We start from the raw sequence: 256085 nt of genomic DNA, 5'->3' as shown, positions 1-256085 counted from the left end.
ACACAGTGGACAGATCGGTGGTGGTGCGGGGTGTCAGACCATCCTGGATGTGATTCTGATGACCGATCCTGAAGATAGACTATTACTAAGTCCTGGAAAACCTCTGTAAACATTTTTTTTTATTCAAACAATTCCTTTATAACCTATTTGTATTAAAAATTCTGCTGCCTTCATGATAAATCCATTGACCTCTACTTGCCATGGCCACATGGAAAAAAGACAGTCATGACTCCGTTCATAAACAAATCCCATCCCACCCCTATGCATCATAATGTGGCTGGAGCTAGTGCCAGGGGCGGACTGGAAACTTGGAAACTTAGAGGGAAAAAACTAAAAGGATGGACCCATTTTGTGGGCAGACAAAAATGGACAAAAGATAGGGCAACACAAGTAGAAGGGGCCAACACAAGTACATGGGGCAAACACAAGTAGACTGGGGGTCATCAGTACCATAGTGAAGCACAAAATACTGCCCCAGTCACACATACTACCTCCCAGAAGCTGCCCTTCTGTGGTGGCCAGCACCATCTGCCATGTTCTGTCCTCCTCCTCCTCCAGTTGTCTATAATTAAGATATGGAGCAGGGGGCTTAGGAGGTGAGATACAATTCACAGCACTAAGCCAGCCCTACCTTCAGCATGTTGCCTGGTCTTTCAGAGCTACCAAACCTACCTATTGCATCGAGTGACGTTTCCTCTGATGTAGACACTCTCTTTCCTAACTTTCTCCATTGGGCCAGACCATTGTGACATCTTCTTTCAGCCACGTCTTGTCTCTGCAGAGTTTGCCACTCAAACATCTTGCTTACAGTAGTAATAATACCCTCCTATAGTATCCCCAGTAGTAATAATGCCTCATTACAGTGGCGCCAATAGTAATTGTGCACCCAGTATAAAAACTGCCCCATAATGCCCCCTATAGTGCCCCTAGTAATGACCTCTATACAGTGCCTTAAAAAATGTATTCATACCCCTTGAACTTTTCAATTTTTTTCATGTTACACCCACAAACTTAAATGTATTTTATTGGTATTTTATGGGATAGACCAACAACCAAAGTGGCAAGTATAATGTGTATTCAGCCCCCTGTACTCTGATACCCGTAAATAAAAGCCTTCAGAAGTCACTTAATAAAAAAAATAGAGTTCACCTGTGTGTAATTTATTCTCAGTATAACTACAGCTGTTCTGTGAAGGCCTCAGAGATGTGTTAGAGAAAATTAGTTATGAAAGCAGCATCATGAAAAACAAATAACACACCAGACAGGTCAGGGATAAAGTTCTGGAGAAGTGTAAGTGTTATAAAAAAATATCCCAAGCTCTGAACATCTCACGGAGAATTGTTTAATCCATCATCTGAAAATGGAAAGAGTATGGCACACCTGCAAACCTAAAGAAGCAGACAAGAGGCCCATAGTCACTGAAGGAGATGCAGAGGTCCATAGTTCAGATGGGAGAATCTGTCCACAGGAGAACTATTAGTCTTTTACACCACAAACCTGGCCTTATGGAAGAGTGGCAAGAAGAAAGCCAACACTGCACCATCCCCACCATGGAACATGGTGGTGGCAGCATTATGCTGTGGGACTGCTTTTCTTCAGCAGGGACAAGGAAGATGTTCAGACAGGATAGGAGGATGGCTGAAGCTAAAAACAGGGCCATCGTGCAGTCTTTTGCAGCCATCCTGTAGAGGCTGCAAAAGACTTGAGTATGGAGTGGAGGTTAACCTTCCAGCAAGACAATGACCCTAAACATACAGCCAGAGCTACAAAAGAATGGTTTAGATTAAAGCATATTCATGTGTTAGAATGGCCCAATCATAGTCCAGACCTAAATCTCATTTAGAATTTGTGGCAAGACTTGAAAATTGCTGTTCACGGACGTTCTCCATCCAATCTGACTGAGCTTGAGCTATTTTGTGTAGAAGAATGGGCAAAAATTACTGCCTCTAGATGTGCAAAGCTGAGACATACACCAAAAGACTTGCATCTGTTATTGCAGCAAAAGGTAGTCCTACATAGTACTGATTGAGGGGGCTGAATACAAATGCAGATTTTTATTTATTAATATTTTTCACTTCCCATATACTTGTGTTGGTCTATCACATAAAATCCCAATAAAATACATTTAAGTTTGTGGGTGTAACTTGAGAAAATGTGGAGAAGTTCAAGGGTATGAATACTTTTTCAAGGCACTGTACTGCTTCTGAGGATTTTTTTTTCCATGCAGCCATCTGTGGTGCAGGCCAAAGGTCTCTATTCCAGTCTGTGCCTGCATCCCTGTGCCAATTGTACATTACCTCATAGAGTGGCCTGTGGTTCCCCTATCCCACTGCAGTATTCAATTACACTGCCTGGCCAAAAAAAAGGTGCCCCCCTCCCATTTAAATAAGCAAATAGGTAAGAGTCTCCTAGTTGGTCAGGTCTATGGTTCGGCAACGTTATGTGCCCAAAGAATGAAGTCAGCTGACTACCTGAATATACTGAATAACTAGGTTATTCCATCAATTGATTTTTTCTTCCATGGAAATGCCAGGATTCTTTGTGCACAAACTGCGAAAGAGTGGTTCAGGAAAAAAAAGAGACATTATTTTCACACATGGATTGGCCACCACAGAGTCCAGATGGAAACCCCATTGAGAATCTTTGGGATGTGCTGGTGAAGACTTGGAGCAGTGGTCTAAATCTCCTATTACAAGATCTTGGGGAAAAATTAATGCAACGCTGGACAGAAATAAACGTTGTGACATTGCAGAAGATTGTGGAAAAGATGCCACAGCGAATGCGCGCCATAATCAAAGCTAAAGGCGGTCCAACAAAATATTATGTGACTTTTTTTTGCCAGGCAGTGTATATCACTGTCGTGGTAATGACGATACAGTTGAGTTCAAGAGAAGGACCTGCGGCCACCAGCTTGGTACATAAGTGCCTGATGCTCCCATACTTAATTGAGACCATCAGATTATAATGTACCTGGCCAGCAGCTGTGTGGTGTGCTGGGGTGGAACACTGGGCATCAGCCCACCGGCAAATTTCCCTGTAGAGTCTAGGGCCAGTCTGCCCTCTGCTGTAAATATACAGAGTCAGACCTACAGAATGAAACAGTCAGATGACAAGGCCACATGGCGCTGCACTCTGTTCAGTGTACAGGCCAAACCATGGCTGCATTGTTTGCATACAGCTGGATTAGTAACATAGTTTATAAGGCCGAAAAAAGACATTTGTCCATCCAGTTCGGCCTGTTATCCTGCAAGTTGATCAGGAAGAAGGCAAAAAAAAACTGTGAGGTAGAAGCCAATTTTCCCCACTTAAGGGGAAAAAAATCCCTTCCCACCTCCAATCAGAATTACTCTCTGGATCAACGACCCCTCTCTAGTAACTATAGCCTGTAATATTATTACACTCTTGAAATACATCCAGGCCCCTCTTGAACTCTTTTAGTGAACTCACCATCACCACCTCCTCAGGCAGAGAGTTCCATAGTCTCACTACTCTTACCATAAAGAGTCCTCTTCTATGTTTGTGTACAAACCTTCTTTCCTCCAGATGCAGAGGATGTCCCCTCGTCACAGTCCTGGGGATAAGTAGATGATGGGAGAGATCTCTGTACTGACCCATGATATATTTATACATAGTTATTAGCTCTCCCCTCAGTCGTCTTTTTTCTAAAGTGAATAAACCTAATTTTGATCATCTTTCAGAGTACTGTAGCTGCTCCATTCCAGTTATTACTTTAGTTGCCCTCCTCTGAACCCTCTCCGGCTCTGCTGTCTGCCTTGTTTACAGGAGCCCAGAACTGTACACAGTACTCCATGTGTGGTCTGACTAGTGATTTGTAAAGTGGCAGGACTATGTTCTCATCACGGGCATCTATGCCCCTTTAGATGCAACCCATTATCTTACTGGCCTTGGCAGCAGCTGTCTGACACTGGTTTCTACAGCTTAGTTTGCTGCTCACTAAAATTCCTAGGTCCTCTTCCATGTCAGTGTTAGGCTACATGCACACGACCGTGTGCCCTCCGTGGCAGTATTGCAGCCCGCATACAGCGTGTCCGCAATACACGGGCACCGGTCGTGTGCATTCCACATCACAGATCGCGGACCCGTTTAATTGAATAGGTCCGCAATCGCGGAAATGCGGAATGGAGACACAGATCGGAACCCCACGGAAGAACTACGGAGTAGTAACTCCACTAGTGACAGTGACCCAATCTGAGTGTGTACCATTAATAACCACCCTCTGTTTTCTATCACTGAGCCAGTTACTTACCCACATACAGACATTTTCCCCCAGTCCAAGCATTCTCATGTTATATACTAACCTTTTATGCGGTACAGTGTCAAATGCTTTGGAGAAGTCCAGATATACGACATCTATTGATTCACCGCTCTCAAGTCTAGAACTTACCTCCTCATAGAAACTGATTAAATTAGTTTGACATGACCAATCCTTCATGAAGCCATGCTGATATGGCGTTATTTGCTTATTTTCATTGAGGTACTCCAAGATAGCATCTCTTAGAAAACCTTCTAACAGTTTACACACACCAGATGTTAAACTTAGTTCTATAGTTTCCGGGCTCTGTTTTTGGACCCTTTTTGAATATTGGCACCACATTTGCTATGCGCCAATCTTGTGGAACACTCCCTGTATGTATGGGGTCCTTAAATTTCAGAATAAAGGTTTGGCTATGACATTACTTAATTCTCTTAGCATATGGGGGTGTATGCCATCTGGTCCTGGCGATTTGTCTATTTTAATCTTTTTAAGTCGCTGTTGTACTTCTTCCTGGGTCAGACAGGACACTTTTAATGGGGAATTAACTTTTACATTCTGCATTTCATCTGACAGTTTATTTTCAAAGGGCCAACACCTTTAGATTCATACTTTTTACCATTTATGTAATTGAAGAACATTTTAGGGTTAGTTTTGCTCTCTATGGCAATAATCTCTTGTTCTCTAGTTTGGCTGCTTTCATTTGTTTTTTTACATATTCTTTATTTAAAGATATAGGCAGCAGAATGTATAATACTAATAAATTAGGATTCTAGTTATTTGTTAAAACATGGACACTTAAAGCAAATACTAAAACATTATTAATCCTGGACAAAGCCTTTAGGTTGAAATTGATGGCATGGTTGGTAAGTTGTGGTTGGTAGTATCTTGCTGGGGTTGGACTTACCTGCTCCCTGCTGCTCTGATCAAGCTCAGTAGCTCTCAGGCTGTCCTCAAAGCACTTCTGATCCCCGCCTGTCAACTTCTTCACAGATGGGGTCGCATGCACTGCTGCAGTCAAGGATTGGGTGAGCCTTGCCACGTGCTGCTTGTTGACCTTTCACTGCTGAGGCCAGTCATTAGCCATGGTGGCGCACATGACCCCATCCATTAAGAAGTTTACAGGTGGGAACAGGAAGTGTAGAGAGCCCGGGAGCCAGAAAGTAGGAACAGAGCAGTGGTAGCAGGCAAGTACAGTTTTTTTTCACAGGTACTACTGTACCTGTAAAAATTTAAAACCCTGGACAACCCAACTCCTTTAAGAGCAGAGGCATCAAAACCAAGCTCAGTGCCTCATTTTTTAAGAGATAATTTTGGTGCCTTTACTGCGAAAATCATATGGGCTACTTTCACACTCGCGTTTTGTGTGGATCCGTCATGGACAGATCCGTTCAGATAATACAACCATCTGCATCCGTTCAAATCTGTTTGTATTATCTTTAACATAGCTAAGACGGATCCGTCTTGAACACCATTGAAAATCAATGGAGGACGGATCAGTTTTCTATTGTGCCAGATTCTGTCAGTGAAAACAGATCCGTTTCCATTGACTTACATTGTGTGCCAGGACGGATCAGTTTGGCTCAGTTTCCTCAGACGGACACCAAAACACTGCAAGCAGAATGGAGACTGAACTAATGCAAACTGATGAATTCTGAGCGGATCATTTTCCATTCAGAATGCATTAGAATGCAAAACAATCCGTTTAGGAACGCTTGTGAGAGCCCTGAACGGATCTCACAAACAGAAAGCCAAAACGCAAGTGTGAAAGTAGACATAGCAATTTCTGTGATGGACAAGCACATCTGGTGTTTGCATTCTGTCAGTTACATTGAAGGAAATTGATTTGCTGACATTTATTAAGATTTCACGGGTATAATTGTCTGATTAAAATGTACGGCTTGAGACATATTGCACTTGCTGTGAATACTATGAAGGAAGATAAAGAATGCATCCTATGGTATGAAAAGGTCTGCAGGGAATGCTGCATTTCCCTATGTTAGCAGGCCTGCAGTAACCTTGAAGTCTCAAGCCCTGTATGGAAAGTAGATGTAGCGTCCTGAAGAAAAGAGTACCTCTGCACAGCGCTGAACCACTAATGGTAGGGGAATAGTGATCCTCAAGTCTCGTAATGGACCATAATATTCTCAAAAGTCCTAGAAAGGTACCTCCATTTGTAGTAAAATTTTGGTGAGGAATTGTTCTAAAAGCCACCTCTAGTCACTGAGTGGATTATACTTTGAGTAGGACTTAGACTTTCGACAATCAAAATAGCGCAGCATGCAATAGTATTCCTGCCATCCAAACAGCGAAGAACTTGATGGACCCATACAGGCCCCTACTAAGCATCATTGGGATCTGCTAATAATGGGACCTATTACTTAAATTGTAGCCTTAGTAGGAATTTTGTAGGAGTTTGTGTGTAAACATAGCCTTGGTAGGATACAGTTTGTGGATTCCAGTTGAATGTATGAATAGTGTGGTAATGGCGCATGTCAATGTGTTTCATGCACTTTTCATGCATTTGTGGTCTAATAGGCAGTAGAACATTCACTGTAAAATGAGGTATACCAGCAACGTTATCTTTACTTCTACAAGCAGAACCTGCAGCTTCTAGAGGTCATATCTACTCCAGGAAAAATATACTTATGTGTATAGAATAGAATAAATGAGCAGATATTACACACCTTTGGTCAGTCACCTGGGAAGAAGTTTTGGATGCTATTGGAATTAAACATTTTCAACCCCTGGTGACTAGTGCATTTTTATTACATAAACTTTGAGGTTTTAGTCTGTCTGGATTTGGGGATGAGTGAAAACCTCTGTGTATATATCTGGCTCAGAAAACCACCTTTTGAGCCAATGAACCCCATTTCATTCACAATTTGAGTATCTTTACAATACCAGTCTGTGCTGTACTACTGTATACAAAGGGCAGGGCAATGGACCAGGATAGGGAGAATATTCATCACTGACTGGACTCATAAAATGTAATAGTTGATACGGTTGACTAGATGCCATTCAGGAAGAGTCTTGTCCATAATTACCCTATGCACACCTGAAAACTCAAAGACTGTAATAACAACTGGCTGCCACATATACTGAAAAGATCAACTCGTTCTGCCACATGTGGAAGGGTTTATAGTACCGCACCCACCAAATATCCATACACTTACTAAAGAGGGGTAGTATAAAATAATAAAATGTAAGTTTTAATCAAAATTAAAGTTAATATATACAAACCGGATTCCCAAAAAGTTGGGACACTATACAAATCGTGAATAAAAACTGAATGCAATGATGTGGAGATGGCAAATGTCAATATTTTATTTGTAATAGAAAGTAGATGACAGATCAAACGTTTAATCCGAGTAAATGTATCATTTTAAAGGAAAAATACGTTGATTCAAAATTTCACAGTGTCAACAAATCCCCAAAAAGTTGGGACAAGTAGCAATAAGAGGCTGGAAAAAGTAAATTTGAGCATAACGAAGAGCTGGAAGACCAATTAACACTAATTAGGTCAATTGACAACATGATTGGGTATAAAAAGAGCTTCTCAGAGTGGCAGTGTCTCTCAGAAGCCAAGATGGGTAGAGGATCACCAATTCCCACAATGTTGCGCAGAAAGATAGTGGAGCAATATCAGAAAGGTGTTACCCAGCGAAAAAATTGCAAAGACTTTGCATCTATCATCATCAACTGTGCATAACATCATCTGAAGATTCAGAGAATCTGGAACAATCTCTGTGTAAGGGTCAAGGCCGTAAAACCATACTGGGTGCCTGTGATCTCTGGGCCCTTAAACGACACTGCACCACAAACAGGAATGCTACTGTAAAGGAAATCACAGAATGGGCTCAGGAATACTTCCAGAAACCATTGTCAGTGAACACAACCCACCGTGCCATCCGCCGTTGCCAGCTGAAACTCTACAGTACAAAGAAGAAGCCATTTCTAAGCAAGATCCATTTCTAAGCCAGGGATCATTTAAAATGGAGTGTGGCAAAATGGAAGACTGTTCTGTGGTCAGACGAGTCACGATTCGAAGTTCTTTTTGGAAATCTGGGACGCTATGTCATCCGGACCAAAGAGGACAAGGACAACCCAGGTTGTTATCAACGCTCAGTTCAGAAGCCTGCATCTCTGATGGTATGGGGTTGCATGAGTGCGTGTGGCATGGGCAGCTTGCATGTCTGGAAAGGCACCATCAATGCAGACAAATATATTCAGGTTCTAGAACAACATATGCTCCCATCCAGACGTCATCTCTTTCAGGGAAGACCCTGCATTTTTCAACAAGATAATGCCAGACCACATTCTGCATCAATCACAACATCATGGCTGCGTAGGAGAAGGATCCGGGTACTGAAATGGCCAGTCTGCAGTCCAGATCTTTCACCTATAGAGAACATTTGGCACATCATAAAGAGGAAGGTGCAACAAAGAAGGCCCAAGACGATTGAACAGTTAGAGGCCTGTATTAGACAAGAATGGGAGAGCATTCCTATTTCTAAACCTGAGAAACTGGTCTCCTCGGTCCCCAGACGTCTGTTGAGTGTTATAAGAAGAAGGGGAGATGCCACACAGTGGTGAAAATGGCCTTGTCCCAACTTTTTGGGGGATTTGTTGACACCATGAAATTCTGATTCAACATATTTTTCCCTTAAAATTATACATTTTCTCAGTTTAAACTTTTGTTCCGTGATTTATGTTCTATTCTGAATAAAATATTAGAAGTTGGCACCTCCACATCATTGCATTCAGTATTTATTCACGATTTGTATAGTGTCCAAACTTTTTTGAAATCCGGTTTGTACAGTGAGTATACAAAACAGTGTGCACTCCAAACAAATCGTGCTACAAATAAAAAAACATGTATGTTAATGCGTAAAGCATATCATCAAGATGAGGAAAGAGATATGTTTTTCTTCATCTTGATTATATGCTTTATGTTTTACGATGTGTGGTTTTGTATTTGTGGCATGATTTGATTACTATACTGTAGCTACGCAACTATATAATGTACCTATAATACAGTAATCTCGAACCTGTGGCACCCCAAGGGGGACTACAACTCCCATCATGCCCTGGCAATCATAGGTTGTCAGAGCATGGTTGGAATAGTAGCTTCTGAACAGCTGGAGTGCTGCAGGTTGAAGACTACTGCTATAATACAATACACATCGGCTCCTTGGTAGTGTATTGGTACTCCACTACTACAAAAGGGATCAGTAAATACAGGCATGGCTCCATTTATACAAGCGATTCAAATCAAATTACACTTTGAGTATGTTCACATGTGATGTATACACCGCGGTTTTTCCACTGTGGGACTGCAAATGGAAAATCTTCTGTTTTACAGCAACGTAGAGAAGATTTAATAAACTCACACACACTGTGAAAAAAATCCTTAGTCCTGCTTCTTTCAGTATAGGAGTCCTTCATCATCTGCCGCCATCAGTGTTACAAGAAAATGTGTCTGTAAAAGTTTGACTTCATAAGTTACATAACTTTATACCAAAAGACAGTCAGTAATATGGTGTGTTGTGTCAACTGTTCAAGCAAAGGTCATCATGTACGTAACTTAAAGTGTCCATAAAATGCTATTCATGCCAAAGAATGAACTATAACAGCATATCCCTCACTGACATACTGAACGATTCTTATCCCACAATATGCATTCACAGTAACTACTAATCGCCTAGCTCTTATAGATAGCACTAGCGATCGCTGTGATCTATGACTGCTTATGCCTTTACCTTCCATTAATAACTGTTTCGTCATATGTGTGAGGATATTTTCACAGTGGAATAAACACATTTGAAAAATAAATTCTTCAGCTCTCCATTTATTTCATGAACGCGAGTCTCCTATTCTCTTTACAGTGGAGGACACTCTTATATTGGCAATTATTGCAGAGAAAATAAAAGCTCTGCTTTGGTCAAAACATGAAAAATTCAGAAGTGACTTCAGGAAAGAGACAGGTCTTCAATACGACACAAACTGTTCCACAGATTCTACACAACTCACAGGTGGCAATGGTGGCTCTCCTTCAGATACATTTACCAGTTACATGGGCATATTCTTAACATGCTTGGCACATCACTTCCATAGGCCTGCACTGTCACTTAGCCTTGGCCCTCACATGCAACTTGTACTTCTGCTGCAGGAAAGTTCCTACCTCCACTCGCTTCTCAGACGTCTTAAAAATGAATTTCTCTACTTACATGCAATATGGCATTCCTTAGGCTTATGAGTTTTCACACTCTACTGAGCCCAATCTACCACGTCTCTTCTGAATAATCATGGCCCCCAGGACCATACCTACCCACTGGCATAAACCTGTTCAACAAAGACATTGACAGTCATGTGACACACAAAATTAATAACTTAATTAAGCTTGCCTTATGAATCAAACATGTGATGGAAAAGCATGATAGATACAGTTAAAACATGGCAGCAATTTACATCTGAACTTAGTCCATGGTGATAGTTAAACAAGTAACAACACTCTTGCATATGTACAGACGGCCCCGGGGTGACTCCATCACCTGTCGACTCTAACTGTTGCCATTCTTGTCTTCTATCAACACCACCATCTGTATACAGTCTAAAGTCTGTTTATCCACCATGTCAACTTTATGTCCCTATGGACTCAAGACAGACTAAGGGATTCCATGTTGTTTCTTATAGGGGAACTTTGACCATAGTGCAGTGACCCCAGAAGTTGACTGGCCATATATATGGTCATGAAACGAGTGATCCACACAGTTCCTACATCACATCTTAGCACCTGTTGGTCCTGCATTAGGATCACATGTGCTAGCTCTGGTCTTAATGCAGATAGTCAGGTTTGTGGGTCAAACTGATGTGGCCCTCCTGCGATGCTCCACTAGAACAGTAAGGTCAAGAATAGCTCAGCAGGAGGTGGCAAACAAGGTCCATACTGTGCTCCCGGTGCCAGGTTCCTCTGTGTCTTCCCAGGATTCAATGTCTTCCTGGACTTTTGGCCACTCATCATATCTGCCTTCAGTTGTGGCCCACCACTTCCTGGGTCCTTGACATCATTCACTTAGCTGCAGGTTGTGTAGGCCTGTACTTCCAGTTAGCTATAAATCACACACACGGCTTGTTCTGCTGTTACAGAAAAGTTCCGACCTCCATCTGCTTCTCTGTCTATCCACAAGGAGACCATGATACCACCAGCAGCCATGATCACATGGGAAGCGCACTCTTCACTACCCCATGGTCTCTGTTCCCCTGCGGTGTTTCATTGTTGCATAACCTGACCTAATGCAGGGGCACTCATTAGTGCAGATACATGCAGGGCAGCCCTTTGTAAAGACTAATGGGGTCATTTTTTAAGACCAGCGTTTTAGATGCTGGTCTCAATACCCCTTGCAGTAGCGGTGGATGTGCCGAAGTTATGTAGAGGTGCCGTGCTTCCTTGCTGGCGTAGATTTAGCTAGTTTTCTATGCCTAAAACAGGCGTACAAATTGATAAATAAGAAAGGCCTGGCAGCCTGCCTCCTTCCCTACCCAAATCACTCCCCCTTTTGTAGACCTGGTGTGAGCGGGGAAAAGTCGCAGATTCGTCTGCAAATCCCCTTTGCGACCAAATCTGTGACAGATACATGCCAAAAATTGCTGTATATCTGATAATAAATGACACTCTAAATGCTTCATCCAGATGAGCAATGTGGCATCTTTACACCTATGTATTCACACAATCTACTGGGCCCAATCCACCAAGTCTCTCCCAACCTACAGTCCCTCTAGGAATATTGTGGATGTCAGAACATTCCCTGTACAGTACTGTAAAATACATCAAAACAACATTATATGAATAAAGGGCCATGATGGCTTAATTTGCTTTAGGCTACTTTCACACCTGCGTTAGGTGCGGATCCATCTGGTATCTGCACAGACGGATCCGCACCTATAATGCAAACCATTGTATCTGTTCAAAACGGATCCGTTTGCATTATGAAGAACAAAGTCAAAAGTCGATGGGGGACGGATCCGTTTTCAGTTGCACCATATTGTGTCAGTGAAAACGGATCCGCTCCCATTGACTTACATTGTAAGTCAGGACGGATCCGTTTGGCATTCTGGTGTCCGCATCCAGAGCGGAATGGAGGCGGAACGGAGCCAAACTGATGGATTCTGAACGGATCCTTATCTATTCAGAATGCATTGGAGCTGAACTGATCTGTTTTGAACGGTTCGTGAGATTCCTGGAATGGATCTCACAAACGAAATTCAAAACGCCAGTGTGAAAGTAGCCTTACTCGAAAGAGTGTTCCCATGATTAACCATGATGTAACATGCTTGTTATGATGCCTCCTGATGATCTTTTGACATCTCAGAACATCCACCTAATGTGTCATGTTTCAGTGGTCACACGTACTCAGTAGCTCAGTCCCACCATCCAGATCCTTTTGGAGACAGGCTGCAAGTGATTCCTGCTATTGTCCGCGCCTGTCAATAACTATCGAGCATTTTCTTCTGACCCATAATGACATAATACGTGAATGTGTTGAAAAGGAAATTAAAAGAATACGAGGGGGCGCCTTAATAAGTACGTAAAAGAAGTATCTAGACAAAATAACAACATATTTACAGAAATACACCCATGCAAGTCTGTAACCACATATACAATCACAAAGGAGGAATGGAAAAGGACCAAAAGGAGGTGAAAAATAGGAAACTATAAGGCCTCTTTCACACGGGCGTCAGTTTTTTGGCCCGGATAAGAGCCGGGTGCGTTGCGGGAAAATGCGCGATTTTTCCGCGCGAGTGCAAAACATTGTCATGCGTTGCACTCGTGTGAGAAAAATCGCGCATGTTTGGTACCCAAACCCGAACTTCTTCACAGAAGTTCGGGCTTGGGATTGATGTTCTGAAGATTGTATTATTTTCCCTTATAACATGGTTATAAGGGAAAATAATAGCATTCTGAATACAGAATGCATAGTAAAACAGCGCTAGAGGGGTTAAAAAAATAAAATAAAAATTTAACTCACCTTAGTCCACTTGATCGCGAAGCCCGGCATCTCCTTGTGTCTCCTCTGCTGAACAGGACCTGGGGTGACCTGGGGTGAGCTGCTGCATTAAATACCGGTTAAGGACCTTTGATGACGTCACTCCGGTCATCACATGGTCTTTTACCATGGTGAAAGATCATGTGACGTACCATGTGATGACCGGAGTGACGTCATCAAAGGTCCTTAACCGGTATTTAATGCAGCAGCTCATCCCAGGTCCTGTTCAGCGCAGAGGAGACACAAGGAGATGCCGGCTTCGCGATCAAATGGACTAAGGCGAGTCAAATTTTATTTTTATTTTTTTAACCCCTCTAGCGCTGTTTTACTATGCATTCTGTATTCAGAATGCTATTATTTTCCCTTATAACCATGTTATAAGGGAAAATAATAATGATCGGGTCTCCATTCCGATCGTCTCCTAGCAACCGTGCATGCAAATCGCACCGCATCCGTACTTGCTTGCGGATGCTATGCGATTTTCACGCTTCACATTCACTTCTATGGGGCCTGCGTCAAGTGAAAATCGGACAATATAGAGCATGCTGCGATTTTCACTCAACGCACAAGTGATGCGCGAAAATCACCGCTCATGTGCACAGCCCCATAGAAATGAATGGGTCAGGATTCGATTCAGTGCGGGTGCAATACGTTCACCGCACACATCGCACCTGCACGGAAAACTCGCCCGTGTGAAAGGGGCCTAAAGACCCCAGTCGCAGTATGTCATCCTTTCTGTATAAGATTCCATCTAATTTTCCTAACACACATTATGACTTTCGTTTCCATCTGATGCCACCGTCTGCCATAACATATTTCGTCCATTACACTGTGCCCTGCACTGACAGGGACCTCTCTGGCATCTGGAATTACAGTGGCATCATCGAGTTGTAATGACATCACTGATCCTACAATATATGGGTCATTGCAGTGAATACTGATTGTCATGCATAGGCCATGAATGCAAAGACCACAAAAAAAACACTGAGGACTTTTGCCAAGGAAACATGAGGCCGATAAAACAGAAAAGGAAAAAAGCCTCTTTAGATCAGGGCAACTTAAATTTACCTAGCTATGGCCATATGACGCACTTTCTGTAGCTCTGACTCCTATGGAACAATATGGCACCATTTCTAAGAAGTCAGAGTTTGGGGTTGACTTCATCTGATTGACCATTTAGTGGGATTTATGACCCCAATGACAGAGAACAAGGGAATAAAACCAAACAGAATGCCATAAAACATTGTGTAGAGATGTAATTTCAGCTCAGTTTAGTAGCTTTGCAGGCTCTGTTATACAGGTTAAAGACTGAAGTGAAGAAATATACTAGAATTACGGTTAGCGGGTTCCATCACAGACACACAAAGAAAATATTGTAATAAAAGTTCTTTTGATTTATGCCTATAACTGGAAGAACCAAATCAAATTATGGTAAGCTATTCCTACAGCTAAGTAGGTGAAATATGGGTGTAATTAGTAAACCCCACAATGCACAGCTCAGAACTTCCGCCTTGGATCAGCCCTGTGCCCTCAACTTGTTCAGCATTCAAGGGGCAAAGTGAAGGGATTTCTAGGACTAGAGGAGGGAGCAATTACAGGAGCACTGACATTTTAGTGCGAGACATGAAAAGCATACGGCCAGAGACCACATGAAAGACAAATGGCAAAAATGCAAACTGCTAATTAGTGGAAAATGCCAAATTCGTTAGTACGCTGCTCAAGGGATGGGCACAGAAGCTGTAAAGTTACAAGCGGGGGGGGGGGGGGGGGGGGGGGGGGGGGGAGTAACTCTTTCAGTGCTAGCAGTAAGGGAATCATCATCATCAATAGGATCCTATCAGTGAATGACTCACTGCTGATAAAGGATTATTTTATAGTGAAATATTAGGAATAAATTTTTTCTGTTATCAAGTTAACGTTCCATCCTGTAAATTGCAGAATTGTAACAGAGGGAGAAATAGCAGGTTATATAAAGAACATTGCTGAGATTTACAGAGTTCATTAAAAGGACACATTGGGGAAGATTTATCATGCCTGGTGCTTTCTGCGCTGGTCTTGATCTCCCCCGCACTGCCAGAGGATGCACCTAATTTATGAAGGGGAGCAGGCACATTAATCGTATCCTCCAGCAGTCTGTGCACCTAAACAGAAAGCTACAACAGCTCAGAGCTGCCGTACATTTCTGGCTTCATTGGCCCCAGAAAACTGGTGTAAATGAAGATACCCTGTTCCAAATTATTATTTAAGTGTCACAAAGATTAAATATTTTGTTTTTCAGTTTAACTCCTGGATGACATTGTGTCTCACGGCTCTTTTGATCACTGAAAACGATCTCGGACACCTGAGATAATTAGATTAGCAGGTGAGCCCAATTTAAGGAAAAACTACTAAAAGAGGGTGTTCCACATTATTAAGCAGAGCATCATTTTCAAGCAATATGGGGAAGAAAAAGGATCTCCCTGCTGCCGAAAAGAGTGAGAGTACTTTCACACTTGGAGGATTCCGGCAGGCAGTTCCATCCGGCAATCCGGACGCAAACTGATGCATTTGTGAGACGGATCCGGTATTTATCTTTTTTCTCCTTTTTAAAGGATCCGTTTTGCCGGAACACTTGGGGCATTAATGCATTTCAATGGAAATTAAAGTCAGATCCGGCATGTGTTCAGATTTTTGGCTGGAGAGAAAACTGCAGCATGCTGCGGTATTTTCTCCAGCCAAAAAACTTAAGAGGGACTGAACTGATGCATACTGAACAGAATGCTCTCCATTCAGAATGCATTAGGATAAAACGGATCAGTTTTTTCCCGGTATTGAGCCCCTGTGACGGAACTCAATACCGGAAAACAAAAACGTTAGTGTGAAAGTACCCTGAAATAGTTCAATGCCTTGAACGAGGTATGACAACATTAGATATTTCACGAAAACTTAAAGGGGTTCTGCAGTTTGTTTTAACTGATGATCTATCCTCTGGATAGATCATCAGCATCTGACCGGCAGCTAGGCTCTGTTTACATGAATGGAGCTTAGCCCCGCCCAGGCTAGTTGATACTAGTCGTGACGTCACTGGGCCAGCGGTAAACAGTGAGAAGGCCGCGGCACTGCTGAAACAGCTAACACCCGGGACCCTCGCCAATCAGATGCTGATGATCTATCCAGATGACAGATCATCAGTTAAAACAAACTGTAGAACCCCTTTAAGCATGATCATCGCACTATTAAGAGATTTGTGGCTGATTCAGAGCACAGACAGGTTCATGCAGATAAAGGCACATTAAGGAAGATTTCTGCCAGATCCATGCATCGGATCAAGAGATCAGCTGCTAAAATACCATTAAATAGCAGCAAACAGATATTTGAAGCTGCTGGTGCCTCTGGAGTCCCACGGACATCAAGGTGTAGAGTCCTCCAGAGTCTTGCAATTGTGCATAAACCTTCTATTCGGCCACCACTAACCAATGCTCACAAGCAGAAACGGCTGCATTGGGCAGAAAAATACACGAAGACTAATTTTCAAACAGTCCCTGGATAGTCCAGATGGATGGAGTAGTGGATGGTTGGTGAATGGCCACCCTGTTCCAACAGGTTGCGACATCAGCAAGGCGGTGGTGGAGTCATGTTTTGGGCCGGAATCATGGGAAGAGAGCTGGTCGGGCCCTTTAGGGTCCCCGAAGGTGTAAAGATAACCTCTGCAAAGTATGTGGAGTATCTGACTGACAACTTTCTTCCCTGGTACAGAAGGAAGAACTATGCTTTCCGTAATAAAATCATCTTCATGCATGACAATGCACCATCTTATGCAGCAACGAATACCTCTGCATCAATGGCTGCTATGGGGATAAAAGGAAAGAAAGTCATGGTGTGGCCTCCATCCTCCCCTGACCTCAGTCCTATTGAGAACCTTTGGAGCATCCTCAAGCAAAAGATCTATGAAGGTGGGAGGCAGTTACATCCAAACAGCAGCTCTGGGAGTCTATTCTGACATCTTGCAAACAAATTCAAGCAGAAACTGTCCATAAACTCACAAGTTCAATGGATGCAAGACTTGGGAAGCTGCTATCAAATAAGGGGTCCTATGTTTAAATGTAACGTGACCTGCTAAAATGTTTAAAAAGTTAAAATGTTGTTGAAAAAAGTTTGATTGAAATAGCTTTTGATTTCAGTAAATATGCTGCAAACACAGCAAATTACAATTTTCAGTTCTTTACAATCTATAAAGTGTTTTGAAACTTACTGTGCGTAATAATTTGGAACAGTGCATTGTAAGTTTTGTATGTTTAAAGGGAGTCTGTCACCACATTTCAGCATATTAGACCGATCAAATAGGGTTATATGATCCACCCAGAACTTAAAAGCTTCCACAGCCGCAGTGGAAAAGGACAGGGGAGGGGAGTAAACGGGCGGGCAGAGGCGCACGGAGGGCGGGGTTATGAGCCATTGAGGAGGTGCTGCCTGGGGCTCCGAGGATTGAGAGACCGCCCTAGGCACTTGAGAGGGCTCATAACATAATCTTATAAGTTCATTTTCGGCAAAAAGAAAAGTCAGTTTTCTACAACAAAGGTACCGTTTTAAGTTCTGGGTGGATCATATAACCCTATTTGATCGGTCTAATATGCTGAAATGTGGTGACAGACTCCCTTTAAAAAAATACTGTTATTATCATTAGGAGGCTTGTTCAATAACATTAAACTCAGCTGTTGGCTACGCCTCTTTCCAGCCTTTGTCATGCCCCCTTTTGGAAAAGAGGCGAGGGTGGTTGAAAAAGAGGTACTTGCGACTTTTTTTTTTTTCTTTTTAAGTTGCATTTAAAAAGTTACAAACACACAGCTTGTGGCACTGGCAGATGATAAATCTCCCCCATTTTGATGGGTCAAGTGTTACTAGTATTTTAGCTGTGCAGAACATCACTGGGTCTAGCATTCTTATTCCTAATATTAATATAATAATTAATTTAAGAAAGAAATATTGAGGAGATTTCTCATCTCCCTTGTGCCTGAAAAGTGGCGTTAAAAAGTCGAAAACTTTATGAAGAGGCGTGTGCCTTGTCATAATAGGCACATCCTCTGGCGGTGCAGAAGATATCCAGACCGGGGCAGAAAACACAAATTTTGATAAATTTCCCCCTTAGTGTCCATGTCTGCAGATTTTACACAACACACAACAGATTCCACCGTGTCAATATTCATTCCAAAAAAATTAAACCAGTCACTGCCGGCCTGCGCACTTGCTTTGCCTATTATGGGCAGAGGCACTGATCTTAACAGTGCACATGCGCAGGCCTGGCAGTGACTGGTGCTCATGAGAAACTCCAAGCCAGAGGAGGAGGATGAAGTAGGAGGGGAGGGCAGGCCAGAGGACTGCAAGGGGAGCGGTTATCTAGGTACATAGCTGAGCGGCCTGGGCACTTGCAACAGCTAATTTGCATACGTTTATAAAGTACTTTTTTTTATAAGGTACTATTTTAATAGAAGGGGGGGTTGGGTGGCCCAAAGATCTATAACGCGATCTCAGTAGGTGACAGACTCCCTTTAAAGGGGTATTCCAGTTGTAAAAAGTTATCCCTCCTCCACAGGATAAGTGTCACAGATGATGTTGCAGAAAGCTGGAACTTATAAAACATCCGACTGGCTTGATCCCAAACTAAGGAGCATATGGGTGAGCCCTATAAAACCCCTAGAGCTCTCCCTGACTGCTATGCCCATGCAAGGGTCTCTATGGTAGATGATTGCATGCCCACGTACCTAATACTGTGTGATACCTGAAAACCCTATAATAGTGAGGGGACACGACCACCGGCTCCCTGCACTTAAAACGGACGGAGTCAGGGTCACCTAGAATCAAGCCGGCAAGGAAACACAAATAAAGGACAAAGACTTATCTGAGGAAACAGCAGCAGCAGCCTCCAGCAGTGAACACCTCTTCCAGGAAGTAGTATAAACCGCAAAGTGAGGCAGTATGGGAGGGAATATAAAGGGAGGCAATTAGTCTAAATAGGTGACACCTGGGAAAAGGAAAGGAGATGACAAGGTGAAACCAAAACAAAGAACGTCATGCAAGCGGTAGAGAAGAACGTCTGCCAGTCCTTCTCACAGAACTGGCGGTGACAATAAGTAATAATTAGTGTTGAGCGAATCAAAGTTAATGAAGTGGAATTCGATCCGAATTTCAAGAAAAATTTGATTCGCCACGATTAATTTCTTGGTGCTTTGTGGTATTAAATACATTTTTCCTGAAATGGTAAAAAAAATACTCGCCTCATCCATTTGATCGCAGAGAGGCAGTCGCGGCCATCTTAATTGAAGAAAACATGCCAATGCTTGCTTGTGTGTGACATCACCACATCATCATGCTGGGCGGGTGATGACATCACCACACCCACCCAGCGTGATGATGCGCACGAGAATAGGGACGTTTTCTTAAATCAAGATGAGTATAGATTTTTTTGTTTTAACCCCTGACTAACCCCTGATAGGCTGAATGTGAATCTCAGATGCTGTGATCAGCATTGAACACGGCATCTGAGAGGTTAAATGACGGGAGTCGCTCTACCCAGTCATAGCGCCCACTTCATACAATGGGATGTGATTCGTTATTAAGTAATTCATAACGAATCAAATTTCTTTGTGAAGTTCAGCAAAGGAGCTGAATTGAATTATTGAAAACTTCACTCACCACTAGTAATAACCATTAGAATGGAGGGGGTCCTACCGTTGAGACCCCACTAATCATGAGAATGGAGACCCCGTACCTCTTGGAGCTACCCAAAATTAAAGGAGCGGATGGTTGGGCATGCGTATTGCAGCTCCATTCATCTCTATAGGAGTTCTGGAAATAGGTGAGCGCTGTACTCAGCTGTCTCCAGAACTCCCATAGAGATGAATGGAGCAGCTGTGCACATGTCCAACCTGCCCTTCCTCATGACATGCATTAATCTCAAATTTATGTTTATCTTCATTGAGGTATAAGCCCACTCACTACATCAAGGTGACCTCCCACAAGTGGGTCCTTACTCTTTGATGCAGCTCTACATGGTTAACACAGCACCTGCAGGGGGCGAAACTCAGCTAAGGCTACTTTCACACTAGCGTTCAGGGCTCCGCTTGCGAGTTCCGTTTGAAGGCTCTCACAAGCGGCCCTGAACGCATCCGTACTGCCCTAATGCATTCTGAGTGGATGTGGATCCGCTCAGAATGCATCAGTCTGGCACCGTTTGTCCTCCGCTCCTCTCAGCAGGCGGACACCCGAACGCTGCTTGCAGCGTTCGGGTGTCCGCCTGGCCGTGCGGAGGCAAACGGATCCGTATAGACTTACAATGTAAGTCAATGGGGACGGATCAATTTGAAGTTGACACAATATGGCTCAATTTCAAAGGGATCCGTCCCCCATTGACTTTCAATGTAAAGTCTGGATGGATCCGTCTGAGCAACTTTCACACTTTCTGAACGGATCCCTTCGTCTGCATTATAGGAGCGGATCCGTCTGTGCAGACACCAGACGGATCCGCTCTGAACGCAAGTGTGAAAGTAGCCTAAGCCCCCACGGCATTGGGCTACACCACCCCACAAGCGGAACAGCATCTTAACAAGAGCCACTATGCAGCATTTGTTTTCTACAGATTGGTATACTTTTTCTAATTGTTATGTCTGACCATGGGGTGAACTGCCTGGTACTCGTCAACTGTCCTGAATGTTTTCCACTTTTCCATAATGGACATCAAATTGTTTGGAAATGGCCTTATAACTCTCCACAGATTGATGGGTAGCAACAATAGCTTCTCTAAGATCATTGCTGATCTATTTCCTCCTTGACACTGTGTTATCACACACCTTAATGAACCAGCAAACTGCCCAAACGTCTGCTTTAATAGAGGTGTAGGTGTAGGGCCCTATTTCTAGTTCCCCCTTGCAGGTAACCAGGTGACAGCAGGGGTGAAGGGGGTTCTGCCAAAGGCCAGAACAGGCTGCAACAGTGTTGCTTACTGCTTAGTTCAAAGCCAGTCTGGACTCTGCTGCCTGATTCTGCACTGCAACACTAAGTATTAAAGGTTTTCTCCAGGAATTTAGAAAATAAAAATACTTAAATATTATTTATTTTAAATATATTCACAAATACTTTTCATTAGTTTTAATGGCTCATTTTGTTTAGGGAGCAATCATTAGCAGAAACAAAATGGCCGCCGTCATATTAGTACACACAAAACCTGTCCTAATCACACAGCAGAAGTTACTTCAGAACATTGAGATAGTTGAGGCTGAGACAGCTCTTTTCTACTTGTCAGGAATTATGATCAGATGATAAGAACGTTCGGTGAAACTCTGTAGGAATTGAGTTCATGAGGAGACATGAAGTAGAGAAAGGACAGACTATAGCTCAGTGTTCTGAAGTAACTTGTCCTGCTGAGTGATTAGGACAGGTTTTGTGTGCACTAATAGGACGGCGGCCATTTTATTTCCCCTGATGATTGCTGCCTAGAAAAAATTAGCCATTATAACTAATGAAAGGTTTTGGGAATATATTTATAGTAAAGTAATATTTAAGTATTTTTATTTTCTCAATTCCCGGAGAACCCCTTTAAGATGATTGGTGGAGCAGCAGGGTGCAGAAACTGCTGAACCACCAATCAGCTCACAATCAAGTGACAGACAGCAGTGCCGGCCCGCCAAGGAGAACTGTAGCCGCTGTGTCTGTGTGACTTGCCCACCTTTAAGTGCCACTGCTGACCTCCTGCTCTTGGATATAGAACTTAAAGGGTTTCTACCACTTGCTTTGCACCCATTTCGTTTTCAGACACTAGCGATCCGCTAGTGTCTGATGTACAATACAAGCTAAGTATTATCTTATTCTGTTCGGCCGTTTTGTTTAAAAAAGCACTTTTATATTTATGCAAATGAGCCTCTAGGTGCTATGTGGGTGTCTTTTCAGCACCTAGAGGCTCCGTCTACCTTCATAAACTGCCGCCCAGCTCGTTGCTCCAGCACGCCCATCTCCTAGTGAATTCGATCCTCCCCCTGCTTCTGGCGTCTGAAATCTCGCGCCTGCGCCGTCCGTCTCTGCATTCGGCGGCATTCGGTGCAGGCGCAATGGAAATGTCTGAGCAGGGAGCGGTCAGACATTTCCACTGCGCCTGCGCCGAATGCCGCGACGGACGGCGCAGGCGCGAGATTTCAGAGCTGGGCGGCAGTTTATGAAGGTAGACGGAGCCTCTAGGTGCTGAAAAGACACCCACATAGCACCTAGAGGCTCATTTGCATAGATATAAAAGTGCTTTTTTAAACAAAACGGCCGAACAGAATAAGATAATACTTAGCTTGTATTGTACATCAGACACTAGCGGATCGCTAGTGTCTGAAAACGAAATGGGTGCAAAGCAAGTGGTAGAAACCCTTTAAATGATGCCAGCAAGTGTCCAAGTGAGTCCCTTAGCTGCTGTATCTAAGCCTATCCTGTGTGATACTGTCTTATGAGCTGCTGTATCTAAGCCTATCCTGTGTGATACTATATAATGAGCTGCTGTATTATATCACACAGTATACTCTTTTATAAGGAATACATTTCAAAATGTATTTAGAAGTGACCTTCCCATAGCATACCTGGGGGATGCCTACCAGTGGCTCTTTGGGAGCTTGGCCCATCTTTCTGGCAGAAGTGGTCAGCAGTCGTCAATGAGTTATCTTGTTAGCCACTTCTTTATCTCTGTTGGTACAAATCCACATTAGAAGTTGTTCACATTACTTTCAGCCAGAAAAGAGCAATGCTGGGTTGTACAGGTGGGGAATGACATTTTTCATCTCTCTCTATTATCTGTTAGAGGGATTTAGATGTTACTTTTATAACAACTTCTTGCCATTTTTGGTGAATGCGACTGCCTTGCTAGCAATGTTAAAGGGAACCTGTCACCGGGATTTTGTGTATAGAGCTGAGGACATGGGCTGCAAGATGGCCGCTAGCACATCTGCAATACCCAGTGTGCTTTTATTGTGTAAAAAAAATCGGAATTTGATACATATGCAAATTAACCTGAGATGAGTCCTGTATGTGAGATGAGTCAGGGACAGGACTCATCTCAGGTTAATTTGCATATGTATCAAATCGTTTATTTTTTACACAATAAAAAAGCACACAGAGCTATGGGGACTGGGTATTGTGGATATACCCAAAATCCAGGTGACAGGTTCTCTTTAAGGGTTGTGGGGATGTGCTCGTGGTAGGCTACGGTAGCGGCGGCAGTATTGAGGCAATCATAGACAGTCTTTGTGATACACTGTGACTTTATTCACACCAACGGCATAACAGGCAATGTGCAGACCACACAGGTGCATATCCACATAGTGCATAGAACAAAAGTCCTTCCACAGAAAATAAACAGCAGGTTTGAGTCACCTTGTTTTGGACAGACCACAGCAGTTCTGCAGACTTCTAGGCTATCTGCCTTTGTCTCCCTCAGGCCAGAGCCCCTTCGGCTCGTAGCACCACAGGTCCCAGGGCTATCCTTCAATGTGTGCTGCGCCCAGACTCTCCTTCACCAGCACTCACTCTGTCTGTGTAAATCTCCAGCACAGCAAGACACACCCCACCCCCATCATCAGCAGGCTGGGTTCTTTAAAGGCCCAGCTCCACCAAAAACCTGGGCTGGCCGTGGGGAACAGTAAGAACCGGCCCGGACACGCTGCGCCAGCAGCATTCGCCGCTGTAACCGCAATGATCCGGTTCTTACTCCACCGAGGCCAGGACCTCTGGTGGCACGTATCGTCCGTCCATTATTATTCCGGGGACTCTCCTACAGGGTGTATTCTGACTTTTATGTGGGCAATATTATAAAGACACTGTCATAGTTAGTTGAGAAGAGTATCCTCAGAACAGCATGGGAGATGGGTGATCCAAGTATCAAGTCAAGTTTGCATTGTGGAACAAGTCTCACTCACATTTCAAAATGACATATTTGGCGATAATTTTGCATTTTATGTACGTTTTATCACCATGATTATCTAGTAATGGCTCCACCAACCTGAATTCTCCTCTCGGGTGTAGATACCAAAAGATCTGCCTTCTGTAATAAAAAGGATCCTGAGCTAACTGTACTGCTGTAAGTGGCCTGACGAGCTTATACATTCAGAATGTTTTCATGGAGTATGCCATAAATATGTATCTGGACTGGACTTCACTTGGATAACAAGATGGATACTGTGACAGACTGTACCCTCACTGGGGCTGCCAGCCTCCTTCCTACGGACCCAGAACTATAGAGATCCCCCCTCAGTCTCTTGGGGTTATAAGGAACTTTTAACCCTGATTTATGTGTGGAGTATTATAGGCCATACTATGTTTTATTAGTTTGGTAGAGGAATCTACCGACCACCGACCCCCCCATTATTAAAAAAAAAGGGAAAAGTGTGTAGCTTCTACCTGTGAGTGATTACGTTATCCCATTGTGTTGATTAATTGTATCACAGGTGGGTGTTTTCTGCCTGTGAGTGATTACGTTATCCCATTGTGTTGATTAATTGCATCACAGGTGGGTTTTTTTCTACCTGTAACTGTATGTGATTGGTTTATGTAAGAAACTGTCTCAGTCTTCCACAAGGTCCCCCATTGGGAGTGTCCCTTGCTGGAAGACCTGCATAAAAGGCTGACATGTTGCCCCATTAAAGGGTCCTGTTCTACCCTTCATGAAGTCTGGGCTCATGTTTGGGGGATTGGAGAACTACACTCGGGATTGCTTTGATCATTATTCTCTCTAGAGTATAATCCCTAGCTCTTGTAAGAGCTGTTCCTGTTCCTACATCGCTCTATGAAGGAAGAGAGGTGCACCCACTGGAACCTGGAAGCCTTGATGTAGGTCCAGGGTGGGTAGAAGACGTCGAGATCCCAACCAAGCTATAGCGGTTCGTGGGGTTGGCAGTGCTTACGGTGTCGAGCGGAGTGCTGGGAGCCCTTGGGAAGCACTAGGAGCATCCGTGAAAGGAGGTACCCAGTCGGTGTGCTAGGAGATCCGTTACAGTGGTGGCAGCAGTGGTATGGCGTCCTAGTGTGAGAAGCAGCTCGGAGACACCGTTTGTGGATTTACAAAATTCAGGGCAATGCTTGTCCCCGTACAGCGCCCCTGGCTACAGAGGCATGGAATCATCTAGTTCTTTGACAGCATTTCATGATGAAGAGGAGGATCACCCAGATTACAGGGATGCAGTCCGGAAAGGCGTATGGCACGAGGCCCTGGAGGACGTGCAGCATCGTCTCCCCAGTGAGGAGCAGAAGTTGCAAATGCAATTGGAGCTTGCGAATGCCTCTACTGGGAGAGCATCCCCTGAAGGGGTTTGTGTTGAGGCGCAAGACCTTGGTATGGCAGGAGACCTGGCTGGATAACGCATACCAGGCACTATGGGAGGACCCACAGTCAGCAGGTGGAGATGGGACCAAGGTCTCTCTACCGGCCCTGCAGAGATGCTGGGCAGCCGGCCCAGATCCCCGGCGGCAGTGTGTTATAAAGGTAAAAGAGACAACCAGTCTCTCTCCCCAGTGGCATGCCATTTCACAGAGAGAGGATACTGTCGGTCCCTCATCTCAGCAGCAAGCATCACTGGGAGTGGAGATGGTCGCTATCCATACCTAGCAGCGTTCCAGGCAGAGGAGACAATCGGTCGATCTCCCCAGCGGCAGAGGGCGTTTCAGGGAGAAGAGGTAGCCGACCTCTCTCCCCAGCAGCAGTGTGGTTACCCAGGAGATGATATGGGTGGCAGCACTCTCCTGCAGCAGAGTCAAGCGGACCAGTTGGAAGAGGTACTGGATTCATCTCGTCTGACTAACACAGGTCCAGAGCAGTTGGGGGTCTGGTACCTGGTTAGTCTACTGTTGGGAGGGGAGAAATGTGACAGACTGAACCGTCACTGGGGCTGTCGGAGAGGCCTCTTTCCTACGGACTATGGACCTAGAACTACAGAGATATCCCCCTCAGTCTCTTGGGGTTACAGGGAACTATTAACCCTGATTAATGTGTGGCGTATTATAGGCCATGTTATGTTTTATTAGTTTGGTAGAGGAATCTACCGACCACCGACCCCCCGGCTCATTATTTTACAAAGGGAAAAGTGTGTAGCTTCTGCCTGTGAGTGATTACGTTATCTCATTGTGTTGGTTAATTGAATCACAGGTGGGTGTTTTCTGCCTGTGAGTGATTACGTTATCCCATTGTGTTGACTAATTGTATCACATGTGTGTTTTCTACCTGTAACTCTATGTGATTGGTTTATGTAAGAAACTGTCTCAGTCTTCCACAAGGTCCCCCATGGGAGTGTCCCTTGCTGGAAGATCTGCATAAAAAGCTGACATGTTGCTCCATTAAAGGGTCTTGTTCTACCCTTCATGAAGTCTGGGCTCATGTTTGGGGGATTGAAGAACTACACTCTGGGGATTGCTTTGATCATTATTCTCTCCCGAGTATAATCCCTAGCTCTTGTAAGAGCTGTTCCTGTATCGCTCTCTAAACGAAGAGAGGTCCACCCACTGGAACCTTGAAGCATTGTCATAGGTCCAGGGTGGGTAGAAGACATCGACATCCCAACCAAGCTACTGCGGTTCATGGGGTCAGCAGTGCTTACGGTGTCGAGCGGAGTGCTTGGAGCCCTCAGGAAGCACTAGGAGCATCCATCAACAGAGGTACCCAGTCGAGCTGCTAGGAGATCCGTTACAGATACGTCTTCTGGTTTTCATAAGTAATGGATGCTGTACTTCACTTTTAATCCTTCCTCCAATGTGAGGGCCTGCCATGAATTGCAGAGCAGTGTATCTGAGGCCTCTATGAGCATATACACAGTGAACTATTTGTTGTGTACTTTGGACTAGCCTCTGGGATTTGAATGTCTTGCAATATTTTTCCCTCCTGTGACTGACGTTAAATCGCCACCAGATCTTCCCGAGTACAACAAGGCTTTCTATAGAACTGACTTTACAACTCCCGGCGAGGCTTCATTTCATATTTGCTAAGACCTGCCACATCAAATTAGCCTCCCTTTCCCTTCATGCCAGTAAATAATCCTGCCTGGTTAATGCCTCGTCATTACTGTGATTAAGAAGACACTGCAATCACAGCCACATCTGCTGCGCCATTTATGACCATAGGATCACGGCTGCTTAATACACATAAATACTTTTACACCTCTTAAAGCATAACATCATATTTCTCTATCAGTCATGAATACCTGCATTTAGTGACTTCATTAATAACTTCATATTTCACAGGAAGTATACAAACATTTCATATTTTTATGACTTATGGATAACTTGATCCTGAGAGAAAACAGGAAGTGGCGTTTCTAACGTTTGTCACCTAGGCTTGGAAAATGAAATCATAGCTTAATGAGCTCAGGATTGAGGTCTACAGGCAGCGGACAGAAACCCTGATTATCCAAGGAAACACGTGAAATGTGAAAAGAAATTAGGGGGGGATTAAGAGGCAGCTTTTGCCAAGTGGAAAGATGAAAATATATTGCGACATAATATTTGGCTAGTTCTTTCCACAACAAGTCCTCTTAGAATCGATTGTACACAGCATATAAGAGTAGAGATCATATGGATTTGGGCAGCATTGTGGGAGAACTACGGTTCTCATTACCACTGAAAAAAATGGGCGGTATGTGAATAATAGATTTGGGGAAATAAAATTCTTGCAGCGGCCAATAAACAGGCTACAAACTGCCATAAACAGCAGCTTGTCCTCTGCTGAACGACTTGCTGAGTTATGACAGACGTTTTAAAGGGGTTGTGCAGGTGTTTTATTATTTTATTTTTTATCCCCCTTTGAGCCCTTTCAAAATAATTTTCTTAACTGGACATCTTTAAAGGAGTTGTGCAAGATTGGAGGGGGGAATTTGTAAATCTCGCTACTTGGCTACCCCTGTAAAGGGAAGATTACTTACTTGCTTCCCAGCATTGGCTCCCCTGCTCCTTCTCCACCCCGCCTGGCCACATTAGAGACCGGATCATCATGCATCATGTGACCATTTGTCATGACATAAGGGGAGCCAGACACCACTGCAGCCAGTGGTTGGCTGCGGTATAAAACCAGATGATTACAACGAGGAAGCCAGCGAAGCATCGCAGGCCAGGAGGAAAAGGAGAAGGGAGCCAGCGCTAGGAAGCAGGTAAGTAATCTTCCCTTTACAGGTGGTGAGATTTGCAAAAAACCTCACCCACGCCATTTTTGCACAACCCCTTTAAGCTTTATACACATAAGATCACCACACCCCTTTAAGGTCTGAAAGCCTCACAAAGGAGGAGCCAATGAACCAGCCATATATAATCACTTATAAGACAGGCATACCAAATACAGAGTCAGTACCCGATGTAGAGAGGAAGGATTAGATTTTATTTAAATAACACAGTGTGGGCACATAGAGGGTTTACAGTATTATTTCGCAGTTACAGTGCAGTTCCTATACACATTAACACTCCTGGTTATGTGCAGTTAAAGTGACATTTTTCATAGATACAGTTTTTACTATGTCCCTTTTCCTCCTAGGAGAGAGCATATACAATATGACATTAATACGGTTAAGTAGTTGTGTATCCCATTACTTACGTTAGAACTAGGTTGTCTTACAAATGTCCTCGAAACCCCTAATTGCTTCTCTCAAGCTACAATTCTTTTCCAGTCTTGCCCAAAAGCCTTTTTAGCTCAATGACCTTTAAAGAACGTGTGATAATACATTGGCATCAAGTCCCTCATTTCACTTCCTTCAGTACATCAGTAATTGTGGTAAAATACAAAAATAAAACAATGCTGCCGCATTTTATGGCATCTTCATAATCCTGAGATAACCAGCAGCCGGGGTGACACACCGACCCACTGACGGCTTTTACGTCTTACATTTGTGTTTGAAGCTCAATGTAAGAGCTAAATTTGGTCATTCCATACCCAGAGGAAGAGTGGTGCATTAAGCCATTAGTGGACAAAATGGATCGTTTATATATTTTATATATGTTTTTGTGAGATATTTAGGTGATCAGATAAAAACTGATTAGAAGAAGAAGATACCAACTTAGCATTTTCTCTCCAGTTGTACAAATTCCTTTTCGAGTTCAATCTAATGGCATTATTTCATCTAAAGGGATCCACCAAATATTTTATTAAAAGAATAAGGTTTCATACTTACACAAAAATATTGCGTGATTTTTTGCTAATGCAAATATAGTTGCTCTTGCATAATTTATTTAAATAAATTATATTTAGTGTGAATGTCATAGTTATTATAGGCCAATGGGACCTTTTTCAACACAATTTGCATTTGTCATTTGTGTTAAGACCAGGGATGTAGCTTTTGTGTCGCACCAAACGTGACCGATTTATTAACATTTCCAAAGACATTTCTGTGAACATCACCAAGTGCAACCAGATAGCTCCATGAAGTCCTTGGAAAGTAGATAGATTCTATACTGTGGCAGCAGAGGTACCTCCAAGCTTATGTAGTAGGGTACCCCACCACTTGCAGTTAATATCAGGAATGTACTATTGATGGTATAAGGTGCCACTGTTTAAAGAGAAGCCTTCATTCTAAAAAAAAGAAAATCTAAATCCTTTGAAATATGTTATTAAGTAGTTTGGTTACAAAATCAGTCTCTAGTGGGTTGCAGGATGCATCCTCAATGACTGTCCATTACCAAGCAAAATGGCTGCCTTCAGTGTGTACGACAGAGCAGATATTATCACTTATAACTGTGGAAATGCTACTTATGTCATCATTATTTGCAAAAAAATCACAAGACGTGCGTTGGGTGACAGTATATATACCTTATATTACTGCCCCCTTTACATATGTTATTATTTTACTAGAATAAGTAATACTTCTCACTTGGTTTTAAGCTACTACTACCCCCATTTTAATGCATTATTGCTTGTAGTTATTCTGGACTAGATCCTTTCTCAATACCTTTTCCTCAAATACTGTATATTGCTCTTTTCAATACATCTGTATGCAACAAATAGAGTTAATGGCAGATGCATGTATTTTCATAGGCACTTTGGGGCATACATTTGACGCAATTTTTCATATTGCCCCACTAACCATAACTTGAAGGCGTGAATTTAAACCTACAGTCCTGTAATTTTTATACTGATAACTTCTTGCACATCGTTTCATGAATTCTAGTATTTTACATTTCAATTTAAGCAATTGTATATGGGGCTTACTATCCTTTTGACGTGTATAAAGAAATGAAGACTTCTACTTTTGTCATTTATTGGCTTTCAAAGATGACTTATGTATATAAAAATTACTTTGTAGGTTGTGAACACAGTGAATAAGAAAGGCGGTGGAACGCAGAGGAAGAGACTGTTCCTATAGGTCATTACAGTGCTACATTTGTGTGCAGGAACATCAATAACAGTGTGTACCGTCTACCTCCCATACATGACATACACTATAAAACAGATGGCCCACCCCACAGATTATAAGAAGTAATCTGTTACAATTACACCAAGTGTCTATACCAGTCTGGTGCCCGCAAAAATAATAAATCACGGTATAACTCTTAAGGTTCAATGAACCAACAATATATATATTTAAAACAATGGCGGTCCAGTTCACATAAATAGTGCTGCAGGAATTTTTTTTTTTTATTTAGCATTTTATTTAGTGACAAATAGCTGTGGGGCCCGCAGCACTATTTATGTGGACTAGACCTCCATTGTTTTATTTAATATTCTTTCATTTATACTAGTTTACCCAATTCCTTTGGAATAAATACCACCATTATTAAAAATCTATATTTTATAATATATATATATTGTTTACCAGTTTATTGAGCCTTGAGAGTCATACCTTAATTTTTTCTTTTAGATAATGTCTGACATATTGTTCTCCTAAGGGTAGGGCCACATGGGATGACATTGATGCATCTATGATGGGGGTGAAAACCATATAGTAGTTGCGGCAGCTTGCGGCAATTTGATTGTTGAGTGGCAGAAAACTCTGCCAGCTCTTCCTGTGGTACCTTTTTTGCAGAACCCAATGGTGTTCTCAAAGGTGGCCCGGTCTCACAGAAACATGGATTTGCAGGAGTCCTTGCTAGTAGTTTTTATCCATACTATAAAACGCTCGCTGTGAATATAAATGTTATTCTCTGTTTAAAAAAAAGAAATGTCATTTACTATGCTCCTTTTCTATAAAAAAAAAAAGTCAAATGTCATGAATTCAAGTTAAATAAAAAAAAAAACACAAAAAGCCTATATTAAAATGTCAAATACATTGTCTGCCTAGTCTGTATTATTTCCAGTAGGATTTTCCGGCCAGCTCTCAGATATCATGACATATTTCACAGTGCAATGGCATTGCAAGGGTAACAAAATACAGGCTACAAATAACTATATATATAAGTTGTTCTTTAAAACAATTTACATCTTCCTAATAAAATATATTCAAGATAACACTAAAAATGAGGAGATTCCATATCAGTTATTGCCCAGAGGAGGTTACGCGGAGCCTAGCACTGTAATAACATGATGTTTGAACTGGTACATGTGGGGTTTAGGATCCCTTTGTCATGGATCCCCTCATTTTTATTATACCAGTTAAGGGGTCTGAACATATCAGCTACAAGGTAAAACAGTAATCCATCCCCAATCTAGCAAACAATCTAGTATTAGGATGCTTTCACATGCAGCAGATTTTGTTGCAGCAATTTCTGCAACTGGAAATCGTCTCCATTCATTTGAATGGGCATGTTTTGGAGGAAAGCACAGGGATATCTGCAAACCCCATTCAGGCAAATAGAACTGATTTAAAATTGCAGAAAATTTGTGCAACAAAATCTGCTGCTTCTGAAAGCCCTCTTAGGCTGGTTTCACACGAGCGAGTTCAATGCGTTGAACTTGCAGCGTGTGTCTGCGAAAGCTCCCGTCCTGTCCTCCCAACACTGACAGGGTCAGATAGCATTACATTGATTTATGATGCTATGTAACCCTTACAGTTCTGGAATGTATTGTATAACACTGACATAGTGGTGGTCAATACATTGTAACAAGTGTTACCTGGCATCATAAATCAATATAATGCTATGTGATCCTATCAGTGCTACATAGCTCAGGACGGGAGCTCTTGCAGACACGCTGCAAGTTCAACGCATTAAACTTGTTTGTGTGAGAGCAGCCTTATAGTCCAATTTTCAGTCCAGCACTGCTAATTCAGTGGAGTTCTCAGGAAATACTGGTGGTCCATTGTCTAATATAATCCAATGTAATCAAATCAATCGAATTGAAAAAATATCACAAAATATGATACTATATACTTTTCCTAATCAGTTATAGCTATTAATTCTTATGCTGTCCTTCCATGATCTTCATTATACTGCACTTTAGTATGACAAGCAACTGTTCTAGATTATAGGAGGTCAGAAGAAAATATTTTCACTGTATCGGAGAGATTTTATGCTGCATTAGCAATATATAAGTGGAAGTTCTCGCACTTGATCACTATACAGGCTGCACAACCCTCAGTCCTTCAGAGGTGAGGGATTCCAGAAGTCTGAGTGCAGCTCTGGATGAGAATGGACTATGATAGACACTACAACTCGAGGAATATCAGTACAAAATAAGTAATGCTTAGTTACTTCACATCTTATGTTGATATATGAAACCAATACTTCATTAGTTATAAGAAAAATAAAAAAAATTTAAATTACATTTTCTGTTTTAAAGTGAATTTCCACTTTTCAGAAACTTAAACGAGTTAACTGGCCAGATATTATTATTTTTTTACTTTTTTTTGTCAAAATATTTGTATTATATATATATATATATATATATATATATATATATAACAAAACAAAAGAAGTGATACTCCCCTCACCGTTTTGATGCCTCTTGGTGCAGTTGCAGGGGTGGGGAGCCAGAGGCACATCAAAGCTGCATGCTGTCTTCATTCTCCATTAGTCCTCTTCTCAAGTGATGTCTAGAGGGCCCGTGGAGAGTGGACAGCGAATATTTTAGCTATCATGTTGGGGGGCCCCAGTCCAGAGTGCGCACTGGGGTCAATAGGAATCTATTTACGCCACTGGGCAGTGAATCTGTGAGTATTACTTTTATTATGCCATTCTAACAACCTTTTATTTTACCTGCAGAGCAAACCCTTTAATGAGGTAATGCTCTACAACAGTGATATGGTGCCCAGGGCTCCTGAGCAGTCACACAGTGGGTATGAAGAGGGAGGTAATCGAAAAGCTATCATTTTCTGTCTCCGTTCCTGACATAAGCAATTTTGACCTGGGGAAAGAATTATGGCCAGATGTATGTAAAATACTAAAATGCTGAAGTCGTGGGGGACATTTGTAGAGGTCCTCATCATTATGAAATGAAGCAATACATACAGTACAAAGGCACTGTAAACACAAAGCAAATTCATCATGGAACTTGAAAGCTGCTGGATTATCAGATATTATAGGATAATGAAACTCTGCTACTGCTTTTAATTAGAGAGTCTTGAACTGGCGATAACTGCTGAGTCCGTGTATTAATCCATATTAGATTAAATCTATGGGGGAGATTTATAATTTCTCTTGCACCTTGAATGGTCGCATCTATCCTTTTTACACCACTCTCGACACTCTCCATAAAGGGGATGTGACAAGGACGGGATGAGGGCGTGTCAAGCAGCTCCAGCAAATTTCTATTAATTTACAACAGTTTTCTGTCGCAAATGAGGCCAGAAATCTGTGGCAACCGTCAGCTGTCGTAGATTTCCGTTTAGGAGCAAATGTCTGATTTATGACGAGACGCGTGCCTTGTCATAAACTAGGCGCATCCTCTGGCGGTGCAGGCAATGCTGTATCAAGACAGGAGTCTATAAATCTCCCCCTATGTGCTGAAAAACCACTGTCAGATTATCAGACCTTCTAGTTTATTAGATGGCAGACTAAAGGAATTTCACAGGAAGGAATTTATAATTGGCAAAACATAGTGTATAAAGTAGGGATTTTTTTTTGCAATATTTGATACAACCCCGTTCAGTGATGTGATAAGGGTACGTTCATATTAAAGACTTTAACGACGAGAGCTTCTGCTGCGGTTTTGCATGTTAAGTGCTGCAACACGACTTACTGCTTTAGCCGGGTTTAATGGGACTAATCTGCAAACGGACAACGGTCGCAGATTCCTGTGGTGTCAGTGGATCTCAGGGCACAGTTCTGTGGACAAAATCCACAGTGTAAAAGTGGTCAGCTATGCGTGGTACCAGACTGCCAGACAATGAACTATTGCATATTGGCAGCACATCAGATACCCGCCGTCAATGCGGTCTGCTTCCAACAGCCTAGCATCGGCACTGCTGGCAACATCCAGTCATGCATACAGGCACCATAAAGGTTGGGTAAAATGATATGCTTCAGATGATCCGACTCTAGGCACCATGTATCATTACCCATCACCCCCTCCTCCTGCACTGGGGAGAGCAGGATGATTAATAAGGCCATGTAGCAAAGAAGAGAACTACAAGAAGAAAAATGAGTAAAAAAGACATAAAAGCTGCTCTAACACATCTACAGTATGGAGCAGCCTCATCACCAGATTACTTAATGCACTATTGAAATAGCTGGAGTAAAACTTATTCCACGCCAGAGGACTCAGGAAATGCGGGGTGCCCCATGTGAATCTGGAATTTAAAAGGGAAGTCGTCACCACGAAATGCAGAGCAGTATGCTATAGAGCAGAAAATAATAGTAAAACTTGTGTTTCATACATTTACATCTCTCTCTTTCTGAGCTCAGTTGTACACCGGGGTCATCTTATCAGTAACTGATGGCATTCCCTGCTGTGTATGCAGAGATAGCGGTTGGTGGTTAGTCGCTCATTGTTGTGCATGGGGGTTGGTCTATCTGGGACATTGATGGCTCATCACTAGGAAATGCCATTAATGTCAGATTGGTGCGGGTCCCACCTCTGGGACCTGCTCCTATCTCCAGAACGGGGCCCCCAAAGTCAAAATGCATAGACACCATCCATTCACAGCTACGGGAATTCCAAAAATATCATAGTGCCGCCTGGCTATTTCTGGCGGCCCCAAAGCAGTAAATGGAGATGCTCTCTCCATTCACCACTATAGGACTTCTAAAAAGAGTGATGAATGGAGAGCCTGTCGCATAAGTGTGGTGTGCTCTGCTTTATTTCGGGGGCTCCATTCTGGAGACAGGAGCAGATCCTAGAGGTGGGACTCACACTTATCTGACATTAATGGCATATCCTAGTGATGTACTATCAATGTCCCAGATTGGTCAACACCTTTAAGTTCAGAAACAGCAGAAGTTTAAATGTGTAAATCACACGTTTTGCAGAATCTTTTCCCCATGAACCATATATCACTGTGCTCAGCTCCTCCTGCTCTAACATGCTGGCTGCAGATTGCACTGCATTTCATCGGGACAGGTTTGCTTTAAACATGACATTTTCTTCTGCACTGCAAAATAAAATAACAGCAAATAAAAAACTGAAAGTACCTTTAAATTGCCTTACCACAATATATTATTATTATCTGCAAATATTCTTGGCCTTGTAGAGGTGTTTTTTCACAATCAATCTTTATGGCACAATATTCAATCATAAGAGTCCCATTTGTGGGGAGCCAGGAATTCATTGTGAATGTACCGCTCTGTGTCTCCACAGTAATTATAGAGGTGGCTTTAGTGTGCAAGAGATCTTATAGGTTTATCAACCTCCCACAGATATTACTCTTACAACATGACTGAAGGGAAGCCTCTTTACAGTGTTAAAACAACCCCCTTTAACAGTAGGTGGGACGTATTTTGTAACAGTGCACGCCAATGCTCTGCAGGCATGATATCGTCTGTAATAATTCTATGTACCAGGAGCATCCATACCAAAGCGCATAGCCTCTGAAAGATAATGTACCTAAAACCGAGATGAAAATAGTAAAAAACAAAACAAAAAAAAACACTAACAAGTTTGTGAGTTTCTGCTTTGTGACAGAAATTACAATAGATTCATCCTGATGGATTGAAATGATGCATCTAGGACACTTTGTGACACAGTAGCTATAAAAGGGACACTTCCAATTCTACACTTCCATGGCACCTTTAGGGACACTTCCAATTCTCCCCAGCTTTTGGAATGTCTATGGCTGGAGCTGGAAGCAAGCAAACTCACAAACGGGATATATGTTCAAGAGGACTATTTGGACTTTGATCACCGTTTGACTCAATCTCCTCTTTTTCCCATGGCACCTGGGTACTGCATCTCTTCTGTAGAAGCTCAGTAGAGGATATCCCGATACCGTATACTGCTCCCTCCTCTGGTCTGCAGAAAAGAGAGGTGGGTCGTCCAGCTGTTCCAGGTGCTGCGGCCTCACTGAGAACAACTGTGGGAAATTCGGACCTGCGTCTGTCAAAGTCTTTGGAAGATGACTCCCCTCTGCTTTGCTGGTGGGCTGTAGTAGAGATATGAGTTCTGTAGAGGACACTGTCTTCATGGCCGACTTTCCAGTTCTGTCCGGGATCCAAGCATAGTGACGTCAGGTTGTTCTCACTGGGAGTATTTGCTTTATTCTGGAGACAAAAAGTCAATGTTATTAGCATCTTAATATCAGCAATTCCCTAATATATTTCACTTCTTGCCTGGGGTGCTTGTTTGGGTAATAGGTGCAGGCGCGGCAGGGACATCAAATTCTCTGCAGCTATTCTCCATTGTGCTTCTGATACTGGAGAGAGGGGCTAATGATCATCAAAAAACGTCCTCTGCAGCCCTCATTCACAGCATACAGGTATTAGAAATTGTGGCAGTGCACTGCTAAAAGCAACAGGTAGGGGGGATTTGTTCCCCTTACACCTGCAATCCTGTACTGCTTGAATCCCTCCTACTTTTGGATTGGGGTAAGGCAAAGGTTCACCAAAGTAATGGGCACTGTTGATGTCTATAGGTTCCAATGACACACAGCAGGCAGTACTAAAACTGGCAAATCAAGGGGAGGTGTCCTTTCTGCTGCAGCCCTCTCCTTGTAAGTGTCACAGTTTCTAATAGAAGATTCGGCTGGTGGCAGTTAAAGGATGGAACTGAGCATGTGCTTCCACCTCAACAATTTTACTGAGGTGGACAGAGAAATTAAGAAAGGAAGAAACAACAGGTGGAGCTATACAGATATTGAATAATGCAAGGCTATACTAAAAGTTTTAATACATGCAAATTCAAAAATTATGATCCAGATGCTGGTATGTAGATTATTTTTTGTGGGACAACCCCTTTTAAGCAGTGGAGCCTGCTGTCTGATGGTGAAAGATTATGCTTTCTGCTCCACTGACTGCTACGCAGGGGTTAACTATCGCGGTCACAGAGGGTGCAATCGCGACCGGGCCCGGCGAATGGGCCCACTGCGCTCCCATGTAATTGGAGCGCTCTGACGGGGCCCGGCATGAAGTACAGTGACAATGCCGGGCCTCGTCAGAGCGCTCTTCAAACATGTAGATTATGCGCACAGACAAGACGGGGCGCAGAGGCAAGTGTGTGTGTTCTTCTCACTGCCGGGCTGTCGTCTCCAGCGCGAAGCAGGGAACTCTCTCCGCTCCCGGCTTCACTTTTCTTCTGAGCTCCGGCGCTCCCCCTGCAGGCCGCACATTGCGCTGCTGGCTGTGGGAGGAGTGCTGAAAGCCCGGGAATCGGCCTCCAGCACAGCCAGCAGCTCAATGTGAGTGTGGGAGCAGGTCATCAGGGAAGACGGTAAGTATCTGGTTTTTTTCCCTCATAACGCTGCAGAATGGAGGCAAAACCATAACTACTTTGAGGGGGCACCTAATCTGCCATAACTACTGTAAGGGGGCACATATGTGGGCATAACTACTGTGTGGGGGCACATATCTTAGCATAACTACTATGAGGGGGCACGTAATCTGGCATAACCACTGTGAGGGGGAACATATCTGGCCATAACCACTGTGAGAGGGCACATATCTGGCATAACTACTGTGAGGGGGCACGTAATCTGGCATAACTACAGTGAGGGGGCACGTAATCTGGCATAACTACAGTGAGGGGGCACATATCTGTCATGACTACTGTGAGGGGGCACATATCTGTCATGACTACTGTGAGGGGGCACATATCTGTCATGACTACTGTGAGGGGGCACATAACCACTGTGAGAGGGCCACATATCTGGCCATAACCACTGTGGGAGGGGCACATATCTGGGCATAACTACTGTGAGGGGGGGGGGACATATCTTGTATAACTACCGTGAGGGGACACATATCTGGGCATAACTACAGTGATAGGGCACAAAAGTGGGCATAACTACTGTGACAGGAACAAAGGTGGGCATAACTGCTGTGAGGGGCCACAAGGAGGACATAACTATTGTGAAGGGGCCACAAGGTGGGCTTCATTACTGTGAGGGGCCACAATGTGGGCAAAAGTACTGTGTGGTAGCACTTAGGGCAAATGTCCTAGATTACCCTGCTATACATTGGCATGGATCAGTCTTACAGGCCAGCACAGCGCCCCATGCTGGTGATTTCACAAGGGCAGCCACCATCCCTTTATTTATGTGATTATTATTATTTGTTTTTACTGACCACAGGGACCTTGTTCTGGATCCAGTGGACATCACCCTGGATGAGGTAGGACCAGATTTTATTAGGACTGGGTGAGTGTAGCCATGCATTGGGCTTAGGGCTCTTTAACACGAGCGGATCCTGAGCGGGTAATCCGCTGCGTGAAAGAGTGCCAAGCCCCGCTCCGGACATCAGAAACACGGAGCATTAACATGATTAAGAATGCTTATATCAAGGGGAGAAAAACAGAACTGGATCGCACATCCACTATGCTATGCTTAGATCTAATTAAACTCACCTCCCCTTGATATATGCATGTTGAATCTTTCTTCTTTATTACTGGTATCAGCACCATTCGGCACAGGTGGTTTTAATTTTGCAGAAGTCTGCATATAACTGGTAATTGACCTGCAGTTCCTGATAGCAATAGACATGTTGTGTTAGACAACTGTTCACATGGTGCAGTACCGCGTGGTGGCCTTTGTTTTTGTGGTCGCTGTGCTGGTGGGACCCAGTGCCATGGGTGACACTGTCAGACAGCAGGGCTGCTGTTTGACTCCTGGGTCCTGACGCCCACTAGGGCAGTGCCGCTTTGTCACTGCATTGTGCTGCGCCTTTTTGTCAGAGTAGGTGCCACTCAAAGAGGCGACCTTGGCGTGGTGAGCGGGCTTATGCCTTTTGATCAAAATGTACACTAATGCCTCTTGTACAGCATGAAATATGGGGGGCTGTACACTGTAATATTGTGCTGAGAAGCGAGTTTTAATTAGATCTAAGCATAGCATTGTGGATGTGCGATCCAGTTCTGTTTTTCTCCCCTTGATACATGAGTGATAATGCTCTTTGCCTCTCTGTGATCTTTTTACTACAAAATCACAGTGACAACTTTATCTCACTGTGATTTTGTAGTAAAAATATCACAGAGAGGCACGGAGCATTATCAATCATGTTCGTGTGAAGGAGCCTTTAGTGTAAAGAACATTTGCCGCCTCATTGTAAAAATAGGGGGGATGGGGCCCGATCCAAAGTTTGCACTGGGGCCCATAACACTCTGCCACTGCTGCTATGGATGATGAGAATATGTCCTGGGCAGCTCATTCAGCTGAGGAACATGAATACTATGCTTGTGCACTCTTGTTATCATATTTGAGTTCTCATTATGAATTCTTATTGAGCATCCATACATCTTTACCCTATGAAAACCAATTGGTGGCACAGAATGCCTTCTGAATTCCCTACCGTCGATGGCTCTGTAGTTTATTTTTGGTCAATGTTGTCATCCTTGGAGGGAATCTATATTAATTGTATTAATTAAAAGCTATAGTCTATGCAAACTCACGCAAATTGAAGCTTCACTGCTTTCAAAGTGTGTGTACAGTGTGCCTTCAGAGCAGTGCTCATGTGGTTACCTGATCTGGAGGAGTGGCGAGCCCAGAGGAACAGGCTGCAAAGTGAGCACATACCTGTGGTGGAAACCTCTGGAGAGGTTATACAGGTGGTCTCAAACTAGACTGAAGGGGATTGCAGGGCTTCTTAGCCTAAACAAAATACTCCTCTGCCCACAGGAAGACACTCTCCATATAGGAGGAAAACGTGTTACCCAATTCCAAATATATTGGTAGAATTGCCTAATACACATTGATACATGAATGCAATCAACATTTAAAGATGCCTACATTTAAAGGGCATTTGTACCTATGACACTGGCTGACCTGTTACATGAGCACTTGGCAGCTGAAGAAATCTGTGTTGGTCCCATGTTCATATGTGCCGGCATTGCTGAGAAAAATTAAGTTTTACTATATGCAAATTAGCTTCTAGGAGCAATGGGGGCAGTGCCATTAACTATACTATTGTCTGTATGTATAATGGTGTGCAGCCATTTTCTTTGTATAATCATGTTTGCTTCATGGATATGCATCTGTGATTTCTAAAGGTTCTAGTCTAAATTCTCTTGTAGTATATATTGAGGGTAGCGCCTCTTTTAGACTGAACACTCCCATCTACCTGGGACTTCTGAGCAGAGTACGTAAGTAGCTGGTTCCTACACTGCCCTGAATATTGTAGGCTTAGGTAAGTCCAAGAAGAGGCGGTATACTAGTGTTAGGGACCCATCTGCGGAAGCCACCTTGATGCCTGGTAGATGGGCCCGACACACGTTTGATCAAATATGTGCGCTAAGAGATTCCATTTACTCATTTATAGTAGGTATTGTACCACTTATTTAGAATGACCCCCATTTCTTAGCGCTATTGTTTGTATGTATAATAGTATGCAGCCATTTTCTTTTGAAATTACATGTAGAGGCTCAGCTCTCTCTGCAACTGCTGTGCCCTCTGTACTTTGATAGGACCAGATGTGATGCCATTTTCACTGCCTGGCCCTGTCAATCAAAGTACAGAGGGCATGGAAGCTGCAGAGAAAGCTGAGTCTCTGGGGGTAATGATAACGCCCCATGGCTCCTAGAGGCTTATTTGCATATATTAAAACATAATTTTTCTCCACAATTTGGGCACATATGAACATGGGACCAACACAGATGCCTTCAGCTGCCAAGCAACAGGTCAGCCAGTGTCATAGGTACAAATCTGCTGACAGATGCCCTTTAAATGTAGACCTCTTGAAGAGATCTATTAGCAGTCAGCTAACAGAATCCTGGCATGGACAGGTCCAGTTATCTGCCTCTGCAGCCCCTGTGATGCAGACATGTGTGCGGAGCATTAGGACGAGAACCCTGTCGGCCAGCTGTTGTCCTCCAATCAGCAGTGCCGTTTGTTCTGGAGTCACTGACAGCAGAGCTTTCCTCCTCGGGTGCTGCCCACATGTTCATATCACAAGCATTGTGGTTCAGGGCGTCGATACCGTCCACATTGAACAGATGATCTGCATATTACTATACCAGAACGTAGATGAGATTTAGATGAAATTCATCTTCCTCAGAATGCCGATGTATGCTGTGACCGTGCAGTGCACGGGGTGAGGCAAATCCGCAGATTAGGTTTAATGGCACAAACATTAACTTGTCAATGAGGTCAACAGCCAGCGACATCTCCAGAAGAAAAATGGGTGACGACATTGATATACTGAAGACATGCACAGCATGCTGGGAACAGGGAGCCATGGGAATGGACATCTACAGGTGCCTACCTTTGGTATAGATTTTTTCTTTCACACTCATTGATTCCGATTTGTTTTCCTGATATCAAGTTCAACAAATTGAATGCAGGAAGAAAAAAGTCAATGCAAAAAGGACAGTCAGAAAGAACAGAAACCGTTCTACACATGCTGAACTATACAAAGGTATGTGCAAACTAGCCACCAAGAGAACAGGCTGCACACACACATCTGATCAGTTTCTGGACATGGCAAGGTATCCTTAGGCCAGTTTCACACGAGCATATTCAGTCTGGGAAACACGCTGTGTGTAGGAGCAGTATTTCCCGGACTGAACACATCATAATGATCTCACTGCAGGACTATTAGACTTTAGTTACGGCATTATGTGACTACAGTTTAGTATGCCCGTGATGAGATAGGAACTCACAGCATCATAAATAATTATGTGTGAAACTGGCCTTAAAGAGGTTATCCAGCTTAGTAAACATCTATGGCTTATCCTCAGGATAGGCTATTAGTTTTAAACTGGTGTGGGTCCGACAGATATTTGAAAGGGTTGCGGTATTCATGCAAATGCTGCATTCTCTAACCCTGTCTCATTCACTTGTGCCGTGAGTAGGAACCAGCCTGCTACCTGATGTAAAGAATGAAGACACTGAAGAGTTTACATGTGGGCTGCGGTCCCTCAAAACAGCTGATCGGCAGGGATGGCAGATCTAAGAATGATGGACACCCCTTTAGGCATAAAAGCAGTTGCTTTTCTAAACTTACCTACATGTCTACCTTTAGATATTGGATTATATGTTAGTTTCATTTTTCAGTGCTGGCTGTTTTTTTTATAGAAATGACACAAGGTAAAGCAATGACCAGTGACTCCAGCTTAGCTTCATTGTCTAATAGAAGTGTACGGTAGTCTGAAGTCCACCTTCTGTCTTATCAGAGCAATGACCAGTGACTCCAGCTTAGCTTCATTGTCTAATAGAAGTGTACGGTAGTCTGAAGTCCACCTTCTGTCTTATCAGAGCAATGAACAGTGACTCCAGCTTAGCTTCATTGTCTAATAGAAGTGTACGGTAGTCTGAAGTCCATCTTCTGTCTTATCAGAGCAATGAACAGTGACTCCAGCTTAGCTTCATTGTCTAATAGAAGTGTAAGGTAGTCTGAAGTCCACCTTCTGTCTTATCAGAGCAATGACCAGTGACTCCAGCTTAGCTTCATTGTCTAATAGAAGTGTAAGGTAGTTTCAAGTCCACCGTCCCGCTCTGTTTTTTCCCTGTGCTTTCCACTACAGCTCTACTGGGTTTCAGGACATGTCTACCACAAACTCACAAGAAAGCACGTGTAGAGTTTATGTCTATGACAGCAAAGACAGGGACAAAAAGATTATCCAGTAACTGTCACACATATACCAAGGAAAAGGAGCCTTGGCAAGGGCTGCCTGGAAATCTTCTTTAAGGCAGAATAACATTTCTTATGCAGATTTTGGTCAAACCAAGTATAGGTAAATGACGAGATAATTTGTGTTAAAATGCCAAATCTCCAAATTAAATCAGAAAACAGATCAAAACATAAAGAACATTAAATGAAGGGCAGAGAAATACTTAAAAATTAGAAACATACCGTAACCTTATAGTCCAGATCTTCTACAGAACGAAAGAAGTCCAGACTCTTAGCAGCTGTGAGGCGGCCTCCACCAGGATCAGAACTGTGGGTGCTCAGTGAGTCTAAGATCTCTCCAAGAAGATCCATCTCTCCTCCTGGGCGGGAGGACAGACTCACGTCATCGTTGGAAGCGTCACTGTCATACAGATATGCAGATGCCTCTTCACTGTCCTCTGAAGACAACCTGGGCAGAAGAGATGGAGGCATGGACTGTGTGTTATGTGATGCAAATGGTACACACAGCAGGTAACTGGCTGGAATCAATTTACAGCAAGGAAGGTGGAAATGCAGTATTCACTGAATGCAGTATTTCACTTAATGCGATAATAGCACCAAATGAATAAGTGTAAAACACGCATGAAGCTTTGGGATGTCTATGAGAACACCTTACAATGAGCTAGGCTCTACATACAGAAAATTCTAATAGTCTTCTGGTGGCCCGAATTATCAGTGATTCAAAGCCCCACGCATGGCGCAGTGAAATGAATCTTAAACAGACCCATGCCAGGTAGTCCAGCATTTAATCTCGTCGGTGGTGAGCCAGTTGCATCTCTGTTCTGACATGCCAATGCTAGACTAATCGGTAAATTCTTCTTTGAGGATTCTGGATTTACGGGGCTGTCTCATTTTAACGGTTCCTTTCCATAGGCTTTATTATAGCTTAAAAGGGATGATATAATTTGACAATGTTTGAAGTTGTACAGAATAACATAATCTGAATGCTAAATTATAATTTGTTTGAATAAATTATGGTTATCATCAGAGAGCAACACCCATGGCAAAATCTATGCAAATGGAATGATGCTTTCATTGATTCATTCTATGTACTCTCCCTATAGCTTTATTTCCATGACCTTATTATACAGTGTTACTCACTTGCTGGCACTGTCACCAGTGTCAGAATCCTCCAGCCCAGAGTTATGGTTCGCTGTGCTCAGAAGTTGTCGGTTTTTTCTTGACTGGAGGAAAAGGGAAAGAGAATTGCTTAAAAATTTCACTTGCCACAAAGGACTACTATGCAGTGGCGGAAACTTATTTTATAGGACTGAAATCACACCTAATGAAGATGGCTCGAGAAGAGTAATGTACAAGAAAAATTTAAAATCTCATGTCTTATATCTGTTGACCACAAGAGGGCAGTAAAGCATCTACATTTGAAAATACCAGCTATGGTTTTCTGTGCTCTCCACTTTGGCCATGGCTCACAAGCTGCACCTCCAACATGGCGTGATTGTAATACGCTATTGCATTCTCTAAATCCAGAATTAACACCTATCCCTCTACCATGTTCAGTCTTCCTTTCACTCCGCTTACAAATGACACCCTTTGTCTGGCGGGGGAGGAGACTGAGATTGGCGTATCCCCTGATGATTAAGGCTAAACACAATGGAGGCATGGGACTACCAGACCTATAGCGATATTATATAGCCTTCTTATGGGACAAGACCAAACATTGGGCAGAGGAAAAAAGGCAAAAGATATGGCCTGGTCTTGAGGCAAAGTTGACAGGGGTGACTAGCCTAACTAGCCATATTCAGTTATGCTCTAAAACGGTCCATTCGCCAGTAATAACATCGTTGATTGCATGGAGGACTGGGTGCTCCATTGTTAAGAGTACAGCACCTAGAATTAAAGGATAACTGTCATATTTTCTTTATTTGCTAGTTTATTATAGCTAGGCATGTATACCTGAGCCAGTCTGTCAATGATTGCCAAAAGATCTGTAATTACCTTATAATAAGAGCTTTCATTAATGTCCCCTGTCCCTTTCCACTGCTCCCTTAAAGGGAACCTGTCACCGGGATTTTGGGTATAGAGCTGAGGACATGGGTTGCTAGATCGCCGCTAGCACATCCACAATATCCAGTCCCCATAGCTCTCTGTGCTTTTATTTTATAAAAAAACGATTTGATACATATGCAAATTAACATTAAAGAGTCATATCTTACTTGTGTGACCAGAGAAGAGTCATATTTTCAAGCTCTGACTCATCTCAGGTTAATTTGCATATGTATCAAATCGTTTTTTATACACAATAAAAGCACACAGAGCTATGGGGACTGGGTATTGCGGATGTGCTAGCGGCTATCTAGCAACCTATGTCCTCAGCTCTATACCCAAAATCCTGGTGACAAGTTCCCTTTAAAAGACAGTTGCTATGGCTCATCTTTCTCCGGCTAGGAAGTCAGAGGGGCGGTCCTTCACACTGCACTAGAGGCGTGTCTCTCAGTAATCCAATCTGATTGGCTGGCAGGGAGCTGCTGGCTACAGCAAGTTCGTATTTGACCTGAGGGAATGCAGTTTTGGCCTCAGATAACTGGCAGAGGAGCCATCTTGAAAAGATACTCAATGTAGGATTCAAAACAGCCGTAACTAAGGGGAAAACTCAAGGAAAACAGTGGTAAGTGAAGAAACTAAAGATTGCTTTATGCATAATGCTGCTGCAACAGTAACATGTGCTAAAATAGTTTTTTTATTTAAATGAAAATATGACAGTTATACTTTAAAATCCGAATACGGTTGGAAGCCTTAAGGGCATATATGCCAGATCTCACTATTGACCGATGGGCAGACAGTCAAATAGTATTTTTATCAGATGTTTACAAAAACGAGAAGTTGATGTTATTCCATGAAATTCAGGAAACATTTCAGTTGCCTGGTACTGAGCAGCACACATTTAATAGAATAGCATCATTCCTTACCTCTAGAATGCCACCAACATTTGATACCCCTACCATCATGAATGATCTATTGAATACTAGAGGTGGCACGAGAAGGAAGGGTGTTAAACAACTTTATTCTTCTCTGACACATAACAGTGTTTTCCACAAAAACTCTGCAATGTTAGCATGGGAACAAGACTTCTCTATAAAGCTGTCAGAGGCAGCTTGGCGCCAAGCTATTCTCTGGGCACACTCATCTACGAAGTGCGCTACACATTGGGAACAATATGACAAACTGCCATTACGTTGGTATTACACTCCGGAGCGTTTAGCACGTATATATATGCCAACGTTTCGCACAAATGTTGGAGACATTGTAGTCAAAGTGGCTCTTTGCTCCACATATTCTGAGATTGCCCAAAACTCAAACCCTTTTGGCAGTCAATCACCAAGCTTCTCCAACAAATGAACCCTTTGCTAGTTCAGCTACCTCCAGAAACAGCCCTCATGTTAATTAATATTGAATCCTTTCCACGCCAGGTCAGAACTATCATGTGTCATTTATTACATTCTTCAAAATTCGCTATTGCTAGACATTGGAAATCCCTTTCAATACCCTCCATAGCGGAGGTACAATCTATTGTATACAATAGCTACATACGGTATGTGAAAGGGTTCTAGCTTGCCAAAGAGGGTCCCTCAATACTTTCCGTTCTAAGTGGTCACAATGGATAAGGTTACACCCAGACCTTCAAGAACCTTGATCCACTTAACATATTTCTATTTATATGTCCTATACCCGGGCGTAGGTATTATAGCTTAGATACACAGCATAACTAGGTCAGCATTGGTTATTTGGATAACACCATTTCTATGTTTCTTTAAACTTATGGGTATAATCTGGGAAACTTGTCTCTCCTATGTTCATGTTCACACCTTTGTTCGAGTTCATATCTGCTTTAATGGGTTCTTACCTTTTATACAGGTGCATATGTACAAAGACTATGATTCTTGATGATAGCATAACAATATAATTGCCAAAACTGCTTTATTAAACAATAATCTCTATGAGTAGAATGTATTGTACTATGATTTCTATCAAAAATTGTACAACCCTGTTCATATCTGTATTGATGTTTATATCAAAACCCAATAAAATCATTTAAAATAAATCCAGGATTAACTGTATAAGCGCAGCGGTAACATCCACAAAACCACTCATTAAGAGCAGCATATTTCACCTTAATCATGGTGGCTGGATTAAAAACCATGTCGCATTAGGGATTTATAAATCATTCGCAGAAAAGATTATAAGTATATTGTCATTACTTAACCCATTCAGACACTCAAATATTCTTCTATCAGATTTCCAGAAGTCAATACGACAGTACACAGCAGTGTACACGGCGCAGCAGACGCAGAGGAGAGCATAGTTTAATTACGTTTAGGAAACAATTTGATTTTACTTTGTGTCCAGGCCGTTTGCTGGCAATGTCAGTGCAATGTGGCACCGAGGGGGTTACTTTCCATAATGCATGTTCCCCTGTGGCTGTTGCAGAGCAACGGAATTGATACGAGTTTTTTCAGATCTAATTGGGGATTTTTTTTTTTGCAGAATGTTGACATTTTCACCACCGCTGCCAGGCTAACGAGGAAGTCACCATTGCTAATTAGGGAAGCACAGAGGAGAGGAGACTAGATTATGGGGAATAGTGTCAGTATGACAGAAAACAACTTCAAACCAGCGCTGTACGGTTTTGGTGGGAATGGCCATTTTGCAAGAGATGGGATTCTGATTGCTGGCGCTCCACCTTCACTGCTATCTAAGGCTTAATGAACGTCTAGTCTATCATTCTGTGGCTCCAGTGAAGCACATGTCCGGCAATGGCATAAATACAAGGGAATCCTAACATCTGTTCTTGATCAAAGCAAGCTAGGCTGACCACTAAACGAATCCCAATTAAAACATTTTGCCATTTTTGAAACCACTACATACGATCAGGTCTCAGGAAAGATACATCTCTTCTACCTGTCCCTAAAGACATTCTACAGGTAGGCTACATGGAAGCCGTCAATATGTGATTGATCTGACTACCCTACACAGATTCTGGAGGTGCTAGATTACTAAAATCTGTCAGCAAAAATTGACCAGGCATTCACTAAATTATCGGTGTGTCTATGGCTGACAACCTGAATGTCCATTTTTTAACATTATGGGGGGGATTTATTAAGACTGGTGTTTCATATGCCAATCTTAGGCTACTTTCACATTAGCGTTAATATTTTCTGGTATTGAGTTCCGTCATAGGGTCTCAATACTGGAAAAAAAAAACGTTTCCGTTTTGTCCCCATTTATTGTCAATGGGGACAAAAGGTAACTGAACAGAACAGAATGCATTCTGTTCTCATACCGGAGAGCAAACCGCAGCAAGTTTGCTTTCCGTCCTGGGATGCAGAGCAAGATGGATCCGTCATGACCGACAATGCAAGTCAATGGTTTTCTCTGACACAATAGAAACGGATCTGTCCCCCATTGACTTTCAATGGAGTTCATGACGGATCCGTATTGGCAATGTTAAAGATAATACAACCGGATCCGTTCATAACAGATGCAGATGGTTGTATTATCAGTAACAGACGCGTTTTTGCTGAACCCTGCCGGATCTAGCAAAAAAAAGCTAGTGTGAAAGTAGCCTTAGTCTGAAGCGTGCTGGAGTAATAATTTTTAAACAATTTGTCTATGTGCCAGTTTCTGCCATAAATTATATAAAGCAGGCTGTGAGGCCAACCCCTTCCCCTAAGCCACGCACAGTTTTTGAAAAGTGGCAGTAAAAATGTAAAAAAGCCACAAATTTTGGGTTCATTATTCTTTCACCATTCATTTAAAGGGAGTCTGTCACCTCCATATGGCCATATACAGTGCTTACATGGCTCTGTAGCACACCTATACAGGATTGTAACGGTACCTTTGTTCTTTTCTTTAGACTTGCACCAGCAGGAAAATTAAAGTTTAATTCATATGCAAATGAGCACTCGCAAGTGCCCAGGGGCGGCGTTCAGTGTGTAGGAGCCCAGGCTGCTCTGCCTTCTTTTCTCTTTACTCCTCCCCAGCCTCTTCCTTTGCCCGCCCTCCAAGTCCGGACCTATCGATGAGGCAAGAGACTTGGAGGGCGGGCAAAGGCAGAGGCTGGGGAGGAGTAAAGTGAAAAGAAGGCAGAGCAGCCTGGGCACCTACACACTGAACGCCGCCCCTGGGCACTTGCGAGTGCTCATTTGCATATGAATTAAACTTTCATTTTCCTGCTGGTGCAAGTCTAAAGAAAAGAACAAAGGTACCGTTACAATCCTGTATAGGTGTGCTACAGAGCCATGTAAGCACTGTAACTGGTCATATGGAGGTGACAGACTCCCTTTAATCATATATCTTCATAGGGGTGAGAGCTCTGTTTTTATGATACACAGCTCCAAATCTCCTCTATAGCTAATTGGCTCTCTGTAGAAAAAAAAAGCAGAATTAGTGGCCTTCCTACCCAGTGACTGTCTACATGACTACTACACCACTCTCCTCACCTGTGACAGTTTCCGCTTCTCGGAGTTTGGTCGTTTTGTGTTGTTTAAAGGAAAAGTATTGGAGTTCATGGACTCCAAACCATCCACAGAATTCTCCTCCTCAATTTCCTGTAACAGAGCCACCAAACATGCATGGGACATGCAAAACACATGCAGTTAGTAACAGGCAACATACAGAATATCTTCACGCTATACTTAACAAGACCATTTATTAAAATGAAAGCTGAGAAAATTGGATACTGGACATAAGAACTAATCAGGTTCCAACTTTAATTTGTGTAGTGCAGGCTGGAAGTTAAAAGCTGCTCTCTGATTGGTTGTGAGAATAGTTTTTATAGATATTTTACATTGTGTTCTCTCTCTACATATACATTATATACGGTGCCCATCGGGGATGTCTGTAGATCACATCCCACAGATATGGACTGGCAACAAACTAATGTCAATCAGTCCTCAGCTGAGAAAGGACCCAAGGGGGGAATTTATCACGAGGAGAATATTTGAAGTCAGTTTTGCTGGAGTCTGTGTTGGAATACTTTGTGCCACATTTATCAAATGTCGCAGGTTGTTTGATAAATTTGGCTTGTCCTTTAATCCAACACTTCTGCCTAGAGAAGCTCCTCCAGTTTTCTACTCCACTTTTAAACCCATATTACAAAACTGGAGTGAGTGGTGTAAAGTTGCAAAAAGTCACATTTCCCTCTTCGTTATTGAAACAACATGTATATCGAACATAGTCTTTCGTGCTTCCATATGCCAATGTGCAAAGGCAATCTCCTATATTAAGTTAGAATGTCTCAAATTCATAAATTCTTTGCGCTTTTTTGTGGCTTGGATGAAACACTATGATTTTCATGCATTTTTTATAAGCCTTTTTTTGTTTGTTTTTTCAGGCGTTTGTCCTTGTCCTATAGTGAAGCCTATGGGATAACTCAGGAAATAATATACCGAGAGAGCATGCTACATTTCTTTTTAAAGCCATGGACTAAAAATTTTTTTAAAGAAATCACCCACCAACAGTCCACTATTCAATTTTAGCAAACATCTGGCCACAGTGTTTTTGCAAAAAAGAAAAGAGCTTTTCAAAATACACAAGTAATTTAGAAAGTACAAAGTAATAGTCATTTAGTTTTAGTTGTTATAAAAGAACAAAAAAAAAAAAAATGATGGCATCTATGAGGTCACACAAATTCAAGGACTTTCTGTAGGTAGTAATACTGAGGAATTTACTAATATCCAGCAGGGTTATACCCTGCCAACGGGCCGGACATTCTTTACCACAGGTTGGATATGCTCTGGGAGGGCGGCATTATGAGTTCATTAACAGGGTCTGAACTGCAGTGAGCATCTGTCTAGCTCCCTGACCTCCAGAGTAAAACCTATTACTGAATCTCTTGTGTAAAATGTTTCAATAATGGAGAAGGCTAACATGGGGAATTTGAAAGAGTGTTTTACATGAAAGCTATAAAATTCAAGTAATATGATAAATTGGGACATAAATGCAGAATACAATATCCTGAAGAATATTTTACTACTGGGTTACCATTACCAAATAGAAAAAAGAAGAATGTGACACTAATAAGTATCCTGAGAACAGATATTCTGGGGGTGAGTACGGGATCAGTAATAACAATGACAGTACCTTATATTTTAGCTTGCTCTTCACTTCCTTGATGCCTTGTTTGGCCTGCAATGAAATTAATTAACAGTTTACGCCAGGACTCCTTTAACAGCAAGTTTAGTTTCCTTTTGATAAATATATTACATGATATATTATAAAAAAAGGTGCATATCCCTTCATTTGGCAACAGTCTATACCTAACAACTATTTATGGCAGAATGGTCACTTTTTTAGTATACTTACATACATATACGCATTCTTCATAGCTGGGCTAGCTTTAATCACTGCTGTATTAATTAGTGCACCACCTTTCTGTAAGTAAGAGCAAGCATAATTTAGATCATGTAGGCCTGGCTTCTAGATACACATTAGAAAATGTAAAAAAATGAAATCTACACATGGCTCGGGAAGTAAACATTAATATGTGGCTAACTGTAACTTAAAGTGAATGTCCACTCAAATGTTATTATGTTTTTCTAATCTGAGTGGGTTTAAAATGTCTTAAAAGGATCCTGCCAACAGTTTGCACTAGGCTGGTTTACAGCATACAAACATACCTCTGTTGTGCTTACTTAAAGGGGTTTTCTGACATTTAAATATTGATGTATCAGTATCTGATCGGTGGGGTCTGACACCTGATCAGCTGTTCGAGAAGGCACCATCCCTACTGTAAGTGCCACGGCCTTCTCTCTGCTTTTCCTAGGTCAGTAACGTCACGTTCATGTGGCCTAGATGCAGCTCAGCACCATTCAAGTGAATGGGGCTGAGCTGCGATACCAAGTACAGCCACTTTATTATGTGTGGCGCTTTGCTTGCTGAGCTGTGAGAAGGTCCTCCTGTGAGGTCAACTGCCTTTTCAAAATAGGTGATCGGCAGGGGTCCCGGGTGGCAAAGCCCCAATTATCAGATACTGATGACCTATCCAGAGGATAGGTCATCAGTATGAAAATAGTAGAAAACCCTTTTAAACTTAAAGGATAAATGTCATTTTTTTTTTATTTGCTAGTTTATTAGAGCTAGGCATGTATACCTGAGCCAGTCTGTGAATGATTGTCAAAAGATCTGTAATTACCTTCTAATAACAGCTTTCATTAGTGTCCCCTTCCACTGCTCCCTTAACCACCTCCCGTCCGCTCATAGACTAAAAACATCCGGGAGGTGGTTCTATATTTCTGAATGGATGTTCCTGAACGTCCATTCAGAAACTGCAGCTGCACGCTAATCGTGCAGCTGCAGATCGGGTTGCCGGCTGTCAGTGACAGCAGGGCAACCCTTAGAGAAGGCAGGGAGAGTGCCCAGGTGTCCCTGCCTTCTAGATCGCTGCATTCGCTATGCGCTTCCTGTTCTGGCCCGGCAGTCATGTGATCACCGGGCGCCGGGAGAGTGCAGGAGCTGTGAGGTTTTTAACAGACCTTGAGGCAAAAAAAGTGAAGTTAAATGTCCCCCAGAGGTCTTGTATGACCTTATGGGGGACGAAAAGTGTCAAATAAAAAATACAAAATTAAAGTGTTAAAAAAAAAGAATAAAAAAAAAAAGGTTTCACATGTAAAAAGAAATAATAATCCCGAAGTAAAGAATAATCATATATTTTTTTTAAATAGAAAAAATAAAATAAAATAGACATATTTGGTATTGCCATGTCCGTGACAGTCGGCTCTATAAATATATCACATGATCGACCCAGTCCGATAAACACCATAAAAAAAATAAATGTGTAAAAAAAAAAGCAATTTTTGTCACTTTACATGACAAAAAGTGCAACACCAAGTGATCAAAAAGGCGTATGTCCCACAAAATGGTAATAATAAAATAGTCACCTCATTCCGCAAAAAATTTGCCCCTACATAAGAAAAATCGCTCTAACAATAAAAAAAATATAGCTCTCAGAACATGGACACATTAAAATATAATTTTTTTGTTTGAAAAATGCTATTATTGTGTAAAACTTAACATAGTAACATAGTACATAAGGCCAAAAAAAGACATTTGTCCATCCAGTTCGGCCTGTCATCCTGCAAGTTGATCCAGAGGAAGGCAAAAAAAACCTGTGAGGTAGAAGCCAATTTTCCTCACTTTAGGGGAGTAAAAATTCCTTCCCGACTCCAATCAGGCAAACTTAAATAAGAAAAAGTATACATATTAGGTATCGCCACGTCCATAACGATCTGCTCTATAAAAATGTCACTTGACCGAACCCCTCAGGTGAACGCTGTAAAAATAAATAAATAAATGAATAAAAACTGTGCTAAAACAACCAATTTTTGGGTCACCTTGCCCCATAAAGTGTTATAATGAATGATCAAAAAATCATATGTACCCAAAAATAGTACCAATAAAATTGGCACCTTATCCCCTAGTTTCCAAAATGGCGTCACTTGGAAGTTTCTACTGTAAGGGTGCATCAGGGGGCTTCAAATGGGACATGGCATCTAAAAACCATGTGGTGCTCCTTTTCTTCTGCGCCCTGCCGTGTGCCCATACAGCAGTTTATGACCACATGTAGGGTGTTTCTGTAAACTGCAGAATCTGGGTAATAAATATTGAGTTTTATTTGGCTGTTAACCATCGATGTGTTAAATAAAAAATTGGCTCAAAATTGAAAATCTGCCAAAAAAGTGAAATTTAAAAATCGGTTTTAAGTAACTTGAGGGAAGTAGTTTCTACAATGGGGTCATCTATGGGGGGTTTCCACTATGTAGGCCCCACAAAGTAACTTCAGACCTGAATTGGTCCTTAAAAAGTGGGTTTGGGAAACGGTCTTAAAAATTTTAAGAATTGCTTCTAAACTTCTAAGCCTTCTAATGTCCTAAAAAAATACAATGACATTTCCAAAATGATGCCAACATAAAGTAGACATATGGGGAATGTTAAGTAATAAATATTTTATGAGGTATCACTTTCCGTTTTAAAAGTAGAGAAATAGAAATTTTGAAAATTGCTAATTTTTCAAAATTTTTGGTAAATTTGGGATTTTTTCATAAATAAAGGTGAAATATATTGACTCAAATTTATGAATAGCATGAAGTACAATGTGTCACGAGAAAACAATCTCTGAATGGCGTGGATAAGTTAAAGCGTTCCAAAGTTATTACCACATAAAGTGTGATATGTCAGATTTGCAAAATTAGACCTGGTCAGGAAGGGGGCAGATGACCCAGATGTGAAGTGGTTAATAGACAGTTGCTATGACTTGTCTGTCTCTGGCTAAGAAGACAGGAAGATGGAGGGCCGTTCCTCAACACTGCATGCCTGCATTAGGCTTCAGAGTGAGGAGGCGTGTCTCTCAGTAATCCAATCTGATTGACTGGCAGGGAGCTTCAGGCTACAGTAAGTGCGTATGTGAAGTGAGGGAAAGCAGTTTTGGCCTCAGAGAACTGGTAGAGGAGCCATCTTGAGAAGGTACTCATATTGTAAATGAAACAGCCATAAATAAGGGGAAAACTCAAGGAAAACATTGGTATGTGAAGAAACTAAAGATTGCTTTATGCATAATTCTGCTGCAGCACTAACATATGCTAAAACTGATTTTTTTTATGAAAACATGACAGTTACCCTTTAACAGTAGTAGTCTGAATATGAACTTTTATTCTGCTAGTGCCCAGGAGATGGTGTTTGACTGTGAAGTGCTCTCTACATTGAGCAACTTCACAGACCCTTTTCTCAGGGGACAGCTGTAGTGGTCGTCTGGATGGATTCTACATTTGTCACTCAGGGCGGGGGGACGGGGGGGACGGGGGGGACAGACTGTATCAGCAGCTCAATGCAGAAAGCACTTCAAAGTGAACCTTCACCTCCAGTGAAGTTGCCAAACCAGTGACTGGCGAAACAAAACTTCACATTCGCCCTACTCCTGATGGTAAAAAGGTATGTTTATACTTCTCTCCCCAGCCCCTACCTATGTAAAAATTGCTGATAGACTCCCTATAACATAATTTTATAGCAGTTAAGGCTTTGCTTCTCTCATGCTTTTTGGACCTAAGATGGCATGGTGTTACAAGACGGACATTCATATTAAGATAGGATACCACTATGGAGGTATCCTCTTTAAGTATGGCTTACAACTACATACAGTGGATATAAAAAGTCTACACACCCCTGTTAAAATGCCAGGTTTCTGTGATGTAAAAAAAATGAGACAAAGATAAATCATTTCAGAACGTTTTCCACCTAATAACATGACCTATATACTGTACAACTCAATTGAAAAACAAACTGAAATATTTTAAGTATTTTAAGTAAAAATCAAATAATATGGTTGCATAAGTGTGCACACCCTTAAACTAATACTTTGTTGAAGCACCTTTTGATTTTATTACAGCACTCAGTCTTTTTGGGTATGAGTCTATCAGCATGGCACATTTTGACTTGGCAAGATTTGCCCACTCTTCTTTGCAAAAACACTCAAACTCTGTCAGATTGTGAGGGCATCTCCTGTGCACAGCCCTCTTCAAATCACCCGCCAAACATATCTTTTGGAATTATGGCCAAAAATCAGACCATAACACCTTTTCCTACATGCTTTTGAGAGCCTTCAGATGTGTTTTTGCAAAATGTAGCCTGGCTTGGATGTTTTTCTTCGTAAGAAAAGGCTTTTGGCTTGCCACTCTACCCCATAGCCCAGACATATGAAGAATCCGGGAGATTGTTGTCACATGTACCACACAGCCAGTACTTGCTAGATATTCATGCAGCTCCTTTAATGTTGCTGTAGGCCTCTTGGTAGCCTCCTAGACCAGTTTTCTTCTCTTCTTTTCATCAATTTTGGAAGAACATCCAGTATTTGGTAATGTCACTGTTGTGCCATATTTTCTCCACTTGATGATGACTGTCTTCACTGTGTTCCATGGTATATCTAATGCCTTGGAAATTCTTTTGTACCCTTCTCCTGACTGATACCTTTTAACAATAAGATCCCTCTGATGTTTTGGAAGCTCTCTGTGGACCATGGCTTTTGCTGTGGGATGCGACTAAGAAACTTTCAGGAAAGACCAACTAGAGCAGCTGAACTTTATTTGGGGTTAATCAGAGGCACTTTAAATGATGGCAGGTGTATGCTGACTCCTATTTAGCATGATTTTGAATGTGATTGCTTAATTTTGAACACAGCTACATCCCCAGTTATAAGAGGGTGTGCACACTTATGCAACCACATTGTTTTAGTTTTGTTTATTTTCTTCCCTCCACCTAGAAGAATTCAGTTTGTTTTTTAATTGAGTGGTACAGTTTATAGGTCACATTAAGGCCGAATGCACACGGCCGTGTTCCGCGGTCAAAAGCGGTCCGTGGTATGCCGGGCTGGATTCCTGTTCAGAGCAGCAGCGCACGGCATCATTGGTTGCTATGACGCCGTGCGCTTCATGCCGCCGCTGCACTACAGTAATACACTCGTATGATCTATACGAGTGTATTACTGTACAGCGGCGGTGGCATGAAGCGCACGGCGTCATAGCAATCAATGATGCCGTGCGCTCCTGCTCTGAACAGAAATCCAGCCCGGCATACCACGGACCGCGGAACACGGCCGTGTGCATTCAGCCTAAAGGTGGAAAACGTTCTGAAATGATTTATCTTTGTCAGATTTTTTTACATCACAAAAACCTGACATTTTAACAGGGGTGTGTAGACTTTTTATATCCACTGTATGTAAAACCTTCATAGAATAGTGCTTGTTCCGATCTGCCTACTTATAAAACTAGTAAAATCTGCTTTACCTTCACTGTGTGCACCCAAGGTTGATTTGACCGCACGTTCCCTGAAACACAAAAAGAGTTAAAGATCTCCATACTTATAGCTTATAAGCACAACAAAAGTCATTAGAAATGGAAATGAAATACTGCCACAGAATCCACCTGCAGTTATCTCCTCTTCAAACATGTCGGAGAATCCGCGTCCTGAGTTCAGTTTCTCTAGTCGACCGTCTATAAACTAATTGAAAAGACAAGCCAATTACATATCTGTGATAGGATTGGTATCAATAACTGAGATCGGTCTTCTCAGTGCAGCGCTGACTTTATCCAGGCACTGCCTTCACACGGCTCGCATTGCTGGAGTGCGTTACAGTTCACGGACAGAGCACAGAGAGATAGAAGGATTCTCTTTGTACAGAGTGGTAAAACCCTGATATCTTGCTGGGTGAATCCCATTGTCCCATAAATCAAAGAGGAATGAGGACTATCTGCAGAAATTTATGTGCTCGCTTTAAATACTTGTTCAGAGGGATTAGAAGGAGGATATCTCGCACAATAATAAAAACTGTTATCATTCACTGTCATCATCAGGTACTGTGTCACACCCCCATCCATGGCGTGCAGAACGGCAATTACATTTTATATGTAAGACATATGATTAAATAACTTATTTAGTTTGCAGTACTCATAAAATATGGTCCCCACAAACGTGTCTTTGAGCATCCATTTCCTCGTCAGGACATACACGATTTTGAATATATAAAGCAGATCTCTGCCCACACATAATATTCCATATCTTTTAAAGGGAATTTGCCCCCCCCCCCCCCCCCCCCCCCCTGCCAATGATTGATAGCTTTCTCCCTATATACAGTTATAGGGAGAAAGCTATCAATCATTCATGGGAGGTTGGGGCTATCCCCACAACTCATGAATACAAGGACTTCATAACGCGATGCCAGCTACAGCTAATGAGCAGCACATTTCTCAGAATCCACATTACCGACACATGATGGAGGCAATGCTGAAAACAGCGTCCCTGTCAATATCTCAAGCTGCATTCAGATTCCCTTTAAGCCTTCCTCTTAATAAATGAGAGAGGAGGCATCCAATATTTCAACAGGATCAGCGATGATATTGTGTGTGGGGGCTTTCTGATCGGCCATACTGGATTTCAATATACCCAATCCATTATCCCTGCAGTAGAAATGCTGATGTTGGATGGGTCCATCTGTGGCTTATTTCATTCTATCCATTGAAATAAACCTGCGTGTGGCCAAATCAAGCATGTATATTTATGGTGGGGTCTTGGCTGACAACTCTCTCATAGGGCCGGCTTTGGTCTGCACATTATTTGACTGACTAGATTAGAAATACCTTTTCTGCTTCTACTGTAACCGACCAGGAATCTGGACCCTGTTCAGCCATTTTCAGGATATAAATCTGATATACAAAATTGTTTAACGCACCGTTCTCCCTCCTCGCCAGTTATACTGACGAGGGTTATACTGCCCCTAGAATCACGCACACGTACTGTATCTGCCTTTTATGTTCCTAATTGAAGACTACAGTCTAATTTAAATGCCTAGAAATCCACACTTCCCAACATTTAGAGGTACATTTATTTAAACTGGTGAAAAGTAGAACTGGCTTAGTTGCCCATAGCAACCATATTCCACCTTTTATTTTCCAAAGAAGCTCTGAAAAGTGAAAGGTGGAATTTGATTGGTTGCTATGGGCAACTAAACCAGTTTTCCTTTACACCAGTTTTGATAAATCTCCCATCTTGAATCCTTGTTCATGGGACACATTTTGATCCCCACTCCTGATCTGCCAGCCATTTCTATGAATATCATAGCTTGGAAGAACACTAGTATAAAATATGGTAGGATGTGCAATTTATATATAATAGTGTTTCCAACGTGCACCCCGATGACAACTTCTACAATCAATGTTTGCCAATAATTAGACTATGTGCACAATATCCTCCCAAATGCTAAGATTTTACTGGGCTCAGTAACCCTGAGATTATAAACGATACGTATGTGCTACTAAAGCTTGTCTCCACATTTTTTTATTTTTACTGTGTTTGATCTGTATGAGATGCACAAGTTGGTGCTGATGTTATCTATTTATTACTGGATATAAACTGTGGAACTAAGTACTCATGTTATTAGGACCCTGCTAGATCACAACTCTACAAAATCCCTTTAGTGAAAACCGCTTATTTAAAAAAATAAAAATAAAATAATTAACCCTTAGGATACTGGAGGTTTTTTCATTTCATTTTCATTTTTCTTCCCTGTCTATAACATTTTTATTTTTCCATTCACATATCCATATGAGGGCTTGTTTTTTTGCAGGACAAATTGTATGATACAACAAATGTATATGTTTTAATAGTGAAAAAATAAATTAAAACTTTTTTTTTTACATGACCATATTCTGACCCCCTAACTGTTTTGTTTTTGGAGAGTTATACCCACTGAGCTGTGGGGTGATTTTTGCAGGGTAATCTGTAGTTTTTATTGATATCATTTTGGAGTGTGTGTGTCTTTTTGATCACATTTTATTACATTTTTGGGGGTAAGAGAAGCAATGAAATAATGGTGAATCAGCCATTTTGATACTTTTTTCTGTTACACCATTCCCCATATTGTAAAAATATTTTTATATTTTAATAGTATAGGCATTTTCGGATGTGGTGATGCCTATGATGTTTATATTTTTTATGTACTTCTTTTTTATTCTAAGGATGATTTAAATTTTGAATTTTTATTTAATTTTTTACTTTTTTTTGTAACCCCTCTAGGAGGCTACAATGTGCACTACCGTATTTTTCGCCGTATAAGACGCACCGGCCTATAAGACGCACCTAGGTTTTTGAGGAGGAAAATAAGAAAAAAAATATTTTGAACCAAAAGGTGCACTTTTGGTGGGTTTTGAACTAATTGTGGTCTGTGGGTGACGCACTGTTATGGGGGATCTGTGGGTGACACTTATGGGGGATCTGTGGGTGACACTTATGGGGGATCTGTGGGTGACTGTTATGGGGGATCTGTGGGTGACACTTATGGGGGATCTGTGGGTGACACTTATGGGGGATCTGTGGGTGACACTTATGGGGGATCTGTGGGTGACACTTATGGGGGATCTGTGGGTGACACTTATGGGGGATCTGTGGGTGACACTTATGGGGGATCTGTGGGTGACACTTATGGGGGATCTGTGGGTGACACTTATGGGGGATCTGTGGGTGACACTTATGGGGGATCTGTGGGTGACACTTATGGGGGATCTGTGGGTGACACTTATGGGGGATCTGTGGGTGACACTTATGGGGGATCTGTGGGTGACACTTATGGGGGATCTGTGGGTGACACTTATGGGGGATCTGTGGGTGACACTTATGGGGGATCTGTGGGTGACACTTATGGGGGATCTGTGGGTGACACTTATGGGGGATCTGTGGGTGACACTTATGGGGGATCTGTGGGTGACACTTATGGGGGATCTGTGGGTGACACTTATGGGGGATCTGTGGGTGACACTTATGGGGGATCTGTGGGTGACACTTATGGGGGATCCTCTCTGGGTGACACTTATGGGGGATCCTCTCTGGATGGCACTGTTATGAGGATGAGGATCTGTGAATGACAGTTATGGGGGGGATCTGTGGATGACACATATATAGCATCTTATGCTGTCATCCACAGATCCCCTCCATAAGTGTCCCTGTAGTGAATGGGGGTCGCATCTGCTTTAATAATGACAGCGGGGCCCGTGCAGTGACTATTCTACTACACGGGCCCCGCTTACTGTATAATCATATCTCTCTAATAGTTAATTGTTCTATGCATGTAATCGCATAATGAGCGCTAATGAGCGCTGTGTATTACCGTACTTAAAACTAGCAGCGCTCGCCGTTCGGAGCAGAGAGGAGGCAGGAGGCAGGCCGGGAGGACGGGCGCTTGCAACGTGAGTCATACGTCACGCGCCTGCGCCGCCTGCTTCATTCATAAGTGGGCGGTGCAGGCGCGTGACGTATGACTCACGCTGCAAGTGCCCATCCTCCTGGCCTGCCTCCTGCCTCCTCTCTGCTCCGAACGGCGAGCGCTGCTAGTTTTAAGTACGGTAATACACACTATTAGAGAGATATGATTATACAGTGAGCGGGGCCCGTGTAGTAGAACAGTCACTGCACGGGCCCCGCTGTCATTATTAATGCAGATGCCGCCCCCAGCCCCTCCTCCCTCACAGCTGATACACCCGCCGCGCGGCATCGCGGCGGGTGTATCATTGAAAACTGGGCAAAATCAGCTACATTCGCCGTATAAGACGCACTGCTATTTTCCCCCCACTTTTGGGGGGAAAAAAGTGCGTCTTATACGGCGAAAAATACGGTACTTTGTTTTTTAGAGGATATCACTAGAAGTATAGCAAATCTCTAATTGCTGATCTCCTATTTTGGCCTGCCACCTTCAGAGAGACCCAGTGTCACGGTCACTTCCAGGCCAGGTGTTAGAAGGTCGGAGAGGCTGTCTGCACTTGATGTCATCTGACAGCCTCTTTTAATTTCACTTTGTTGTTGATGGTAATGACCACACCTCCAGTCAGGTGCAGCATAGTGGTCATTACTATTTAAGTCTGCCTACTCCCTTCACTCCTTGAGGTGTATAGCTTCATTTGCAAGTGGAGGAGCTGGTGTGTGTTGTCTCCTCTGGTGTTCCTGCTCTTTCTTCTACTTCAGGAGTTAAGTGTCTCATGCCTTTGTGTTGTTTCCCCTGCCTTCTGGTATCTGGTCTGAGTCAAGACCCCTGTTCCTTCAGCTTAAGGAACGGGTCGTCTTTGGGCCCTATCACGACCTCAGGGCATTACAGGCTAGTCAGGCTTTAGGTTCCAGTGAATGAACGGTCCTACCACTGAGGTCCGTTCATTCGGTTAGCAGTCTGGGCTAGGGTTAGGGTTCATTAGGTGATGACCTTTTCCTTCCCCTAGCTTCTAGGCCAGATACCCCCCCCCCTCTTGTGTTTGGTGTGGTGTTCCCTCCTATACCTCATCGTGACACCCAGCCTATTAGAAATAATAACCGGTATCCTCGATCTCACTAGAACATGGCATTTAAAGGCTGTAATTAGAGATGAGTGAATTTCCGCTTATGAAATTTGTTCACGCTTCATTTGTTGGTAAAAGGTGAGTCTTCCCCTGCATAACGGAAACGGTATGGATCGGTTATGCAGCCCATAGACTTCTATTATGACGGAATGAATAACGCAATGCATCTAATGGCATTCTGTTATGCATTCCGTCATAGAATTGCGCTATGATCCGTGGTAACGGAATCTATAACGCAAATCACCTTTTACCAACAAAGTTTGAACAAATTTCAAAATATGAAATTCGCTCATCTCGCGCTGTAGTGTCTGCGATTGGCATTTATGCTGGTCATGGACGCTGGACATGGTCCTCTGCATAAACAAAAAAAATGCAGAGATCAATCGCACAGAGCACAAAATAATAATACTTTTCTGTTTCTGCTTTATGATCTCTCTTGCATCTCGGTTGACAGGATTATTTTAAATGGAACCTGTCCAGATAAACAGCGTCTGAGCTGTAGGCGGCATGTTATAGAGCAGGAGGAGCTGAGCTTTTCTCCTTTCGCAGCAAAAGATTCAATATAACTTGTATTTCATTCATTCAAATTCCTGCTCATTCTAAACTTTGGAATCAAGTAGGCGGTCCTATCAGTGATGGATATCAACTTGCTCAGCTGCTTCTGTTCTATAACATGCTGCCAGCAAATTGCACTGCATTTGCATTGCACAATAAAGACAACTGTGTGCAGCGAGTTTGATACAGGACTGATGACTAAATATCTACCTGCTTAAAGAGCTGCAGGTTAATGGCTTTCTCTAAAAACTGCTTCATGGTGCTGGAACGATGGGCTACAAAGCTCTCTTCCGAAAATGTGACTGGTTCTCCCTAAAGAAATCAGAGTACAAATCAGATAGAGGCAACATATGCACAAGTCCAGGTGTATGCACAGCCATAACACATGAAAATGAAAATACTGTCCAATATGTACCAGAATTAAGGGAAAAAAGTCCTTGATAATTGGTTGCAATCTTCCCTGTTAGAAATGTAAAGTACAATACAGGGAGATTTATCAAAACTGGTGTAAAGACTAGCTTTAGTTGTCCAAAGCACCCAATCAAATTGATTCTTTCTGATGCTCTGAAAAATGGTGGAATCTGAATAGCTATGAGCAACTAAAGCCAGTTTTTCCTTTACAACAGTTTTGATAAATCTCCTCCAATGCCTCTTTACGAGTATAGTAACAATGGTAGTAGAGACTTTCCCCAAACTCAGTAGTCAGCAATGTATTAGTGAACATAGCAGTCATCTGTCTTTCCTATTTATGCTAGTTGACAAAAAAATTAATAATAATAACACACTAAGGCTACTTTCACACTGGCGTTTTGGCTTTCCGTTTGTGAGATCCGTTCAGGGCTCTCACAAGCAGTCCAAAACCAGTCAGTTTTGCCCTCAATGCATTGTGAATGGATCTGCTCAGAATGCATCATTTTGGCTCAGTTCTGCTTCCATTCCGCTTTGGATGCAGACGCCAAAACGCTGCTTGCAGCGTTTTCGTGTCTGTCGGACGAAACTGAGCCAAACGGATCCATCCTGACATGCACTGTAAGTCAATGAGGACGGAACCGTTTTCACTGACACAATCTGGCACAATATAAAATGGATCCGTCCCCCATTGACTTTCAATGGTATTCAAGATGGATCCGTTTTGGCTATGTTAAAGATAATACAAACGGATCCTTTCTGACTGGATGCATGTGGTTGTATTATCTGAACAGATGCGTTTGTGTACTTAACAGAAGGAAATTTGGTGTCATGGTGCCCATTACGTGTCCTGCCATTGATAGCCAGCCACCATTATCTTCGTTTGCAGTTGTGTAACATAGTACATAACATAGTACATAAGGCCGAGAAAATACATTTGTCCATCCAGTTTGGCCTGTCATCCTACAAGTTGATCCAGAGGAAGGCAAAAAAAAAACTGTGAGGAAGAAGCCAATTTTCCCCACTTTAGGGGAATAAAAAATTCCTTCCCGACTCCAATCAGGCAATCAGAATAACTCCCTGGATCAACGACCCCTCTCTAGTAGCTATAGCCTGTAATATTATTACAGTCCAGAAATACATCCATGTGTCGGGAATGAGAAACCTGGACTGCTATGGACTGGAAACATATATAATCTTTGGCGAAGAATCCAGGTTCTGTCTATAATCTGACAGTGGTCAAGTTCAAATATGGGGGCATCACATATGACGGTCTGTTACTGCTAACCGTGAAATAAGGGACACTAACAGATATGTACAGATATGTGTAGGACATCCTGCGGCCACATGTGTTGCCTCTCATGGCAGGGCTTCCAAAAGGCATTTTCCAGCAGGTTGAACGCTCACCAACACACAAGGGTTTCCAACCCTTGTTGCAACACTTCTTAGCCAGCTTCTACAACCTACAAGTGTGCAGGATCTACAGACCCGGATGCAATATCTATTAACAATGTGGTGCAGGATACCATACAGAACTTATATACCTCAATGCCCAAACGTATCTTATCTTGTATCCAGGATAGAGGAGGTCCAACAGGGTCCTATAGCCTTTCAATTATGTTTCCTTTTCCCTAATAAATGTTTCCTTTTCTCTAATACTGTAATCACTTACATACACTCACCTAAAGAATTATTAGGAACACCATACTAATACGGTGTTGGACCCCCTTTTGCCTTCAGAACTGCCTTAATTCTACGTGGCATTGATTCAACAAGGTGCTGATAGCATTCTTTAGAAATGTTGGCCCATATTGATAGGATAGCATCTTGCAGTTGATGGCGATTTGAGGGATGCAAATCTAGGGCACGAAGCTCCCGTTCTACCACATCCCAAAGATGCTCTATTGGGTTGAGATCTGGTGACTGTGGGGGCCATTTTAGTACAGTGAACTCATTGTCATGTTCAAGAAACCATTTTTCCAGTCTTCAACAGTCCAATTTTGGTGAGCTTGTGCAAATTGTAGCCTCTTTTTCCTATTTGTAGTGGAGATGAGTGGTACCCGGTGGGGTCTTCTGCTGTTGTAGCCCATCCGCCTCAAGGTTGTGCGTGTTGTGGCTTCACAAATGCTTTGCTCCATACCTTGGTTGTAACGAGTGGTTATTTCCGTCAACGTTGCTCTTATATCAGCTTGAATCAGTCGGCCCATTCTCCTCTGACCTCTAGCATAAACAAGGCATTTTTGCCCACAGGACTGCCACATACTGGATGTTTTTTCCTTTTCAAACCATTCTTTGTAAACCCTAGAAATGGTTGTGCGATAAAATCCCAGTAACTGAGCAGATTGTGAAATACTCAGACCGGCCCGTCTGGCACCAACAACCATGCCACGCTCAAAATTGCTTAAATCACCATGCTTTCCCATTCTGACATTCAATTTGGAGTTCAGGAGATTGTCTTGACCAGGACCACAACCCTACGTGCATTGAAGCAACTGCCATGTGATTGGTTTACTAGATAATCGCATTAATGAGAAATATAACAGGTGTTCCTAATAATTCTTTAGGTGAGTGTATATCATCCTTACATTTACACATAGAAAGTTACATTTGATTCCAACAACTCCTTCTTAGTGCGTTATTTTTTGTCAATGAATGTACATTTAGGTTTGAAAAAGAAAATGCTGTCCTATCTGCAGGCAGCATGTCACAGAACAGGTGGAGCCGAGCAGATTCATTTGTAGTTTTGGTACAAAAGTTTCACTATAACATGTATTTTACTTAAAGTGTGGCATTTCAATTGAGTGTGTTTTTGCAATAGACTCTTTTTAGGGAAATATGCTCAGTTATATTAGGTTAAATTATGTAAAGTCTCTCCCTAGCAACCATTGGCGGTTGCCAAGCATAAACCATCTTCAGCGTTCTAATGAACTATACAGGAACATAGTACACTTAGTCTTGGTGCAGCTCTCCACTTACTCTCAGTACAGATCTTCAGTTATCTGAATAACTGTTCCTCTCCCTATCTTCCCAGGACTAACTAGAGACATGTTGGAGAGACAGTAGCAGGGTTCTGTGACACATAAGGGAGGTAGAACTGGGGAAAGTAAGCAGTTGCTAGGGCAGGGAGACCAGAGGCAGGCTGAGAAGCCTCTGCCTCATGGAATTATCCAGCGTCTTTAGCATTCAGTAGAATGCTATACATTTAGTCTACTTAGCAACACTAGTGTTGCTACAGGCACACGTTAGAGTTTTCTAATACATTTTATTAGAGCAATACATTATTTTTTATTATAAAGACAATTAGTCTCAGTCACACTTTAAATCTCTGCTCATAATGGGCTATGGAGTCCAGTGTAGGTCCTATTCAGTGATTGACAGCTGTCCCTGTATTAGTGTATACAAATAAATACCTATAAATCACTGATAAGACTACCTACTGGACTCCTAATCCTAAGAAGAGCAGATGTATAAACAAAAAAAAATACCGGCTATATCTATTCTTTTCCCACAAAACTATGTATCAGTCTGCTCTGTTCCTCTGGCTCTTTACCACGCTGCCTGAGATTGCTCGGCATTCTCAACACGACAAACTTTAAGCAAAATCGATAGTCCACACTGTAAATGATAAGATGTTGTAGCATGAAATGTAAACCGAGGGGCAGCTCACAGGTTTGTATCGGAGAGCATCCCTGTATGAACCGAACAGTGCAGCCTGTGCTCTGAGGAAAGTACGGGACACTCCATCTCCAGTAGATGTCGACTGCTTCTTCAGCCTGCTTTTCAGGGTTGATACCTGCAATAAAAAAGGGACAGATGCATTAGATTAAAGAACAGGAATAATACTGGAGCATGAATTACAATATAAATGACACATGATGACAATCAGATAATCTATCAGCAGAAAAAATATCAATTATAAAAAAACCTGGAAAGTAAATAGATGAACCTGAAATGCAGAGTGGAATAATCACAACAGACGATAGGAATGTGGCTTGAGAGACAAGAGAAAGAAATGAAATGTCAAGGATGGAAGAGGAGCCAAAATGAATTAGCACCTGTGAAATTGACCCGGTGAGGGGTGACAATATCCAGTGGTGTGGGTCTCATCCCCACTGACTCATCCCAAATCTCAGGGCCCTTTGCAAAAAATGTATATTACACCTGCTGAACTGTTAATGGAAATGAAGGTGGGGGCACCCCAATGTGAGAAAGTAATCTCTCTCACTTTCCTCTCCCTGGGTCTACCACATAAACATGTTTTATTATCTGTGCACCTATCACGAAACCTTAGCTTGGCGAAAACCTTGACCTCTCTCCACATCCTTCAGTCCAATGAATATAAACAGACCATGACCTCTGCCTCACTGCGTGGGAGATAACGCGTGTGTGCTATGTACTATATGCTTTCTGCTTTTGAATGGATCTACAAGGTGTAGGTAAACCTGAAGCAAACATGCCCTCTTCATTCACCTCTTCTTGTGTTGCAGGAACATTAGTGCAGGTTTAGCCTACGTCCACACAGACAGGAAATGCTGCAGATTTTCCGCCCGAAAATCTGCAGCATATTACAGTAGTAGCAAATCTCATGCACATGCCGTTGTAAAAATATCTTTGCGTAAATTAATATGCAGTGCAAGGTTTACATTTTTAGGATGCAGTGGCGCAGCGTTGGGGGCCGTTACCCCAGGCGCAAAATTGCAGGGGGCGCCAGTAAGGCCGCACTGCCAATTAGGCGAGGTGAGTCGATACTTTTTCCACCTGCACTGTGAATGTTTACATGGTGTGTTCAATAAAAAGATGGTAACATGTAATTCTTTGTGTGCTATTAGTTCAGACTGTGATTGTCTATTGTTGTGACTTAGATGATGATCAGATCACATTTTATGACCAATTTGTGCAGAAATCCATATCATTCCAAAGGGTTCACATACTTTTTCTTGCAACTGTAGTACAGTACAGGAGAGGAGCGCTGTGGGGGCACTTGTTATTGGCACATGATTGGGGGGCATCTATGGGGGCACTTCTTACTGGCACATGATTGGGGGCAATTATGGAGGGGCACTTTTTACTGGCACAAGATTGGGGGGGGGACTTTTTACTGGCACAAGATTGGGGGCACTTTTTACTGGCACAAGATTGGGGGGAATCTATGGAGGGGCACTTGTTACTGGCACATGCTTGGGGAGCATCTATGGGGAGCACTTTTTACTGGCACATTATTGGTGGGACTTTTTACTGGCACATGATTGGGAGGAATCTATGGGGGGCACTTGTTACTGGCACATTATTGGGGGGCATCTATGGGGCCCTTTATACTGGCACATTATTGGGTGGCACTGTGGGGGCATCTATAGGGGCACTTCTTACTGGCACATTATTGAGGGGCACTATGGAGGCATCTACTGAGACCACAAAGAAGGGGTATTTTATATGGGGGGCACTATGGGGCAAGGGGGGAGAGGAACACTATGGGGGCATCTACTGAGGCCACAAAGAAGGGGTATTTTATATGGGGGGCTCTGTATAGGGGCATTTTATACTGGGACACATTATGGTGGGTACTATGGGGTCATCTATGGGGGGCACTAAGAAGGGGTATTTTATACTTGCAAATTATGGGGGACACTGAGGGCATCTACTGGAGCACTATATATGGGGCATTCTATACTGGTACATTATAGAGGGCACTAGGCGGAAGAGGGAAGAGGAGCACTATGGGGGCATTTACTGGGGCAATATATCGGGGTATTCTATACTGGCACATTATTGGGCACTATGAGGACATTAGATCAACTTAGGGCATTAAAAGGAGGTATTTTTTGTACTGTCACATTATAAGGAGAATTATTACTACTAGGAGCATTATGGTGGGCTTTAATAGAACTGGGGGTCTATGAGGAACATGATTACTAATGTCGGCACTATGGGAGCATTATTACTTCTGGGGCACAGTGGGTACATGCTGGGGACACTATATGTGACTTTATTACTACTGCATACTCATATAGGGGTATCTTATAGAGGGGACTTGTTACTGCTGGGGGCATTATTATTGAGCACATATTAACAGGGTAGCTATTGGAGGTACTGTAGGGCGGTGTTCCTCAACTCCAGTCCCCAGGGCCCATCTACCGGTCATGATTTGAGAATATCACACAGAATTAATATCTGAGGTAAGTCCAGATGCATTGACACTAATTGTATCATCTGTAGGGATGAGTAAATTTCATATTTTGAAATTCGAGTTCAGGTTGTGGTTTTTACTGAATTGCGTTATGGATTCCGTTACCACAGACCATAACGCAATTCTATGACTGAATGCATAATGGAATGCCTTTAGAGGCATTCCGATATTCATACCGTTATAATAGAAGTCTATGGCCTGCATAACGGATCCATCCGGTTTACGTTATGCTGGAGTCCTCTCCTGCATAACAAACTGGACGGATCCGTTTTGCAGCTCATAGAATTCCATTATGATGGAATGAATAACGGAAAGCCTCTGAAGGCATTCCGTTATGCATTCAGTCATGGAATTGCATTATGGTCCGTGGTAACGGAATCCATAACGGAATTCAGATTATACCACAACCCAAACCTGAACTCTAATTTCAAAATATGAAATTCGCTCATCCCTAATCATCTGCTTAAGGCCTCATGCACACGGCCGTGTTCTGCGGCCGAGAGCGGACCGTGGAAACCCGGCCGGGATTCCTCCTGACAGCATGAGTATTACTGTACAGCAGCAGCTGCATGAAGCGCACGGCGTCATAGCATGCATGCTGTGTATACTGTATATTTCGTAGCAATGTATGTAATGTCCATCCAAATATCTTTTTCACGGTAGGATTGGGGGTGGGTGGATATAGAATTTGGCCCACACTGTAGCAGACCGACCCCAGACTTCAGGTCACACTGTGAGTGATCTGAATTTTGGGGGCTCACACCCATCTACTACATTTTCTGTACTCAGAGAGTTATCACTGTGTTATCTGTGGGGTTAGGTATGACTGCAGGTGACATCTACTACATTATCTGTAAAAAAAAAAAAAAAAAAAAAAAAAAGGGGTGTTGCCACATGTTGGTGGGGTGATTGAGCAATACTTGGCTTGCCCCGGGTGCTGGCAACCCACGCTACGCCACTGTCACTGTTGCCACATGTCAATTCTTAGTGTGTTTTTTTTTTTTAGGGTAGTTTTCACCCTTCGCAATACATAGGGTAAAATACAAGGCAAATTTAAGAGAAAAATCAGAAAACGTAAACTTTAGTTCAGAGGTAACATCCTTGCTGTACTTCTAATCAGATTCAAAATATGGAGAGGATATAGATACGTAAGGACATACTCACATCGAAAGAAAATAAACAAATCCTCATTCACATTGGTGATGAGTTGGTGCTACTACTAAGCATAATACAAAAAACCCATGTTTGGATCAGCATTGCTTCGTCATTTCCAAGCTAAGCACACAACATTATAAAAACATACAGCAGCTTTATTCAGAAAGGAGTTAATACGGTCTCGACAAACTGTACAAGTGTGAGAAGGCCTCCCTTAACGATCATAATGCAAGAGTCAAATTAATTAGTGTGTAATCCTCGTAGGCTGCTAACAAGGGCAGAGAGAAGCTTTCTAGAGAATTTTTTTTAGAAAAGGACATCGCTGTGGGTGATGAGGACACCGACACGGGTGACATTCTGCATTCAGTCCTCTCAGATGAGCACATCAAAGGAGAGATGATGCCCCACTGGGTGCAATTATCATATAGCTTGAAAGGGGATGTTTCGGTTATGCAGAATATACTGAGCTAATAATATATGAATTATGCCATCACCTTGTTTATAAAGATTCAACATTATGTGGATAGCTAGAATGAACACAATACACGTGCGGTAACTACATACACTACAGATACAAACGTGCTGAAATGAGCAGCTAGGAACTGGCTCTGTGGTTTTTATCTTTCTTGCCCGCAGTTCAGGGATTCAAGCGCTCACACCTACATTGCTGAAGACAAGGCTCCTGGTGAAACCGACTGTCCAGACTCAGCTGTTGTAAAACATCTACGAATGCAGAACTGTCAAGAAACATATACTTGTATAATGGGGCATGACTTCATGAAATGGACTAGTGAGTGACAGCTCGGTTTCTCTACAGATCCAGTAGCACCAACCACTGGTACAAATGTCTGATGTACAGCTGACCACACATGATTGTCAGAATGCCAAGACGGACATATTCATGCTTTAGTCGTTTAAACCCTTGCAGTCATTAAATACTAATACTTTCAAACAAAGAAAAAAAATAATAAGTTAAACTAAAAAGTTATGTGATGAAAAGGAGGACTGAATTGTGACATTTCCACATTTAGATTGTGCACAGTTTTTCTTTTAAATGTATTTTATTTGCTTTTCAGCAATAAGCTGCATGCTATGGAGGAAGACACAAGGGTTCATCAAGAAACTCCCTCCGGGCTACTATAGCATATGGTGTACAGCAAGACCTGTAGTTTATAGAGCAAGTACCGTATTTTTCGCCCCATAAGACGTCCCTGCGTCTTATGGGGTGAATACTAATGAACTGCTTCCATTATGAAAGAGCTTCATTAGTACCGGAGGAACTGGAAGCGTTGAAGGCTCTGTACTCACCGCTTTCTGGTCCTCGGCTCAGCTATCGGCTGTGCAGGGCTGCGCACAGTGTGAGGGCGCTCTGTGACCTCACAGTGTGCGCCGCGATACACAACCGACAGCAGGATGAACAGGATCGCGATGGTGAGGAGCGGTGGCATCCAGGAGCAGGAGAGGTAAGTGAGTTTTTTTTTTTATTTGCGCTGTGGGCTGATGGCTGACATATAAGGCTGTTGGATGAATATATGGGGGCTGATGGCTGACATGGGGGCTGATGGCTGACATAGGAGCTGATGGCTGAATATATGGGGGGTGATAGATGGCCGACATATGGGGGCTGATAGATGGCCGACATATGGGGGCTGATAGATGGCCGACATATGGGGGCTGATAGATGGCCGACATATGGGGGCTGATAGATGGCCGACATATGGGGGCTGATAGGAGGCTGACATATGGGGGCTGATAGATGGCTGAAGGTGGGGGGGGGGGGGTTGATCTGAGGCATTGGGGCGCTGATCTGAGATCTGATTGACATTGGGGGTCTGATTGGGACTGTAAGCTGCGGTGTAATGGAAAATATTTTTTTCTTATTGTTCTCCTTTAAAACCTAGGTGCGTCTTATGGGCCAGTGCATCTTATAGGGCGAAAAATACAGTATGTGATGCGTAGTATACAAAATAATTCACAGTAGGATGCGTATCTGTAGCTGCCAGTAGGAAGATCAATGGGTGGAGAAGGTATGAGTGACAACAACTGGCTCCTCAATGCCAGGCCCTTTTCCACTGTCTGGGGAGTCTCTGATGATGCTGGGGTTTCTGTACTTTTTGATAGAGTTTCTCCTTCAGGATGTTTGTGTCTCCCAAAAAGGAGTGGTGGAATTTGGCAATGAACAATGTCAGGCAAAAGCTGCAATCATTCAGTTATGCACTCCATTTTGAGGAACACAGAGCATGTTAGCGCCAACAATTTGTGTACTTAAAGAGTAACTAAACTGTTATAACAAATTTTAATATGCCGTCTCTAATGCTCCAATAAAACTTTTTCTAATATACTTTATTTATTTAGTTTTTTTTTATTATACTTTTACCTCCCTAAAGTGCACCATTCACTGTGCGCTTAAAACTCAGTTCTCCGTAAACCGCTGATAGCTCAGCGGTGTATGGAGTAAGGGCTGTGAAGGTTATAAATGGGGCCGCAGCAGCGCTGTGAGTAAAGGCAAGAGCGCATATTGCTGGTCCTGCCCATGCTCCCTGGAGGATTACTGACTACTGTCATAGCACACGGGTACCCTGTACCCATGTACTATGCCAGGATTAACTGAGCGGAGCGGGATCCTGCTTCTGTCTGCTCCGCTAAGCTAAGAGAACTGCATGTCAGCTCTTAGCTTAGCGGAGCAGGCAAAAGCAGAAGCCCGCTCCGCTCAGCTAATCCTTGCATAGTACATGGGTACAGAGTACTCATGTGCTATGCCAAAAATTTGTAATCCTTCAAGGCGTACGGGCAGGAGCAGCAATATCCGCTCCTGCTTGTACTCACAGCGCTACTGCTGCCCCATTTATAAACTTCACAGTCCGTACTCCTTACACTGCTGGTCAGTCAGCGGTGTACAGAGAAGCGAGTTTCAAGCTCACAGTGAAAGGTACGCTTTAGGGAGGTAGTATAATTAAAATGCTAAATTTATTAATAAAGTACAGTACAGACCAAAAGTTTAGACACACCTTCTCATTCAAAGAGTTTTCATTATTTTCATGACTATGAAAATTGTAGATTCACACTGCAGGCATCAAAACTATGAATTAACACATGTGGAATTATGTACATAACAAAAAAGTGTGAAACAACTGAAAATATCGTCATATTGTAGGTTCTTCAAAGTAGCCACCTTTTGCTTTGATTACTGCTTTGCACACTCTTGGCATTCTCTTGATGAGCTTCAAGAGGTAGTCACCTGAAATGGTTTTCACTTCACAGGCGTGCCCTGTCAGGTTTAATAAGTGGGACTTATTGCCTTATAAATGGGGTTGGGACCATCAGTTGCATTGTGGAGAAGTCAGGTGGATACACAGCTGATAGTCCTACTGAATAGACTGTTAGAATTTGTATTATGGCAAGAAAAAAGCAGCTAAGTAAAGAAAAACGAGTGGCCATCATTACTTTAAGAAATGAAGGTCAGTCAGTCTGAAAAATTGGGAAAACTTTGAAAGTGTCCCCAAGTGCAGTCACAAAAAACATCAAGCGCTACAAAGAAACTGGCTCACATGCGGACCGCCCCAGGAAAGAAAGACCAAGAGTTACCTTTGCTGCGGAGGATAAGTTCATCCGAGTCACCAGCCTCAGAAATCGCAGGTTAACAGCAGCTCAGATTAGAGACCAGGTCAATGCCACACAGAGTTCTAGCAGCAGACACATCTCTAGAACAACTGTTAAGAGGAGACTGTGTGAATCAGGCCTTCATGGTAGAATATCTGCTAGGAAACCACTGCTAAGGACAGGCAACAAGCAGAAGAGACTTGTTTGGGCTAAAGAACACAAGGAATGGACATTAGACCAGTGGAAATCTGTGCTTTGGTCTGATGAGTCCAAATATGAGATCTTTGGTTCCAACCACTGTGTCTTTGTGAGACGCAGAAAAGGTGAACGGATGGACTCTACATGCCTGGTTTCCACCGTGAAGCATGGAGGAGGAGGTGTGATGGTGTGGGGGTGCTTTGCTGGTGACACTGTTGGGGATTTATTCAAAATTGAAGGCATATTGAACCAGCATTGCTACCACAGCATCTTACAGCGGCATGCTATTCCATACGGTTTGCGTTTAGTTGGACCATCATTTATTTTTCAACAGGACAATGACCCCAAACACCCCTCCAGGCTGTGTAAGGGCTATTTGACCATGAAGGAGAGTGATGGGGTGCTGCGCCAGATGACCTGGCCTCCACAGTCACCGGACCTGAACCCAATCGAGATGGTTTGGGGTGAGCTGAACCGCAGAGTGAAGGCAAAAGGGCCAACAAATGCTAAGCATCTCTGGGAACTCCTTCAAGACTGTTGGAAGACCATTTCAGGTGACTACCTCTTGAAGCTCATCAAGAGAATGCCAAGAGTGTGCAAAGCAGTAATCAAAGCAAAAGGTGGCTACTTTGAAGAACCTAGAATATGACATATTTTCAGTTGCTTCACACTTTTTTGTTATGTACATAATTCCAAATGTGTTAATTCATAGTTTTGATGCCTTCAGTGTGAATCTACAATTTTCATAGTCATGAAAATAAAGAAAACTCTTTGAATAAGGTGTGTCCAAACTTTTGGTCTGTACTGTATATTAGAAAAAGTTTATTGGGGCATAAGGAACATCATATTAATATTTGTTATAAAGGTTTAGTTACTCTTTAACAGGCTGGTCCATTATGTCTTAAACTGTTGAATAACGCAGGCAGCGGGGAAATGTGGGTGGGCAATATGTAAAACTGTATATATGCTGTTTTATAATGTAACACAATTAAAGAGATTGTTGAAGCTTGTATGAATTTATTTTTAAATAATAAAGATTAATAAAAAAAAAAAAACACAAAAAACTGTTGAATAACGCAACATAAAAAAGATTTTTTTGGGGGGAAGTGAAGTCCTCCACCAATATGTTATGATGTAGTACTAACACATATCATAACTTACTGACAGGTGGGGATCCAAACATGGAGATCTATTTTTTTGACCCAATTTTAGATTTGCTTTCATACATGGCCTCAACGACAGCTGGGTGAACTTACTTTTTATTTGGAGGATTGAAAGAGTACTCTACTGAGCAAGAACTTGTGATTTTCTAGAATTTTATTTAAGAAAAGGCCCCATGCACAAGACTGTATGTGATTTGCGGCCTGCAAACTGCAGATCCGCAAAACAAGATACCGTCCTCGTAAATGTAACCTTTTTTCCCTTCTATAGAAATGTCCTAGCCTTATCTGCAAAACGGACAAGTATAGGGCATGTTCTATTTATTTTTTTCATGACTGAGGCACAAACACAAACATTTTTAAAAAAAATACCTAAATGGACACCTGTCAGAAAGATGTATTTTTATACACTCGATATTCATAGAAAACACATTTTGTAATAATTTTTGGCTAATTTTTCTTTTGCATTTTGGCAGTGCTATACAATTAAAAATTAAATACAAAATATTGTCCTTCTGTAGCAGTCAGCACAAAGAGATGAAATTCCTATATAGAGAGGGATCCCTTAGTTTTTTTTTTTATTGCTGCCACAATGGAAGATGTTATCAGATAGTGTAATAGCAGATTAGTAGAATTAGGATAACAGTATGAGAGCTCTATTACTCTCTTGATAGGCCTACATAAAGATGCCCACAGAAGAACATTGCACTTGTTAGTGAAATGTGTGATGCTCTTATTGAGTAAACCATATGGTCTGAGAAGGTCAAGTGAGGCCGTGTGCAGTGCTAAAAGTCAAAACAAAAGAGGAAGTTAAAGAGCCAGAACAGGAAGTAGAATACACAAGTGACTTAAAGGGCTTCTGTCACCCCCCAAAACTAATTTTTTATTTTTGGGCATATTAAAATCCTTATTGGACAACTATTCCCTATATAGGGCTCTTACCTTGTTCTGTGGCTTGGTTTCACAAAAAAATTCTGCTTTTAAAATATGCAAATGACTTCACTACCAGCAAGTAGGGCGTCTACTTGCTGGTAGCCGCCGCATCCTCCTTTTAAAAAAACGCCCCGTCCTCCTGTTGATTGACAGGGCCAGGGAGGGCCAGCCGGAGGAGAGCGCTGTCTGCAATTCAAATCCCGCACCTACACCTTACGTGTCTTCATTCGGCGCAGGCGCTCTGAGAGAAGGACGCTCGCTTCCTCAGCACTCCCTCAGTGCGCCTGCGCCGATGACGTCACCTCTAAACCTGAAAGAGAAGACGTCATCGGCGCACTGAGGGAGTGCTGAGGAAGGGAGCGTCCTTCTCTCAGAGCGCCTGCACCGAATGAAGACATGTAAGGTGCAGGCGCGGGATTTGAAATGCTGACAGGGCGAGCCAGAGGAGGAGAGCGCTCCCTGGCCCTGTCAATCAACTGGAGGAGGGGCGTTTTTTTAAAAGGAGGATGCGGTGGCTACCAGCAAGTAGACGCCCTACTTGCTAGTAGTGAAGTCATTTGCATATTTTAAAAACACGATTTTTTGTGAAACCAAGCCACAGAACAAGGTAAGAGCCCTATATAGGGAATAGTCGTCCAATAAGGATTTTAATATGCCCAAAAATGAGTTTTGGGGGGTGACAGAAGCCCTTTAAGAAAATTATATCCAGAAAAACATCCACCCATTATTTGTAGGTGGATTATATTGAATATTAACATATAGGCTGTTCATGTGTGATAAATAAATGATGGTAGTGTCCCCTTTAAGTGAATTTCCACCTTTTATCATTAAGTAATTTTTAGGTCTAAAATTGTAAGCTGATTATTTCCTTAACATACCTCTTTAGTAATTAGAATTCATTTTATCTGTTGTGTAGCTCTAAATCTCCTGCATAGACGTATAGTTAAAAGATAACATGCTGGCTGCCTGCAGCTGCCCATAGTGGGAGTCCAGGGGCACACTACATATTCAGTGCAATACATAAACAATATGAAGATCTACTTTGGACTCCAGCAATAAAGAATTTGACTTTTTAATATCTGTGTCTATGCAGGGAGGATTTGGATCTCTGTATCAGAAAACAGAATCCACCCATTATCAAGTCAGAAGATGCAGACAGATATTGGTCCTGATGTATTTGTAAAATAGTATAAAGATGGCAGAAACCAAAAAAACTAAAAAATATAGTGGCAATTCTGGAGGAGCTGCTCAGCCCCTGACACAGTGGCGTGTCTTTAATTAGGGGGAGCAGCCCGACCGCATGTGGACCGCAGTAATCGACTGACCCCAGCAAAATATGCATACAATGGAGGATGTCGGCGCGGTCCACATGCACCACAAGAGCAAACTACACGGAATGTAGCAATCATATGAAACACAGAGAAAGAATGCACCAAACAGATGTAACACTGACTATGCTGGCAAGACACAAATGAAGGTATTAAAAGCTGAGACTTTTGCCAATATGTTCCAGTAATGGAGATATCGGAGCCCATCATGCACCACGTCACGGTTCTCAGCATGGCAAGGGGTCCTAACCGCTGCTCTAACTATGGTGTGAACACGGTCTGGGGGTGATATAATTCAGCTCACAGCAAAGCTTCCCACAAACGCCTAGCATGAATGCTGCGGTTGTGCAATGTGAATGAAGCCAGGCTGCAAGCCACACCCACACCAGACCATGTGATGGAGGTTACCAGGTGCAAAGGAGTGTTTGAATGCCAGGTAAAGGCAAACGCACTCAAATCTAACAAGGTTGCTCCCCCTAATTAAAGACACGCCACTGTGTCAGGGGCTGAGCAGCTCCTCCAGAATTGCCACTATATTTTTTTGGTTTCTGCCTTGTTAGATTTGAGTGTGTTTGCCTTTACCTGGCATTCAAACACTCCTTTGCACCTGGTAACCTCCATCACATGGTCTGGTGTGGGTGTGGCTTGCAGCCTGGCTTCATTCACATTGCACAACCGCAGCATTCATGCTGGGCAATTGTGGGAAGCTTTGCTGTGAGCTGAATTATAATCACCCTCAGACCGTGTTCACACCATAGTTAGAGCAGCGGTTAGGACCCCTTGCCATGCTGAGAACCGTGACGTGGTGCATGATGGGCTCCGATATCTCCATTACTGGAATATATTGGCAAAAGTCTCAGCTTTTAATACCTTCATTTGTGTCTTGCCAGCATAGTCAGTGTTACATCTGTTTGGTGCATTCTTTCTCTGTGTTAGTATAAAGATGGGGTACTCAACTGTTAAATTCCCCGTCATTAGAGTGCCAGCTTGGTGTTCCCCTTCAGTCTCTGTTTACTAAGAAGCAGCAACGACTTCACTTTGACAACATGTGACGACTACAGTCATTCACCACTGAGGCCAGTGACTGGCTGCAGAGGTCACGTGTTTTTGATATCATGTCACTGCAGCAGCCTAGTAAAAACTAGCGATTTAACAGGTAATTACAACATATTTTTATTATTTCATGCAATTCCCCTTCTTAGCTGGTTTTAAAACAAAACAAATCTCTTTAAAAGGGTATTCCCATCTTAGACCCTTATAGTATACCCACTGGATCTGCACCAATCTCCAGAACATGGGCCTTGTGACAATATGGCTGCGTGTAGAGAGTTGACCACGAATGGACAGCTATGTCCAGCAAAAAAATAAAAAAACAAAGTGGGTCTGGATCTATCACACATTTATAGCATATCCTGTTGATATGCCATACATTTCGAAGATGGAAATACCCCTTTAAGCTGGGCTACAAGAAATATTGAAAAGAAAACAGAACGTTGCAGTAATAATCCGGATTGTGATAGGAGTTAAATTATTTCCTATGCACAAGTCTGAAATGTCCAATAGCTGTATGGCCACGTGACTTTTTTCACTCATAAGGAATAAGTGAAGTTTCTGTGATTTTACCAATATTCACATGCAACTTTTAGCAGCTGTGCAGTCCCAGCCTTATTTCAGCATTATTTAGCTATACAAGATTGACTTAGAGGAGGCAAAAAAGCAAAAGATATTAACGCCAAAGGTTTCTAAATAAATGAAAAAGCTAAGGGATACAGGAAGAAAGGAAGCCAAACTGAGTCAATGGTGAAAGCAAAACCTTCAACTCCGCCAACTGTGTAAAATTATGGAAAGAAAAATACAGGAACATCTTGAGAGCAGCAGCATAGTGGTCAACAAAATACCATGATGGCAGAAAACGGAACAAAAAAAATAAAATAGACTGCTTCAATTTTTTATACTGACCAAAACAATTGAATTTTTTATCTATCTTAAAAAGAGTCAAGATCATACAGCTAACATTTCAGTATGTACTGACTTTGTTCTACATTTTATATAATATTTTTTATTTGCTATTTAGATTATTTTTGGCATGTTTATTATTATTTTTCCTTTATGTTTTTTCCGCTTGTATATTTTCTTTGTATTAACAAATGTTTTTTAAACCTACTCCTAAAATCAGTTATTAAGCATTTATTTCATTACATAAGGGTTTCTCCACAAGTAGTACAGTAGTTTCTACAACATGTAGATATGTGGCAGATTTTGCCACAATTTATCAGAAAATTGTGAGAAAACTGCTGCATTTTACAAGAGACGACATGTGAACAAAACGCTAACATATGTAGGGCAGTGCTATAGAAATAGAAAGGATTAGTTGAGAGTCTACTTAAATAAAATTGAAAAAGTTCATTCCAGTTTTTTCACTTAAAGTATAAAATTGCCCCGTAGTATGATATCTTGAGACCCACAAACAATGCTCTTATTCTAGAATCCTGGTGATCACATGGTCACATATATCTCTGGAATACAGACTATAGGGATACATTGAAAAGAAAAAAATGTACTATCTTCCTCCTCTACTCTGTGTAAAGCTCAGTAGATGAAACGCTGATGAAAACAGACTAAGATATAAAAATATATCACACTACAGCTTTTACTTGTAACAAACTGTGCAAATGAGTAATCATTACAGCCTATGGACTAACAATGAAGGTTCCCATCTAATGACTACAAACAGGATTTTTGAAATTATGAATGCAAAATTAGAAAATTGCAGACATTAAGTAAATAAGCTTATTTTTCTAAAACTATAATTGCCCTTTAAAGAGGACCTGTCGCCACTCCTGACACGCCTGTTTTAATAGCTGCATGCATTCCCCATGTAATAACACTTTTGGAACATCTATTCTTATGACTATGTTGTGCCATTCCTTTATTATTTCTACTAGAAGTTATGAATGAATTGCTAGCAGTCTGCAGTAAGGGTACAGAGGGGCGGTGACCAGTTGGGGGTGTGTCCCTGCACAGACGCACTGTATCCAATGAGTGCTGCTATATTCAGACCGTGCAGGTACACACATGTGACTGGTTACCACACCTCTGTACCCTTACTGCAGACATTCATATTCATTCATAACTTCTAGTAGAAATAATAAAGGAATGGCACAACATAGAGCCATAAGAATAGATGTTCCAGAATTGGTATTACACAAGGAATTCAGGGAGCTATCAAAACAGGCATGTCTGGAGCGGTGAAAGGTCCACTTTAAGTATGCAATATATCATGGATGCACAACCTTTTCTGGTTCAAGGGCCACAGATTGAACCAATCCCCCCAAAAAATCTACAATCTAAGACATTTTAGGCATACTGATACTGAATGCACAATATATGGCATACATGCCTGATAGGTGCTGGTTCCATTTCCAGGACTCTCAACTATTGGAAGAATATGGGACCTCTTCTTCCCCATTTGGCATAAGTATCTGATAGGTACTGGCTCCACTTCTAGGGCTCAGCCTCTAACCAATTGGGAGAATATGTGTCCCCTTCTTCCCCATTTGGCATAAATATCTGATAGGTGCTGGTTTCACTTCTAGGGCTCTCACCGATTGGGAGAATATGTGTCCCCTTCTTCCCCATTTGAATTCCAGCATGAAGGAGCCCATTTTATTTCATGTGAGCCGCTGAAACAGCTGAGTGTTTCACTACTCCCATAAGCTACAATGAAGATAGCCTCACACATGCATGGTCGCCTCACTACCACCTGTACTCCTTTCTGAGGGGCCAGAAGGCACCCAGTCTGTCAAAATATGGCAGCTCCAGAGACGGTCACACTGTGCACATTTAGTACCGTCCCTGCTACCACAATACATGTCACTATTGTTTCTCTGAAATGAAAAATACATGTGACCAGATGGTCACTATGAGGGTCACTTACTATCCAGAAATACGCCTACATAGGGTGTATTTCTGGCACATATCTGCGATTTCTCCCGACTCACGCCAGGGCAAAAAGTGGGCGTGACGTGGGCGGTGAAGGGGACAGGCCAGCAGGCCGTCTCATTCATCATTTTCTACGCCTGTTCTAGACGTAGAAAATGGTCTAAATGTAATACAGCAAGGAAGCTGTCTTACATTTAGACTGGCGCTGGATATGTCAAAGTTATGTAGAAGCCGATGCCTGTTCATAACTTTGGAGGATCCACCGCCAGCTATAGGGGTTATTAAGAATGGTGTCTTAATAATGCTGGTCTTAATAAATTACCCTCTATAGGCTTACAGTCAATCAGGTACCCTAATGACTTAAAAATAAATAAAATCAGTAGCTTAAATTTGGATGAATGGTTCTAGCTGGATGTTTACATTCAGATTATCTACCCCTTCCAAATCAGACAGACTGCCATTTAATTATTGGGATGTTGGCCTGAGATGTACATGCAAAGATATTTTGCTAGGATGGAAAGAAGAAAACGTACACACCTAGAAATGAGCAAATTGATGTATTCAATGTCTTTTAAACACCAGCCCACAGAATACAGTTCACAAGAAGATTAGGTGATTTGTGCTCTGATTTGCCATAATCAAATCAAACACTGACCAGCTATATATCATCAGCATATCAGAGGGATATGTATAAAACACTCAGATATAGGAGATTTACTAGACAACTGAACCGACCACTGAAGTCAACATTGAGGGCACATTAAGTCCTGCACATAATAAATATATTTGGAAGTCCGGTCCTTGCATGAAAAAGATTTTTTTTTGTTATTGTTGTTTAGTGTTTTTTATTTCTGAACAGTCTTTAGTTGATTTATATTTGCAATCTGAAATACTTTAGCGGGAGCGGAAATGCTACTGGCTGACAGCGTCTGTAACAGCCCGTAAATCTGAAATATTACGTGCGAATTCTGGAAGGCAGCCATTAGGAAGATTGTAGTATGGGACGCAGCAGGGGCATCCCCATGGAGAAAGGACGTCTAATGGGGGACAAGTGTGACCTCTAACCTCCGCTGGGATCAGCACTATCTAGACTAGTAATCAGTATCACATGCTTCCAATATCTAAGACCCTGAAGCCTTTCCTAGGACTGCAGACAGGTAATGGCAGTGATATGTTTAATGGGTTCAGCGGAGCAGACTGACACCTCTCCTACAATTAAACTCAGACAAGCCGTTTGGAAATAAATTTTCCATGTTTGATGTTATGGTAATAACATGGCTTGTGTGCAGAGTTTCACTTTGTGGAACTGATGAATTCACAGAAAGAAACAACTGAAAATATGTCCTGCAGTGTTCAAACATCAAATGAAATTAAGATTTTGAACGGGAATTCGGCAGTCTGCTCTAATGTGGCTCGTGTGAATGAAATATAGTGACAGCCAAGTCACAAATTTGACTAAATTATTTGATGTAAAACACAACTAACAATTGCAATAAAATATATCCACTTCTGAAAATGATACATCCAATAGTCTTAAAAGGAACCTGTCAGGATCCCGGCAGGCTCCCTGGCCACAAACAGTTATGTTTTACACTGAAAAGCTGCGTCCTTCCAGAGAATGGAGAAAGAGTATTCGGGGCGGCTCAGTAAGATTGACAGGTCTCTCTCTCTATCTATACACTGGGCCAGGTGGGGAGAAACCAGCAGCCAGCCATTGCTTTGAACCTTTCCTCCTACCTTCATGCAAGAATAACAGAGCTGGCTGCATTTTCTTGCCATCAGAAACACCAGAACCAAATACAAATTTGACGGACCCCACAATAAATCAATGGGATCTGTCAGGATTCATCAATATCCATTAAAACAGACTGGTTTCTTTACCGACAAATTTGGCATAGCGGTCATGGCTCAGTTATGAATTTATCAAACATGGCTAAATCCACACCCATTAGAGATAATTTGACATCAATATCTCAACTTATTACAGTAGGTCCTTTCATGTTTATCCCTTCAAAATACAAGTCAGAACAAAATATTTTAAAAATAAATAGATGAAATAGATATAATAGTGCAGTAAATACAATGTGTAGGCAGGTTCTCTACCAATCAAGATGGTGGTAGACTTCAGCGGCAGAAATGATAACTGTTGTTCTCAGCAGAAGCATGTTGAATGATTTAGGACCGGAAAGATGCTGAAATACTTTGGGACACGTCTACCTCTGACCGCCTCTAGTATCTAATTAAAATGTCCACAGCTGAGTACTTGTAATTGAACATGATGAGCTTGCAGGTGGGGAGGATAGCGGGCAAATAATTAGCATGGTACCTGAAGGGAGGTAGATATTACTAATTATGAGCAGAGAAATAACCTAGCTGGAGCAGAACTTATTAGGATGAACTGCAGACGCAGAGATAATGACTAATGAAGCCTTCTCTCATAAGATCCTGTGTGACAAATTAGCCAGAATTGTGGACTAAGGTAGGAACGACAGGGCAGTACCAGAAATGATGTGGCTAAAAAGTTCTACATGATATCGTTGTACCTGTAGTCCAGACTTTATAAGACAACGCGGATCAGGCTCTAGCTGGGAGTCTGTTGAATCTTGGATAAGATTTCAAGCTTCATGCTACACATGGAAGTAGGTCCTATTTGTCTCCTACCAAACATAAAGCCCAAAAGTTGGGCATGTTGAACTCCACTTCCATGACCACTCCAATCTTCACTCATCCATCTAAATCTGTGGAGGTGTTCCAGTGATTCGCTTATTGCCACTTGCATTGCCATCCGTATATTCAAGCCCTTAAAGGGGGCTTCCGGATTGCATTAGCATCCTTTAAAATGATTTATGAAGGTGGCTGTAATTTTGTAATGTATTTGTTTTACATTTATTGCACCTGTCTCCTGTTCTGAGCTGTAGTCACATGACCACGTCCATGCAGCTCTTATTTCCTGTAATGTTATGTCCATGGGCGCGTCAATGCTGCAGCATAGGTAGTGATAGGGGAGTGCCTATGTAACTAGCTGGGTGGAGGAGCTATTAACAAGATCGGCATTTTTAGGGACGGTGCTGGAGCTGTGACAGAGAGAGGAAAAATCCATCATGGGTTTACTTGGATACAGCATCAGGAAAGTGCTACATACAGAATGGAAACTAGAGTGATTTATTTATATGATGAAAATGGGTAAGAAGAGTCCACACTAAAAAAATACTCGGGGAAGATGTATCCAAGCATATTGGTTTAAAACCATAGTAAGCCTGGAACGCCCTTTAAAGAGCACCTGTCAGCATGATCCACCTTACTAAAGCAGGCATGCCTGGTAGGGTAAAATGACATCTCTTTTTTGTTTTTAATTGGTACCACTGTGGAAATACCATTACTTTTATGTTTATGTAAATTAGTTAGTTGGAGCACCAAGGGGCTGGCTGTTACCATAGGAGCACCGCTACAACCATGCCTTGGTGCTCAGTACACTACCGCCTCCCATTTACTTGTCAGGGCATGATGCCTGCGCTGCGGTTCACAAAGTTGGCGCCTTTCCAAGCAGCTCAGGTTCACAGTGCACAGGCACCGACAAGCACACTGCCACTACATTCAGGGGAGGACTCGTGGACCCGTCATTCTCGGATCACAGCAGGACACAGCAGTCGGACCCTTTACTGCGACATCCAGGTTCTGTGACATAACTTTAAGACTCATTCCTGTGACATCACTGTGAGCGGTTTCAGGGTCTTAAAAGGGGAATTCCCAACCACTTACGTACAGTCTATTATGGGGAGCAGAGTTTGAGGTCACACTTGAGAACGGGTGCCTATAGTGGCTCAAAAGTTCCTTTGAAACATCAGACGATACCAGTTTTATAATCTGCAGAAAGGTCTTGTTACTTAGATTGCAATGGGGCCTAGAAACTATAAGTTAAAGGTTAAAATACCAGTTTACTGAAACTGCCGTCACATGATATAAACCAAGCGAAATAATATATGTACAATTGCTCATGAATGGTGAAAAAGAAACAAGTCAATATCATTATGAGAATTGTTTCCCTCATTAAAAAGCTGATAGGCCACCAAATCCTTATGAAAGAAAGCGGACAGGTGGATGCGGCGGATGCAGTCAAACCGAACCAGTTTGCAGCCAATTAGCCCTTAAGAGCAAAACCTCTCTCAAACTTTACATTCACTGCAGGAGAATCTTTAGGCCCCTTTCACATGAACGATATGGATCTGTTCAGGAAAAAAGCGGATGGTTTTGCATGCAAGCGCAGTCCGTTTTGTCTGCGATTGCGTTCAGTGGTTCCAATTTTTTTTCACGTGGATGCTATCAGTTTTGATATGTTTTTCACGCATATAAAAAAAAAACTAAAAAAACATAGCAATCTACATCTCCAAGCAACCATCAGTGAAAAACGCTTTTCATCCGGTTGAAATGCGTTTTTCACGGAAGCCCCATTCACTTCTATGGGACCAGAGCTGCGTGACAAACGCTGAATATAGAACATGCTGCGATTTTCATGTAATTGAACGCGTGAAAAACAATGCTCATGTACAGAGACCAATAGAAATGAATGGGCCGGGATTCAGTGCGGGTGCAATGCATTCAACTTACGCATTGCAACCGTACAGAAAACTCGCTTGTGTGAAAGGGGCCTTAATGGAATGTAGTCATGAATGCAGCCCGCGGACCATTTTAATATCTAAGTATGTGACTGTTTCAACCCTACAGAATGATGTATTACTTGCAGTCATTGGTGTCTGTACACTAGATTACAATCTTAAAATGTAGCATCCATGCAGTTTGGTAGGTGTGCAAAAAAATTAAAGGGAACCTGTCACCGGGATTTTGTGTATAGAGCCGAGGACATGGGTTGCTAGATGGTCGCTAGCACATCCGCAATAGCCAGTCCCCATAGCTCTGTGTGCTTTTATTGTGTAAAAAAACCGATTTGATACATATGCAAATTAACTTGAGATGAGTCCTGTCCCTGACTCATCTCAGGGACAGGACTCATCTCAGGTTAATTTGCATATGTATCAAATCGTTTTTTTTTACACAATAAAAGCACACAGAGCTATGGGGACTGGCTATTGCGGATGTGCTAGCGACCATCTAGCAACCCATGTCCTCAGCTCTGTACACAAAATCCCGGTGACAGGTTCCCTTTAAACTAAGGCCTCATGCACACGTTTCCGTTCCGCAAAATGGGGTTACGTTGTTCCGTGATCCGTTTTTGTTTCCGTGTATCTTCTTTTGTTTTTGGAGGATCACCAGACATGAAGGAAAGTAAAAAAAAGTCTAAGTCAAGTTTGCCATACAAATGATAGGAAAAAAACCAGACGCAGACGCGCGGATGACAATCTTGTGTGCCTCCGCGTTCTTTCACGGACCCATTGACTTGAATGGGTCCGCGAACCGTTTTCCGTGAAAAAAAATAGGACTGGCTATATTTTTTTGACGGACTGGTACCACGGATAACGGACGCGGATGACAAACGGTGCATTAGCCGAGTTTTCAACGGACCCATTGAAAGTCAATGGGTCCACAGAAAATCACGAAAAACGGAACAACGGACACGAAATGAAACAACGGTCGCGTGCATGAGGCCTTAGGGAATGTTCAGACAGAGGATTTTCTCCACAACAAAATCCGCTTCGTATCCCACAGCAAAAACCGATGTGCTGTGCTGCGGTTTCTGACATGGGTCTTCATGCGGAGCCGCTGAATGGAGCTAAACCATGAGCAGGCTCCTGCTGTGGATTTGCTTGGTAACCGTGCCAAGAGCATACCTGTACATTCTTGGCGCTTTGAAAACCGGACAGCAAAAACTGGTCATAAACTGCCGCATTGCTTTCAATGAGAGATGGTTTCAGCTCAGATTTGACCCTTTTTTCGCACTGAATATGTGCTGAAACCTGCTCCCTAAATCCTCCATCTGAACATATCCTTAAATTATACTGAAAATCTACGTTGCCAGCTGACTACCCCCATTCCCACCTCTTCCACAGTGACTGCACAGCTGGATTTTAACTTGGCTTATATACCATGGCAGTCATTTTCTAAAACCTTGATTTGTGTTGTGAAACGTTAGGTAATTACTGTATATATCATTTTTACAAACACAGAGCTCCATACAGAGTCAGACACGGTTACAAAAGATTTTTTTTTTTTAAAGACTGGAAACAAAGCATATTTTCCTTCATTACAGTCCCAGTACGTTTCACAAGGTGTTGATACATATATCAGCCTCTCACAAACGAGGAAGGTGTCGCCTCTGGTTTTCTCGCTCGTTTTCAGCAGAGTCATCTGCTTTTAGTTTTCCCCCCAGCACACCGGCATCTCGGGAAGCGTCAGAAATGCAGTGACTGAGATCTGGCATGTAGCTAAAAGTGCAGGCCTGTATTAGGCCACAGAGACACTGGGAGCCGTGGGTTATTTTTTAACCGAGAGGTTATGTAACAAACAAAAAAATAATAATAATTTTAAGGTTCATTCCAAGAAAACAGACAGACTTGGAGAGGATTCTAACTTTAATGAGTCTGATAAAAATGCAATCACCAGTTATAGACGGTTCAGACTTATAGTAAGTAACCGGATTCGCTGACTGTCTTCCTTTAATATTTTTGTTTAAATAATTGATCAAAGATAATTCTATCGTTATAATCCATATGTATGCACTGTATAGGGAGAAGGCTGTCAATCAGCAGCAGGAGGGCAGAGGAAGCTGTGTATCATAAATATAACAATTCTCCCCTGTAGCTGGTCAGTGATGGAATCAGGGTCTCTGTCGCCACGTTATGCTGCCCTCAGATAGGGGAGAATAAGGCTACTTTCACACTAGCGTTTTTCTTTTCCGGCAAAGAGTTCAGTCAAAAGGGCTCGATGCCGGAAAAGAACTGATCAGGCATATCCCCATGCATTCTGAATGGAGAGCAATCCGTTCAGGATGCATCAGGATGTCTTAAGTTCAGTCATTTTGACTGATCAGGTAAAAGAGAAAACCGTAGCATGCTACGGTTTTATCTCCGGCGAAAAAAAACTGAAGACTTTCCTGATCCGGCATTTTTTCTACAGGAATGTATTCGTGCCGGATCCAGCATTCGAAATACCGGAATGCCGGATCCGTCCTTCCAGTCTGCACATGCGCAGACCGGAAAAAAGGCAAGAAATAAATAAATGCCGGATCCGTTTTGCAGGATGACACCGGAAAGACGGATCCAGCATTTCTATGCATTTTTTTTTGACTGATCAGGATCCTGATCAGTCTTACTAATGCCATCAGTTGGCATACGTTTTGCCGGATCTGCTTGCCGGATCACTCTGCCGCAAGTGTGAAAGTAGCCTTATCCTAAAGCATTCTGAATGGAGAGCAATCCGTTCAGGATGCCTTCAGTTCAGTCTTTTTGCCATTTCAGGACTGGGAAAATACCACAGCATGCTGTGGTTTTCTCTCCGGCCAAAAATACCAAATCCGGCATTTATTTACATTAAAGTGTATTAGTGCCGGATCCGTCATTAAGTGTTCCGGCAAAACGGATCCGGCAGACCGGAAAAAATGCAACAAAAATTTATACCAGATCCGTTTTTCCGGATGACACTGGAGAGACAGATCTGGCATTTTAATGCATTTGTCGAACGGATTCGCACCCGGATCCGTCTGACAAATGCCATCAGTTTGCATACGCATACGCCGACAGAACTGCCTGCCGGAATCCTCTGCCGCAAGTGTGAAAGTACCCTAAAGCTGGTGAATGTTAATATACATATAAATCACATTGATGAGAGGATGGCTACTGGTGGACATTTTCTTTAAAGGGGTTGTCTGGGACCTGAATACGCATGCAGGCTGCCATCTTAACTCACCGGGAGCAGGCAGTTATGAGAACAGCAGCCGGGGGCCTTCATCGGAACTGCCTGCTACCGGTGACCGCATTTGTTTCAGACTGGCTCGCGGCGCAGGTAAGGGCTTGCCAGACTTGTGAGTTAAGATGGCAGCCCGCATGTGTTCGCAGGCGAACACGGCGAACTGGCCATCACTACTCATGACCTATCCTCAGGATAGATCATCAGTATCAAATCCAACTCCCACCACCTCTGCTGATCAGCTGCTGGAAGGGGTTTTTCCTCAGCCTGTGACATCAAGTCCATCAGTCACATCCATAAGCCTTTCTTCAGCTCAGTTCCAGTCAAGTGAGTTTTAATACAAAGACAGGCACTATAAAATGTACAGGGCTGTGCTTTATACAATTAAGAGTCTACAGTAATCATCCGAGCACCTCAGCCTGTTCAAACAGGTGTCAAACACCCACCGGTCTAATACCAATGATCTGTCCTAAGGTCATCAACATTTAAAGGCTCTGTACACCTTCAGAGGCAATTATTTTTATGAATGCATTTTACTCATTTTGGGCAAAAAAAAAAAAAAAGTTTGGTCTTTATTACAGATCCGATCAATGACAGGGGGGGTGATCACCCATATAGACTCCCTGATCACCCCCCTGTCATTGATCACCCCCCTGTAAGGCTCCATTCAGACGTCCGTATAATTTTTACGGATCCATGGATCGGATCCGCAAAACACATGCGGACGTCTGAATGGAGCCTTACAGGGGGGTTATCAATGACAGGAGGTGATCAGGGTGATCACCCCCCTGTAAGGCTCCATTCAGACATCCGCATGATTTTTTACGGATCCATGGATACATGGATCGGATCCACAAACCACATGCGGACGTCGGCATGGAGCCTTACAGGGGGGTTATCAATGACAGGGGGTGATCAGGGTGATCACCCCCCTGTAAATGATCACCCCCCCTGTAAGGCTCCATTCAGACATTCGCATGATTTTTTACGGATCCATGGATACATGGATCGGATCCACAAAACACATGCGGACGTCTGAATGGAGCCTTACAGGGGGGTTATCAATGACAGGGGGTGATCAGGGTAATCAGGGTGATCACCCCCCTGTCACTGATCACCCCCCCTGTAAGGCTCCATTCAGACATCCGCATGATTTTTTACGGATCCATGGATACATGGATCGGATCCACAAAACACATGCGGACGTCTGAATGGAGCCTTACAGGGGGGTTATCAATATCAGGGTAATCAGGGTGATCACCCCCCTGTCACTGATCACCCCCCCTGTAAGGCTCCATTCAGACATCCGCATGATTTTTTACGGATCCATGGATACATGGATCGGATCCACAAAACACATGCGGACGTCTGAATGGAGCCTTACAGGGGGGTTATCAATGACAGGGGGTGATCAGGGTGATCACCCCCCTGTCACTGATCACCCCCCCTGTAAGGCTCCATTCAGACATCCGCATGATTTTTTACGGATCCATGGATACATGGATCGGATCCACAAAACACCTGCGGACGTCTGAATGGAGCCTTACAGGGGGGGTTATCAATGACAGGGGGTGATCAGGGTAATCAGGGTGATCACCCCCCTGTCACTGATCACCCCCCCTGTAAGGCTCCATTCAGACATCCGCATGATTTTTTACGGATCCATGGATACATGGATCGGATCCACAAAACACATGCGGACGTCTGAATGGAGCCTTACAGGGGGGTTATCAATGACAGGGGGTGATCAGGGTAATCAGGGTGATCACCCCCCTGTCACTGATCACCCCCCCTGTAAGGCTCCATTCAGACATCCGCATGATTTTTTACGGATCCATGGATACATGGATCGGATCCACAAAACACATGCGGACGTCTGAATGGAGCCTTACAGGGGGGTTATCAATGACAGGGGGTGATCAGGGTGATCACCCCCCTGTCACTGATCACCCCCCCTGTAAGGCTCCATTCAGACATCCGCATGTGTTTTGCGGATCCGATCCATGTATCCATGGATCCGTAAAAATCATGCGGACGTCTGAATGGAGCCTTACAGGGGGGTGATCAATGACAGGGGGGTGATCAATGACAGGGGGTGATCAGGGAGTGTATATGGGTGATCACCCGCCTGTCATTGATCACCCCCTGTAAGGCTCCATTCAGACGTCCGCATGTGTTTTGCGGATCCGATCCATGTATCCATGGATCCGTAAAAATCATGCGGACGTCTGAATGGAGCCTTACAGGGGGGTGATCAATGACAGGGGGTGATCAGGGAGTGTATATGGGTGATCACCCGCCTGTCATTGATCACCCCCCTGTAAGGCTCCATTCAGACGTCAGCATGATTTTTATGGATCCATGGATACATAGATCGGATCCACAAAACACATGCGGACGTCTGAATGGAGCCTTACAGGGGGGTTATCAATGACAGGGGGTGATCAGGGAGTGTATATGGGTGATCACCCGAGCGATCGCCGCTGGCAGGCTGGAGATCCACTCGCTTACCTTCCGTTCCTGTGAGCGCGCGCGCCTGTGTGTGCGCGTTCACAGGAAATCCCGGCCCTCGCAAGATGACGCGTATATGCGTCGTTGAACGCAGGGCTGCCACCTCCGGACCGCACATCTGCGTTAGGCGGTCCGGAGGTGGTTAAATGCAGAAATACACAAACTGTCTTCTGTGTGTGTGTGTACAGTAGGTTAACTCCAGATCTGTTGGTCTATAACAGGGATGGCCAACCTGCGGCTCTCCAGCTGCTGTAAAACTACAACTCCCACCATGCCCTGCAGTAGGCAGATAGCTGAAGGCAGTCTGGGCATGCTGGGAGTTGTAGTTTTGCAACAGCTGGAGAGTCTCAGGTTGGCCATCCCTGGTCTATAACATAGACTGTGACATTCTGTATGCTGCTCACATCCCTTCATCCTTCAGTCTTTTAACAATGAGTATTTATATACCTCTATGACTACATGGGGTTGTATCTAATCTACATTCCAGCAATTCTAAGGTAGGACAGAGTATTCAGAAACCAAAAGATAGAAGGACCTTTTAAACACAATGCTGCTGATCACAATGGTATAACCTGACCATTAAAAAAAAGTCTGCCTTATACAGTAGCAACACTTCTCCTTTGGAATAAATGGTCCCTCTCTGTTCTTTAACAGCTATAAATTATAGAATTATTGGCAATCAGAAGTGTATGTTGGGCAAGTTCTTAGGTCTCAATGTGCAATCTTTAACCTGTTCCGGAACATTTACATGGAACTGTAGAGCCATCTCAGGCAACTGCAACCTCTGCACCCAATGTACTTATCCTTACAGCCGCTGGTTGTTCCAGAACCCAGATAATGCACACAGCCGCAGCAAACTTCTACAATTCTACAAATCTCTGCCCTGCCACAAGGATAAACACATGGGCTTATTTATCAAACTGGAGTAAAGTAGAACTGGCTTAGTTACCCATAGCAACCAATCAGATTCCACCTTTCATTTTGGACAGTTGCTTTGGAAAATGATAGGAGAAATCTGATTGGTTGCTATGGGCAGCTAAGCCAGCTCTACTTTAAACCAGTTTGATAAATGACCCCCGCAGTGATGTCACAGTACTGTTATAATAAACATGGTGATGTCACAGTAAATGGATCATAAATACAGTGAGGTTACAGTATAGGAATAATAAACAGTGACAACCTCTGTGCCATATATATATATATATATATATATATATATACAAAAAGAGCTCAGCAGCACTACTTTTGGATGAGGTGGGTGCAGTACCCTATGGCCTTAGGCTGTTCGGTCAATAGTTGTAGATATCTCAAAGAAGAGGCAGCACTCCAGGATAAAATGAAACAGTGACCCGCTTTATTTCCCCTGTGGGAAATAAAGCGGGTCACTGTTTCATTTTATCCTGGAGTGCTGCCTCTTCTTTGAGATATATCTATATATATATATATATATATATATATATATATATATATATATACATACATACACACACACACACACACACACACACACACACAAACAAAACCAGGGCAGCACACCTTAGTATAAAGAGAAGGAGGGCCAGCAGTATAAACTTGACCACTGTTCCATCAATAAAATGAAAAAATAAATAAATAAATAAACGCAGCACTTCCAATTGGTGAAAAAATGTGTAGTTCTTTATTCATCCACACATGGGTGAATGAAGGACTTCCAATTTTTTCACCAATTGGAAGTGCTGCGTTTTTTTTCTCCATTATATATATCTATATGGAACATCTCTAATATACTCTAAGGCTACTTTCACACTTGTGGCAGGACGGATCCGACAGGCTGTTCACCCTGTCGGATCCGTCCTTCCGCTATTACGCCGTGCCGCCGCTCCGTCTTCATTGACTATAATGGGGACGAGGCGGAGCTCCGGCGCAGTACGGCAGTTCGCGGTGAGAGGCCGCCGGACTAAAAAGACTTAGTCCGGCGGCCTTTCACCGTGCACTGCTGTGCTGCGCCGGAGCTCCGCCACCGTCCCCATTATAGTCAATGGGGACGGAGCGGCGGTCTTTTTCTACTGGGTCTTACCAACCAAAACATAAGTATGTCCGGGCCGCACCACTGGTCATAGTACATGCCAAAAGTTTTAAGTACCACAGTGTATCTTACTTTTGTTGAAAACCTGTGCAGGATATAATCACTTCTGTCAAAAAACTGCCTCCCCAACAACCGAGGACGTTTCACTATTGAGGCTCGCTTCACAGTCTGAGAAGCATTGGGCTATATTGCAGAAATGTTGCAGCAGTAAGTCAGAGCAATCTGAAGCTGGCAGTTCAGACGCATAGAAATTCTCTGTTGTAGCTATGAAAGCCGATTAGAAAGCTAGAAGGTGGCCTTTATGGTGGCTTGTACCTTACCTATGCAATCCAGGTTATAGATAATCTGCAGAGAAGCTGCAGGGTAAGTGATTTCCCTTTCAGATGGATCACGATCATGGTAACTCACTGAGGTCGGCCAATAATGTGATACGAAAAGACAACAAAAGAGCAATGCTGACAGAAGTCAGAAGTGTAATTATATATCTGTACACTGATGAAACCTCTATAGGATACCATGATCGCATGATCGGAGTAAAATGGAAATGTAAAAAATCTTTTTTGTTAACAATTAGCTCAGACCATGTGAATGCGGACCGACACATTTCCTGGTAGCATGAAACTCACAGCCACTGGCTGCTGGTAGGTAGAAACCATACAGTGAATATGGGGAGCACAAGGCTTTCACATTGCACAGGTAGAGAATACATGTAAATGCTTCAAGATGGCCAAGTTTTCACTGCATATTGGCTAGAGCAGAGATGTCTAACCATCCAGCTGTTGCAAAACTACAACTCCCAGCATGCTTCGACAGCCTACAGCTATTACGGCATGCTGGGAGTTGTAGTTTTACAACAGCTGGGTGGCTGCAGGTTGAGCATCGCTAGGCTAGAAGAACACTCACCACATCACTAGGTAGAGCCGAAAGGTCATTGAAAGGAGTTTCCAATGAGTTGGTGTCCACATTCAGTAATACCACATCATCCAAGGATCTACTTCTCACCCTCTGAAAAATAAATGACAGCCCATTTTGATTAGGCTATGGATATATCAATAATCAAGTAGACGGTGTGCTATGAAAAAAGAACAATCAGTCCCTTTTATATTCTTCTATGTTTTTATTTCTGAAACATAATGTATGGAAATTAGCTCATAGCACCCAAACCATAGACGCACTTGTATACAGCACTATTTTCTGCTTTCTACACTGCAGCTTGCCAGACAAAAACGTGCACAAGGTTACGGTCTATCGCAGGCCCTCTCCGTAAGAGAAGGGCCCCCCATAAACCTTTCCCAGTCCCTTCGGGCCAGAAGGCTCCTGCAAGGGACTGAGACAAAAAGGCAACCCCCACCCGAAGCCGGGAGTATGCCCAGACAACCCTCAGCTGAAGTCGAGGGTACGCAAAATCTGTGTTCTGGCCTTCACCTAGGCTGCCACCCACGGTGTCGGCACAGAGGTCGACTACTAGGTCTGGGCTCTCCACGGAGGGAGAGCCCAAGGGATTTTGCAGGGGTGAGGGTGAGGGTGAGGGTGAGGGACCGGGATGCCCCCCCCAAGGCCTCTAGAGGAAAGTGAACAAACAGTCAACAAAAAAAATTCCTCCCCCTTACGCCAGGCCGGGCAAAGAATAGAGGTGTGTGCACTCAAAAATGTAAGAAAGTGAAGTGCATGCAAATGTTCCATCACCCAGTGGGCCCCCACCCCCAGTGAGTTCAGGCACCCCAGGGTCACCACTCCTGGAGCAGTTCTGCACCTCAGGCTTTCAAACATTCCCAGCCCCTGGCTTAGATTCGGCAGAGTCCTCCCAGGCCGTACACCCTAGGGAAACCGTGTGGTTCTCTGCCCTACATTCCGGAGGACTCGCAACCTCCAGAACTGCTGAGAACAGATACTAAACTTGATCTTAGCCAAAAGACAGAGAAACTTGTATACAGCACTATTTCTGGGTTTCCGTCCCTCATTAGAGAGGCTGGGCACAAACGGGTTGAATAAGATGCCTTAGATGCAGCTCAGGAAGTATCGGCTCTCATTAAGGAGACTCAGCACTGTATGGAGACATGGTCTATGGATTGACTGATCTGAGCTAGTTTTCATAATACTCCCATGAAACACTACATGAAAATAAGGCTTAACTCCAATAGAGGTCAAAACCCCACAATGTCACGTATGGAAAATTACCATAAACTCCTATAAATAACCCAAACACCATACGAAATAATCCACAAAAAGACTTTATTGTTGTACATACATCAAGACAATAAATATAATAAAAAACATATATCCCCAGCAACCACGGGACTAAATGCGATTAAATAATGCAGCTATACAGCCTATGTGGACTAATGTCAACTGCCTAGGATATTATAATTGATGGGTACAAACCAGGCATCCATATGGACTAAAGGCTAGGAACATCTACACTGTCTCCTAAGAGACACAGAGTTCCACCATTACAGCTGAAAGCTAATAAACATGTATACAGTACATACCCGGGTGCAGGATACCGGCCCAATGTCCGTTTCGCTATTGTAATCCTATCATACTCTCCCCCTCATTCATTGATTCATTCAGTGATTTGAAGCCAAAACTTTTCTCCATAACTTTCTATTGGTGGGAGTCTGAAAAGACTATAATCACTGGCACGATGTAAAGTATTTTGCCATGATGTGGTGTATGTATTCTTTTTTCCATTCAGTTTGTTCGAACACTAGCTCAGTGTCTGCACGGTACTACCTATATACTGTAATCCACAGGGGCAGTGTAGCATATAAATAATGTAGATTGATCTGCAGTGCAAATGGAGTTTTTATCTGATTGTTTCTCCGGAAGTTTTAATGGTTACCATTTGTACATCATGTTCAGTGAACATGAGGATTCTCCGAATTTTTCTTTTTTCTATCGGTGCAATAGCATGGTGCCTCTTTGCATTAATACTAATCTTTTCCAGGCAAGACAAGGCCACAAGACTCCTTCCCGGCCTGCGGCATATGTATACAGAATGGGCGTGTGGTCCTTAATAGAGTCCATTCAGACGTCCGCGAGTGTTTTGTGGTCCGCAAATTGTGGATCCGCAAAACATGGACATCAGCCATGTGCGTTCTGCATTTTAGGGACCGCACATGGCCGGCACTTTAAATAGAATTGTCTTTTTTTTGTCTGCGGACAAGAATAGGACATGTTAAATTTTTTTGTCGAACGGAAGTGCGGATGCGGACAGCAAAATGTGTGCTGTTCGCATCTTTTGCGGCCCCATTGAAAATGAATGGGTCCGGATACGTTCCGCAACGTTGGGGAACGGATCCGGAACCAATTTGCGGAAGTGTGAATGGACCCTTACATGAGCTCCAATCCTGGCCGTTTAACCTCTCACAATAAATTTCATTTGTGACATCTAAGAGATTAGACAGAGGAAAAAAGGTCCAAGTGGCACCAACTCGGCCCTCCAAATTGTGATTGTGAAGGGCCGATGGGTTGTTATGGGAGGAGGAAGCCTTCCGATCTGCTATGTACAGAAGAAGCCTTTTAGGTGCTGCTTCTGTAGGATACTGATGGGCAGGTTTAATACACTGCAAGAAAATGAATGGGACTAGTAGTTTAATTACACACTGCACTGCCTCTACGAGCGAGACGACAAGAAGTATCATTTTTAAGCTACAACTCCCGCTACCACTTCAAACAACTGATCAGCAGGGGTGCCAGGAGTCGGACCCCCAGTGATCTGATATTGATGACCTATCCTGAGGAGAGATCATCAATATTGTAGCACTGCAAAACCCCTTTCACTGCTCTTAGTCCAAGAACATGTATGATACCGCTATACAAAGTCTGACATTATCCAACCATCCCTTCTTCTCATAAAAAATCTCTAAGCAAGGTAATAAGGTGACCAGAATCCATAGCGGTTGTGCTTGGTATAGAAGCTCAGCCCTGTTTACTTGATTGGGACTGAGCTGCCCCTAGGTCACGTGTTCAATTTTAACACAACATCACTGGCCGAGAGTAAGAAGGCAAGAAAGCCTGTGAGTGCCCCGTCCTTGTCAAACAGCTGACTGGGGGGGGGGGTCCCCTTTAATTCTTCAGCATCTGCATAATAAAAATAATCCTTACCATTACAAGATTTGGTCAGAGAAATGGCTTTAAATAAATAAAAAAAACTAGCTGTAGACAACAAAAGGCCTGGATTGGCTGCAGCAGTCATGTGCTGTATCTGGGCATGTCACTGCTGCTGTTTGTAAAGATACAGCCCCCAGGGAACTAGCGCCTACAGATGTGGAGAAAATAATATATATTTTTTTAAACCCAATTAGGTCTTGTATGACATTTTTAATAATCTTAGATGACCCATTTTATCTCAGTAAACAGAGTCAAGTAACAGGGAATTTTTGGACAGGGAAACTAAAGCTACCGGATTTTTTGATTCAATTCACTATATCCCCAAATTTTAGATTATCTTTAGAGTATTTTAATTACTGACTACTTATTACCATTTTAAGAAGATCAGTATTGCAAATATGTATATATTATATACAGCAATTATGTAAAGGAAAACAACACCGCATCCCAAGTATGAAGAATTGGGACTGCTGTGCTGTCTCAGAGCCTGGACTCTTTTCCATCATTGAGGTGGATCAAAACATCTCCAGGAGAATGTAAGAGCACCCTCCCATGACCTCAACCTGAGGAGACGTTAGTGATGCAACAAAACAATGACTCAAAGCACACAAGTACATCAGCTAAAGAATGGATGAAAAAGGAGATCTGTATTTCAAAATAAACAGCCTAGAACTTTACTTTATCGGGATGATGTTGCATGACCCAAGAAGGCTGTGCATGCAACGCTTTATCCAAGGATTCATCACATGATCAAAGTCAAATGTAAAGTGCTCTATTGGAAACTCTTCTGATATGGATCTGTGATTTAGTATAACTGACACCAGAAACTGGCACAAAATTATAGCTCAAACCTACGCCAGCCCCTAGCTGGTGTAAATTTGAGGTGCATGAAGAGCCAGACATGTGTCCAATAAAGTGCATCTTACTCCAGTGCACAGGAGATCCAAACTGGTGTAGGATACACCACTTTTAATAAATCTTCCCCTTAAAGGGGTTTTACCATCACATACAATGGGGGCATATCGCTAGGATATGCCCCCATTGTCTGATAGGTGCGGGTCCCACCTCTGGGACCCTCACCTAGGGTTGAGCTGTAAACCAGTGTCAACGATATACCGCGGTATTAAGAAACAGTGATATAGCGATAACCACTGTATTTTGTGACGTCATAGAAGCAGTCACATGTGCGTTGACAGCTTCTAAATCAAAACTTGTTCATACAGTATAATGTCTCCTTGTGGCTGCCCCACACAGTATAACGTCACCTTGTGGTGGACCCCACACCGTATATGTCTCCTTGTGGCCCCCATACAGTATAACGTCACCTTGTGGTCCCCATACAGTATAACGTCACATTGTGGCGGCCCAAACAGTATAACGTCACCTTGTGGCTGCTCCATACAGTATACCGTCCCCTTGTGGCTGCCCCATACAGTATAACGTCCCCTTGTGGCTGTCCCATACAGTATAACGTCCCCTTGTGGCTGCCCCATACAGTATAACGTCACCTTGTGGCTGCCCCATACAGTATAACGTCACCTTTTGGCTGCCCCATACAGTATAACGTCTCCTTGTGGCTGCCCTATACAGTATAACGTCTCCTTGTGGCTGCCCCATACAGTATAACGTCTCCTTGTGGCTGCCCCATACAGTATAACGTCCCCTTGTGGCTGCCCCATACAGTATAACGTCCCCTTGTGGCTGCCCCATACAGTATAACGTCACCTTTTGGCTGCCCCATACAGTATAACGTCTCCTTGTGGCTGCCCTATACAGTATAACGTCTCCTTGTGGCTGCCCCATACAGTATAACGTCTCCTTGTGGCTGCCCCATACAGTATAACGTCTCCTTGTGGCTGCCCCATACAGTATAACGTCTCCTAGTGGCTGCCCCATACAGTATAACGTCTCCTAGTGGCTGCCCCATACAGTATAACGTCTCCTATAATTGTCACCTTAAGTTTTTTTTTACTTTTAAATGGGAATTTATCGTGATATATATCGTTATCGCGATAAATTTCGTTATCGTCTGAATATTTTTTATATCGCCCAACCCTACCCACACCTACAATGAGAACGGAGCGGGGAAATGAATGGAGAGCGCACACTGGCATGTGCAGCCGCCCTCCATTAATTTCTATAGGGCCGTCGAAAATCGGCTATTTCCGTCTGCCCCGTAGAAATGAATGGAGGCAGGGGCTGCACGTGCGTATGACGCCACAACGCCGCCCAGCCAGTCATAAGAAAATGGAGGCGGTAAGTATGATTTAATTTTTTTAATGTTAATTTTACACTGTATTATTACTCTCAGATGCCACGATCATGTATGAACATGGCATATGAGGGTACAATGATGGGGAACAGCGCTATCACTGCTCCCTGTTATTGCAACTACTACTTACAAAAAAATGCATTTCGTGGCAAAGTAATTAGTCACGAAGCGAATATTTTTGTAAAATTCGGCGAAGCAGCTGAATCGAATTTTCCAAAACTTCGCTCATCTCTAGTTATAAACAACAATCTAACAAGACTGTATAATAGAATGCAACAAGACGTCAATAGAATGCCAAGCTATGTAAAGCCAAGGAGAAAGCTGCTGCTAGACACTTCTGGTGGCAGCTTACTACTTGGGAGAACACAAGGATTGGGCAAAAATATTTATTTGGCAAAATCTTCCTCTCCCCTGAGATCATCTTTCAGCGGGAATTAGGGCAGTCTCCATACACGTCAGCCATATCTGCTGTCCTGGAATTCGGTTGGCCATGCACATTGGATAGCTGTTGGCCTATAAAGTTCGCTCTCCCAACTACCCCATACATGTATTTTTAATAGGATCCGGGGAGTAAGTTACTACCATACACCTCTAAACGCTTTGCCTCCTGAGACCAAAAGGAGAAAAAAAATCCAACATGCCTGACCCTTTTTTTCCTTAACATCTGTGGTAGGGGCAGAGTCAATAAGCCCCATACACATTAGATAGTCGGTTGAAATCAGCAGGTTCGACCAACATACATCTAAGTTTACAGCCAGCTTAAAGAGGACCTGTGACCTCTCCTGACTTGTCTAGTTTAGCAACTACATGCATTCCCTATGTAATAATTCTGGAGCATCTGTTCTTATGACTCTATGATGTGCCATTCCACTACTATTCCTGCTAGAAGTTATGAATGGATTATTATCAGTTTCCAATGAAGGTCCAGATGGGTAATACCAATTGGCGGTATGTCTCTGGACAAGTGGACACTGTCCAATCAGTGCTGCCGGTAGGGACACCGCCCCCCCCCCACCTAACTGGTTACCACCCCTCTGTAACTTCATTCCCAACTGCTAGCAATTCGTTCATACATACTAGCAGGAATAATAAAGGAACAAAACAAAGTCGTAGGAATAAATGCCTCAGAATTGTTATTACATGGGGAATGCAAGTAGTTACATGTCAGGAGAGGCAACAGCATCTCTAAGGTATATTTACAGGCTGCTGTTTCAGATAATGTTGGGATTCTCTGCTCTCAATAAAACAAAGCTGCTCATTTGGTATTGGGGCACAGAGCTGCTCACATGGCTGCTGCAGAGAACACACAGAGAAAAAAGCAGTATATATTCTTTCCATGTCCATTTCGGTTTTTTTGTGGACCGTATGCGGAACCATTAATTTCAAAGGGTCCGCAAAAAAAATGGAAGTTAATCCATGTGCATTCCGTTTCCGTGTGTCCGTATTTCCGTTCCGCAAAAACATGACAAGGATAGTATTGTCCTATGAAGGGCCAGCTTCCGCAAAATACGGAATGCACGCGGATGTCATCCATATTTTGCGGACCGTGTAAATGAGCCCTAAGACTGAAGCATCTTTACCCCTGGTAAAATGGAATACCAAAAGTTCAAATTTCTGAAAGGGATGCTGAATCTTTTTTAATCTATATCTTAAGCTCCCCCGACAGTAACATATTTCTCAAATTTCAGACGACATCTAAGCAAATGATAAACCCGTTTCTCAACTTTACTACACAATTATATATATGTATATTATATATACAGTCGTGGCCAAAAGTTTTGAGAATTACACAAATATTCGTTTTCACAAAGTTTGCTGCTAAACTGCTTTTAGATGTTTGTTTCAGTTGTTTCTGTGATGTAGTGAAATATAATTACACGAACTTCATACGTTTCAAAGGATTTTATCGACAATTACATGACATTTAGGCCTCATGCACACGACAGTTTTTTTCACGGCCCGCAAAAACGGGGTCCGTGGGTCCGTGATCCGTGACCGTTTTTCCGTCCGTGGGTCTTCCTTGATTTTTGGAGGATCCACGGACATGAAAAAAAAAGTCATTTTGGTGTCCGCCTGGCCGTGCGGAGCCAAACGGATCCGTCCTGAATTACAATGCAAGTCAATGGGGACGGATCCGTTTGATGTTGACACAATATGGTGCCATTTCAAACGGATCCGTCCCCATTGACTTTCAATGTAAAGTCTGGAGTTCTGTTATACCATCGGATTGGAGTTTTCTCCAATCCGATGGTATATTTTAACTTGTAGCGTCCCCATCACCATGGGAACGCCTCTATGTTAGAATATACTGTCGGATATGAGCTACATCGTGAAACTCATTTCCGACAGTATATTCTAACACAGAGGCGTTCCCATGGTGATGGAGACGCTTCAGGTTAGAATATACAAAAAAACTGTGTACATGACTGCCCCCTGCTGCCTGGCAGGTGCTGCCAGGCAGCAGGGGGCAGACCCCCCCCCCCTGTTTTTAACTCATTGGTGGCCAGTGGGCCCCCCCTCCCCTGTTGTTAACTCGTTGGTGGCCAGTGTGCGCACCCCCCTCCCTCCCTCCCTCTATTGTAATAATAGCATTGGGGCCAGTGTGCGCGCCCCCCCAACCCCCCCCCTCCCTCCCTCTATTGTAATAATAGCATTGGGGCCAGTGTGCGCGCCCCCCCAACCCCCCCCCTCCCTCCCTCTATTGTAATAATAGCATTGGGGCCAGTGTGCCCCCCCCCCCCCCCCCCCGATCATCGGTGCCAGCGGAGTAGAAGATTCATACTTACCTGGCTGCTGGCTGCTGCGATCTCTGTGTCCGGCCGGGAGCTCCTCCTACTGGTAAGTGACAGGTCTGTGCGGCGCATTGCTGTCACTTACCAGTAGGAGGAGCTCCCGGCCGGACGCAGACATCGCAGCAGCCAGCAGCCAGGTAAGTATGAAAATCTTCTACTCCGCTGCCACCGATGATCGGGGGGGGGGGGGGGTGCGCACACTGGCCCCAATGCTATTATTACAATAGAGGGAGGGAGGGGGGGGGGGGTTGGGGGGGTGCGCACACTGGCCCCAATGTATTAAAACAATAGAGGGAGGGAGGGGGGGGGGGTTGGGGGGGCGCGCGCACACTGGCCCCAATGTATTAAAACAATAGAGGGAGGGAGGGGGGTGCGCACACTGGCCACCAACGAGTTAACAACAGGGGAGGGGGGGGGCCGCACAATGATATTCAAACTGGGGAGGGGGGGGGGTCTGCCCCCTGCTGCCTGGCAGCCCTGATCTCTTACAGGGGGATATGATAGTACAATTAACCCCTTCAGGTGCCGCACCTGATGGGGTTAATTGTACTATCATATCCCCCTGTAAGAGATCGGGTGCTGCCAGGCAGCAGGGGGCAGTCTTGTACACAGTTTGTAGTGTATTCTAACTAGAAGCGTCCCATCACCATGGGAACGCCTCTGTGTTAGAATATACTGTCGGATCTGAGTTTTCACGAAGTGAAAACTCAGCTCTGAAAAAGCTTTTATGCAGACGGATCTTCGGATCCGTCTGTATGAAACTAAAACCTACGGCCACGGATCACGGACACGGATGCCAATCTTGTGTGCATCCGTGTTCTTTCACGGACCCATTGACTTGAATGGGCCCGTGAACCGTTGGCCGTGAAAAAAATAGGACAGGTCATATTTTTTTCACGGCCAGGAAACACGGCTCACGGATGCGGCTGCCAAACGGTGCATTTTCCGATTTTTCCACGGACCCATTGAAAGTCAATGGGTCCGTGAAAAAAAACGGAAAACGGCACAACGGCCACGGATGCACACAACGGTCGTGTGCATGAGGCCTTATGCAAAGAGTCAGTATTTGCAGTGTTGGCCCTTCTTTTTCAGGACCTCTACAATTCGACTAGGCATGCTCTCAATCAACTTCTGGGCCAATTCCTGACTGATAGCAACCCATTCTTTCATAATCACTTCTTGGAGTTTGTCAGAATTAGTGGGTTTTTGTTTGTCCAACCGCCTCTTGAAGATTGACCACAAGTTCTCAATGGGATTAAGATCTGGGGAGTTTCCAGGCCATGGACCCAAAATGTCAACGTTTTGGTCCCCGAGCCACTTAGTTATCACTTTTGCCTTATGGCACGGTGCTCCATCGTACTGGAAAATGCATTGTTCTTCACCAAACTGTTGTTGGATTGTTGGAAGAAGTTGCTGTTGGAGGGTGTTTTGGTACCATTCTTTATTCATGGCTGTGTTTTTGGGCAAAATAGCGAGTGAGCCCACTCCCTTGGATGAGAAGCAACCCCACACATGAATGGTCTCAGGATGCTTTACTGTTGGCATGACACAGGACTGATGGTAGCGCTCACCTTTTCTTCTCCGGACAAGCCTTTTTCCTGATCGGAGGAAAAAAGCCTTTTTCCTGATTGGAGAATATGACTTTGCCCCAGTCCTCAGCAGTCTATTCACCATATTTTCTGCAAAAGATCAATCTGTCCTTGATGGGTTTTTTTGGAGAGAAGTGGCTTCTTTGCTGCCCTTCTTGACACCAGGCCATCTTCCAAAAGTCTTCGCCTCACTGTGCGTGCAGATGCGCTCACACCTGCCTGCTGCCATTCCTGAGCAAGCTCTGCACTGGTGGCACTCCGATCCCGCAGCTGAATCCTCTTTAGGAGACGATCCTGGCGCTTGCTGGACTTTCTTGGACGCCCTGAAGCCTTCTTAACAAGAATTGAACCTCTTTCCTTGAAGTTCTTGTTGATCCTATAAATTGTTGATTGAGGTGCAATCTTAGTAGCCACAATATCCTTGCCTGTGAAGCCATTTTTATGCAACGCAATGATGGCTGCACGCGTTTCTTTGCAGATCACCATGGTTAACAATGGAATTACAATGATTTCAAGCATTACCCTCCTTTTAACAGGTCAAGTCTGCCATTTTAACCCAATCAGCCTGACATAATGATCTCCAGCCTTGTGCTCATCAACATTCTCACCTGAGTTAACAAGATGATTACTGAAATGATCTCAGCAGGTCCTTTAATGACAGCAATGAAATGCAGTGGAAAGGTTCTTTTGGGATTAAGTTAATTTTCATGGCAAAGAAGGACTATGCAATTCATCTGATCACTCTTCATAACATTCTGGAGTATATGCAAATTGCTATTATAAAAACTTAAAGAGGAATAAAAAATCTAAACGAACTATACAGACATGGAGAGCGGCACCCAGGGATCTCCCTGCACTTACTGTTATACCTGGGCGCCGCTCCGTTCTCCCGGTATAGCCTCCGGTATCTACATGTTAGGCTCCACCAAGTGGAACCTGCCAGCGTCTCATTCTCCTATGCTGTAGCGCTGGCCAATCACAGCGCTCAGCCAGCGCTACAGCATGGGAGAATGAGACGCCGGCAGGTTCAACTGGGTGGAGCCTAACTATGAAGAAACCGGAGGCTATACCGGGAGAACGGAGCGGCGCCCAGGTATAACAGTAAGTGCAGGGAGATCCCTGGGTGCCGCTCTCCATGTCTGTATCACATATTGATGACTCAAGCGGCGCACATTGCAGTCACTTGCAGCGTCCTTCCACCAATGGCCACAGGAGGTAACGCATGCGCATCAGCGTCACCATACTGGCAACCGCCATATTAGAAAGGGGAACATTGCCAGATCATTTATTCAATCCCTGTCCTAATAGCAAACCGCCGTTCTACAAAGACAGTCACTGTGGGTAAATCCCACTGCCAGGCAGGTTAGAAGAGTCTCCATCTTTTCCAAGAAGGATGACTCCATTCTAGTCGTTACCCCAACGCTGCAAGCACGTCAGTGCCAACAACATTGTGGGTCCCTATCCTGCTTCAATACGTGACAGAGAGGGTTCTCCTCAATTTGATGTAACAGAACGGTACCAAACAGTAGGTCGACAGTCAGCAGCATGAACTAAAACATTATCTCAACTACGAAACAGGGAGGGGAAAAAGGGAAATATCCTCCATTATGTGCAAGCGGGACATACGCATGGATCCCAAATAATCCCACATAATGGAGGATATTTCCCTTTTTCCCCTGCCTGCTTCGTAGTTGAGATAATGTTTTAGTTCATGCTGCTGACTGTCGACCTACTTTTTGGTACCGTTCTGTTACATCAAATTGAGGAGAACCCTATCAGTCACGTATTGACCCACAATGCTGTTGGCACTGACGCGATGGTATATGTGGGCACTATCACTCTTCCAGGTATCAATTCATTAGTTTCCTCCTCCCGCACATGTTTATAATTATAGTTTATGCACTAATCATTTATGGATGTGATGCAGTTGTAAGTAATTATGTATTTGATGTGATATTATATGAAATTTTGTCATATTGTGCACTCTATTCACTTGTAGCACTTTATTAATTGTAATGATTATGATCTTTTCATCAATATTTGGATATTTTTTTTACATACTGTTCTAAAGTACCAATTATGTTGATGCACTAATTGCTCTGATTGACACACCTTTATATGTATGCTGTTTACGTTTTACCAATGCTTGAGAAAGGCTCATGTATGAGCCGAAACGTCGCTCTTTGACACCATATAGGTGAATAAAAACACACTGTTTTACTGAAGAACCGTCTGGAGTGCAGTCTGATTTTTGCTCTTTATAAGTGTGTAAGCACCAGTTACCATACTTGGACATTGCACCCGCTTTTTTCTCTATATCCTGTTTTGGGTGGTGCTGCCAGTGGTTTTTTCTATTTTATATATAATATATATTTATACACATATACACACACACAGTATATATCCCTCATCACCTCAAGAAAAGTGGGAAAAAGAACTTAACATCAAATTTTCTAAGGAACAGGCTAACATTATTCTTAAAGACCATGGATACCTTAGGGTCCAATTTTTTTTATTATTGGATTTTATTAATTTTGGGCTAAAAATACATTTTTCATTTTGATCTTTATTTTTTAAAAATTTGTGATACAGTGGTTACATTTCAGTACATTTGCAAACTGTCACTTTGTTTTGTCAGATAAGGCTACTTTCACACTGCCGTTTCTGGGTCCGCTTGTGAGATCCGTTTCAGGGCTCTCACAAGCAGCCCAAAACTGATCAGTTCAGCCCCAATGCATTCTGAATGGATAAGGATCCGTTCAGAATGCATCAATTTAGCTCAGTTCCTCCTCGAGTCCGCCTGACGATGCAGAGGCAAACAGATTCGTCCTTACACACAATGTAAGTCAATGGGGACGGATCCGTTTTCACTGACACAATATGGTGCAATTGAAAACGGATCCGTCCCCCATTGACTTTCAATGTAAGTCAGGACGGATCCATTTTGACTTAGACTTTTTTTTAAAAGAATAATGCAAACGTATACATTCTGAACGGATACAAGCGTTTGCATTATCGGTGCGGATTCGTCTGTGCAGATACCAGACGGATCCGCACCGAAAGCAGGTGTGAAAGTAGCCTAAGGCTCATGTGTAGCTCTTATCTTTGACATCTGTACAAATAAAAAGGATGCAAATTTTTAAGACCAATTGAAAAAAATATGAGTACAGTGAGTCAATAAAAAAAAATTGCACCTGAAGGTGTTCATAGACTTTAAACATTCTCACTAGTGTTGAGCGAAGTGAGCTTCGAATGCTTCATCCGAAGTCGCTTTGTTCAAAACTTCGGAATAATACTGTACGGAGATCCGTCTATTAGAATGTATTGGCTCCTATGAGCCGAAGTAAGTTATTCACAAAGTCGTGCGTGACTTTGTTGAATAACTTTGGTAGTTGATTTTTAAAGTGGAAAACCACTTTAAAACTTGAAACTGAACTCGGCTTTGATTCCGAGAGACTAGTTGGAACTGAAGCTGAGTTAGGTTTCAAGTTTTCCACTTTTAAATCAGCTACCGAAGTTATTCAACGAAGTCTCACACGACTTAGTGAATAACTTACATCGGCTCATCTGAGCCCATACATTCTAATACTGTACGGAGATGGATCTCTGTACAGTATTATTTCGAAGTTTTGAACAAAGCGACTTCAGATAAAGCATTCAAAGCTTGCTTCGCTGAACACTATTTTCTTCCTTATTTACAGAACAAGAAACCTGTCAGTATAACGACAACCATCACACACAAACAGGGATAGTGCAACCCTAAAACTGCCTGGACCCATGATCCCTATTTACTTGCATGGTCGCCAGCGCATCTCCTCATTTTTCCAGGGCTCTAACGTCAGCAGAGGCCACCCTGCAGGACTGGTTCCCCCAGCAATAGGATGTTGGCGCCACACAGAGGCAGCGGCTGGGGGCACCGTGACAAAACCCAATATAAAATTGTATCTAGATGATACAGAACTCCTGAATTACTCCTTCTAGACATAAACCATTCACCCCTGTACTGGAGGGCACGCATCAGAAGTAGGGACCATCTCTCATATCTAGTTCACTTGCAAATCTCTTAAAACATTCTGTGAGACAAAATGCTTAAAAGGCTACACCTTTGGGGGCAATTATTTTTTTCTTTGATTATTGCACTTATTACTTATTTTGAGCTAAAAATCTTTTTTTCAATTGGTCTTTATTAAAAATATGGAATCCTTTTTGTGTACAGAGCTGACATGCTCTAGTAGCAGTCTGTGAATTTTCAGTCTTTTCCGTCATCTAGGGAGCAGAGGGACTCCTTATGTCTGCTCTTTAACATTATGAAAACTCATTAAAGCTCATTCCTTATCTTACTGATTGTGTTTATGACCTCTCAGTAGTTTAGAGATAAGGTTTATTAGATGACCGGCACAAAGTGAAAGTACCAGTCACACAGCTAAAAAAAAAAAAAACTGTTAACTCTTTGTGACAGAATGGTTCAATAGTTTTAATAAAGGCAAATTGAAAATACTATTTTTAGCCACAAATTTGTAAAATGCAATCAAACAAAAATCGCCTCCAAAGGTGTTCATAGCCTTTAAGAAGAATACAAATCTTACAATTGATCTTGTGTTATTTTATCTTCATGACACTTATCAAACCAATTGTACCTTTCCTCTTAGTTGCCGTAAAGACAGTTTTAGCACGAAATTGGAGGGGAAAAGGCATCTCCTCCATTCTTGAGTGGGTGAATGAAACTAATTTAATCCAGTCATATGAAAAACCAAATGGTCTATAGAATACAAATTGGATAAATTCACTATGGGAAAGTTGTTCCTTACTCTAAAACACTGACTTTCTTTAAATTGTAATACTTTCTAAAAATGCTACGAAATAAAACATATGTTGCTTCTGTATATTGCTTTTTTATACATAGCGCTGTATCAATATACTGCTAATTCAATAACTGTTGTTTTCTCAAGGTGTTCTTTTGTTTTCACTCCCCCTTCCTTTTAGGACTCCTTTCTCCTTTTTTTTTTTTTATATAAGCCAAAATAAATTTATAAAAAAAAAAAAAAAAAAATGAAAATCTGCATTGTGCTACAAAATTGAATATCAAACGATAACCTACCTCTAGGAGGCTAAAGTGAACTCCAATTAGATAAGGCATCGGGGCGCTGAAATACAAATAAGAGACAAACCTGTTAAAAATCTTCTACTATACCAAAGAAACAAAAACATGGAAAACAGACCCAATTAAATATATTCTGAATTATACTTTCTGTATAAAACAACCTATGACAATCACCATCTATAGAAGAATGAGTACTAGGTTAGTATATACAGACTTACTAATGCTGCACTACACTAAACAACTCAATATTTGGAGTGCAGTAGACAGATGCTAATCCATTAACTGTTACCTATTGGGCATTATTCTAAAAAAATTATAAAAAATTGTCAATATTCCCAATCACAAAAAAAATTAACCCTCTTTTATGTAAATCCTTTAACAAATACAGAGTGGAAATGATATTAAGGATTATCCACTGAGAAAAATCTTAGTAGGTGGACAGGTGATGTAAAAGGACTCTACACTTAGGACAACCTCTGCCCACAAGGTCACCATATAGAGGAGCTTAGTACTCTTCTTCATTCTCCAGGGAGGAGAACTGCCTGCATTCTGGAGGACTACAAACATGTATTAGCAATGACCATTGCATACAGTGATCCCTCAAGATACAATGGCCTCATGATACAATATTTTCAACATACAATGGTCTTCTGTGACCCATCGTAGGAAACTAGACTCAACATATAATGCCTTAGACTCAGATCCAACCAATCAAGGCCACTTCTCTGGTAAAAATAGCTGGATTAGTTGCTAGTTAACAGCTATTCCTGACAGTTATATGTAAGGACTTGTTTTATCTGTCTTAGGGTACTTTCACACTAGCGTTTTTCTTTTCAAGTATTGAGTTCCCTCTTACGTCTTTGGCTGGAGAAAATCCCGAAGCATGCTGCAGTTTTCTCTCCGGCCAAAAATCCTGAACACTTGCCGAAATGCCGGATCCGGCATTAATTTCCATTGTAATGTATTAATACGGGAATCCGGTACTAAGTGTTCCCGGAAAGCTGCATGGGCAGACCTTTAAAAATGAGAGAAAAAAAAAATACAGGATCCGTTTTTCCGGATGACAATAGGAAAGACGGATCCGGTATTGCAATGCATTTGTCAGACAGATCCGCATCTGGATCCGTCTCACAAATGTATCCGTTTGCGTCCGGACTGCCGGATCCAACTACGGAACTGCCTGCCAGAATCCTTTGCCGCAAGTGTGAAAGTACCAGTTATCTGCCTATTTTTCTTAAATCTTAATTTTCATTCATCTTGGATGATATTTTGGGGCTTTGGAACGGATTACTCAAGTTACAACAATTTCAACATACAATGGTCATCCTGAAACCAATTAATATTATAACTTGACGGACCACTGTAATTATACACTTCACCTGCAAAATATGGACAAGCAAGTAGACCCCACTGTCAGCTGATCATGGCCGTGCTATTGCACAAAAATGGTTGCACTGAGTAGACATCACATTTAAAGAGCAACTCAGCACTAGATGTCCTTCCATGTCCTCTGAACCAGAGAATAAAGTCACCAGCCATTACGCTATGAATATTGTGAGGAAAATTAACAAAAAATATACTTTTTTAAAGCTGGTCACGCCACTTATCTTAGGATGCTTAGAACAAACAGGCAAAGTATACATACTACATCTGTAGGCCAAAAGTTAGCTTTTCATTTTCAAAAGAAGCTCTTCTGTACAGATGACTGCAGGTTTTAAAGGAAACATTAGACATGCTTTTCGAAGCAGAGTTTGTTTTCTCTCAAGTATATGACATTAGTCATCCCCACACCATACAGACGTATTACATGTTCATTTGTGTGAACCCTTGCAATTAGCTTGCCTCATGTATTTTAAGGCCATTATTTCTGGTTCCAGAGCATCAGGGTTTGTTTTTAGCTGTGACTATACAGCCGCTGGTCCCTTTGACAGCTGGGTGTTCTGGGATGAAACATTTGAAGTTGCAGAATACAGTGAAGGCCCCTCTATACGCTCAGAGACAGACCATTCTGCATCTTCACACGGCACCAGCAAAATCTCATTTTCTAACTGTCACTGGAATGTCCCAAATTTAATTAGGGGGATAATAAGTCACGGAGAAGGAGCCGATTCAAACTCACTCCAAAGCTGATTTGTCTAAATTACAGTCATTTTGAGAAGATACAAGGCAGTTCTGTAGAAAACTACAGCTTTCAGAGTTCTTTAGAACAATTCATCTCTGTGCAAGGGTAATTATAAAGATGCAGCACCAACAAATTAATTTCTGTGGGGAAAACAGACTACCCGCATGTCATAGACCACCCTGAAACAGTAATTATTTTACGACAAAGTGCTAATAATCCATGTGTATGACTTCAGAAGAACATAGTAATACTACAGCCATAGTATTAATGGCACCACCCTCGGATACATCGCTCATGTAACCAATCTTCCTCCATTTTATATCATGCGCTTGTATAGTTCCCTGTTTGGTCGATGGTACCCAATTAACTATATCATGAGGCACTCTAATACATCAACCCTCAAAAATATCTAAATGTACTTTATTTTATTCATTAATTTAGCGTATTTTGTATAATCTATGCGTATTGTCCTTCAGTAATGGAAAGCTCATTGGAATTGTTCCCAAACCCATACAATATGGAAAGGGTGTGGATAACTCTGCAACCAGTGACATTAAAGGGGGTATCCAAGAGTAAGACAGACCTCCCAAAGTGGGCGTTCTACGGTGGAGATCATACTTACCTGGTCCTGCTGCTGGGTTTCGTGTCTGATGCTCCCTGGCCGGCTCTTCCTCTCCCTATTGACAGGAAGAAACATGACTGCTGCAGCCAACCACAGGCTAAAGCAGTGACCTCCTCCCCTTGCATCACATGACCAATTGTTCTGCCAAAAAGGCAGCAGGTCACCTCTGCGGTCTGTGATTGGCTGCAGCGGTCATTTTTCCTCCATAGATGGATGTTGATCTTAGCACGGCAGGGAGAGTAACAGCCGGCCAAGGAGCATCAAACATCGAGCCAAGCAGCGGGGACCGGGTAAGTACAGTATGATCTCCACCATGGGTCGGCCACTCTGCGAGGTCTGTCTTATTCTTAGATAGCCCCTGAGAGGTTAATGTGTATTTTAGGAAAAAGTTGTGAATGACTAAGGCCGCATGCACACGACCGTGGTGTGTTTTGCGGTCCGCAAATCGTGGATCCGCAAAACACGTATGGCGTCCGTGCGCGTTCTGCAATTTGCGGAACGGCACAGACAGCCTTCAATATAAATGCCTATTCTTGTCCACAAAGCACGGACAAGAATAGGACATGTTATATTTTTTTGCGGGGCCGCGGAACGGAGCAACGGATGCGGACAGCACATTTTTTTTTTTACAGGTTGTTTTTTTTTTCTTTCTGTTCTACTGATAGATTTAGAAAAATGACAATTAAACAGTGATGTGAACTCCCCCTTAGGCCCCTTTCACACGGGCGAGATTTCCGCTCGGGTGCAATGCGTGAGGTCAATGTGCACCCGCACTGAATCCGGACCCGTTCATTTCTATGGGGCTGTGCAGATGATCAGTGATTTTCACGCATCACTTGTGCGCTGCGTGAAAATCGCAGCATGCTCCTCTTTGTGCGTTTTCCACGCAACGCAGGCCCCATAGAAGTAAATGGGGCTGCGTGAAAATCGCAAGCATCCGCAAGCAAGTGCGGATGCAGTGCGATTTTCACGCACGGTTGCAGGAGACGATCGGGATGGAGACCAAATAATTATTATTTTCTCTTATAAGGCTACTTTCACACTAGCGTTCGATCGGATCCGTTCTGAACGGATCCGATCATAATAATGCAGACGGAGGCTCCGTTCAGAACTGATCCGTCTGCATTATTCAGCTGTCCGCCTGTCCGTGCGGAGGCGAGCGGAGCGGAGGCTGAACGCCGCCAGACTGATGCAGTCTGAGCGGATCCGCTCCATTCAGACTGCATCAGGGCTGGACGGCTGCGTTCGGGTCCGCTCGTGAGCCCCTTCAAACGGAGCTCACGAGCGGACCGACGAATGCTAGTGTGAAAGTAGCCTTACATGGTTATAAGGGAAAATAATAGCATTCTTAATACATAATGCATAGTACAATAGCGCTGGAGGGGTTAAAAAATAAATAAAAAATAATTTAACTCACCTTAATCCACTTGTTCGCGCAGCCCGGCTTCTCTTCTTTCTTCTTCTTTGCTGTGCACAGGAAAAGGACCTGTGGTGACATCACTATGCTCATCGCATAGTCCGTCACATGATCCATCACCATGGTAAAAGGTCATGTGATGGACCATGTGATAAACGCAGTGACAGAAGAGATGTCGGCTGCGCGAACAAGTGGATTAAGGAGAGCTAAATTTAAAAAAATAAAATTTTAACCCCTTCAGTCCTTTTGTACTATGCATTCTGTATTAAGAATGCTATTATTTTCCCTTATAACCATGTTATAAGGGAAAATAATACAGTCTACACAACACCTAACCCAAACCCGGACTTCTGTGAAGAAGTTCGGGTTTGGGTACCAAACATGCCGATTTTTCTCACGCATGTGCAAAACGCATTAAAATGTTTTGCACTCGCGCGGAAAAATTCCCGCGACACACCTGCATCTTAGGGTACTTTCACACTTGCGTTGCTTGATTCCGGCAGGCAGTTCCGTTGCCTGAACTGACTGCCTGATCAGGCAAATTGTATGCAAACGGATGTCATTTTTTCTGACTGATCAGGCATTTTTCAGACTGATCAGGATCCTGATCAGTCAGAAAAATGCCTGATCAGTCAGAAAATTGCATTGCAATACCGGATCCGTTTTTCCGGTGTCATCAGGCAAAACGGATCCGTTTTTTTTTTTTTTTTCATTTTTAAAGGTCTGCGCATGCGCAGACCGGAATGACGGATCCGGCATTCCGGTATTTTGAATGCCGGATCCGGCACTAATACATTCCTATGGAAAAAAATGCCGGATCCGGCATTCAGTCAAGTCTTCAGTTTTTTTCGCCGGAGATAAAACCGTAGCATGCTACGGTTTTCTCTTTTGCCTGATCAGTCAAAACGACTGAACTGAAGACATCCTGATGCAAACTGAACGGATTACTCTCCATTCAGGATGCATGGGGATATGCCTGATCAGTTATTTTCCGGTATAGAGCCCCTGTGACGGAACTCTATGCCGGAAAAGAAAAACGCAAGTGTGAAAGTACCCTTATCCGGGCCAAAAACATGACACCCGTGTGAAAGAGGCCTTAGATTGATGGTCATGCAGGCTGCTCCAGTAAAAATGTGATTTTTTTCATCCCCACCAGCGCCACGACCAGTCCTGTTATGTTCAGTGCCCTGTGTTCTCTGCACTTCTAAAATGAAGCTACTATGCAAACCGTCTTCATTGTATCTCTTATGAAAACTGATCCGTCTCCATGGTAACAGCCTACAAACAGCCAGTCAAAATTTTAGTTTGCGCAACTGTGGATTTCAGCAAATTTCGCTACTTTTTGATGACAGAAAATTGGCGCAAGTGCGTTGGTAAATTCCATTCTAGGTATTTACTTTTTTGGTGGTTTGAAATAGAATTAGCCTCCACTCACCGTTCTAGGGCACTGGCAAGTTTATGAAACCATCTAAAGGAACTAAACACAGCACAGCTTTTGTAATTCAAGAGCACAGTAGGAAATGAAAGCTGTGCTGATTGGTTGCTATGGGCAACAAATAAATCTTTTCTTTTAGTCTCATAATTCTTCCCCAATGTTCCTAAGATGGTTTCTAGTCAACAAGTTGTTGACTGTGACAAACTCATGAAAAAAAAAAATGTGCATCTGCATGTGTTTTTTGTGGAGCAGCACGTACCCTTCAAGGTTCTACTTTGTAATCATAAGTAGTATAACTTCCTAATGTACTCTGTGTTCCAGATCTGTATTACTTCCTCACTACGGAGATACTTGCAGGGATGTAAACCATTAATTTATTTTTGGTATCCTAAGGAGATGCCCATGGACAGAGCGTTAAATAGAAGACTGTAACACCCTACAAGCTTTGCCACCATGCTGCTGTGTCTTCTGAGGGATCAAAGACCATCAGTAAACACAGAAGCGCATAGACAGCAGAGTTTCACAAAAACACTAATTATGTACTAAAGCAGCGCTTCTCAGACTGTGAGGTGCCCCCCAGCTGTTGGAGAGGCGCAGGGAGGCAATTTTGACCAAAGTTCTCATACACTGCACAAGATTCCCTCTGGCTGCGCCAATCTCGGGTTTAGCAACTTTACTGACTCCTATGGTGATTCATTTTAATGTTCTACTGGATTCAGAAGAAAAGATAATGTAAGTTCAACGGGTTATCCTGGAAAAGATAATGATGACTTTTCCTCAGGATAGGTCATCATTATCACATCAGCGGGGCTTCGAGTCCGGGTACCCCCACAGATCAGCTGTTTCAGGGAGTCGCTGCGCTCACTGGAGCTCTGGCGAGTGATGCAGGCTTCTGGGAGCTTTCCAAGCACAGCGCTGTACATTGTATAGTGGCAGTACTTGGTACTGCAGCTCAACCCCATTAAGGGCTCATTCAGACGGTCGTATGCCGTCCACAAAAATGCGGATCCTTTTTTTTGCGGATTAGATGCTGTCCCATTCATTTCTATGGGGCCCTTTTCTTCCATTGCACGGCTCAGCAAAAGAATGAAACATGTCCTATACTTGTCAGTGAAAATCTGGACATGGCCGTATATCTGGACTTCTCCAAAGCATTTGACACTGTACCACATAAAAAGTTAGTATATAAAATGAGAATGCTCGGACTGGGAGAAAATGTCTGTATGTGGGTAAGTAACTGGCTGAGTGATAGAAAACAGAGGGTGGTTATTAACGGTACACACTCAGATTGGGTCACTGTCACTAGTGGAGTACCTCAGGGGCCAGTATTGGGCCCTATTCTCTTCAATATATTTATTAATGATCTTGTAGAAGGCTTGCATAGTAAAGTATCGATTTTTGCAGATGACACTAAACTGTGTAAAGTAATTAACACTGAAGAGGACAGTATACTGCTACAGAGGGATCTGGATAGATTGGAGGCTTGGGCAGATAAGTGGCAGACGAGGTTTAACACTGACAAATGTAAGGTTATGCACATGGGAAGGAATAATGCAAGTCACCCGTACATACTAAATGGTAAAACACTGACATGGAAAAGGATCTAGGAATTTTATTAAACAGCAAACTAAGCTGCAAAAAACAGTGTCAGGCAGCTGCTCGTTGATCCAGGGAGTTATTCTGATTGCCTAATTGGAGTTGGAAAGGAATTTATTATTCCCCTAAAGTGGGGAAAATTGGCTTCTACCTCACAGGTTTTTTTTTCTGCCTTCCTCTGGATCAACTTGCAGGATGACAGGCCGAACTGGATGGACAAAGGTCTTTTTTTGGCCTTATGAACTATGTTACTATGGCCCTATTGAAGTCTATGGATCAGTAAAAAAAAACTGAATGCAATCCGTTTTTTGGGGGGGGTTTTTGCGGACATCATACGGCCGTCTGAATGAGCTCTAACTTGAATGGGGCTGAGCTGCAGCTGGGCCACATGACTGATATACACTGATGTCACTGGCCTAGGAAGAGGCTGCAGCACTCAAGGCCTCTTCTAACAGCTGATTGGCTGGAGGTCCTGGGTGTAGCAATCCCGCAGATCTGATACTGATGACCTATCCTGAGAATAAGTCAAAAATATCTTTTACTATATAACTCCTTTAAATGTTTATTTGAGGCACAGATGTCAACCATTAGTGAGGTCCAAGGATCACTATGTTCTAGCTGGTGGACTCCAACACCCAAAGATTAATAAACCCTGTTTTTTAACTACAGGACAGGAGTTGTAACATTCCAAATCAGAAGTGGCAAAATACATTATTATTAATACATCAAAAAGTGCCAGCCATAGTGCCTCCATTACCCTCAAGAGTGCCAGAATAGTTTCCTTGAAGGAGTGCAAATGATGCCAGCCAAAATGCCCCATTAGTTACTGGGCACCTTTTAAACAGAGGTTTTTCTTTGACATTCTTTTGATCTTTAAAAGGTGTTTTTCCCCAATATAAGTGATGGCATATGGCTAGTAGACTGGTGGGGATCCAACTGCCTGGTCCTCCACCAATCCTCAGATTCAATGGGCAGAAGAGCTAATTCAGTGCTGCAGCTATGTCAAGGTTTCTGGATGGTATGGAGCCGTGTTGTTGATTCCTGTGGAGGTCCCATAGATCTTGTACATTGTAAGCCCTCACAGGCGGGGCTCTCTCTACTTCTGTACAAGTTTGTAACTGTTATGTATACCCCTTTTCATATGAACAGCACTATGAAATGAATGGCGCTTTAATAATAATAATGATGATGATGGACGGACCCTCACTGATCACAAGATATAACCTAGCATTATGTGCGGAGAATACCCCTTTAACAAATTAATTCCATTGTGTGTTATAATAAATTGCAGAATAATCCGTCACTAACATGGGAAGTAAATGCCATGATGCAACGTCTTTATCATAAGGTACATAAGCTACAAGTTAGTGATACCAAGCCACTTACCAACAGTAGTCTAGCAAATGTGGAGGAAGAACAGGGATGTAAATGTGCTGCCAATACATGGGGTACAGAAGAGAGGCAGAGGCATGAACACAGGCTGTTAACTGAAAGATAGAAAACAGGGTCCGTTATTTTACCAAAACGATACATAATTATCAAAAAGAGTCAAATATACCAGTTCAACTTGAATAACTAGTACGATAAACCAAAGCGCTGTTTCCATAAAAAGCAAATCACCTTCAACTCCTGCTGCATTTTCAAGAAATAAGATGGAATACGAGATGATCAAATGAATAAATGCATTACAAGTCGCTTTTAAGTGTGCTTATAATTTAAGACGCAGAAGATCCAGCGCTTCCTGGACTGGTTCAGCAGGGTAATCAATAATAATAATAGTCATAAATGCTACCCCCAAAAATATTAGCATTCTTACATAGACGTTTAAAAAAACCTGATTAAGGCTATAATAATATAGCATGTAAGGATAAATGGGATACCGCCTCAAAGACCTAACCATGAAGTACATTAAACTGCAAAGCCTAAGATCTATGTCATTTCTCTGAAATGCTGTATGGATTCTTTTGGCTACAGAACACGGATAATTGGGCCTGTGATGGGATGCAGGGCCCTGGCTAGCCGAGTTCATTTAACCCCACTAAATATGGCTAGTCGTGAGGCCTGAGAGCTCCCAGGAGATCTCGTTAGGGCTGATTGCCAAACGATGAAGAACAAGGAGGCGGTGGGGAGCATCTGGAAAGGGTCGTGATAACGGGAGGTGAGCCTATGCTGCAGAACGCTCTCTCTTGGGATATGACTGCACTCTGTCACACACTGTCACCACTGCCCAACCAGCTGTCTTCTGGTGACAATACAACATCAGTCACTCATTAGCTCAACTACCATTAACCCCTTATAAATGTACGATTATGTCAATTAATGAGAGATAATATTAATACAGTCATATCTATATCTAGAAGTGTGTCCTAACATACCACAGTCCTATCATTATAGGGATACAGTAGGCTTTCCACTGAAAGAGTTTACTCCTGGACATCATCCACATGGGTGAAATCTTGTAGTCTGAATAATATTTACATTTTTCAGAGAATTTTACAGAAAAAATGAGGGACATTTACTAACCCTGTCTAAAAAGTAGCGTAAACTTAAAGGAGTTTCTGGAATTACTATGCTATTTAAAGGCTATGTACACCTTTGGAGACAATTTTTTTATGATTGCATTTTACTCATTTCGGGCCATTATTTTTTTTCAATAGTTCTTTATTGAAAATATTTTGAGCCGTTCTGTCACAAAGGGTTAACTGTTTTTCTAGCTGTGTGACTGGTACTTTCTCTTTGTGCTGGACATCTAATAACCCTTACCTGTAAGAGGTCATAAACACTTCTTTAAGGGTCCATTCACACGTGTGCAAAATGGGTCCGCATCCAATTGCGGAACGGGTGCAGACCCATTCATTCTCTATGGGGCAGGAATGGATGTGGACAGCACACAGTGTGCTGTCCGCATCTGCATTTCCAGAGAGTGCCCCGTGGACAAGAATAGGCAGTTCTATGGGGGTGCCGGCCAGGTGTATTGCGGATCCGCAATACACTACGGACGTGTGAAGGGACCCTTAGCCACATCCTTATCAGCACGATAAGAATTACATTTTAATAAGTCTTTGTAAGTTCAGAGATCACAGATAAGGGGCCCCTCAGCTCCCTGTCTGATGAAAAAGAGAGAAAATACAGATCCTGCTATTAGATAAACTCAAAGAGGTGCAGGGAAAATGACTCATCATTTTTAATAAAGACCAATTTAAAAATTATTTTTAATTAAAAATGAGTAAAATGCAATAATAAAAAAAAAATAGCCACCAAAGGTGTACATAGTCTTTAAGAGATATGCTCATGTCCATAATTCCCACTATTTTTTTTCCGTTTGGACTCTCCTGACCCTTTTTCACCATGTGAACCAATCACTTGTTTCTTACATCCCGTATCTAGAACTTCCTGTTGCTGTATCCAACCAAACCCATGATGCACTTCTCCTTCCTCTGCCACAGCTCCAGCCCGCTCCTAACACCTGGCTAGTTTATAGCTCCTCCCACCCGTCACATAGACACTTCCCTATCACTGATGCCGTTTCTGCTTTGACACGTCCATGAAAAAAAGAAAGAGCTGCATGGACATGGTCATCTGACCACAGCCCTGAACGGAATATACAAGCAAGAAACATAAAAGAAATACATTTCAGAATTACAGCTACCTTCATAAATGGTTATTTTAAGGCCAATACAAACTGGAAAACCTCTTTAAACCTGCCATGGGGTTGTTCTTATCAATAATTCCACCAGTAACATGCCAGACTAAACTGACCGACCATAGAATCAGGGTCTTTTTTTTTTCTCTTTAGCACAATGGCAAATGATTGGCCAAGTTCACCCAATCATGTCATACACATGAAACGTCAGCCAACAAATGTCAAAATGTTTCAGTGATTGGTTGCACTATTTTTTCAAACCATAATCGCCTGAAATGACTGAAACCAGCCATCTCAGCAGACTTTATTCTCACGTGTATGGCCAGCTTTAACCTGAGGCTGCATTCATTTCATATACTGTAGAGCTTTCACTTGCTTCAGGGCTTTCTGTCAGGGTTATATGTCTTTATATTTAAAAAAGGTATTGAAATGCACACCACTAAGGGTACGTTGACTTTAATGGGTAAAAAAAAGTTCAAATAATTCATCTTTGGACTCCGTTTGACCTACTTTTTTGCCAGATACAGTAGTGTGGTGGACTGTGCTATTCTGTCCGGCGAAAATGCTGGAAGTTGCCAATGAGCAGGAAATGGTACACAATTGCTAATCACTTGCAAGCATCATCTCTGAGGCTGCAGTGGTTATGATCACTTCAAGACTGCAAGAAAGGTAAGGAATTTGATGGGGGAGTAATAGTTATTTTTTGAAGATCTATACCATTTCCTGCCCTAACACAACTTTCTTCAAATCTCAGAATACCACAACTGCAAATTTCTGAAACTTGGAAGATTTTATATAGAGAAAGATTTACCCCTTTGTGGTTCGCTGGAAGAAGATGTAACAGGGAATTCCTTTTTCCCTCCATTTTGAATTTAGGTTATAACTGCAATTCCTGGTGTAAGATTTCCTGATTATACTAGAGATAACTGGGGAGGATTTCAAGACACCTATGTCACTGTTCTTTTTGATTCATTCTGTACACTATGCAAAAGTGTAAATATATCCTGAATACAAAGAAAAACGTCATTGCTATGTACTAAGCAGTGATAGTCATCCAGGAAGCTCACTGACATTGGCACAAAAACGTCAATGACAAACTGATCAATAAATGTGTATATGCAATAACTAATACTAGAGATTATTCTTAAATGAAGGTTTCATTCCAGGGCTCATGTACACTTACAGAAGATGTGCGGCTGCTTATATGTGTAGCTGTACTGCCTCTGTTGGCGTCCATATGTACAAAGGCATTGCTTCAAGGGGAGAAAATGTACACACAGAGTTTGAAGAAAAATGCTTTCAGAACTTAGCATGGCTCCTTATAAAAGGAAACTTGTCACCAAGAAATGCAGTGCAGTCTACCGGCAGCATATTATAGAGCAGAAGGAGCTGAGCAGATTTATATACAAATTATGGGATATAATTCAACAAAACTTGTCATTTATTCATTTAATTTTCTGAGCACATTAGCCAAGTGGGCAGTCTGATCATTACCTTGTCAAATTAAAATTTGACAAGGTAATGAGGTATCTTTCACTCTAATATTGTAATCACTTTACATATATGACCTTTATATTCACACGCCTTGGTGCGGTATTTTGTGCTGTACTATGGTATTTATTGGATGTGCTGGAGAGATATTCTGTGCTGCACTGTGGTATATTTTTGGATATGCTGGAGAGGTATTTCATACTGCACTGTGGTATATATTGGGATATGCTGGAGAGGTATTTCATACTGCACTCTGGTATATATTGCATGCTGCACTGTGGTAGCTGGCACTTCTGGGGACATAGTTTGAGCTTTATCATGGTATATGCTGGTATTGGGTAGGTAATGACTGCCCCTGTGTGATTGTTTCTATGTTCATTTTTTATCTTCCTTCTTGTATTGATTGATGTGGTTTACATATTTAAGCGAGTAGTGAGGGAAGTGACCAAGTGAAGCCAAATTTGCCACAGCACTTTTTTCTCACGATATGGGTCAGGGACAGATTACACTGTATGTAGACGGGTGGGGTTTGTATACCAAGGTAGATTTTTAAGCCCAGTCGGGCCTTGGTGCCTTTGTATTGATACCGATTCTCCAGCTCTCAGAAACAACTTTACCAGGAGATCAATGAACTCCTTGAGAACATTCCTTTTATCTGAAACTTACAAAAAAGTTCTATTTCCACCAATTTCATCACAAGATGCACAGAGAGCAGAAGGGGAAAAACATTCAGATAAATATCCCGTGAAATATCGAGATTTACTGAAATTAGCTGATGTAAAACTGTCTGTGGAAATGTGGACCGTTTCTAATACGATGAGCGCCTCCAAGGCAGCAAATGGAATTTGCATCAGAACTGAGGACAGCCCTCCAGACAGGAGATCCCATTACACTCTTTAATCTTTACAGATAATAAGTAAAATAATATCAGAACTGATTTATCTGAGCTGGAGGCAGACGGGGCAAGCACGAATGAAGAAATATTTTACGTCAGAAGTGGACAACAAGACTTTAATGTGGAGGGTAAAGGTGTTGAAAGCTGCTTTAAGAGCAGATGTACATGTCCTGTTCTTAGAGCAAAGTTCTTATTATGACCTTACCACAAGCAACACTAGAATGCCGTCATATCTTTAAGACAGAGGTCACCCCGCCACGTGTGTTTTACTGATTATGGAGCACAATCAGCTTCACTGTACAGAACTGTGACCTAATAACATTGACATGTTAATTCTTCAGCTAAAAAGACTGCTCTGTTCATGTAATGTAAACTGATGGGTGCCTTTTCTGACCTTAAATATCATCTGTACACCCAGTCCTAAATGTCCTGTTCAGTAATGCATAATTGTCTTCCCCCACTGCAATGAATTGAATGGGGTATGCTGTCGCCTAAGGCTACTTTCACAATAGCGTTTTGGTTTCCGCTTGTGAGATCCGTTCAGAGCTCTCACAAGCGGTCCAAAACGGATCAGTTTTGCCTTAATGCATTCTGAATGGATAAGGATCCGCTCAGAATGCATCAGTTTGCCTCCGATCAGTCTCCATTCCGCTCTGGTGGCTGCTTGCAGTGTTTTAATGTCCGCTTGACGAAACTGAGCCAAACAGATCTGTCCTGGTGCACAATGTAAGTCAATGGGGACGGATCAGTTTTGTCTGACACAATCTGGCACAATAAAAAACGGATCCGTCTCCTATTGACTTTCAATGGAGTTCATGACAGATCCGTCTTGGCTATGTTACAGATAATACAAACAGATCCATTCATGACGGATGCATGTGGTTGTATTATTGTAACAGATTTGTTTTTGCAGATCCATAACGGATTCGCCCAAAACGCAAGCGTGAAAGTAGCCTAAGGCGGATCCGTCTGCATTATTTTTAGCATATAACAGCTAAGTGTGAAAATAGCCTCGTACGGATCCGTCCAGACTTTCAATGTAAAGTCAATGGGGGACGGATCCGCCTGAAGATTGAGCCATATTGTGGCATCTTCAAACGGATCCGTCCCCATTGACTTACATTGTAAGTCTGGACGGATCCGCTCGCCTCCGCACGGCCAGGCGGACACCCGAACGCTGCAAGCAGCGTTCAGCTGTCCGCCTGTCCGCGCGGAGGCGAGCGGAGCGGAGGCTAAACGCCGCCAGACTGATGCAGTCTGAGCGGATCCGCTCCATTCAGACTGCATCAGGGCTGGACGGAGGCGTTCGGGTCCGCTCGTGAGCTCCTTCAAACGGAGCTCACGAGCGGACAGCCGAACGCTAGTGTGAAAGTAGCCTAAGTTGGAAACACTGCACCGATTGGCTGGGAGGCATCACTGGATCAGGAAGGGATAGGTTCCCAGAGACACTGGTAACATTTCCTGTCCGAGACCCCTTCCATGTGCTAGCACTGATGGCTCATGTGGTATTTGATCCTTCCAGTTTGGCACCCAGAGTGGCTACTACAAATCTCCTGTAACATTTCTTCCTGCTCATTATACTGTACATTCCTTATAGAATTGATATTGTCCTGAGATTGGCTTCAAGGGTCTTTTGCTACAAAGAAAATAATTTGAAGCTCTCATAAAAAACTGTGAAATGCCTCCAATTTAACCCTTTAATGGACTATTTTGGGAGGCATTTTTTGTTTTCTCATCCCTTCCATCCGAGAGCCATATATATATTTTATTAATATTTCCGTCAAAGGGACAAGTTTTATACTTTAAAGCACCATTTTGAGGTACACACATTTTGAAAACCTGTATTCATTTTTTTTCGTGGATAAAGAAGGAAAAAAACTGCAATTTTGTACGTTTTTGAGTTTTGTTTTTCATGTTTTGTTCCTATGGTGTTTACCATGTGGTATAAATCGCAAGTTAACGCTGGTCTGTACAATTAATAATAATAACAAATAGTTATTTTTAATATTTTTGAAGAATAAATAGCATTTTCTGGAAAAAATAAATAAATAAAACATTTGATTTTGTGTAGCTATATTCTGAGAACCATAACTCTCCAACATTTCTGTAGACATTGCTATGTTAGTGCTTTTCACTGGGCAAATACAACTTTTTGATTATTTTTCATTCAGCTTTTTTGGGAGGCAGGATGAACAAAAAAAAAAAAAAAGAAAGAAATTCAGGATTATTATTTTTTTTTTTACTACATTTACCTTGTGGGTTAAATAATAATAATTATAATTTTATAGGAAAGTTATTTTGTGCTGCACTGTGGTATTTATTGGATATGCAGGAGAGGTATTCTGTGCTGCACTGTGGTATTTACTGGATATGCAGGAGAGATAGTCTGTGCTGCACTGTGGTATTTACTGGATATGCAGGAGAGGTATTCTGTGCTGCACTGTGGTATTTACTGGATATGCAGGAGAGGTATTCTGTGCTGCACTGTGGCATTTACTGGATATGCAGGAGAGATAGTCTGTGCTGCACTGTGGTATTTACTGGATATGCAGGAGAGATAGTCTGTGCTGCACTGTGGTATTTATTGGATATGCAGGAGAGATAGTCTGTGCTGCACTGTGGTATTTACTGGATATGCAGGAGAGATATTCTGTGCTGCACTGTGGTATTTACTGGATATGCTGGAGAGGTACTTTGTGCTGCACTGTGGTATTTACTGGATATGGAGGAGAGATATTCTGTGCTGCACTGTGGTATTTATTGGATATGCAGGAGAGATATTCTGTGCTGCACTGTGGTATTTATTGGATATGCAGGAGATATATTCTGTGCTGCACTGTGGCATTTAATGAATATGCAGGAGAGGTATTCTGTGCTGCACTGTGGTATTTATTGGATATGCAGGAGAGATAGTCTGTGCTGCACTGTGGTATTTACTGGATATGCAGGAGAGATAGTCTGTGCTGCACTGTGGTATTTATTGGATATGCAGGAGAGATAGTCTGTGCTGCACTGTGGTATTTACTGGATATGCAGGAGAGATAGTCTGTGCTGCACTGTGGTATTTACTGGATATGCAGGAGAGATAGTCTGTGCTGCACTGTGGTATTTATTGGATATGCAGGAGAGATAGTCTGTGCTGCACTGTGGTATTTATTGGATATGCTGGAGAGGTACTTTGTGCTGCACTGTGGTATTTACTGGATATGGAGGAGAGATATTCTGTGCTGCACTGTGGTATTTACTGGATATGCAGGAGATATATTCTGTGCTGCACTGTGGTATTTATTGGATATGCAGGAGAGATATTCTGTGCTGCACTGTGGTATTTATTGGATATGCAGGAGAGATAGTCTGTGCTGCACTGTGGTATTTATTGGATATGCAGGAGAGATAGTCTGTGCTGCACTGTGGTATTTATTGGATATGCAGGAGAGATAGTCTGTGCTGCACTGTGGTATTCATTGGATATGCAGGAGAAATATTCTGTGCTGCACTGTGGTATTTATTGGATATGCAGGAGAGATAGTCTGTGCTGCACTGTGGTATTTACTGGATATGCAGGAGAGATAGTCTGTGCTGCACTGTGGTATTTATTGGATATGCTGGAGAGGTACTTTGTGCTGCACTGTGGTATTTACTGGATATGCAGGAGAGATATTCTGTGCTGCACTGTGGTATTTACTGGATATGCAGGAGAGATATTCTGTGCTGCACTGTGGTATTTACTGGATATGCAGGAGAGGTATTCTGTGCTGCACTGTGGTATTTATTGGATATGCAGGAGAGATATTCTGTGCTGCACTGTGGTATTTACTGGATATGCAGGAGAGATATTCTGTGCTGCACTGTGGTATTTACTGGATATGCAGGAGAGGTATTCTGTGCTGCACTGTGGTATTTATTGGATATGCAGGAGAGATATTCTGTGCTGCACTGTGGTATTTACTGGATATGCAGGAGATATATTCTGTGCTGCACTGTGGTATTTATTGGATATGCAGGAGAGGTACTTTGTGCTGCACTGTGGTATTTACTGGATATGCAGGAGAGATATTCTGTGCTGCACTGTGGTATTTACTGGATATGCAGGAGAGGTACTGTATTTTCCTGCGTATAAGACTACTTTTTAATACATGAAAATCTTCTCAAAAGTCAGGGGTCGTCTTATACGCCGGGTGTCGTCTTAAATGCCGGTATGCGGCATGCTAAAACGTATTTCCTAGCCGGACTGGAGGCCAGCTGAGCCACCGTGCACTGCATCCCGGCCAGCCGCTCCTGAAGCAGCCCCCTTTCCCTGCTCTCAGTGGTTTTCTCATGCTGGCAGTATCACATTGCGTACTACCACTCAGATCGTCTTAAAGACAGGGAGGGCTGGGCAGGCAGGGAGAGATGACCCACCCAATCCAAGCAGGCTTTGTATGCAGTGTGCACAGAAAATACCGGTACATCGCTTGCCATGATTGGCTGGTTGTTGTATACTGGGTTGGATTGGCGATTCTGATGGAAGGCAGGGGAAAGCAGGAGCATCTGCACTTCAGCCAATTCTAATGTTGGAACGGCAGATCTCTAATGAAGTTTGGTGTGCATCTTATGTGTGGTGAAAAAACAGAGTCTACCTGGGGAGCAGATACATGTGGTGGTGAATACAGTACAGCACCAGTATCTGTACCGGTTCATACAGTAAAGCACCAGTACATACAGTACAGTATACAAATGGCTAACAGTCTAGACCCCATCATGGCTCTACCAGCAAGAAGAAAGAAATATGAAGTCAGTTTCAAACTTAAAGTTGTAAACTTTGCCATGGAACATAACTGCGCTGCTGCAAGACAATATGGAGTAACAGAAAAGAAGGTTTGGGACTGGAAAGCAAATGAAAAAGCATTAAAGAGTATGCCAAGGGATAAGTGTGCATTAAGAAGAGGCACCCCACATTGGCCAGAACTCGAAAAACATGTAGCAGACATGGTGAATGAGCATCGCCAAAACGGTTATGCAGTGACATGAAATAAAATACGTTTGTTTGCACTTCAGTGGGCCAAATCTAACCCAGATCACAGCAACAGATTTAAGGCCACTGTATCCTGGTGTACTAGATTCTTGGAAAGGCATAATATGGTACTGAGGCAAAAGACAAAAAATTGCACAACAATTACCTGCAGATCTTGATGCCAAAGTAAATAGCGTTGGAGGGGTAGTCGTATAGGGCGATTATAGCCCAAATCCTATATTTTAACTGGGAAAGTTGGGGGTCGTCTTATACACCCAGTCTTATATGCTGGAAAATACGGTATTTTGTGCTGCACTGTCGTATTTATTGGATATGCAGGAGAGGTATTCTGTGCTGTACTGTGGTATTTATTTGATATGCAGGAGAGGTATTCTGTGCTGCACTGTGGTATTTATTGGATATGCAGGAGAGATAGTCTTTTTCGCCGTATAAGACGCACCTAGGTTTTTGAGGAGGAAAATAAGAAAAAAAATATTTTGAACCAAAAGGTGTGCTTTTGGTGGGTTTTGAACTAATTGTGGTCTGTGGATGGCACTGTTATGGGGGATCTGTGGGTGACGCACTGTTATGGGGGGGATCTGTGGGTGACACTTATGGGGGATCTGTGGGTGACGCACTGTTATGGGGGGGATCTGTGGGTGACACTTATGGGGGATCTGTGGGTGACACTTATGGGGGATCTGTGGGTGACACTTATGGGGGATCTGTGGGTGACACTTATGGGGGATCTGTGGGTGACACTTATGGGGGATCTGTGGGTGACACTTATGGGGGATCTGTGGGTGACACTTATTGGGCTCTCTGGATGGCACTGTTATGAGGATCTGTGTATGACAGTTATGGGGGGGGGGGGGGGATCTGTGGATGACACAAATATAGCATCTTATGCTATGTGTCATCCACTGATCCCCTCCATAAGTGTCCCTGTAGTGAATGACCCTCAATACAGGGCTGGGGGCCGGCATCTGGTTTTATAATGACAGCGGGGCCCGTGCAGTGACTATTCGATCACTGTATAATCGTATCTCTAATAGTAAATTGTTATGTTCATAATCGCATAATGAGCGCTGTATATTACCGGTACTTACAACTACAAGCGCTCGCCGAGAGGAGGCAGGCCAGGTGCTGGCAGCGTGAGTCATACGTCATGCGCCCACGCCGCCTGCTTCATTCATAAAGTGGGCGGCGCAGGCGCGTGACGTATGACTCACACTGCCAGCGCCCGTCCTCCCGGCCTGCCTCCTCCCAGCGAGCGCTTGTAGTTGTAAGTAATACACTGCGCTCATTATGCGATTATGAACATAACAATTTACTATTAGAGATATGATTATACAGTGAGCGGGGCCCGTGTAGTAGAATACAGTCACTGCACGGGCCCCGCTGTCATTATAAAACCAGATGCCGGCCCCCAGCCCCTCCTCCCTCACAGCTGATACACCCGCCGCGCGGCATCGTGGCAGGTGTATCATTGAAAATACAGCAAAATCGTCAGCATTCGCCGTATAAGACGCACTGCTATTTTCCCCCCACTTTTGGGGGGGGGGGGGGGGGGGGGAGTGCGTCTTATACGGCGAAAAATACGGTATATGATTTATCATATACACAGGTATCACTTTATTCAAGGGGACATGTTTATTTATTGGGTGATATTCAGGTTATTGAGGTTTGCGCATTTGTTTATGCAGAGCGCTATGAAGGTGCCACCACAGCATTTTATTGGGTTGAAGTCTGGACTTTAATTGGGCTGCAACACCTTGATTCTTTTTTTTATTTCAGCCATCCTGCTGTGTGCTGCTGGTCAGTCTGCTTGGGATCATTGTCTTGTTGCATGACCCAGTTTCGGCCCAACTTTAGCTACTGGATAGATGGCCTCACATTTGACTCTAGAATAATTTGGTATTCAGAGGAGATCATGGTAGACTAAATGATTACAAGGTGCCCAGGTTCTGTCCTGAAAAACACGCATCACTTATGCGTTGTGTGAAAATCGCAGCATGCTCTATTTTGTGCGTTTTTCATGTAACGCAGGCCCCATAGAAATTAATGGGGTTGCGTGAAAATCACAAGCATCCGCAAGCAAGTGCGGATGCGGTGCGATTTTCATGCACAGTTGCTAGGAGACGATCGGGATGAAGACCCGATCATTATTATTTTCCCTTATAACATGGTTATAAGGGAAAATAATAGCATTCTGAATATAGATGCATAGTAAAATAGCGCTGGAGGGGTTAAAAAATAAAATAATTTAACTCACCTTAATCCTGTTCAGCAAAGGAGACAGAAGAGAAGCCGGGCTACGCGATTAAGTAGACTAAGGTGAGTAAAAAAAAAAAATTTTTTTAACCCCTCCAGCGCTATTTTACTATGCATTCTGTACTCAGAATGCTATTATTTTCCCTTATAACCATGTTATAAGGGAAAATAATACAATCTACAGAACACCGATCCCAGACCTGAACTTCTGTGAAGAAGTTCGGGTTTGGGTACCAAACGTGCGCGATTTTTCTCACGCGAGTGCAAAACAATGCACTCGCGTGGAAAAATCGCGGGTGTTCCCGCAACGCACCCGCACATGTTTCCGCAACGGCCGTGTGAAAGAGGCCTAAGTGTTTTGTGTTGATATGCTTTGTTTGGTTTTTGCTGCACTTGGTGCTGTGCATTATGGCCCAACATAGCCTCATCTGTCCAAAGAGCATTGTTACAGAAGTCTTTGTTCAGATGCAACGTTACAAAAAATAAGCTATGCTGCCATGTTCTTTTTAGAAAGAGGGGGTTTCGCCTGGCAACCCTTCCAAACAGCCATACCTGTTCAGTCTTTTCTAGTTGTACTGTCATAAAGGTCAACATTTAACATGCTAACTGATGCCTGTAGAGTCTTAGATGTAGTTATTGAGCTAGTGCCCACTATGGAGGACATTATTACAAATGGGGGCCACTATGAGGGATATTATTACAGATATAATGCCCCCCATAGTGGCCCCTAACTACTGAGGGCCACTATGGGAGACATTATTACAGATTGGGGCCACTATGGGGGACATTATTACAGATAGGGGGCCACTATGGGGAACATTATGTGTACTGAGGGCACTGCAGGGGTTGGGAAAAAAATAAATAAAAAAAGCCAATGAAATTCATCTATTTTTCACGGATGCAAAAGGCCATTAAAAACGGACAGATGGCCAGAAAATGGAATGCACAAATGGGTAAAAAATGGCCAAGAAAAACTGACAGCGTGTCCGTTTTTAACTGAAGTTTTTATTCCCTGCCGTGTGACTGAAGCCTTAGCTTACACTCTGTGAATGGCAATACATTCTGCAGAATATCACGCCATGAATGTTAAATGTTACGAATGATTATTGTAGTGTGCTAAAAAAAAAAAAAAAAAAACATCAAGACACTGCTTTTAACCTTGCTGATATACAGCAGCGTTCATCTGAACTCCTGGGGTTAGGAGACCTTGGGTTAACTCCTTCTCAGTCGCAGACAGTAGAAGCGCATGAACATGCGGATGTCTGCATTATCAGACACACTCTAGTTAACATATCAGCAACTGCACTGGAGCGAGTCTTGTGTCAGGCGCGGGCCAGCCATGTAAAGCCTCGTTTGGCTGGTTATGGGATGCATGCTGAGGGGGAGCAATCATACAAGCATATGACAGGAGTGACCACGCTTGGATGAACTAGAGAGGCACAAATGTAGCTCCGGAACAGGGATCTAGCTCATTGACGGCTCCAAGACAGAGAGAGGGAAACTGATGCCGTGTTGTACATCCATGATTCCTCCCGCGTTGTGGCTATGTCCAGGGTGTCAGTTTGTGTGAAATGTTACAGGATATCATCTAAGCATGCCATTATTCAGCTGCTTTAGCTTTTATTTTTTTCTTGGTGCATCTATGTTGCTTCAATTAAACAAACAGATATATAGCCATAGGGCTCGGCCACATGGCAACATGTGTGGCGCGACAGCAAGACGCAGAAAAGCCGAGTGACTATTTTAGAACTGTGATTTTACACAGGCGAGTCGCGTGTGACTTACAATATGTCTGGATTTTTTGCGACTGTCACGTTGCAGTCTCAGCATGTCGCATGTTGCATTGCGACACCCTTGACAAACATTACATGAAATGTCGCCATGTAGCTGTACCCTTATGGCTCACCTCAAAGAGGAGAATCACTTTTTTATACACTTGTAAATGAGGTAAATGCCTATAAAGCAATTCCCAATCCATATACATCATCTGAGACATTATTCTAGTAAAAAAAAGAAAGGCAACATAATAAAGGAGAAGGACAAGGACCGCTGGCACAAAGCAAGCAAAACAAATGGCAATATCTTTGTACGAAACTAAACTTTGATAACTGTTTTGCTAGTCTACAGTCATGTTTTGGGTGGAAATGATCTTTAGGTGTACACAGTAGTTCATGTGGATGGCTGTAGTCCCTGTGACAACTGGAACGGGGCAAACACATTTTGCTGCCCTGTCGGAATCATAGTATTAATATATATATATATATATATATGAAAATAAATATTCATTTTTCATTTTAATTTTTAAAGGTGTTGTTCAAGTTGAGAAATAAAGTTGGAACCAGGAACCAGTTTCTATTTACTAGGCTGCAGCGGCCAAGCAAAGAAAGACTGGTGGGTAAGTACTGTATTGTCACGTTCCCAACCGTTAAGACTTAATGACATCGTTAGGATAAGCTATCACTTTTAGATCCGTAGGATATATATTCTCATGTTGGCATGAACCCTAAAGAGTATCTCTGCAGCAGACATTTGAAGCTGACACTTGGATGTTTGCACTGGATTTGCAGCTGTGTGTGCAAACATTCACACCAGCATTAGCCATGTTGTCATTCAATGCGGCTAAGGGTCCATTCACACGTCCGCAATTGTGTTCCGCATTTTGCGGAACGGAATTGCGGACCCATTCATTTCTATGGGACAGCAAGAAGTGCTGCCCAGATCCGGAATTGCGGATCCGCACTGCCAGGTCCGCAATTCCGATCCCCCCAAAAAATAGAACATGTCCTATTCTTGTCCGCAATTGCGGTCAAGAATAGGCATTTTCTATTAAGTGCCGGCGATGTGCGGGCCGCAAAATGCGGAACGCACATCGCCGATGTCAGTGTTTTGCAGATCCACGGATCCGAAAAACACACACGAACGTGTGAATGGACCCAAAATCTTGATATTTCCAAACGGAATCTGCAAGTAGCACTCCCAGATATTATATGCTGCTTGTGAAGGGGTTGTGTACACATTGACAGCCATAGAAAACTGTCCTCAGACTTGACGTGGAGCTCAGCACACGTGAACGGCCCTTTGAATGCACCTTAAAGGGGTCGTGTCACTTCAGCAAATGGCATTTATCACGTAGAGAAAGTTAATACAAGGCACTTACTAATGTATTGTGATTGTCCATATTGCCTCCTTGGCTGGCTGGAATAATTTTCCATCACATTATACATTGCTGGTTTCCATGGTTACGACCACCCTGCAATCCAGCAGTGGTGGCCGTTCTTGCATACTATAGGAAAAATTGCTGAACTATGCATTCTCCCTTGGTCCTTGCCAACAGAGAGACCGGCACTTTTTCCTATAGTGTGAAAGCACAGCCGCCGCTGCTGGATTGCAGGGTGATCATAACCATGTAAAAAAGCAGTGTAAAATGTGAGGGAAAAATGAATCTAGCCAACAAAGGAGGCAATATGGACAACCACAATACACCAGTAAGCACCTTGTATTAACTTTCTCTACATGAAAAATGCCATTTGCTGAAGTGACACAACCCCTTTAAGTGCTACTGCAGAGGAACTTGAGCATTACATACTTCTCCTTTAACTGAATTTTTCCGCGCAAGTGCAAAACATTTTAATCCGTTTTTCACGCGTGTGAGAAAAATCGGCATGTTTGGTACCCAAACCCGAACTTCTTCACAGAACATGTGGATTAAGGTGAGTTCAATTATTTTATTTATTTTTTAACCCCTCCAGCCCTATTGTACTATGCATTCTGTATTCAGAATAGGGGTGGGCGATATGGCCTAAAATCTATATTGCGATATAATTTTAAGCATGTGCGATATGCGATATATATTGCGATATATTGTTTTCTATATTGGGGGGGGGTGTTTAAATTTTATTTATTTTTTACTTTTTATTTATTAACTATTGGCCTCCTTAAGGGCTAGAACCCTTGTCATATTCACCCTAATAGAGCTCCATTAGGGTGAATAGGACTTTACACTCTCCCTGCTGCCCTGTGCATAGTGCACACAACAGCAGGGAGCGGACCATGGCGGCAGCCTCTGATCTGCCCCCCCCCCAGCCTCTGATCTGCCCCCCCCCAGCCTCTGATCTGACCCCCCCCAGCCTCTGATCTGACCCCCCCCAGCCTCTGATCTGCCCCCCCCAGCCTCTGATCTGCCCCCCTTCCCCAGCCTCTGATCTTCTCCCCAGCCTCTGATCTGCCCCCCTTCCCCAGCCTCTGATCTTCTCCCCAGCCTCTGATCTGCCCCCCTTCCCCAGCCTCTGATCTACCTCCCTTCCCCAACCTCTGATCTGCCCCCTCTGGTAACGCAAACCCCCCCTCCCTCCCTCCCCAGTATTAATCATTGGTGGCAGTTTGCAGTTCCGATCGGAGCCCCAGCATTGTAATGCTGGGGCTCCGATCGGTTACCATGGCAGCCAGGAGTCACGCTGCTGAAGTCCTGGCTGCCATGGTATGTTAGTGAGCAGAGAGCAGCGCATTATACTCACGTGCACTGTGGCCGCCGGTCGCTCCTTCTCATAGGTCTGTGCGGCGCATTGCTAATGCTGTAAGCATTAGCTATCCGCCGCACAGACAGAAGAAGGAGCGACCGCCGGCCACAGTGCACGTGAGTATAATGCGCTGCTCTCTGCTCACTAACATACCATGGCAGCCAGGACTTCAGCAGCGTGACTCCTGGCTGCCATGGTAACCGATTGGAGCCCCAGCATTACACTGCTGGGGCTCCGATCGGAACTGCAAACTGCCACCAATGATGTGGGGGGGAGGGGGACCCTGAGGGATATGGCCGGCACATTCATTGGTAGTGCAGTGGCCACAGTCCCTCCCCTCCTCCTCCTCGGTCCTCATTGGTGTTCAGCGGCAGCCGCAAACAGTGGGGAGGGAGGGACTCCCTCCTCCTTCCTCCTCCCTCCGCTGTGCCGGCCGGCTCAGAACATGGTGCGCGCGATCATATCGCGGTCCGGCGATATAGGCGATATGGCGAAAATCCATATCGTGGCCCAAATTCATATCGCATATCGCCTATATCGCCCACCCCTAATTCAGAATGCTATTATTTTCCCTTATAACCATGTTATAAGGGAAAATAATAAAGATTGGGTCCCCATCATGATCGTCTCCTAGCAACCGTGCGTGAAAATGGCACCGCATCCGCACTTGCTTGACGATGCTTGCAATTTTCACGCAGCCCCATTCACTTCTATGGGGCCTACGTTGCGTGAAAAAACGCAGAATATAGAGCATGCTGCGATTTTCACACAACGCACAAGTGATGTGTGAAAATCACCGCTCATGTGCACAGCCCCATAGAAATGAATGGGTCCGGATTCAGTGCGGGTGCAATGCGATCAACCCGCGCGGAAAACTAGCCCGTGTGAAAGAGGCCTAAAAGGCCCTGAAGATTGTGTATAGCTTATTATGTTGTGCGAGTCCTGGACAGAAATGTGACATGCAGACTCCCTGCATGTCATGGCTGCAAGGCAACAAATGGTCTCAGTGGTCACGTGCACGCGCAGGGAGTCGGTCAGAGACATGCCACAGAAAACGGGACTGCCAGGAGGGGAGGGTTTTTTTTCCTCACACAGCATGCCCACAATCTCCAGAGCCAGGACAACCACTTTAATACCTACACAAATGATTGAAAAGGATAGAATCTGAATGAGATACAGTATTTTAGCATTTATTTGCACATTTCTAAAAGTTTGGTGATGGGTTAAATTTGGTCCTATGTGCTCCTTCCGTTAACTCTATCTCATAGCTGCTTACATAAACAGTAAGGCAGAAATACTTCTACCATGACATGTGGGAGGATGGCAGCAGAGAGAGGTCTTATTTTTTATTATATTTTTCTAATAATTAGCCTTTCTTGTACTGATAAAACGTTGCCCTCGCAGACTGCCAGCCTGTGAAGGTGAAACAAATGACCTCCCTTCTTCCAGATAAACACAACTTACTCCTTCTGATGGAATGCATTGGGAGAGAAGAATGGGATGCTTGCTGCACCAGGAAGACGCCAGCAGAAATATTTGTCTTTCTGCTTCCCCGCTTTATCATAGACTGCTGTCAATACCACTGAGATATTCCTAAATGCGCCTTAACAGCGCCCTAAAACATATTATTTAAAGAGCACACATATTCACTGTATCTTAGAGAAACAGCCTTTAAAGGGTTTCTACCACCAGAAATACTGTTATGTAGCTGACTGACATTAGCGATGCGCTAATGTCAGCACTGCATAAAAGTATGTTTCTCACATTTGTCCCTGCAGCCGTTTTTGTAAAAAAAAAAGCACTTTTATAATATGCTAATGAGCCTCTAGGTGCTATGTGGGCGTAAGATCAGCACCTAGAGGCTCCGTCCGCTCACCCTTTATCCTGCCCAGGTCCCCTGTTCTGCCCGCCCAGCTCCTATTTATGGATGCCACTGTTCCCTGCATCGTTGGCGAAATCCTGCGCCTGCGCCATTCACTTCTGTCTTCGGCGCAGGCGCAGCGAGTTAATGATGCGATCCTGGTGCCAGATTCCTCACTGCGCCTGCGCCGACTACGTCACAGTGAGGAAGCCGGCATCAGGAGAGTGGCCTTCACTCACTGCGCCTGCGCCGAAAACACAAGTGAACGGCGCAGTCGCGGGATTTCGCCAATGATGCAGGGAACAGTGGCATCAATCAAGAGGAGCTGGGCAGGCACAACACTGGACCTGGGCGGGATAAGGAGTGAGCGGACGGAGCCTCTAGGTGCTGATTTTACGCCCACATAGCACCTAGAGGCTCATTAGCATATAATAAAAGTGCTTTTTTTACAAAAACGGCTGCAGGGACAAATGTTAGAAACATACTGTTATGTAGTGCTGACATTAGCACATCGCTAATGTCAGTCAGCTACATAACAGTATTTCTGGTGGTAGAAACCCTTTAGGCTACTTTCACACTAGCATTCGTTATGAACGGATCCGGTTGTATTATCTGTAACATAGCCAAGACAGATCCGTCATGAATTGTGGAAGAGAAAACGGATCCGTCCCCTTTGACTTGCATTGTGGGTCTTGCTCCGCATCTCAGGACGGAAAGCAAACTACAACATGTTGCGGTTTGCTCTCCGGTATGGGAACACAACTAAACGGAACGGAATGTATTTTGTCCCAGTTTTGTCCCAATGCATTCTGAATGCAAAGGAATCCATTCAGTATGAATCAGGATGTCTTCCGTTCCGTCCCTTGTACATTATTTAACCGGACAAAATACTGCATTTTTTTTTTTACGGCCAAAATCCCGGAACACTACCGCATTACTTTCCTTTGAAATGTATTAATGCCGGATTCGGTACCAAGTGTTCAAGAAATTACCGCATCGCTGGATCTGGTTTTCCGGTCTGCGCATGCACAGTGCTTTCTAGCTGTGAAAAAAATAAATACTGGATCCGTTTTTACGTATGATACCGGAAAGACGGATCCGGTATTTCAATGTATTCATTGTATTAGTCTACCGGATCCGTAACCGGGAAAAAAATTAAAATAAAGAGATCCATTTGCATACGGATGTCCGGATCTGGCAGGCAGTTCTGGGCACTCAGTAGGGCTCATAAGGGAAAGAGTGCCATTCGGCTTTGGGATGACAGATTTGGCTTGAAAAGTTTTCTGGCGTCATGTCACATTTGAAGAGACCCTGAAGTAAGTCTACAGGGAAAACTGACACCATTTTGGAAACTATACCCCTCAAGGAATTTATTGAGAGGTGCAGTGAGCATTTTAAAACTGGTGTTTCATAGAATTTACAAAAACTTGGCCATGAAAATTAAAAATTTAATTTTTTTCCTATAAAATGTTGCTTTAGCCCCAAATTTTTCATTTCCACAAGGGGTAACAATAGCGTTTTCTCCTGAATACCACAATATCCGTATATGGTATTAGGTTTAGAGGGGTAAGTGTGCTATTTGGCTTTGGGAGGGCAAATTTTGCTAGAATTGTTTTGGGGTACCACAGCACATTTGAAGAGACCCTGGGGCACCAGTACAATGTTAAACCTCAAAAAGTGACCCCAATTTGAAAACTAAACTCTTCAATGAATTCACCTAGGGTTATAGTGGTTAGCTTGATGCCACAGGTGTTTCATAGAATTTTTTTAAATGGGACATGAAATAAAAAATGTATTCCAGCTAATACAACACCGCATGTGATATGTCTTTTCAATGCCCAATATGTGCGGTCTAGCGTGTGCCAGAGTAAAAAGTCGGCCCTCTTATTATTATGCTGTGCTTTCTGGTTTTGGAAATAACCCACATGTGGCCTGAACATATGAGAGGACTACGGAGCAAAAGAGCACCATGCACATGTTTGTGCTTTGAGGAAAAGCGGGAAACAGTAGGAAAATAAAAGATGGTGAAGTACTACTTATGTATTACTACAGATAATAGCCCAGAATTGTGGTGACACTCTCTTTAACATAGTGTGTGTGTGGGAGTGGGGGGGGGTACAAAGTTATCATACTTTTTTTTTTTTTTTTTTTAATAAAGAGAATAACTAAAGTTGTCCATAGCAATTGATCAGACCAACGCACCTTAATGAAGCTGATTGCCCTTGATAACTAGGAGGAACCATTTTGTAGTTTTTAAAGGTCTACTCCAATGAACAGTCAAGCACTTGGCAGACAAAACACAATCATAAGACACCTGCTGGGAATCTTGGCTTCTAACTTTCCTGTCCTGTCCCTTTTTTCCCACTGCCTGCCATAAGTGTGAGATTAAAGGATGATATAAAAGGAAAATAATCACAGCAGAAGAAACTCATTGTGTGCTAATGTCTAGGCAAGAGTAGATGGGGAGAGTGAGGAGCGGTCTAAAAGAGAACCCTCTTCTCTTCACAAAGGAGCATCTATGTGCATCCAGGTGACAGCAGACACTATTGTGAGAACCTCTTCATTGGGTTTTATAAGCTTCTGCATGTGTGAATAATAAGAAAACTCATTATGCTGCTGGAGGGTTTCATGCAACCAATGGAATAAAAGACCTCTTGATCAACAGCAGAGGGAGAAAAATAATTAACTTTACTTAATGTACTAAAAAACCATATGCTGTAAGTCAGCATTATTGCTGTGCCTTTTTACATTAAACAAAAAACAAGTAAGTGAATAGTGAGATGAATAACATACTTATGGGGTCCGGTCACTTGCACTGAATAGCTAAGTGCAGCGTTTGCTGCAATGTACATAGATGGAAAACGGCTAGAAATTTAAAAATTATCTCTAATAGAAGATCTCCACAAGCCCTTCTGGATATTCATAACAGTGGGAATCTGTCACCAGTGTTTCTGCTGACATGACTGAAATGCTGGGTGACTTACGCGTTTCAACAAGTCGTTGTCTTAAAATCACTATTGAGCAGCTCCAGCGGAAACAGAGCACTGGGGTTCATTCAACACAATGCATAAACGCAATGTCCTCGTATTCATGAGTTCCCATCTCTATCCGCCCCACCGATTGGTAGCTTTCCTCCCATACACAGTACAAAAAAAGAGCTCATGAATACATTATCGGTTCTCAGCAGGTATTTAAAAAACAACAACTGGCTAAAGGTCCCTTTACACGGAACAATATTACAGCAGATTGTCGGGAAGGAAGCCTTCCTTCCTGAAAATCTGCTGATTGCTAGCGGAGCAAACCCCTGCTATTACATGCAGCAATCTCCTCCAGAGTATGGGGAGGAGCGATCGCTAATGCCGTCACTCTCCCCCATAAGAACTTGTTTGCCGGCAGGAAATCGCGTTTACATTAAATGATCTTCTGCCGGTTAACGATTATTTTGGAGTGTGCACAGACGATCGGATTACCCGATTTACGAGCGTATCATTCGTTCATCGGGTAATTGGCGGCACATTTACACCACCCGATCATCGCTAACGAGTCTTGCTATGAACGCTCATTAGGGGTAATCTGTGCGATTCTCAGCCCGTGTAAAGGGCCCTTAAGTGACCTGGTATTTCAATCAAAGTCTCTGTCACCAGCTTATGTTGCCCTCATATAGGGCACCATAAAACTCTTCAAATCTCAGATATTTTGTACTCATGTTTCTTTCCAGTAAAAGATATGACCACAAAACCTACCCTTAACCAATCTTCCAGCTAAATGGACATTTTTTTTATTTATTTTTTAACTTAAGAGGATACCATCACCTATTGCAAGTGTTCATAAATGGAACCTTCCTTCCTTGTTCTATTCCAGGGCCCTAAATGAAATATTGTCTGTGACCACAAAAATCTGGTCAGTTAGAAGACTACCATGGTCACCAAGACTAATGGCTCTTTTACGTGGGCTGATGATCGAAGGTTCGTTCTATCTAAAACACCCCACTAGCTGCCGACTAACAAGGAAACGCTCAGTATTGCTCAGTAATACAGTATGATACCGTTAGTGGGTTCTGTCACAATAACTAGGATCCATGGAGAAATGTGTATAGCTAGTTTTATTATGTAGGTGACTAAATGTTCAGAAGGGATCACAGGAAGGTCTAAATGCTGCACAAGAGACTTCCTCTAAATACTAGAGCTATGTTCAATGAATCTCTCAATAAACCTACAAGAAATCTCAGACGATAGCACAAGAACTGAAAAGGACACAACAGGAATTGTTATCATGGGGAATCGGATGACACCTTATCCAATTTCAAGATTTGGTCGCTCAGCAAAGACATAAGCTTTTAAAAATTTTTTTTTTTAATAAGAAGTATCATAATAAAATAAAAATTACCAGATTTTTCAGGCTATAAGATGCACTTTTTACCCCAAAAAGTGGGGGAAGAATGTCAGTGTGTCGTATGGGGTGAATACTAGTGAGCAGTTCTATTATAGAAGAGCTCAATAGTACAGTAAAATCGGGAAGCGGTGAATACAGCACTCCCTGAGTTGGGTCTGTACTCACCGCTCCCTGGTCTTTGTCTCCCATCGCTGCACACGCTGTGTTGCGACCTATGCGAGGACGTAGGCGTTCTCTGTGAACTGGTCAGAGCACAGTGCAGCAGGAAGAGCACTGGATCTCAGAAGTGGTGTCCGGAACAGGAAAGGTGAGTTGATTATATATATTTTTTTTGTCTGATCTGAGGTCTAATTAACAATAGGAGTTTGATCTGAGGTCTGAATAGGGTCTTATTAACATTGGTTGTCTGATCTCAGGTCTGTTTGGGGGTCCTAATGGAGGTCTGATCAACATTGGGGGTCTGATCGGCCTAATTAACATTGGGGATATGATCTAAGTTCTGATTGGGGGGGGCCTGAGCTGGGGTCTAATCAACATTGGGAGTATGATCTGAGATCTGCTTGGAGGTCTGATCTGAGGTATTTTTGGTGGTCTTAGCAGTGGTCTAATTAACATTGGGGGTCTGATCTGAAATCTAATTGAGGTTCTGAGCTGCAGTCTAATTAACTGATCTAAGGGGGTCTGATTAATACTGGAGGTGTGATTTGGGATCTGAGCTGAGGTCTGATGAAAAGAATTGTTTTTATTATTTTCCTCCTCAATATCCTAGGTGTGTCTTATGGGCAGGTGCATCTTATAGCGATAAAATATGGTATCTCTGCCTGCAGGAACAGCCCAGTAGTACAGGTGCATAATACTTTACTATCTGGTATGAACTTTAATGTTTAAAGCAAAAACTAAACACTATTATAATATGTTGATGCTCTAGTAAAATCTGTACTTACCGTGCTTAGTTTTCTTGAGGTGAAGATAATCCTGCGTTCGTGCAACATGCTTGCATATATCTGGAGCATATTATTTACATCCACGGCAACAAAATATTCAGTCAGATTCCTCTGTTTACAGAAAATGTAGTAAAGTAATAGTTAGAATATGCACTTAAATTAGCCATGCCTTTTACCTTGACATACAGGTGTATCTGCACCAGGAGCACTAACCCAATGTACTAAGAAGCTAGTGGCCAATATTAGAGAAACCTGTGCAATGCATAAAAATGGTTGAATGGACAAGTGTCAATGTTGCCGATCAGGATAGGACTACACAGAGTTTAGAGTTTGTTTGTAGTCTTCTACCATGGAGACACATAAATGTGCATGTGTGCTGGAGATAAAAACTAAATAATTAGACATTTTTATTACAGACTATTTGCACGTTGCTACATTCTCATTTAACATGCTTAGGAACAACATAAAGTGGTAATAATGGTGTACTTAGCTAGACCCCCAAAGAATGAGAAGTTAGAATTTAAAAAAATAGGGGAAGCTTTACAGAGGTTCTCTAGGAAAAATGACTTTTAGCTGGTGCCAACAGCCTGCCTCTCCAAGCTGAAGATTCATACTTACCTGCTCCCCTCCTCTCCAGTGCATTCATATTCCGGTCCTTGGAGTATTGAAACCAATGACCGGCTTCAGCGGTGAGGTGGCCAGAGGCACGTAAATGAAGCCAACACAGAGGAACGGAGAGGCGGGAAGCAGGTAAGTATGTATCTTCAGTTTGGAGAGTCAGGATGCTGGCACCAGCTAAAAAGTGTTTTTATCCTGGAGAACCCCTTTAAGACTACAAATACCGCTTGTGGTCATTTTCTGCACAGTGTTACATAAGCCAATACCCATATGTACTTTTGTAGGATTCTCTATATTAATGAAGGTAACATCAGTCACTCATGCGGCGATATGCTGGCCAGCTGCTAACATAGTAACATAATGAACACAGATTTATCTATATGGCCAACAATGTTTAGACAAGTCAGTGAAGATCAGATATTTCTTCCTTAGGGCACTTTCACACTTGCATTGTGAAGATCCGGCAGGCAGTTCCGTCGCAAACGGATAGCATTTGTAGATGGATCCTGATGCGGCTCCGCCTAACAAATGCATTGAAACACCGGATCTGTCTTTCCGGTGTCATCTGGAAAAACAGATCCGGTATTTATTTTTATTTTTTTACATTTTTAAAGGTCTTCGCATGCGCAGACCGGAAAACCGAATCCATTTCGCCGGAACACTTCCTATTTCAGCATTCCGGCAAGTGTTCTGGAATTTTGGACGGAGAAAATACTGCAGCATGCTGCAGTATTTTCTCCGGCCAAATACCGTAACAGTGACTGAACTGAAGACATCCTGATGCATCCTGAATGATTGCTCTCCATTCAGAATGCATTAGGATAAAACTGATCCGTTTTTTTCCGGTATTGAGCCCCTAGGGCGGAACTCATTACCGGAAAAGAATAACGCTAGTGTGAAAGTACCCACCGACTATAACGTGTGTTACTTTTCTAAAGCTTAAACAGAACAGAATCTGTATTTAATTTTACATATACTGTACATGTTAATACATAGTGTGCCACGTCTGTAGCTGTCTTAGGAGAATGTATGAACAGCACCTTATAGAAAGTGAAAGATTTCGGGTAACATTTATCTACATACAGTGTTGCTATGGACACAGATGAATAAATATGCCGTGCTGTGATCTTTTCTTCTACATACAGTGTTGAATATCTTTACAAATGCATTGTTTTAACTCTATAACGACCAAGTGCCATATATGTACAGCTCTTGGTGCTGGGCTTTAAAGAGGATCTTTCACCGATCCTGACATTGTGAAGTATACAGACATGGAGGGGGGAGCCCGGGGATCTCACTGCACTTACTATTATCCCTGGGCGCCGCTCCGTTCTCCCGCTATGCTCTCCGGTATCTTCGGTCACTAAGTTATGGTAGGCGGTCACTAAGTTATAGTAGGCGGAGTCTGCCCTTGTTCTGCTGTAGCGCTGGCCAATCGCATTGCAGAGCTCACAGCCTGGGAGGTTATTTTCTCCCAGGCTGTGAGCTCTGCGCTGCGATTGGAACATTGGAACATTTTAACCTTTTCACTTTGAGTACAAATATTAGAAACATTTTATTTGTTAAAGGATCACTCCAGTAAAAAATGAAAAATCCACCATCGCATTGTATTTATAGGTTTTCCCTACATTTAAATAGTTCAGGCTTTCTTTTATTTCCTGCCACTGTATATTTTCCATGTGAAACTGTAGGGGTACAGACTGGCTGCAAGTGGCGAAGCCATGCCCAATCGTTCTAGCCAATGGCCGCACGATCTAGCGGTAAAATTATCTAGCCATTGGCTGCTGCGAGTGCGCGTGGCTTATCCACATGCCACCAGCTACACTGTTGGGTTGTATCCTTTAAAATAGGCAGATTGAAATAATGCGTCACTGAGCCTGAGAGATATAAAAATGATGTAATTTAACATTTCAACTTTATCCAACCCTAATAGTCACTGGTGTCCTGTTAGTATCCTGCAGGAGGGTAGTCATCACTGTCTGCATATTTTTCTTATACGGACTCGGAGGTGGCTCCGGACGGGACCACTCTGTACCTATGGAAGCCCAGACTGCATGCATTACATGCTGTTATATGGACTGTAGGTTATCTGCGGATTTAGTTTAATACAAAACATCTGATTTAGAAATACCCATTAGAAATACCCATTGGAAATGACTTTAACAGTTTTGTTTCCAGACCAATGAATGACAAATCTGTCCGGTTATGACATAACACAAATAACCAATTCCCATTTCACTACCTAAACTCTGGACATGCTGGGGGACAACTATAATAGAAGCTAAAATGGCAGCTATTAGAGGCTGTTACTTTTAGAGTAAAAGGGAGGGTTATACCAAATAATGCTGGACACACATTAGATCAATATTGGCTGAACCTGCATATTTTGGTGGGACTAACTGACCATCTATGGATAACCCGCCACAAGATGTGTGTGCCAGTGGCTAATTTCCAACTCCCAGTTCATAAAACAAGCCACACTTGCCGAGCCACGCATGCATGTGTAGGGGGTGTTTAGAGAAGTACCCGTTCTATTCACACTCAGCACAGAAATTAACTTCTTGCATTAAATGGGCATCCAGTAGGAACCCTATATACAATATACAGAAAAGGGCACAATTTTTAATAAGTTGTTCTTCATAAAAGTGGAACCCTCTTAAAAGCTCTAAAAGTGCAAATAGAAACTAAAAAAATATATAAAATATGAGAAAGTGAAACTGGATAGCACATCCTCAATACTATGCTTTAACCCAGTGTTTCCCAACCAACATAGTGCAGTGCTGCGTGGCGGCCATTGTTGCTTTGGTGCTGTGCTGGTGGGGCCCAGTGCAAGGGTGGCTTTGCCAGACAGCGGGGGCGCTATTTGACTGCTGGGTCCAACTGCCTGTTGGTGCGGTGCTACGGCTCCGGTGGTCGCCGCGCAGCGCAGCGCTGCGCCAAATTTAGAGTAGGGTCCCATTCAAAGAGGCAACCTTGTCGTGGTGAGTGGGCCTACGCTTTTTAATCAAATTGTATACTAAATGCCTCATGTACAGCATGCAATATAGGGGTAGGTATACGATAAATTGTGCTGAGAAGCGATGTTAATTATGCTGAGAAGCAGTTATTAGATAAAAGCATAGTATTGAGGATGTGCAATCCAGTGTCACTCTTATATTTTACACGGAAACAAAAAAAAAAAATCTTGTTAAAGTCGGCTTATGTAAAAAACAGATTTACGTATATTATGTTAAATTAACACAACTGGATCCAAAGTGACGACAGTTCTTCAGCTCGAATAGAGATGAATAATTGGATCCTTATTACTGGGCTTTTCTCTAACACATGCACGATTCTCTCTTTAATATAAAACAGAACGCACAAAGTGATTAAGTTAACAAGTAAACAGGCTTGTTCAAGGAAAACAGACAAGTGGTTAAAACCCAATTAGATACATACACTTTCGGGGATTGTCGGCAGTCCGGTTACGTCAGGAGTAATGAAGAACGAGTGCTAGGCGGGAGGGAGGGTCAGAAAAAAAGACAACACAGGTTAATTGGGATTTAATAGGAATCTTAGATGGTATTTGGTGCAAGGACAGGGGGAATAATAGAATTAATTAGTTTAGTGGTATGTGGACACAAAATGATTTCAACAACAAATGATAGAAAGTATATAGCACCCGCAATTTATAGTAATCAAGATAGAAAGAGTACAGGAAACACTGTCTGTAATAAGACAGAAGACTGGCTGTAATGTGTGCGCTTCACAGTCACAGGGATATATAGCTACACAAAAACGTCACTTTAGTCATCAGAATTTCATCTACTTCTCACTAAAGCCGTTTCATATAACACCGCCACTGCTCCTGAACACCAGTAAATGCACAGTAACACACAGCTTCAGCAAACCTTAAGGTGTTTTCAATATCTTTTGTTGTCTAAGGGTGTGTTCACATATGTTTGACAATCCGGTGTACTTTAGTTCTGGCGTAGCTGCAGTCAGAAATGTTGACTGCTGTGTTTTTGATCTGGCATGTTAACAGGCCTGGCACCATGCCCATGTACCAGGCATAAGACAAATGGCCAGCCTTAAGCGTCAATTTAAAGTTTGCTAAAAATTGTGTGTCTACCATGTGGAGTTAAAGTTTGCAACATTTGTACATCACTGACTTCTTAAAATGGAGGTAACGGCATATATGCTGAAATAATGCAGATGGGTATGGGGTGTCCACTAGAGAACCAATCATTTTTACTACATCAGATGGGTTGCTCACTTTCTGGGGATGCTTGGGCAGATGCCTCTCCCCTTGGGTAGACCACTGGGTCCTGGCTCCCTCACTCCCTGGAGCCATTGCCCTGGCAGAAGCAGTGGCACCAAGGGAGCAGGTAAGTATGCTCTCTGGACAGTAATAGCCAGACTTAAAAAAAAGTGAAGTGAGGCTGTTTGCTGCGCTAAAACTTCTAAGAGGAAGTTAAAGAGCCAGGACAGAAGTAGGATATATAGAGTGACTTCAAAAAAGTATATTCAGAAAACCATTTAACCATTTTTTATAAAAATAAAATAAAAAAAAGAATACAAAGAATGGTTACATAGAGGCTGCGAATATTTGATCACACTTTGACTGACGTGTCCTGTTAATATGGTTATGTGAATGTGAAGGCATGAGTAGGTAACGGAGGGCAAACATACTGTAGTACATCTCAGTGCTCCTTTATGTTCAGGAATTCCATCCCTTCTTAATATTTAAAAAAAAAATGGGACCAGGACTCAGATCAAGAGACAAAAAAATAAAAAAATAAATCACTAAAACTTCCTCAGGGAATGTCACTTTTCTCCCTTAAGCTGTACTCCATTTTTTACAAAACAGAACAGAACCCCAGAAAGTCTAACATAGCTATTATGGTTGAAACAGACAAGTCCTTCAAGTTCCACCTACTATCCTACAGTGTCCAGCCAGAAAAAGGTAAAAAAATAAAAAAAGTCTGAACTGTAGAGGAAACGGACATGGATCCATTGCTGTGAAGCATAACCATCAGCACAGGGTACAATGCATATACCAACTACCCACATCATGGTGGCCTCTTTTGGGTGGGACCCTACACTATTTAGGTGCAGTCCAACAAGGTGACCACCACCACTGCAAGACAGCCCAACACCACCCCTCCTGTCAAGCTAAGCCCCCCTGGCCCTGGGCCACTCCAAAACACAAGCAAAAAGCACAGCACCACCAGCCGCCATGCAGCACTGCACCATGTGAACAGATCTCAAAGGCTCACATTTCACATGGTGACTATTGTTGCTCCTCGAAGAGCACATGACCACTGCAGAAAATAAAGGAAAAACCTTAAAAGGGTTGCATCACTTCAGCAAGTGGCATTTATAATGTAGAGAAAGTTAATACAAGGCACTTACTAATGTATTGCGATTGTCCATATTGCTTCCTTTGCTGGCTGGATTCATTTTTCCATCACATTATAAACGTCTTGTTTCCATGGTTACAACCACCCTGCAATCCATCAGTGGTGGTCGTGCTTGCACACTATAGGAAAAAGTGCCGGCCTGTCTGGTGGCCAGGACCGTGTGAGCTTACATAGGCTGGTGCTTTTTTCTATAGCGTACAAGCACGGCCACTACTGCTGGACTGCAGGGTGGTCGTAACCATGAAAACAAGCAGTGTATTATGTGATGAAAAATGAATCCAGCCAGCAAAGGAAGCAATATGGATAATAATAATACATTAGTAAGTGCCTTGTGTTAACTTTGTCTACATGATAAATGCTATTTGCTGAAGTGAGACAACCCCTGTAATGGGGAACTTAGAAGTATGGCTTGTGTCTGCTGAGGCCAGGGATTGCAGCGGTCACATGAATAACATACCAAAAGTTTGGACACACCTTCTCATTCAAAGAGTTTTCTTTATTTTCATGACTATGAAAATTGTAGATTCACACTGAAGGCATCAAAACTATGAATTAACACATGTGGTATTATATACATAACAAAAAAGTGTGAAACAACTGAAAATATGTCATATTCTAGGTTCTTCAAAGTAGCCACCTTTTGCTTTGATTACTGCTTTGCACACTCTTGGCATTCTCTTGATGAGCTTCAAGAGGTAGTCACCTGAAATGGTCTTCCAACAGTCTTGAAGGAGTTCCCAGAGATGCTTAGCACTTGTTGGCCTTTTTGCCTTCACTCTGCGGTCCAGCTCACCCCAAACCATCTCGATTGAGTTCAGGTTCGGTGACTGTGGAGGCCAGGTCATCTGGCGCAGAACCCCATCACTCTCCTTCATGGTCAAATAGCCCTTACACAGCCTGGAGGGGTGTTTGGGGTCATTGTCCTGTTGAAAAATAAATGATGGTCCAACTAAACGCAAACCGGATGGAATAGCATGCAAGCAAGCAAGATGCTGTGGTAGCCATGCTGGTTCAGTATGCCTTCAATTTTGACTAAATCCCCAACAGTGTCACCAGAAAGGCACCCTCACACCACCACACCTCCTCCTCCATGCTTCACGGTGGGAACCAGGCATGTAGAGTCCATCCGTTCACCTTTTCTGCGTCGTACAAAGACACGGTGTTTGGAACCAAAGATCTCAAATTTGGACTCATCAGACCAAAGCACAGATTTCCACTGGTCTAATGTCCATTCCTTGTGTTCTTTAGCCCAAACAAGTCTCTTCTGCTTGTTGCCTGTCCTTAGCAGTGGTTTCCTAGCAGATATTCTACCATGAAGGCCTGATTCACACAGTCTCCTCTTAACAGTTGTTCTAGAGATGTGTCTGCTGCTAGAACTCTGTGTGGCATTGACCTGGTCTCTAATCTGAGCTGCTGTTAACCTGCGATGTCTGAGGCTGGTGACTCGGATGAACTTATCCTCCGCAACAGAGGTGACTCTTGGTCTTCCTTTCCTGGGGCGGTCCGCATGTGAGCCAGTTTCTTTGTAGCGCTTGATGGTTTTTGTGACTGCACTTAGGGACACTTTCAAAGTTTTCCCAATTTTTCGGACTGACTGATCTTCATTTCTTAAAGTAATGATGGCCACTCGTTTTTCTTTACTTAGCTGCTTTTTTCTTGCCATAATACAAATTCTAACAGTCTATTCAGTAGGACTATCAGCTGTGTATCCACCTGACTTCTCCACAACGCAACTGATGGTCCCAACCCCATTTATAAGGCAAGAAATCCCACTAATTAAACCTGACAGGGCACACCTGTGAAGTGAAAACCATTTCAGGTGACTACCTCTTGAAGCTGATCAAAAGAATGCCAAGAGTGTGCAAAGCAGTAATCAAAGCAAAAGGTGGCTACTTTGAAGAACCTAGAATATGACATATTTTCAGTTCTTTCACACTTTTTTGTTATGTATATAAATCCACATGTGTTAATTCATAGTTTTGATGCCTTCAGTGTGAATCTACAATTTTCATAGTCATGAAAATAAAAAAAACTCTTTGAACGAGAAGGTGTGTCCAAACTTTTAGTCTGTACTGTACGTGACATCATCACTGAAGGATCAGCGGAACTGGGTTTAACAGGTAAGCAACGTTTATTTTTCTATGTTATACCATTTATTGAGATTAGTCAACTTACATAGTTAGTAAGGTTAAATAAAGATATGAGGAGATGTGGCCGACACACGGCCTTAACTCATATGATATATTCTCTGGGAAATAACCGCCCCCTTTTTTTTTGTGTGTGTGTTTTAATGTAACAGTATGAATGCACACATTTTATAAAGGTGTTTTCTAGTCGATGATCCTATTCTCAGGACAGGCCATCAATGCCAGACTGATGGGGGTCCAACCAGACGCACCCCCACTGATCACCTGTTTAGGGCAGTCGCCAGCACTGGGACCTATAAGGTGTACAGAAGGCTCCCTCCATTGTGTAGTTTTCAGTGCCAGCGTACTGGGGTAACCCCACATCGCCTCTACACAGAAGTTTGTTCTTCTACCTCAAACCACGGCATAGCTTCTGGAGCCGGTGGCTGCCTCAAACATCTCATCAGTGGGGGTGGGAAGTGTTGACCCCCCACCAACTGATATTGATGTCATACCCTGAGGATAGGCCATCAATATTTAGGTACCGGAACCCCCCTTTAATGCCAGTGCTTCCTGTAAAAGATATGAAGATAACGGAAAACAGCAGAATTATAGAATCAGGAAAAATCATTTATTCATTCATTTATTGGAAAAAAAATTAAATTTATTCTAAACAGAGACAGCTAATAATCATTCCATAATTAGTGGATTATTCCTGAAAAGTAATATACTACACCATGGTTGGCTTAGTGAAGGGAAATGCGAGGAATGCTTGCAGGAAAGGGATAGATTGATCACTACAAGAAGTTTCAGGATTGGAGAAACTCACCCTGACCTGTGACTTACCAGCTCAGGAGTAAGAGGGCTTTTTAAAAGAGGTTCATGTGATATAAACTGTAGTGGGTTCTTAAATAAGAAATTGTTTCCATTAGCAATTCTCTAGATGTAAGATCTATACAGTATTTCTATAGAGGTATATACAGACGTGGACAAAATTGTTGGTACCCTTTGGTCAATGAAAGAAAAAGTCACAATGGTCACAGAAATAACTTTAATCTGACAAAAGTAATAATAAATTAAAATTCTATAAATGTTAACCAATGAAAGTCAGACATTGTTTTTCAACCATGCTTCAACAGAATTATGTAAAAAAATAAACTCATGAAACAGGCATGGACAAAAATGATGGTACCCCTAACTTAATATTTTGTTGCGCAACCTTTTGAGGCAATCACTGCAATCAAACGCTTCCTGTAACTGTCAATGAGACATCTGCACCTCTCAGCAGGTATTTTGGCCCACTCCTCATGAGCAAACTGCTCCAGTTGTGTCCGGTTTGAAGGGTGCCTTTTCCAGACTGCATGTTTCAGCTCCTTCCAAAGATGCTCAATAGGATTGAGGTCAGGGCTCATAGAAGGCCACTTTAGAATAGTCCAATTTTTTCCTCTTAGCCATTCTTGGGTGTTTTTAGCGGTGTGTTTTGGGTCATTGTCCTGTTGCAAGACCCATGACCTGCGACTGAGACCAAGCTTTCTGACACTGGCTAGTACATTTCTCTCTAGAATTCCTTGATAGTCTTGAGATTTCATTGTACCCTGCACAGATTCAAGACACCCTGTGCCAGACGCAGCAAAGCAGCCCCAGAACATAACAGAGCCTCCTCCATGTTTCACAGTAGGGACAGTGTTCTTTTCTTGATATGCTTCATTTTTTCGTCTGTGAACATACAGCTGATGTGCCTTGGCAAAAACTTCGATTTTTGTCTCATCTGTCCACAGGACATTCTCCCAGAAGCTTTGTGGCTTGTCAACATGTAGTTTGGCATATTCCAGTCTTGCTTTTTTATGATTCGTTTTCAACAATGGTGTCCTCCTTGGTCGTCTCCCATGTAGTCCACTTTGGCTCAAACAACGACGGATGGTGCGATCTGACACTGATGTTCCTTGAGCATGAAGTTCACCTTGAATCTCTTTAGAAGTCTTTCTAGGCTCTTTTGTTACCATTCGGATTATCCGTCTCTTAGATTTGTCATCAATTTTCCTCCTGCGGCCACGTCCAGGGAGGTTGGCTACAGTCCCATGGATCTTAAACTTATGAATAATATGTGCAACTGTACTCACAGGAACATCTAGTTGCTTGGAGATGGTCTTATAGCCTTTACCTTTAACATGCTTGTCTATAATTTTCTTTCTGATCTCTTGAGACAGCTCTTTCCTTTGCTTCCTCTGGTCCATGTCGAGTGTGGTACACACCATATCACCAAACAACACAGTGATTACCTGGAGCCATATATATAGGCCCAATGGCTGATTACAAGGTTGTAGACACCTGTGATGCTAATTAGTGGACACACCTTGAATTAACATGTCCCTTTGGTCACATTATGTTCTGTGTTTTCTAGGGGTACCATCATTTTTGTCCATGCCTGTTTCATGAGTTTATTTTTTTACATAATTCTGTTGAAGCATGGTTGAAAAACAATGTCTGACTTTCATTGGTTAACATTTATAGAATTTTAATTTATTATTACTTTTGTCAGATTAAAGTTATTTCTGTGACCATTGTGACTTTTTCTTTCATTGACCAAAGGGTACCAACAATTTTGTCCACGTCTGTATGCGGAGGGCAGGTTAGGCTTCGTTCACATTCAGGCTGCATTTCCGTTGTTGTGCTTTAAGAGCAGAACAATGAAAACGAGCTGGATCCCTAGCATAAAGGACGTGAACGCAATCCAACAGACCCCACAGACCTATGATGTCCGTCGCTTTTCTGTCACGGGGCCCGGCGTTTTTTCTGGACAAAACAGAGCAGCATGCAGCATTAATCTGTCCAGGATTCTCCTAACACAGGTGTGAAGGATGCCTTACACGTGAATTCATCAAGTAAAGGTTACACATTGTATAATGACATACTTCCTGTATTACTTCACGGTTTTCAAAATCCAGGCTTGCTGTCATTCAATAGGAACCTTTATTTTTTACTTCCAGAATATAAAAATCTAGTCTGGTCAGGTGAAGGCCACACAGGGACTCGGCTTTTTACATCACACAGCTCTAATAACTGCACCGCGACTCTGTGTGACAACCAAAAGCCAAGGACAGGTTTTATAGGCTTGGAGTAAACCATGAATATTGCATTAAATGACAGCAAACAGTGATCTTGATAGCCGCAAGTAACTGAATAAGGCTTCTTTCACACTCGCGTTAGGCATGTCCGGCAAGGTGTTCTGGCAGGGAAACAGCCTGCCAGACTCGTACTAAAAATTTGTCCGGCCACCTCTTGGCATGCTTGCCGTGCTTCGGCCGCATCTCCAGCCTGTCCTCATTATAGTGAATGGGGCCGAGATGGACTTCGGGCAGCACACCTGTGCAAACGTTAGTACGGATCTGGCATGCCGTCCCCCAATAAGAGCAACGAGGGCCTTGCCGTTACACCTGGAGGCTCTGCTCTCTCTGCAACTGCAGCGCCCTCTGCTGATTGACAGGGCCAGGCGTGAGTGCTCACGTTTACACTGTAATGAGGGGCGCAGCAGTTGCAGAGAGAGCAAAGCACCAGGGGTAACGGCAGAACCGCCATTACTCTTAGAGGCTCATTTGCATATATTACAACTACATTTTTCTCAGTAATGCAGGCACATATGAACATGGGACCAACACAGATGCCTAACACTAAACAGTACTATCACATAAAAGGACACTGAATACTATTGTAGCCTAACATTGGTAAGATAACTAGTCTAGCAGGGTATACATTGCACTAGTGATGGTTACCTCTACCACTGCTGGCAACTACCCATACAAATCACACAGACTATTTTCAGTCATGACTTCTGTTTCCTGCAAAGTACAGAAATAGATTCCTGATTTGTTTAAAGTGATATTCCAGGCAAAAGCTACATATACAGCTATTCTCCACAGCAGAGATGCCCATGCCAGCTCTCTACAGGCTCCTTGTTGACTGGTGAGTATGTGGGATACATGGGTGCTGGCCTTGTCTAGGACTAGAGTAACCTATCCCCATGTCAACCAGCCTGAACCATCGAGCCCTGTACAGGCCTGCATCTTGTTTCATTTTAGAGAGGGAGCCCCTTGATGGTTATTTCTTGGCAATGGTGGCAATTTTTTGGCATGCTGCCAAACATCATAGGCCAGGCTTCACTGATTACGGGTGCACTGTACGGGATACATAACGCCCATGGCACTGTAAGGCTGAACTACATGGCAGCATTCTGATGCATCAAGGGCAAGTACTCTTTCCTATAAGGTATATCAAGGCCTACCCGCTAATGGCAAAAGTTTGCTTAACATTGATCTTTAACATCAGCTTACCAAGTTCAGACTAACAGGAGTGTGCGCTTCAGGAACAGGATGATTGTACAGAGTCTTTAAGATGTCATTCAAATCATTTTCCTGAGAACAAAATAAAAAAAAAGAAAAAAAACCTCTTAGCAAAAGACCACGTTTCAAGGGCTACTTTCTCCAGGTGAAGAGCACAAGAGTCTTACAGGCCAGGCAATGCTGAACGGGAAAGCAGGAATGCGGAAATTAGCTCACTTCCAAGAGAAAGAAATCTGTCCCTGTAGTGCCCCCCGACGGAGGTAGCTACCCTATAGTCAACGTCTGACTCTTCAAACATGACTTAAAAGGGAACCAGTCATAAACTTTATGTTGCTAATACTAACGGCAGAATAAAGTACAGACAGGTGAGTTGATTTCAGCGGTTTGTCATTTATAAGTTAAAAGTAATTGGTTGCCGAGAACCAACATGACAATCATTGCAGACTGGACCTGGAAAAGAGTCCGGCCACCTGAGAAGAGTCCTGGTTATTCATGAATTCCTGCTCTCCTGCCCACCTGCTGATGACTGACGGCTTCTACCTAGTTTTCTCCCTTTGTCTCTAGGAGAGAACTGCCAATCATCAGCAGATGGGCGGGAGAGCAGGAGATTAGGAATAACCAGGAATCGTCATGGATCTGCAAAAACGTTTCAGTTACAATAATACAACCGCATGCATCCGTCATGAACAGATCCGGTTGTATTAGGTCTTCTATAACCATGACTGATCTGTCTTGAACACCACTGAAAGTCAATGGGGGACAGATACGTTTTCTATTGTGTCAGAGAAAACGGATCCGTCCCCATTGACTTACATTGTGTGCCAGGACAGATCCGTTTGGCTCCGCTTCGTCAGGCGGACAGCAAAACGCTGCAGGCAGGGTTTTGGTGTCCGCCACCAGAGCAGAATGGAGACTGATCGGAGGCAAACTGGTGCATTCTGAGCGGTTCCTTTTCCATTCAGAATGCATTAGGTGAAATCAGCATTTCGGTCATTACTTTATGCTGCCCTCAGTGAGATCAGCATAAAATTGATGACAGGTTTCCTTTAAGGAGATTAGCAAACCGCTGTTTCAGGATTCTTGCCCCTATGGGGTAGCTACCTTCACTAGGCTGCACTACAGAGAGCTGTCCTTCTCTTGGAAGAGAGCTAACCTGCATATAGTAGAGTGTGGCCCTAAAGTCAAACAGCGCACCCAGATTACATTTTAAAGGGAAACTGTCATCGCTGAAATGCAGTGCAATCAGCAAGCAGAATGTTATAGAGCAAAAGAAGCTGAGCAGATTGATATGTAATTCTGTGGGAAAAGTTTCAGTAAAACTTGTAATTTATTGATTTAATCCTTTGCTCTTTTTATGCATCGGAGTCGTGGGCGGTGCCACTCAGTGACTGACAGCTAAATCTGAACGACTAAGCATACAGGGAAGGCTGTCAATCGCTGAGCGCCACCACCCAGTTTACTCTGATGCATAAAGCAGAGGTTTAAATGAATGAATTACAAGTTTTAGGCCTAATTAATACGTCAGTGATTTACGGACATGTGCTGTACGTGTTCGCCACATGTACCTCTTCATTTTAATGTTAAAAAAAAAAAACGGACACATGGACCAAACATGGATTGGCCATTTTATCACGGAGGAGTGAATAAGGTCCTACTTAATCTTTTGCCACAAAACTATCTATCAGTCTGCTCAGCTCCTCCTGCTGTATAACACGCTGCCTGCAGAATACCCAGGTTCTCTTTAACATTTCTACCACTTTTCTGCTACTGTGTAAATTGACACTGATGTATTGTGGAGTAGTAGTCCTCCAGTATTAGGAAATGGGACTAAATGTCGCCCTATGATAACACTGACTGGATGGTGCTCCTCATACACAGCATACCATTTTAAAAAAGGATATATATTTTTTTATTGTTTTAATCTACCCAAAAACGTTACTCCCCTCCCACAACTTTTGCAAACACACAGGAATAGGTGTAGTACAGAAAATACTGTAGGTGATTTAACTGGTTGAGTGATTGCCAATAATTATTAACCAGAACAGTAGAAGACCTGTTACCTGCTCCTTAACCAAATAGTCAGCCAAAGTATTTAACAGCTTGTAGTAGACCTCAAACCAGGGCAGATAACTGTGGGAACAAAAAGAGTATTACAACTGTATATGAAGAAGGTACATCCATCCACAGATTTACATACATCCAACTAGCCCAAGTACCACAGACAGTTGCTGATTTATTTGGCGGAAAAGACATGGTGCTGCTCACAGCAGCGCGTAGTCATTTATCATATTACTGCATGTATATTGTTCTCCACTGTCTAATGAAAAATAGCAGGTCCCCTCTTGGGGCATCTCCCTCCTCTGGGTGGCAGATTTATGTGCCTGCTACATAGGGATACTGAGCCGCACAGCGCAGGAGAGGTCATGCATTTCAATGTCGTGCTAGGCTGGCCCTACTCCACAGAGGTGCCGACAATGTGAGGAGCCCTACCTTACACACAAGCTAAAGCCTCTGCTCTCTAATATGGAGTAAGATGTCACAGCGATGGCTGTGATAGAAGCGTATAGTATTTATTACATGTACAGGTGTATAAATATGTATGCTGCTCACAATATATTCCAACACTACAAAAATATGGAAGCTTCATGTGCTGAAAAAAACACCAAATGGGTCTTCAGCATCAGCAAATGGATAAAAAAAAGATTATACTCCACCTTCCAGTAAATACACAAAGGAAACAAAGAAATAGAAAAGGGAAATGTCTCTACTTGACCACATGAGACCATAACAGAAGCTGGGGGATTGTCAAAAGAAATTAAGGAAGCCCTCCAAGCTCACGTGGCTCAGTATGCAGTACATGCAGCAATTACCGGCGGCGGAGCAGTACTTCATTTATGATAAATTTATCCTTGCCGGAATGAAGATCCTCCAAGCGCAATGATTTCCTGGTGATCCTATGGTTGGCTTGTGCTTAAATGCTGCAGTCAATCAGAACAGGCAGAGCCAAGGAAACAGAGAGCATTGGTCTGGGCCAACGATGAGACTGGAGAGACGTCCAGGAGCTTTCACATTTACAGTCCCAGACCTTTCATACATGGAGAATCATCCCAGAGATGGTCTGTGTCAGGCAGGTTCTCACTACAGAGGGAATGTTACAGGTGCCTAGGCTAGGGTGGGTACTTTAGGCATGGCCCACTGTGATTTTGCAAAACAGTCACTGCTGTGTTCATACATGCGCTGACTTGGACAAAACCCAGATTTATTATTAGAGCCTTAGGAAGAAAAAGTCTGGGACGGATATTGCAGATGTTTGCGATCACACATACAGCTCCTCTGGGTAAACATATACCAGAACATATCTAGGTTACCCTACATGTGTGAATGGGGGTATAGCCTAATCAATACTCGCCTGTTATATTCCACGCCATCCCAGTGCTGCCCAGTTTCAGGTGTCCCTGATGGTCTCAGATTTCTTGTCCTGCTATGATGTTGTCACGCACATCCATGTGACCGCTGCAGCCAATTACGGACCTCAGCGGTCTTGCAGTGATGCAAGCAGCATCACTGAGGCCAGTGGCTGGACACAGCAGTCACATGCATGTATGATACAACATTGCTTCAGGGAAGTAAACTAGGACTGGCAGGGAGCACCGAAGGGTGGCATCAGTGATTTTTTTTATATTTTACCCTATTTCCTGCTTTAAACATAATTTTTAGGCACTCAACCAGAACACCTCATCTTACGCTTAATCAGTAGGCGACTGTAGCATTGACTGTGGATCATGGTATATGTGGTAGCACAGGGCATACAGGTTAGGAGATAATAAAAACCTTCTTCTACATGGATTATCAATGGCTAGGAATGTGCTTGCATACGTCGTGTTTATATAGATTTACAAGGAGTTTTATGACATTTATGTATTTTATTATTGGCCCTGTACAGGAATAAAAGGACTTTTCATTGAGGACCAAAACTGGGAGGACACCTGATGTGTTGTCTGAGGCCTATAATATACAGAGTGAGGGGTTTGCTGAATTTGAGCCTAGCAAGAAATTCATGGCCCCATAAGGCGCAGTCCCATTCTACAATCCTTCCTATATTTCATAGCTCATTAGAAGGTGATTCAAACAGTTTCCCCTGGAAAAGATTCCCAAGGCTGCTAGCTATTAGCAGCCCGGCCTCGCTCCAGGCTCTTGTGCCACTTGGGTGCCACTGCAGGGGACATTTTTAAATTGAAGGAGTCAGAGGTTAAGTGACGGAGGGGAAGTGGTTTATGTAAGAAGGGGCAGGTGAGCAGTTACTGCCCTGAGTTAGTAAGGAGGCCTTCACTTTGCAGGTTCACATCTAAAGCAAGGGAAACTACCTTTCCTCCCGTCCAGACAGTAGAAAGTGGTGGGGGAAGGGGCTCTCTCATCTATGGATAGGAAAGAAAAAAAGTCTAGGAAATTGGAAACACGTGATGTCTGAGCGTGAAAGAAAACTGGAGCAAAATAGTAAATCCATGAGAGGAGGCCGGTTAAGCTACATAAAGTCGTTAGGGAATGAAGAGGTGAGTTAAAGAATGAGAAAGTATAAAAAACACACACACAAAAACTAAAAACGTTAGTCTATGAACATACGACTGACCTTAGAATACATAGGCAAATTTTACCCCCTGAAGTCAAGCGGCAGAATCCAAACCTCTGCTTACTCTCTATATCAGTTAACACAAAGGTAAAGTGCTGTCCCATCTGAGCCTGTGTCCCCCTGCAAGAGACATTGAAAAGAGAATCACATCATAAAAAAGCGTTACAATTTATATGGAATATAAAAGATATATAAATGCAGTGAAAGTAGGAGGTTAAAACGCGTGCATGACGTTACCTTTCAATGGCAAAGGGAAAGCAGAACTTTGGCACCATGCATAGCAAGTCCTACAAAACAAAGGGGGAAGAGCTGGTCATAAGACAGAACACAACGAAAAGAGGATGCTGTCTGGAAACACTATAAAAGAGGAACCCTGAACAAGACCTAATCGCCTCAATCTGATAAAAATGTAAAGCATTCGGTTCTCATGGCCTGGTGGATATTCACTACCGACTCCATTCAGTAAACTTTATTTTCCAGGCTCCGAACCTAAAGCTGGCTAAACACATCCAATGAATGTGACCGCAGTGATCGACATCAATTACCTTCTATAAATGAGGCACAGTATTGCCTGGAGGAGATCAGCCATGTTAAATCTATACAGCTGAGCCTTCACAAGGGCATTTTATTTATTTCTCTACATGTTGCTTTAAAATGTCGCTGAAGTGCCAGTGCAGTTTAGCATATGGATGCTCGGATCATCAGTATGAACAAAGCATTGTACAAATGGTCCATCAGTGGTCCATCTTAAAAGGGGTTTCTGGACCATTGGTCCTCACCATGTGGCACTGCAGCAAAAGAAGGATGGTGCTGACTGGAGCAGTGCTGCCACCGCAGTGCCATCACAGGGACATTCATACAGTGTGGATGAGCCTGGTACTGCAGCTCACATTTACTGGAATTGGCTGAGCTGCAGGACCAGGCAAGGTCTGCTAAACGGTGGGGTTCCCGAGTGTGTATACATCATAAAATGATGGTCTTTCCTAAGGACAGGCCAGCAGGATCTTAAAGTGTCACATGTTTGATACGTCAGAGACATATGAAAAGTTTTGACTGGTGGGCGTCTGACCGTCGAGACGTCTACCGATCACTAGAACGAGGAGAAAGAAGCGTTCGCATATCGCACGCTTTCTGAATGGAGACAGGACCACAGACTTTCTATCGAGTCCGTCTCCTGCAGCAAGGACAGAGCAATCTCAACACTAAGACCCACACACATCAAAACCTTTGATATGTCATTAGAATGTATTAATATTTTTTTTATTTTTTTTATACGTTCAGGGACACTTTAAACTAACCATAAGGCCAGATTCACACATCCATGTTCCAGGTGCATTATATGTCCGTATTACTTACCTCTGTCACAGCCAGACAGGAATCTAGGATGCTGTGACTGCAGGTCAGGTAAAGGGGATGTGCCAAGTTTCCAAGTTATCCCCTATTCGCAGGAAAGGCATAACTAACTGATCTGTGAGGGTCCAACCGTCGGGACCCACACTGATCTGATGGAGTGGTAGGTCGAGCATGCACCCTGCCACTCCATTCCCTACGGGACTGATGGAGAATCAGATTGCAGAGTACAGCGCTGGCCCATTTCCGGCAGTCCCATAGAGTATGAATGGAGCAGTAGGGTGCATGCCCAACCTGCCACTCCGTCAGATCAGGGAACGGGACTATTGTTCTCAGGATATGTGGAGGTCCCAGGGGTCGGACCCCATTGATCAGTTGGTTATACCCTACAGGGGATAAACATGAGCAGAAATATACAATATGTGAAAAGTTGGGAAATATTTATAGATGTATCAGATATGTGCTCACCACTGCTCCTTTCTTGAAGAACACGTCAGCAGTGACAACGCTAGAAGGCTTATTAGGCTGACAGCAATCTTATGGCCAGCTTTATATGTGAGTTCCACTAATGACCGTCCTCAGCAGCTGAAGACTTACACTGTGGAACCCGCACAGCACAAATATCTGAACCGGTCAAGTATTCCGCTATATTCCTAATGAGAACCATATCCTTAGGGCTCATGCACGTGGCCCGCAAACAGCCGGTCCGCAACATACAGGCACCGCCCATTTGTGCATCGTATCATGGATGCGTGAACGGAACTGAACCCCACCCCACTTGAACGGAACAGAACCCCAGAAACTGGCCATGCCTCCACACCGCAAGAAAGTATTGCATGCAGCATGGACACAGGCCATTAACGGCAGTGTGCATGAGGCCTTACAGAAATTTAGGAACATAAAACACCACTTTTTGCTAATGAAAGACGTGTCACATGGGGCTACTCCTTGTCTACATCTCAATGGTGGGAGTCTAAGTCCCTGCACCGCTGCTGATCAGCTCTGGAATTACACAAGCTCCATCTATGATGTAGTGGACAGAGCTCATAACGGCAGCGCGGCTTCCATTGAAGTGAAAGGACACTGGGTGACTTGCTTTCTTTTTGGTTTTGACAGAATAGACTGGTAGACTAAGCCGTTTAGTAGAGCAAAAAAGACTGAAACAAATAGAAAGAAGGTCAAATAGAGTCCGAAGACAAATCCTATGGGTTCTGTTTGTATCAGTGAATTCAAAGGATCCAAAGTGGCAATTTTTTGCTTCTTGTATTTTTGTTAATTAGGCTAATTTCTTCTTTCTGCCTTCTTCTTAAAACCACAGCATTCTGCAGCTCATGGCGTTTTTTCAGGCGTTTTGACACCTCCTTCTCTACAGGTTAAAATGCCATGCTTGTGGGCAAACACTATATTTGCAACAAAAAAAAAAAGGCCACACCAAAAATAAAAATAAAACCACAGTGAAAAATGTAGGCTGCCAAAAAATGACATTCATTCTGCTGTTTTTAGTAATATAAAAGGTCAGACAAAATTCATGTGTGTAGAAAGTATCCCAAAAACCAATGTGAGAAGCACATAATACTCCATCACATGTGCTGCACTAGATATAGTGCACAATAAAGACTCCCGGAAAAGGCCAGATCTGAGTGTAATATACAGGGAATACACAAAGGATCAGACCTGCGTCTGAGCTTTCCCAGCTGGACAGCGCGGGCGGCCTGGAAGACTCGTACATGTACAGGGTGGGTCTTCACTGAGGCTCACAGTGGAGTATTCTTTTTTTGGATCTCTGAAAAGAGACTGAGATTCCCACACCCCTGCTGAGACTCCCTTTTTAATAGAGACATATGGATATCACATGAGATTCCTTGCTATATGGAAAACATCCCTGCGCTGTATACTGATGTGACGCTTGACAAGAATTTGTCATATGGAATCACAATTTCAGAAGAGCGGCGGACAGCTGGGGAGGAGGCAGTCACATGTATACCTCAGCATACTACATGCGCAGGTATTAGTAGTATGATCCACCTTCTCATGCTGTCATACATGACTGACAAAGCCATAGCATTCACGGGGGCTTCCTAGTTTGATGGAGAGTGCAGAGAAGGTATGCACCATGGGTCAAATGCAGGGTGATGTGACATTAATGGCAGAGCCACAGGATCAGAAGTGTCTGATGGGTTCAGCGCACAAGAGGTGGAGAAATAGCGGCATATCTCTCCATTTCAGTTCATGGTACAATGGAGCTGCTTAGCTGCTTCCATATCCCATAAGATAGATGAATGCAACTTCAGCCGGATCGTCCCCTCTTCTTTACAGGGACAAAGAGGACAGCGTGGGACTACCGTACTCCAGGTATGTGGGAGTGCAAGAAGTGGAACCCCCGCTATCAGACATTTACAGACACAAAGTAAATGGAGAAGGGAATGTTCCTTTATATTTTATTGCAGCCCAGGGGAGTGGTAAAATCTGACAAAGTTAAAAAGCTGGATGTAACCTGTCGCCTCTCCTGACAAATCAGTTTTAGTAACTGCTTGCGTTCCCCAAGTAATAACAGTTCTGGGGTAGCTTTTCATATAACCCTATGTTATGCCATTCCACCATTATCCCTACTAGGAGTGCATAACACAATTGCCAACTGTCTGCAATAAAGTAACTGTCTGGGTGTTACCAGATGGGCGTGTGTCCCTGCACAGCCTGACATTATCCAATCAGTGCTGCCAGAGGCAGACGGTGCAGGGACAGCCCCCAATTAGTAACACCCATCAGACCTTCATAGTAAACTGATAGTAATTCATTCATAAAGTTTTAGTAGCAATAATAGAGTAATGGCATAACATGGACACATGAAAAAATGCAGCAGAATTGCTATTGCATGGGGAATGCAAGTAGTTCTTAAAACAGACGCGTCAGAAGAAGCGGAAAGTCTTGTAAAAAGACTGTGGGCTCATGCACACGACTGTATTTTGTAGTCCACAAAACACGGATCCGCAAAAAAAATTAAAAAAACGGGTGACATCTGTATTGCACAAGTTTTTTTTTTTTTCCGGATCATGCGTAACAAAAGGGACAAGACAAGGGACAAAAGGGACAAGAATAGGACAAGTTCTTTTTTTTTACATGAACGGACATACGAAAAAGGAATGCACACAGTCTTTTAAGTTTTTAAAATGAACAGTTCCACATACAGAGATGTAAAGAAAAAGAGACGGAAAAAAAATATGTTCGTGTGCATAAGCCCTAAGGCTACTTTTACATCTGCATTTTTAATTAAGGTTTTGAGATCCAGCCGAGGATCTCAAAACCGGAATTAAAAGGATCATTGCAAGTCAATGGGTGCTAGATCTGTTGTTTTTTTTTTTTTTTTTTTTTGTAATAAAGAAAGAAAAAAAAAACACGGATCAGGCACCATTGATTTTCATGCCTGATCAGGTTTGTTCAGTTTTGCAAACCGGACACGAAGACGCTGCTTGCAGCAGTTTGTGTCCAGTCCCAAAACGCAACTGAACTGAACTGATGCCTACTGATCAGTTTTGTCCCCATTGACAATTAATCGGTTTAATTCAGCCTCTGCCGGGTCTCAAAACCTGAATTAAAAATGTAGATGTGAAAGTAGCCTCACTGATAAATCATCTGGTTATACAGGGACACCTCCTCTCCATCACTCCTGTACCACTCTATAAATGTAAGACTTGCTGTTTAGGTGTCTGGAAGAGCTGTGAGTCGTATAGATTAGGGATTTTTCTAGACTGTCCCTTGCATTTGTGTGTGCCATCTCTTTCACCCCAGTCCACTTCTCTCCAACATTTGCACACTATGCAGCGCACATGAACGTGGAGGCACACGCGGGATGGAGTGCTGTGCGCTGGCGAGCTGCCTGGTCCCAGTCTCTTGGGAAAATCCACTTAAAAACCTTGGAAGTCTTTAAAATTCATTTAGCCAGCAGGTCTGTGGAGCGTTTTACAAACAGTGCAGACATAGGAGGGGGATTCTCTCCCAGCTTAGGCCACGGACAAAGCAACCTGACGCTTTATCCCCCGGTAGTGTGCACTGGGGCTTCAGTGATCAATAGAAAACTGTCTTCTGCTGCAAAGTCTTCCCTAATTACAGGTGACGCAAAAGAGATAGAAGGCAAGATAAGGAGATGGATGTAAAACAGAGACTGAATACAATGTACAGACTAGGGAAGAAAGCAGACAAGGGGAGAATGATGGTCCTCTATAGATGAGCGGTCTCATTCTACAGGTGCCGGGTGCCACCTCAGCAGGGGGTATGCATACAACTCCACAGCCAGGAGAACAGACTGGTACTACACAAGATAGATCCTCTTCTGTCAAGGTGGCCACAGGCATTTACAGCAAAGGACGACTAGAGAAACCCTTTAACCAGTTCCAAGAGGACAATTTCCCCCTTCATTATCAGACACGTCTTATTTTTATAGTCTGGCTTCAAAAACTTTTTATTTTCCATTCATTTATTTAAAAGGAAAGTAGCATAAGCAGTTGGGCGAAGAGAGCGGAGGTGACTGAGCTGCAATGATTATACTGCTGTCCTCAACAACCCCTTTAAAGGCTATGTACACCTTCAGGGCCATATTTTTTTTTTCATGATTGTATTTTACTCACTTGCGCTAAAAAAAATATATATTTTTTTTCAATTAGTCTTTATTCAAAATATTAAGCTGATCTGTCAAAGGGTTAACAGTTTTTCTAACTGTGAGAATTCTACCTTTACTGTCACTTTGTGCCGGTCATCTAATAACCCTTATCTCTAAATTACTAAATGGTCATAAACACTTAAAGGGGTTATCCAAAGTCTAAAACATGCCCTCAATGCCTTGGCCCCTCATATAGATTATACATGCCCCACGTCGCTCCTGATCCCTACACCGCTGCTGCATCTCCCCATTACATACATCAAAACATCCGGCGACAGGGGGAGCAGCCAATAGCAGGCCACGACAGGGACGGGCCTCCCTAGCATAGCGGGTGACGGTAGGGAGGCTCGTCCCCGTTGCGGCCCGCTATTGGCTGCTCCCACGGTTGCTGGATTGTTAGATAATAGATAATCGCTAAGATGATCGCTAACGAGCATTCGTATGAACGCTCGTTAGGGATCATCTGGCAGTGTAATTCTGCCGCTGATTACCCGATGAACAAGCAAACTCAATACCTGATATTTTAACGTGTTTATAAATCCTTGTTTACCAGCGGCAGATCGCACCGTGTAATAGGAGCTCTGCAGGCATTAATGACGGCTCGTCCCTACATTGAGGAGGAGACCGCAGCCAGTACACTATTGTATGCTACCCTCATTGAGAGCAGCAGAAACATGATGACAGGTTCCCTTTAAATATTTGCATGGGTAATAAATGGGGCTTTATTTTCATTTTATTTATTTAGTGCCATTTTTATGTTAGCCATTTTAGTTTTTAGTTTTCAAACCCAGGAATCAATAACAAAAAGGAAAACATGGTAAGTTTTTCAATTTCTTTTTCTTAAATTGCACAGAGTAGCTAAACTACAGTTTTAAATATTGTGTCTCCTTTCCATTACAGTATTTAAATTACCACATTTAGCGAATCATAGATACATGTTCAAAGGAAGAATGACAAGGCTACATTCACATATGTGTTATGAACTCCAGTAGTCTGTTCCAGCCAAGCAACAGCCTACCAGAGTTCACCGTATCCAGCATAGCCAGACCCTGCCGCGCACGGGTGGATGTCCAATCACTATAGTGGGATATGATGGGGATCCAGCAGGTTTCCAGCATAAATGCCAGCTTTTGGCCTGCATGCAGTATTTTTTGTCTGACCGAAAGTTGGCATTTGTGTCGGAAACCCGTCGGATCCCATTATATTAAAAGGGAATTGGCGGTGTGAATGTAGCCCAAGCAGCACAGCTAAAAAAAAGTGCTAAAAAGTGCTGAGCTCAGAAAAAACAGCAGCAAGTGTCATGAAATAACAAAAAGAACAATGCTCACTTCTCCAATCACCCCTTACTGACATCGGTGTTCAGCGATGAAAGCGTGGTGCCAGTAGTACGGCACATGACTGCTAAGCCCACTGACTGGCTGCACTGGTCACGTGCTGGCTTCTTGTAAACAAAGACTGGGGGGCTGCCGAAGCATATGCGCTGGATCGGTGGGGCATTGGAGAGGAATCTTTTTGTTATTATATACTGCTGTTTTTATATTTTTTACTCAAAGGCGGAGTAACCACTAAAACAAGCGTAGAAAATGATGAATGAGACAGGCCGGCCTTCCCCACCCAGCCTTTTTTTTTTTTTTGACCTGGCCTGAGTGGAGGAAAAAAGTTGCAGATTACACCGCAAGTAACCTTTGTGCCGCAATCTGCAACAGATATACGCCACTGATAGTAAATGACCCCTTTAGATTTTTATGAGATAGATCGGTGAAAGAATATGTAACGAAACCTGTCACCAGATAACCAACATAAAATTGCTAACACATGTTGCTTTAAAGTGCACTTGCCATAAGAGGTCACCATTTATAATTAGCGCCATTACAACTACAACAAACATAGGGGGGAATTTTTCATTAGGAGAATATTTGAAGTCAGTTTTGTGTTGGAATACTTTGTGCCACATTTATCAAATGTTGCAGGTTGTTTGATACATTTGGCTTGTCCTTAAACCTAACACTTCTGTCTAGAGAAGCTCCTCCAGTTTTCCTACTCCACCCTGCTCCTGGAGTGAGACTGCAACTTATTTTGACTTTTTAAAGTCTCAATGATAAATCTGGAGTGGAACTCATTAACATACCTAACCACGCCCACTTTCCCGCCCATATTACAAAACTGGAGTGGTGTACACATGCAAAAAGTGCAAGTGAGTGTAAAAAGTCTGAAATGTTTGCGCAATCGCATAAATTATGCGCAAGCGAGTGCAACTTTTTGATGCTAGAATTCTGTAATGAAGGTATGATAAATAAGGGCCATAGACTAAAGACCAACTGTACAAAAAGAAGCGATGATATGGGGAGGGAGGCAGATTAGTACCTATAAAATATGCCTGTAATCAGAGGCTCCTTACTATCCAATTCATCCATTTAGTGCCAGTCATAGGGAGGAGGGAAAATGAGCAGAAACCCTGTGGCCTGCCAGCAGGTGGTGATGTGGAGCTCTGCATGCATCACATTGCTATACAGTGCGCAGTATACAAAAAAACAAGACTTCATACAACATTCCTCAACACTAGAAAACTAAGAAACATAATTACATTCACATTTCTATGTGGTGTACCCAAAACTGCCTGCTTCAAACTGCACTACCTCATACATTCAAACTATTCAAAAGAGACATATAAAAACCTAACAAATAAGTAGAAGAGATATGCAAAGAAATAGGGCAATTCAGAAAATCATTAGTAGGTAAGTGATGACCAAGGCCTCATGCACACGGCTGTGACCACAAAGGATCCAGAAAATAGGAACAGTCCTGTGTGCATTCTGTTTTTTTTTTTCCTCACTCCTATCAATAGAAAGAAATGTATCATCTGCAAATATGGACAAAGAACGGGACCTGCGCTGAGATCTGCGGATCCCCCCTTCCCCCCCCAAAATAATAATTTGATGTGTCCACACGGCCGAATAAAAATGAATGGGTCAGGTGATAGGTGAACATAATAATGGTAGTAAACATTACTGTGGTGGGTATTATAATAAGCAGATCAAGGCCTATACTGCGCGGATCTACAAGCAGCAGTCTGGCGGCAGTCATCATGTACTGAGTCGGCTCCACAAGACTTGGCTGAATGGAACTTGGGCCATAACCATCTCCTGGCATCTTCTATTCACCTCCATTGGAGTGCAGCTCGTCTAATGTTGTCATGTACACTGTGGTAACAGACTATCAATGCTGGCAATTAGCGGAGGGGTGGCACACAATGGTTATAGCAGCGATGGCAGAGCAGTAAAAAATAACTGCAAAAAAAATACGCAATAACAGCTGTCAAAGAAGAAGCCCTGAAAAATAATAATTAGGTGGCATACGCAGGGAGGAACCCTGTGCCCACTACCCTCACACAAACAGGCAGATAAATAGAAATATCTCACTACCCACACACAAACTCCTTTCACACCAGTCAAAATGACAGAATTTATCTTTGAAACCTGCTGGCAACATCCTCTGCATTATTAAAAGAGAGTCTGGATAGAAGGGGATTAAACACTGCCGCATACATTATTCCAAAATATGTCTAACAAGTCGCTTCATTATCCTCTGCCTTTTCACGGCTCCTTGTGATGTACAAATGCTACATTTTCCTTTTTTATTTTTACCAACAGCTGGGAAGGGTGAGCTCCCAGCCCATTCTCGGTGCTCACATCTCGCCGCAGCCCCTTCTCCCCCTCTTCATTGTATTTCCTGCAGAACAGAGGAAGGGCCCTTCTTCTAAAGATCAATTCATATTTCCATAATCCATGCTTGTGCCTCTCCCCGGGGTGGTGGGTGTCCCTCGTGTCTTCAGCTACGTTCTACAACTGTCAATAAGTCCCGGTAACAATGGGGCTCAGACAAAGGGGCTTTGGCAGACGAAAGAGGCAGCTAAGTGGGGGGAGTCTTGGCTGGTGCCATATGCTGGTTTGATTTTCAAAATACCCTCCCGGTAAAGGAGAGCTGCTCCTTCATCATAATCCCCGACATGCACTTTTAACCCCTTCCGCACAACAAACATGAATGCTTTATAACGGGTAATATATATTATCCAGAGCGGATTCCAGCATGACAAGCACTAGACACCCATGTGACCCGCTCCTTGATACAATTTTTTTTTTCTTTTCGTTTTTTTATTTCGAGCACAGGCAAAATGTGACTTGTGCGCACAGTAAACTAAGAAAACAGTAAAACCTGAATATTTCTAAGGAAAGTACACGTTTTGGTGGTGTACACTGGTTTATAGCGACTACTAAAAATGCAACAACCTGCCTTAAAATGTAATCACCTCTAGAACCGAAACAGCTTGGCAGTAAGAAATAAAGATGGAAATTTTGAAACGAGATTATCCCTTAAAAGACCAATGCAGACGTAGCCATTAACCCCAGATTAAGTGGTTACGAACTCTATGTCCCATTCACATGTTACACGCGCCGTACCCGACAAAGCAGGTGAACTAGACAGAGTACAGACCCAGCGCTCAGAGGTACAGCCAGGAACTTCAGCAGTCTGTACTGTAAATGGACTACTCCACAGACTATAACTCCTATCTCCTATACACTTAAAATCTAAGCTCTTAATTGGTAATACAATAAATTCAGTCCACAATCCCAAGGACTACAGCTGCAGGGAAGGACTTGTTCTCATCCATATTGATGAGATAGAACCCTATGTACATGACCCAATTATCAACAATTAGGAGACATGTTCACTGTTCCCTATTCCACTGCTCTGTCAAAATAAGTTTTTATTTTTTATTTATTTTTTACATATTAACTCCTGACAACCTACGGAAAATAAAAACCAGTCACACTAAATTCGAAAGGAAATAAAGTTGAGCCGAGCACTGCGATTGGCCAGCGCTACAGCATGGGAGAATGAGACGCCGGCAAGTTCCCCTGGGTGGAGCCTAACTATGAAGATACCAGAGGACATAACGGGAGAAAGGAGCGGCGCCCAGGTATAACAGTAAGTGCAGGGGGATCCCTGGGCGCCGCTCTACATGTCTGTATAGTTAGTTTAGAAGTTTTATTCTAGTGAAAGGCCCTCTTTAACAAAACATAACGCACCAAGAAGGAGCTAGAATGGAATGATGATATATGTAAGTGATTACACACAATACAGTCCTGATCAAAAGTTTAAGACCACTTGAAAAATTGCAAAAAATCATATCTAGCATGGCTGGATCTTAACAAGGTTCCAAGTAGAGCTTCAGCATGCAACAAGAAGAAATGGGAGTGAGACAAAACATTTTTTGAGCATTCAATTTAATGAAAACAACGAATAAAACTGAAACAGCCTGTTTTTCAGCTGATCAAAAGTTTAGGACAACATGCCTTTAAAAGGCCAAATTTGTGCAAAGATGTGGATTCATTGTCATTTTCTGTCAGGTAGTCACACGTTGTGATGGCAGAGGCAAAAAAACTCTCCCTTTTTGAACGTAGTCGGGTTGTTGAACTGCATAAGCAGGGTCTCTCACAGCGCGCCATTGCTGCTGAGGTGGGACGCCAGTCATTTGGAATTTCTTAAATTCTTAAATGATCCTGAGGGTTATGGAACAAAAAAGTCAAGTGGAAGACCCAAATAAATTTCATCAGCACTGAGCCGGAGGATCCAATTGGCTGTCCGTCAAGACACTGGACGATCCAAATTAAGGCCCTTACTGGTGCTGACTGCAGCACCATAACCATCAGATGGCATCTGAGACTGAAGGGCTTCAAAAACAAAAAACGTCTTCAAAGACCTCCTCTCCTTGAACACCACAGAACTGCTCGTTTGGACTTTGCAAGAGAGCACCAAACATGGGACATTCAAAAGGTGGAAGAAAGTTTTATTCTCCGATGAGAAAAAATTTAACCTTGATGGTCCTGATGGTTTCCAACGTTACTGGCATGACAAGCAGATCCCACCTGAGATGTTTTCTACGCGCCACAGTGGAGGGACGCCATAATGGTCTGGGGTGCTTTTTCCTTCAGTGGAACAATGGAGCTTCAGGAAGTGCAGGGGCGTCAAACGTCCGCTGGCTATGTCCAGATGTTGCAGAGAGCATTTCTCATGACCGAGGGCCCTCGTCTGTGTGGTAATGACTGGGTTTTTCAACAGGACAATGGAACAGTACACAATGCCCGCAGGACAAGGGACTTCTTCCAGGAGAATAACATCACTCTTTTGGCCCATCCTGCGTGTTCCCCTGATGTAAATCCAATTGATAACCTTTGGGGATGGATGGCAAGGGAAGTTTACAAAAATGGACAACAGTTCCAGACAGTAGATGGCCTTGGTGCGGCCGTCTTCACCACTGGCAGAAATGTTCCCACTCACCTCATGGAAACGCTTGCATCAAGCATGACGAAACAAATTTTTGAAGTGACGAACAATAACGGCGGAGCTACTCATTACCGAGTTCATATTTGGAAGTTGGATTTCTGTTTTGGGGGGTTTAGTTTTTTTTTGGGGAGGTGTGGTCCTAAACTTTTGATCAGCTGAAAAACAGCCTGTTTCAGTTTATTTATTTTTCATTAAATTGAATGCTCAAAAAACGTTTTGTCTCACTCCCATTTCTTCTTGTTGCATGTTGAAGCTCTACTTGGAACCTTGTTAAGATCCAGCCATGCTAAATATGATTTTTTGCCATTTTTCAAGTGGTCTTAAACTTTTGATCAGGACTGTATTAGAGCAAAATGAGACGTTTATTGGGGAAAACTGTACAATTGAAAGGAGGCTCCAGGACCCTGTTGGCCCACCTCTAGCCTACGGTGGTGAGATACGGTTGGACATAGAGGCATACAGGTTCTGTATGGCATCCTGCAGCACATTTGCCCACAGATATTGCCTGTAGATCCTGCACACTTGTAGGCTGCTGAAGCTGGCAAAGCAGCTGGTTCTAAAAATGCTCAATTGGTGATAAATCTGGAGACCGGGCGCCCAAGAAAGTGTTTTAATCTGGCAGAGACATTCCTGGGAAACCCTTGTTGTGTGTTGGTGAGCATTATCCTGCTGGAAAATACCAGCTGGAAGCCATGAAAGGCAACACATCTGGCCACAGGATGTCCTGCACATATGGCTGAGCTGTTAGTGTCCCTCACATATCACTACTAGGGGTGACCGTTTGTCTTGTGCGTTGGATCCCCAGATCTTCATACCAGGAGTTGGCACAGCGTGTGGCTCCACACAAAGCAGGCCTCTATACTAGAACCCAACTGTTGTCGGATCCCAAACAGAACCTGGATTCATCACTAAAGAGGATACGGTTCTAGATCGTAGTAGTCCAGCTTTTTCATTCATGACATCACTGCAAACAAAGGTGATGGTGGCAGGCTGTCAATGTCAGGAGACAGAATGGACACAGTGACACAAAATTCCCTTCTGCTGATAATCTGAAAATGATCCAGCTAGAGACAGGGGTGTGTAATGAAGGTTCCACCTGTGTCTGAATATTGAACAATGAAACTGTAAGAGCTGCTTATGCTTATCGGCAGGTCAAAAGATCCTCTCTACTGGTGGTCTGTCTGGGCCGTCCGGAGCCTGTTTGCCCTCACGTAACCACTGCTCCCAACACCTCCTAGGAGCTAGGTCAGAACAGCATGCATAGTGGGCAATTCATCGAAACCACCACCCTGCTTTTCTCAATCCAACGATGTGCACCCTCTCAAAGTCTGTCAACTGAGCAACATGTCTTAAAGTGTGTTGCGAGATCGCTGACTGCTAGACATGCCTCTACAAGAGGTACACTACCCAGAAGTAGACCTGTTCCAGTGCAGCTCTGGTCTCTGTCGCTCTCCACTTCCTGCTCTTACCTTTACACACAGGAAATCGCTGTCAATGCCCACAGTGGTGAGCTGCTGCATCTGAGTAGGCATCTCCAGCTATTTCCTGAATGTTAGGCCTGGAGGCAGGAGGTGGAGAGTAGTTAGGAACAAAACAGCAGGGAATTAGTGAGGTGAATAAAGTCTCTTTTTATTTTTAAAGGGGTTGCACTACTAATAGAAGTCATCCCCTATCCACAGGGCAGAGGATAAGCGTTTGATCACTGGGGGGTCAGACCGCTAGGAACCAAAGCGATTAGGAGAATAGGAGTCCAGAAGTTCTCATGGGGCAGATCGGCCGTACTTGCTGCCCCAATTCTCATGATTGCTGGGGGACCCAGTGATTAGTAACTTATACACTGTCTTGTTGGATAGGGGATAGGGCACAACACCTTTAACAATTATACCCCCTTTAAAAAATATCTCCTCTGCAGAAAACCACTTTATCCCATCACTATGTTTATAGAGTGTGGTATGAAACCAGCGGACTGTGGAATACATGCTGCTGATTTATGAAAGTCCTTAGATTGTTTTAACCCTTTCAGGCGCAATCCAATTTTTCTAGCCATTTCCACATACTAAGAGCTATAACTTTTATACTGTTTGCTGACATGGCTGTAGAAGGGCTTGTTTTTTGTGGGACAAGTTGCATTTCTTAATGGAACCATTTAATGCTCCATAAAATGTACTGTAAAACTGTAAAAAAAAATATTTGGTGAGTGAAATAAAAAAAACTCAATAAAAAAAAAAAAACTCAAACCATCTTTTGTGTTTCATTTTCATGGTCATTACAATACATGACTCCTGGATCAGTTATGTTATGGTGAAACCACATTTTAATACTTTTTGGGATGTTTACAACAATAAAAAAAATAATTGGATTTTTTTCTGTTGCTATGTGGGGGCCTTTTTGCAGGGCAATCTTTTTTTTTGTTTTGATCAATTTTTATTACATTTTTCTGAGAGATGAGGTGACCACAACATCGCAATTCTGCCATTGGGATTTTTTTACAGGATTCATTATGCGGGATAAATAATATTTTCATTTATAGTAATAGTTTGACTAGTTTCAGAGGTAGTGACACTAATTACATTAACTGGCTGGTATAGCAGTGTATGGAGCGGGCTCTGTTCCATGCGCACCTATAACGCTCATGTACGGTATGTTGTGGTAAATATATTGATTTCTATGGGACTTTGCACATACCGTATCTGTTTTCAGAATAGATCTGTGTGCTCTGCTTCTCATGGATTCTTTTATTGCAGACTCGAAGATGAGATCCGGCCCTGTGCATAAGGCCTTGGTTGTACTGCATGGACATGTGCCTTCTTATGTAATTTTTAAGATGTTTTTTTTGCTTCTCAACTTATGAACCTTCAAATTGGAAGTATTCTTCAAGAATTGTATATTAAAGCTAAAGTTCAGGACAAACTATTGTGCTTTGTACATTTTTCATCGATTCAGCTCAGAGAAGGTAAATCACGTCATTACAGCTTCAGTGCATGCAAGGTAGATCTGACACTGCCAAATATAAAGGCAATTGTGAGCTGCACACAATGAACCAGAGGTCTTCCCGGGAAGCTGAGGTGTGCACACATCATTACATCCAGCAGCGCTCACCATCAGACCTACTTGTGATGTTACCAACCTGGTCCGAGAAGTCCTCCGGGAACTTCCACAGCAAGGCTGGATCTGTAAATAATTGACACAGAGCATTAATCAGAGGAGCCGGGACAGCAGGCAACCACTAGAGACATTCATATTGACAACAATAATCAGAATTCTAGCAAAATACTAGCAGGACCCAAAAGAGTTATTCCTGACCTCTAAACGTGGGCACAGAAAGCCTGGCTTTCATATAGTGCAACCTACTGTAATCCACCATTCAAAGCATGTCTACTTACAATGGAGATGTCTGCTTCCACATGCATGTGCTGTACAGAATACAAGAGCCAGAAAAAGGGAAGAGCTGCATTCATAATGTTAATACAACGTTTAGTTTATTGGAAATTTTCTATGTTAAGGGGTGGGAAACTACCAAATTCAGTTATTAAGGGGCGATCCCCTTTCAGGACCTTCACCTATTAGCTAGAGTGGAAAGGGCTACAAAAAAAGCGCTTCTTGCTCAGGGGGTCCTGGCACGCCCATGTACTACATAGACAGCATCATGATTTTCCCAGGAACTGTACAATGCCTCATTTCCCCTGTGGGGGCGCTGCAGGAGAATTACAGCTGATCGCTGAAGTCATTGTAGAAAGCAGACAGCCCCTCTATACTTTCTGATATACAGGGATAGCAGTCCTGAAATTGTTATTTAACAGATTGTGGCGGCAAAGTTTGTGTGTTGCGATACTGTAGCAGGGGCGGACTGGGAAATTAAAGTGGCCTTGACAAAAAAAAAAAAAAAAAAGTGTCCCATGTATGCAAGTCCAAATTGACAGAAGGTGAGGCAATACAAGTAGGCAAGGCCAACGAAACCATAAAACAAAATCCCTTCCTGTTAGAACCATATACCACAGCGCAGTACAATATATTACCCCAAAGGCGGTCCCTCTGTGGTGGTCATTAATAGCAGCCATTTACCATCCTCCTCCTTCAGTTGTCTCTAGGATATGGAGCAGGGGGCTTATGGGGTGAGATGCGGGTCACAGCAATTGAATTCCGGAGGGCATGTGTGGTCTCTGGCCGGGTACATGAGTACCTGATTCTCGCAGCGTTAATTACCACTGAAAGCTGATTATGTACCTAACCAGTGGCAGAGAGAAGGGCTTGGGTGGCCCCCTGGCCAGTCTGCCCCTGTATGGCAGTCACCAGAGTTAAAGTGGTATTCCCAGCTTAGAAACATATGGCATATCCAGAGGAGAAGGGAACTGCACCCATCTCCAGTAGGGCACTCTAGACCCACCTGGTGATGCAAAGAGTGAACGAAGGGCTGGGCAGCTGAAGGATGCATTGCTAAGTGGAACAGAGGACATATCACCATACTTCTCGACATAGGTGCAGGTTGTAGAGACCCTCCTATATCAGACATTACAGCATATCTTGTGCCATCAATGTCCAATATATGGCAGTAGGTTTGACACCAGTCCTAAATAAAGCTGCAGATAACGCAGTAGAAATTCCTATTCTTGGCTCCAAGACGGACAACCAGACATGTTCTATAATTTGCAAACATCCGTGTGCAATTCACACTTTTTGCAGACCCATAGAAATGAACGGGTCCAAGAATGAACCACAAAAAATGTGGATCAGACACGGACTAAAAATACAGTGGTGTGCATGAGGCCTGAGAAGTGTCCCTTGTTACTCCCTCTCCAGTATAACAGGTCCTGGTCTACAAATGTGACTCGGTGTGGATCTTCCATTAATACGGGAAGGCATTCTTCACCTCAGCTGGGGGTCAAAGCTGCAGTAAATCTAATGAATTTCATTTTTGGCCACTGCCACCCACAACTGTGAACCTCCGCACTGGTCCACCCGATAGGGAGTATATACACAGCTTATCGGCATTCCTCCAGTGCGGTAATACATCATCCTTCAGGTCATTCAGTGACAGCACAACTATCACTGCTATCATCTTATCGTCCTCATGTGTCAGGTCTGAACATTCACTTATGGTTATAAATCACCACAGAGTCCAAGAATAAAAAAATAAAAAAATGCAGAACGGGGGAATGACAATAGTGTTCAGCACTTTGTACCACATATGACCAGAACCTGAGGGCATCTGTTGGCAAAGGGGCAACTGCAGTAGGTAAGGATGTAAAGTCTCCCTACTGTTCAGTATTTCTTCTAGTTAAAGAGGACCTGCCACCTCTCCTGACATGTATGTTTTAGTAACTACTTGCATTCCCCATTGTGACACAGCCAGGGGTTTTGTCTGGGAAGGCATGTATTTTCCTCCCAACATGTGCAGCTGGGCTGGTTTCCGGTCAGGTGAGGTCAAATACCGGCACTTAAACTCTGGTCCGGGTTTTGGCAGCACCTGGCTGTCCTTAAAGGGTTTCTGTCACCTGAAAAATGGGTATTAACCACTTAGGGACTTAGGGCGTACGCCCTGTTTCCCGAGTCCTTGAGAACCCAGGGCGTACCGGTACGTCCTAACTTTAAAACGCGATTGAGGCGCGGCGGGGGTTAATCGGAACAGGATCAGGATGTGTTCCCCACAACAAACCAGACCTGCGGTTTGCTGCGTTTCCGGTCCATTCGGGTCTCTGGTGACCCGATGAACCGGAAAAGGACTGATCGGTGGTGTAATTACACACCACCAATCACAATCCGAGCATTTGGGAGAGGCGGTGCTGACCGTGGTGCTGATTGGTGGTGGCTGTGCTGTCCATGGTGCTGATTGGTGCTGGAGAGAGGCGGGAGATTCAAACTCCCGACGCTCCTCTCTCCACAATTTTAGAATTTACATTTTTGTTACCTTGCCTAAAAAAAGTGCAATATAGAGCAACCAAAAGTCATATTTACCCTAAAATAGTCCCAAAACTACAACCACAACCACCTTATCCCGTAGTTTCCTAGATGGGGTCACTTTTATGGAGTGTCTACTCTAAGGGTGCATCAGGGGGCTTGAAAGGGTACATGGTGTAAATAAACCAGTCCAGCAAAATCTGCCTTCCAAAAACCATATGACGTTCCCCTTCTTCTATGTCCTGCCGTTTAGCCAAATAGTAGTTTACGACCACATATGGGGTGTTTCTGCAAACTACAGAATCAGGGCACCCCATATTGAGTTTTGTTTGGCTGTTAACCCATTTTTTCCAGTAATAAAGTAAGGGTTAAAATGGAAAAATTTTCTCTCCAAAAATATTTCCAAAATCGTTTCTCCATCTGCCATTAACTCTTGTGGAACACCTAAAGGGTTAACAAAGTTTGTAAACCCAGTTTTGAATACCTTGAGGGGTGTACTTTCTTAGATGGAGTAACTTTTTTGGAATTTCTATTCTAGGGGTGCAACGGGGGGGGGGGGGGGTTGAAATGGGACATTGTAAAATCTTCTTAAATTTTATGTCCATTTGCCATTAAGACCTAGGGTTAAGGGTTAACAAAGTTTGTAAAATCAGTTTTGAATACCTTGAAGGGTGTAGTTTCTAAGATGGGGTCATTTTTGGGTGGTTTCTATTACGTAAGCCTCACAAAGTGACTTCAGACCTGGACTGGTCCATAAAAAGTGAGATTTTGAAAATGTCAGAAAAAAATTCTAAATTTGCTTCTAAACTTCTAAGCTATGCAACATCCCCAAAAAATAAAATTCCCAAAATGATCAAACATGAAGTAGACATATGGGGAATGTAAAGTCAGCACAATTTTTGGGGGTATTACTATGTATTACAGAAGTAGAGAAACTGAAACTTTGAAATTTGCTAATTTTTCCCAATTTTTGGCACATTTGGTATTTTTTTATGCAAAAAAATTTACTTTTTTGACACAATTTTAGCAGTGTCATGAAATACAATATGTGACGAAAAAAACAATCTCAAAGCGGCCTGGATAAATCAAAGCATTTTAAAGTTATCAGCACTTAAAGTGACACTGGTCAGATTTGCAAAAAATGGCCAAGTCCTTAAGGTGAAATAGGGCTGAGTCCTCAAGGGGTTAAGCTGGCTGACATTAGCGATGTGCTAATGTCAGCTGAACATAACTATATTAGTGCAATCTCACTGCCTGCCGCCGATATTGAGAAAAAATAACTTTTATAATATGCTAATTATCCTCTAGGTGCAGGGGGGGGCGTTGCCCCTGCTCCTAGAGGCTCCGTTCTCTCACCTCTGGCCACGCCCTGCTACACTAGATTGACAGGGCCAGGCAGCGTTGGTCTCCTACCTCTGGCCTGTCTGCAGTGTAAATCTCGCGCCGTTCATTCGGCGCAGGAGCAGTGAGGAAGCTGGCAGCCGGGGAGCGCCCCTTCACTCACAGCGCCTGCGCCGAATACTGAACGGCGTGAGATTTACACTGCAGACAAGGCCTGAGATAGGAGACCAACGGTGCCTGCCCCTGTCAATCTAGTGTAGCAGGGCGTGGCCAGAGGTGGGAGAACGGAGCCTCTAGGAGCAGGGGCAACGCCCCCCCCGCCCTGCTCCTAGAGGCTAATTAGCATATTATTAAAGTTTGTTTTCCTCAATAACGGCGGCAGGCAGTGAGATGGCACTAATATAGTTATGTTCAGCTCACATTAGCACATCGCTAATGTCAGACAGGTTAATACCCATTTTTCAGGTAACAAAAACCCTTTAAATAGGCAGCTGGGCTCAGCAGCTGAGTCTCTGTGTTTGGATCTGAGGTTTTGTGCCAGATTGGAGGGCTGATACCCATGTGCAAGGGGAAACAGGCCCCCTATAGCCTGCTATGGACTACTTGAGGCAGACATGCCAACAAAGTGACTTGTGCAATATGAACTTTCTATTTGTGTGTGAATTAACACCAAAGACTGTAAAGTGATGCGTTGTTTTGTGCAACTGCCACAAGTGTGAATAAACACTGAAGCTTGAGTTAAGAACTTGTATTTTGCCTCTGTACTGCGTCCGCTTACCCTATCTACCAGAGCACAACCCCACACCATGTATAACAATTCTGGAGCATCTATTCTTCTGACTATGTAGTGCTGTCCCTTTATTATTCCTACTAGAAGCTTATGAATGAATTGCCAACAGTCTGCAATAAAGGTCTATCTGGGTGTTACCTGTTGGAGGTGTGTCCCTGGACAGTCTGACACTATCCAATCCGTGCCGACAGTGTCCGATTGTGTAGGGAAACCCCCCCCCCCCCCCGAAATGGAAACATACAGATCAACCTTCATTGCAGACTGCTGGCAATTCATTTACAAGCTTCTGGTAGGAATGATAGAGAAATCACACAAAATAAAGTCATAAGAACAGATGCTCCAGAATTGGTATTACACAAGGAATGCAAGTAGTTACTAACACAGAGGTCAGAAGAATATAACGTCATGTCTTTTTTTTTCTTTTTCTTTTGGTAGAGAACTTAAAACTCTGGATCAGTCACTATGAGATGGGTGCTCTGTTGGTAAGGTGCCGTGTTCTGCCATTTTCACCACAGATCACATGACAATGGAACGCTATTCCTCAGCTTTGGGACAATGAAGTGGGAGGGTCACTGGGAGCTTTTTTTTTTATTTCTTAGGGTCTCCTCTTCATCCACACAGCCAGAGTCTTGTCCTCTCCACTTAAATATCGCAGCCCCAACACCTCTGAAGCATGGCGTGCTTGGTTTTGCTGGGACTGAGCTGCACATAGGCCATGTGACATATAAACATGATTTCCCTGACCTAGGAAGCGGCTGCCACACTCACTGCAGCCCCGGGCCTCTACAGACAGCTGATAGGCAGGTTGCCGAAAGTCCCTACCAACAAAATACTGAGGACTTATCCTAAGGAAACTGGTCAAAATATATTGTGTCAACTGACTACTATACAACAGACTCACTTGCCCTCACCTGTCAATCACCTATGAGGTGGGGAGGGGAAAAAAACTTAACCCCTTAGTGAACAACCTGTTTTAGGCCTTAGCATTTTTTCATCGTAGCATTCCAAGAGCTATAACTTTTTTATTTATCCGTCTATATAGCTTTATGAGGGCTTGTTTTTTGCGGGACAAGTTGTAGCATTTAATGGCTCCATTTTGGGGTACACATAACTTTCTGATTAACTTTTATTAACTCTTTCTGGGAGGGAGATGGGGGAAAACCCAGCAATAATGCCACGGCGTTTTTACATTATAAATTTTGCAGCGTTCATTTTTGGGTAGAAATAACCTAATATCTTTATTCTTTGGGTCAGTACGATTACAGTGATACTAAATACATATACTGGTATATTTTTTTTTTTACATTTTACTACTTTTTTGCACTAAAACCCCTTTTTTTTTTTTAAGAAAAAAATATTTTTGCATTGCCGCTTCCCAAAACCAATAACTTTTTTATTTTTCTTTCTATGGAGTTGTGAGAGGGATTGAATTTTTTACAGCGTTCACCATAGGGGATAATTTATGTGATATTTATGTAGTCCAGGTCGTTACGGATGCAGCAAGAACAAATGTACGTGGGAGATTTTTTACAATTTTTTTAATTGCAAAGCGTATTTTCAATGGAGAAAAAAAAAGCTGGATTTTTTTATTGAATAAATGTGTTTATTTTTTTGTTTTACTTTTTTTAACCACTTAATAGTCCCACAAGGGGGCTATAACGGACATCTTTTTGATTGATGCATTATGTCTATAGGGTATTGCATTTTAATGTCAGTGCCATTCTGACATTGACCAACAGGCTGTGCCAGAGGGGGCAGCCTTCTGGAAATTACTCAAAGCTGGTCTGGGGCCTACAAGAGATCCCAGCCAGCCTTCACACACATCAGCACCCCGCAATTGCATTTGTTGGGCGGCGTTGGGAGACAGAGAGACTACGCTCCCTCTGTCAGCAGTTTACATGCGGGGGGCGCCATTGCCAGCGGCATGTAAAGTGTTAAACAGCCTGGATCAGCACTCCTGCCGGTTTGGGCTGCTAGAGCAGGGCCGCGGCCCGCATGTGAGAGCCAGGCCCCCGCTCCCCGCTGTACAGGGGACCCGTGCAGCGCTTAGACTGGGCAGTCGTAAAAAAACGGCTGCCTAGCCTACAGCCCCTTAGTGACCGCCGTAAAAAGGTTGTATGGGTGGTCACTATGGGGTTAATGAATCCAGCAATCTGATAATTAAAAGGGTTTTCTGAGATATTCATGCTGCTGAGCTACCGTCTAGATAGACCATCAGTATCTGTTCAGTAGGGGTCGGACACCCAGGACACCTCAGCTGTTTGAGAAGGAAGAGACTCTCACAGAAGTAGCCAGTGACAACACGTATATCGGTCATGTGGCCTAGGTGCAGCTCAGACCTATTGAAGTGAATGGGGCTGAGCTGTGATACCAAGAACAGCCGCTATCAATGCTGAAGCAGTGTAATCTGAGAGAATGCTGCGGCACCAGTGCCTTCTCAAACTATTGATCAGCGGGGGTTCCTAGGTGTCAGACCCCCACTGATCAGATACTGAGGATAGGTCATCAGTATTAAAATCTTAGGAAATCCTTTTAAGTGTTTGATATGTTCTTAAGCCCCTCATACACAGTGTATAGTTGGCCAAACCAGTAGTTTTCGGTGGGGCAGGACAATATAATGTGTGTGAAGGCCTCCAGAATCCCCCACAATCCCCCACATCAGATCAAATCGGGGACAGAAGAGTCAGGCAAATGTAATTTTTTTATCCCAAATTTATTTTTCTCCAGAAGGCAAGCAACTGCCCGAGTGTGGTAACAGCTCTCTCCGAGCGTGTATGTGCACATGGGAGCCCAGAGAGATAGCCAACAGCCATATGAAGATCGCTCCCATTAGCCCTTGAGAACTGAGCAGTCCCTGTATTAGGCACCATATTTATGTAATCTCTGTCCTGGTCACCTATAGTTATAACGTGAGCTCTAACCAGTGATATTTTAGAAAAGTGGGCGACTATAAAGGCAGCCACGTTTATTGTCACCCATCGGCGACTTTTCCAGGGAAGAATTACTGTTAAAAATTACAAAAACCCACACCTATGTGTGACAATTAGTAGAATAGTATCATTACTATAAAGCTACAGCTGACAGGCGAGCACAAGTGGATATGAAGTGCAGGAAGGTGGATGATGAAGTGACTGCTCGGAGCATGAATGAGAGAGTGCTGCATCCAGCCTGTCGGAGAGTCCTTCCTGACGATTCAGAGAGCTCAAACAATACACCAGGGAGCCATTGCTAATCTGCTTTATAGATGCTGTGTTCTTGAACATGACACTTCAAGTGGTTACAATGTGACAAAAGAGGCTGAACAGGCGTTTGACTTGTCAGACTGATAACCATGTCTGCAGTGCTACAACGCAGCGCTCGCTGTGCTATCATTTATATGCAGCGCACATTATACATCTGCACTTAAACTGCTACAGTATAACAGTATATAAATATTTCATTCGATACAATGTTCGCATGGGTTCACATCACTTACAATAAAATGCTTATTCTTCATTGCAGTAGACAATGCAAGCTTAGATAATAGTGCATTGGAGAATTCAAGAGAATGAACATTACTGTGCCCATATAATCGAAAAAGGTATTGGAGCAGATAGAAAGCAGTGTGCGCTGGAGACTGCTAGATGTCACTATAATATCATATGCTAAAGCAGCAAAAGCAAATCTTAAAGGGGTTTTCCAGTATTATGGGTGTTTTTACCTAGTCCTCAGTGCATATGGTAACGGTTGAAAAACTCATAACCACCTACACCCCACTGTGCAATCTTCCTGTCCCCGGTCTGTTTACTTCCGTCTGGGGCATAGACAAGGTCACAAGCACCGCTGCAGCCAATGACTAACCTCAACGTTCACATGTCCCCAAGAGGCACATCACTACTGGATATCGTGACACTTGTGGACATGTCACCGCTAAGGTCATTGGCTGCAAGGATGCACAGGAACCCGTCCATTCCCCATCCCGGTCTGGAAGCAAATAGATCCGGAACAGGAAGGCTGCCGAAGGGGGCAGGACACCAGAATGTAGCAAGCAGCATGTGTGCATTTCAACAGGCACCACACACTCTAAGGGTCCATTCACACGTCCTGTTTTTTTTCATCCTGAAAAACGGTCTGTTTTTTGCGGATCCGTTGTTCCTGAAAATGTTTCCGTATGTCATCCGTTTTTTGCGGATCCGCAAAAAACGGAAACATGTATACATTTCAATAATCAAATAAAGTTGTTTGGATTTCTTTGAAAAAAAAATGAAAAAAAAAAAATTTGCTATGTGTTTCCAGGAACGGATTCCGCAAAAAACGGAAGACATACGGAATGACATCCGAATGTCTTCCGTTTTTTGCGGAACCATTGACTTTGCATTGTACCAGGATCCGATTTTTCAGGACAAGAATAGGACATGTTTTATATTTAAACGGACATGCGGAACGGAACAACGGAAACGGACAGCACACATTGTGCTGTCCGATTTTTTCCAGGACCCATTGAAAATGAATGGGTCCAGATCTGGTCCTGATCTGTTCCTGAAAAAACGGAACAGATCAGGAAAGAAAAAACGGACGTGTGAATGGACCCTAAGAGTTAGGTAAAAAAAAATAAACTTGGAAAACTTCTCCTCTAAAAGTAACATTAAATAACACAGAAAATATACAACCAACAAAAGAAAAAATATTCCAGCTCAGCATCCTTCAATCTCGTCTCAGGTTACAATCAAAATAGAGAAATATATAAAGACATCTTCCCTATGTTTCCCAGGAGCTCAGCCACGCAACCCCCCCCCCCTCCTTCTTTTCCGGCATAGAGTTCCGTCACAGGGGCTCTATACCGGAAAATAACTGATCAGTTTTATCCCTATGCATTCTGAATAGAGAGTAATCCGTTCAGTTTGCATCAGGATGTCTTCAGTTCAGTCGTTTTGACTGATCAGGCAAAAGAGAAAACCGCAGTATGCTACGGTTTTCAATCTGGCGAAAAAAAAACTGAAGACTTGCCTGAATGCCGGATCCGTCCTTCCGGCCTGCGCAGACCGGTAAAAATGTGAAAAAATACACAAGACGTATCCGTCTGTCCGCATGACAAGCGGAGAGACGGATCCGTCCTTGCAATGCATTTGTGAGACGGATCCGCATCCGGATCCGTCTCACAAATGCTTCCAGTCAGCGCAGGTCGGCGGATCCGGCGGCCAGTTCCGACGACGGAACTGCCCGCCGGATCACACTGCCGCAAGTGTGAAAGTAGCCTTAGCTCGACACCTCAGCCAACCATCAGCCAATGATGGAAGAGCAGAAGATTAACCCCTGTGATCTTTTCAGGATATCTACAAGGCTGTTTGTGTCAAAATCATGCAGAAAATGCCACAGACTGACAAACAGTGGAGGCAAAGTTATCTCCTGTTACTTTATTCATTCACTTCTAGGTTTAAGCTGCCCATACACATTAGTCTTTTGTCGGCTGAACCTGTGTTCCTCAACAGATGATGTCGGGGGAGACAAGGATCAGATGAAATTAATATTTTTGCCCAATTCTTTTGTTTTCCACTCTCCCCATAGAAAACACAGACATGTTCGGCTGAGAAGAGCCAGGAGAGGTAGCTGTCAATCATTCATTTCTCAATAATGCAGCCAACAATCTAGAAAGGACCAAGAGCGTTTTACTTAGCGGAACAGCACACACCCAAAAATGTGATTATATGGATACGGAGGTACGCAGGGACCGATTCCCATATTTCACAATATTTAAAAGGTGAGCTACCCTTTTTTGTACATTTTGTATATATTTAGAGATTAAATACATTAAATACAGTATTCCCAATTTATACTCCATTTCACAATAAAGGCCGCATACATCATCAAAATAGATATCTTACACCTGAGGAGGGGGTGAAGTTATAGGCACATTTATAAAGACCAGCACTGGCGGTGGATAACCAGCTCCTCTTCTACATGTAAGAATTTCCTAGCAGTCTTACATTTATACCATTTTATACACCTAAAACAGGCATAGAAAATGATGAATGACACTGGCCCGCCGCCGGCCCATCCCCTTCCTGGCGTGAGCGGTGAGAAGACGCAGATTGCTGTTTGAGCCAGAATACGCCTAATATAGGTATATTTCTGGTTAATAAATTGCCCGCTTACTTTGAAAGTTCATGGCTGTAAAATCCATTTTGAATGTTTTCAGGCTTCTAATAAAATGATTATTTTATCTGAACTGGACATGTAAAGTGCCCATCATAACATCAGGCAGGCTGTATTTCAAAGAAAGTGATATACCACCCCAGAAGCATTATAAAAAAAAAAAAAATGTGTGTCTATGGGCACTAGTTTGGCAAGCAGTTTGGTATTGCTTTAAACATGTAAAAACGCCTTTTTTACACGGCGTAATACACAGCTTTTTTTTTTTTGCTGTGTGAAGATAGGCTAAGCACAAAGTTACACATTAAAGAGGACCTTTCACTCGTATACAAACTAAAAACTAACTATACCTGCTGGCCAATCGCAGCACACAGCTCATAGACTGGCTATGAGCTGTGCGCTGCGATTGGCCAGTGCTGCAGCAAGGGACACGCCTCCTACAAAAAATCTGTCTAGTACAACAGACGGAGCTGAGTCACCGGAGCCTATACCGGGCGAACGGAGCGGCGCCCAGGCATACTAGTAAGTGCAGGGGGACCCCTGGGCACCGCTCTGCCCACAGGTATAGTTAGTTTTTAGTTTGTATACAAGTTAAAGGTCCTCTTTAAGGACTGCAGGATTTTTTCCGATTTTGCATTCCGGCAATCAAGCAGATATTAAATAATATCTAATAATAAGAAAACATTACCTTTTGTGAAATTAGTTGATTTTTATAAGCATTATTTTGAAGTCCATCCAAGCTGGAGTTTAATATATTATAAAAAATAAAAAAAATAACATCGGTTTCACCTATTTACTTTTAATGGTGCTTATTATAAATTATGTAATTTTATAGCATAGGCTTCCCCATGTATGAGGATACCGAATATATATCAATAATCAAGTTTAATAATTATTTTTTAATGTAATGTAGTGTTTCCTGCTGTATATTGCTGCCATACTGCTAGACCATGTATACACTGGCCTGCAAGAACAAACTTATGGTAGTCAGCAGCACCGGACTGGCCAAGGGGCCTGTGTCTGATCAGCTGCCCCAGAATGCCATGGTTGAAAACATTAAAAGGGAGTCTCCTCCTTGTGAAAGCACAATTATAACTGATCACGTCAGAGTTATTTTCGATCCCTGCCACTACCATGGCAGAGTAGCCATCACAGCTGCATTACTATGACTGGGATTGGGATCCTTGTACACAGGCATGCAGCAATATAAGGGATAAAAAAAAAAGAGCCAGACATTACATAACTGGGCATATCCAAGCAAATGTTTGTTTTTGCTAAAACAATTGCAATATGCGACACTAGCCTAAGGCCTCGTTCACACTTCAGTGTTTGGTCAGTGATTTCCATCAGTGATTTGTGAGCCAAAACCAGGTGCAACTCTAAACACAGAACAGGAGCGATTATCAGGAGGGAAGCGTTCCTTCCCAGGAATAGTCCGCTCGCTCGTGGAGGAGACCGCTGCTATTACATGCAGCGATCTTCACCTCAGCATGGGGAGGAGTGATCGCTGTGCCATAGCTCGTCTACATGCTGTATACAGGTTTGCCCGCAGCAGGTCATTAGACACCACCATCTGCCACCTGCAAACGATTATTTTTTAACATGTCAAAAGTTCTGGATTGCCCGATGATTAGCCATGCCAGTTCATCGGGCAATTGGCAGCAGTATTACACTGCAAGATGATCGCTAATGCAAACACTCGCAGGTGTAATACAGGCTTTAAAGAGGACCTTTTACCAAGTCGGACGTTACAATATCACTGCCTCGCACTGTAGGGCATGTTTAGGAGATGTAATTGTGCTCATTTTTTCTGATCTGCTGCTCTGTTGCACCGCTGTGGCCACAGCCGGGGATAAGGAGACGCCCCCTGAGAAAACCTGCCGTCTCCTCCTCTCTGTACCAATGCTATTTATTAGCATACAGGGCGCCAAAAAAGACGGAGGGCACAGCAGGGCAACGGAGAAGAAGATCTGAAAGAAAAAGAGGCGTGATGACATCTTTCCCTACAGTGCGAGGTATTGTAATGTCAGAACCGGTGAAAGGTCCTCTTTTAAAGGGGTATCACAGTATACAGCATTAATCATTGGATAGATAATAAGTAATAAGTCGGTGGGGCTCTCACCATTGATTGCCAGAACATGGACATCCTCCCGGCTATGAAACTGTGGCTTGGAGAAATTTAAATGGAGCAGAAGTCAATAATGCGCCCTACTGGTTCATTCAAAGACTATGGCACTGTCAGAAACAGCCTGGCACTGGAAGCAATGGAATGGATCCATACCACGCTACTATCATTTACCTGCATGTTTATGAAGGATTCCAGAGGTTCTCAGCCACATATGACATAACACATCATGGAGAGTCATTTTCTTGAGTACCTGGTACTGTATGAATATTGTGCTTTTACTCAGTCTCACGTTCATAGTTATGATCACTAATAATTTTCTCTTGTTATTTTAGAGCTGCCTTACAGACAGGAACCCTGGTGGCTTAGAGGATTATTAAAAGCTTCCTCTGTGAATCACTTCCTCATCTTAAAGGACCATTAAAACACAGAATCCAGAGAAGACGAAAAAGAACAACCAACAAAATGTAACAATCTCCTTATTTGTCTTGTTCTTGTTTTGTCAGATACCACAATTGCAGACCATGAAAAATAAAACTGAAAATTAATGTATTCTTCTCTTAGGCTGCAGCCATGTCTTCCTCGCTCTCCCCTCTCTGATGCTAGTGCACGCGAGCCAGGAGGTTTAGGAGGAGGCTGGGTTTAGACTAGGTTCACATCGCTGTTTAAAATTGTGGTAATCTGTTCCAGCATTGGAGACTACCAGTGCCCAAATGATCCCATTCACTATATTGGGCTCTGCTGGCATTCTGCCACTTTGTTGGAAACTCTCCTAGCTACTAATAGTACAAAACAAATTTGGTAACAACGCCATTGTACCTAGCACCAACTGCAGTACATACACAGTACCAGTCATAGTACATACAGTTGAATAGCTAATCTGCCTCATTATGCAGTGATAATTCCACCTTTCACTGTAAAAGTGGGCAGATTTTCAGCCATTCTGGAAAGCTGGGTAACATGGAAAAAAAGAAAAACACTGTAAAAAAGGACAGAAGTAAAGAAACGAGGGATGGCGAGAGATGATCTGCAGTATGCCGAAAATACATAATGGACAGACCCTTCCATCCAATGTACAGTTTTCAGAACCCAAAACAGCTGATCGGTGGAGGTGGCGGGAAATCAGATCACCTATTGTAAGGAATAGGGATTATTATTTAATGTCAGCCATGTTCTTACACCAGCCATCTGCTGTCTGATAGCAGAGGGAGAATCACTGCGGGGGTCCTGGCTCCAAACAAGCCATTTGTTTACACATAGCACCTACTCCAGCCAGGAACCCAGCTAAGGCTACTTTCACACTTGCGTTTGGGGTTCCGCTTGTGAGATCCGTTTGAAGGCTCTCACATGCGGCCCCGAACGGATCTGTAAGTCCCCAATGCATTCTGAATGGATGCGGATCCATTCAGAATGCATCAGTTTGGCTCAGTTCCACCTCCATTCCGCTCAGGAGACGGACACCCAAACGTTGCTTGCAGCGTTTTGGTGTCCGCCTGGCCATGCGGAGCCAAACGGACCCGTCCTGATTTACAATGCAAGTCAATGGGGACGGATCCGTTTGACGTTGACACAATATGGTCCAATTGCAAACGGATCCGTCCCCCATTAACTTTCAATGTAAAGTCAGGAGTCCCTATAAATATACCATCAGATCAGAGTTTTCTCCAATACGATGGTATATTTTAACTTGAAGCGTCCCCATCGCCATGGGAACGCCTCTATGTTAGAATATACCATCGGATTTGAGTTAGATCCGACAGTATATTCTAACACAGAGGCGTTCCCATAGTGATGGGGAAGCTTAAAGTTAGAATATACTAAAAACTGTGTACAACATAACTGCCCCCTGCTGCCTGGCACCACCAGATCTCTTACAGGGGGCTGTGACCCGCATAATTAACCCCTCAGGTGCCGCACCTGAGGGGTTAATTGTGCGGGTCACAGCCCCCTGAGCGGGTGCTGCCAGGCAGCAGGGGCCAGACCCCCCTCCCTCCCAGTATTAAAAGCATTGGTGGCCAGCGTGGCCCCCCTCCCTCCCCAGTATTAGCATTTGTGGCCAGTGCGGCCCCCCTCCCCAGTATTAGCATTGGTGGCCAGTGCGGCCCCCCCCTCCCTCCCCAGTATTAGCATTGGTGGCCAGTGCAGCCCCCCTCCCTCCCCAGTATTAGCATTGGTGGCCAGTGCAGCCCTCCTCCCTCCCCAGTATTAGCATTGGTGGCCAGTGCATCCCCCCCCCCCTCCTTCCCCAGTATTAAAAGCATTGGTGGCCAGTGCGGCCCCCCCTCCTTCCCCAGTATTAGCATTGGTGGCCAGTGCGGCCTCCCCAGTATTAGCATTGGTGGCCAGTGAAGCCCTCCCCAGTATTAAAAGCATTGGTGGCCAGTGTGGCCCCCCTCCCTCCCCAGTATTAGCATTGGTGGCCAGTGCGGCTCCCCTCCCTCCCCAGTATTAGCATTGGTGGCCAGTGCAGCCCCCCCTCTCCCTCCCCAGTATTAGCATTGGTCACAGGCTAACAACCTGTCACTTACCAGTAGCAGGAGCGTCGGCCGGCCGGCCACAGACAGCGCAGGTAAGTGTAAGCTAAGTAACCATGGCAGCCAGGACTGCAGTAGCGTCCTGGCTGCCATGGTAACTGATCCGAGCACCAGCGATAACTGGTACTCCGTTCGGAAATGCCGCTCCGCTGCCACCAATGATGGGGATGGGGGGTTGTTAGCCTGTGGCCACTGCCACCAATGCTAATACTGGGGGGGGGGGGCCGCACTGGCCATCAATGCTAATACTGGGGAGGGAGGGAGGGAAGGAGGGGGGGGAGACGCACTGGCCACCAATGCTTTTAATACTGGGGAGGGAGGGGGGTCTGGCCCCTGCTGCCTGGCAGCACCCGATCAGGGGGCTGAGATCCACACAATTAACCCCTCAGGTGCGGCAGATCACAGCCCCCTGTAAGAGATCGGGTGGTGCCAGGCAGCAGGGGGCAGTTATGTACACAGTTCTTAGTATATTCTAACTTGAAGCATCCCCATCGCCATGGGAATGCCTCTGTGTTAGAATATACTGTCGGATCTGAGTTTTCACGATCTTGAAAACTCAGATCTGAAAAAGCTGTTATGCAGACGGATCCGTTCTGAATAGATACTATCGTTTGCATTATAGGTGCGGATCAGTCTGTGCAGACGGATCCGCACCGAACGCAAGTGTGAAAGTAGCCTAATAGAACAGAAAAAAACTCTCTGCAGGGAATCTAAGCCATTCACCGCTTCAATCAAATGTTCAGACATCATGGAACTGGCGATTCATAAGGAATTATGAATCACCCAGCCATCACAGGCATAAACCAGATACATATTTGTGTCCCTGTGGCCACGATGAACAGGCCCGTGGTCATAGTTTGGTGGTGGGATGCCAAAGAGGGGAGATATACATATCTCCCCACAGAAACCAAATAACAGTAACATGCTTGGACTCTACTGGTGGCCGGAACCCAGGCGGATCCATTGGTCCCAGAACCAGCTCCCTGCGACATTCTGGTCTGGAGCTATGAGCCCTAATCGGTTCTGTGACTCATTTGCTGCCAGCCTCAGAAAAGGGGGAAAGTGGACTCCTCCCAGAGGCCGGGAGGGGAGGGGCCTGCTACAGGTCAAAAGGCTTATGCCAGCAAGCGGGCGTGTCTTTTCTCTGAAGGGGGGGTTACATCATGCCATGTGTTTAGAGGGACCGGCAAACTGCTGACAGCACTGTCTCCCCTGTGACTACAGCTAAGAACTCATCAGAACCCAAAGGACTCATATACCTGGTAAACTGACTTTTGTTCTGCTAAACCCTGTTTGTACCCTACTACCTGATTTGCAACCTCAGACCACTGTATATATTCTTTGTGTGTATAGTTTTAGGTCTACTAAGCCCTTAAGGCAATTAAATATATAATTTAATCTTGTACTGTTCTGGTATCTCAATCACGAATTCCCACGTCCATGTTTTGCCATAGTTATACGCTACTGCGGATTGGTTTCCTCACCCTATATAATCCTGTTAGCGGACCGGGCTTATATCAAACGAGAAGCTGGTGGCAGTCTTCCCGGGCTGAGGAAGCGCGGTTTCACTGGGGCTCTCTCAGCTTGTTGCCTCTCTGTGCCCATGGACAGGAGGAGTCTAAACACTGTACCAAGCTGACCTTACCTGCTCCTCAGGGACGGCGTAACGTTTCACCTTAGTAACCAGTGACTATACAGTATCGCGCTGGCCCTGCTATTTAACGTCCGGAGGCAGCGAGGTGCGGTATTCGTCACAGGGGGCCTTTCTGCCACCCTACCACCACCACCACCACCATTGTTAGACTTGCGGAGGGAAGCATACTTACCTGCCACCTGCCACTGGGTTCGCCCACTGCTGCGCTTCAGTCTCCTCATGTCAACATCTGATTTAATACGGGCCATGTGGCTGGTGACGTGTCCCCCATCCATCACACAACCCAGTGATGTGAGGCATAGAGGACATATCACAGCTGCAGCCAGCCACAGCCTGTGTCAAACCAGATGTCAACATGCAGGAGCACGGTGATAGGAGACCGAAGAAGGTGGAAACTAGCAACAGGACGCAGCCAAGTATGCTGCAGTTGCCGCACTCTGCAGGTCCAGCGATGTGGGGGTCTGGCAGAATGCAGTGACCGAAGATGTTAGCACACGAGGCACAAGAGACCTGGAAGAAGCAATGCCCCATGTGCACCAGGCCCATCACACACTCCAGGTGAGAATTAAGTGTTGTCACAAGCAAAGGCAATTCCACATTTTATCACACTATCTGAAGCTTCAAACATGACCACTGACATCTTGGGAATAACGAAATCATGAGGGATCAAACCGACCTACACAAGGGAAAGGCACACCTTTATCTACTTCATCAGAGAGGGACTTTTATTTCCGGTTTCTACTGAACAGAAACATTTAAAATTCTGAGATCTGCTCCGAATTTGCTGCAGCGAATGTGGAGCGCTCCCAATTCAGAAATATTCCATGCATAAGGTCAAGGAGGAAGCTGAGCTTAAGAAATGTATGGTGTAAAGGTGGAAAGTGGAAGTCATGTAAGTGACTCAGACAATAAAACTGGAAAAAAAACGTGTATATGACTGACTTTTCTTACTGCACACCATACATGTATGTACAATGCATGCTAGAATCACACAGAACTGGGATTACTTAAATTTGCATTGCCATTCGGGAGTTAGAAAAAAGTGGGTGACAATTCTGCCATTGAACCCTTTGATTGCCACAGTTAATAGTGATAATGGCATATTTAAAGGCATATCCTCCCCTTTAACCTTGTCATTGTGCATCCTGGTGCTGCTATGGTAGGCCGTGCCATCTCTCTGGGGACCTAGAAAGAAGCCCAGGGCTGCCTTAAGACTCAACCTGTTAGGTCACATTGAGCACTGGCCTAGCAGCAGTCTGTATCCAATCTCCCAAATGTCCTGAAGACAGAGATACCAGCAGTACTGCTCCCTATCATAAGGCACGATTTGTCATTTTGGGGGTATAATTCTGCATGAGGGCACTCTGGGGTCAAAATACTACGTGGGGGCTCTATAGAAGCATACATTGTGTAGGAGCACTATAGAGGCATAAATTCTGTGTGGGGACACTATGGGGGCATACATTCTGTGTGTGGGTACTTTGGGGACATAATACTACATGGGGATATTATGGGAGAATAAATTATGTGCGGGGTCACTAAGGGGGCATAACTGCTGTGTGGGGGCACTAAAAAAGGCTTAGTGGTCAGTGTTTCACTGTAGCAGTCACATGACCACGGAAAGGACATCATCTTGCGACCACCGTTGATGGGGCCACAACACTGGAACAGGGGGCTTTCAAAAGTTATTTTTTTTTAAGTGTTTCATGTCACTAATTTGCTTTTGATCTTGGACAACCCCTTTTCGTGTAAAAGATACAAGCAGTTTTTTTTTTTTACCACAAATAACTTCCTCTGTATTTTCAATTTTCAGTGTTGACTGCAGCAGTAAAAAAGGCAGATTCACTCACAAGTGCCATGGCTCTTTTGTTCTCATGACCACCCCAGGGACCAATTATTGATAGCCTACCCTAGGTAAACATATAACCATGCTCTTGTATTAAACTGATATTTACCATGTGTATAAAGATTTCTGTCCTGTGCCCTTACTTCCAAAAAATCTGCAACTCCACAGCGTTAGGTAGCATGTCACTACATGATGTCTATAGTGCTGGACACTTACAACACCATAGCTGTTCTACACAATGGTCATGTCACACTGGATGACAAAATCTCCAGCAATAATGTTTACAGCGAATCTGTCACCAGTGACCTCCCTCTCCAGCTGTTTGCACAGACACAAGAGCAATAGTGACACCGTTATTGCACCAGAGGCTGAATTCGCATATTAAGAAAAAGTATCATACTGTAGTTCGAGAACGGGGTCTCGGATCAACAAAAGAAAATCAGCGTTTTAATCAGGTGAACACAGCTATGTGTCTGTGCAAACAGTTTGATGGGTAGGTTGCAGGTGACAGAGTCCCTATAAATATGGCTGCAGCGCTTTGCAAGCTAGGGCTTAGGACAAAACCTCTAAAAAGCTACGCACGGACTATTACAGTGTGGGAGGAAACTATAGGACCTGAAAATAAATTAGATTGTGAGTTCTATGGGAGATAGGAACCGTCTGTGATTGTGCCATATACAAGAGCAAGGGCTCTTTCAGATGAGCGATCTGAAACTCATCTGTGTTCCACCCAGGAAACACGGACAAGTTTTTAAAAGGACCACACATGGATGGTGTGTGTGTGTGTGTACTGTCTGTTTTTGAGTAATGCATGAAATTCAGACTTAGCTGCACTTTTTTTTTTTTTCTCCGCAAGGGTCTGTGTGGAAAAATCGCACACGTGAATTGTCATAGTCAGAATACTGACTATAATGGGTCATCGCTCAGTCATTCCCGAATGTGAACCCTAAATGGGTAAAATATATACACACAGATCAGCACTGCACACTGCAAAGTAAACAAACTACAGTAATTATGTCCTGACAGTAGCAGTACGTAATAAAGTAATAAAGCAGTGTCTCATTCATGTACTATATTCATCTTATCTAAAATACAAAAACCAACCCCCTTCTTTTTACCAGACCAAAGCAGTAAGCTGCCCCACACAGTCTGGCCTTTCTCTGATAAGACTCTGCAATTGTGTCACACTTGTTGTGTCTTTGTTTGGCCAAACAAAAGAGTGGCTTTTGTGTTGCTTGTCTGAGCATGGCAGAGTAGCCCGCTCTCACAATGCCCATGCTGTGGGGGAGCTTGGACTGGCGGCGTCTCCTCAGTCACCCCGTTGAGGGGGTCAAGAGAATCCTCTCATCCATTGGAGTGGAAACATGGAGAGGACCCTGCAGAGTGCCTGATCATCTCTACACCGGGGCATATGTTAAGACTGGGCATTGTTCTGATGACTGGAGAAATACTTTGGAGACTTGAATGTGCCCCAATAGCTTCAAAATTCAACGTATGCATGCAGAATTACACAGCAAAATATAAAAAAAAAGATAATATTACATATTACGCATTTTAGCTTCCATTTTCAGGCTATATATATATATATATATATATATATATATATGCACACACATTATCCATGTCATAATCAGACCCTGTGTAACAGGAAGTCACAGAGTGAAAGAATCATCCAGTTTTAAAAAGAACATGTGAATGGGGATTAGCGCAGACACCCTGCTGGGAGTCAAGGATGGGTCAAAATAAATCTTTAAGGATTAACTTGCTCTGTGCTCGCTCATTCTTATAGTGATGTCCCAATAACCATATGGCAAAGTAAGCCAACGCAGCAATATTTCCTTTTATATCCACAACATTGAAGAATGACACTTTAATGAGGGCTTCAGTATTCACACTCGGCATAGACTTCTTTCTGTTGAATACTAACTTTTTGCATTGATTGACAGTTTTCAGATATAAAAGTTGAAAAGAAATCGATTTCGGATTCACAAAACGTTGGCAATTCAGAAGTCATGTTAGAGGTTCTCCAGCTTTTTAACATATCCCCTGCTACACTGCTGGACTTCACCTGCTCCCTGCTGCTCACTTCTGGCTCCTTTGGTCAATTGCACACCAGTCCCTGCTTGGCAATTTCCAGCACAGAGGTCACATATACTGCAACCAATGACTGGCAGCAGCAGTGATGTGTCCTCCAAGCGTGAACCGGGTTCTTCCTCAGCCTATTGCTAGCCACCCTCTCCTGTGGGAGGATGCTTGATCAATAGGTTCTAGTAAGCTAGTTTCCTGAAAAGTTGTTCCGTTAGTTTGTGTGCCTTTTCCGTGTACTGACTCCTGCCTGACTCCTGGATTTCACCCTTTTCTACCTGACAACCCGTACTGACCCTGAGCTGCCTGCCGTGATCTCAGCCTGTCCCTGACTGAGGTTGTGCCTGATCCCTTTCACCCGTGTAGGTCTGTCATCACTTGAACAGAGAAGACTTCAAAAAGGTAGTAGCCTGGTGGTTCCCCTGTAGCGAAATCCATCCCTGTACGGGGGTTAAAGGGTGAAGACCAGGAGGCCACTTGAATAACACCCTTAGGAGCAGCCCCAAGCCAAATCTGTTAACACAGCAGATCCATATACGTCCATATACGCTTCATTTCATTGATAAAGTAAAAAGAGGTAAACCCCATATCAAAAGTTTACAAATTTCAACTGAAAAGTCATCAAACATTTGGGGGGGGGGGGGATGTATCAAGCCCTGCACTTGAGAATTCTACATTCAAAACTAGGGTTTTGGGGCTTATTTAAATAAATAAATAACTAAATAAAGCATGTTTACACCACTAACTCCTGGTTTCAAAGTGAGTGGGAAAGTGAACCCGAATTTTCTGATAACTTTTCAGAAGAAGCTGCCATACATAAGATATATCACTTGAACTTTTCCACATTTTTTTCATGTCACACTAAGGCCTCGTTCACATCACTCCGTTGAACAGCAGGACAATGGAAAGGATGGATTCTGCAGATAACTGCAGGACTTTAGTCTCCGCTCAAAAATCATGTTCTGAGCGGACACAGAACGGACCCCATTATAGTATATGGGGTCTTTAGGCTCAGTTACGCTCAGTTAGGTCTAAGTTATCTGCAGAATCCGTCCTTTCCGCTCTCCTGTGCCTCAACGGAGCCAGAGAACGGAAAGGAGAAACGGTGATGTGAACGAGGCCTTACAAACGTAAATGTACTTTACTGGGATTTTATGTGATAGACCAACACAAAGTAGCAAAGTATGTGTGAAGTGAAAATAAAATGATACATGGTTTTCTAAATAAATAAATAAATAAATAAATAAAAATCTGAAAAGTTCAAGGGGTATGATTACTTTTGCATGGCACTGTAGATTTTAAATAAAGCAATAGGGGTGATGGAGAAGATTTACTATTAGATGCTGAATCACTCTTGAGTTGTCTACTCTCTGCCGCCTCCTCCCTTCTCCATAAACTTCAATGGGATGATGTAATCTGATATTTCAGTGAACAGACAGCCAGTCCTGGTCTCACAAGAGAGATGTTTAATAAATGTCTGATGACGTGATGACATTGTCACTGTCTGGCCCTGCCAATCAAAGTGGAGAGGGCCTTGCGAAGAAAGCAGAGCCTCTAGGAGTAACAGCAACTCCCCCGTTGCTCCTTGAGGCTTATTTTCATATATATTAAAACATAATTTTTCTCAGTAATGCAGGCACATATGAACATGGGACCAACACAGATGCCTTCAGCTGCCAAGTGAACATGTAACAGGTCAGCCTCTTTCATAGCTACAGATCTGCTAACAGATGTCCTTGAAAGTGTGACTGAGAGAAAATGTCTTTGTAATAAAAATGAACATACTTTCCTAATAAAATGCATTAGAAAACTTAAGTAAAGTGTCCCTGTAACAACACTCAGTGTTGCTAAGGAGATTCCTTTTTTAGCATTCTACTGAATGCTGAAGGAGCTGGAAAGAAGCAGAGGCTTCTCATCCTGCCTATAGTCTCCCTGCCCTAGGACCTGCCTACTTACCCCAGTACTACCTCCCTTAGTGTTGCCCTGCTCATGTCTCTCCAGTGTGCCTCTAGTCAGCGCTGGGAAGATAGGGAGAGCTGCAGCATTCAGTGCCGATAGTAAGCGTACTATTTTCCTGTATAGTTTATTGCAAAAACATACTAAATTGAAATGACACACTGTATACTTGAACTTTTCCAACAAAACTATATACAGTGGCATGCAATAGCTTGGGCCCACGTAGGTCTTAATAAATCAAAGAGGAACTCGCCTGCACTAGGTCCGTGCGGCGAGCGGATGGACACAAGGCGCAAAACACAACCCAAGCTTGGATAAGAAGTTTTTTTATTATAAATGGAAAGACAACGCATTTCGGGGTACACAGGACCCCTTTATCAAGTCTAGAAAAAACAAAGGTAATACAATAATATGAGAAATATAAATGATAATAAGTTCATGATGGTTGGAGGGGAATAGATAAAATATGTCTATATGTATATATTTTCGATTACTTCATAAATAGATGAATAAATAAATGGCTCCAAAAATAAAAAAAGATTTTTAAAAAAAATAAAGTTTTAAGTTAAAAAACCTTTTAGGGGTGTATTAGTTTCAAATAATTTCATAAATACGTGTTAATAAATCAAGGCCAGGGCTGGACTAAGTTAAAGTGGCCCTGGAAAAAAAAAATGGCTCCATGTTGTAGGTGGGCCGAAATTGACAGAAGCAAGGTCCAACACAAGTATCTTGGGCCAGCAATACTGTATTGCGGCACACAATATGACCCCAGCAGGGCCAATTACCACAGTGCAGCTAAATATACTGCCACAGCAGAGACACATACCATGGTGCAGCACATATACTGCCCCAACAGAACTAAATATCAAAGTGCATCACAAAACAATGCTACTGCAGCACAAAATATATGTCTCCAGAATTTGCCCCTGTGATGGCCAGTGCAAACTGCCACGTTCAGTCATACTACTCCAGTTGCCGCAGGTTGGTAATACAGTTAAATTCAGGAGTCAAGAGAGCAACTGCTGCCGCCAGCCAAGTACATGAGTGCTTGATGGTCCTAGCTTGAATTAATTGTGGGACCATTAAGCCATGAGAAGGGCTCAGGCAGCCCCCTGGGCATAGGGCCACTGGGAAGTCCCTGTATGTTCTATGGCCAGTCTGCCCTTCATCAAGGCCTTTATATTTGAGACCCATAAAATGAACAAAATAAGGTCTTCATCTGCATCTGCCTTTAAAAAAGAGACTATCATCAAATTTGTATAAAAAATGATATATGAATATTCTATGTTATAAAAATAAAAAAAACTGGTGCATGGTCATCTGGTTGTTAAGTCACTGATGAATTCTTCTTCTTGGTTCTTTAACTTCCTCCTTGATTTGGACTTTTAGCACGGCAGTCTCACTCGACTTTGTCACTTGGACCATTTTATTGCAGCCAGAAAGCGAAGAAGGATGAGCAACTCGGTTGGGGCATGAGACATTACACTGATAACTGCAATGCACCTCTGTGGACATCATTATCTAGGCCTATCAGGAGAAATAGAGCTGTCATAGTGTTAACCTTATTCTACTAATCTACTATTTTACTAATGTATAAGTGACTGATGGATGCTGAATACTACAGAAGGGCAATATTTAGTATTTAATTTTCAATGGTAAAGTATTGTCATGAAGAAAAAGAAAACAGTGAATAATTCTAAAAAGTGTTTTCTATGAATATGGAGTTAAAAAAATACCCCTTTCTGACAAAACTGTCCCTTTAAGAGAGATTTACTTAAAAGTGGTTATCCAGGAAAATATATTTGTGATTTATTCTCAGGATAGGTCATTAGTATCAGATCTGCAGGGGTGCGACATCCAGGACCCCCAGCCAATCAGCTGTTACAAGAGGCCTTGAGAGCTGCTGCCTCTTCCTAGGCCAGTGACATCACTGTATATCAGTCATGTGGCCCAGTTGCAGCTCAGCCCCATTCAAGTCAATGGAGCTGAGCTGCAATACCAAGCACTGCCTCTATACAATGTACGGCGCTGTGCTGGGGAAGCTGGCGGGAGCCTGCATCGCTCACCAGATCTCCAGTGAGCGCAGCGACTCCCTGAAACAGCTGATCAGCAGGGATGCCTGGACTGGGTTCCCCACTGATGTGATACTGATGACCTATCCTGAGGATTAGTCATCATTATTATTTCCCAGATAACCCCTTTAAACAAACTCATCTGGAGATGTCCACAAAGGGTTATACACTATGGGAAAATGAAAAAAAGAACACCTAGAAATTTTAATGCGATTGAGCTGAGAATGAAAAAGTATAAACTAACTGCTAGCAGTGCCTGGTCACTAATCACACAACCAAGGTGGTGCACTCTTTATCTTGGGTTCTGCAGCAGGGTATACATTGAGGCAGCGTCATATTAACCGCTACAGGACCGCCATACGCAGGACTGCGTTCCTGCCGGCAGCCCTGCTCTTCTGGGTGGACGCATATACGCGTCCTCCCGCGATAGCCGAGATTTCCTGTGAACGCGTGCACACAGGCGCGCGCGCTCACAGGAACGGAAGGTAAGCGAGTGGATCTCCAGCCTGCCAGCGGCGATCGCTCGCTGGCAGGCTGGAGATGTGATTTTTTTTAACCCCTAACAGGTATATTAGACGCTGTTTTGATAACAGCGTCTAATATACCTGCTACCTGGTCCTCTGGTGGTCCCTTTTGTTTGGATCGACCACCAGAGGACACAGGTAGCTGTGCAAAGTAGCACCAAACACAACTACACTACACCCCCCCCCCTGTCACTTATTAACCCTTTATGAACCACTGATCACCCCATACAGACTCCCTGATCACCCCCCTGTCATTGATCACCCCCCTGTAAGGCTCCATTCAGACGTCCGTACGATTTTTACGGATCCACGGATACATGGATCGGATCCGCAAAACACATACGGACGTCTGAATGGAGTCTTACAGGGGGGTGATCACCCATATAGACACCCTGATCACCCCCCTGTCATTGATCACCCCCCTGTAAGGCTCCATTCAGACGTCCGTATGTGTTTTGCGGATCCGATCCATGTATCCATGGATCCGTAAAAATCATACGGACGTCTGAATGGAGCCTTACAAGGGGGTGATCAAAAGACAGGGAGTGATCAGGGAGTGTATATGAGGTGATCACCCACCTGTCATTGATCACCCCCCCCGTAAGGCTCCATTCAGACGTCCGTATGTGTTTTGCGGATCCGATCCATGGATCCGTAAAAATCATACGGACGTCTGAATGGAGCCTTACAGGGGGGTGATCAATGACAGGGGGGTGATCAGGGAGTCTATATGGGTGATCAATGACAGGGGGGTGATCACCCATATAGATTCCCTGATCACCCCCCTGTCATTGATCACCCCCTTTCATTGATCACCCCCTGTAAGGCTCCATTCAGACATTTTTTTGGCCCAAGTTAGCGGAAATATATATATATATATTTTTTTGTTTTTTCTAAAAGTCTCCTATTCCACTAACTTGTGTCAAAAAAAAAAAAATCTCACATGAACTCACCATACCCCTCACGGAATCCAAATGCGTAAATTTTTTTAGACATTTATATTCCAGACTTCTTCTCACGCTTTAGGGCCCCTAAAATGCCAGGGCAGTATAAATACCCCACATGTGACCCCATTTCGGAAAGAAGACACCCCAAGGTATTCGCTGAGGGGCATATTGAGTCCATAAAAGATTTAAATTTTTGTCCCAAGTTAGCAGAAAGTGAGACTTTGTGAGAAAAATAAAAAAATAAAAATCTATTTCCGCTAACTTATGCAAAAAAATAAAATTTCTATGAACTCGCCTTGCCCCTCATTAAATACCTTGGGGTGTCTTCTTTCCAAAGTGGGGTCACATGTGGGTTATTTATACTGCCCTGGCTTTTTAGGGGCCCTAAAGCGTGAGAAGAAGTCTGGGATCCAAATGTCTAAAAATGCCCTCCTAAAAGGAATTTGGGCCGCTTTGCCCACCTAGGCTGCAAAAAAGTGTCACACATGTGGTATCGCCGTACTCAGAAGAAGTTGGGGAATGTGTTTTGGGGTGTCATTTTACATATACCCATGCTGGGTGAGATAAATATCTTTGTATATCTTTGTATATCTTTGTGCCAACTTTGTATAAAAAAAATGGGAAAAGTTGTCGTTTGCCGAGATATTACTCTCACCCAGCATGGGTATATGTAAAATGACACCCCAAAACACATTCCCCAACTTCTCCCGAGTACGGCGATACCAGATGTGTGAGACTTTTTTGCAGCCTAGGTGGGCAAAGGGGCACACATTCCAAAGAGCACCTTTCGGATTTCACCGGTCATTTTTTACAGATTTTGATTGCAAACTTCTTCTCACACATCTGGGCCCCTAGAATGCCAGGGCAGTATAACTACCCCACAAGTGACCCCATTTTGGAAAGAAGACACCCCAAGGTATTTTGTGATGGGCATAGTGAGTTCATGGAAGTTTTTATTTTTTGTCACAAGTTAGTGGAATATGAGACTTTGTAAGAAGAAATAAAAAATCATCATTTTCCGCTAACTTGTGACAAAAAATAAAAAATTCTAGGAACTCACTATGCCCATCAGTGAATACCTTGGGGTGTCTACTTTCCGAAATGGGGTCATTTGTGGGGTTTTTCTACTGTCTGGGCATTGTAGAACCTCAGGAAACATGACAGGTGCTCAGAAAGTCAGAGCTGCTTCAAAAAGCGGAAATTCACATTTTTGTACCATAGTTTGTAAATGCTATAACTTTTACCCAAACCATTTTTTTTTTACCTAAACATTTTTTTTTTATCAAAGACATGTAGAACAATAAATTTTGCGAAAAATTTATATATGGATGTTGTTTTTTTTGCCAAATTTTACAACTGAAAGTGAAAAATGTCATTTTTGTGCAAAAAAATCGTTAAATTTCGATTAATAACTAAAAAAGTAAAAATGTCAGCAGCAATGAAATACCACCAAATGAAAGCTCTATTAGTGAGAAGAAAAGGAGGTAAAATTCATTTGGGTGGTAAGTTGCATGACCGAGCAATAAACGGTGAAAGTAGTGTAGTGCAGAAGTGTAAAAAGTGGCCTGGTCATTACGGGGGTTTCAGCTAGCGGGGTTGAAGTGGTTAAAGAGGACCTACAATAAAAAATCTAAACTAAGCATACAGACATGGAGAGCGGTGCCCAGGGATCGCCCTGCACTTACTATTATCTCTGGGCGCCACTCCGTTCTCCCGGTATAGGCTCCGGTATCTTCAGATTTTCGGCTCAACTGGGAGGAGCCTGCCGTTGTTCTCCTGGTTGTCTCCTTCTCCCAGCCTGTAGCCGGGCCAATTGCAGCGCTCAGCTCATAGCCTGGGAGAAAAAAAAAGCCTCTCGGGCTATGAGCTGAGCGCTGCGATTGGCCAGCGCTACAGCCTGGGAGAAGGAGACGCCCAGGAGAACAAGAGCAGGCTAATCCCAGTTGAGCCGAAAATCTGAAGATACCGGAGCCTATACTGGGAGAACGGAGCAATACCCATGTCTGTATGCTTAGTTTAGATTTTTTATTGTAGTGAAAGGTCCTCTTTAATACTGGGTGGCATCTCCCCTTGCTGCGATGCAGGTCACCACTCTGGTGTGGTAACGGTCATACAGATGAGGATATCCTCCTGTTTGTTGTTATTCCAAGCTCTTTCAACTTGGACCTGTAGTTCAGCCAAGGTGGTTGTTGGCTGCTATTAATAGGGGATCCGACGCCACATCCAGTCCCGGACATTGGGAGAGATCTGGTGACTGAGCTGGCCAGGAGAGCTGCTGGACATCCTGAAGAACATGTGCATCGTGTGTGGGCAGGTATTATATCTTATGGGAACACAATGTCTCCAGGCAGCAGAACTGGTTCCACGATGTCCTAGACATACTGAAGGCTGATATTCATATTTCCATTATGCGTTTTATGATGACCAAAGTCCAAAGTTGGAGCTCTACTGTTAGGCTCCAGCACTCAAGCTGTGGTGAAACTATGACTCCCAGCGTGCTCCATTCATTTCTATTGAGTTCTATTGAGAACAGCCAAGCAAGTGTACATCTTGGGAGTCGTAGTTTTACCACAGCTGGAGTGCCGGCAGTTAGCCATCACAGGGCTAGTGCTAGATGACAACCTTTGGTCTCCTGCATGTTACAGTAACATCCTCTATACGAGAAAGTAGTCAACAACGTTGTGAGGATTGTAAAAGGTTCAATATGGTAGATTTTTTTATTGATTACCTGCAACCTTGTTTTCCCATAAGGAAACACCACAGTAATAAAATATTACCGCAACTGAAGTGCTGAAGGCTGAGGCTACACAGCAACTTCCAGCTGTGCGTTTCATGAAAATTGAAGCTGGAAAATTCCCTATGGGGCGTAAGAAAACGCAATGAACCTGCAAGTGGCATGCGACTTACATACAACTTACGGAGGTTTCCTTCCTTACCTTTCATTTGGATCTACATAACCCAAGATGTATGAAGTGGGATAAATAGCATTTTCTGTTCAGAAAAATACTATGCGATACTATGTCACAAGCTATCTATCCTCTATGTGTCTAAGTGCAGTCACTCAGCAGTGGTGGATTGCAGCTTGTAAGGGCTTTTGATGTATGATCCAATATTCCCATGAAACAAAATTAACAGGGGTTGGTCCACCTCAACCAATGGTAGCATATCTCTTGTATATACGGTACCACCAATGTCAGGTATGTAGGTCCCAGAGGTGAGACCTGCACCTACATCTCTAGAAAAGGGGGTCCCCAAAGTGAAAGACGGAACACCGCACAAGTGCGCCCTGCCTCTATCCATTTCTATAGGTGTGCCACAAATAGCCTAGAGGTGACTGGAGAGCTGGCCACACTTGAGCGGTGCACTCTCCATACACTTCTATGGGAGTTCCGGAAAAAGCTGGACACACAACCACTGGGCTGCCGCACAGACACACACAGGATAGATATCTCATGACAAAGTCCCCATATCGTGTTTTTTTTTTTTTTTTTTATCCGGTTACTTCAAGCCACACATCTCGGGATATCTGGAGCCAAGAGGAAAGGCAAGGAAGGACACATCTGTAATGGTACATAAAGCAAAAGCCAGAAACATTTGGAAAGTTTCAGGCATTAACATTGTACTATTTTTTGCTATATTGCACATTAAACAAATACTTGATAGTTTTTCCATTAGTCAGCAGTACAGCTCTAGTGTAAAACTTCAGCGGATCCCAATGACTGCCGATGCGTTCCTGTGTAAGCGGAGCTTTCTTTTGAAGCCCTGCCAAGGCTCTGGTGTTAATGACACGAGCAGGAAATCATAAGGCAGGGGGCAGCTGTGTATTATTCTGGATTTAGCTGTGAACACATCACACAGAAAACATGCAGATCCATTGGGAGTTTGAGATGTGTTAGTGCTGAGGATCAGATAATGATGGGAATACTACTACTTTTAAATGTATGAATTCACGAAGAGCTCTTTCCAAAGAAATAGGGGGAGAGGTCAGACGCGAAGGTGGAGGACAGAGGACTCAAGGGAAAGTTTTGTAGCCCTGTAGCTCAGCTTTATGAGACAGCCTCCAAGTTGTTGGAAAGGCAAGAACGGAATAGAACGGAACGGGAACGTGTTTAGTGCTCACTGCAGATCCTATAAAAGGTAGCTTTATAGGAAACACATAGACGTCGTGATGTCATTTGATACCTTTTCCAACCTAGATGGTTTCATGACCAGAACCAAACCCACTCTCATAGTCTTCTGATTCAACCCATCAGAGATTACAGGGGTTCTCCAATATTTTGTAAAATTAGGCAAGAAGCAGGAGAGCAACGCAAAAAAAAAAAAAAAAAAAAAATTACCATTACAATTTCCCACTATCTCCAGCCACCGCTCCGGTGCCCAACGCGCCGATTCCCCTGAACTTATATTGATCACATTCATCAGTCCCACAACTGCTACAGCCAATCACGTGGCTCAGCATTCAAAGTAAGCACGGCACCACGGAGGACAGCGATTGGCTGCAATGGTCACGGAAACAATGAACTGCATGTGACCATTGTAAGCCCGCAGAGGATAGCAGTGGCAAGGGACCAGTGATTTTAAAATATATATTTTTTCAAATAAATAATAAAAACACATGCTATAGAACTGCTGGATTGGGCTAAGCTAAACTGGTGCGCACAATCGTGTTTTTGGTCTGCATCCGATCCACATTTTGTTTTGGGTCAAATGCGGACCCATCTACTTCAATGGGCTGCACTGTATCCATATGTCCGTTCCGCAGCACCTGTAAAAATTTAGAACATGTCCTATACTTGTCTGCTTTTTGGTCCAGGAAAGGACTGTTCTATACAGGGTTCCTCAACTCCAGTCCTCAGTGCCCACCATCCGGCCATGTTTTCAGGATTTCCTTAGCAGATATAATTTGTGTCAGTGCATCAGGATTTACCAGAGGTATTCGTTCTGTGGGATATTCTTAAATTATGACCGGCAGGTGGGCCCTGAGGCCTGGAGTTGAGGAACACTGGTTCTATTGAGGGTCGGACGCTCTGTTCGCAAAACCGGCAATGGCCTTGTGCATGAGCCCTTAACAGGGTTTTGCAATTTTCATCTTAAAAGGGAATGTGTCACGTAGTTTTCACTACTAGAACTACCAGCAATGGCCATCAGAATATTGTACAAGCATTCTAAACATACCTTTATGTAATTTGTCTGTTTAGTGAATGTCCTATTAAAAATGGCTCCCAAGTGCCCAAATCTGCCGCCCTTCCCCGCTGTATGCCCCTCCCCTAAGCTCCCAAGGTTTTCCATCCACAGTGTGGAAGCGCTACATCGCTATGACTGTGGATACAAATCCAAAGTTAAGGCTGCCCGAGTCCATGCAACTTGATAAGAGAGATAAAAAGGTCAGTGTGAGCCACAGGCATAGTGAGGAAATGGTCTGAGGTAAAGCTAAGCAGCAGATACTTTCAGGAACTAAGGAAGCTTTTGCTTCCAGCAAGCTGGGGCAAAATCTCAGCAGATGTCTGGAGATCAGTGGAGACCTGCCCTTGTACGATGTCAGAAAGAATGTATGCTCCACTGTTAAGAAGCTGGAAGTGGTGAGGGACATTATGTCACGGGTGAGGTATGGGAGGGAACACCACACCAACAACAGGAGGGAAGGGAAAAGCCACTAGGCCTCAATGCTAGGGAAAAGGGGAAAAGTCACCTCCTAGATAACCCTACTCCTTACCCTGTCTCCTATCCGTATGGGCACACCCCAAAGGTAGGAATTCCCATACACCGTAACCTGAGACCCCGGAGACCCTAAGGATCTCTATAGATAAAGGCTGGGCTTGAGGCGACCCGCTCCTTCCCAGTTGAAGGAACCAGCGTCTCCCCGAGACCTAGTAGCAACAGACACGAGGTGGGACAACAAGACACAAAGGAGCAAGACACTTAACCTCTGAAGAGATGGATGACCACGGACTCCAGAGAGGACAACACACCAGCTCTTCCAGAATCCAAAAACTGCATAGCCAGAAGGGCGAGGTCAGACTATATAGGGGAGGTGTGATGACCACTAAGCTACACCTGAAACAAGGGGTGTAGTCATGAGTAATAACAACAACTGAAGCAAGTAACCCTAGAGGCTGTTAGATTCCTTCACATGTAGCCAGTCTCTTTGATCTCCTGACGCAAAATTATATATTATAAAACCTTCTACTTTATTTTTTTTTATCAAACCAATTTTATTACACCACTCTTCCTTCCAGATATAAAACTGCTGACACTTTCCCTGGTGTGCAGCACCTCCGCTATTGGTATCCTGCTGATCGCGATTCCCATTCCTTACCCTAGGTCCACAATTCTTAGCCATCAATTTACGGGCTAGGTATAGTACTTTAGCCAATTTGACCCATTTAGGCTACTTTCACACTTGCGGCAGAGAGATCCGGCAAGCAGTTCCGTCGCCGGAATTGCCTGCCGGATCCGTCAAAGCGTATGCCAACTGATTGCATTAGTAAGACTGATCAGGATCAGTCTTAGGCTACTTTCACACTGGCGTTTCTGGGTCCGCTTGTGAAATCCGTTTCAGGGCTCTCACAAGTGGCCCAAAACGGATCAGTTCAGCCCCAATGCATCCTGAACGCTTGCAGCGTTTTGGTGTCCGCCTGGCGATGAGGAGCCAAACAGATCCATCCTGACTTACAATGTAAGTCAATGGGGACGGATCGGTTTTCACTGACACAATATGGTGCATTTGAAAACAGATCCGTCCCCCACTGACTTTCAATGTAAGTCAGGACGAATCCGTTTTGACTTTGACTTTTTTTAAAAAGAATAATGCAAACGGATCCGTTCTGAACGGATACAAACGTTTGCATTATCGGTCCGGATCAGTCTGTGCAGATACCAGACGGATCCACACCGAACGCAGGTGTAAAAGTACCCTTAAAAATGCCTGATCAATCAAAAAAATGCATTGAAATGCCGGATCCGTCTTTCCGGTGTCATTCGGCAAAATGGATCCGGCAGTTACTTTTTTCACCTTTTTTTCGGTCTGCGCATGAATTTTGAATGCGGGATCCGGCACTAATACATTCCTAAGTGAAAAATGCAGGCATTCAGACAAGTCTTCAGTTTTTTCACCGGAGATAAAACCGTAGCAGACATCCTGATGCATCCTGAACGGATTACTCTCCATTCAGAATGCATGGGGATATGCCTGATCAGTTATTTTCCGGTATAGAGCCCCTAGGACGGAACTCTATACCGGAAAAGAAAAACGCTAGTGTGAACGTGCCCTTAGTTGTTGGCAAATCATGTATACAGCCTGATAACCCCAATTAAAAGTGTTTTGGGAATTCATAAATCATATACCCCCCAAGCAAATCAAAGACATCTTTTCAAAATCCACTTAAGGCTGTACAGGACCTTGTGATCGTCGTTATGCTACACATAAGGACTAGGTTGGTACAGCCTCCAAAACATTATCCAACTGTTCAGTGGAGGGTGGGCCTACATCCACTTCCCATTTTTCTTTAAAGGGTTTATCCAATGATTAATGTAAAAAATGAAAATCACAGATAATATAGTATGTACATGACAACCTCTTTCTAATAAAGTTGGAACCAGCCCTGAACCTCACATGGATCCAGAGATCTCCCCATTCATTGCTCTGCTAGATTTATATCAAGGGAAGTATCTTTTCTGCTGCAGCTAAGGGGGCGTGTCTCAGCTCTCCCTATCACAGCTCAGGGGGCGTGTCTCAGCTCTCCCTATCACAGCTCAGGGGGCAGTTGAAGGATGAAACTGAGCATGTGTGGCCTTCTCATTGAGCAGGACAATGAAATAAGAAAAGAAACAAACAGCAGGTGGCGCTATACAGATACAGGTTATTGAATAACTCAGTGGCTAAACAGAATTTTTAATTACATGCAATTACAAAAGTATCCAGAAGATCCAGGCGCTGGTTTGAAAACTGTAGAATATTTTTTGTGGGACAACCCCTTTAAGTCCGGCCACTGGATCCCATAGACACTCACTAAAGAGCCATAGGCATGAGATATTAAAGTCCAGGAGGGTTTTGCTGTTACCACATAATCAAAAAGTGACGTGGAGAAGATCTATGTAGAGATCGTACAGTTCTGACTCTGAATAGCATGCCTCAATTGCTCTTGAGTATTGGTAAAGTGATTTGCAACTGTTGGAAAAATTCCAAGGGGTTATCCATAAATGGATAAGGATGACCTAACGTCAGGTATGCAGATCTGATACTGATCACCTACCCAGAGGTTAGGTCATTACAAAACTCATCCAGACTTACATATATATATATATATATATATATATATACATACACACATGAGTTAAGAATGAGATAGAGAGATAGATAGAGATATATATATATATATATATATATATATATATATATATATATATATATATATCTCTCTATCTCTATCTCACACCTTTGCACAGTGCCTCCTTTGTTTACATTCCGGCTGGAAGCAAGCCTGCTGGGGGGGGGGGGGGGGGGGGGGGGGCACACAGGCTCTGACGTTTTGTGTACAGGGATGAAACAGGACCACCAGGAAATATAAAGTAATTTACAAAATGATTGTTTAGGATGATATAAGGCACATTAGAATAAATATATATAACTTGGACAACCCCTTTATTTATGGAATAACCCCTTTAAAGGTCCCCATTATCATACAGCTGACATATAAATATATATATTTTTTCCAAACAGGCGTATACTTCGTACACCCCTCGACCCCCAGAAATTCTCTTATCTTCCACCACACTTTATACACAAGAAGGAGAATGGGCACAGCAGGGGACAGTAACTTAAATGTATGTAGCTCCAACGCCCCAAGCAACTGTGGCCCCGGTATAAAGGACTGAATTATTTTCTAGAGTCAGATCCATTGCCCGATCAACACCCTTGTGAATGTTGTAGTTCAACGGCTAAAAAGTACGCCCACGGATGAGGTAAAGCTCCGCCTAAACCTTCTACTCTCTTTAAATAGAAGTTGATGAAGAGGACAAGAGGAACACAGCTCTTATAATGCAATATCATCTGCTCACATAAAAGCTGCAGCGGACTGTAAAGCATGGTGAGCTCCGAGACATGTAGATGATAAAATGCCAACACATGCCTACACATTACAGTATCACAACACAACATTACAGGTAAATAAACATTCACATGGATCCCAGAAGATAGTATTCTTGAAGTAGTATATTTGAAGGGATTGTACAGGATGATTCTCCTTGTTAAATACAAGCAGGACCTGTGAGGAGAGCTGCACCTACCTGCTCCCTGCCGCTCCATGGCTCCTGGGCTGTCTTTACCAAACCCCACATGTAAACATCCTGCTTGGCGGCATCATGTGCACCACTGCAGCTAATACCTCAGTGGCAACATGTCACACGTCACTGCTGAGGCCAGTCATTTGCTGCAGTGGCTGACGTCACCCCGTTTGGAAGTCACGGAGAAGGTAAGTATCGCTCTCTTCACAGGTCCGCTAAAGGGGGGCAGTTATAAATAAATAAAAAATAATAATCCTGAACAGTCCTTTTAAAGGGAACCTGTCATGTGGATATTTGATTATAATCTAACTAATGATATACAATCATTAACTACTAAAAAGTACCTTAGATGTATTCACTTACTGGTGAAATGATGGTTACCTCATAATATAAACACAAAGATGCTGCATGCCGCATGCTAATGAGCTGATTTGAGTCCAGCGTGATGTCTTTGAGTCCAGCGTTTATTTAATTCAGAGCTATAGCCACTCCCCTGCCCACCTGCTGCTGATTCATATGGAAAATAACTGTCAATCAGCAGCAGGTAGGCGGGGAGAGTCAGGAGCTCATAAATATTCAGGACTCATCATTATCAGCTGGAGCTTTTCAATACAAGATGTTGGCAGATTGACTGGGTCAATTAAAGAAAGTGACCCAGAATTTTGCTAAGAGAATCAGTCACTTATTTATGTTGCCCTTAGTTAGGACACCATAAAACTGGTGACAGGTTCCCTTTAGAGCCAACTTCTCACCCTTAACATGCTAGGCTATTCTTATATGTTATGTAGCAGGAGTCCGACTGATGTTGATTTGCTTTTTTATTTATATTACTGCTTTTGGCACAGCGGTTTTGTGTCTGGTCACAAAAGGGAATGCTGAAAGAACAGAAGACATACTGAACGGATCCCTTTCCATTCAGAATGCACGAGGACTAAACGGAAACGTTTTTTTTCCAGTATTGAGATCCTCTGCCGGATCTCAATACCGGAAAACAACAACGCAATAGGCCTTAATCGGGTGACCCAGAGCTGTCTATGCAAACAGTTTGATAGGAAGGTATCTGCTAACAGATTCCATAAAAAAATTGGAGTAAACCTGACTTGACAGCTACAAAAATTGTGGCCGTGTATAAAGCCATGATAGATATTTATTTGAAGAATTTGCCTCTTTGCACTCACGAGACAAGGGTCTCCTGGAAATAAAAGGAGTTGACCACTACTTCGTTACTGGATGCTAAGCTCCTTCTCATACAGTAGAAGGCACATTGTGTTATCAGTACATCATAACTTCTACAAAATTATTATGAAAAAGGAAAAGAGGTTTCATAGTTGTTACAGCCACAAAACCACACAAGGTCCTCTTCAATTACAAGAGAAGCAGCAAAAGCCTACAGAAAATACACGTAGGCGCACATATATCTATTCATGGAGAACTGTACTAAAAGTAAAGATTTAGAAACCAAAGGACCAGAAAGGCCACATTGCACTGATCATACCATGTAGGACACAGTAGTATAACACTGGTCAAAACCAGTGAGCCTCTAATGTTTGTTTATGGGGCCTCCAGACTCTTCCCTAATGCCAGATGTCGGGGAGGAGATAAGTCACTGCCAAAAGTGTCTGGCAGCGGCTTTCTCCCCCCTTTATAACACATGCACACTTGGCCAAGCAGCATACATGTGTATGGCTGAATCAGGAGAGGTAGCTGCCACTAATCAGATATCCCATCTTTATGAGCTGCCTAAGGTAAGCAGTAGAAACATCACTGCATTATCCCTTAAAGGGAACCTGTCACCAAATATATCTCACCAAAACCAGCTGACCTGAGAGTTGTGTGTTCGTCAGCCGAATGTATTTACTTAGAAATTAGCTCCTAGGTGCAACGAGGACAGCGTCATTGCACGTAGAGGCTCCACTCACTCTCTTGCATGCCGCGTCCTCCACCACTCTGACTGACAGCGCCAGTCACTGAAGACATAATCACGTTTGGCTCCAAAATCTCACACATGCGCATTGGCTTCAATCGGCCGGGGCGCATCTGAACTGTACTGTCCCTACGCAGAACGAGCAGGCGCGAGACCACAGGACACTTCAGGGACGGGCATGATTATGTCTTCACTGCCTCGTCCTGTCAAAGTGGTGGGGGCATGCAAGAGAGTGAATGAACCATGTTGCATATTTCAATAGTATTAAAAAGCTAATTTCTCAGCAATGCAGACACATGGCAAGATGGGACCAAAACCATTAGATTCAGCTGACAAGCGCACATCTCTCAGGTCAGCTAGTTTTATTAAAATATATTTGGTGACAGGTTATTCAGTTATGACTCCAGTTTTCCAAATGTCAATTCTTAAAGGGCTATTCCAGGATTTTATTACCAATGGCCTATTCTAAACATAGATCCCTAATGAAGGAATACGCTTATTCCGAAACGCGTTGTAAGGTATTTTGGTTCTTAGGGCATCCATAGAGGAGTGTGACGTCCCACAGAAGTTCTCACAGCAACTACTTGCAGACTTCCCCACGCACGCGCTAGCTACCAGCCGGAGCAGCGCGCAACTACTGGGTGTAAGCAAGAAGAAGCAGAGGAGGAACAGCGTGCTCCTACAGGAGAAAAAACAGGACTGAGCCGTGTTCGTGTCATGTTCATAACGTGTCATGTTCATAACGGCAAGTACATTTCTCTGAATGTATGATTAAGAAAGTGTGCCAGAATCAGCGCGGGTAGTATTTAGAATTTTTTATGACATAAGTATTCTCAACATAGGCCCTCAATATATGATTGGCAGGGAGCTGACACCCTGTACCCACAAAAATCAACTGCTCCACTTGAATGGGAGTAGAGCTATAGTTCCTGCATCAGCGCTACTTGGGAATAGCTAATCTGATATTGACGGCCTATTCTGAGGAAAGAACATCAATAGTAAAATCCTGAAATACCTCTTTGAAGGCTATGGACACCTTTGTGGGCATTTTTTATTACTGCATTTTATTTACTGGTCTTTATTTAAAAATGCTAACAGTTTGTCTTCTAAAGCTTTCAGTTTCACTGCACCGGCAAACTGTTCCTTCTCCTGAGATCTGTCAGAGCAGGCCTAATCTACAGAATTTGAAACAGCTGATAAACACTCTCATTGAAGCTAAATTCTTACCAAACTGTTCTTACCAAACACTCCTTTAATTCCCAGAAGGAATTAAAGGAGTGTTTTTGGAATATTTTCAGGAGATATATAAGTCTAAAGCACAGTACTTAATACAAGATTTAGAGGTATATCTAGACCAGATTCCCCTCAGAGAGATATCCCAGGTCCAAAAAGAATTTTTAGAAAAAGAAATATCGACGAATGAAATAAATGAGGCGCTGGGGCAGGTAAAATCTGAAAAAGCACCAGGTTGTGATGGGCTCCCCTTCGAAGTATATAAAACTTTTTCCCAGGTGTTAGTACCCGAATTAAAAACAACTTTGGATGAGGCTAAAAAGGTTGGGGATTTACCAGACTCTATGAAAGAGGCAATTATTACACTAATCCCTAAAAAGAGCAAAGAACAACTAGAACCTGGGTCATATAGGCCAATATCACTCTTAAATACGGATGTTAAAATTTTGGCAAAAGTTTTGGCAGATAGGCTATCAAAAGTGGTTAAAAGTGTAATAAATGAAGACCAAACTGGCTTTATACCCGGTAGAACGATATATGCAAATATAAGAAGGCTGTTTCTAAATATTGAAGCCAATAGATTAGAGGCGGGGGAGAAAGCGCTACTTTCACTAGACGCCCAAAAGGCATTTGATTGTATTGAATGGGAATATTTATGGATAGTATTAAAAAGGGTTGGTATAGGGGAGGGATTTATAAGATGGGTACAGTTAATATATCACAATCCTAGGGCTAGAGTGATGGTGGACGGGAGCTTGTCCCTGCCCCTTGCCCTATATCGGGGCACTAGACAGGGATGCCCTCTCTCTCCACTATTATTTGCTATTGCGATTGAACCACTGGCATGCATAATAAGAAGTGATAGGGAGATTAAAGGTTTTCACTATGAGGGTGGGGAAGAAAAACTGTTAATGTATGCAGATGACATTTTGTTATTTATGCACAATACTGGGGATCAGTTTAACAGAGTTATGCACATAGTAGATAAGTTTTTTTTTTTTCAGGATTAAATATAAATTGGGGGAAATCATACATGTTGATGTTGGGAGATGCACAACCACAGGAGGATTTAAAGGTGCAGGTGCTTGGTAAACAGGAAAACTTTAAATATTTGGGGATACAAATTTCTGGAAATGTTGAAGAATACGAAAAATTAAACGTTCTGCCCCTCATAAAAGAACCCAGGGCCAAAATACATATTTGGCGAAGATTACCGATGTCAATACAGGGTCGGGTAAATTTAATAAAAATGGTCTTCCTCCCCAAGATATTTTATGTTCTTCAAAACGCCCCAGTTAGGTTGCCACAGGATACCTTTAGATTACTTGATAGGCTAATGGGAGATTTCCTTTGGAAAGGTACGACCCCCAGAATAAAGAGAGAGAGACTTCAGCTACCAGTGAGAGAAGGTGGGCTAGCTGTCCCAAATTGGGCTCTTTACTATTTAATTACACAATATGGTCATATTAAAGCTAGCTTAAATGGTTTAGTGGGTAGGCAGGTATTGAATAGAGTGGGGTGGAAAGAAGAATGGAATTACTTAGAGGTATTGGAATCAGGTACACTTGGTAGAAATAATATTGGAAATAGAGTTTTAAACCTATTGGAACATGTATGGATGGAAATTAAAAAGATATTAGAGATTAAAGGGTTTTTGCACTATACACCTATTTGGAAAAATATTCATCTCAAGGAATTGCAACGGATTAAGGCTTATGTAGATTGGGAAAAAAAAGGGGTGAAGTATCTAAATCAGATATTTGAACAGGGTAAACTAAAAGACTTCAATACAATGGTTAGAGAGTTTGGTATACCACAAAAGGACATATATAAATATTTCCAGCTTAAAAACGCATTGTATACAGTTAGGCACGTGGATAAATATAAGGTAGAAACATCTGACACACTGTATAATTTCATTAACGTGGTTGAAAGAGGAGGTACAACGGCTAAAAGATATAGGATATTGATGGAAGGAAAAAAAAACAGATTACAATGCCTGCTAGGAAAAAATGGGAAAATGAATTACAATTTTTTACGGAGGAAAAATGGAATGATGCATTAAAAAGCTATGCGGGAGTCTCAAATAGGGGCTCACATAAGATCTCACAATTTTTTGTAGTCCATAGGCTCCATCGATCACCACGGATATTGAAAAGAATGGGTGTAAGAGATTCGGATAATTGTATAAAATGTGGGGGAGAGAACGCTGATCTAATACATTGTTTTTGGAGATGCCCAAAACTGTTTAGGTATTGGACAGAAATAACAGATATGATATATCTGAATTTGAAGGTTCAGATATCTGAAGATCCTATGATTTGTATCCTGGGGGCAACAGAACATCTGGGCCTAAATAGAGATATACGAACTGTTCTAAAAAAGATACTATTTCAAGCTAGACTCCTTATACTCAGGAAATGGGTAGGGGTGGACCCTCCAACAGTGGGACAGTGGAGGAAACCAGTGGATAATCTGATTAAGGAAGAACGAATGATGGAGGGCCAAAGTAGAAAAGCAAAAAAAGTTGATGAAATATGGAATAACTGGGTACTTTAGGGCTGGATAGACTATTATTATTTATTTATGATTTTTTTTTTTTTTTTTTTTTTCTCTTCTTTTGTTGGTCGTGGTTACGCATATCTCCTCCCCCCCTCCCTCTCCAAAGGGGTGGTAGGGGGTGGGTAAATGGGAAAGATGGTTTATGATTATTAATGTATTTGTCTTTTCTGTGTATTGGAAAATAAAAAGAATAATATTAAAAAAAAAAAAAAAATTCTTACCAAACTGATAAGAATATGGCTTAAATAAGTGTTATGAGCTGTCAGGAAACTCGAGACAAGGAATGCAGAGCCAGCGATCAGAGACACTGTGAGCAGGAGAATGAACAGTCGATGCAGATGCAGAGGAATTGAAAGCTGAAGACAAACTCTTGAATTTTTTATTTTTATAAAGACCAACTGGAAAATTATCTTTTAGTCCAAGTTAACAAGAATGCAAATATCCCCCAAATATGTCCAAAGCCTTTGCTATATACTTCAGAGAGAGAGAGCTATTCCTTATGACTCCCTCGGCCCAGTGTTCATGTAGTCGGGAGGGAAATAAACAGCTGCCAGACACCTCTAGAGGTGACTACCCACTTGAGAAAAAGAACATCAGGCGTAGTGAATTTCAATTTGCCCAAACCCCTCCCCCCGTCATCTGCTGTTGGGGAAGAGTTGGGACACTAGATGGTTAGAAGGTCTCGTCGACATTCATATAATGTGTACAGCCATCTTTATTCCTTCAAGGTCCATCAAGCGGAGATCTATATGCCTGATACTGCTAGATTATGGGTACTCTAATTCATCTACACCAGATAAACCATCAATTCCAGGATTCAACTGAGGCAAAGTCCTTACAAAAAGAAAATGGGGTGGATCACGACACCATTATAACCCAGGAGAAGCAAGCCAGATTTTATTAAAACAATGTGACGTACCTTCATTTTCAGAAGCAGAACACTCCACCCGTAGCACCAAATCAAATGTTCTCTCAGGCTTCTCCCTGCAACAGAAGCAAAACATCAACTCTTCTGTACATTGTGGACACATTTTTTTTAATTAATACTAGTATGTTTTAATTTTTGACAACTTTCTTTTTTATATACTATAGTTTGGTGTAGCAAGCTGCATATGGCCTCTATGCGGCCCATGACTGTTGCACAAAAGAATATGACCAGTAAAGTGAGAACACGGTGGATAACTGTCTGTGGTTAAAGTCCTGTTATTATTATGCAGGACACATGCAAAATTACCTGACAAATATTGATCTCAGCTCCAGCTTGTTCTGGCATTTTATCCATACTGCCATAGCTACTGGGAATACGAGCTTCCACAAGGAGAGGAGACTATGCTTTTCAAGCTGCCCTTCACAACGGTCTGAGGTCTTTTTCTTTACTTAGTTTAGAAACGCGGCAGGAAAACATAACCCGCAGCCTGAGAGAACACAGGTTTTACAGACCTCGCTAGTGGCACCTCTACAGGGGTTGTATGTAACCAGGGCAGTGCCACCCTGTGATGGAGATGATGGACAGACAGAAGTCATTTCTAGCTGACCCAACCATACATGTAATGAGCAGACTGGATATGATAACTGTAGGCAGGTTACTAATGTCTACAATAACAGTCATCTACATTAGATAGCTGTCAATCTCTCCTGACTTGCCTATTACGTCAGCAAAGAAAGAATAACTGGCAACACCTCAGACATCACCCGTCAAAAGTCTGGACACATCTGTTCATTCCATGGTTTTTATTTTTGTATTTTCTACATTGTAGATTCATACTGAAGACATGAAAATGATGAAGAAACACATTGAAATAAGCAGTGTTAACCAAACTAAAATATGTTTTATATTTTTGATTCTTCAAAGTAGTCCTCTTTTGGATTGAGGACAGCTTTGCATACTCTTGGCAATCTCTCAATCAGCTTCATGGGGTAGTCATCTGGAATGGTTTTCAATTACCAGGTTGGGGGCATATCGCTAGGATATGACCCCTTGGGACCTGCACCTATATTGAGGATGGAGCCCCTGGTGGCTGGGGGACTGGTGGCTGGTGGCTGGTGGCTGGGGGACTGGTCCGGCCACCATCAAGCACTTTCCTCATAAAGTGACTGGGAGTGCACCAGGCATGACCGGTCACCGCTCCCATTTACTCCTATGGGGCCAGTGCTCGGCTATTTTCGGCGGCTCCAAAGAAATGACTGGTGGGCGGCTGCGCATGCACAGTGTGCCCTCCACCACTCAATATAAAAAAATGGGTGTATATCCTAACGATATGCCCCCATTGTCTAAGATGAGACAACTCCTTCAAGAATTAATTTGTGGAATCTCTTGCCTTTAGGCCTCATGCACATGGCAGTTTTTGGCCTGTGCCCGTACTGCGGACAGTAATTTGTGCTCCACAAAGCACAGGCACCGACCATGTGCCTGCCGTATGCAGCGGTAGTGCTTCCGTAGTGTTCTGTGTCCCATTCCGCATCGCACCTTCCGGATTGTGGACCCATTTTCAGGTGCCCATATATTGCAGACCCGTCGTTTGTGGGCCACAATATAGGCACCGGCCAACAATGGCCGTGTGCATGAGACCTTATAATGTATGTGAGCACATCCGTTGTGGTGTGCTGAGGTGGGATTGGTACACAATTTCATACAGTGCTTAGCCCTATTCTATTACTGTTCTAATTCACATTATGGCAAAATCCATCAACTAAGAGAAAGGACAGTCCATTATTACTTTACGACAGGAAGGTCATTCAATCCGAAAAATTTCCAAAACTTTGAAGGCATCTTCAAGTGCACTCAAGAAAACCATCAAATGCCATGATGAAAATGGCTCTCATGAGGACCACCCCAAGAAAGGAAGACCAACAGTTATCTGTGCAGCAGAGAATAAAGCTGGATTTACACAGGACGACGGAGTGGCCAACTTTCTGGAAGGAAGCGATCTTCTGCCCAACAGACATGATTGGTGGTGCCTGCATGAAAGCAGGAACACCCGATGAACGAGCTTGTTTGAGTTTTGCTTGTTCATCGGGTGATCAGTGACAAATTTACATGGTCAGATTTTCAGGAACGACCGTTGAGATTTTTTGTTCCAACCACCATGTCTTTTGCGAGACGTAGAAAATGTGTGAATGAGTGGATGGTTTCCACATGTGTGGTTCCCACCGTCAAGCATAGAGGAGGAGGTGTAATGGTGTGGGGATGCTTTGCAGTTGACACCGTTGGCGATTTATTCAAAATTTTAGGCACACTTACCAGCAGGTCTACCACAGCACTCTGCAGCGACATGCCACCCCATCTGGTTTGCACTTAGTGGGACTATCATTTGTTTTTCTACATGACAATGATCCCAAACACATCCCTAGGTTATGTAAGGGACCAGCTTAACCCAGCTGGTATGGTTTGAAACGAGTTGGATGGCAGAGTGAAAACAGGCAGCAAGTGCTTCTGAGCATTCCTTCAAGACTGGTGGAAAACCATTCCAGGCGACTACATCACAAAGCTGATGCCAAAAGTGTTCAAAGCTGTCATCAATGCAAAAGGGGGCTACTTTGAAGAATCAAAAATATAAAACATTCTGGTTTAACGCCCTATGTGTTCCTATGTCTTCAAAATGAAACAAAAACATGGAATGAAAAGATGTGTTAAGACTTTTAACTGGTACTGTATATCCCACCGGAAACAAATGATTGGGCATGTTGAAATAGAATGTATTTGATCTTCCTCCCCCCCACCCCCAAATTCCAGGCATGGGCTAATATTACACATATTGCATAGCTAGAGATACTACCAAAAATGGCAAGTTTGCCAATCTTTATTATGAACATCCAGCTTAACGGTAACTTGTCATCAGCTTTTACCTATTATATGGAAACAACTGCAGGCTACAATTGTGCACCATTATATCAATCATGTCCACGTTACTTTCATTATTATTTCCTTTTTTACAGAAAGATGTCATTAAATGGGTTGGCCCATCTCATACATTTGGGGCATATCGCAGGCCTAGGGCCTAATAAAGTGTGTCTGGTGCAACCTGTTCATGACTGTCAGTATAATACACTATACTACATAAGCAGTACAGTGTATTATAGAAGCAATCAGAAGATCACCTGTTAAAATCCCCTTGTGGGACTATTAAATGGTAAAAAAAAAAAAAGTTAGTTTTAATAAATAAAAAATCTCCAAAACACATTTTTGCATAAAAAAAAAAGCTTTTCAATGGAAAAAGAAATTGTAAAAATGACCGAAACTACACAATTATCATGTACTATACTGTATGTTGAATGCCATAAAAGAAAAGAAAAAAAAAAAAAACTATGTCGGAATTGTTGGCTTATTCACCACCAGTGATCAAAAAATGTTATGTACCCCTATACTCTATATAGCTTTGTGGAACAAAAAAATAAAAAGAGCTATGGGTCACGAAGCAATGCAAAAACAAAAAGAGCTTGGCACGAAGCAATGCAAAAACAGGTTTTTTAAAGGGTTTTAATTGTGCAAAAAAAGTAGTAAAATGTAAAAAATAAAATAAAAAAAACAACTACTGGTATATATATTTGGTATTGCTGTAATCGTCCTGACCCAGAGAATAAAGTTACCATGTTATATATGCCAAGAATTAACAAAATTTATAAGCAAAATATATAACGTACAAACTCAGTTGCAGTATTGCTGTTTTTTCATCCCCTAAAAAGAGTTAATAAAAGTTACTCAGTAAGTCATGTGTACGCCAAAATGGTGGCAATAAAAACTACAACCTGTCAGCAAAAAAACAAGCCCTCATACGTCTGCATCGATGGAACAATAAAGACGTTATAGCTCTTGGAATGTGATGATGAAAAAAAAAAAAAAAGGATTGATTACAAAGACCTAGAACAGGCTGGTCATTATGTTAACCCCTTATTTTACCACGATTCACTATTAGGTCACATTCACGCAACATTGTTTTGCGGTCCACAAAACACGTTTACCAGCCGTGCACGCGCTGTAAAACTGTGTGGACCCATTGACTTTAATGGGTCCGTCCTCTGCATGTTGTAGCCAAGTATAGGACATGTCCTATATTTTGCGGAGTAGCTGCGCGGAAGCACACAGAAGGTCCATGTGCTTCCGCATCCATACGGCCACTCCGCAAAAGACAGGACATGTCCTATACTTAGCTGCAACATGCAGAGGATGGACCCACTGCAGTCAATGGGTCCGCACCGTTATTCAACATGGATGCAGCCACTAAATGGATCCACTGTTTGTGAACTGATAGAGATTTACGGTTGTGTGAATGCAGCCTTAATCATAATGCTAAAGAACTACGAAATTTCACTAAAGTTCAAACAACAGTCCATAAACAATCTCGGACAAATAATGCACCCTAAAAGCATGATTACGCAAGTGGATGGCTGCATGCGCTCCCTAACTGCAGCATGACCTTGACACGACCGCACTGTGTGGTCGTACTATGACGGAGTCCTCTCTGTAAGTGCACCTCTTCCAGACCGACTGGCATCCTCTCTGTCTCTGATGTCTCAGGTAATAGTTCCGAAACCCTGACAAAGGCCTAGCCTTTGGCCCTTTTCACACAAACGTGTCCCACGAATCAGACCCACAGCCTGAGTATGCGGCAGCTCCCATCCTGACCTTCCAGTACTGTCGCATAACATTATACTGATTTATGATGCTATGTAACATAATGTTGTCAGTGTTATCCAATATATTCCAGAACTGTAAGGGTTACATAGCATCATAAATCAATATAATGCTATGTGACCCCTTCAATGCTGTGAGATCAGCACGGGTCAGAGTCCGATGCTTAGTGCTTCTGTGGGGTTCCGTGCCTCCGTTCCGCACCGACCTTCCCGATTGCGGACCAATTCAAGTAAATGGGTCCACATCCAATGATGCGGGATGCGCATGGCCGGTGCCCGCATATTGTGGACCGGCTGTCTGTGGGACGCAATATGGGCACAGCCGGGCAACGGCCATGTGCATGAGCCCTTACTCAGTTGTTCTTTTAACTTCCCACATAAGTGAAAAGAGGATTCTGGGAGTTGTAGTTTCAGAACAGCTGGAGTGCTGGAGGTTGCTGATCCCTGGTCTATTACCAGCTTGAAATGGGCTGACGATCAGGGGAATTATTATATTATTATATGAATGCCCTGTGTAAATGTGCCACCAATCACCTGTTTATGTGGCACATCTATCTGGTTTGCCAGCAGCACATTGTACTGTGTAAACAGGGATCAATAAACCTGTATGGGGACGACCAACCACCGTAACAAACACTCATCGACTGAAGCATCTAAATGCAGCTATCGCCACCGCTAAGGACCCCACCATTACCAGGAACATTCGGGTCATGTCTGATAACTGCCTGGGCATTTGGCATTCGTTTTAGCCATTTCCATCTGAGATTCGTCATTTTAGACAGAAAACTAGTCCTGCATGCTTAATATACAGGATCTGTTTTTTCCTTAATTTTTCACATCACAGGAAAAATAAACGGTAAGGTAAACCCAACCAAACTCTAACCTGTGTATACATTTAAGCTTTTATCCATGCCAAAAACTGAGAAGTGCCAAATGAGCCGCCCACTTCTCTGCCCATGTAACGCCCACTTTTCTCGCCACTCTGGTAAAGTGCCCTGAATGGGAAAAAGTTTCAGATTTTACAGCAAAAATGGCGTGTGACAAAATCTGTGACTTTAATACGCCACTATTGTGGCGTGTATGAGATAATAAACGTCCCCCTGGGTGTATAAATGGTTAACACACATTATAACATATGCTGTATTTGTTTATGGCTGTGACTAAGGTCTGCGAGGGACTGAAATGTCGGCCACTTTTTATGTGGATGATTTCATATTTTCCTAAAAGGGGTTGTGTCACTTCAGTAAATGACATTTATCATGTATTAACTTTCTCTACAAGACACTTAGGGCTCTTTCACACTTGCGTTCTTTTCTTCCGGCATAGAGTTTCATCGTCGGGGCTCTATGCCGGAAGAATCCTGATCAGGATTATCCTAATGCATTCTGAATGGAGTGAAATCCATTCAGGATGCATCAGGATGGCTTCAGTTCCGGACCGGAACGTTTTTTGGCCGGAGAAAATACTGCAGCATGCTGCGCTTTTTGCTCCGGCCAAAAATCCTGAACACTTGCCGCAAGGCCGGATCCGGAATTAATGCCCATTGAAAGGCATTGATCCGGATCCGGCCTTAAGCTAAACGTCGTTTCGGAGCATTGCCGGATCCGACGTTTTTTCTGAATGGTTACCATGGCTGCCGGGACGCTAAAGTCCTGGCAGCCATGGTAAAGTGTAGCGGGGAGCGGGGGAGCAGCATACTTACCGTTCGTGCGGCTCCCGGGGCGCTCCAGAGTGGCGCCAGGGCGCCCTACGCGCATAGATGACGTGATCGCATGGCACGTCATCCATGCGCATGGGGCGCTCTGACGTCATTCTGGAGCGCCCCGGGAGCTGCACGGACTGTAAGTATACCGCTCCCCCGCTCCCCACTACTACTATGGCAACCAGGACTTTAATAGCGTCCTGGGTGCCATAGTAACACTGAACGCATTTTGAAGACGGATCCGTCTTCAAATGCTTTCAGTTCACTTGCGTTTTTCCGGATCCGGCGTGTAATTCCGGCAAGTGGAGTACATGCCGGATCCGGACAACGCAAGTGTGAAAGAGGCCTTACTAATGTATTGTGATTGTCCATATTGCCTCCTTTGCTGGCTGGACTCATTTTTCCATCACATTATAAACTGCCTGCTCCCAGGGGTTATGACCACCCTGCAATCCACTAGCAGTGGTCGCGTTTGGATACTGTAGGAAAAAGTACCGGCCTCAATGGTGGCCGAGGCTGTGGGAGCTCACATAGGCCCTTTTTCCTTTAGTATGCAAGCATGACCACCGCTGCTGGATTGCAGGGTGGTCGTAACCCCTGCATATGAGCGGTGTATAATGTGATGGAAAAATGAATCTGGCCAGCAAAGGAGGCAATATGGACAATGACAATACATTAGGAAGTGCCTTGTATTAACTTTCTCTGCATGATAAATGCCATTTGCTGAAGTGAGACAACCCCTTTAAGTTAACTTGCTCATAAGAGATGGTAGAAATTCCAGCTTGACATGTACCAGGATTATCATTTTCATAGCAGGTAAAGTTGCCTACAGGTAATTAAGCGTTGCTAAACAGTAATTAGTCGTTTAGCGCGCCATATATAACAGGCACATGTAATTACAATACCTAGCCGGGTGGTTGACGCTGTCCCGTGGTTATGTTAGATTGAGCTATATGTTATATTACAGACCGATATAGCTCATCTACATTATGGAGTCTGACTAGCAGCAGAAATCAGCCGCACTATATAAACTTCTGACAGATGCTCCTTCCTGCGGTGAGAGTGAATCCGTCATGTCACGGCGACAGGTGGGCAGAATGAGCGATGAAGCAGGTGTGCCGAGCCAGACGTGGCATGCCTGACCCATCAGCGCTGGGATTTCAGTGTCCTGCCATCACTGCCACCCACGTGCTGTACACAGCAACAAAAACGCGTCATGGCTCCCAGCCCAAACCGCAGTGCGGAGAGATTTATTAATAGTGCCGAAAGATGCCTTCATGTCTCAATTTCTGTGCGGAAATTTTTCGCACTGTGTAGATTAGAATTTGAAAGTCTCATCTACCTGGCTGGTACCAGGTTATGCTGCAGATTTTCCAGAAATCGCCACATAAGTGCGTGTGACCCGCTGGGCTGGCTATGACGGGTGAAATTCTGTGACTCGTCTTAGCCAAGGGCCTACTTTCAGAACTGTGGAGTTACAACCCACAGCACAATCTGGGGCTCAATTAGGCCTCATGCATGTGTCACTCTGGCCGTGTGCGTTCCGCATTTTGTGGAACGGAACGCAGTGAATGTCTGACCGCTGCCTGCTCAGACATCTCCACGGAGATGTCTGAGCAGGCAGCAGTCAGACATACACTGCGCCTGCGCCGATTACAGACGCGCACGGCGCAGGCGCGAGATTTTGTACGGCTGGAACAGAGGGAGGATCGGATTCCATCAGAGATGGGCGTGCTGGAGGGACGCGCTGGTAGGCATTATGTGAAGGTAGACGGAGCCTCTAGGTGCTGAAAAGACGCCCGCATAGCACCTAGAGGCTCATTAGCATATCCATAAAAGTTCTTTTTTTAGCAAAACGGCTGGACAAAAAACTGTTAGATTAGGATTGTTTGGTACAGCAGACACTAGCGGATCGCTAGTGTCTGAAAGCTAAATAGGGGCAAACGAAGTGGTAGAAACCCTTTAACTTACCGAGTCCACTTCATCGCGTAGTTGCGGATCTCTGTCTTCTTCTGTAATGTTGAGCTGCCGGCTAAGGACCTGTGGTGACGTCACATCACATGGTCCCTCACCATGGTGATGGATCATGTGATGGACCATGTGATGAGCGTAGTGACGCCATCAAAGGTCCTATTCCTGTGCACAGCAAAGAAGAAGACAGAAGAGAAGCCGGGCTGCGTGATTAAGTGGATTAAGGTGAGTTATATTATTTTTTATTTTTATTTTTTTAACCCCTCCAGCCTTATTGTACTATGCATTCTGTATTAAGAATGCTATTATTTTCCCTTATAACCATGTTATAAGGGGAAATAATACAATCTACAGAACACCTAACCCAAACCCGAAGTTCGGGTTTGGATACCAAACATGCCTATTTTTCTTACGCGCGTGCAAAACGCATTACAATGTTTTGCACTTGCGCAGAAAAATCGTGCATTTTCCCGCAACGCACCCGCATCTTATCCGGGCAAAAAAACATGACGCCCGTGTGAAAGAGGCCTAAGGCCCCTTGCAGACGAGCAAGTATTCAGCGCGGGTGCAATGCCTGATGTGAACGCATTGCACCCGCACAGAATCCGGACCCATTCATTTCAATGGGTCTGTGTACATGAGCGTTGGTTTTCACGCATCACTCGTGCATTGCGTGAAATTCGCAGAACGTTCTATTTTCTGCGAGTTTCACGCAACGGTGGCCCCATAGAAGAGAATGGGGGTGCATGAAAATCCCATCGCATTCGCAAGCAAGTGCGGATGCAATGCGTTTTTCACTGATGGTTGCTAAGAGATGTTGTTTGTAAACTTTCAGTTTTTTTTATCACACGCGCGCAAAACGCATTAAATCGCATTGAACTGGACGTGATCACATACAAAACGGAATGAACTTGCTTTCGAAATCGCACACTTTTCACTAAACGCATCAGTAACGCATCTGGACCTATTTCGCTCACGCTCGGCTGCATGAGGCCTAAATGTGAGATATCATGGCTGATGGAACTGGAAAATGTCTACTCAAAAGCTTGGACAGAACTAAGGCTACTTTCACATCCGTCATGGATCAGCAAAAACACTTCGCTCTGATAATACAACCGCCTGCATTCGTTATGAACGGATCTGGTTGTATTATCTTTAAAATAGCCAAGACGGATCCGTCCCTATTGACTTACATTGTGGGTCATGACGGATCCGTCTTGCTCCGCATCCCAGGATGCACTCAAAAACACTGCTTCTCCATTATGGGAATGCAATGGAACGGAATCACTAAATAGTGACAGTTATAAATACTAACCTGAAGGGACACAAAACATAAAAAGTGAGTAAAAAGTATAATGAAAAAAGGAAAATGACACCTAGACACCTCCTTCCCTGAAAAAAAAAAATGCACAAGTCTGAAAAAAAGGGGTCTAACATGTTTGTCAGGGTCATATGGAAGAGTGGGGTCAACAGGGTTCTTCCATAAACAACATGAATGTATGATTGCTGGGTTTCAGACTGGTGGGACCCCCACCAATCATGAGAATGAGAGTCCCCTGTGTAAATGGGATGGTAGGGCACGTGACCACCACACCACTTACTTCTACAGGACGTACAGAGGTGGCCGAGCACTGTACTCGACAGTCCTATAGAAATGAATGAAGCATTGGTCGCACATAGGCACCACCACTCCATTCCTATAGGGGACTCAGGGACCCTCATTTTCCTAATCGTCAGGGGTCTCAGCAGTCGGATCCCCACTGATTATATAGGATAGGTGATAAATGTTTTTAGAAAAAAAAACATTACCTTTCCTCCATTGCAGGGAGAGCTGTAGAAAAAGGGTCCTCTGCTGCAGCAAGCTCCCTCCTAGCCGGAGTCCTGCTCCCTACTCAAAATCTGCTGTCTATGGGGCTAGAAGAGGGAAGGGCCACTGCAGGCACAGTCCCTGGAATACACAGCAGTCTAGGCCTCCAGCACACGTCCATATTATAGCGTTCTTTTGTACAGAGGGCATATTAAGGCATACAAATGCCAAGGGCACACCCACTCCAGACCCCATTCTGTACGCCAACATAAAGAGACACTCATTAAGGGCATCTTCTACTGTGGCAAACCCAGAGCGTCCATCTCTACGAGGACTCATTAAGACGGCCATATGCTGTCCACAAAAATGCGGATCCATTTTTTGTGGACAGTTCAGCATTTTTGTGGACCCATAGACTTCAATGGGGCCATGTCCTGATTTTTACTGACAAATATAGGACATTTTTTAATTGTTTTGCTGAGCCATATAACGGAAGAATAGGGCCCCATAGAAGTGAATGGGTCAGAATCTAATCCGCAAAAAAAAATGGATCCGCATTTTTGCGTACAGCATACGGCCGTCTGAATAAGGCCTGAGGGCCATTTCGGTTCTGTTTGTCACTTAGCAGCGTACAAGCTCATACAGCGCTCTGCCCGCAAGCTGAGCACAGTGCCACCATGGCAGGCCTGGAGTCTTCATCATCATGACACCCACCACGTATGGAGACCAGCGCTGGGCCTGCTCATGTGAAGGACACAATGGGGGAATGTTGCTTAACGTTGACAGTGTGTGTATATATATATATATATATATATATATATTGTTTTCCCACATGGATAGAATACGCCATAAATATAAGATCAGTCTACGTGACCTTGGGGTTCCCTCAGATCTCAGCGTCTCCTGACAACCACTCTTAGCTTCTCCGAGACGACAACAGTCTGACTCATGCAAGTGTCCATTGAGAAAAAAAAAAAAAAAGGAGTATTTTCACAGCGGTAACAAGCAATGGTTGGAGGGCTGTAACCTTGTAATGGAACCCTTATAATAAAGCCCCAGATAAAGGTTCCTATATATTTACCCGATTTACAAAGCATCATAGATGGATGCAGCGTGTGTGTATCCCCCCATAGGTGATCCAGGGATAATAAGGACAAGAGGTTCCCTGTGACCAAGTCTTAGAAGAACGAGCTCCACCAGCAGAGAGGAGCGACCACGTGTGCATCTATAGGGAGCTATACATGTCAACAACACGCAATCCTGAACACTCAGGGATGATAGTAGGAATAATACAGGAATTGACAGACAGATCAATATAAAATAGATTATGTATGATGAATATATATATATATATCTCCTATGTAGATTGTAAGCCCTCACGGGCAGGGCCCTCTCCTGTACCAGTCAGTAACTGGTCTTGTTGATGCTTAGTGCCGCTGTCTGTATTATGTATGTGCACCGCTTATCACATGTACAGCGCTATGGAATGAATGGTGCTTTAATAAATAATAATAATATATATAATGAGAGAAAGGGAAAAACACACACACACATATACATATATATGAGATAGATTAGACAGACACAGGGACAGATAGCCAGATGGCACAGACAGACAGGAGGACTGGGCCAGGTACTGCCTCTCACCTGGTTCTGGAGTCCATCCTCAGCTCAGAGGCGGGCGGGTGTGTGACATGTCTGTCCCTCGGCTCAGTGTGTGCCACGTCCTGCCGGCTTACCTGCGCCCACCTCACATGAGAGTGCCCCTCGTGTGCGGCATGGCTCTGTCACTGCCCCAGGTGGCCCCTGTCTCTCATTCTGGGGGCCTGTCCCTCACCTCGGGCTCGGTGCTGTCTACAGCTGTCCCTGCTGTGTGTGACCAGGAAGTTACCACAGGAGCCTCCGCTGACGTCACACGGGGGGGGGGGAGCAGATAGGAAGAGATAGCAGTGAGGAGATAGATGGGGCAGGGTGACGTCCAGCACCTACCTCGTCACTGTGAGGGGCAGGATAGGAGTAGTAGTAGTAGTATATATGCAGTTCCTGGGTGGTGTAAACTGTAGTAGTAGTAGACGCCATCACTGCTGTGCACTGCTAGCATCCAGCCGACTTCTCCTATAGCTTTGCCTGTGTCCAGTGTAATAATCTTTATGTTATTCAAATCTATTCCCTCAGTTATTGATTAGTAATCCTGCCTGACGAAGAGCTTACAATTATACTTTTTCTGGTCACCCAATAAAGCTATCAGTACAATTCACATGTGGCGTTAATTTCTCAAATTACGAAGTTGCCTCATGAAGGGAAATTCATAATGTTCTACATTACCAGAAAAGTGGACAAGATTCACATCCACCATTGACTTGCGGTGTGGATTTCAAATCTGCAGCGTGACAATTTATGCAGCGAGTCTCCTTTGTAATGGAGATGGCGAAATCCACAGCTGTTTCCGAAGAAAAACTGCATTTCATTCATTTTCTGTCATGTTTTTGTCACAATGTGAAGCAGACTTTTCCTCTTTATTTTCTGTGCCATGTGGACGTACCCTAATACTAGTACATTACTGGTAGAAACCTATGGGAAGTTTCTAGGCCCTAGGCCTGTCGTGGCTAACTTCTGACACTCCAGCTGTGGTAAAACTATGACTCCCAAGATGTACACTTGCTTGGCTGTTCTCTGAACTCCATAGAAATGAATAGAGCATGCTGGGAGTCGTAGTTTCACCACAGCTGGAGTGCCAGATGTTAGCCTTCACTGCAAGCTATGATAACCCCAGCTCTCATACACTATATATGGCACTCATGTACTCTTAGGCCGAATGCACACGGCCGTGAGCGGTCCGTGGAACCGCGGGCTGGATTCCTGCTGAGAGCACGGCGTCATTGGTTGCTATGACGCCGTGCTCTCCCTGCTGCAGCCGCAATACAGTAATACACTGGTATGATCTATACCAGTGTATTACTATACTGTGGCGGCAGCAGGGAGCGCACGGCGTCATAGCAACCAATGACGCCGTGCTCTCAGCAGGAATCCAGCCCGCGGTTCCACGGACAGCTCACGGCCGTGTGCATTCGGCCTTAGCCTGTGTTCACACTGAGTGGATTTGCTGTTGGAGTCTCCACTTGGATTCTGTGCTAAAAAAAAAATACAGAAATTCAAATCCCTGTTCACACATTGCAGAAAACTTTAATGCATGAGGATTTGCAGTGAATTTCTGCATAGGAAATCTTCCCAGTGTGAACATAGCTTTAGGCCCAGGGGCGGACTGGCCATGAACCCTACAGGGAAACTTCCCAGTAGGCCAATTTTTCAGGGGGCCGCCTGACCCCTCTTTATGGCCGCCAGCCAGGAAAGCTATGATGTGATATCCCCAGACATAATTAAAGGGGTTGTACCATCTAAGACACTGTGGGCATATCGCTAGGATATGCCCCCAATGTCTGATAGGTGCGGCCGCCCTCCATTCATTCCTACAGGAGTGCAGAAAATAGCTGAGTGCAGTGCGCCCTCCGGGACATTGCCGGCTCTGTTTTAAGTATCTGTGTGGGTCCCAGTGGTGGTACCCGCACCTATCAGACATTGGGGCATATCCTAGCGATATGCCCCACTGTCTGAGATGGGACACCCCCTTTAACGCTGGGAGCATCAAGTACTTATGCACCTGGCTGGCGACCTCAGGCACCCCCCAGACACCCTCCAGGAGCACAGGACCTGGCAGCTTCTGGGGGGGGTATTTTATGCCGCTGGGGCAGTATTTTGTGATGCACTGCAGTGTTTGGTTCTGCTGGGGCAGTAAATTGTGCTGCACTATTGTATTTGGCTCTGCTGGAGTGGTATTTTGTACGGTAATGTTGGCCTTTCCTTCTGTCATTTTTGATCCACATACAACATAGGGCAACTTTTAGTTTTTTTCCAGGGCCATTTTAATTTTCCAGTCTACCCCTGGCAAGGCCTGTGCACATTACTATATTCTTCCCCAATACAGCGCTCAAGATGGCGACCAAAATGGTCGCCAATGCGTCTTAAAATTTGCAGATGCCATTTGCGACAGGGCTGCCATGCTGTAGCTGAATATTGCGGCAGGGCATGGGAGTCAATAATTCCTTGCCCCGTGGCCGATCACCTACGCTACAGGCTACACACCTCATTGCTGTGCGTCCCGGCACAGGCGGGTGTGATGATGTCATCATGCACCTGCGCTGGGATTTCACTACCAAGTAGGGAAATCCCAGCGCAGGTGGGCGTGATGACATCATCATGCCCACCTGTGCCGGGACGCACAGCAGTGAGGTGTGCGCATCTGCATTGCACCATCCCAGGCCGTACCAGCAGCTAGTGAGCGCCAGTGAAAGGACACACGTGAGCATAAGATTTCATTATTTATTTTTTTGGGTGCCAACATTACTGGCCATAATGGGGCACTGGGGGGACATTACTGGCCATAAGGGGCTACTGGGGGGTCATTACTGGCCATAAGTGGGGCACTGAGGGGACATTACTGGCCATAAGGGGGGCACTGAGGGGACATTACTGGCCATAAGGGGGGCACTGGGGGACATTACTGGCCATGAGGGGGGCACTGGGGGGGACATTACTGGCCCTAAGGGGGGCACTGAGGGGACATTACTGGCTGTAAGGGAGGCAGTGGGGGACATTACTAGCCATAAGGGGGGCACTGGGGGGACAATACTGTCCGTAAGAAGGGCACTGGGGGACATTAGTTGCCGGAAGGGGGGCACTGGGAGACATTACTAGCCATAGGGGGGCACTAGAGGACAGTTTGGGGGGAAATTACTACTGTGGAGCATATTTCTGTGTGGAAGTAATTACTATGTGTGGGGGAAATCACTATATGGGGGCAGTGTGGGAGAAAATTACTACGTGAGGGCAGTGAGCAGGGAAGTTACTACTGTGCGGGCAGTGTGGGGGAAATCACTATATGGGGGCAGTGTGGGAGAAAATTACTACGTGAGGGCAGTGAGCAGGGAAGTTACTACTGTGCGGGCAGTGTGGGGGAAATTACTATTTTAGGGCAGTGTGGGGAGGGATTAATCTAAAGTTTTATTATTATTACTGGGGGCACTCTAGGTGGCATTTATAATTACTGTAGACACTATAGGAACATTATTTCTAGTGGGGTCAAATGGAGGAGAAGAGGAAAGAGAAGGTCTACTTGACAGGGGATGTCACTGGATGTAAGAGGTATGTGGTGCTGTATCTTCCTATATGTAGTGCTGGCTCATTACTGTCTTTTTTTATTTATTTTTTTTATAATTATATATATTTTCAATTTGGCGACAAAAATTTTAATTTGGCTTCTAAATTTTTCAGTTTAGGAGCCAATGGCTCCTTTTTATTATTTTTAGCCCGGAGCACCTGATTCAGGGGAGAGCATGTTGTGCTCTGTTCATTGGGGGAAAAGGGCTAGATGAGTGCTATTTTTATTAACATTAAAGGGAATCTGTCACCTGGTTTGACCATATTAAGCTCTCACCATTGCCATGTTGAATAAAGTACCTTATCTCCTGCAGTGGTTTTCTTTCTTATATTCATGCTTTATGTTATACAAATTAACCCTGAAGGTGCCCAGAGGGGCGTTATTCTTCACCCTCTGAGCCCAGTTCAGCCAGACTAACTAAAGATTCCAGGTGCCTCGTTTGAATGAATTAACTGATGTAGCAGAGGGGGTGGCACCGTTAAACTAGACTGTGGGACGATACTGCATAGCAAGGAGGGGTGCTTGGGCTATAAACTAAGGTGGGCTAAGCACTGCAGGGGGGCGTTACTGGGCTCAGAGGGTGAAGAATATCGCCCCTCTGGGCACCTTCAAGGTTGATTTTTATAATACAAAGATGAATATAAGAAAGAAAACCACTGCAGGAGATAAGGTATTTTAATAAACATGGCAATGGTGAGAGCTTAATATGGTCAAACCAGGTGACAGATTCCCTTTAAGGGGGTTTTAGTACTGTACGAAGAGCATAAAAACTATGTGGGGGCACTAAGGAGACATAATACTTTGAAGGGCGCGTAATTACTGTTTGGGAGCAATAAGGGAGCATTCTACTCTGAAGGGGGCATAATTATTGCATGGGGGACCTATGGGGGCAGTTCAACTGGGTGGGAGCACTAAGGGGGCATTATTACTGTGTGGGAGCACTATGGGGGCATTCTACTGTGTGGGAGCACTATGGGGGAATTCTACTGTGTGGGAGCACTATGGGGGCATTCTACTGTGTGGGAGCACTATGGGGGCATTATTACTGTGTGGGAGCACTATGGGGGCATTCTTACTGTGTGGGAGCACTATGGGGGCATTATTACTGTGTGGGAGCACTATGGGGGCATTATTACTGTGTGGGAGCACTATGGGGGCATTATTACTGTGTGGGAGCACTATGGGGGCATTATTACTGTGTGGGAGCACTATGGGGGCATTATTACTGTGTGGGAGCACTATGGGGGTATTATTACTGTGTGGGAGCACTATGGGGGCATTCTACTGTGTGGGAGCACTATGGGGGTATTATTACTGTGTGGGAGCACTATGGGGGCATTCTACTGTGTGGGAGCACTATGGGGGCATTCTACTGTGTGGGAGCACTATGGGGGCATTCTACTGTGTGGGAGCACTATGGGGGCATTATTACTGTGTGGGAGCACTATGGGGGCATTCTACTGTGTGGGAGCACTATGGGGGCATTCTACTGTGTGGGAGCACTATGGGGGCATTCTACTGTGTGGGAGCAGTATGGGGGCATTATAACTGTGTGGGAGCACTATGGGGGCATTATTACTGTGTGGGAGCACTATGGGGGCATTATTACTGTGTGGGAGCACTATGGGGGCATTCTACTGTGTGGGAGCACTATGGGGGCATTCTACTGTGTGGGAGCACTATGGGGGCATTCTACTGTGTGGGAGCACTATGGGGGCATTCTACTGTGTGGGAGCACTATGGGGGCATTCTACTGTGTGGGAGCACTATGGGGGCATTCTACTGTGTGGGAGCACTATGGGGGCATTCTACTGTGTGGGAGCACTATGGGGGCATTCTACTGTGTGGGAGCACTATGGGGGCATTCTACTGTGTGGGAGCACTATGGGGGCATTCTACTGTGTGGGAGCACTATGGGGGCATTCTACTGTGTGGGAGCACTATGGGGGCATTCTACTGTGTGGGAGCACTATGGGGGCATTCTACTGTGTGGGAGCACTATGGGGGCATTCTACTGTGTGGGAGCACTATGGGGGCATTCTACTGTGTGGGAGCACTATGGGGGCATTCTACTGTGTGGGAGCACTATGGGGGCATTCTACTGTGTGGGAGCACTATGGGGGCATTCTACTGTGTGGGAGCACTATGGGGGCATTCTACTGTGTGGGAGCACTATGGGGGCATTATTACTGTGTGGGAGCACTATGGGGGCATTATTACTGTGTGGGAGCACTATGGGGGCATTCTACTGTGTGGGAGCACTATGGGGGCATTCTACTGTGTGGGAGCACTATGGGGGCATTCTACTGTGTGGGAGCACTATGGGGGCATTATTACTGTGTGGGAGCACTATGGGGGCATTCTACTGTGTGGGAGCACTAAGGGGGCATTATTACTGTTTGGGAGCACTATGGGGGCATTCTACTGTGTGGGAGCACTATGGGGGCATTCTACTGTGTGGGAGCACTATGGGGGCATTCTACTGTGTGGGAGCACTATGGAGGCATTATACTGTGTGGGAGCACTATGGGGGCATTATTACTGTGTGGGAGCACTATAGGGGCATTATTACTGTGTGGGAGCACTATGGGGGCATTCTACTGTGTGGGAGCACTAAGGGGGCATTATTACTGTGTGGGAGCACTAAGGGGGCATTATTACTGTGTGGGAGCACTATGGGGGCATTCTACTGTGTGGGAGCACTATGGAGGCATTCTACTGTGTGGGAGCACTAAGGGGGCATTCTACTGTGCGGGGGCACTAAGGGAGAATAATTACTGTGTGGGATCTGTTGTCCCTCCTTGGGCTTTTAAAAAATTTGGGAAGTATGTCTGATGCTTATGTGCCTGTCTCGCTATGTACAGTTATTTTTCCCTCCATAGACTGACACCTTGCCTGTGAAGCTGTCTGTGTAACAGGTGATGCACTTTATTGGCAGCTCTCTCTTTCATTTAGGGCTGTTTCACACGAGCGGATGCCGTGCGTGACATCCGCTCCGTGAAAGAGTGCCAAGACCCGATGCAGGCTGCAGAGGCACGGAGCATTAACATGACTGATAATGCTCCGTGCCTCTCTGTGACCTCTTTACTACAAAATCACAGGGAGATACAGTTGTCCCCGTGATTTTGTAGTAAAGAGGTCACAGAGAGGCACGGAGCATTATCAATCATGTTACTGCTCCGTGCCTCTGCAGTCTGCATCGGGTCTTGGCACTCTTTCACGGAGCGGATACCACGCACGGCATCCGCTCGTGTGAAACAGCCCTTAGACCTCATGTACACGACCGTTGTTTGGGTCCGCATCCGAGCCGCAGTTTTTGCGGCTCGGGTGCGGACCCATTCACCTCAATGGGGCCGCAAAAGATGCGGACAGCACTCTGTGTGCTGTCCGAATCCGTTGCTTTGTTCCGTGGCCCCGCAAAAAAAAATATAACATGTCTTAGGCCTCTTTCACATGGGCGTCAGTTTTTTTGCCCGCATAAGAGGCGGGTGCGTTGCGGGAAAATGCGCAATTTTTCCGCGCGAGTGCAAAACATTGTCATGCGTTGCACTCGCGTGAGGAAAAATCGCGCATGTTGGTACCCAAATCCGAACTTCTTCACAGAAGTTCGGGCTTGGGATTGATGTTCTGAAGATTGTATTATTTTCCCTTATAACATGGTTATAAGGGAAAATAATAGCATTCTGAATACAGAATGCATAGTAAAACAGCGCTAGAGGGGTTAAAAATAAAATAAAAAATTTAACTCACCTTAGTCCACTTGATCGCGAAGCCCGGCATCTCCTTGTGTCTCCTCTGCTGAACAGGACCTGGGGTGAGCATTAAATAGAGGTTAAGGACCTTTGATGACGTCACTCCGGTCATCACATGGTATGTCACATGATCTTTTACCATGGTGATTCACCATGGTAAAAGACCATGTGATGACCGGAGTGACGTCATCAAAGGTCCTTAACCTCTATTTAATGCTCACCCCAGGTCCTGTTCAGCAGAGGAGACACAAGGAGATGTCGGGCTTCGCGATCAAGTGGACTAAGGTGAGTTAAATTTTTTTATTTTATTTTTAACCCCTCTAGCGCTGTTTTACTATGCATTCTGTATTCAGAATGCTATTATTTTCCCTTATCACCATGTTATAAGGGAAAATAATAATGATCGGGTCTCCATCCCGATCGTCTCCTAGCAACCGTGCGTGAAAATCGCACCGCATCCGTACTTGCTTGCGGATGCTATGCGATTTTAACGCTTCCCATTCACTTCTATGGGGCCTGCGTCGCGTGAAAATCTGACAATATAGAGCATGCTGCGATTTTTACTCAACGCACAAGTGATGCGTGAAAATCACCGCTCATGTGCACAGCCCCATAGAAATGAATGGGTCAGGATTCAGTGCGGGTGCAATACGTTCACCGCACGCATCGCACCCGCACGGAAAACTCGCCCGTGTGAAAGGGGCCTTATTCTTGTCTGTTTTATCTGTAGCATGTATGTATGGACAGCAGAACCTATCACACTGCCTAACACCCTGCACTATACATAAATCTATCCTACACTGACTATCTCTCACGAACTATCTGTAATATATGTGTGAAGGCTTTTGCCTGGATTTGTGGGAGGGGCTGAGGTCCACCTCCAGCCTATTTAGGGCACCCCTCTACCTGGCTCCTGCACCGTCCGAGGTCTGAGCTTGACCCTCCCACCACTCCACTCATTTATAACTTATTTCTCCCACATCTCTTTCCTTGGGTGGGCCCTCTTCTTTCTCAGGCCTACCTCATCCTCGGTTTCGGCACACCACAACCGACTACGCTTATTCCCTGATTTCCTAGGTTTCTTCATTGTACTACCGTAAGCGCCTTACACAAATATATATATATATATATATACATGCTAACTATCTAATGTAATGAGTGAAAAGCACAGAGCACAGCAATAACACTGCTGTCTCTCTCAGATCTGCAAAATACTGCACACAAGGGCTGCTGGGGAGGTTCTTATATAGTAAGGGGAGGCAACTTTCCTATTGGTTGCTAGGGATGTTGCTAAGCTCAGACAAAGACATTGCAGCCTTCTCATTGGCCCACAAGCAAGAAGGGAGGTTACTGATGAAAAGAAAATTCAGGGAATTGTATGGTAGCCGTCATGGCACATAACAGGTAGAATTTAGTGTTAGGACCCGTCTTACAGAGATCGCCTTGACGTGCGGCAGACGGGCTCAAATAATTTTGTACAAAATGATTTGCCAAGCATCTCTAATTTACAAATATAGCATTAGCAATTATTATGCATTTTTGTACTTTATTTGGTTTGCAGAGAGCTGTTGCATTGTATGTTTTGTTTTACAGTGTTGTTCTCAGCCATAGCAACGAGCCCCTGCGCATTGGGATCTGATGACTGACCCCCTTTATCTTTGCAGAATATATAGCACTATATTCTAAATCTTAGCGAACTCTCGAAGTGGCGATATTCGCAATTAAAATTATATGATACGAATATTCACGCCCAACACTACTAACCAGTTGACAGAAAAGCATTCACATAGGCTTTTTACTGTTTGAGCAGAATAAGGCCTCTTTCACACTACAGTTTTTTGCGTTCCGTATACGGTCCGTTTTTTGCGTTCCGTATACGGTCCGTATACGGAACCATTCATTTCAATGGTTCCGCAAAAAAACGGAATGTGTTCCGTATGCATTCCGTTTCCGTATTTCCGTTTTTCCGTTCCGTTGAAAAGATAGAACATGTCCTATATTTGGCCGCAAATCACAGTCCGTGGCTCCATTCAAGTCAATGGGTCAGCAAAAAAAACGGAACACATACGGAAATGCATCCGTATGTCTTCCGTATCCGTTCCGTTTTTTGCGGAACCATCTATTGAAAATGTTATGCCCAGCCCAATTTTTTATATGAAATTACTGTATACTGTATATGCCATACGGAAAAACGGAACGGAACAACGGAACGGAAACGGAACCACAACGGAAGCAAAAAACGGAACAACGGATCCGTGAAAAACGGAACGCAAAACACTGAATTCAACATACTGTAGTGTGAAAGAGGCCTAAGGTATACTGGGGGACATTTCTCAAACTGGTATAAAGGAAAACTAGCTTAGTTACTAATAGCAACCAATTAAGATGATCCTTTCTTTTCCCAAAGGACCTCTGAAAAATGAAAGGTGGAATCTGATTGGTTGTTATGGGCAACTAAGCCAGTACTACTTTACACCAGTTTTGATGTCACATTTTAGTCTTTTTTGTAATGTCAATTTCATACAATTTAATGCAGATACTAAAATACTTCCTGTATGCATAAGATGCCTAAAATAAATGATGACGTGAACCCAGTTGTGTTAGTGGGAGGATCAGCAATTAGATCGGGCACACCTTTATTTCTAGCAGTACTAATCAGCTCTGAGCTCAAGCCAAGTTTTCAGGCCCAGTTTTCAGATGTGGCTTGGCACCAATAATGCCAACTTGATTTTCAGGACTCTGAGGCCTCTTTCACATGAGCGATATGGAATGTGTCAGGGTCTGTTCAGTGAGAAACTGATGGGTTTTCATACACGTTCAGTCAGTTTTGTCTAAGATTATGTTCAGCATTTTCATTTTTCCCATCTGGATTGCATCCGTTTTTCTCATGGATGTGTAGAAAACCTGAAGAATAAGGCTACATGCACACGACCATATGTGTTTTGTGGTCCGCAAATTGCAGATCTTCAAAAAAAACAGGAACGGACACGGAAACAAACAACGTTTATGTGCATGTAGCCTAAGGCTACATGCACATGACAGTTGATTTTCTCTGCGTCCGTTCCGTTTTCTTTGGCTGATCGGATGGTTACCCATGCATTTCTACGGAGCAATTAAAATTGCGGTGTAGTAAATAATTTCTTTTCTGCGTCCGTGTTTCCAGTCCGCCCAAAAAGTATTGCATGTCCTATTCTTGTCTGCAATGAATGTTTTGCGGACCCATTGAAGTCAATGGGTCCGCAAAAAAAAATGCGGATGACCAACGGAAGCCAGCCGTATGTCATCCGAATCCGTTTTTTTGCGGATGGTTGCTGGGAGACCTGTATATATTACATTTCAAGAATTACAGTCTTCAGGGTTTTTTGGCGGACCACAAAAAAACCTGAAGATACACAGAAACACAACCTACAAAATTTGCGGACAAACGGAACGCATGTGGATGTAAAAAAAACAGGAACACGGATCCGTTATTTGCGGACCGCGTGTGCATGTAGCCTAACACTCAACATCTTGTAGTACCCATCAGTGAAAAAGCCATTGAATCCGGATGCCTTCCATTCATTACTATAGGGCAAGGGCTTCTTGAAAAACTGACAGTTTAGAACATGTGATTTTTCTTGAGCACTCAGATGGTCAGTGATAAACAATGATGGACGTTCTGTCCGTTCGCAAAACAGAATGCACTTGTTCAAGTGAATTTAGCCCTGGTCTATTTCACACAAGCAATACGGAATGTGTCCGGGTCTGTTCAGTGAAAAACTGATTGTTTTAGGGTGCCGCCGGACCGGTGCTCCGGCGCAATACGGCAATTCACGGTCAGAGGCCGCCGGACTAAAAAGTCAGACATGCGTTTCACCCGGCAGGCCAAGATGGCGGATATCCAGACTGAGAGGGCTTATCAGAAGCAGCCAACTATCTTCCAGAACAAGAAGCGTGTGCTTCTTGGGGAGACTGGCAAGGAGAAGCTACCCCGCTATTACAAGAACATCGGTCTGGGATTCAAGACACCCAGAGAGGCAATTGATGGCACATACATTGACAAGAAATGTCCCTTCACTGGTAACGTCTCCATTCGTGGTCGCATTCTGTCAGGAGTGGTCACCAAGATGAAGATGCAGCGCACAATTGTTATCCGCCGGGATTACTTGCACTACATCCGCAAGTACAACCGTTTTGAGAAACGCCACAAGAACATGTCTGTGCATCTGTCCCCCTGCTTTAGGGATGTCCAGGTCGGAGATATTGTCACCGTTGGAGAGTGCCGTCCTCTCAGCAAAACTGTTCGATTCAATGTCCTGAAAGTAACAAAAGCAGCTGGAACCAAAAAACAGTTCCAGAAGTTTTAAATGTAAATCAGATGTTCTTTCAGGTCAAATAAAACTTTATAAAAACATCAAAAAAAAAAAAAAAAAAAAAAAAGTCAGACATGCAGGACTTTTAGTCCGGCGGCCTTTCGCCGTGCACTGCCGTACTGCGCAAGAGCGCCGCCCCGTCCCCATTATAGTCAATGGCGAAACAGCTGAAGGACGGATCCGACAGGGTGAACAGCCTGTCGGATCCGTCCTGCCGCAAGTGTGAAAGTACCCTTATATGCAAGTTGAATCAGTTTTTTCTGTGATTGTGTTCTCAGTTTCAGTTTTTTCCATCAGGATTGTATCCATTTTACTTACCCACGCTGAAGAAAAACTGAAGAATAAGGCTACATGCACATGAACATTGTTTGTTTCCGCGTCCGTTACGTTTTTTTTTTTTTGCGGATAGGATGCGGACCCATTCATTTCAATGGGTCCGCAGAAAATACGGACAGCACACCGTGTGCTGTCCGCATCAGTATGTCCGTTCCGTAGCCCCACAAAAAAAATAGAACATGTCCTATTCTTGTCTGTTTTAGGCATTGTTACAATGGATCCGTAAAAAAAACAGATGACATACGGATGGCAAAACACATACGGTCGTGTGCATATAGCCTAACACACAACATCTACTAGCAATCATCAGTGAAAAATAGACTGCATCCAGATGCCATGTGTGTTTTTTACTGACCCATTGACTTGAATGGGCCAGTCCTGCATGAAAAACGCTTGAAGATAGAACATCCTGTGACTTTTCTAAATGGACAGATAATCAGTGAAAAACAATACTCATGTGCATATTCCCACTGAAATGAATGGCTCAGGATTCAGTTTGGATGCTGGACAAAAAATAAATTCATGTGAAAGTAGCCTTAGGGCTTGTTCACACGGCCGTTATGTGTCCGTGGCCGTATTCACTTTAATGGGTCCGCAATCATGGAGATGCGGAACGGAACTCCGCGGAAGCACTACAGAGTGCTTCCGTGGTGTTTCTGTCCGTGCCTCCGCACCGCAAAAAAATTGAACATGTTCTATTTTTTTGTGGTGTGGACGGATCACGAACCCATTCAAGTTAAATGGGTCTGGATCCGTCCCACCCGCCGCACGGATGTTGCGGTCCCCAATGCACGGAACGGACCTACAATGGCCATGTGAACAAGCCCTTAAGGTAGGTTCACATCTCCAGCACAAACTCCAGTAGTCTGTTACAGCACATGAGCAACCTACCAGAGTGTACCGTATCCAGCATGGCCAGATACCGCCAGGCACCACTAGATCCCCATTGACTATAATAGGATCCAACGAGGATCCAGCAGCTTTCCATTATAAATGCTGGCTTTTGGCCGGATAAATACCACTAGATGCATCGGTATTTGTTTAGCCAAAAGCCATGCCAGATTCGGTAAACTTGGGTAGTCTGTTCCTCTGCCCGAACAGAATAACATAGTGCCAGAGGTGTGAACCTACCCGTATAGGATTCTCCTACTGTTGTAGGCACCATTAGATGTGTACACTGGTTCCACCTCCTTCATACTTTTGCTCTTTTTCTGTTTAGACTTGTTTGCTGTTTCTTTGCCTCCAGAACAGCTTCTATCAGATATCTTACAGGGGAGTACAGTTAGATGATAATCAGTGCAGTCATACATTAGGCGTCATGTGCATGGCTGTTTTGGGGATAATTGTCACATAGAATTCGATTGACCCATATTGTACCTGCATCCAAATGCCTCCAGTTTTTCATCTGTGATGACAAAAACCTGGCATTGCTGTATTGCAGATGTGTATTCTAGTAGAGGCACACAGGCCTGTGATGTTTACTGTAGTATTATACTGTCGAGAGTCCGCCAACCTGTGAATTCCTGCGGTAATGTGCTGTATGTTCTAGCGTCCTTACTAAAAACCTGGTTCTTGGAAAACATTTAAAAATGGCAGTCAGAAGTTTCAACCCCCTTAATGCCGATTTTCATGTCAATTTTTTAATGGGCCAACTGCAGGGACATTGTTAAAACAATTTTAAATGTTTTTTAAATCATCTTCCCAGCCCTTCTGATCCAGCACCAGTGCCTAGTCCCCTTTGCCGGGCTGCATCTTATAGTTTGGGCTGAGCTGCATGACATATTGTTTTGGCTTCAGCGATGACATCCATTCAGTTGGCACATTCAAATTTAACTTGGAAAACCTCCTTTAATGACATATGACGTAGTGTTTTTATGGCAGCCGTTTAAGGGATTGCTTCTGATGCGCCTCCTTTTCGTAGCAGCATTGTAGGAGAAGATTGCGGCGCTATGTATGCTGCAATCCACTGATCGGAGACCAATAAAGTTGGTCTCTGATCGTTTAATCCCTCAAATGCTGCTGTCAGTGGCAACTGCGGCAGCTAAGGTGTTTGACAAAGGGAGGATTTTTGTCAATGTATCATTTCCAACCACTTTTCCCTCACAATGTGATTGTAGGAGGGGGCGATTCTTTGAGATGCAAGCGGGGGGCCTAACCAAAGTTCCCAAGTCTGCCATTGGTATCTGTCTAGGCCATGCCAGACCGCCCAGCCTTGCCAGAACAGATAGAACAAACAACTGAATGAAAATTTTAACAACTTGACAGTAGAGGATAAGCAATGGACCGACAGAAGCCGTTTCTATTTGTCACTTCAACTTTCTTCAAATGCTTTGCCTTAGAAACGGTTGTCATGGTAGAATTTATGTTCCTCTGTGAGCTATATATTATGTGTTGTTAAAGCGCTGCGTCCTTTGAACAGTTTACATAAAGCATGTGTGAAGGGAAGGTCTGTACACATTTCCGAATACACAGAGGATAGGTAAACAATGCATCTTTACACTCAGCATTTACGCTCCACTTCCACATCAAACACAAAATAATGCAGTTTCTACGTTGTGTGGCGCCACGCTCCTGTCCCTGCTTCATGACTAGATCATACTTTCTTTTATTGTGAGCCATAGGTCTCATTGCTCCACCTGTGAACACAAATTCCATGCTCCATTTTTAGGAGACTAACGGTAGCATATTGCAATTATGAAATATAATTAAAGGGGTTGTCTGAGGCCAGACAGAAATAAAGTTTAAAAAAAAAAAAAACACAAAACACCTACCTTGTTAGAGTGTCCTGATTCCAGTGCTGTGACTCCCATCCCCACCGCTACTGGTCTGTATACCTACATGATTGCTGCCAGATAATAAATGGCCTCAGCAGTGATGTGTGCATGAGCAGCACATGGCCTCTGACAGACAGGAAGCAGCAGTGATGGGAGGCCATTTTTTAATACCTTGTCCAGCTCATGGCTAGTATCATAAAGTTGTGTTCTTTTATTTTAAGACCGCCCCCTACAGAACAAAATATACCCATGTAAAGGATCCTCAGTCTCATTTAGAAACATAAGGTTTTCAGTGTTTTATTTACCAGTATTTAATTACCAGTGAGAAATGTCTGCAGCTGCCATGTCAACCATTCTGAACCTGAACTCTGAATGGAGTAGCTGTGTCTGCCTCTACCCAGCAGGAAGTCACAGCAGAATGTGAGAGCCGGTACTGCAATCATAGTTTACATAGTTTATATGGCTGAAAAAAGACATCCGTCCATCCAGTTTAGCCTGTTATCTTGTAAGTTGATCCAGCCGATCTTGTGTCTAGTTCCTGATTTTGCCTCTGGAAGTTGCTAGCACAGATTGTTATCAGTAGGGATAAGCAAATGTCATTATTTGAAGTTCGTGTGCGGGTTCGAGTTGTGGTATTTACTGAATTGTGTTATGGATTCTGTTACCACGGACCATAACGCAATTCCATGACAGAATGCCTTTAGAGGCATTCCGTTATTCATTCCGTCATAGAGAAGTCTATGGCCTGCATAACGAATTTGTCCGGTTTCTGTTATGCAGGAGAGGACTGACTCCAGCATAACGTAAAGCGGGCGGATCCGTTATGCAGGCCATAGACTTCTCTATGATGGAATGAATAACGGAATGCCTCTAAAGGCATTCTGTCATGGAATTGCGTTATGGTCCGTGGTAATACCACAACATGAACCCTCAAACACACTTCAAATCATGAAATTCCCTCATCCTTAGTTATAAGCTCTACACCCTGGCTCATGGAGTGTGGGCCTCTCTATCTTGGAAGAAAGGGATGCAAATGAGCTCTTAACAAGCTCTGCCTCTAATGCCACCAGATGTAAGGCAGCTATCCTATAAGTCAATGTTCGACCCTAGGCCTTGAGACATGACTCGTATATTAAATAAGCCAGCACCTCATCTGCAGACAGCTGTTTCAGGGTGATTGCCCCTCACCAGTGCAGAGCAGAGAGTACTGGCTTAACTGGGTGAGAGGCCAATCTTGTCACCTCTATAAGCCCTTCTAGGATATATAGACAAAAGTCATTTTAGAAGGGATTTTCCAGGATGCATTAACTAGCTTCTATTAACTCTAAAGGCTGTAGCCACCCCAATGCCGCAGAAGCCGCATTTTTTCCATATCAAATGTATATATATTTTTTTCATAATTTTTTTTTCTGTGTATTTTTGGGGGGACTTCACAATGTGAAAGCATTATAGCCTGTCAACGCAAGACTGACAAAGACTGTCTAGTACAGCCTAAGAGGTCTACAGCAATGGCAGGCTTGGAGGCCTCTGTTAGTCCCCTGCCTGTTATGACAACCCATTGGCACCTTGTAATTGCATTCACACTGGAGGGAATGAGAATTATGGGGACATGGCGAGCCCTTTCCCTCTTTTTAACTGCTATCACAGCCCGGGTGTTACAGCAGCAGCTCAACTCCCATGGTGATCGCATTGAAGTAATTGTATTTCATGGAGGCTTAATACCAGCCAATCCATGACATATACTTACATCATGTTGGTTTATGAAGTTAAAGCACCATTCAACAGCATAAAAACCCTCAAAAACTGTCTTGTGAATGACAGCCAGACCCTTGTCTGTGATAGATATGGATTGCAGAAAACTAAAGCCTTAGATGCTGTGATAAAAAGTAGAGATGAGCAGATCGATTCGTAAGAATAGATTTTTCTTCTCAAGCAGAGTTCTGCACCTGCAATGAGGTATCCCTGAAGCTCCCCCACCACTTGACTCCCAGGGTTGGACATCTTGGCTGGCCCTAACAATCTTGTGCCTGCGTCACTGCTCCGCGTAGTGGTGCAAGCGCAGAGGCTTTGCTTCCACGTCTCGAACAGCAACTGTTCATGCGGCGCTAGTGTGAGATCATTAGGGTCGTCTGAGGGGAGAGTCCTCAGATTCAGGAATACACCATCGCAAGTACAGAACTCTTACAAATCAATTCACATATTTTTAAATTGGTTGTCCGGGCTTTTACTATTGATGACCTATCATCAATATCAGATCGGTAAGGGTCCAACACCCGGCACCCCTGCGGATCAGCTGTACGAGGAGACGGCATGCGCTTGTGCCATCTCCCTTATCTCTTCCTGTTCACCACTGTGGTCTATGGGCTTTGCCATAGACCGCAGTGCTGAACAGGAAGAGAGAAGGGAGACAGCATGCGCGTACTGCGCACGCCATCTCCACCTACAGCTGATTGGCGGGGGTCCTGGGTGTCGGACCCCACCGATATAATATTGATGACCTATCCAGAGGATAGGTCATCTATAGTAAAAGCCCGGACAACCCCTTTAATCAAAAGCAACTGTGCCATCTAGAGAGTTTGACACAGGCACAAGGCTCCTTCTGTGAGCTCATCAGCATCCTACAATGCAGTCTTAAAAAAGCTTAGGTGTTCCATATGTGTTAGCCAACTAGGCCAGAGATACCTGTTATTGCAGCAATGGCGGCTGGGAGCTACAGCAAACATGCTGCTAGATCATGGCCAGGTATGGTAGTTTTATTACAACACTATATAATTCACTTTAGTTTTTAAATATAAGAATGTATAAGAAGGAAAGAATCAAAGGCTCATGAACAGCGCAGAATAAGAAAAGTATATAACTTTGTATCATGACAGTTTCTGCATTTTAGACGTATTTGTACCTCCTAGGTAAAAAAAAATATTGGCTGTAAACTGCAGACTGAAAAAAAATAACAGAATCAAAAGCTATAAAGTTAAGGTTTTACAGAGAGGAAATTAGAGCACTGGATACCTGCAGAGTCTGCGGTCAGATTAGTGCATGAACTAAAGGGTTTTCCAGGACTTCAGAAAGATTGTTTTCTTAATCCTTTACAAACCTTAAAATATAATTAAGAGATTTATCAATGTACTGTAAACAATACAGCATGTGATGTATGACGTATCCTCGTGCCCATGGGCCTTGACTTTTTTCCCTTTCACATATGCCCTACACTGTATACATATGGACAGATACATGTAAAGGCCAGAGTTCATGAATTAAGTTATATGATTATGTCATGTGTTCAGGGTCAGACTGGCCATGGACCCTACAGGGACATTTCCCGATGGGCCGATGCGCCAGATGGCCACTTGAGCCTTCCTCACAGCTTCTCCCTGGGTTCATAATGGTCTGATGCTCTCAGCAGTAATTAATGTAAGAGCATCAAGAACTTATGCACTTGACCAATGGGGGAACTTCTGAATTCAACTGTATTACCATCTTGAGGACAGTCATACAGTATTTTGTGGTGCACTATGGTATTTGTATCTGCTGAGGCAGTTGTCTGTGGTGTACTGTGGTATTTGGTTCTGCTGGGGTGCTATTTTGTGTTGCACAATGGTATTGGTGGCCCAGTGTACTTCTGTTGTCCCTGCCTACTTATGCTGGCCCTGTCTACTTGTGTTGACCCGCCTTCTGTGCTGGGCCACTTTTATTTTTTTTCCAGGGCCACTTTAAGTTCCCAGTCCGTCCCTGCATGTGTCTGAATAGACATGCCATCACACGGATGACATGTAGAGGGATCGTACTTATTCATGTGCAGCCTTCTTTTAGTACTGGTCAATATACAATATATATAGGAAGCTTCTACAAGCTTCTACATGTCTTACTGTGTTACTAAAGAACTACTAGAACTGGGATGAGATGAAGATGAACTACACTGTGCCACTGCTACCAAGTAAATGGTGTGCAGGTAGACAGGCAGAAGTGAACAATGAAGAGCCAGCTGCGCTCACAGTAGTGCAGCAGCCTCTGGACAGCTCATTGTCAGGGGTGCTGAGAGTTGGACCAGCACAGATTTGATATTCCGTATGCCATCCTTTTTTTTTTTTTTGCGGATCCATTGTAAAAATCATGCACGTGGCCGTTCTGTTTTTTTGCGGTCCGCAAATCGCGGATCCACAAAAAACGGAAGCTGTCCGTGTGCCTTACGTAATTTAAGTAACGGAAGGCCTATTGTAGAAATGCCTATTCTTGTCCGCAAAATGGACAAGAATAGGACATGTAATATTTTTTTTGCGGGGCCACGGAATGGAGCAACGGATGCGGACAGCACACAAAGTGAATGGGTCCGCACCCGAGCCGCAAAAACTGCGACTCGGATACGGACCGGAACAACAGTCGTGTACATGAGGCCTAAAACGGACAGGGATAGGACATGTTATATTTTTTTTCCGGGGCTACGTAACGGACATACTGATACGGACAGCACATTGAAATGAATTGGTCTGCATCCTGTCCGCCCAAAAAACTGAATGGACACAGAAACAAAATACATTTGTGTCCATGAGATCTAATAGTTATGTTTTCTACATTCCTCCTGGGCATTACTCACTGTACATTGCCACAGGTAGTCTTCTCCACTCAATAACTAGTGGTGTCCTCCTGTGTATTGGAAGAGGCAGACCAGTGGCTTGGTTTTGGAAGACCCTTAAGGGGTTATCCAATCCACAAATCAATTTTAATTATGGCCCTTAAAGTCATTAGCATAAAAAAGCCACTCACCTATTAACTGGTGCTCCATTATAGTGTCAAGGGGCTCGTCCCCTCTGCTTCTGTCCACCATGGATCAGAAGTGTGGCATCCTATCTGTGGTCACATGCATCTCTTCAGATATTTCCTGGTGTCAGTCAGTGGTCATGTGCCACTTGAGGACACCTCACTGCAGAAGCTAGTAAATTACTGCAGTAGTACATGTGATAATGGACAGAACATCAACATTCTGGTCTATTGGTGTGGTCCCCAATTTACATATTGGTATTATTAGGCCCTAATTTGTAGGTTTATGTTTTACTGATTGATTTAAAGGGGTTTTCCAAGATATTTTAGCTGATGACCTATCCTCAGGATAGGTCATCAAGATCTGATCGCTGGGGGTTCGACACCCAGGACCCCCGCCAATCAGCTGTTTGAGAAGGTACTATCGCTCTCAGTAGTGCCACTGCCTTCTTGCAGCTTTCCCTAGGCCATGTGACATCACATTCATTGGTCACAAGATCTACAGTGAGGAACAGAAGTATTTGAACACCCTGCGATTTTGCAAGTACTCCCACTTAGAAATCATGGAGGGATCTGAAATTCACATTGTAGGTACATTCCCAGTCTGAGAGACAGAATAAAAAAAATAAAAAATTCAGGAAATCTCATTGTATGATTTTTAAAGAATTTATTTGTCTTGCAACTGCTGAACATAAGTATTTGAACACCTGAGAAAATCAGTGTTAATATTTGGTACAGAAGCCTTTGTTTGCAATTACAGAGTTATATATCACAAAAACATTGCACCAAACGGATATATCACTGACTATACTAGCTAGTCATACAAGTAGATATTAAAAGCTGAGACTTTTGCCAATATATTCCTGTCAGGAAGATATCGGAGCCCATCATGCACCACGTCACGGTCACTCAGCATGGCAAGGGGTCCTACTACTACGCTACCTCTTTTTGGTGTGAACAAGGTCTGAAGGTGATGAAATCCAGCTAACAGCCAAGCTCCCACACAACCGCATAGCAGGACAACTAATGCAATGTGAACAAAGCAAGACTGTAAGCCACACCCATATCAGACCGTGTGATGGAGGTAACCAGGTGCAAAAGTGCTTAAGTGCCAAGTAAAGGCACATACACTGCATATCAAACAAAAACACAAAAACACTGTGGCAAATATGGAGGAACTGTTCAAACCCTGAACACTGTAGCGTGTTTTACATTGGGGGAGCAGTCCCACCGCATGCGGACCGCAGCAAACGACTATCCCCAGCAAAAAATGCATACAATGGAGGATGTCGGCGCAGTCCACATGCACCACTAAGGCATCCCATACACAACAAGGCATTGTGCGGATGAAAATACAATCATATATCACAAAAACATTGCACCAAACGGATATACCACTGATATACCACTGACTATAAGGCTAGTCATACAAGTAGATATATTGGCAAAAGTCTCAACTTTTAATATCTACTTGTATGACTAGCCAGTATAGTCAGTGGTATATCAGTGGTATATCCGTTTGGTGCAATGTTTTTGTGATATATGACTGTATTTTCATCCGCACAATGCCTTGTTGTGTATGGGATGCCTTAGTGGTGCATGTGGACCGCGCCGACATCCTCCATTGTATGCATTTTTTGCTGGGGATAGTCGTTTGCTGCGGTCCACATGCGGTGGGACTGCTCCCCCAATGTAAAACACGCTACAGTGTTCGGAGTTTGAACAGTTCCTCCATATTTGCCACGGTGTTTTTGCAATTACAGAGGTCAAACGTTTCATGTAGTTCTTAACCAGGTTTGCACACACTGCAGCAGGGATTTTGGCCAACTCCTCCACACAGATCTCCTCTAGATCTGTCAGGTTTTGGGGTTGTCGCTGAGCAAAACAGAGTTTCAGCTCCCTCCAAAGATGTTCTATTGGATTTGTCTGGAGACTGGCTAGGCCACTCCAGAACCTTGATATGCTTCTTATGGAGCCACTCCTTGGTTATCCTGGCTGTGTGCTCCAGGTTGTTGTCATGTTGGAAGACCCAGCCACGACCCATCTTCAATGCTCTGACTGAAGGAAGGAGGTTGTTGCTCAAAATCTCACAAAAAAATGGCCCCATTCATCCACATCTTAATACAGTGCAATTGTCCTGTGCCCCCCAAAGCATGATGTTACCACCCCTATGCTTCACAGTAGGGATGTTGTTCTTGGCATGCAACTCATCCTTCTTTTTCCTCCAAACACGACGAGTCAAGTTTAGACCAAAAAGTTCTACTTTGGACTCATCTGACCACATGACTTTCTCCAATGCCTCCTCTGAATCATCCAGATGGTCATTGGCAAACAGACGGCCGTGGTGATGACCAGCTCCTCCCTTGTAGTTCTGGGCTGATTCCTCACTTTTCTTATCATCAGTGATATCCTACGAGGTGAGATCTTGCATGGGGCCCCAGTCCGAGGGAGACTGACAGTTGTTTTTAGCCTCTTCCATTTTCTAACAATTGCTCCAACAGTTGATCTATTTTCACCAAGCTGCTTGGCAATTGACCCGTAGCCCTTTCCAGCCTTGTAGAGGTCCACAATTTTGTCTCTGGTGTCTTTTGACAGCTCTTTGGTCTTGCCCGGGGTAGTAGTTGGCGTCTGAATGACTGTGGGGTGGACAGGTGTCTTTAAAGAGCTCAGACAGGTGCTACTAAGTTAGATTAATGAGTGGAGTAGAGGTGAACTTTTTAAAGGCACAGTAACAGGTCTTTGAGAGCCAGTATTCTTGCTGTTTCTCAGGTGTTTAAATACTTATGTTCAGCAGTGCAAGACAAATAAATTCTTTCAAAAATTATACAATGTGATTTCCAGATTTTTTTTTCTTCAATTCTGTCTCGTAGAGTGGGAATGCACCTACAATGTGAATACTGTGTGCTCCGATGCCTTCTCAAACAGATGATTGGCAGGGATCCTGAGTGTCAGACTCCCACCGGTAAGATACTGATGACCTGTGCAGAGGATAGGTTATCAGTAAAAACATCACGGAAAACTCTTTTAAAGTTACAGTAAATTGCATCTTGGGGACATTTTCAACCTTTCTATTAGGTATTTGCATTATCAGCAATGAATTGCAATCCTTATTGTGTCCCTGTATGGATCTCCAGAGCTAGCACCCCCTTCACCTTCACCAAGGCATTTAGGGAAAGATTAGGGACAGGTTAGGTTAGGCAGGGATATTCAGGGAAAGTTTAGTTGAAAAAAAAAGTTTTGGGTTGCATCACCCTAAATTGGGTGTCTGGGGTCCACAGCACAGCTGTGTGACCCTAGACCCCCCCCCCCCCCCCCCATGGCTGCTGCAGCTTGCCCCCCCCCCCCCCCCAACTTTTTTTGGGGTGCAAGCAGATTTTTTCCCCTGCGTACGCTGACTTTGGCCGGCATTCTTAGCGTCCGGCCACTGTTAGCGCATCGCACACACCACCGCTGATCAACTTCAGACAGTTGATCAGCGAGTTTGAATTTTATTTTATTTTTACATTTTTTCTTTACATTTTTTATTTTTTTTGTCTTAGGTTTAGAGTAAGGCCTCATGCACACGACCGTATTTTTTAACGTCCCGCAAAACGTGGTTCCGTTGTACCGTGATCCGTGCCCGTTTTTTCTTCCGTGGGTCTGCCGTGATTTTTGGAGGATCCACGGACATGAAAAATGAAATAAAATTCTAAGTCAAGTTTGCCATTGAAATGATAGGAAAAAACGGACACGGATCACGGACACGGATGACAATCTTGGGTGCATCCGTGATTTTCACGGACCCATTGACATGAATGGGCCCGTGAACCGTTGACCGTGAAAAAAATAGGACAGGTCATATTTTTTTCACGGCCTAGAAACACGGGTCACGGGCGCGGGGTAAAAACGGTGCACAAGCCGAGTTTTCAACGGCCCCATTGAAAGTCAATGGAGCCGCAGAAAAAAATGGGAAACGGCACAACGGCCACGGGTGCACACAACGGTCGTGTGCATGAGGCCTAAGTCCGTGAACACCCGTGCCCCCACACACACGCACACCAAATAAAGATTTCCACGCACACACACACTGCCCTATGGCCCGCTGGATGTTCTTGGCCGAGGAGGCATACGCCCAGCTTGCCTCCGAGTCAGAGAGCCCCAGTGCGAATGAGGATGACCCCACTTTCATTTTGTCATCCGCGTCCTCCTCATCATCAAGCGATGATGATGTACCCCCAAGGCGGCGGAGACGCCGCCAGGCGGAGCAAGTGGACCGCCATGCTAGGGACCCTGATGCCCACACTAGTACGAGCAGCTCTGGGGCTCGTACTAGATTTCCAGCCCACCAGTTAAGTCCACCGGAGCCCCCTACCGGTGAACTTGCATGGTGTACCCCAGAGCATTTTGAGTCCGCGATTCCTGATTTTGTAGGCCAACCAGGAATCCAGATTTCCACAGTGGGCTTCACTGAATACAAATATGTTAGTATTTTTTTCAGTGACCACTTTGTAAATCTGATGGTGGAGCAAACGAACCTGTAGGCCCAACAGTTCATTGCTCAACACCCAGGCTCCTTTTTGGCTAGGGGCGGTGGCTGGACTCCGGTCAGTGCAGTCGAGATGAGGACGTTTTGGGGCCTTGGGCTGCACATGGGCCTAGTCAAAAAACCTAGTGTCAGGCTTTACTGGAGTGGGGAGGTCCTCTACCAGACCCCACTTTACAGTACAGCCATGACACGCTCCCGGTTTGAGGCCATCCGGAAATGCCTGCATTATGCAGATAATGCAGCATGTCCCCCCCAAGGTGATCCGTCCTATGCCTGCCTGTACAAAATCAGGGGCCAAATTTTTGGAGGCCTATGTACCTGGAAGGGAGGTCGCGGTTGATGAGTCTCTCATTGCTTTCAAGGGGAGTCTTATTTTCCGCCAGTATGTTCCCTCTAAGCGATGGCGTGAAGCTGTACAAACTTTGTGAGAGTACCTCAGGGTAAACTTACAAGTTTCGTGTGTACGAGGGGCGAGTTTCCCGTATTCTACCCCCAGAATGTCCCCCCACTCTGGGTACACGATGTAGCAGTAAGACAGCACTACTCACTGTTTATCCAGTAATTCCAATTTGTGGTGGTGCCTGCAGCGTTGGATCCCAGTCCTAAGGTTTCCGTAGTTGCCAGCAATAAATAGTAGAGCCACGGCACTCCAATGGATATTTTCCAATACCTTTATTATACCTAAATCAGCAGCGACGTTTCGACCTTCCGGTCTTTGACAGGCTCACATTATGACAATGACACAGTGAACATTTAAATACCACCCCAAGGCCTCACATTGGTTACAGCTTGGCCCATCCCATTAACCCCCTAAGTACCTCCTAAATACCTCAATCCGTATTTTACATCCTCATTTAACTACCAATCATATCTGAACATTCAAACCTTTGCATACCATGTCCCCATGCTGTAGGAGCCTTCGCTGGACTTTCATCTCCAGGTTTTATCTGCATACATTCTCGCTAGTTCTTTGGCCACCGGCGTCCCGCTATTCAATTTGCGCATGCGCCATGACATCACTTCCACCCTTCGGCCAACGCTGCTTCCGGGTCCAATCATACTATCATGTCCCGGTACTTCCGATCACATGACTAGGTCTCTTAGTGACGTTACACGTCACATGTTATCACCTGACTTCCAGTTGCCAGGTTACTTGACGCTGGATCGTCACAGAGGCTGGCGATCAGATCTTCATTTAGTTCCAGAGCTATCTCTTAATGGAGTAATGCGGGCACCCCGGCACACCATCAAACAGGACATTTATTTATTTAATACTTTATATGGGACATATAAATTACAACATACATATATATTTACATTGTTAGGAGTCCATTACATTCATCTTCATTTTTATATTTATAGAGTGAATCGCATGGTGCTAATTGCATAGCTGCATAGCCAGTTCTCCACCATTCATCATGCGGCTGGTATATAGACCCAATGCTCCGGGAGGGGGGGGGGAGGGGGGGTCATCCCCAGCTCACAGGGTCATCCAGTCCTAAATTGCCATTCATTCTTGGGAGACTCAAAAGAACGGGGGGCTACAATCCATTTACTGGATGGGCCCTCCCCTTTCCCTTTGCCCTTCCTAATTATTTGTGGATTGACCTGCTCCTTTTATATTTAGCTTAATCACCATATCACTCCTTTCAAATATATTTTATCCTTGGATGCCACCAATGAAACCTCCACATTTACAAACGCCTCCTTTATTCCCAGCTATTATATCCATCCTTTTAGTACATACCTGGGTGGACGCATATCCCCCTCCAGAGACTTCCCCAGTGGTCAATACTCTCACTCCTAAAGTTCCCTAAGGGTCCCCCATTTGGAGCCTTATTCTATAATCCAGGTACAGTTCTCCCACAGCATGTACACGGCTGCATCTGAAAATTAGAAGAAAAAAAAATGAAGGATAAGGATACATAAAAAGTCAGGATGCATAAACAAGGGGGTTAAAAAAAAATTAAATAAAAGAAACACACACAGCTATTAGCTTGGTGCTTAAGTTACATTAACACACATCCTGATCCAGATCTGCGTTCAGAAGAGAGAGCCCACCTTAAATTCCCTATTAAGGCCTTTTGGCTCCATGGTATCTAATTCGTAATTCCATCTCAGTTCTTTCCTTTTTAATAATTTTTCCCTATCTCCACCCCTCCTAAGCGCAGGGACACTATCTATAATTCTGTATCTTAATTGTGAAACGTTATGTCTATATCTCCAAAAATGCTCTGGTACCGGTAACTCTACCTCATCCCCATTATCTTGGTTTTGTTGACTCTCTTTTTTTAGCTAATAGCTTACGTATTGTATATCTATGCTGATTACTTCTATTTTTGCAAGGCTGTGTCGTCTCTCTAATGTAGAGGAGGCCACACGGGCACTGCAAACTATAGATTACAAAATCCGTATTACACGTGTAGTAGCCTTTAATGTCATATTTTTTCCCGGTTCTCGGATGGCAGAAGGAGTCGCCCCTGATTAGGCTACCGCAGTTGCAGCAGCCCAGGCACGGGTAACATCCCCTTCTCCCATCCTCTTTCTTCTTAATTTTAACATCAGCTGATGTCAAACTATCGGTCAGGTTTTTTGGTCTTTTGTAAGACATTAATGAAGGGGATTGGAACTCAACTACTTTTGGGAAGGACTGAGTC

At 43.4% G+C, this 256085-nt stretch overlaps 2 protein-coding genes across 8 annotated transcripts; one reads left to right on the top strand and one right to left on the bottom strand.

The window, feature by feature from the left end:
• Positions 1-28654: 28654 nt before the first annotated feature.
• DENND1B (DENN domain containing 1B) lies at positions 28655-229610 on the bottom strand. 7 transcript variants are annotated; one of them, XM_044302469.1, is made up of 24 exons: positions 229367-229610; positions 217528-217592; positions 174837-174880; positions 159598-159647; positions 159361-159480; positions 156794-156863; positions 154725-154805; positions 151243-151302; positions 146307-146360; positions 142251-142361; positions 118627-118727; positions 110046-110091; positions 95085-95186; positions 66916-67041; positions 63051-63152; positions 57336-57411; positions 57198-57238; positions 51730-51798; positions 51508-51552; positions 49866-49973; positions 44509-44591; positions 43591-43816; positions 42001-42049; positions 36737-36855 (listed from the first exon to the last, which is right to left on the bottom strand). In XM_044302469.1, the coding sequence occupies exons 1-24, from the start codon at positions 229381-229383 to the stop codon at positions 36851-36853; spliced, it is 1851 nt and encodes a 616-aa protein (XP_044158404.1). In that variant the 5' UTR covers positions 229384-229610; the 3' UTR covers positions 36737-36850. The 7 variants fall into 7 exon arrangements, with proteins under 7 accessions (XP_044158401.1, XP_044158399.1, XP_044158402.1 ...); XM_044302466.1 differs by lacking the exon at positions 42001-42049 and having other exon boundaries at positions 28655-36855; positions 174821-174880; XM_044302464.1 differs by lacking the exon at positions 42001-42049 and having other exon boundaries at positions 28655-36855.
• Positions 229611-240537: 10927 nt separating this feature from the next.
• On the top strand, positions 240538-241079 carry LOC122943548 (40S ribosomal protein S11). The gene has a single exon (XM_044301367.1). It carries the CDS (start codon positions 240556-240558, stop codon positions 241030-241032), a length of 477 nt encoding a protein of 158 aa, XP_044157302.1. The 5' UTR covers positions 240538-240555; the 3' UTR covers positions 241033-241079.
• The last annotated feature ends 15006 nt before the right edge of the window (positions 241080-256085 follow it).

This window comes from Bufo gargarizans, chromosome 7 (genome assembly GCF_014858855.1).
Source record: "Bufo gargarizans isolate SCDJY-AF-19 chromosome 7, ASM1485885v1, whole genome shotgun sequence".
Taxonomy (NCBI): Eukaryota; Metazoa; Chordata; class Amphibia; order Anura; family Bufonidae; genus Bufo; species Bufo gargarizans.
The sequence above is the reverse complement of the archived record's forward strand: the minus strand, read 5'-3'. Positions and strand labels throughout refer to the sequence as shown.

Coding starts and splice junctions, on each gene's coding strand:
- DENND1B (XM_044302464.1), bottom strand. Junction 67,042..95,084: donor CGGCTCTACCTAGTGATGTG/GTGAGTGTTCTT, acceptor TTTTTATTGCAG/GTATCAACCCTGAAAAGCAG. Junction 51,799..57,197: donor CTTGGGTGCACACAGTGAAG/GTAAAGCAGATT, acceptor TCTTACTTACAG/AAAGGTGGTGCACTAATTAA.
- LOC122943548 (XM_044301367.1), top strand. CDS start 240,556: ATGGCGGATATCCAGACTGAGAGGGCTTATCAGAAGCAGCCAACTATC.